This window comes from Ovis aries, chromosome 22, assembly GCF_016772045.2.
Source record: "Ovis aries strain OAR_USU_Benz2616 breed Rambouillet chromosome 22, ARS-UI_Ramb_v3.0, whole genome shotgun sequence".
NCBI lineage: Eukaryota > Metazoa > Chordata > Mammalia > Artiodactyla > Bovidae > Ovis > Ovis aries.
Window position 1 is genome coordinate 17,466,885 of NC_056075.1, and position 278,031 is coordinate 17,744,915.

Consider the following 278,031-nt stretch of genomic DNA (forward strand, 5'->3'; position numbering starts at 1 on the left):
AATATGGCAGAGTGAATCTTGTTCAGTCGCTCAGTCGTGTACGACTCTTTGGGACCTCATGGACTGCAGCACGCCAGGCTTCTCTGTCCTTTACTATTTCCCGGAGCTTGCTCAGACTCATGTTCATTGAGTCAGTGATATCATCCAACCATCTGGTCCTCTGTCGTCTCCTTCTCCTCCTTCATTCAATCTTTCCCAGCATCAGGGTCTTTTCCAGTGAGTCTGCTCTTTGCATCTCTGGCCAAAGTATTGGAGCTTCAGCTTCAGCATCAGTCCTTCAATGAATAGTTAGGATTGGTTTCCTTTAAGATAGACTGGTATGATCTCTTTGCTGTCCAAGGGACTCTTTTCCAGCACCACAATTTGAAAACATCAATTGTTCAGCACTCAGCCTTCTTTATGGTCCAGCTCTCACATCCATACATGACTACCGGAAAAACCATAGCTTTGACTATACGGACCTTTTTCGGCAAAGTAATGTCTCTGTTTTTTAATACACCATCTAGGTTTGTCATAGCTTTTCTTCCAAGGAGCAAGTGTGAGCAGAGTTTAGATTTGCCAGTGGGGGAGACATGTGTAGAGGATGGCTTCTTGGTAGTTAAAGCACAGGTTTTATAATGAGATTAAATTCAATAATTTCCTGTTGACTAGTTCTGTGACCCTTAGCAAGTTGTTAAACCCAGTAGGGATGCTAGACAGTGTTGTTGTGGGATTCAGTCAGCTAAGCTTGTAGGTGCTTGCTATGGTGACAGAGTAGATGCTCGGGAAATGAGATCCATGAAGCGTATTGATGAAAGACACTAATTTTATTTTGCACCTAAAGTTTTGAAAATGTCTATTTATGGCAGCAATTCTCACCTAAAGATCATCCCATTTCATCCCATTGATTTTAGGCTTATATAACAGATTACTCAATCTCCTAAAGAGACAACCTCAGTCTACTGAAAAAGCTGAGATATGTATCATTTGGAACCTGAAGACTTAAGTCAAGATCTGGTTCTGCTTCTTGTTCTATGATATTTAGTACACTGAGCCTTTGTTTTATCACATATGAATGCACCAGCATAGCTAAAATGCCCACCATGAAATACAATGGAACAATCAGAGGCAACAGATTGGAACACAGAGCAGAGTGAATGGATCTGAAAGCAGAGTTCCGAGTTAAAAAAAAAAAAAAAAAAAAAGTAATCAGCAGGATGGGAAATATAACCCTGCCATTTATGTAAAATCAAAACAGCCACACACAACGAATAACACCCATACAAGCTATAGAAACCCAGTTAGCAGAGAATGCTAACTATTCAGGAGATTTAAAAAAGCATCAAAAATAAAGACAAGAGGGGTCTAAAGAAATTTGTAACCAGTAAATTGATTAATTAATTAATAAAATGGGAGGAATGATGCTTCCCTACCTTCCTCACAAAGTTATTCTGAGGATCTGATGAGATTATGCATAGGAAAGGCAAAGTTAATTTACTATTCCCATTATGATGCCCAGACTGGACAGATGAACAGAGATAGCAGTTCCCCCTGGATCTTGGGCAGGAAGCTATGAGCAGGGCAGGGCTGGGGGGGATGGTGAGATGACATCAGGGCTCCTCGTGAAGGAGGGGCAGGCTCTCCTTCTCTTCTGGAGATACCACTTGATGGCTCAGCCAGAGGCAGCATAAGCTTCTCCCATGGATCCGCTGTGCACAGCCTCCTCAGGCCCTCGGAAGAAGAGACCCAGGCAGGTGGGTGCCTCGATGGCCTCCCCTCCTCATGACATCAAGTTTCAAAATTTGGTCCTCTTCATTTTGGAGAAGAAAATGGGAACCACCCGCAGAAACTTCCTCATGGAGCTGGCTCGAAGGAAAGGATTCAGGGTTGAAAATGAGCTCAGGTAAGACATCACGAATTTCAGCTTGTGAATAAGCAGGGTTTTTGTGAACGTCTTTGGAACCCAAGGAATCTGTGTTTTCCTCTGCAAACAGAAGAGGTGATGTTCCCAGGGAACAGGGAGAACAGGTATGAGATCAAAGAACAAATCTGAGGCAATTACTTAAGGGAAATAAGATCAGTGGGGATTTGATACAATTATATTGAAACCAGTTGGCACCAAAAGATAAAGTAATTTTTTTTTGCCTTTCATTATTATGAGATGAAGTATCAAGGAATGATAAACAGAAACCTAGTTGGAAAGTTGAATGCTGAAACCACCAAGGTTTACTCTTGACTGAGCTGAACAAAAGCATCACTGAGTCCAAACAAAAACTGTCAGCTGCTTGGAGGCAGAAAGAATAGTTTGGTTGGTTGGCCAGTAAGCTGCACATCTGGCTGGGCTGAGGTGGGAAGTGTCTGTGATGGGCTAGGACTGTAGTTGGCTCACCACAGGCACCCAAGTATGGCTTTGATCATGCTTTTCTGAACTGCAGTCTGAGTGGGATTCATAGAGAGAGGGATGCTGGTTAAAGATTCAGGGGTGGCTCTGTCCAAGGGTAAAAGACACCTTGCTGAGAGTGATGAGCTCAGAGCCCAAATAAGAAGGCAACTGAAGCAACCAGGCAGGGTGCCTCGAATGTTCACCCAGTCACATCCCAGGCTGGCCTTGCTCTTTTTCTAACAGTTATGTAAGCTCTTCACGGGTCTCAAATAGATGGAAGAGAAAACCAAACAAAATCCAGACACGAATGGTATTAGAACCTTGGCATAAATAATTCCAAACAGAATTCCCAGAGGGCTTGTAGTGAATAAACAATGGTAATTGATGCAATTGGCTGGCCTCGATTGTCCAAGGAATAGGTTGATCATTTTCTTTTCAGGAAAATGTATAAGAATTCCATGTGAAAATAAATTTCTGTCTTGAAAAAAATAAGTAAAACTGACAAGCATATCCTGATGAAGTATCAGTTACACATTGCTAGAGAAATTTGTAAATACGTCAAAAGTTTGACAAAAATTTGAAATATGTCAAAAGTCAATCATCAAATATGAGTCAAATCGCATAGAAACATTTAATATTTTTACCAAAATGCCCCATTCAGAAATTCCTGGGTCTCCCATGGACTTCCTCACCCAGTTTCTCTACACTTCCAGCAAGAGCTGACTGGTTTAGTTACAGGCACAGCTGCGAGTAATGCACACGGTGGCTGAGCAGGTAGCTGGAGAGACGACTGGAGGCAAGTTTCTTCTTTTGACAAGAAAACCCAAGAGGCAGCTCTGCTGCCAGGGACTGAACCCAGCTGCTCGGGCGACAGAGGAAACTGGTGCACAGCGAGCCAACTGCTGCTGTGATGTGACTGCGGCAAAGTTCCCAGGCTGGCTGCTCAGAAGACACATTAAATACAAATGTGTTTTATGACACAAATGTAAACCACAGGAAGCAGAAGTTCTAGCTCTCAAACGGAATTTCCATAGTCAGCTGTATAGACTTTAATTGGAAAGGACAATGAAGATTATTACAGGGGAAAATCTCCAGATAAAAAAGTCTCTAGACCTCGGAGTCGGACTCTGACCCTTCCAGCCCTGTGATGTGGGGAAGACCCCCTCTCTCCTCTCTGACCTTAGGTTCTCGATCAATGGTCTGGTCTGCCTGATGTGACACCAGATGCCATGATGGATACCAGTGTACTTGGATAAATTACAGCAGCTATGTAACTGTAGGGGGGCTATTTTCTCGATACCTAGCTGAATCCATTGACCTTTCTAGTAACATCCTAAGGAGAGGGCTTTCTCTCCACAATATGAACTAGGTCAAGTGACATAAACCAATAGAACAAAGACAGGAAGGAAACCCATCAAACTGGTTATTTGTGGGCGTGAGGGTAGTAGTGAGAGATTATGGCTGCTTTTATGCTCCGTGTTTTCCAAATTTTTTTACAATGAACATATTTTTTAAATGAAAATAAAGGAAATTGTTATTTTAAAAGAAAGGATACTTCTTAAGAGGAACAGCTAGACCTCACCTTTTGATATAAAGGATTCAGAGAAAGAGGAGCTAAAAAAAGTTCTGAAAGTAGACAGTAATCTCCATAATTTCTAGCGCATTCTTTGGCTGCCAGGAGGGTTAAATCTGAGGGAAAATCTGATCCCCACTTTACCTGAACCTGAATACACAGCTTAGAATTGGTATGCCTGAAAGTATTGAGCTATCTGGAACTATTTAATTTTCCAGCATATGTATACTGTATCTTTATAGTTGGATTAGACTTCATTAATATTTATGTTATATTGCAAAAGATGCTATTCCAAGTACCATAGGAAGCTGGTTCTTTTAAAGGGAGGTGTCAAGTTCTTTGAGGCATTTTTGCACATTCATTAAAAAGGTTACTGAACTTTATTCCATGGCCAACACCCTAAATTTTAGAGCAACTTCATAATCTTCCAGTTCTCTGGGACAAGCTAGAGAAGGGTCGGAATCTAGCGTCTGTCATGTTCTTCTTTTATCCTTGATTCCAGTACTTTGAGCTGTTTTAAAACTTTATCAGCATCAACTCTCCTCTTTTTACATACTCGCTAAGCTTAACATCTCTGTCTTGACCTAAATCTTTGATGCTGAAAAAGAAAGAACCAGATAGGAAGGCTGGCTTTCCATGGTTACATCACCCAGCAGATGATCACTTTTTCTGAGTTCCACTGTTCAAGCAGTAGAAACCCACCAGAGGATACATTTCCCCTGCTTGCACCTCCATAGTTTGTCTACAAGGCTATCTTTGAAAGGCATTGTTTGAATGAAAGCAAAATATACCACCATGCTATCACAAGTTAAGGGTTCTGTTAGTACCCAAGTAGAAAGCTTGAGCCTTGTGAGCAAAGAGTTTAAAATCAGACAAGAGAGCCAGGAACTGTACCTTTGTTGTCACTTAGCATGAAAAGATAGCATAATGTATTTTCCTGGCATGTACTCAGTTTCATCTTTTTTAAAAAATTAGAATTTTCCTACCCAACGCTTTACTTCGAGCCTCCTTGTGTCTTTCATGCTGAACCCGCTTCCCGTTTGCAATAGTCATTACTGAATAAACTATTCTTACTGCTTTAATGAGTGTCCAGCTTTTTTTTTATCTCTGACAATGCCCTATCACTTCAGATCTTTGGTGTTTGAAATAAAAATATTAAAAGTCATTGTTTTGGAAAATAAACTGAACACCAGATGAAAGAGCTATTATCTGCTCCAGAAAACATGATATTGAGCTAGTCCTTCTCTAGGCTTCTTCTAAGTTCAGTGTCCAAACACATCTTCACTGGTTTCTTGTTATGTTTTTTTCCCTCACTTTTTCTCCTCCAACTTTGAATGTCTTCTCCCTACACTTCTCTGCATGTAAGATCTAAGACCCCTGGAAGCCTTTCTAGGGGAGGGAACTTCCTTCCTGGACACAGGGTGAGCCATGGCTTAGGGTTGGCCCCTGACTCTTCCTTCCACTTGGCTTTTCTCCTTATTCCTCCCCAACTCCACAAGGGAAAGGGTGTCATCTCGGCCATTGTGTATACCTCATCTTCATACTTTTGACAGTTTTCTTACACAGAGTAGGCTTCAGGAAATATTAGCTCAAAGAATACTTTATCTGGAGAATATAAAACCAACCAATGGAACTTATGACTACCAAGAGTGATTTTTGTCACTGAATTGTTTTTTACAATGTTTGGTTACCTTTTGGTTACAGTATTACCTTTGTAATCAATGAAATAATGAAGATTTTATTTTTATAAGTTCAAGAGCATGCAGTGTAGACTCTAGCCCTGCTGTTCGTCCATCACTAAGTTGTGTCTGACTCTGTGACCCCATGAACTGCAGCATGCCAGGCTTCCCTGTCTTTCACTGTCTCCCGGAGTTTGTCCTGCTTTGGTTCAAATTACTTATTTCAAAATGTGTGAACTTTAAATTAATGTAAATGTTCACGGTCTCATTTAATGTGGGCCAAAAAATCAAGGCAAGACCCTCTGTCTTCAGTATATCAAGGACTGGAAATAAAAGCGTGTCTTTACTGGTGCTAGTTGTTAGTCACTCAGTCATGTCCGACTCTTTGCAACTCCATGGACTGTAGCCTGCCAGACTCCTCTGTCCATGGAAGTCTCCAGGCACGATACTGGGATACTGGAGTGGGTTGCCATTCTCTTTTCCAGGAATCTTCCTGACCCAGGTATAGAATCCAGGTCTCCTGTGTTGCCGGCAGATTTTTTTTTTAACCATCTGAGCCACCAGAGAAGCCCCGTAAGAGTGTGGGATAAAACCAAATAAAACTGCCTCGATTTTTCAGTGTCAGGGATTCTGAAACAGATCAGTTGCTAGGGAAATTGGCAAGAGGATTTTTTTAAAAAAACTGTCAACATCCCAGTTCAATTGTAAATAACTATTTTTAAAGTTATTGTTGACAAAATAAGTGCTGTGCCAGATGGAAAAACTTAAGAATGACTTCTCCAGGGGAAGAAAACAGTTTTAAAGACAAAAAATCAGGTGACCATCCATGAGAACTGGGGGGAATCAGATAGAGATATTCAGTCTGGCTTCTCACCAAAAAAAAAAAGATGGCTGCCTATTTCTTCATGAAGATGTTTTCTAATTGTGTCCAGAGGCAAGAGAAACTAGGGGAAGAAAAAAGAAAAATCAAGGATACTGGTATCTCAGAAAAAAAAATCAAAACTGAGATTTGTGAGTTAATCTCTCAAACTTAGAGCTTTCTGAACATCTGAGGGTCATACTCATGACTCTTATAATATCTTTTATCATGTGTATTATTATATAACTACTATGTTTCTCTTAACTGCCCCTAGTCTGAGTCTGCAAGGAGATCCAACCAGTCCATTCTAAAGGAGATCAGCTCTGGGTGTTCTTCAGAAGGAATGATGGTAAAGCTGAAACTTCAGTACTCTGGTCACCTCATGCGAAGAGTTGACTCATTGGAAAAGACTTTGACGCTGAGAGGAATTGGGGGCAGGAGGAAGAGGGGACAACAGAGGATGAGATGGCTGGATGGCATCACCGACTCGATGGATGTGAGTTTGAGTGAACTCCGGGAGATGGTGATGGACAGGGAGGCCTGGTGTGCTGCGATTCATGGCGTTCAGAGTCGGACATGACTGAGCGACTGAAATGAACTGAACTGAACTGAGTCTGAGTCATTATAATTTATCTCTAGCTTAAGGAATAATAGCCATAAAAGTCATGGGTCTGATATACATAAATTAAAAATATAGATTCAATTAACACATAAACTTCTAAGATGTTCTGTTGTGTACTCCCTAAAATTGTCTCATGTACCTGTAGAGAAATGAGTACTGGGTGGGGAAACATTGCTATAACTGAGCCCAGAGTCCAGCATGGGGATCCCATCTGAGCTGGTGCAGGTAAAGAGTGATCTTCCTCTCCAGCACTATTTCACAAGGTGGAGTTATTGGGCTGTGAGATGGTTTTGAAATATGGCAGACCCCATGGAGCAATAAGAACTTTCCCTTCCCTTGCCTTGGGAGGGCTGGTGGACCCAGCAGAAATGGCACCATGTGGCTTTTAGGGGCTGGGTCATAAAAGGCCTCAAGGCTTCTGCTATTCCTTGGACCCAGAGCCTCAGGTAAGAAGTCTGAGTTGCCCCTGAAAGAGGCCACTTAAATGTGCTCAGGTGGCAGATGCTGCTGAGCCCAGGCTCCCAGCCACTCTCACCAAGGTGCCAGACTCGGGCTGCATGGAACATCAGTGCCTCCAAGAGCTGCGTATAGAACAGAAGGATGGCCCAGCTGAGCTGCCTGAATTCCTGACCCACAAATTGTGAGACATAACAAAATTGTTGCCTTTTAAAAGCTACTACGTTTTGAGATAGTTGGTGTTGCACCAGTAGATAACTAGAAGTGACTGACTACCATATGTCAGAATCACCAAGGGAACTTGTCAAAATGCGCATTTCTGGGCCCTAGGTGAGATTTACTGAATCTGAATCTCTGGTAATAGGACTCAGGCATCTGAATTTTGGGCCAGCATCCTTGGTGCCTCTAGGAGACACTACAATTTTAGAAACATTCCTTCAGAGCTATTCAGTTCAGTTCAGTTCAGTCACTCAGCTGTGTTCAACTCTTTGCAACCCCATGGACTGTAGCACACCAGGCTTCCCTGTCCATCACCAACTCCCAGAGCTTGCTCAAACTCATGTCCATGGAGTTGGTGATGGCATCCAACCATCTTATCCTCTGATTTCCCCTTCTCCTCCTGCTTTCAATCTTTCCCAGCATCAGGGTCTTTTCCAATGAGTCAATTCTTCACATCAGGTGGCCAAAGTATTGGAGCTTCAGCTTCAGCATCAGTCCTTCCAAAGAATATTCAGGACTGATTTCCTTTAGGATTGACTGGTTGGATCTCCTTGCACTCCAAGGGACTCTCAAGAGTCTTCTCCAGCATCACAGTTCAAAAGCATCAATTCTTCGGCACTCGGCTTTCTTTCTAGTCCAACTCTCACATCCATGCATGATCAATTCATTGTACCAGTGGTCTCTCTGTTGACCATTACTATGAATATTGCCATGAGCTGGGCACCAGACATGATCATCACCAGGCAGGTTAACACTGTCCCTGCCTTCAGGGATGCCAAGGACCAAGCCAAGTACATTTCAATTTAGCACTACTTGAAGAAAAGGGCTCTGCATGGTTTTCCCCGGGGGAATCTGAAGGCCAAAGCCTAGTTCAGAATTTTTGTAATTGGTTCACAACTTCCCAAACCTAGTCCAAGGCAGTGTTAATTGGTCATGGCTAAGAAACTAGGTAACTTAGAGAAGGGAATCCATTGATATTTCAGAACGGCCATCTCAGCAGGACCTTGGGATCTTTAGAAGACGTTGAGGATGGCTGCCTGAAGCTTGCTGCCACCTTTTATCTTAAGAAGAAAGCCCAGGCCTTCGGGGGCAAGGCAGAGACTATCTCTGCCCCAATCCCAGGTTTATTTGTCTTTGAAAATGACATTCATGCATATTTGTTCCCTTACACAGAAAACTAACAATAAACAATTCATGACAGAAAGTGAAAAAATATAGCAAAATACTTAACAGCAAACAAACAAAACCTCACACAGGGGTCTAACCACAGTCTAGCAGAACGTTGAGATTGCTCAAGTCATGCACACCTGGGTTTGAATCTTGCCTTCATGTGACCTCTGCAGGCCTTGGTTTTCTCATCTTCACTGTGATGATGATGGTGATGTTGATGACGATATTCATTCTGATGTTATTCCTTTTGAGAAAAGGAAATATTCTCATTGGAAAACGCACAGAGTCACAGAGGGGTAGCTAAGTGTGGCCCAGCACACAGGTTTTATTTTATTTTTTGGCCATGCCATGCGGGATATGGGACCTTGGTTCCTGACCAGGGACTGAACCCATGCCCCCTACTAGTCATAACCACTGGACCATGAGGGAAGCCCCCAGAACACAGGTTCTAGATTACAATGGACCTCAGATTAAATCCTTGCTCCACCAGTTATTAGCTGGGTGAATTTTTAATGTCTCCCAAGCTCTCTTTTCTTATTATTGGAGATAATCATACCTACCTATTTCATAGAATTATTTACAATTAAATGAAGTAGTGTATGAAATTAATCTACAATGATTCTGGCACATGGTGATCTATTAGTATCTTCAATACCAGAGTGCTCAGGGCAGAGAGAAAACCATTATACCAGCAAACAGCTGTCACAACACAGCAGTAAGACATTGTGTGCAGAACACACCAGAGCAGGTGACCCTCCTTGGTAATCCTGTCTGCTAATGGCTCAGCACAGACAGTGAACAAATGCTTTATTGTGGTGGTCTGCAATGGAACCCACAATATCTCTGAGATGTGCCTGTACTATGATGTCAAAGTTTCTAAGACTGACTGTCAATCTCTCACTTTGTGGGAACCAGTGACAAACAGTAATGAACTCTGAATAGCACAATGTGAATGTTTGATTTTTTTTTTGTTTTTGTATGTACTTGATAATTGTTGTTTTGTTTGCTAGTTGCTTGATGAGCAGGGGTTGGAAATCCAAATCGGAATCTTCTTTCATACGCTACATAACTTATATTCCCAAATAAGCTTATATGAATTTAGTAGGAGATGCACATGGTCCTTATCCAATAGGGTGAGCTCAGACATCCCCACACTGTCCTGGGGAATCCCAGGTGAAGAGGTACTGAGGGTGGTGGTACATGACTGGATGATGACAGGCCTAAATTTAGAAGTTGAGCCCCAGAGCTCTTCCTCAGCACACCCATCTCCCTCTGAGGTTTAGACAAAACCCTATTTAGAAGAATAATAGTACTAATAAGCATAATAAATAATATAATAATAATGTTTCTCTTCAAAGGGCAGAAACATAGAAAGAATAATACTGTCTAACCCTGTTGATTCTTCTGTGGTTTTCTTCAAGTCTTGAGATAGACAATCTTCCAAGGAGTTTACTATAAGTAGTCTTTGGAATCATATGCACCTGGAATAGGGAAGCAGCTAGCCGTCTTCCCCTGGCCCTTTTAAAAGGCGGTTTTATCTCGACTATTTTCTGCCGGGGCCCGCTGCACATCCTGCCATCTAGATGGTCTCAGCTCTGGTCTCCAGTCCCACTGCCCTCCCAGCGCCAGCCCCAGAACCCAACTGTCAGCCAAGTATACTTTTTCTTATTATTTTTGATTAGTTCAAGTATTTTTTTTTCACTTTACAATATTGTATTGGTTTTGCCATACAAGAGGGTGTGGAGAAAAGGGAACCCTCTTATACTCTTGGTGGGAATGCAACCTAGTACAGCCACTATGGAGAACAGTGTGGAGATTCCTTAAAAAACTGGAAATAGAACTGCCTTATGACCCAGCCAAATATTTTTGTTTGGATCTCCAGCCATCCTTTCAAGGCAGCCTGCCTGAAATAAACTTCAATTTTGTTCCCCACCCCTTCCTCCAAAGAGATGGAACTTCCTAAATCCCTATTTCTACCAAAAGTCATAACACTTGAGTGTGATAGATAAGCTGGAGTAATAGTTGAGTCTATTCCCCACTTCACTTTTATAGGTGATGCCAGCTGTCCATCATATGTCTCCTTTGCCTTCCTTTCTAGCGCTGTAGCAACCAGACTGAGGTTTAAATCATCTTATATCTGGTCCAGTGATTCATCTTTTTAAGTAGCTCCCCAAAGCTCCCCAACCCATGACTCCCCCCTCCAAATCATTATGAATACCAGATTAGTCTTTTAAAATAACACTGCAATGCTATCCATGTCCTGCTCACAAAAAACTTCAGTGGCTCCATAATCCCAGAACATAAGATCCAGCTTTCTCAATCAGGCTTCTAAGACCCTCTGTAATGTGGTTACCCCACTCAGCCACATCTACAGCTACTTCCCAACAGAAATTCTTCATTCCAATCCAGGCCATTCTCCTTCCTTTCCTCTGACCTTTGAACCTTTTCTTCCAGGAAGATCTAAAGTGCTACACTCTTGGTACCTTATCCTTCCCATGTATCCAAACTAGGCACCAACAAATCCTGCTTTTCTACAAAGCCATCCACCTCTCCCAGTTCAGTTCAGTTCAGTTCAGTCGCTCAGTCATGTCCGACTCTTCACGACCCCATGAATCGTAGCACGCCAGGCCTCCCTGTCTATCACCATCTCCCGGAGTTCATTCAGACTCACGTCCATCGAGTCAGTGATGCCATCCAGCCATCTCATCCTCTGTCGTCCCCTTCTCCTCCTGCCCCCAATCCCTCCTAGCATCAGAGTCTTTTCCAATGAGTCAGCTCTTCTCATGAGGTGGCCAAAGTACTGGAGTTTCAGCTTTAGCATCATTCCTTCCAAAGAAATCCCAAGGTTGATCTCCTTCAGAATGGACTGGTTGGATCTCCTTGAGAAGGACTCTCAAGAGTCTTCTCCAACACCACAGTTCAAAAGCATCAATTCTTCGGTGCTCAGCCTTCTTCACAGTCCAACTCTCACATCCATACATGACCACAGGAAAAACCATCCCAGCCCACACTAAATTATTTTCCCTCTTTGTATACCACTTGCAGGTCCTGCCTATGTCATAACGTATTAACCGGCTGCTTCACAGAAGATGCTGATGCCCAGAAACTTTCCTTTTCTTGTTTGGTACCCAACCCCTTCCCATCACCACCACAGGGAACCTAGGGCTGTGAGTAGAACAGTGAACCAAGAAATACTTAGTGTATCTAAGAGTCAATCAAGAAAAGGAGAAAGAGGAAGAAGAAGTCAAGCAAGAAAAATGGGAAAAAGAAGAAAAAGCAATTCTATTTTTTTTCTCTTCAATGCCTATATATGCTATTTGTTTTTGCTATTTCCCAGATTTGTAGACAATTTGAACTGAAGGAGCCCTAAAAATGATTAGTTCCAGTGATATAATGCTGATTTCAAAGATTTGTTAAAAAATAGAAATAACATATTGACCAGAAAAGGCCATCAAAAAAGATAAATATCATTTACCAGCTGTGTGACCTTCAGGATGTCCTTAACCTCTCTGTTCCTTGTTTTTGAAGTGTGACTAGTATAATATTTACTTAAGAAGCTATGTGCGTATTAAAAGAGATGATGATGTATGTGAAGTACTTGGACAGTGCTGAAGCATGCTAAGTGCTCAGTACTTTTTTAGGGAAAAGATACAGGGTCTTACGACACAGAGTTGTGCCTTGAAAAACATGCAAAGCACTATTTCCCAAAGGCTGGTCACCACCTATCAATGGCTTGTGAGATCAATTTAGTGGGATGTTATATCCATATCAACATCTACATCTATATCTATTTTGGGTCATGATATAAAATGTGTTTCTAACTGTGGATCACATACAAGTTTGAAAGGCACCAGGTTAAAACCCTCTGCAAAATAAAAATGAAATGGCACACCAAAGCCACAGGCAGAGTGCAAGGTGCTAATTTAAGAACGATTTCATCCTCTATCCACTCTGGACCTTTGTTTTCCACTAACATCACAATCTTACTAATGTTTTCTTAAGTTTTCTTGCATCTGATATGTAACATAGACCACGTTGCTATGCTAATTGAAGTTGAATTCCCTGGCATGGACGCCTAGGTTCTCCATGCCTATGGTCAGGTCTACTGTGCATCTTTCTCCATCAGATGGAATGCTCTGAACACCTCAGGGAAAAGAGAAGAGGTTCTCATTCTGAACATCTCTGTCTTATTCTGCAGTGATTCTGTCACCCACATTGTAGCAGAAAACAACTCTGGTTCAGAGGTTCTCGAGTGGCTTCAGGTACAGAACATAAGAGCCAGCTCACAGCTAGAACTCCTTGACGTCTCCTGGCTGATCGAAAGTATGGGAGCAGGAAAACCAGTGGAGATTACGGGAAAACACCAGCTTGTTGTAAGTGTCCTGAAAGTGGTTGCATGTGGGCTACAGACTCAACAGACGAGTTAAACCCCAGGTTCTCTGCTTGCTCCCTGTGTGAACTGTGGCAAATCACTTAGCTTTTTTGAGCTCTGGTTTCTTCCTTTACATTATGAGAACAGTAGTGTCTGCCTATCTTGTAAGATGGCTTATGAGGATTAGAAGAACACACATGGAAAGTGCTTAAGACTGAGCCTGATCTATATACGCGTGTAATAAATGGTAGCTATTTTTACAAACAAGTCTATACACAAATATCTCAAAATATTGAAGTCTTGATGTTCTAGCATCCAGGAAAGTAGAAGGTTCTTATTTTTTTCTTACCTTGATCATTTATAAAGAAAAAAAATTAAACTTTTAGTTCCAAACTCTTCACCACTGGACCCTAACTATGTAAGTTCACAGAAAAGGAAAATGATGTTTAATCGGTAGTTCTTTTTCATGTTACTTTTTCAGATCACAAAAATAATACATGTAAATTATAGCAATTTCAAATATTAGAAATGCATAGAACATAAGACTTGAGCCTCCTATAGTATTATTCTCTTTCCAGAGACAATTACCATTGAACTGCCTCATTTTTCTTCATACACATCTATTACTATTTTTTTTTAAATAGATGCTTATACATTTGTTTAGGTGAGAACAGACTATTCAGCTACCCCAAACCCAGGCTTCCAGAAGATCTCCCAGTACGCGTGTCAGAGAAAAACCACTTTAAACAACTATAACCACATATTCACGGTAATGGAGCTTTACAACAACAACTATAGCAAATGTAAGGCTTGCTGCTTCTTTCTGTGGCTCTCCAATTAAATTATGAATTTTCTTAAAAATCTAGGAAGGTTTTCCCCATTCTTACCCACTCCCCTAACATGAGCTCTGGTTCCTCTTTCTGTCAAGAATGGGTCTCCTTCTATTACGGAAATAGACAATATATTTAGAGCATATTCTTTAGAGAAAGTAACTTATGATTTATTGGGAGTTGTTACTAATGGATGCAACACTTATCAAAGGCAAATATTCTGAATAATTAAATACAGACTGTAATTAGTCCACTACATAATAAGAGCAAATTGCATAGAAATAGCAATTGTGCATAAACAGCTTTGTTGGGAAGACATAAGATTGAGAGTCAGCAGACCTGGGTTCAGCCTGATATTAACTATCTTGGGCAAGTCAGTTTCTCTCTCTGAGCCTGTTTCCTCATCTGCTTAATAAGGTAGATCATCTCTAAAGCCCCCTTCAGCCCTGAAGTTTCATAATTATGCTTCAAAATGACCTGAACAAAACCATAACTGCTTATCCTCCAGCTTACACTCAGTAGTCAAATGGATAAAACATGCATTAGTAGATTGAATACAGAACTTCTCCTTTCTAAAATTCTAGCCCTAGGTGTACAAGGAAGCCCAGGAAATTGCAGCTACTGAGCACCCTGAGGATCATGCCACACAGCTGTAGCTACTTCCTCCTCGGCCAGAAATACAAACATGCCGTATCTTAAATAACCCCCTACCTTAAATAACCCTGCCTGTGGGTTTGTGCCACTTCTGATCATACCCACTCATTCAACATATCTATACTAAGTGCTGACTCTGTTTCACCAACAAGCTAAGAGATAGGATTTTCCAGTGATCAAGGCAGAATCCTGGCCACAGGGTGGTGGGAAAGTCAGCAAACAGGGAAGGATCTTGCCAAGTAATGACTAAGAAGATGCAGTGAGCAAGAAGTCATTTTTCAGTTAAATCATTCCTGAATATCTAATGGCAGAGAATTCCAAGTTTCCTTACAAAGCATCCTGTGGCCTGTCTTTTCAACTCAACTCCGCTCACCCAACCAGGGAGAAGTGAAAAAATATAGGACATCCAATCCTGACCTTTGAGGGAACAGGCATTCTAATATTTAACAGAGAACAAGAGGCATTTGCAAGGGACTGTTGGCTTGGGGGCTAGTGGCTAGGAAACTGTATTTTGCTCATCTAGTTTTATTCTTTAGGATGCCTTTGAGATACTGGCTGAAAATTCTGAGTTTAAAGAAAATGAAGTCTCTTATGTGACATTTATGAGAGCAGCTTCTGTACTTAAATCTCTGCCATTCACAATCATCAGTATGAGGGACACAGAAGGAATTCCCTGCCTGGGGGACAAGGTGAAGTGTATCATAGAGGTAAGGGTGAAAGGTGATTCGTTCCAGCTCCTAATAGTTAGCTACTGAGGAAGGGAGAGAGATGCAGTTAATAAATTTTCCTGTTAACTATAGATGTGGTATTCATTACTTATTTTCATTTCCCTCTGATTTATATTATATGGATATATAGTATATCACATATACATATTACATAGATAGCTACACATGTATATTGTGTCATTCATAGCCCAACATTATCTCACTTGGAGCTGTGTGGGGCCAGCTAGTGAGAAAATAACTCTCCTGTATTATTAATCTAACTCTATTTAGAGGAGGTTGGATGGCTCTGGGGCTTCCCAGGTGGCACAGTAGTGAAGAACCCACCTGCCAAGGTAGAAGACGCAGGAAATGCGGATTTGATCCCTGGGTTGGGAAGATCCCTTGGTGAAGGAAATGGCAAGAATATTGGAGCAGGTTGCCATCTTCATATCTAGGGATTTGAAAATCTCAGATTGTGATTAACATCACTAGTGTAAAATGCTTTTCAAATGTCCATGCAGGAAATTATTGAAGATGGAGAAAGTTCTGAAGTTAAAGCTGTGTTAAATGATGAACGATATCAGTCCTTCAAAGTAAGTGATTTGTACATGTATTTTTCAAAACTAGGTTTTCAGTTGATCCTGTTATTCTAAGTAGTTGTACTGATCAGCTTGGGGTGCCATAACACAAAGCCACAGTCTGAGTGACTTAACACATGATTGTTTTTTCCCAGTTTTAAAGGCTGGAATTCTGAGATCAAGGTGCTGGCATGACGGGGCTCTGGTTAGGGCTCTCTTCTTGGTTTGCAGGCAGCCTCCTTCTCAACCTCCCCTCATATGACACACACAAGGAGAGAGCAAATTCTCTGGTCTCTTCTTATAAAGGCACTAATCCCACCACAAGGACCCCATCCTCATGACCTCATTTAACCTAATTACCTTCCCCAAACCCCATCTCCAGATACCATCATATCGGAGGTTAGGGTTTCAACATATGAATTTGGGAGGAAGGGTCACAACTGAGTCTATAGCAGTGATCTACGAAGCAAATGCCTGAATAAATACGGGTGCTTGAGCTTATTGCCATGCTACGGTGAGATATAAATGACCTTACCTCCCAGAGGTTGTCACTCCTGGGTACACTAGGACTATGAGACAAAACAAACCTGCTCTCAGAGAATCAACCTGTGCTGGAAAGCTCCTCGCTGCATCTTGTCTACTCTGAGGCAGGATTTATTACCTCCCAGTGTTCCCTATCTCTGAGTTGCAATAGGCAGAGACTTCTACCAATCCCTTTGGTTCAGAAGTGATGCTCAGGCCTCAAAGGTAGTTGAGGGCAGAAGCCCAGGCTCAGAGTACAGACAGACTGAGTTGAGTCTGGGCTCTGCCGCTTACCAGTTGTGTGATGGTGGGGAATTTATGCAACCTACATGTGCATCCCTCGTTAAATCGTGAGGGTGAATATGCATGAGCGTGTGTAACAGACCTTTGGCAGAGGAGGGGTGTGGGTATGGATACCTGTTGTCATGCACTGACAGGGCAGGCAATCCTTATTGGTTATCCAGAATCCCTGGGCAGTTCCAGAAGCTGCCTCCTAACTTCTGCTTCATTTAATTATACCATATGTCCTGAAACAGAAACGCCTCTGAAAAATTACCATTGCCCCCTGCTTGTCATATTCAGGAGACACTAGGTCAGAGATTTGCTTATGCTTTTTCTTAATTGCTTGACCTTGAAAAGTATCACTTTGTTGTCATAGTGGCTGTTTTAGAAACTAAAGACATGTCTTTCCCTTTGTTTCAGCTCTTTACTTCTGTTTTTGGAGTGGGACTGAAGACATCTGAGAAATGGTTCAGGATGGGGTTCAGATCTTTGAATAAAATAATGTCAGACAAAACCCTGAAATTCACAAAAATGCAGAAAGCAGGTGAATTGTCTCTCCTAAAGATCTCCCACAATTGCCATGGGCTGGTCAGCTTTGAGTCAGGATCTGTCAGCTATACTTCATATGTCACTTCCAGTCTTGGTGATCTGGTCACTTGCTTGGCCTCTCTTCTAGACCTGGATCCAAATCCTGGCTCTCACACTCTCCAGCTGTGTGATCTTGAGACAGTTACTTAAAATCTTTGAGCCTTCTTTACCTCATCTATACATCAGTACATAAGTAGGGAATAGATCAGATCTTGGAGGCAAAACAATTAACTTGGCACAGAGCAAATAGGCCCTGCCTGATGGCTGTTGTCATTCCTTTATCCAGATGTCAAAATTGACTGCACTGTTGATCTGTTCTTACTGGACTGACCCTTCCAGATATTTGGGTCCCAGCTGGGTAAAAGGCATGGAATCCAGGTCAGAAAGTTGACATAGAGAACTTTGGAGTAAATAATATTTGAACAAACTGGAGTTGTTGCTTGGCACAAATAGGGATCAGCTTTAGAAACTGTAAAATATCAAGACATATAGGGGAAAATGTGGAAACCTAGACATGGGGTTTGTCTACCCAATCAGGACTTGTTCACCTAGAAGAGAGTAGAGACAGACTTCTGAAAGACTGACAAGGCTTCCAGGAGGTTGAAGATGGCTTGCTTACTTCCATTTATACAGGGTACTTGTCATTTTTTTAATGACAAAATTTCTGGAACCAAGGTCAAAAAATGTACATCTTTTAAACATTTATTTTTAATGTGCAGTAGAACATAATATTATTGGGATTTGAAAGGAAGTCATGGCCACAGTTGTGAGCACTGTGGCTTCTGAGTTATAAAGAATGAGGAAGTCACCAACATTTTTAATAATATGAAAAAAAGGGGATCTTCTACAAGAGAAGGCCAGAAAACAACAACAACAATGAAAAGAAAACCTGCTATCTTCTTTTTAAGTGATAGAAAGAAACAGCAGGAGGAGACAAAGAAAGCATTTCTTGGTGGTTCACATCAATGCTTATGAAGCATGGACCTTTAGGAGTCCAGAATAAGAATATGGGTCTTTTTTCCCTTAGATTCTTCTAGTTCTTATGTGGCATCTTATAAAACTTATTAGCAATCTTTCAGAGGTTAGCAACTTCATGAAAAATGACTAGGGAACTCCATGACTGTGTTGATGTAACTGTACAGTGTTATTAACTGTAGTGACTATGCTGTACGTTAGATTTGCAGGACTTATTCATCCTGTGCCCTTTGACACACATCTATCCATTTTCTCCACCTTCCAGCCCCTAGTAGTCGCAATTCTACTCTCTGCTTCTAAGAGACATTGTGTGTGTGTGTGTGTGTGTGTGCGTGTGTGCGCGCGCGCACTAAGTCGCTTCAGTCATGTCTGACTGTTTGCAACCCTATGGACTGTAGCCTGCTTGCCTTTCAGTCTGGTCTACTTCACTTAGCAAATAACTGGGGTTCATCCTGTTGTTGCAAATGACAAGATTGTCTTCTTTTTTTAAGGTTGAAAAACATTCCATTGTAGGCTAATAGTCGACAGTTAACCATTTCACATATATCAAAACTTCAGGTTGTACACCTTAAATTTATACAATTTTTGTCAACTATACCTCAATAAAGCTGGAAAAAAGATAAAGAACTGCCCCCCCCAGAGACCTTACAATTAGGAAATGGGCAGCCTCTGTAGGTATTCAAAGCCTCTCATTTTTAGATTCCGGCTGAGTTGGAACACTCCCTCTGGGGATCCTAGAGAAGAGGTCAGAGCCTTTTATGGAAGGACCATTAGCTGGCCCTCAGGCTCTATGGATCTCCCCTGCGACCTGCTCCCCACCCCTCCTACGCTTCATCCCAATTCTTGGAGATACAGCTTTCATCTCCATTACTCTTCCACTCTATGCCTTCCTCTGTGGATCTGTGGGAATAAACAAGTCATTAAAACAACTCTTCATCATAACCACTCTGTTGGAGAGCTCATTAATCTGTGATGGTCAGGCAAAGAAGCAATAAACCAGACCTCTGGTGACATTTCCTAACTCTCCTCAGATGCAAATCTACTCTCTTCCTATTCTTGACTTCAGTTCTTTAATTTATCTATCACCTTCCAACCCCAAAACTTCCTATCCCAAATCTTTGCAGCTTATTGATCAAGAGGGCTGGTTCTTCAGTAGGAAGCCAGATTGGAACAGCATGGTTCTGGGATATAATATTGCCTCTTTCGCAGTCAGGAATTTGTAGGAAAATAGGAGCCATTGTTAACATGAAAAATTCACAGCCAAGAGAACACAGATCACCCAGTCTCTGTGGAACAGTTTGGGGTTGATGTCTGTGGCCCCGTTAGCTATGTGTGAGGGCCAAATCTCCTCCCTGAGGGTTGGTCATTTCACATGGGACAAGTTCTTTCCCCACTCACCTGTCTGTGGCCTCTCAGGATTTCTCTATTATGAAGATCTTGTCAGCTGCGTGACCAGGGCTGAAGCAGAGGCGGTTGGCGTGCTGGTTAAAGAGGCGGTGTGGGCATTTCTGCCGGATGCCTTCGTCACCATGACGGGAGGATTCCGCAGGTAAATGATGATAAAAGCTGCTTTTACCTCCCCTTCAGGGCCTTCCCATGCTCAGGAGTTGTGGCACAAAAGGCCTTCGGAAGTCTCTCTCTGCAGCCTCATCTCCTGCAGCTCATGTTTCACTCCAGCAACCCCAAGTAGCTTGTCATTCTCTGCACACACAGAGCTTTCTTTCCTCTGTGACTTTGCTCAGTCCTACCTTTCTGCTTGGACTGTTTTCCTCAATTTGTCACCTGGCTCACTTCTCCTCATCCTTTAAGCTTCAATTCAGATGCCACCTCCTCCAGAAAGCCTTCCTTGACTTCCTTCTCCCCATGCTAGGCGAGACACCCCTCCTCAGCACTCCTTGGACAGCCGTCAAGTAATTTGTTTGTATTGCTTCCACGCATGTTTTTCCCACTAAGTTTTCAGAACTTAGTGCTTGATGAGAGCCAGTGCGTGGTGCCTGGCACAAAATAGGCATGTGAGAAATGGTGAAGTCAGTGAATGAATGAATGAACTCTTCACAGAGATGTATGCAATTGTTGGATACTGAAGCCTCCATTTCAGAGCCTCTTTCCCTCCCACATCCTCTTCCATCTCTCCTTGTGGTCCTCTTACATGGGGGCTGTCGGCTGTGGGAGGTGACAGAGAAAGTGAGAAGAGAACACAGAATCCAAGAATGCCTTTAGTTTAGGCCATAATTTCAAGAGTCCTATCTTGTATTATGCAAGTACAGTTCTTGGTTTGCTTGTTGTCACACTTGTCTCTGTGTGTGTGTGCACACGTGGGCATGGAGAAGAAATAATCTTTGTCAGTTTTTACCCACCCATATATAATCATATAATCATATGGGTTCCCCTGGTGGCTCAGTGGTAAAGAATGCACCTGCCAATGAGGAGACGCAAGAGATGTGGGTTCAATCTCTGGGTCGGAAAGAACTCCTAGAGGAGGAAATGGCAACCCACTCCAGTATTCTTCCCTGGGAAATCCCACTGGCAGGCTATAGTCCTTAGGGTCTCAAAGAGACAGACAGGACTCAGCACTAAACAACAGTATAATCACATACATAACATGTATGATTTTAAATTTTCCTGTGTCATAAACTTATTTTGCAAGGAGTAGACTTGTGTAAACAAGGATCTTTTGTTTCAAAAGCATGTTATGAGCATTTTGTGTCACAAACCTTAAGTATGGGGCATAGAACCACAGGTGAGTTTTAAAAATTGAGAGCTAAAAATCTAATTTATTTCCATCTTATGCTATTTTTTAAAATCAGGGGTAAGAAGATTGGGCACGATGTAGATTTTTTAATTACCAGTCCAGGATCAGCAGAGGATGAAGAGCAACTTTTGCCTAAAGTGATAAACTTCTGGGAAAAAAAGGTAAGAAGAAAGATGTTTGGACACTCAGGCATTATAGGAGTAATGCTGAATTTGACACACTTATCGACCTTGTAATTGTGTCCTGAGTATCTAACCCAGTCTCAATGGTTTACACTAGTTGGCACAGTGCCAGTGACATGCAGGGAGCCTTACCTGCTTTGGGTCCTAGAATCCAGGTTATGAACTTGTGTGTACGCACGTGTCCTGTTATCAAAAGGGCCGAGGGCAACTCTCTGTGCAGGCCATGCAGACGGCTCAGAGCCCTAAACAATGTGAAGAGCATGTGCTGCGAAGACCTGGGAGGGGTGAGCCGGGGCAGAACAAGCTAAGGGGTGGGGATCAGACTCGGATAAAGCCAGTCTAAGAGGTGCCCCTGCTCCCTTGAACAATATGTTGGTTGATAACCACCTTGACTTTGTGCTGAGATGGGAAGAAGGAAGCTAATGAGGGTAGGCTGGGTCCAGCAGAGGTCATGGCTCAGGGTCCCCTACCCACTGAGATCAGACTTGCCACAGGCCACGTAGTGCCCGTGGAGGAAGCTCAGGATGACCCTATAGCCACGGCCGCCTGCAGGACCCTGACTCCTGCCCCACTCCAGTGAGAGCTCTGCTTCCCAAGGAGACCAGAGGGCCCTTATCCAAGAACTTACAGGCCTAGGTGGGTTGAGGAGGCTGAGGCAGGTGTTTTTCTGGCATAGCTTTATTTTTCCTGAGTGATCTAGCATCTTCTGGGTGTGGACAAAGCTCCCTTGATATACCAGAGAGAGAAGACCTCAGATACAGTAAGAATAAGAAACACACAACCCTGGTGCCAGGAACACTAGAATTACTAATAAAGACCCAGCTTTGAAACCAGATCCGAATTCAGCCATCCCCCATCTGTTAGGAGAGTGGATCCAGGTGGCCAGGAGCCCTGAAAATGAACATCATAGGCTGAGCCAGGGAAAGCCTGAATGGGGAAGCATCAGCTCCACCGAGGCTGGCCCCACTGCTCCACTCAGGCAGGAAAGCTGAGAAACTCTCATGGACAGACATCATTCTGATGCGCCCTGTCAGCCATGGCCTGGGCGGAGAGGGGGCTGCCTGGCTTCTCAGCCGGCAAGGGTGGACCAATTTGACCTAGGTATAGAGGCCCCACCATCCCCACGCTCTGAGACTGTCCCCACCCAAGATGGGGTGGGGTTGGAGAGGAGGACAAGGAGCCTCCTTTTCATTGGTCTTTCTTTAGTCACCAGGCAGCCATCCTGCTGGTCACCAAGCAAAGAGATGGGCAGGTGAGGGTGGAAATGGGTATTAAGCATGGGGGGTTGTAGATTTGGGATTGTCCCGGCACAGCCCTGCCACTGACTGGCTATATGACCTGGGACTATGCTTTTAATCTTTGCAAGTTTCTCTTTCCTTATCTGTGAAACGGGGAAAGCAAGCTTCTGTCATTAGAGGATTAACTGAGAGCATTAGATAAGGCCCTTGGCACAGCGCCTGATAAATGCCTATTAAACAGTGGCCGGAGTTTGAGCAAGCTCCAGGAGATGGTAAAGGACAGGGAAGCCTGGTGTGCTACAGTCCATAGGGTCTCAGAGGCAAACACAACTGAACAGCAAATCAGTGATCTCTCCTGCCTAGTGGCCCTCTGCAGAGGGCCAGGCCTGTGCCGGGTGAGGGGGCCCAGGCGAGAGCACAGGCAGCTGCTCCCCTTCGCTCTCTGACAAACAGGATCTCAGGGAGGAAATGGGCTGGGGCAGTGTGTGTCTCAGCACTACCTGCCTGCCCCCCTGTGGCCCCACGGCTGCCCCCAGCGCCTCAGCTGTGAATCATGGTGGTTAATTTCCACCTCTGCCTCACTCCCTGTTCCCAGTACCTCCCACTCCTGCCTTTCTTACAAAAATCTGTACTTCCCAGATTAAATGATTCTATCTCATGCAGGTGTTACCGACCTTCCCCGGCACATAGAAATTGTTCCTGGCCTTCCCCAAAACATAGAAATTGACTAAGGCCAAACAAGAAATCTAGGCCAGGCTTTACTGGGGGCCCTGCAGCAGCACAGGGGATCAGGAACAAACAACAATTTCCCTTACTTGCTCACTCCCTGAGGTGGGGTGTGAGCTTGTTCCTTTTGCGGTGTGAGGGTAGGGGTGTGTCCAGGTCGAGCTAAAGGAGTGGTTTAGGTGGCTTGCTCACCTCCTAGGTGGTGGTGTGTGCAGGGGGCTTGAGCAGTATCCTACTTTTGCTCTTTAGCCCCAGGCTCCTCAAAAGTGGCAGTTGGGTTTTTTGGTCTCTTTGTATCTTTTGGATCCAGAATTTGCCCAACTGTGCTTGCACGCAGTTATTTTTAGTGCGATATAGTTTCTCTGTATGTTGTTGCTCAAGAGAGGTATGTCCAGGTATGTCCCAGGTCCGAGCCTGTCTCACAGGCACACTCGAGCACATACTCACACAACACGCATACACACAACCAGTGTTTTAAAACACCTGAAGAACTATTGAACAGCCAAGGATGGGTATGGGTTTGAGTCTTCCACCAGTTGAAAGACCTCTTATGGGAGGAAAAGAGCTTGGAGATACTGATCCTGGGGGGAGGGCACCATCTGGAAAGCTCCACTGGCTGCCAGCCATTCAACCCAAAGAGGGGAGGGTTGACTGAGTATGGTCCAGGTTCATGCCTGGTGGGTGGCCCTTCCGTCTATGACCAGCCAAAGTGTGACTACTGTGCGGCCACCATGCACACACAGTTTACAACTTTTAGGAAGGCAGCTTTGTGAATTTTTATAACGGGGAAGTGTTGTTTTATAAATATGGCTTCAAGGTGAGACTGGTTGATATTTTAATAGCTTCCTTTTCAAATTTGCATAATTTAAATAGCCATGAAAGGCTGCTATACTGACTAATCTTAGTAAGTTTCATTAGAAAGCAGAATTGTGTCTTCCCCCAGCTGGTTACCAGATCTGTTTAGGGCTACCTTCTTCCCTGTTTACAGTTACCTTCTGCACCAGGGGCTCTTCCTGACATTAGTGTTCCGCCCTGCAGATGGGGTCCATTCTTCCTCTCACCTTTTCTGGGATAGGCCCTGAGGCAGAGTGCTCCCTCTTCTGAGATCCACAAGAGGAAAAGTACCCCCTTCTCCAAGTGCTGAGTCCAGCTGAAACAAAGTCTCTCGGGGGTGGGGGTGGATGCAGAAGAAATGCGGATGTGTCTAATAACAACAGTAAAGGGAACCAGGCCTGCTCCAAGCGCGGTCCCTGGATCAGAAGCAGCAGCAACACCTGGGGACTTACTAGAAATGCACCACCCCGACCCCACCCCACCCCACCCCTGTGTGTGCTAAGTTGCTTTAGTCTCTCTGACTCTTTGTGACCTCGTGGACTGTAACCCACCAGGTTCCTCAGTCCATGGGGATTCTCCAGGCAAGAATACTGGAGTGGGTTGCCATGCCCTTTTCCAGGGGATCTTCCCGACCGAGGGATCAAACTTGCTTTCTTCATGTGTCCTGCACTGGTGGGTGGTACCAAGCACCACGTGGGAAGTTCCCCCACCCCCACCGCCCATGAATCACTCTGGGGACAGGGCCTCCAAAACTGCGTTGAAACAAACCTTTCAAATGTTCCTGATGATAATATTTGAGAACATCAGACCTAAAGAACCCAAGAACAAATCCTACATCCTAATAGCTGTGATTAGATTGTTTTCAGGCTATTTGTTCTTTTAGTTGCAACTCAGATTTAGCAGTTAATTGCATATTTCTGCTTCTCCCTACCCCATATCTGCCGTGTGGTAAGGAAGCAGATAAACTGGAGGATGGCAGATTGCTGGGTGTGACCTTCTGACTAGGCAACGATTGGTGATGTACCACTAATTTTGTTCCTGTCTCCAAGGGAGGCAGAGTAGCAATCCCAAAGTGCTTGCTAGAAAGAGTGAGTCATCAGGCCCCAAAGCAGGCTGAGCCGCCAGCCACAATCCTTTGGGCCCAAGTCGACCTACTATGGTTGACTAGGATAATATGGAGGGACACTAAGTCAAAACAACTTCATATAAGGGCTCGGCTTTTTGTTCAATGTTGGTTTGTACTTAAGGGAGGGAGGCAAGTTTCTGAGCGCTGTCTGCGATAGGATGTTCAGGGAGTGGATCCTCTGGCAGCTTTGCCATGAAGTGGCCTTAGCGTGGCCCCTCTAATTGTTAAATTCCTCTGCTGCAGAAGGAGGGTAATGCACCCACTCCTTGCCTTCCTCTGCTAGAGTCACAGGTGGGCTCACTATGCGAGGACAGATGTACCCATATTCTCAAATGTGCAAAGCTTTCTTTAGAAGCATTTGTTAAGAGCCCAGTATAAAGTCTCTGGCCCTCTGCATCAGGGACTCTTCATCAGGGACTCTTCCTGATGTCTTTTTGTTTATTTTCAGGGATTACTTTTATATTATGACCTTGTGGAGTCGACATTTGAAAAGTTCAAGCTGCCAAGCAGGCAGGTGGATACTTTAGATCATTTTCAAAAATGCTTTCTGATTTTAAAATTGCACCATCAGAGAGTAGACAGTGGTAAGTCCAACCAGCAGGAAGGAAAGACCTGGAAGGCCATCCGTGTGGACCTGGTTATGTGCCCCTACGAAAACCATGCCTTTGCCCTGCTAGGCTGGACTGGCTCCCGGGTAAGTGCTGCCTTCATGCCTGGGATGGCCTTAACTTTCCATAAGAGGTAGCCTTAGCTTTCCATAAGAGGTAGACTAGGTCTACCTGGGGCCAGGGAAGAGACAATGGCGGGGGTGGTGGCGGCAGGAGGATGGACAGGGAAGGAGGAGATGGTGGACAGGAGAGAAGAAAGTGCCCAGAAATCTCTGAATCAGGGCATTCCACTTGCACGCGGTCAACTGAGACAGATGCCTTTAGAACAGGTATTTTCAAAAGGTGATACCCTGACCAGCAGCATCAGCCTTACCTGCTTACCAGGTTAGACCTGTGAACACCACCCCACCCCAGACCTACTGAATCAGGAACTCTGGGGTTGGAGCCCAACAGTTTGTGTTTGAAAGAACCCTGCAGGCATGAGAACCACTGAAGCAGAGAAAGCAGCCTGGTGGCTAAGGGCACAGGTTTGGCTCACCCCAAACCTGGTCACAAGCCCTTGCTCTGCCTCTGACCAGCTAGGTGATCTTTGTCAAGTTCCCCATGGCCTTTAAGACTCAGTTTTCCATCAGGAAAGTTAGGGCAAAGACAGCGCTACGCCCCTGGGTTGCAGGGATCCAGTGAGATGAAGCTGGCAAAGCCCCTAGCACCATGCCGACCACGGGACCAGTGCTGGGCACCAGCAGTCCCCAGGTCCCACGTGTGATATCAGACGTGGTGCCCGTGGTCTGTGCCATCAGCTTGTGCTCCACCCTCCTACCGACACCCCGCTCTATTTTCCCATATAGCTAGCTGTTGCTTTGAGTGGCACACATCATTAGAGGATTTTGTACAATAAACGACATAGAAATTAATTGTCCTTAACCTTGAATTAAATGTCAAGTGTGTTTGCCTTGGGCTGGAATTATTTCAGCGCGCAATCTCAGCACTAGAACTTCTTACCCTAATCAAAAATGTTGGCTGGCATCTTTCATTCCTAAAAAAGTAGGAAAGCTGATGAAACAATACATCATATATGCAGCTTGGGAAATTTAATTGCACCTTTTTACCCAAAGATTTCAGAGCCTGGGAAATGTCCTCAAACCAATTAATCTGTTAATCTCACCCCCAGTTTGGGTTCATTAACTTACCAGGTTGTCTCATCTACTAAACTGACAAAGCTTCCTTCACACCTTTGTGCGCTAAAGATTTCCAGAGCAGAATATACCCGCAGGGATACATTAAGCAGAGATTTTTCTAGAGCCATCCAAGTATGGTACAATTTCTAGACTGGGTCCAGAGGTTATTAGTTTGTTGTTTTTTTTTTAAAAGAAGCTTCTGTTTTCCTCTGACTCTTATTTCTTCAAACTCGAACTGTTTGTCAGCATGGCTTTAATTGGCTGAGGTTCCTTCAAGAGTCTTGTCCATGTTTGTGTCAGATGCTGAGAGGAGGCATACTCTGCTTTGGAAACACACGAACGATGGTGCCCAGGTGCCCAGGCTAACCCAGCCTCTTTACTAGCCCAGATGGCTCCCTTCCACCAACTTTAAAAAGCATCTCCTCCTTAAAACAGCTTATTGCCATTTCCCAGGAAACTGTCAGAAGAAGCATGCATATTTACGAAGGCTGCACGTGACCGGCGCCCTCTAGAGTTCTGCGGCGCACAACGTGCATAGCTGCGTGCAGCAGCAGTAGGCGAATCTCTGAAGTCTGTTGTGACCAGCGAATGATACAGCCAGACTTAGTGCCACTGCCCTTCTTTATCTGAAACAAAAGACACCTTCCTTACCCTGCCTATTTCACAGGTTGTTGAGAGAAACCAAAGAGCTTGTAAAGCAGAAGGCAGAAACATCCAGGGTAAAGAGTCTGGGATTCAGGAGTCTGAACCCTAGCTCTATCATTGGCTGTGTGGCCTTGGGAAAATTGCTGAGGCTCTCTGGGCTTCCTTTCTTCATTTGAAAAATGGGGCTAATAACAGTGCCAACCTCGTGGGATTTTCACGAGAACTGAGTGAGACAGTGCCTTCATCTTAATACAGTTCTGAGGCTAATTGTATGTGCAGTACTGTTCTTTTAGAGATAATGTTAGATTCTTTTAGAAGTTGTTAAGTACTAGTGATAATAGAGCAAATCAGAAATTAATATAAAGCAAGAAGTCAGCCCAGCACCCAGCACAGGGTAAGCACTCTGTAAACATTAACTAGGATATCATTGCCTGGATTATAGCTATGGTCATTCTAACTGGTCACTTGCCCCCTGAGTGATCCTGTCATCGTAAGTCAGATCATCATTTCCCTGCTCAAAACCTGGCAGGGGTTCCCCATTCAACTCACAGTAAAAGCCTTCCGGTGGTCACAAGGCCCTACGTGGTCTTCTCACCCCCTCATCTCTCTGGACTCCTCCCACTGCTCTCTCCCTACCCGGGCCAGGCTCACCCCTCCCTAAGGCCTCTGTTCGGCCTATGTTCTAGCTGATCCCTCTGCATGGAGTGCTTCTTCCTGAGTCCACCTGGCTAACTCCTTCCCTTGGGCAAGTCCCTCCTCGTATCCTGTCTCCTTCATGAGGCCTGCCCTGTACCCAGCATCACCTGTTAACACATCATGTACTTTTGGTCAGTTCAGTCACTTAATCATGCCCGACTCTTTGTGACTCCATGAACTGCAGCATACAAGGCTTCCCTTTCCATCACCAGCTCCCAGAGCTTGCTCAAGCTCATGTCCATCATGTACTTCACTTATGCTGTTACCATGTCTTATCTGTGTCCCCTGCTTGAATCCAAGCCCCACCAGGGCAGACATCATTGTTTTCTTCACTGTTATATTCCAAGCACCCAGAACACACCTGGCATATGGTAGATGCTCAATAAATGTTGATTTAATCAATATTATTACTCTCCAAATGGAAGACATCATGATAATTCCTAATAATCCATGCAAAAATGCTTCAGGGTGTTTGGCAGAGGAGTCCAGGAATAGATCTCTCAGCACGCACAACTAAGGAGCCAGGGTCAGCCTTTCACTGCTCCAGTTACCCAATCCTCTCCAGCCTTCCCATGCCCAGTGTGAGCAGCCATTGCACTAAGTGCTGGGGGGACTTGAAGCCCTGGGCTTGGAGACCATGTGCTAAGCAACACCCCCATACTTTCATAGACCAGCAGCTACTACACCCAGAATCTGCTCCACCCTGACTCTTCCACAGCCCTAGCTCCCCCTCCACTGCCTTATAAAGGACTTCAGGTTGGAAAGTCTGTCTTCACACATCCAAGTCAGGAGGGGCAGGTCCCAGTCTTCGCCAGCTTTCCCATACTCACCACTTTAGTTCAGTTCAGTCACCCAGTCTGTCTGACTCTTTGAGACCCCAAGGACTGCGGCACACCAGGCCTCCCTGTCCATCACCAACTCCTGGAATTAACTCAAACCCATGTCCATCAAGTCGGTGTTGCCATCCAGCCATCTCATCCTCTGTCGTCCCCTTCTCCTCCTGCCCTCAATCTTTCCCAGCATCAGGGTTTTTCCAATGAGTCAGTTTTTCACATCAGGTAAACAAAGTATTGGAGCTTCAGCTTTAGCATCAGTCCTTCCAATGAACATTCAGGACTGATTTCCTTTAGGATGGACTGGTTGGATCTCCTTGCAGTCCAAGGGACTCTCAAGAGTCTTCTCCAACACCACAGTTCAAAAGCATCAATTCTTCGGCGCTCAGCTCTCTTTATAGTCCAGCTCTCACATCCATACATGACCACTGGACAAACCATAGCCTTGACTAGATGGACCTTTGTTGGCAAAGTAATGTCTCTGCTTTTGAATATGCTATCTAGGTTGATCATAACTTTTCAAGGAGTAGGCGTCTTTTAATTTCATGGCTACAGTCACCATCTGCAGTGATTTTGGAGCCCAAAAAAATAAAGTCTGTCACTGTTTCCACTGTTTCCCTGTCTATTTGCCATGCAGTGAAAGGGACCAGATGCCACGATCTTAGTTTTCTGCATGTTGAGTTTTAAGCCAAATTTTTCACTCTCCTCTTTTCACTTTAGTGCAGTTATTCCATGTTGCTGTTGTTCAGTTGCCCAGTCATGTCTGATTCTTTGCGACCCAATGGATTGTAGCACGCCAGTCCTCCATGTCCCTCACCATCTCCCAAAGTTTGCCCAAGTTCAGGTTCAATGATTCCAAGCTTCCTCCCTAATCCTACATGGGAAGGACATTTCTAGATCTGTGCTTCTCTTAGGAAAATTAATCTCAACAGCTTCATTCATTGTTGTTCTTTTCCCAAGGTTTTCCTGTCATCCATCTAAGGCTTCAAGTTTTTCTCCCTGGAGCCTCAGAGCCCATGCTGATCATAGGAGATGCTACTCTGAAGCAGCTGGCCCAGACCATCAGTTTTATAGAAGTTCACATGAGAGGATGTTACAGCCAGAGGACCTTGCTGTAGGACCTTACTCACACACTTCCTCCACCCTCCTATTTGACCGACCAAGATTCAGAGAGGTTGGGTGACTTGCCGAGAGATACAGGGCCAGATAGGGACAAAATCCAGGCTGGAACCTGGTCTCCTGACTCCTCATCCTCTTTTACAGTAGTTGTGTTCCAAATAGAAAACAACACCAAACTATTATTTATCTAGCATTTACTCTGGACCAGGAATGATTCTGGACACAACCCTTACAATACCTGTTTATTCACTGAGCAAACATTTACTGTACATCAGCTGTGTGCCAGGCATCATTAGGAGGGAATATGGTTATGAACAGAACAGATCAGGCTCCTGTTTTCATGGAGCTTACAATCCAATGCTTACATGTGAGCATGGAGCTTTGTCATGGCTGACTGTTGCCCTGGGGGAGAAAATTCACTTGGAGAATGTTTAGTGGAGATACATATTTCATTGTTGTTGTTATTTAGTTGTTAAGTTGTGTCCGACTCTTTTACGACCCCATGGACTGTCTGCCAGGCTCCTGTCTCCATGGGGTTTCCCAGGCAAGAATACTGGAGTGGGTTGCCATTTCCTTCTCCAGGGGATCTTTCCAACCCAGGGATCGAACCCACATTTCCTACACTGGCAGGTGGATTCTTTACCACTGAGCCAGCAGGAAAGCTAGAAGTTTCATTATAGAGATTTAAATATCTTTAGACAAATAAGCTAGAAGTTTCATTATAGAGATTTAAATATCTTTAGACAAATAAGCTAGAAGTTTCATTATAGAGATTTAAATATCTTTAGACAAATAATACTGAAGACATTCTAGACTTGATAGTGATTTATTTTAATGATCTCTTTCTTATCCAGCAGTTTGAGAGAGACATCCGGCGCTATGCCACACACGAGCGGAAGATGATGCTGGATAACCATGCTTTATATGACAAGACCAAGGTAGGGAGTGCTGTCTCCCTGAGATGGGCCACTGTAATCCTCAGCCCCAAGTCTGGCTCCCTGAACACTTCCTGAACTGATTCTAGTGTCCAGGTTCAGCTTCCTTTGCCCTGGGTGCCCCGTTCCCGCAGATTGCAGCTGAGGGCAGCTGGAAAGATCCTGACAGGAACACGACTCTCTCAGGGCCCAGAATGTACCTCGGAGGCTTTGAGCTCAACGATGCTGAGCTAGCTGGGTCTCCAGAACCAGGCCAGCAATGAATTTGAATTGAGCTTGGTATATCCTTGGTGTTTGCACTGTGTAACTCCAAAGAAAACCAAAGATCTCCCCAAATCACAAATGTCACTCAATTATCCCTCAAATGCAGTGGGAAGTAGAATTCCGAGTGGCCACATGGGTCATTAATGAGAGTCAACTGCAAGAAGGAGAGCAACAGAGCTGTCCTGAGAGGTAGATGAGCGGTCGGCTAGACTCACACACCATAGTGACTTGCTTGGCGTGCTATTCCTTCAGTGGTGGTGATCCAAACGCTGCTGCAGCGGAATGACTGCTGCACGAATTAGGAGGAGTTATTATACATATTCAACTGTCCTTGCAGTGATCGAGGACACTGTAGGAAGCTCCGGGTATGAAGAAGATACAAAATAAGTAGAAGTTATGGTTTTTATCTTCTACAAGTTTAGTCTAAATGAAGTGTATTTCATTAGATCCTGTCTCACAAAAAATCAGAAACCCAATACAAAATGGCAGTGGCAGAAAAAGAAAAAATTTGGCTGATGCACTGTGGCATCTGGGGTAACACGGACTTCAGGTGTGGCTGGATCCAGGTGCTCATGCAATTTGCCCTCAGTGTTGGTGTCACTCTCAGGCAGGGTTTTCCCATGAATCCTATCCTTCTAGCTTAGCTATGCCAACAGAAAAGAACTTTCTTAATAGTTCCAGCAAGCCCTAGCTAATGCTCACAGGCCAGACCTGGGCCATGTAGCTGTCCTTGAACCCCTTTCCATGGCTCTGATTGATCAGGCTTGTGTTCTGTGCCCCTCCTTGGAGGTGACCCTCAGAGACTGAGAATAGGGAGGTGTGGTTTTCCAAAGAGAAATCAGGGTGCTGCTGTCATAAGGGAGGGCTGTGGATGCTGGCAAGAAAGCCTCAGTTATGTAGCATGTGAGTGGAGGCAGCTTCACCTAACATGATCTAGGAAACTTACAAACTGACACAAAACAAATAGTTCAAAGTAAGTGAGTGCCTCCTATGCGCCCAGCATTTTGCTATAGACAAGAAGGACTGGAGGGAAAGTGCTTCTTGAAGTAACAGACCATGGGGCTGGGAGCCTGGTGGGAGTGGGGCAGGGTGGAAGGCCAGGAGGAGAATCCGGCATGTACAAGCATCCCATAATCGCCACTCCTCCTTACCAATGGCAGCAGTATGCAATTCTGGCTGCACGTGAGAATTTCCCAGACCTCTTAAATAGGTGAATGACAAGAACTCTCTGGATCTTCTGATTTCATTGGGCTGGGTTACAGCTCCATTTTCAACATTCTTTTAAAAGGCTCCTTCAGGTAGTTCTAATGAACACTACAGACCAATAGGAAAAGTATCAAATGCCTCTAGTTGAATATATAAGGCTGTCATAATTTTACCCTAATTTATCAAGTTTTTGGGGGGGTGAGAATATAAAAATTACAGAAGTCAGGTAAAATGAATTTTTATCCTCAGAAGCAGGGAATTGTGTTTTGGCAGTGATTCATTCTGACAAGTCAATTTTACAAGTAACATTTTTACTATGTCAGCTCGGAGATACTTAACAAAAATATCATAGTGCACATATGTCTTCTTATGCTTTCAGAGGATGTTTCTCAAAGCGGAAAGTGAAGAAGAAATCTTTGCACATCTGGGATTGGACTACATTGAACCATGGGAAAGAAATGCTTAGGAGAAAGTTGTCAACTTTTTTTTTCTGTTCTTTTTTTCAGGTTAGACAAATTATGCTTCATATTATAATGAAAGATGCCTTAGTCAAGTTTTGGATTCTTTACATTTTACCAAAATGTAGATTGCTTCTAGAAATAAGTAGTTTTGGAAACGTGATCAGGCACCACCATTTGTAGGACTGTTGTGTAGAACTCGCAAGCCATTTGTAGAACTGTTGTGTAGAATTCGCAATGCATTTTCCATAGAAACAGTTTTGTAATTGGTGGCTCATTTCCAGGGAAGTTCATCAAAGCCCACTTTGCCCACAGTGTAGCTGAAATACTGTATATTTCCAATAAAAATAGGAAAAAACAAGATGGTTGAGTCTTTTTTATTCTCTCACATATTTTAAAATATTCTTAAGCAAAAATGTAACAAAATGAAAGAATAACGATTGTAAGGTTTACCTTGAAAGGAGGAACAGGTTTAATTAGAAGGTCAGAGATTCTAACGGGGGTTTTTGGAGGAGAGGAACTGACTCTCAGCTCAGGTCAAAGCCTGCTTCTCCTCTGTCACCTGCAGCTGTGCCCCTAGGTGTACCGGCAGGAGGCCACGTATGGAATGTATTCTCACTGCTTTCACACAGAAGGAAGCACAATCTCCCAAATGGCCATCTCTGAGTCTCTCCAAGGAGCTCATCTCTCTTGCCCTCTTTATCTTATGGTACCCATGGAAAGGGAGGCAGCCTTTGGAACTGCAAGATTGCAGACCCATTTGGAATGCCAGCCTCCTCTAGGAGGGCATCGACTCTGTGACTGGAAAGGACCCTAAAGGCCATCTGTTCCAGCTGCTTCTGTGTCCCCAGCCTGCTGGAGGACTGGGAGGCCTCCCTGTGGTCCCAGCCCTTTCCTTCTAGCTCCCTCAGAAGAGAGGATGGCGAGATCCGGGACCCCCTAGAGAAGCAGGACCTGCCCTGGGCACAGGCGAAGAGCCTCCTTCCCTTCCTGGTGCTGGAGCCTGGGGGTGGGGTGTGTATCAGCTAGTATTGCCCCCAAAGCAAACTATCCCCTAACTCAGTTGCTTAACACAGCACAGCTCTGCACACGAGCTGGGTGTTTGGCTGTGCTAGGCAGGCTTCTTCTCCTCTGATTCATCCTCCTCCTGCCCCTGGGGCCCTTGGGGTAACCCAGCCCTCTCCTTCTCACCGTGCCAGCCGAGACACGGGAGCAAGCAAACCCCGGTGGGCAAGTGCTTTTCAAGTTGTGCAACTGTTGTCGCTATTCATTTCCAGAAACGCCTCACCACCCGAAACAGAAGCGCTGTGTTCATTAAACAGTAACTGCCCAATTCCTCTTCCCCTGGGCCCCCGGTAACCTCAGTTCCACTTTCTTTCTGTATGAATTTGCCTCTTCTGGGTACCTCATGTAAGTGGAATCCTACAGTGCTTGTTTTGTTTCTGGCTTATTTTGCTTAGCATCATGTTTTCAAGGTTCATCTAGGTGTAGCCATCATCCCTTTGGTGCTGGTTTAGTCACTAAGTCGTGTCCTACTCTATGTGACCCCATTGACTGTACCCACCCCCCCAGGCTCCTCTCTCCATAGGATTTTTCCAGGCAAGAATACTGGAGTGGGAAGCCATTTCCTTCTCCAGGGGACCTTCCTGGCCCAGGGATGGAACCTGCGTCTCCTGCACAGAAGGCAGATTCTTTACTGAGTGAGCTACCATGGAAGCCCGTCATCCCTTTAGAAGGCCGAGTATTAGTCCATTGTACATCTAACATGCCACATTTTATTTATTCACTCATCAGTTGATGGGCATTTGGGTTCTTTCCAACTTTTGGCTATTGTGAATACTGCTCTGTGAATACTGCTGTAAGTATCTCTTTAAGACCCTGCTTGCTTTTAAATGTAAACCTAGAAGGGGAGTTGCTGGATCACAGGGTAATTCTATGCTTTATGGAGGAACCACTTAATCTTTTCTGTAGTGGCTGCACCATTTTGCCTTTCTACCAGCGGTATACAAGGTTTCTAGTTTCTCCACATCCTTGCCAAGATTTTTTTTCTCTTTTGGTTTTCTGTTGTTTTTTGATTTGTTTGTTTTTGATGAGAGTGATTCTAGAGGATGTGAAGTGGCAGATGAGACTTTTTGCCTCTCCTGATGGTTCAGGTTGAACACAGTTGTACACTGGACAAGGCTTCAGGTATATGCACCTGGGGTTTCTGGCAAAGGTGAGCTGGGGAAACAGGAGTGGGGTGGGGAGTGGACACAGCCACTCCCACTGAGAAAAGCCTCGTGGTCTGATCACATGGCAGGTCATACTCATCAGCCTCAACTCCCCAAATCTACCAGGTTTTCTTGTAGTCTCTTCCACCGCCCCAGTATTGCCCACATATGATATTTGAGATCATTTAGGTAGCATATGACCTATATAATATATATTCATTGAGTGCCTACTAGGTAACTCATTTTTCTAGACATAGGACATGGGATATAACTTAAAAACCTCTCTGATTATAAGTATGGGACTTATATTCTAGAAAGCTGTTTATTTTCATATGTGTTACAAAAGTAATGCTTCTCCATTTATGGTAGTGGCAGAAAGCTTCCCTTTTGAGTACACGTAAGCAAGGAAAGAAAATCAATGTTGGGAAAACATGTAATAAATATTACCAGTGGGATGGGGACATGGCAAGAACTGGGAGAGAGGCTAGAGGAGCACAGGGAGGAGGAGCTGATGCCTGGGAAACGTGCAGGTGCTTAACACACCAACTGCCCAGTGCTGAGGCTCTCAAGGTCCTCATCATACAAAAGCCCCAGGAGGTCCATGATGGAGGAGTTACCCCATGAGAACACCAAAAATTCTAGGGGGTTTCTTGAGCTCATTTTCTTATTTGGAAAGGCTTTTTAAGAATTCCACAAATTCTCAAAGCTGCACAGGAATTTTTTGGTTTTGATCAGAATTTTATCAATCAGGGTGTCAACTATTAATTGGAACTCAGCCTTCCCCAGTGCCTCCTGCTTTGGGAGAAGAGCACCCTCTGGTGGCAGAAAAAAGAACCTTCAACAGCAAGTATTACTACAATAAAAACACATCAAGTCAGAAGCCCGAGAATATTGAGCAGGAACTCGAAAAGATCCCAGTCTACCCTTCTTGCAGTGCAGGTGATGAACAAAGGTCTGGTCAGAAGACTTGGCCTGCCCAACGTCACACAGTTAATGCCAGAGTTTCTGTTGATTCGGCACAAAATATGCACATAGGCCAGGCTTCCTAATGACTAGCTGTGTGACCTTGAACAAGTTACCTAACCTCTCTGATCCTCGATTTCCGCTTTTGTGAAATCAAGATGGTAATGGCTCCTCCCTTTGCCTCTGCTGGAGGATAGATGAGCCAACACTGTAACGTGCTTCATCTGTGATCCCCTGGACTAGGAAGGACACCTAGTGGCTCAGCGGGGAGACGCAGGTTCAATCCCTGGAGAAGGAAATGGCAACCCACTCCAGTATTCTTGCCTGGGAAATCCCATGGACAGAGGAGGCTGGTGGGCTACAGTCCACGGAGATGCAAACGAGACAGAGTCGGACACGACCCAGCTGCTAGATGACAACAGCAACAACAAAGAGCAAGTTACTTCCCTTAGGAAAGGGACCCATCTGTCCACTGCCAGTATTCACATGCAGTGCTCTGTACCAGTAAGTACCAATTCCCCGAAGCCAGAATGGGAGGTAGGAAAGATGAGAACCGGTGTGCTGGTTCTTGGACTCCCAGACCTGAGACTGTCTGGATCTGGCCGGGACCAGCTACACCAGCTGAAACTCTCTACACACGAGCCTGACGGTGATAGGGGCAAAGGCCCTGTCCCATGACTTCGGTAGTTTCTTGGAAGTCAAAGGTTACTTTACAGGGACTTTCGGGTACTCCCTGACCTTCATCTCTTAGGGACAGATGGGAGCCATCAGTTCAGTTCAGTAGCTCCGTCGTGTCCAACTCTTTGCAACCCCATGAATCGCAGCACACCAGACCTCCCTGTCCATCACCAACTCCTGGAGTTCACTCAGACTCACATCCATCAAGTCAGTGATGCCATCCAGCCATCTCATCCTCTGTCGTCCCCTTCTCCTCCTGCCCCCAATCCCTCCCAGCATCAGAGTCTTTTCCAATGAGTCAACTCTTCGCATGAGGTGTCCAAAGTACTGGAGCTTCAGCTTTAACATCATTCCTTCCAAAGATATCCCAGGGTTGATCTCCTTCAGAATGGACTGGTTGGATCTCCTTAGAGTCCAAGGGACTCTCAAGAGTCTTCTCCAACACCGCAGTTAAAAAGCATCAATTCTTCGGCACTCAGCTTTCTTCACAGTCCAACTCTCATATCCATACATGACCACAGGAAAAACCATAGCCTTGACTAGACGGACCTTAGTCGGCAAAGTAATGTCTCTGCTTTTGAATATGCTGTCTAGGTTGATCATAACTTTTCTTCCAAGGAGTAAGAGTCTTTGAATTTCATGGCTGCAGTCACCATCTGCAGTGATTTTGGAGCCTCCAAAAAATAAACTCTGCCACTGTTTCCACCATTTCCCCATATGGGAAACCACATGGGAGCCATAGTGGGAGTCAGTTTTATCTGTTCTGAATGTACTTTTTATCAATGAATTCACACTATCATGTTTTAAACCCTTCCCTGCAATGTGTATATCAAAGGACCCAGAACAGTACAGAAACCTGCCTCTATTATCAATTAAATTCATTATTCTCAACTCTTTTTGCAAAGTTAAATCATCTCTGAAAGCAACTTGCTTTACAATCTCGAGGACCAATAAAATTATCTTTGTGGAGTTTCAGTTTTCTCATCTGCAAAACAGGCATGAGTGACACCCGCACTACATTACCTCCTGGATTTGGCGTAAAAACATCAAAGTAATGAATGAGAAGTGCTTTGAAAACTAAAAAGTGCTATAACTGTAATAGGGATTAGTCTTTTTCATATAATCTGGGCATAGTTCAGGAACCTGAGGACTACTTCCCAGAAAAGCAGGCATGTGATTTAAGAACCCAAATCAGTCTCTCATGGACTGGTGTTGTAAATCCAAGGACAGGAATATTCTATTCTTTAGAGAAATCCAGCTCCTTTAGTGCAGCTGGAAACAAAGAAGACTCTTCATGGCCCTCACTGCGATCTACTTAGATTTGATCAGAACAGCAATGCATTTTGCATCCTACATGTCGCTGGTATGTAGGGTATAACATTCTCACAAGAAACAAGTCCAAAAATGTGTTTAGCCTTCCCTAACCCAGAAGCAGGAAGCAGAATGAGGTGAGGCTACTTTTACCATCTCTACCTTCTTGGTGCAAAATTAATGGTGAAGATGGTAGTGATAATGGACAGGATCCCCTTTGGAGGCTGACTGGGTTTCCAACATGACGCTTCTAGTGTGAAGTACACTGAAACCCACACTCAGCCTTCTTGTCTATAATTCTTATGAGGTATTTAACAAATAATCTCCATGACTTTCATGTAAACAGGCATCTATATAGGAAAGTTTAATTTTTTTCACTCCATTTTCCTTTTTCTATGAAACTAAAAAGGCACAACCATTACTAATTTCAAGTCAGTTTGTATTAAAAGTGTGGCAACAAGTCACTTAAGAAAGGTTGAATTTGATATCTTTGTCGCTACCCTTCAGCTGTAATTATCACTGTTTATATTTAACTGTTGGCAGAGGTATTGCAGATTGCTTTGAGAATCGGAAGAGATTAATGGAATCTCATCCCATGAGTAATGATTATTCATATAAAATTTGCATGCAACTTCAAGGAATTCATATCTTCTTAAACCTAGGTTTAAAGGAATTCTAATTTTGCTTCCAGTTTGGATAATTCACCAATCATTCCTTCAGGTAAAATGCTTCTACACTGTGTGTGGTTTGGGGAGGTTTTGGGTCCTCAGTTTAGGATGACACTGAAAGCTCTTGAGAGTGGATTTCATTCTACCTTTTAGGCACCAAGTCTATGAATCTATTTTTGTCTAATTCCAACTTCTCCAGAGAAAAAAGACTGTGTTTGTCCTAGAAAGGACACCAACCACATTCCCATATCCTCTTGTTCTCCTGGCAAAATGCAGACTAAAGAAAGAGAGGTTGGGATTTCCTTGGTGGTCTAGAGGTTAAGACTCTGAGCTCCCAACCCAAGAGGTTTGGGTCCGATCCCTGATCAGGGAACTTAGATCCCACATGCCGCAACTAAGAGCTTGCCCCAAGCAATGAAGATCCTGACCCCATCTGCTGCTAAGTCACTTCAGTCGTGTCCGACTCTGCAACCCTATAGACGGCAGCCCACCAGGCTCCGCCGACGCTGGGATTCTTCAGGCAAGAACACTGGAGTGGGTTTGTCAGGGAATGTTTAACAGTAGGATTCCTGTGTGCTGTTTCCTATCTCTCTTGAGCCCTCTGTTCCTTATCAGTTCCTGTCAGGAGCGAGAGGAGTGGCAAGCCAGTCCCAGGACTGAGGTCATGGAGATGGGATGCTCACATAGGATTTCCTTCGTTAGCCTTTCCACATGGTGAAAGGGATTATCTATGACCCTCTTTTGATATGGATTGCCTTTTGGCCTTATAGCCTCTATTGCTCCTTGTTTCCTTGGTAACTTGTAAAGTCTGGCCTTTTGATCTTTATCTGAAGAAGCTACCTTGTAAAACAGTATATATACTCACACAGAATTCAATAAAGCACGCTTGTTCCACCAGAGACTTGGGTTCCTGTATCCTTCCTTCTCTCTCTCTATCTCTCTATTGGCTGATTCCCTGGAGTGCAAAGGCTGGCTGTGTAACCCAGGGAATATCAACCTCTTTCCTTCTTTCACTTTCTTATTGTTGACTCTGGACCACCAGGTTCCAGTCCATTCAAGGACCCCAACATGGGTTGCCATTTCCTTCTCCGATGCATGAAAGTGAAAAGTGAAAGTGAAGTCGCTCAGTCGTGTCCGACTCTTCACGACCCCATGGACTGCAGCCCACCAGGCTCCTCCGTCCATGGGATTTTCCAGGCAAGAGTACTGGAGTGGGTTGCCATTGCCTTCTCCATGACCCCATCTGGTCAAATTTAAAAAAAAAAAAAAACAAAGCAAAACCCAGTGGGCAGAGATTATTGTTCTGTGGCTTTGGATGCTATTTTTTTTTTTAACAGCTTAATTGAGGTAAAAATGAGATACAATAATTGTTATGTTTAAAGTGTACCATTAAAAAGTGTTGACATGTGACACACCCATGAATTTATCATCACAATCAAGATGGAGAAGACATCTATTGCCCCCTAGAGTTTCTCTGTGGGCCTTTGGAATCTCTCCATCCACCCTTCCCCCATCCCCAGGCAATGGTTGATATGCTTTCTGTCACTATTAATTTGTTTGCATTTTCTAGAATGTGACTGGCCAAGGCCATCCCAATGCTAGCACAGGCCCTAGGTTGGGGATCCAGAGCTTCTGACTTCCAGTCTCAGCTGGAAGTCAGGTTGTCTTGCTCACAACCTGGGAACAACTTGAACATCTCCATCATCAGCCCAGCCGACAAACTGCTAGCACCAGCTATATCCTGGAGATAACCTTGATTCCAATTCTAGGGCCAACGTCATATGCTTTAATATAGGCAAAAGGAAAACCACAGATATGTTGGAGGGCCACAAGAATGCTCATTTTTGCTTTTCACTTTATTCCAGAATAAGCTCTTGTGCATCAGAGCAGAAAAAAGGTGACAGAAACATTGAACCTTGATAGTTTAGTAGAAAACATTTAAAATAAGGTAATAAGCAATGGACTGTAAGCAGAATTACATAAAATAAGTGGTCCAAAATATAAGTCACACCTTACTTTATAGACTATAAGTCATGTTTCCGTTCACCCTTGCAACACTCCTAAGGGTAGAAAGAAGAAAATGACAGTCTCCATTTTGTACCTACAGAGCTAAGGTCCATGATCTGCCCCAGATAAAACACATATGCATGTCAAGGCCAAGGCCACAATCATGTTCTCAGCAAATTCAAGGTCCTTCTCAACAGGTAAGAGAAGTAGGAGCACCTGGGTTGCTGGGCATGTCTGCTTAAACACGGCCAGATCTGCTTGTTAACAGGTCTAGACTCAAGGGACTTAGCACAAAATGAATTTCACAAGGAACTTTGAAGAGCACGTGTCGGCATGGCAGTGATGGGGTGTGCGGAACCTGTCCTGGGTTGTTTGAATCAGAGGAGCCGTGTTTGAGCATTTAGGGGCCCCGTGTGAGAAAGGAATATCTCCACAGCTCTTCAAGGGGGCCCGTGAAGCTGGTGACCAGGAGACCCGGGATCTCCTGGACCCAGGTTCTCCCATCAGGGGAACAATGGACCTGTGCTAGGGAACCAGGGTTCCCAGAAGCCTCCTCCCAGGAGCAATGGTGAACACCTCACCTGATCCAGCTGCCACTGTTCATGAGCTCCCCTCAGATGACAGTCACGCTGGTACCTGGATCATCCCTTTGGTCCCCACCGAGAGTACTCTTGACCTCTCTCCCTGCTCATGAGTTTTTCCCCATTGATGGTCCAAGGACTTGGACCTTTCTCTCTATTCCCACAAAATAGGTACAGCCCCTATTTCTAATAATCTTTTGAAATAATCTCTGCCTTCCTTCCACCGTCTTTACCCTCAGCACACACATGTGCTCACTGCCCCCCCCCCCCCACACACACACACTTTGAATACCCTCTGATCACAAGAGAGAGTGATGAATGACCCAGCCACAGGCTGCCTGTGGTCAGGGAACGTGTGGCTCCCCCTGATTTCTACCCTGAGGTGTTCAGGGATAAAGAACTGCCCCTTCTCACACGTTAGCCTTGGCCAACCTGTCCATGGAAGCCAGGTCTAATGCCTTTTTTGAGAAAATGGATGTGAAAAAAGATGAAAAGGTGAGCCACTGAGAAATCAAATTCTCTTCCCCAAATCATAAAGAAAAGCAAATCCCCACTGGGGGTCAGGAGCAGGGTTCAAGGCTCCTTTTGAATGCACAGCGACTTCACTGATTATTAAACCACAAGTTCTGAGAGTCAGAATGCACTTTAACAGATCAGTCCCTTAAAGAGTAAAATCAACCCCGAAGTTTTCCAGATCTGCAAATGGAGTTGGGAGTGGTTAAGAAGCAGCTTGGCTTCTCTCCTCGCTCCAGGCACGATCGGTCCCTGTGTGTTCAGCTCGCTTCCAGCTCCAGCTCTGCTCCTTGGCATCACTCCAGGCTCAGTCTGGGAATAAGCCACCACAGGCCCCGCCTTCTCTCCACTTCGACAGCAGGGCGGTAAGTGTCACGCGCGGGCTCCTCGCCTCCCGATACCGTCTTCACATATATGTGGGCCGCTTCTCCTCCCATCATATTCTTCTCCTGGGTAGGTAACCTCATAGGATTCTTGAGAAAACAAACAGGTTTAAAAAAAAAGTACATCAAAGACTTTTGCTTCTGGCCAAGTTGGAGTAACAGCAACCAGATTTACCCTCCCACCTGAAACAACCAACCATCAGACAAAACACTTGAAACATAGTTTTCAAGACACTGAACGTCATCCATGTGATCACTGGATGGGTTTTAATCTATCATCTTCCTATTTGTTTACTATTTGTTCTATCTGTTCTTGTTGGTACTTAAATTTTTTCCTGTCTTTTTTTTCTATATGTATTTTAGAAGCACCCTATTGAGTTCTGTGAAAAATACCTGTTGAAATTTATATTGTAATTACATTTATTATACAGATCAATTTGAAGTTGTTTGATATCTATATACCATTGAGTTCTTCAATCCAGGAGCATTGTATATAAACTCCCATATTTTAGGTCTTATTTAAATATCTTTTACTGAAATTTTATTATTCTCCATGAAAGGATTATATGTTTTTGTTAGATTGATTCCTCATCATTTTATATATTTTTATTACCACTATAAAATTGTATTTTTAAAAAATTACTTTTTAAAATTAATTGTTACTGATGTTTAGAAATAAAAATTACTCTTTAATATTGACTTTTACCTCCAATAAACTTGTTAAAATATCTCGCTAATTCTAGCGATATATCTGTAGATTATTTGGCTTTTTATGTAAATAATCATATTATCTGCAAATAATGACACTTTTCTTTCTTCTTTTACAGTTTTATGCTTTCTGCTGCTTTTTTCTTTTCCTCTTTGTTGAGGTATAATTGAAAAATAAAGGATATTTAAAGAGTACAGTGTGATTATTTGATATATGTATACATTATGAAAGAATTCCCCTACACTGAGTTAATTTCTACTTATTTTTCTCAGCATGCTGCACTGGCTAGGACCTAAGTATAATATCTCAGTAGAAATGGTAACAATGAGCACCCTTGTTTCGTTTCTGATCTGAAAGAGAATCATTAACATTTCACCTTTAGGTATGATATTTGCTGTGATTTAAAAAAAAAAAATGATGTCTTGTTTCAAGTTAAAAAAATTCCTTTAAAGTTTTTAGTTTGCTCGGAATTCATATCACAAATGGCTGTTTAATGTTTTTGAACTCTCGTCTCCTTTGGAAATGATCACATGGTTTTCTCTTTTGTCAGTGGAACAAATAGTAGTAAATTAATTTTCTAATATGAATTCAACCTTAAATTCCTGCCTAGCCAATAAAAGTATAATGAGAAGCTCCTTTGTGCTCACACTGTGTTCCTGTACACAACAGGCTTGAAGACCTTTAGCTTGTTTGTTGTGCGAAAGATGTATAGTGTCTATAACCAAGAGTTCCTACCTCAGCTATCCTGGGACTGTCATAGATTTCTGTAATTTCACAAGGCCTCTCACTTCCCTAAGTTGGTTAAGAATAAAATAAAAAAGAAGAAATGAAAGGTTACAACATTTGCCCATGACCATGATTAAAATCAGTGGTTCTTAAACCTAGCCACACATTAGAATCAGCAGAGTGCTTTAAAACAAAACAAAATAAACAAAAGGATAATAACTGACCCCCCTAAAAAACCACAAACAAGAGATACCACTGTGAGTTACTCAAGAAGTGGGTGGGGGTAGAAATGAAACAAGATTGGCTGCTGCGGATAACTAGGTTCTTTATACTATCCCCTCTACTTTAGTATCTGTTTAAAATGATCCACGATAAAATGGTGAAGGGTTTTTTTTGGTACCAATGCCACAGCTCTATCATCCAGAGATTCTGATTTAACTGGAGTTGTTTTGGAGTTGAACTAACCAAGCAACAGAAAATGTTCTATCACTTGCCCAGGTTCACATATAAATTGTAAAGTGGCAGACTCAGGGAGAGGACTTAGGTTTTTCACTCCCTGTTAACACTTACCAGTGTGAGAACAATCAGAAATGCTCATAAATAAGGATGGAGTTAGAACACAGAGATCACACGATACGGCTGCATCACACCCATGGCCTCTGGTTGGATATGGGTCAGGGTGGCCCTTGAATTCTGAGTCTGGTCTCCGGAGAACTCTGGTATTTGTAACGGGTGGGGTCAGAAGATCCCCTTGTGACCGATGTGTGTTAGGATGTAGGAAAAGTACAAAGATAAATAGAGTCACATGCTCCTGGACATATCCTTGTGATGGACATCTCCGCAACTGTCTCCCATCTTTCGTAAGTTCACCTCCATCTTCTTTGAGAAGCTTGTGTCCTTGTTTCTCAAGGTTAGAAAACACACTCACTGCACAGATGTGTTTGCCATGGCAACAGACATCCCTCTCTGCTCCTACTTGGGCCACCCCCAATACTGTCCTCAAGTGACCCGAGGATCGGATGATATATCAGCTTTGCCTGGAGGGTAGGGTCATGAGTCTGAGACAGAAAATGAGGCACAGAAACACCCACCCTTTTGTCCTCAGAAAACAGACACCAGTCCTGACACCCCCAGCCCAAAGCCAGTTCATTGAACACTGATTCCCGCCAACATGTCGCGACCCAAAGAAACTGCCAGTCACCTCAGTGGACTCACTGCTGCTGCTTCTTCGGTGAATCAGAGTAAACAGTAAGGCTACCAGCAGGGCCGTGGCCACCAGGGACGGGATGCCTGCTGCTAACCCAAGAGAAGGCCCACAGTCCTGCACAGAGAAAACAGTCAGGTTCTCCCGGAAAAAAAGGGAAGAGTTCAAAAGATTAAAATTAAAACAAAACTCTGCATGGATCCTCAGTGTCCTACACAAAATCAAAGGGGTAATGAAATACAGTGAAAAATTCTTTCCAATGTACATGACAAATGGCTCATTTTCATCATACTTAATGCACGTTGCTTAAATTGACTGGAAAAGGACAATAATTCAGTAGAAAACTGGACAAACATATGAACAGGCCATGCCTAGAAACACAAGTTTGTGTCATATTAATATAGGAAAAGCTGAAAAACAGTTCAAAGCAACAATTAGCATTCTTATCTGTTAGTTCAGCAAAAAGTAAAATATATACCCAAAAGTTTTACTGTATACCACACCATTTTGATATGAATTTTTAAAATGTATGTACAGTAAATGCATGAACCGATTAATTTCCAAATTCACATTTGCTCTGATCTGAGTGGAAGTAGCCGTGCTCGTAGCCCCATAAGTTTTCATATTTGTAATTACTTGCAGAGTATTGAGAAGCCCTGTAAATGTGCAACTATCATATAACACTGGAGTCTTCGTCACTTTTGAGGGGGTGATTTTGTTAAAGAATGACAAAACACATAAAAAATATATAAATTACAAATATGTGGCCTGATGACTTGATGTGATGAACCCATCCAGGTAACCTGCCCCTGGATGAGGAACAGGACCTTGCCAACCCCTGAGAAGCCCCCTTGGGCTCCTATCCAGCCACTGCATGTGTATCCTGGAATCTATCACTGTAGTTCAGCTTTGTCTATTTTTCAGTGTTATCTTGATGAAAGTACAAAGTATGTACTCTCTCACATCTACCTTCTTTGGTTCCAGACTTTGTGGAATCATCTGTGATTGTTCATGTTCTCCTTCCCTTTTGAACTGAGTTGGTTGTAAGAAAAACAGTTGAGCAGATTATGTGCTTGGTGACAGGTCACATAGCAAACGTCATCTAATCTTCAAAATGAATGCACAGATGGGTACAGCATTATCCCATTTCTAAGTGGCTGAACCAAGGCTCCGTAATTTAAGTGGTATACTTACGGTTCCTTTTCCATCAGTCACAACTGGAGAGGAAGTCTGCATAGAAAAAGAACACACATCCTAAGATAACAAAATCTATAGAATGCACATTATATAAGATGGCCTGCCCAGGGTTAAGCTGTAAATGCCTAAAGTATATCCCTTTGCTAAACTTTCTATTAAAAACAACAGATGACAACAACTGTGGAATAGAACCTTCCTCAATCCTTCCCAGGTAAGAAGGAATAAGATTGGTTACAAGGCACAAGAAATCAAAAATTCAGGTGAGAGCTTCGTTATTCACCCTGCGGATTTGCCATAATACATTTTACAACTCAAAAAGACTTTATCCTGTCCCAAGTTCCCACACCCTTCCCAGCACACTTTGGGCCTACTTGTCCCCATTGCTAGAAAGGAAAAAATATAAATACCAGTGGAGCCAGGCTCTTTAAGAAGACCTTGGAGGAAGGAAGTGTGAGTCACTCCGTCGTGTCCAACTCTTTGTGATCCTATGGACTGTAGCTCACTAGGCTCCTCTGTCCAGGCAAGAATAGTGGAGTGGGTTGCCACTTCCTCCTCCAGAGTATCTTCCCAACCCAGGAACTAAACCCAGGTCTCCTGCATTGCAGGCAGATTCTTTACCATCTGAGCCACAAGGGAAGACTACTTGTTTCTAAGAAGGCCTTTCTTGTTCCCTTACCGCAGTGAAGCAGATGGCTTGGGCAGGTCTCTGAAGCTGTGAATTATCCATATTCCCGGCACAATTCCATGTTGAATGAATACATGCTTCTAGTTCACAGCTCCACTCAAAGAGGGGCACTGAATTTCACCCATTTATGAGATATTTCAGATGAGAGTCTTACCTGGATGCATAAATCTCAGGGCACAAAGTTCCACGTGAGCGACTCATGCAAGCTATGCTAGGTGGCGTAGTGTGGGGTGAAGAGCATGGGTCCTAGTCTCCTTCTGGAACAGGGTGTTGATTTCTCCACTCACAAGCTCATGGGCCTCATTTCTTCATTCATAAAATAGGGCTGTGAGCACCTGCCTCTAGGGTTGTTTGGAGGATCAAATGTGGACCAGGAGTAGAAGCTTTGATCATTCCTTTAAACTTGGCAAAGCTCTGGCCAGACCTGTTATTTATTGAATATTCTCATCAACCATGGGCTTCCCTGGTGGCTCAGACAGTGAAAAGTCTGCCTGCTCTGCAGTAGGCCCAAGTTCGACCCCTGGGTTGGGAAGATCTCCTGGAGAAAGAAATGGCAAACTACTCTAGTACTCTTGCCTGGAAAATCCCATAGACAGAGGAGCCTGGCGGGCTACAGTCCATGGGGTCACAAAGAGTAGGACACGACAGAGGGACTTCACTTTGACTTTCACTCATCAACCTCAGTGAGTACGTTAGAATCCCAGTGGCTTTGTCTTTTTGATAGTTTTCTCTATTTTACAAAAAAAAGAAAAAAAAATGATCCAGATCTCAAGAGAAGTTATGGGTCTTCTCCCAGATTTCACAGATAAATTTAATCTGAACTTGGATGTTTGCATTTCAAGCCTAGACCTCTTTCCCAGAGAGCTCCGATCAAAGAAATATTTGCTTAACTTGGTATTTACACTTGGTACTTAAATGGTTTTAGTTTTACTGAAACACAATCTCACCACCACCCCACAATATGACCTTAATGCTGTTTGCGTAAAGTGTTCTGTTTCTCAGGGTGATGGGGAGAGTTAGATATTGTTTCAGGTAAGATGTTCTGCCTTCAGGTTACAGAAATACATTTGAGCTGGCTTTGGCCCCCCCACCCCCAGGAGGAGTTAACTCTAAAGATTCAGGGGCTCCTCGTGGATCCCACAGGTGGAGGGAGTCTGGCTTTTCCAGGCACTGGAGCTGGGGCCTGAGACTCTGTCATGACCAAAGATCCCTTCCTCCTGGGATCGCTCCATCACTTCTGGACAGCATGGCTTTTCAGTTGTGCTGTTCTCCGCCTGTTTGCCTCCTTCTTTCTCTCTCTGGATGGGTTTTTCTGCCCTCATGAACACCTGCTAACTGTACCAGCTAATGCATATGAAACACTAATTATGTGCCAGGCTGTTCAAATACTTTCCCTCTATCAGCTCATTTATTCTTCACAGCAGCCAGTGAAGCAGGACTAAAATGATCCCCATTTTACAGTAGAGAAGAGTGAGGCACGAAGAAGTGAAGCGACTTGTGTGAAGTCACGCAGCCCTCAGTGGTAGATGCCAAGCAGTCTGACTTCAAGGTCCAGGCTCTTAGCCGCGGTGCTGCTCTGCCTTCCATGACAAATGCAGCACCCCATCCCTAATTTTCATACTTGACAGTTCAGTGTGCCCCAGCAGGGGCTGACTTGCATATGTGGTCCTGTTCCCCACTCCCTGCGGAGATGCTCTGATGCACCTGGCATCCACCTCCCCCTACTTTCCAGGGCATCCAGCTACACCAAAAGGGAAGGATTATGTGGCAGAAATATAATCACAGATAGGGTGGCCAGATGTCCTGGTTGTTCCAAAAAGTTACCTAGGTTGCAACACATTCAGTGCTAAAACCAGACAGCCCCAGGCAGACTCGGGTGGCTGTTGTCCTATATAGATTCAAAGGGAGGAGGGACTGTTCTCAGAGAAATAGGCTGTTAACCAAGAAGACGCTCCAAAAGGTGATGACTGGCAGCATTAGTGCCTCCCTCCAACCCCCTCACCCTCACGGCCCTAAGCAACGGCTCCTTGCTTCTCAGAGTTACCTTCCTAGGCTGAGCCAAGCCAGGATAAGACAGAACCTGGGATCTCTACAGACCAGCTGGCTTCGAGTAGCCAGGTAGGAAGTGCCGCCAGTCGCATATTGAAAGATTTGGACAGGGAAGGAGAAGGATAGGGGAACAGGCTATTGACACTATTGACAATGGGCTATTGTCAGCCTCTGCAGGCAATAGGCAGAGGCTGAAGCAGGGAGTCAGGGAGGTTCAGAAGACAGGGCTCTCACCAGGAGGGTGGAGCAGGTGCCGGGAAGTCAGGGACAGGGTCAGGGTCAACAGTGTGGCCTGGGTCCCTAGGCCACACAGGTGGGTCACTAGGTGGGCCACAAAGGTGGCAGGGGGTCACTAGGGTCTGCATTTCCACTGCTCTCCAGAACGCTGCCCTCATGTTACAGTGAACGTAAGCACCAGCTTAGGCATCTTCTTCCCTGGCAGTCTCAGTCTATTTTCTTTGAATAACCATATGACTTATTAGAAAAACTTGGCATAGCCCAAACCACTAAAAACCTGGGCCAGGAAAATGCCTAGCTCCATCAGAGCAGCAATCCTGGTCAGAAAACAATCCTGGTGTGTTATCTTCTAGACAACAGGAGAACATAAGACGGCGGGTCAATTCTGGATTGAAACTGTCCACCATCATCAGTTGAAAATCTCCATGTGGACTAGCAATTGTCATAATCCAGAGCCATAAGATGTTCATTCATCTTGACCCAGTGATTTCCCTTCTAGACTTCATTCTAAGGAAATCAGGTTAAGCGCCAACAAGGATTTATTTATACCTATGCTTATCACAAAAGAATTCTTAATTGTGATTGGTCATTTAGCTTAATAATTCGCTTGAAGAAATGTCATGAGACCACCCTCAGTTACTTTTATAAAGGCTGATGGAAAACATTTGTTATATAAAATTACAGGTGAGAAGACCATGGTATGAAGACAACAGAAGTCAAAATTCATGTAGGGTCAAACAGGACTGGGACGAGTGACCCCAGGGTTTTCTGCTGATGGCAATTTAAGTGTTTTTTGGTTTCTTGCTATTTTCCTTTTCAAAATGTGTGTTTATAATTCTTATCATTGAGAACATGTCTCTCAGCATACCCAGCTCTTCGTAGTGCTTTGAAACCTGTGTAACATTACAGCTTTACATGAGATTTGTGTGATGGTGTCCTGGAGGCCCAATGTCAACTCTGCATTGATCTCTGCTCACCTACCTGGTAAGCGGGGGCCGCTGTACTCACCATGTTGGCCGGCAGTGTGAAGTTCAGTGAAAAACTCTGCAAGAGAGAAGGAAACCTTAAAGGTTCCAGTAATGGTCAGCCAGGCCATTGTCTGACCCCTCCATCAAATGTCATAGACCCTGGCGGACTCCAGGAGAATTTGCTGACCCCACAGGCTCAGTCAGCTCCAGCCTCCCCTCCCAATCTTGGCCGCTGAAGAGGCAGGGGAGCAGGTGAGTCAGGGGTCATGAGATCCCCCCTCAGCAGCAACGCAGTCCTCCCCTTCCTCCCCTCGCAGGCCCTCACCAGGGCCAGTTTAAGGGACCAGCTAGTCAAGCTACTTGCTGAGAGGTCCTGACTCAAAAGGGCAGCAAAAACACTAATAGAAACATTCAGCAGAGTGCAGAAAGTTGTTTTGTTTTTTTCTTTCCCTCCCTGGAACTCCTCTCAGGAAGCAAACTGTGTAGACTGATGGCACTTTCTTCTTGGGGTGAGAAGTAAGACCCCAGGGCTCCCACTTCAACTCCCTCACAGGAGGAGAATCTGAGAAAGATAAGTTTCCCTTTTTACTGAGTCCAAGGCAGGGGTTTCAGGCTGGAGCTGAGCTGGTTGGGATGACAGAGGAAAGAGGCTAACGCTCTGTGACCTCCCCTCACATAGAGCCCAGCCTCACGTCTCCCTCAAATATGGGATCAATATTTAAAGATTGTGGGCTTTATACACACTACCAAGTATAAAATGACCTTTGCAGGTGGTGCTAGTGGTAAAGAATCCACCTGCCAATGCAGGAGACGCAAGAGACGTGGGGTTTGATCCCTGGATTGGGAAGATCCCCAGAAGTAGGAAATGGCAACCCACTGCAGCACTTTTGCCTGAAAAATTCCATGGACCAAGGAGCCTGGCAGGCTACAGTCCAGGGGCTTGCAAAGAGCTGGACATGACTCAGTGACTGAGTGCATGTATGAAATGGGTAATTAATAAGAACCTGCTGTATGGCACAGAGGACTCTACTCAATGCTCTGTGGTAACCTGAACGGGAATGAAATACCAAAAGAGGGGATATATATATATATATACAGATAATTGATTCACTTTGCCAGAAACTAAACAACATTGTAAAGCAACTATACGCCAATAAAAATTTTAAAAAAATCATGGACTCAATGGGGCACCAACTTGTTAGCCTACCCAGGTGTCCACTCTCCAGGATCAGGTCCTGCCCAGGGCCTCGGGTGGCTCTTTCCTCCTCCCTGTTCCCATCTTCCATCCTTCCAGTTTGGGCTCTTTCATGTCAGTTTCTTCCAGCTGCTCTTTACCCAGGGCCTTTCCTGCCTGGATGTGAAAAATGGGTGGGCTCTGCTCCAACTCAGATGGTGACAGTTTCTGCCCCTGGCTCAAGGGGCTGGAGTGGTCCTCTTTCTACCTGATTGGCCCCCTGCCTTGTCCAATCACCCTTGAATCATGCCCCCTGGCTGGGCTCTCTCTCATTCAGCCCCAGCCTCCCCAGTCCCTGACAACTTGGCTTAAACTCCAGCTCCTGATCTTCCTGAAACCTCTGAAACCTGGTTTTGTCATTCTAGAAGCAATGTGCATACTAAGATTTAAAATGAAATGTTAGCCAATAATGAGGAGACTGGGATGGATTAGAGAATCCTAAGATTTCAGAGCTGAAGTGCCTCCAAGATTGTCTACCTCAGACCCTCATTTTATAGAAGAGGCAGTTGAGGCCCAGGGACTTCTCAGAAATTCCCTCATGGATAAATGAGAACAGTTAGGGCTTATCTCTTAAAACAGACAAATGAGATTGGTCCATGTGACTCAAATCCAACCTGGAAGATGGGTCTAGAGGCGATAGTACCAATATATGCAAAATTGATGAAACACCTATTCTAGCTAGCTTTCAGGTAGGTTGGAATTCAGAGAGGTCAATGAATGAGAAAATCTTTTGTGAGCTAAAAATGTTTCAGGCACCTACAAGGTATAGTTCCCACTGCTGCCTGCCCCCAGAGATTCTTTCAATTAGGATGGCCCCAGCAGGCCAGCACCCTTCAGTGGCAAATGTTCATTTCCCTGTCTCTTAGCAAGAGGAAACCCTTACTTTATAGAAAAGAAAATTGAGGTGAGAATTTGAATGGATTGCCCAAGTTCACATGATTAGTTGGCTGTCACTGGGACTTGGGTCTTTTAGTGACAGCCTATTTCTTTCTTTTTTTAGAAAAAAAAAATTATTTATTTATTTGGCTGTGCTGGGTCTTAGTTATATCATGTAGGATCTTTAGTTGGGGCATTCAAACTCTTGGTTGCGGTATGTGGGATCTAATTTCCTGATCAGGGATAGAACCCAGGACCCCTGCTTTGGGAGTGCAGAGTCTTAGCCAATGGACCACCAGGGAAGTCCCAGCAGCCTCTTTCTCCCATGCCACAGGCTTCCTCAGGACTCCTGGAGTTTCTTCAGAATAATTGGAGCCTCCAGGCTCGCAGCACTTTGCACCTCCTCTTCTAAGACAGTATTAGAAAGACATCTGAGCTACTTAGGTCTTTTTGCTCAAGGGACCTACCTTCATGCTAACATCGATCAAGCCCACAGAGGATGCTGGCTGGTCACGGCATCAAATGCAGCTGCCCAGAGCCTTATCTCATCAGCAAACACTAGCTACTGATGTCAGCAGGCCCAGGACAAAGCTTTCTTTGGGGGACAACAGAAGGGAGGAGCAGCAACAAGTGGGCCACTGCACGTGCTGTTTATCGACATTTGGATGACGAAGATTTTGGCCAACTTCAGAAAGACATTTATATTTTGTAGAAACACACTATAGTACTCTCATGGCGAAAACAACATCACGTAAATGTGGGTGGAGAAGAATCTGACTCAGTGTCCTTTAGAGAGAAAGCTGAGTGGGGCGAGGCAACTCTGGCCTTGGAGTCCCCTGACCTGGATTCAAGTCCACTTAACCACTTAGTAGCTGTGTGGCCTGGGGAAAGTGACTCAGGCTCTCTGGTCTCCATTTCTTCATAACAAATCTATTCTCCCAGGCACAGTTATTCCATCCTCAAAACTGGGACACTGTTGACTTGCCCTGCCTGTCTCACGGGATAAACTCAAAGGAACTAATGTCTATGGCAGTTCCTTCAAAACTATAAATTACTGCAGGTGGGGGATCCCATGGTGTCATATTCTTCATAGCCTGACCAGCATGGAGCAAGGTACCGGGAAGCCAGTAGAAGAATCTTGTTGGATGGAATTGTCTGCATGAATTTACAATATTCAAAGTACAGGAATTTGGTACAAGACACTCATTGCCAGTCTAAGCACTGTGTTGATATCTACATAGTGGTTCCAAAGGGACACCAGGATCTCAGTAGTCAAGTGTCGTTATGAGTCTGCTGTGTGTGATGGGAATGAGGGGAGATGGGCTAGCTACTCACGGTGACTGAGGATACCCCATGTGTCACACACTGTACTCGTCTCCACAAGGGGCACAGTCTCACGCCTACATCATGGGTGAGGGAACTAAGAGACCAAGGCAGGCTTCTCAAGGTCCCCAGCTGGTCAGTGGGAGAGGCTGGATAAGAAGAGGCGGGATCGTTTACATAAAAAATCTTATTTCACAGATCTTCCTAACTCCAAACCTGAACAGCCCCTTTTACTAATCTCTTTAATAAAGGAATCACAGAAGCCCCTTCTAACTCAGCAAACTTCATTTGATTGAGTCACAACCAAACATGTATCACAAGTCAGTAAGAAAGGTGGACAGTTTCCGATGCAACTTATGAGTCTCTCTGTTGTGGATCACACAGCAAAAGGCAGACTAAACAAATGAGGATAAAGGACTCATTGCTCCAACTGGGAAAGGAGTTTAGCTGAAACATTTATTTTGCACCCTTGTAGGTGGGGTTTTAAAAACAAAACCTTAATATTAAAATATAAGAGGCATCAGCAAATATCAGATGAGAATTTTTAATGATTAGTATTTTGTACTAGTAGGAAAATAATTTCATATTTTTAATGATTAGTATTTCATACTAACAGGAAAATAATTTCATACTAATAAGAAAATAATTAAAAGCCAAGCTCCTTAACTTCCTTTCACTGAAGGTAGTCATATTTGAATTAGATGTGAGCTTTAAAAGCCTGGGTATTGTTGTTTATAGAAAGAAATGAAGGCTAGGCAGAGGAAGGATGCTCAGTCTCACTCACCATTTCCAACAGCTTCCCAAGAGCCTTCTCCAAACGCTGCCCTCGGCAATCTCAACTTTTTGCTGGTATTATTGGCTTGTGTCTTGCATTTGTAGGAACATCCAACTGGGAGAGCAAGGGTGCCAAGAGAAGAGGTGGCTCCACCAGAGCTCTGGCCAAGCCATTTATGGTCAGGGGAGTAGCCGAGTCGCTGGCCCATCCCTCAGGGGAGATGCTCTCCCGCTCTGTGGCCACTGTGCATGGCCCGGGTGACCTATGCTCTCTCTGCTTTCATTTTCTGTCCTTTTCACTTTCAAGCTCCTTCCTTGGTTACATCTTCATCTCAGCCAAGAACTCAGAGCTGGCCCGAGACCTCGGTGGCTCCTGCAGCCAGCAGCTCTTTAGAAACAATGGGTTACACACAGGCTGAGTGAGGCTGGCCACTCCACCCCCAGGGGCCAGGCAGTGGCACTGATCACCGTGCCAGCAATGAGGCAGTCAACCCATCACCAGCACCGATGGAGGGGGTGCCAGGGCGCTGGGGGCTGGCGCCTGCTGTGCTGGGGGCAGGGCTGTACCTGCTTTAGGTGGTGAGCATGAGTTGAGCCTCACCCTCATTCTCTTCTCACATTTTGATGCAGAGCCTCACAGAGCTGGAGTCCAAGCTGTTGACATGGACCGCCTTAGATTTCTTGTGCGTTCTCTGTTAGAAGTTTACTTCTTTAAAACAATGAAGGGGTTGGAATCTCATGTCAACAAAACAGCAAAATTAAAACCAATAATTTGCTCATTGCAATGGGTGCATTCATTCATTCACTCAACAAATCTTTAACTTCTCTGTGTCAAGCATTATTCTGGGCTCTGTTCTGGGCTTGGTGATAAAGACAAATGAGACTCCAACTCTAAGGGAATGTATGTTCCAGTGAGGCAGATGGACACCAGTCAGAACAGGACAGGGAAAATCATTATGGAGGAGCAAGTGGGGTATAAAAGAGAAGAGGGCTTGGAGTGATGGGGAGGCAGCTGTCTCTGAGACATGACATTTAAGATGCACATGAAAAATAAGAAGAGGGTTCCAGGCAGAGGAAACAGGAAATTCAAAGGCCCGGTTCTAAAGCAGGGATGGTGTGCTGGGATAGGAGGGAGGCCAGTAGACCTGGTGGGAGGGACCTGGAAAACCTGGAGGTTAAAAGCAGAGTCTGGGGCCTGTGATCTGAGCAGCAGGGCATGGTGAGATTCCCACAGTGCAGCAAAGGGAAGACTTCCGGGGCTTTGAGGAGAGGATGATCTCAGTGGGGCTGACAATGCCTACCTGCACTGCCTGGATTCCAAGGGGCACAAGGGCTAACCCAGACTCCGGTTAGTGGAGTCCACGCGAGCAGTGACCCTGGTGCCCTGGGCTGAGAGCAGTGGCAATGGAGAGCAGTGAAGGGGGTTGTGGCTTACTGAGGAAGCAGAGGCAGAAATGTGAGGTGGGGAGCGAAGAGAGGGAGGGGGAGATGGGAAAAAAGCCAGTGCCTGGGCTTGGGATATAACTAACAGGGGTGGAGACACCATCTGTTCAGGCAGATGATCCTGGAAAATGGGGTGTGAGGATCCAGGCACTGGATGCCTTGCTTAACAAGACCAGCGTGGCCTTTGCCTCACGGGGCTTCAGGTCCCCGAGACTCAATGAGGCTTAAACTGACTCCACTGGTGCCCAGAAGTCAGGGAGACAACACAGCTCAGAGACGCCTGTTTGGAATGCCTTGACCACACTCTGGACCCTGTGTGGTCTTAGGCAAGTGAAGTAACTGCTTCCAACCTCCGTCTCAGTCTATAAAGTAGAGACAACATGTTTACAATACAGGTTACTAGACTATTTAAATCAGCGCAGCTGCTACCAACTGTGCTTCTGTCTTTGCTTGGTAGGCATGAAATCATACCTGGACCAGAGATCTGGACCAAGGAACTGGCGTTGACGGCCCTGCCCCCTCTGGCTAAGCTGTCTGCAGATGGACAAAGCCAGCGAGGGCCTTTTAAACTCTGTCTTTGCTTTGCATCCACTGATCACCAACTCGTCCTCCAATGGACATGTTACTCCTTCTGAAGAATTGCTAAGAAAGTCAGTAAACGGGTGCTCTGGCCTAAGAGTCTGGGTCAGTCATGGTTTTCCAGTCATAGCATCAAAAGAGAAGTCTAATTTTTTCAGATGCCTAATCTTTAAGAAGAAATGAAATTGGTTGGGTGGCTGTAGGGATGCCAACAGAATGAAGAGAGGTCGGGGACCCCGGCTCTGGGTCGCTCCTGAGGCTTCAGCAGCAAGAACTCCTAGATGGTGCTCTCAAGACATCCTCCCAGGGAAAACCAGCCCTGAAGCAGCTCAGCCCTCTCGCCCCTTGAGCAAGACTCTAGTTTCAGGAGGAGAATCTGATGTGTCTTGAGACAGGCTGGGGTCTGGGACCTGGGACCTCTTGTTCCAGTGCTTGCTTGCACCTGGACAAATGTCTCCTTGAGCAACCAAACACAAAGAAACTATAAGGAACTAAAAATAACTGTGTGCACGGGCAGCTGGGGCAAATCATGAGCAACAAGATCCCAAAGGACCAAAAACTCAATTGCCACTTGTAAGAGAGCCCCCTCATAAGAACTGCGACCTTCAGTTTTAGAGGCCACATGCGGTCCTCAGGCTCAAAACCAGATGCAGAGGATTGCTGGGGGACAAAGGGAAGACGGCTACCAGGCCTAAGCTGTTATAGTAACAACCATCTCCTCACTGTTCATGTTGTTAGATTTCCAGCCTGTCTGTGTCCAAGAAGGGGGGCAACTTTGAAGCTCTCTTCAGCTTTGCTCGTGACTCTCTGGGTCCAATAGGAGCCCTGTTCTGGAGCCAGGTTCTGGGTATTCACCAGATCATAGAAGGCCAAAGAGAAGGCCCCCCCTTTTGTACATGCTTCCCAAGTTCCTATGATATTGGAGAAAAAGATCACCAAGAGGACTGACCTTGTCATACAAACCCAGGACATGTCGATAAATCCACATTCTTTAATGAAACAATTCTTTCTAGACATGTGTTAGCTCCTTTCCACTTTCTTTTTGAAACTGACATTTCATGAAACGTACAATTACACACGATAAAAAATACAGTATATTTATAGATAATGCTCTAAACGGTTTTTCTTTTTTTTTTTTTAAAGAAATCTTCTAGACATTTGAGATTATTTTTCAGAAGTTCAGTCTACAAAGGAAACTTGAAAACCATCTGCCAAAGCCTAGGGAACACTTGTTCACACGTTGAACAATGACAACACCACGAATTATCTGAGATTTATCAAATGGACCAGACTGACGGCAAACCCCAGGGTGACTTGCTAGTTAACAAGATTTTACAAATGATGTAACCAGGTTGAGCATTTCATGAATAACATAAAACTTAACTTTAGAGGAAAGCCGTCTTATGGTGAATCAATGCACAGCCTCCTTCTCTGATTGGAGAAGTTCCACAGGCTGAAGTTAATTCCAGATCCTCACCCTGCCCTGGGATCCAGGTTCTAGCATTTGCTAGACCAGATGACACTAGAATTGGACCAGGCTGAAGACCTGGACCCCAAATGTTTCACCAGGTCATCATGAGAATTCTCTGAGCTGAAGTCAGCCTGCTTGGAGCTTTGCAACAGCCCCAAGGACAAAGCAGGCAGGGGTAACGTCCCGTGGGATGTGTACAGAAAGGTCACTGAGCATTTGGAAGAGCCAAGGCAGGGGCCTGGGTCTTTCTGCTGAGTGGACTTTCTCTTGTGAAGCCATCTGTTCAGTTCTTTGCAGAACCTGCGTTGTGTAGATGTCCCGTGAGTCTGAGCTTCCAGGGGAGCTGTCTGGCCAGCCCCAGCTGAATCAGAGCTTGTCTTTTCTGAGAATACGTCACTCACAGAAGGCCTAGAGAAAGGTTTTCATAAGCGTCTCATTGTTTCCAGTTGGCCACAGGTTGATAATAGTTGAAGCTGTGTGTTTTTGAAAATCATACTAGAGAGAGAAAAACAAGTACCATTGTTTCACGAGAGCAGCAAAGACAGAGGCAGGGCTGACTCTGTTTCTGACTCCCTCTCACTTTTCCAGGGAATTCATCAACCGTATTCAGACTTCTAAAGGCTGAAACTACAGAATTTTCAAGTCCTCGGCAACAGGCCCTTCACAGCCACCTTCTTAATCCTGATTTCGGTGTCAGCTTTGAAGATCAGGTGGGACAAAATAAAAGCCCCCAAACAAAACATCAGAGAAATGGAATCCACCCTATGAGGCGGGTAAGACCTGAACCACACAACAAGCTGTTCCATGTGCTGAATCAAAGAAATTCCGGGACAGGGGCTGTGAAAGATCACAATATAAGAATGTAGGTTGAACCTCCCTCCAGGGCCAAGAAAGGCCAAGAGAGGCTTGGTAAAGGTAAACCCACAGAACACAAGGCTGGTCCAGGAGGGCCTATTAGTCAAGCCTGTGGGTCAGCGTTTATCACACGGCACTGATTAAGGCTCTGACCGTTAATCCTTTACATACATACATATATACAGACATATATTATTATTAATAATAATACTTTTATTTTTTTCTGTTTTAAGGAAAAAATATTCCCATGCATTTTTTTCTACCTTTCTTTGTATTCTTATTTTTTAATGTCTTTTTATTTTAACTCCCAGCAATCTTTTTAACTAGACATAGTCCTCTGGGGCCATATTCTGATTTTCAAAAGTATCACCTTTAAATGTTTTGCAAATATTTTGTTTCAAATGATGTTGATTCATCCCCAAGGAATTCTGGTGCTTGGGAGCAATTTCAACTCTCACCAAAAACCTTGTGTGCGATCCTGTGTTCAATACCAACCACACAGGACTTACGGCTATGTAAACATTATTTTAAAATTATTCCAACATAAATACTCTTTTTTAAAGCTAACATACCACAGCTTTTAGCTCATAATGCCCATAGATGCCTTAATGAAATGCCATTCAAAACTACCTCACTGTTTAAAGTACACCTGGAGGTTCTAAAATTATGTAAACAACATCCTCTCCACTTCTCCAAAGCGAATGCCAAATGTGATGAATTCTAATTGACAGTTGGTGACTGAAAGCTAGTTAGTCTGAGTAAGTCACCAATGGTACTCTTTAACCCAACCAGTTTCAGGAAGTTAGTCACAGGTAGACTTGTTCCACAAAGCGTTCTTACATAACTTATAATTAACCAGTTTTCAATGATGTTCATGAGGGACCTGAATGGTCCCCTATAAGATGTCTTTGCACGTTTTGCAAATACAGTTTGAATTGGTTGTCAAGAGTGAAAGTCAACCACAGCAAGGGCCTCCAAAGCTGGAGAAAGAGATTATTGGCCCATGAAATCCCAAGGCCACGTGGAGTCTTCTCCAAGTCAGCGAGGGCAGGAGGACAAGTCAGGATGTCTTCTTTTCGGAAGACTAGGGACTCTCACCAGCAACTGTTCTGCTGAAGTCACAGCGGATGCCTTGGACCCTTAACGCAATTAGGGATGGGGAAAACCCAGCATGGGCAAGGAGAGCTGAAGACACAGAGGACAAGTTGGGGGTCTCCTTGCTATGCGACAGTGATCCTCAGACACCAGCTTCCTCTGTATGATGCTTACTGCGATGCCTGTTTTAGTCCCAATGCCCATATTCTTGGGCTTCTTGGGTGACGTGTCCCTGGCAGAGAGTTAATGTCTCCAGCCAAAGCTGTGAGGAACACGTGAGCCATGGCCAGTCTTTTATCCTCATTGCCTAGCCCTGATAGAAGATGCCCCGAGTCTCCAAGACACGGTCAGCCTGCCTTACACCTACGGAAGCACATCCAGAAACAGAGCCACCTAAGGGTAGGCTTCTGCCTCATAGGAGCAAAGGGCAAGGAGACGAACAGGCAAAGCTTAAATAGCCAGTGACATCAAATCTTAATCTTTAAAACTGCATGATTGGTAACACCAAGGCCGGAATCAAAGAAATACCTTCTCCCCTCCTTGTTCTGGGCAAATTTATCAGATACACACACTTCCAAGGCTAGATTTTGAGTTTTTGTTTGAGAATAATACTGTACACTGCTTTAGGGCAGATTCACAAGGTGCTATTGTTATAAAAACATTCTCAGTTCCTGTTTTTCAAGAACAACATTATTTCTTCATGTGTAGGGCATCCTGGAACTTGGTACTGGTATACCGGGCATGAAAGCCTTTCTTGTTAATGGTGTCATCAGTGTGGAATCGAATCATCAGAGAATCCCCTGCAGAGTAGATTTCTTCCAATGGCTGAGGTGGGGAGAAAGGAAAACCAGGGGGACTTTAAGCCAGTTGGCTGTGGTTGGAGTATTAAAATAAGGAGGATGAGACAAAGACACAGGAGAGACGCTGAAGGGCATCAAAACAAGCTGTGTTTTCAAAGAAAAGCTTTTCAAATTCTGCTCCCAAGGGCACCCCCACCCCCTGCCCCAGCTCTCCTTTTCTAAAGACAATTCTAAGTGCAGAGCTCTTATAGAATCTATTAATATTAAGTGCATCAGTTGATTAAGTGCACCTAAGCACTTAATTCCAGGGCTTCCGTGGTGGCTCAGATGGTAAGGAATCTCCTGCAATGCAGGAGACCTGGGTTTGATCCCTCCAAGATCCCCTGGAGAAGGGAATGGCAACCCACTACTGTATTCTTGCCTGGAGAATCCCATCGACAGAGGAGCCTGGTGGGCTACAGCCCGTGGGTAGCAAAGAGCTGGACATGACTGAGTGACTAACACACACGCAGACTGAAGCATTTTCAGATTTCATCTCATGTAAAGTTACAGCCGCTTTATAAGGCAGGCACTGTCTCCATTCTATGCTTGAAAATCTAGTTGAAAATCTAGTTCACAGCTCAATAGTCCCCAACCTCAGGTCTTCTGACTATAAAGTGTATATCATGAATCACCCAGCACTAGGGCTACCGCTGTGATGTTCTCCCAGGAGATCTAAGACAAAGACCATCGTTGAGGCCTCTGCCTTGTCCAAGGACAAAACGTGGGATGGAATTGCTACGTTTGACAGAAAGGTTTCACCAGGTGGTAGGTGAAAGGGAGCCAGGATCCCAGGCTGCCATCTGCCAGATTCTAATGGAACCAAACTGGACTTCCTGTATATTTCACTGCTCAGGACCCTTCAAAGTTCTCCTCCTCGTGTGGACTCCACAGTTTGAAAGCCTTTACCTCTCAAAGGCACTGCATCAGCTAAGCCACACTGTGTCGTCCTTCCTTTTTTGGAGGGTGAGAGAAGATGAAGGGAAATTATTCAAAGATCCATACAAAGACCAGTTTGAGGTTCTGTTTACCACATGCACTAATGACTCCAAAATGATTTACTGTAAGTTCGGCCAGTTGCAAAGTGGCTTGCGTGATCAGCTCTGCAGGTGAAGGAGAAGACAGAGCTGGGAGCCCCATGTGGGCAGCGTGACGCAGATGGAGGAGGACCAGGACCCTGAACTGGTCTATGCCCTCACTGAGAGCGAGCTCAGTGCCAGCCCTATGGCAGGTGCTGGGGAAACAGTGATGAAAACAGGCCTGCCCTGTCCTGAGGAGGTGGCCCAGGAAGAAGACGATAATGAAAACAATCATAATGACCTTGAACATAACTAATGTTTATAGTTAAAAGTGATTTGTAATTTGTATAAGCATTTGGTTTCTACTGGGAGAGAGAACTGGGAATACATGGAATACACGAGAGGATAATTAAAATATATATATTTTTAAAAAAGAGGCCTGAAGGCTAAATAAAAATGGGGGTGTGGGGGGACAAACCCTCTGCAAAAGTGAAAGTTGCATCGGACTCTTTGTGACCCCATGGACTATACAATCCACGAAATTCTCCAGGCCAGAATACTGGAGTGAGTAGCTGAGCCACCAGAATACTGGAATGGGTAACCTATCTCTTCTCCAGGGGATCCTTCCCACCCAGGAATCAAACCGAGGTCTCCTGCATGACACGCAGATTCTTTACCAGCTGAGCCACCAGGGAAGCCCAGTCTGCAAAAAGCAGCCCTAAAAGGAAGACTCTCTTCCCCAGCTGGCCTCTGCATCAGGCTTTCCTGACCTGGTCCCCGTTACCTCCCAACCTCCTCTCCAGCTACCCTCCGGGTTTCCCTCTTTGCTCCAGCAGGACGGGCCTCCTGGCTGGTGCCCTAAGCAGCCGACCGCCAGGGCTGTGACCCGCGTGTGTCTGACCGCTCAGTTCATGCTCTGGGTCCCCGCGGTGACCGCCCACCACCATCCCTGCATCCCCAGGACTCACCCCGGAGCCGCAGAAGCGGCCGAGCCTGGGCGCCGTGCTGTCGTAGCCGTCGAACGCCTCCATGTAGTCGTAGCCGCAGTCAGCTTCCTCCTCGACCTCAAACGTGCGGAAGATCAGCTCCACGCCGTAGCCGTCCTCCGCCACGATCACCCAGTCGCAGCGGGCCTGGCTCGGGTAGTTGTTGTCCCCAAACTGGGCATGGGAATAGAGCTCTTTGCTCTGCACTTCGGCCTTCAGCCTGCCCCCACACTCTGGAGCAGAGAGAGAAGCGCGATGCCCCCTCGGCACAGAGAGAACACGCTCCGCGCCGCGCACCGCTCCCGCAGCAACCCCGTCTCTCTTCACACCCTCTGCACAGGCCCATTTTCTCTACAAAGCCTAGTGTTTGCTCTGTCCGAAAGGCCAGGCAAGTTTCATCGCCCCGTTTCGTTAGTCAGTCCGACTCTGCAACCCATGGACTGTAGCCTGTCAGGTTCCTCTGTCCATGGAATTTTCCAGGCAAGAATACTGGAGTGGGTTGCCATTTCCTCCTCCAAAAAACCCCATTTTACAGAGAACTAAAAGAGATCCAGGAGTTTCCAGGGTTCGCTGGGGAATCCAAATTAGCCCTTACATACACACCCAGGACCGATGTTCCCAGATTGGGCTACAGGGAGCCTCGGGGAACACCAGAGATGCCATGATAAAAGCCTTTCCTTCTCTCCAGTTATGGATATATGGGGCCAAGGGATGGTTTGCCCTACTGGTTGCCAGGATGTGGTTGGATCTTTACCACGTTGTTGTCTGGAAGCATCTGAAAAGGGCTCACTCCTGCCGACAGACTCACCGTAATCTGTTATTTTTGCCAGTAGAGGGCGCCAAAAGCGCATCAAAAGTGCTGCTGCTGCTGCTAAATCACTTCAGTCGTGTCCGACTCTGTGCGACCCCATAGATGGCAACCCACCAGGCTCCGCTGTCCCTGGGATTCTCCAGGCAAGAACACTGGAGTGGGTTCAAAACTGCTGATGAGGGCTCAAACCTGAAACCTCAGAATAGATCTGGATTGCACCTGCATCTGGGCTTCCCTGATAGTTTCGCTGGTGAACTATCTGCCCCCAAAGCAGGAGACCCCGGTTCAATTCCTGGGTCAATTCCTGGAAGATCCCCATCCCCTGGAGAAGGGGTAGTCTACCCACTCCAGTACTGCTGGGCTTCCCTGATGGTCCAGACGGTGGAGGAGGGCAACCTTCTCCGGAGTTCCTGCCTGGAGAATCACCATGGACAGAGGAACCTGGTGCGCTACAGCCCATAGGGTCCCGAAGAGTTGGATGCAGCCAAGCAGCAGCAGCAGCACCTGCATTTGAGAGCCTGACCACAGGCTAGCTTTCAAACCCCTCTGTGGGTGTTACAGGTGAGCTATGCCTCAAACTTTGGACTTGTATTCTGTAGCTTTAGCTGTTTTTTTTAACTAGGATGGTAACTCGGGTTGGCCTGAGCCCATCCTACATAACCCATGATAAAAATATGTACCTGAGAGTGATGGGCCATTAGAGAGCAACGGAATTTTGCAGGTAAATTCCCCCACTGCAGCTCTCAGTGTGCTCCATGCCTCCTCCCCATGGCGTGGCTTCCACACTGTGCGGTAACGTTCACCTTGCCCCGAGGTCCCCTGCCCCCCTTCCCCGCCCCCCTGCTGTCCCTCACCCAGCTGGAGCTCCACATCCAGCCTGGCCCCAGTCCTGTCCGACTGCCAACTCTCAGCCCCAAGTGTGCTCTGGCTTAGATTTTCTTCCAGGTCTGAGCTGTCTTTGGAAAATTTCAAATGCTTGAGATGTGGCTGGCAATGAAATGAGGGCTGAGCCAGGTAGGATGCCTCCCACCCATCCTGCCAGATCTCCTCTCCTCTTCCCACCTGCCCTGGCCCCTGGCGGCAGACCTCTGGGTCTACATGGACAAGCCCCTTGGCTCCCTGATCCGGCCACAGGCAGCACTAGCAGATCAGGGAAGTAGAGGTCAGGGCACTGTTTGGGGGTCCTCTGCTTGCCTGCTTTTGTCTCTAGGCTTCAGGAATGGATCCCCTGCCTCTGTCATTGAGACCGATGGGAGTGACAGCCTTGCATCTCAGCCATGGTTGCTGCACAGCCCCTGTGGAGTCCCCACATCCTGTCCACCCCTCTGTAAACAGTCCCTCAGTAGCTTCTCAAATAATGACTCCACCTGAGTGTGCCCGTTTCCTGCAGGACCCTGACCCACCCTGAGCACCCACACTCAGTCTGCAGGGACAAGAGGGTGAAGTTACTAGTCAGTGGCTTTTGAACGTCACCAGGGAAGTGGTGATGCAGCCGTGAACAGTGGGGAGTTCGCAGCCAGGGTCAGCCAGGCTTCGAAGATGCTGGCTGTCGCTTTGTCTCATCTGATTCATATTTTCTGGCTCGAGGAGAAAACTAGGAGGAGGGGGCTGTTAAAGGGATCAGAAAACCTCACAGAGATCATGATCATGATCGCAGGCTCTGAGTGAGCCTCACTGCCGCTGCTTTGTCAGAGGGCAAGGATCAGAAAGTCAAGGTTGCTTCATGGATTCTAGTCCCAGGCGGTATGAGGGCAGGAGAAGGGGGTGACAGAGGATGAGATGGTTGGATGGCATCACCAACTCCATGGATGTGAGTTTGAGCACGCTCCCAGAGATGGTGAAGGACAGGGAAGCCTGTCGTGCTGCAAAGAGGAGTCGCCAAGAGTCGGACACAACTTAGCGACTGAACAACAAGTCCCAGGCTGTATCCTTTAAGTGGCTAAAGAGCAGAGCCAATGTTCTTACTGACTTTCTTCTGTTTAGCATGGTAAATAATGTAAGTTATCAGCATAAACATTTTCCTCCAAAGGGCTGATTAAGGCTGTTTATTTCAAGTGAGAAAAATAACGGGAAACAGAAACACTTCTCGTTTTTTTGGAACTGCTTCTTGGAGGGGTACAGAGGACTTCTTTCCACCATTCAGCACCCAGACACAGGGCTTCACAAAACAGCAAAATTACAAATAAAAGTTTAAAAGGAGGGCAGGAGGAAGAAAGGAAGAGATGTAAGAAGTTTGGCACCAAAAATGTTGCTCACTTAATAGGTTGTCGAAACAGTAAAACAACCCTCCCCCATGGCTGTTCATGTTTCATTTTAAAAGGGACACATCATTGCACAAATCCCGTCCCCACAATAATCAGAATTAAAGGTGGTCCTTTCCCTGCCTTCATCACTCATCTATCTCGGGTCCACATGGGGATTAGCTGAAGGCCAGGGCCCCAGCCCACGCACCTGTGCTGTGCACAGCCTGGAATCCTCTCCTCTGCACCGAGGCGTCCGAATAAAACCGGAGGAACAGGCTGCTGCCCGAGGCCACCACGGGGTCCGGCTTCTTGCTGCCGCAGAAACGGCCGAGGACAGGGGCCTGGCTGTCAGGCCCGTCGTACAGTTCCAGGTGGTCGTAGGCACATTCCTGGTGCTGCTCGATCTCGAATTCATTAAACGTCTGGGGGTGAAAGAACAGCGAGTGAGGCCAGGTCCTTTCAGCCGGGGTGGGTGCAGGCCCCCTCTCTGGGGACACAAGGACACGCGTCTGCCCAGCCAGCTGTGCGGGGGGCGTGGCGCCCATCGTGATGATGGCCACGCTTGTGGTGAGGGCCACCACCTGGCCTCTTTTGGTCTCCAGAGCAACCCTGTGAGCTACTGCCACCATGACCCCTGGGCGGATAAGACAGCCGGGGTCAGAGACTGTCGGCGCGTGTAGGTGTCTGTGCTCCTGTCGGGTCTCACGGCGTCTCCCTCGCTTCACATGAGACCAAGGTGCTTCCTCTGAGCCAGGCACTGTTCTCAGTGTGAGCAGTAGTCCTCACGCCCTTGTGAGGTGTCTGCCGTGATAACCACCACTTTACAGATGAGGAAACTGAGGCACAGAGCTGTCGCATAACTTGCCCAGGGGTCACCCACTGGTAGAGCTGGGCCAGGACCAGGAGGTCAGGAGCCCCTGCCCTCAACTTCTGCACGGCACTGTGCAGCCCCCTGAGCGCAGATGACGTGAACGGCGCTTTATGAAGGGCACGCTGCTCCACGTGCTCATGACTAGAGAGGCTGGCCTGAGCTGAGTGTTTTTTTGCCATGCAGACCCCTGCATTTTGTTACTTAATTCTGATGATGCTGTCAGGGAAGGGCTATGATTATCCCCAGTGTGCAGAGGGAAAAATGAGGCTTAGGGAAGTTAAGGGATCTGCCCACGCTCACACAGCTAGAGGATAGGGCTGAACTTGATTCCCAGGCAGCCTGACTCCAGACCACACTCGAACCATAACTAGCCTGTACTGCCTCTCTTCTTGTCCCCCCCAGTCTGTCCCCCAAAGCAGGCCAGGGCAACCTCATAACTTCAGGCTGTACGCCCGGCTCTGCAGCTCCACACATAGGACTTCTCAGGCTCTGGGCAGAGGACTGGCTGATGGCCTGCCCATGGCTATCAGGGGCATGGGACAAGGTGAGAAGGGATACTTTAAATGAAGACCTGGACCAAATGACAGAGAGGGAGAGAGAACCTTACCAGGAGGGGTTGGGAAGGGGTCTCAGTTCACATGAAGGGAGCTGGGGCAACAGGTCAGGGACGGAGGTAGACAGGGAGAAATAGAGGGCCACTGGCTTTTGTAAGGATGTTAAACACACTTGAAATGGGAAAGATTCTTCACACTTACAGACAGGGAGGTGGGGCCAGAGAGTGGGCATAGGGATGTGGGCAGGAGAAGGAAAGGGAGGCCGGTGGTAACAGGACAGGCAGGGCAATGGGAGGTGCATGGCGGGCCACCGAGCTCCCCGAAGTTCATGGGATGCGCTGTGGCTGTCCCCATGCAGTCAGACACTAGCTTCCTGGTAAGCATTCAGCTCACACTCTGTGGCGGCAAAACGGTAGAGCGTGATCAATACCCACTATCCACTTCCCAAGGAAATATTTAAGAACTAGCACATATGTACGAGCCTCAGATAAACTGGAGGTCTGGGCTCACTCTGGCCACTGTGGTCGGTTGTTTTAGTTCTTCAGCACTGCACAGAACAGGAAAAGACTTTGCGGGCAGTTACTGAAATCTTGTGACCCTTCCACCGAAGCACAGGTTCCAAGAGGGCATATTGCGCGTTCCCAACCCCGGGGGCCGCCATTCCCCCGCCGCTTCAGAGATTCCTGTTGCCATGACGAACATCCTCCAGCAGATGGCAGCCTTTCTCCAACGTCCTCGCTTTAACTCGCCCTCGCCCAGATTCAAGGCTTCTGACTGACCCAGGAGAGCAAATGAAAGTGCTTGCTACAGAGACAGCCACGCATAGGAGGTGCCCACATGAGCACCCTTGGTCAGGGAGCCTACCTTTACCCCCGGTGCTCCAGGCCTGGCACAGGGAGACACCAGGGCCTGCCGCCCAACTTGGGAGCACATTCACCCACCTGTCCTCCTCACTGCTCTTGCCAATAAACACCCACGTAAGTAACCACGTGATTGTCTATCATCACCTTCTCCTATGTTCTCTCTCCTTCTCCCTGGAGATATGGTCCATAATTCAAGGGGACACTCATATATATTAATCCAAGCGGTCCATAATTCAAGGGGACATCCACATATGTTTCAAGGGGACATCCATATATATTTGAAGAGTTTAGCATAATTCAAGGGGACATCCATGTATATTCTGAAGAGTTTAGCAATCTCCAGAGTTAGAATGACCCATTTAAAAACTGTTTGTCTGCCGGAATACAGTTTCTCCAGAAAGCAAGAGGGTTTGTCTTACACTCCAGGATCTGGGAGTCCCTGGTGGCTGAGAAGCAAGACTTGTAGGAAAAACTCATTTCTCTTTTGCAATAACGGAGCATAGTATACAGACTATCACAATCATATGCACGGATAGGACTAGTGTATTAGTCGCTCAGCTGTGTCTGATTCTTGCCAACCCCATGGACTGTAGCCTACCAGGCTGCTCTATTCATGGAATTCTCGAGGCGAGAATACTGGAGTGGGTTGCCATTCTCTTCTCCAAGGGATCTTCCCAACCCAAGGATCAAACCCAGTCTCCTGCCTTGCAGGCAGACTCTTTACCATCTGAGCCACCAGGGAAGCTCAAAGAAAGGCTTGGAAGATATATATGTTTAATGCAAGAGAGAATTAGCATATATAACTTAATCTCCAATTGTTAATTAGCTAACAACAGTGAGGTGCTAAGTGCTTAGTTGCTCAGCCATGTCCAACTCTTAGTTAATGGGAAAAATGTAAGTTGTAGAGGAATATGAATAATAGAGTACTTTTGAGAAATGTGAGCGAGAAAAGGATATTTTTTTTTCCTGTGCATACAAACAGAAATTTCTGGAAGAATTCACCAAAAAATGTTCAGAAAAGTAATTTCTAGAGTGAGCATTGGGGTCTGGGAATTTGGTTTTCACTTTCCAACCCTCTGACTGACTATATTTTTTTTATATCTTGAGAATGTATCATTTGGTAAAATGTTATAACTGCAAACAATGGAATCACAAGCAACACTTCAAGTCTGTGTAAAGGGTGCCAGTTCAGAGTGACACCACCATGAACAGGTGCTGTTTACACAGTGTTGCTCACCCAGCACCCTGTGCTGATGGCTTCAGGTACATCCTCTTTTTGAATCTGCACAAAGGCTACTTGAGGTAGGTTTTACTAGCAGCCCCATTTTCCGGAACACAAAACTGAGTCCTGGAAATGTTGATTAACATCACCAGGTTTCGGAGCTGGGAAGAGGCAGAGCAGAGACCCAGACCCATGTCAGTCTGATACTGAAATCTGTGTTGTTCATAGACTTTGAAAATAACTCACGAGTTTCACCCTGTGGCCCGCGGTTGAAGAGATGTTCCAGGTGCACTCCCTCCGGCTCGGGTATTTGTCAGGCCAGTTGGGGCTCACCAGGGACCCCTCTGCGCTGCTGATCTTGTGTACACAGCCGGCTGGGGACAGGCAGAGAGAGACAGAGTGAGAGAGAGAGGTAGCTCACTGGTGGGCAGCAGAAGGGGTGTTCTGGAAGAGTCGCCTCCCTGAGCTCTTGTCACATGGTCATTGAATGTGGGGGCAGAGGCTGGCCTGAATCAAGGGTTCCCCGGCTCAGAAATCTGCTGATGGGTTTTTCTTTGCTGCCTTCCTGGAGTCAGGTCATCTTTCCAACTATTGCTCTTTGCTTTGCAGTTGTCCTTGGAAATATGGTAGAGTTGGTTAAGACCACAGGCCCTGGGGTCAGATGGGCCTCATCTCAAGTGCTGGTTCCACTGCATACACGCTGGGGGACTTTGGGAGCTTCTGTAAGCCTTGGTGTCCTTGTTTGTAAAAGGAGTGCCAATCTTTGGAGGGGGGTGAGTGCATGGATTAAATGAGATAATGCATGTGAAAGGCGCAGCGAGTGCTAACAAAGGTCTCCATCACCATGCCTTCTTTTAGTTTCCAAAGTAGTTTCAATTGGAGGCTACAGATGTTGCCCTGGTTACCGTGCTATTTGCAAAGAGTGGTGCCACAACTTGCTCAGTAAGTAGCATTTTGGCCAATAGCTAGAATTTGTCTCCCTCTGAGTTGAGCGCTGCGGTAAGCACTTTGATTGCATCCTCTCATTTAATCCTTTCCACCTTCTAATTGAAAAGATAAGCTGAGAGAAGGCAAGCAACCTGTTGGTCAGGGGTGGAGCCAGGACTGCCTTTGCTATTGCTGATTAGGAAGGAGAGGACCCCGAGGAAGTACCGCTGCTGCTCCTAGGCTGCAGGTTGTGGGGAGGTGTGTTTCTGGGGGTGGTGCTTCAGGCTGAGGCAGCTGGAGGGGGCAGTTGAGGGCAGGTCAGGGTTGGGGGCAGCTATGTGGGGCTTCCACCTCCTCGCTGCCTCTGCTCTGGCATGAAGAGAACAGGTGCCAACAGGGCAACAGTTCAGACATGGGGTGTCTGCTCCTGGACACCCACCCCCCAATGGGGACCCATCCCGTTCACCAGATGGAACCTTAGCTGACTTTATAATCCTCCTGGCCTCCCCTGCACCACAGGGGCTAGACGAAGGTTGTTGTTTTTTTTGTTTTGTTTTGTTTTTAGTTTTTTTAAGTTTCAGAATGACAGTTCCTTCCAAGTTCTTCCAGCCCACCTTTCCACCCAACCTGTGACTGGCTGTGTCCAGGTCAGAACGCTGGCCTTGAGGGTGGCCTTCGGAAGATGTCTGAGCTCATTCTTTAATTCTTTATTTAGCTCATTTTCCAGGGAGGCCCTGGCCAGCCCGAATCCCCTAAGTCTGAAGTGCTTGTCCCAGATGGGGCATGAAGTCTTCACCTCTTCCCTTCCCTTCTGTGTATGCAGGGCTTTGTGGTGGGGCCAAGGCCAGCAGGCTTGTGTGTTTATCTAGATGCTCAAACACCCTTTGCAGGGTGGAGTAGAAACACAGGGAAGGCCTTTCACAGTGGCTGGACATCAAAAGTCATCTGGCTTTGAAGGACTCTCAGGAGCAAATGGAGTAGGGAACCAAGTCTTCCCCAATCTATTTCACTAGACTCATGCATGGTAGATAAGATTACAACAGAGATAGCTGATATCTATTGACATTTCAAGCGCTTGCTATGTGTCAGCCTATATGAAATAATTGCTAAGCATGCTCTCATTTAACCCTCACAAACACTTTAAGAAAGAGGTATGTTTAGTCTTTTTTAAACAGAAGAGGAAACTGAGGCTCAGAGAGGTTAAGTCATTCGCCCAAGGTCACACAGCTAGTAGGTGGCGGAGCCAAGATTTAAACTTTGGGGGTCTGATTCTGGAACCTGGGGTTTAACTTCTTTGCAATAATAAGTGTAGAAGAGCACTTGAGGGCCCCTACAAGCCCCCTGAAGGAGTGACGACCCGGGGGGAAATCACTCATGAGCAGGAGGCTGGGAGAAGGGAAGGCAGGCAGAAGCTGAGCCTCATTTCCGGGCTTGGCCAACCAGGGAAGAAGCGCCCCTGGCTCTTGAGCATGAGTATACTCGGGCAGCCAAGGTGACCCCCTACCCTTGACCCCGGCCACGGTCCAGCCTCACCCTCTTTGCAGTCCTGCCCGTTCTCATGGAGCCGGTAGCCGTTTCTGCATCTGCACAGGTAGCTCCCAAAGGTGTTGACACACTCGTGCTGGCAGCCGCCGTTGTCCTTGGCACACTCGTCCTTGTCTGTGGAGATCAACAGACTATGCTAAGGGGAACCACCAACATGGGAGGGCTCCTCACAGCCCAGGACCCCGCTCAAAAGGAGCCTCTGCCAGGGGGGCCTCGCGATCATCGCCAATGCTGATTCTTCCTCTCCAAGGTGGGGAGGGGGGGGCAGCATTCCTTGGGCATGACCTGGCCTGTGTATTCTGAATTCCCCATGCTCCTAAAGCGCTTTATGTACACATGCGTCTCCACCCCTGCTCCCCACCAAACCAAGGAGCTCCCTATAGGACAGGCTAATATTAGTAATAATATCAACAATAAAAAAAGCAGCTACCGCGAATTGTTTACTAGGTGGTGGGCACTAATCACTCTATACTGTACTCTCTGGGCTTCTGAGGTGGCGCTAGTGGTGAAGAATCTGCATCCAGCGCAGGAGACGTGAGATGTGGGTTCGATCCCTGGGTAGGAAGGATCCCCCGGAGAAGGGCGTGGCGACCCACTCCAGTATTCTTGCCTGGAGAATCCCTTGGACAGAGGAGCCTGGTGGACTACAGTCCATAGGACTGCAAACAGCTGGACACAACTAAAGCAACTTAGCACATACTCTCTATATTACCTAACTTAATTATCAGACAACCTTAGGAGGGAGGTGCCTGTGTCTCCATTTTACAGGTAGGGAAACTGAGGTTGAGACCGCTAACGTGCCCAGGGTTACTCAGTAAGCAAGCAGCTGGTGTAACCTGGAGGCCTGGGCTCTTACTCCACGACTCCATGCCTCCTCTTGCCTGCAGAGCAGATAAGCATGTGAGCCGTGAACCAGACAGCCCAGTGCCAGCCCTGCTCCTCTGCTTCCAGCTATTGTGACCTTGGGGAGTCCTTGACCTCTGTGCCTCAGTTACCTCACCTGTAAAATGGAGTCAGTCATGATGTCCTTATGTCATAGGGTTGTTGAGAGGAGAAAATGAATTAGTATAAGAAAAAAACACTTAGAACAGTGTCCAGCCCCCATGTCACTGTTAGTTTTTATTTGTTATCATGGATGGACTCAAGCGTTAGCTGCTGTCGTCACTGTGGTTCCTGTGCCTCAAGCCAGCAGTGTGCAGCCCTTGCCTAAGCCGGCTTCCTCCCCTACTAACCGAGGGTCAGCCTCCACTCCCAGCCCCCCACCCCCCGACAAGGATAACCTCGGGGCTCAGGTGTCTCCCTTCGCCCTGTACCCTCTGCCTACTGCCCGTAATGGGTCACCAAACACTCAGTTTTAAACTCTGATTCCATGAGGACAACTAAGAATCCTTCAGGACCCTTAACAAATAAAGAACTGAAGACCAGCCAGCACTTCACTACTGGAACCAGGGGCCACAAAGAGACAAGCCAGGCTCTTCTTCAAGTCCTTTGGGGGAGTCCAGCCTTTCCCACACCTCAGTTTCAGACCGCTGGTCCCCAGAGCTGTGAGGCAATACTTCTGTTGTTTTAAGCCAGCCAGTGTGTGGTCATTTGTTTCGGCAGTCCTATAATAACATAGCTACCACTATATAAAACCCGGACCGAGGCAGAGACACTGTGAGGGCGGGGCCACGGACAGAGACGGGTAGGTGGCTGCCCTGAGGCTGGGAGCCTGCAAAACCCTGTCTCCCTCAGTCTGTGGTCTTGTCCCCAAACCCGCACACCTGAGAAGAAGTGCGCCCTGAAGCCACGTTTGGAGACAGTGTTGTCGGACTTGAACTCCACGCGCATGTTGTTGCTCTGCGAGGTAATGACCTCGGGCGTCTCAGAGCCGCAGAACTTGCCGTGCAGCCTGGCATCAGGGGACAGGCCGCTGCGCACCTCCACGAAGTCATACTTACACACCTGCAAGGGAGCACCGTGGGGAGCTGTCAGGCGCTCCCACTTCCCTCCCCCAGATCCCGGCACCCTGCAGGACCCCCTTCCTAAGAGCTGCACCTCCAGGTGAGCAGATAGGTTTGACTGGGTCTGGCAGGAGGGTCCTCTCGACTCTCACTGGGATCCCTCCAGCCCAAGGTGCAGACAGGGGGCACGTTGGACCTGCTGTCCAGCAGTGGGCTCTGCCTGGGCCTTGGCTGGCTGATATAGCCATCCTATGACCACTGCCCATGGGAGGGAATGGGCTGTTTATGCCACCCTGGTCCCCAGATTTATCTCACCCCCTCCATTCTTCCCAGCTGTACACTAAGCCCCAGATTCTAACCCCAGGGGATGTACCTGTCCTGACCACCTCCCACTCCCAAGACCCGCCTCCTCCTCTCTTGTCCTGCTTCTCCTTGGATCTGCCGAGGGTGTGCAGTTGAATCACCTCGACAAACACCCCAGATTCCACCCAGCTACAACCCCCTGACCGTTGGAGGCCACCTCCATGCCTACTGATCCCCTCCCCAGTTCCCAGCCCTGGGTCACATCCCAATAGCATCCCAGTCAATCAGAGCCTGGACACATACATCATTGCCTTCCAGTTCAAACACTTCAAACTGAAGGGAGATCCGGTACTGGGCGGGGGCCACCACTTGCCAGACACAGTTCTTGTTCGTAGGGTACTCCTTTGGCCACCCGGGACTGGTGATGGTTCCATTCAGCTTGGTAATGAAACCGCCACAGGCCACTGCACGGGAGGAAAAGAAGCAAGATTCATTTGGTTTTAGTTCCAAGTGACTGCGATTTCCCCCAAGCAGCAATAAGCCCTGCTGTTCTTTAATAACATCAACAACAACAAAAAATAGACAATCTGAACTGATTAATTCACGTCCTTTCTTCTGGTCTGTTTCAACTGAGGCTCTGGAGGGATGGAGTTGAGGACACGTCTTCACTGTTTTTTTAAAAAGAAGACGAGGTGTTTGTGCTTGCCTCTCACTCGTGGGCATAGTTGGGGACTTCACGTGACTTAGGCCAAGAAATGTTTGCACTGAGCTATGTGATGTCCCTGGCTTCCATGAACAGGCAGTCACGCAGGTGGGCAGGGAAACACCGCCAGCCAGGTTGGCATGAAATGAATGAAATGCCCTACTTATCGTGTCACACCGAAGTGCTCACATTGATTCTTTGTTTCCATTTTCCATCTTTATAATCATGTGAATTTCACATGGTCACAGAAGAAAATGAAATTCCATGATTCCATTTGCTCAGTTGCTGGGGTGGAGTCCGATAAAGTCATCTCGTGTTTGTGGCCTTATTGAGTTGTTTTTCCCTCTAGGAAGGAGGTGGACCATCCCCCACAATTGTTTCTTCACAGCCGACCAGCTGCCCCATCTCCATCTGTTCCCCTTCTCCTAAGACTTGTCCCCCATCCCCTCTCACTCCAGCTCAGCAGGCCCAATACTAACCTTCACAGGCCTTCTTGTCAGCAGCCAGCTCATAGCCAGGATCACACATGCACTTGTAGCTGCCCAGAGTGTTCAGGCAGCGCTGCTCACACCCGCCGTGATCTGGCCAGGAACACTCATCCACCTCTGTTGGGGGAGGAAGGTGACCCTGGTTAAGTCATCAAACAGCTGTCGGGGCTGTTCCCCATTGTGGTCCACATCCCAGGATTCCCTCTAAGAACAAGAACAACTCCTGGTGCCCGCCTTCCAAGGAGCCCCCTTCCACAGAGACTGGCAGCGGCCAGAGCAGCGAGTGAGTCTCGAGAGCACACGCGAGTACCCTGCTGGCAGGAAACAGGACTCCTCTGAGAGATGATCGGGCCTGGATAACTTGCATAACTGTGCTCTTGGAAGAGTTTAATCAGCAGCGTTCGTTTGTGACCTTAAAAAATCTCAAAGCTTCCATACCAAAGATGATCGACTTCAATGCCATAAAACTGGGGCTGCCTCCATAAACGTGGAACGTCTCAGGACATTAAGCAAAGGGTAAGGACCAAGAGCAAGGCGGGGCAGTGGTAAAGAATCCATCTGCCAATGCAAGATACATGAGTTCAAACCTTGGGTTGGGAAGATCCCCTGGAGAAGGAAATGGCAAACCACTCCGGTATTCTTGCCTGGAGAATTCCATGGACAGAGGACTACAGCTCATGGGGTCACAAATAGTTAGACACGACTGACCGTACACGAATGTGGGCGTGAGCATGCACACATACACACATACACACACACACACACGCAAAGAGACACACTCCTAGATTAAGATATAATTATTCTCTAGGGAGAGAGCTGGAAGCTATGAGTTAAATTTTTATTACTAATTTGAAGATGTGTCCTGGGTGATCGTTAGGTTTACAGAAAACACTGGCTCTTAGGTGAGCCGATGCTCCCAGGAGAAACTGCAGGAAGAGGCCGCAGTGAGACTGAGTTAGCAGGGGAGTTAGATGGGGTTCAGCACTGTCAAGGGTCCATTGATGTGTCTGGGGCGATTAAAGAGCAGCAAGCAGGATGCTGTGCAGAGAGAGAACACAACTCACTGGAGAATCACCCCACACTGTCAGCCCTGCACCTCTGAGGAAAGAAAAAACTCAGGCACTGGATGTCTCCAAAAAGAGTGTCAGACATAAAAGGAAAAAGCCATTATTTTCTGTAATCAATTTGTGGTACATTTATCCCTAAAGAGCATGCAGATTTAAAAAAAAAAAAAAAGGCATGCAGATTGTGGCCTAACAGAGCTGCAGTCTAGTGAAAGGATGATGAGACACGGAGAGATCTTCAAACAACAAGAGCTCACTCTAGGAGAGAAAGGGTTGGGGAGTGGGCAGAAGTGTTGGTTTCCTAATACCAGGGAAGGTAAGAACAGAGCAAGGACGGAGTTCACAAAATCTCACAAGACCTCACATCTTACATAAAATAAAAGGAATGAGGACATTTTCAAGCTGATAAAAACTTGAAAAGATTCCCAGTCCTGCCACCTCAGCACGGATCCACTTAATAAGATTTCTGGTCAAGAGCTTTTCAGACCCTGCTGGAAAACACCCAGAGATAGAACTCTCACTGTTTTTAAACGTATTTCTTGTTCTTTGAAATTTGAATTGTTAGAAACTCTGACTCCTGGCAACTTCTAACACAGTGGTCCTGCAGAAAATGCAAAACTTTCCACTGTCAATTCTTCCATTCAAATTCAATTTTTCCATTCAAAAATTCCAACTCAAATAAACTCACTTCCATCCAATCTCCCTGATCCACGATGCACAAAACACTCATCAGCCTGGTGGCTCATCACTGGGTAAAGGACAGTTTGTAAACCCCCTATCATTTCCTATAGTGCGAAGCAGATTTAGGTGGTGGCTCTAAGAGTGATGTGTCCTTGGGTTCAACAAAAGCTCAAATAAGTTAGTAGGGAGGACTGGGTTTAGGGAACACCCTGTAGGCAAGGGGTTGAAGTTGTCCTTGTGAAGTGAAAGTGGCTCAGTTGTGTTTGACTCTTTGCAACCCCATGGACTGTATAGTCCATGGAATTCTCCAGGAGAGTACACTGGAGTGGGTAGCCTTTCCCTTCTCCAGGGGATCTTCCCAACCCAGGGATCAAACCCAGGTCTCCCGCATTGCAGGCGGATTCTTTACCAGCTGAGCCACGAGGGAAACCCAAGAATACTGGAGTGGGCAGCCTACCCCTCCTCCAGGATGGGCTGGAGGAGCCTACCCCTCCTCTAGTGGATCCTCCCGACCCAGGAATCCAACCAGGGTCTCCTGCATGGCAGGCAGATTGTTTACTAACTGAGCTATCAGGGAAGCCCCATAGCCACAAACAAATATAAGTGCTAAGTATGCTAAAGTAGTAACAATCCTACAATTATTTACTACTTTATAATAGGCAAAGCACTTTCCTAGACATTTGCTAAAAAGTATAAAATGAGGAGAAGCATTGATAATGAGAAGTAGAAAAAGTCCAGTCTTTAGCATGAGCCAAACAGACCCGGGTTGGATTCAGCAGGTGAATCATCCTTCAATAAACTGGGTGATTTGACCTCTCTGAGCCTTCCTCCAGCTTTAACATGAGGATAATACCTGCTTTCAGGGTTGTGGTAATTGAAAATGAGGCCTGTAAAGCACCCAGCATATAGACTCTAGGTACACAGTAGTTACTGCTCTAGACAAGAGCAGGGTTGCTTCCGAAATCTCAGTGGGTGGAGACACAATGATGGGAGTAGTGAAAAGGATAAGGTCACCAGACATCCCTGAGTCAGGGCCGAGTGGAGCAGTGTGGGCCTGGTGAAGGGAGGGAGACAGGAACAGAAAGAAGAAAAAGGCAGCAAGGATGGGCCAGTGAAGGAAGACTAGATGGGCAAGAAGGCAGCAGAGCAGAGTCAAGAAACTGGATGGAGGGCATAGGAGGAGGGAAAAAAGGAACCCTGGAAAGAGCCCATCAACCTAGAACAAGTTGAAGGGCCCAGATGGCTGGCCAGGGTTGGGGGAGACCTATGCCAGAATATGCTGTGGCCATGGACACAAATGTCACAGGCAAGAAAGGAGGACCACTGGTAAGTCCCCTGGCATCCTTAGCCATGCGGAGGGCAAGAGGCTGGTGGGCTGGGTTTGTGCTTAAGCAGAGGGAGTATAGTTCCCCTGAAGACTAGAAGGGTGATGGGATGTTTGGCCATTTCCGCCCCTCCTCCAACTCGGGTGGGTGGCATGGAGGTGTACGAGGGCCCTGCCCTTGAAGGGGTGGGCCTGGGTGTACTCGGCATCACCTCCCACTGTACTGAAGTAGCACCTACTTGAAGTCAACAGGTGCGTGCTTGCTCTAGGCTATGGTGGTCAAAACTAGGTACCCCAGGAAAATTTGGGGGATTAGGGAAGGGTGGTGGGAGAAGAGGCTGAAATAGGGACCAGCTCCGCAGAGTGGGATTCTGACTCTTTTTTGCCTTCTCCAAGTGGTACCAGTGACAGAAGGTTAGATAATGAGATGACTCAGGCAGGATCCCAAAGCTATTTCAGAGTCAAGGAAAGGGAAGGCAGGGCACATCCCTAAGCTTCTCAGGCACCTTGAAGAAAGCCAGTCACCCCCCCCACCACCACCACCACCACCACATCAAACACTCTGTGGTGGGCCCACAACACTGGGCCTGGGGATGTGGGGATCAAGGTGGGAGATCCTCCTACCTTGGATGTGGGGATCAAGGTGGGAGATCCTCCTACCTTTGATGTGGGGAACGTATCACCAAACTGACCTTGCCAACCTACAAATGCACTCACTATCTCCCCAAGTAAGCAGGGACGTGAGGTGCTCTGCCTGCTGCCTGGCCAGCAGGCTTGAGCGGGAACGCCATTTGGCACCAGAGGAGGGATGCAGAGGCCAACTGGCACTCTGGACAGAGCCATGTGCCAGCTGGGCCCTGGGCAGAGATTCCTGCCAACTGGCACCAAGGCCAGAGCTTCAGTGGCTGGTCCAACTCCTCCGCATGGCCTTTGTAGTTGCTCTTCTAATTTCTTTTACTGGAGAATTCCTGACACACACACTGACTCCTGTGTGCTCACAGGACATCCTACTGATGGCCTTGTAGGAAGAAGGCTGGCAAAGGAGCTGGCTGTGTCCAGACCTCTACTAATCTGTGCTAGACCCCACATAACTGCAGAGCCCTTGAAACACAGCTAGTCTGAGTTCAGACCTGCTGTGAGGGTAAGACACGCTGGATGTCCACTTAGTGTGGGGAATAAAGCCATAAAATCTCTACCAATATTTGTATATTGGATCCTACCCGGTGGTCCGGTCCAGTGGTTAGGAACTGGCTGCCAATGCAGTGGACCAGGGTTTGATCCCTGGTCTGGGATGACTCCACATGCCACGGGGCAACTACGCCTGTGTAACCACCACTGCTGAGCCCGTGCACCCAGAGCCTGTGCTCCGAAACCGGAGGAGCCGCTGCAACGAGGAGCTTGTGCAGCGCAACTAGAGAGCAGCCCTCACTCATCAGAGCCTGTGCTCAGCAACAAAGACCCAGTGCAGCCAGAAACAAATGAGTAAAACCATTAAACAAATTTAAACAATACTGTGTGTATTGATCACATATTAACACGACAGTAGTTTTGACAGGTTGGGTTAAATAAAACATGGTATTAAAACTAATTTTGCCTCTTTCCTTCCTCTTCTTCTATCTGTTTTGTACGGTAGCTGCCAGAAAGTTTAAAGTTACGCGCACGGCTTGCGTTTGTGACTCGCCTCCTATTTCTGTTGGACAGCACTGTGTTCTCTGGCTTCATTCATCCTCGTGGGAACCCTGCAAGGTAGGCAGAGCAGGGAGCAAGGAGCCCAATCCACAGATGAGAATCTGAGCCTTATTCATTCATCCTTTGCCCCATAAGTCTTTACTGAACTCACTGTCTGGCACTGGGAATACGGTGGAGGACAAAGCAGGCAGGATTGAGTCTCAGAAAGGAAAACTGACCTGCCTGAGAGCAGGGAGCTGGCAAAGGGGTGTGGGCAGGGCTAGACTCCACACTGCAGAGGTCGAAGCCAGGGCCCTCTTCCCTATACTCTCATGTGTAGAGAAGCAGAAAGGTGATGAACGTCAGAATCAAATGAAAAATTCGAATCCCTTCACTGTACTTTCCCGTGGCTTTCAGGTCTCTGTAGAGGAAAGACAGTGAGCTGGGAAATCCTACATGTCTGGGGTCTAGTTCTAGCTCAGCCTCCTGAGAGCTTCCGTTTCTTCTGTTTTAAAATGGGGGTAATAACACCAAGCAAGGATTTTTCCTGAAGACAAAGGGAGGTAACTAATGCAGCTTCTGGCACTCAATAAATGTCTTTTCTTCCTCCTTTAATAGATAGGTCCCAAAGAGGCTTCCACCAGACCTGGCTCCTCTTTAAAGACTCAGGGTCAAGGTCAATGCTATATAGTTCTCCTTTTCTAAACGTGGTTCTGTGCAGCCCTTCTTGACATAAAGACGAGCTCAAAAAAGATGTCTTAACTGTGCACTAAGTTAGTATACATGGGTCTCAACACCTTAACGGGCATCTAAAGGGTGTCTGCCAACTGAAATGTCTTTGAAGTACCTCGTCTGGGTACTCACTCACCCCACCCTGACACCGAGTGAGACCCTCCTCTGATGTCCACACTTCACACAACATCACTGCCCATTGGCTTACAGGTCCCCTTGGTCAGCTTGAGCTCTTGAAGACAATGACCATGTTCTCCTCTGTCCCACAGCCCCTGACACACAGTTTGATGACTGCTGAATAAACGTTAAGTGTGGAGTGGGGAGAAGATGGCATTTTCTAACAAGCAAAACAGAGTCAGTTATCACGGCTGGTCAGAGCAGGTCAAGGCTCTCGACTCAGTCCTTTATAAACCAGTTTAGCATCACAGACAGAAACTCCCCCCACCCCACTGCAACGCCTGTTATCTCCACTAGGGCTGCCACAAAAAAAGCAGAAGGTTCAGTTAAAGTTGAATTTCAGATCAACACTCATTTCTTAGTACAGTATGCAATATTTGGGACACATCCTAAAAAGTTCATTCTTATCGGAATTTTGAATTTAACTGGGCAAACTATTTTAACTTGTTCAATTTGGAAACCCTTCAATTTTAGCTGGTCCTCTCAAAAATTATAATGCTGATCATCAGTAGAACCAGGAATGAGATGTGGGTGGGTTACCAGTTATCTTACTGCAAAGAAGTCCCAACACCTAAGACCTGGGGGTGGAAATCAGGGAAGAAGAAGGACAGGAGAATTAGGACAGAGAGAATTAGAATAAAACCTCATGATTATGAGTGACAGGTTAACTAAAATGAGGTTTCCCAAAGTCATTTATATCACAGTCCTGGAACCTAGAATCTGTCACCTTATCCTTACATGGCAAAAAGGACTTTGCAGATGTGATTCGATTCGGGTTCTTGAAATGGGAGATTATGCTGGATCAGCTTGGTGGGCCCATAGTACTACAAGGGTCCTTCCAACTGGAAGCAGCAGGAGGAGAATCAGGGTCAGAAAAGGAAGCATAACGATGGAGACCGAGGTCTGTGATGCAGCCTGAGAAGGTCTCTGCCACCCTTGCTGGCTTGAAGACCAAAAACACCACCCGTCAAGAAGTGCAGGCGCCTCCTCCCAAAAGCTGGAAAAGGCAAGGAAGTATGACCTGGAGAGCTGGAAGGCGATCACATTTGTGGTGATTTGTTACAGCATCGATAAAAAGCTGATACATGGTGACAGCAAGCAGAAACTGTCACAGCATTTTTTCCAGAGAAGAAAACAACTACTTCAGAGATCCCTTCCTTAGCAAAGAAATTAACAGGACTAGACAGGATACCATGTCTACTCACGTAATGCTATTTCATTTCTTCCTGACAACTCTGAGATAAACTAGTAGTGTCATTTCTAAGGGTGGAGAGACTGGGACTCACAGAGAATTTGTAACTTGCTGAAGACCACCCAGCCACTGTGGCTGCCAAGTCAGAGGGGCGTGTCCCCAGGCTGGGAGACAGCACGTGCAGTCTGGGCTAGGGTGGGGCGGGGGCTGTGACTTTCCTAGGATCTCTACTAAGACCCCCACATTCTTCTTTCCACTATGATCACTAACCTAACTGCATTTGCAATACACATGCTGTGGCTTGTTTTCCTGTGTTTTTTGCTTTGTTTTTGCTTGGCCAAGTACTAGACTTTGTCTTCAGTTACTCAGAATGCTATGCTTCTTGCTCTGTTTTGGTTTGCTGTCGTCAGATGCCTCAAAGCAGGAAACATTCCCACACACTCGTGTGGCACTTCTCAGCTTAAGTGTCTCCACAGCCAGCTCACTGGGGCTTCACAGCTGGTCGGGGAAAATGGGCAGACTTCCTTCTCCTTGCTTTACAGAGAGGAACACTGGGGCTTCAGCAAGGACAAAGGGATGCTGGCTCAGGTCACACAGCTGGAAATGGGCTCTTCTGACACCATCTGCTCACCTAAAACCTGGGAGAATGGGATAGAAAGGGGGCAGATGGGGAGATGGAGTAAGGAAGGGGCCAGGATTTCTGGGTCAGCATAGCCAGGAGCCCGGGAAAGGAGGGAAGAGGGAAGGAGTTACTGATCGGTCACTCCAGTTACAGACTGGATATATCCGTTCAGTGGCTGTTGTTGTGCTGGTGGGCGCCCAACCCAAATGCATTGCAGAATAGCCTATATTCCTTCTTAGCAAGTGGTCTGAGGAATTCCAGGGTGCTGAGAGTGGAGAAGGCAGACCTGTCCATTCAAAAGAGTCTTTGGAAGCTGTTCTACTGGGACCAGGAATGATGGTCTTCCCATACCACTGTGGGTCTGATTTTATCAAGAACTTGCAGAGCAGTCAGTCCCTAATGCAGCCCAGATATTCATTTCCTGAGCACCAAACCTTCTCAGTCTCCCCCACAAGCCCTGCCCACTTGAGCATAGACTTGCAGGCTGGGAGCTGATGCTTCAGGAGCTAAAGACCTGGGCTGCCTCTCTACCCCATATCAGGGAATGCAAGGCAGTGTTCTGGAGAGAGTTGGTTTAGGAGTCAGACTGTGACTGGATTCTTGGTCTGCCGTTTAACTATCTGAGCAACCCTGAGCCTGCCTTTTTTAACCTTGATCGAGGGCATTAAATGACACAGTGTAAATCAAGTACCTTGCACAGTTCCTGACACAGTAGGTGCTCAATCGATAGTGACTACACAAGCAAAAAGTGTTATCAATGCTCAGTTTCACTAAGGTTCATGAAGCTGACCTTGTAAACTGATAAACCTAATTTCCAAGCACAGCAGCAAAACTTTCTGCCACAAAGACAGAAGCCAAGGCTAAGCCTGTTCCTGAGTCACTGGAGAACTCTCTCTATTGGGGAATCTCTGCGCAGCTCTTTGAATAAACGGCTCGCTGCCTCCCCACTGCAGGGAGCCTTGTTTGGTGCTAAGGTTTGTGGGTTTAGTGATTCTTAGGCCGGGGGGCAATACCTCTTCCTGTGTCTAAAATGGAAACAACTGCTAATTCATACCCTTGAAAAAATTGGCTGCAAAGCCAGCTTTATTGATAGAGCCGTCGGACACGAACTTCATCCACATTCTATTGGAGCTGGACTTCACATCGTCTGGCTTCTCGTAGCCACAGAAGTGGCCGATCAGGGTGCTGTCTTCCGTGAAGCCATCACGGATTTCCAGGTAGTCATATGCACAGCTGTCATGCCTTTCGATCTAAATGGAGAAACAGAGGCAACGTGGAAGATAGCAGCTCAGCCTCAAGGTTTTCAATCTAAGAAAAGAAACTAAATATCACTCTCAAAAACCTAACCAGGAGGCCAAAGGGCCCAAGTGTGTCCTGCCAAGCTGTCTCCTACTTGCGTAAGGCAAGGATGAATCAAGCTGCAAAAACATTAAGTCGTGATAAACTGGGAAGAGTCAGTAAAATGCCCTGGGATCCCATTCTAGACTTTTGCTTCAATGATTCCCCCACCCTCTCCAGCAGCCTTCAGAAAGAAGGCAGATGCAATTTCAAAACCTGCAGAGGATTTGATACCAGATGTCCTGGCAAAATTCACCTTGGACTTGAAATAGCCTCTTGGGTTCCTGTTTTCAACCCCAAGCTGGAAATTCGTCTTTATAGAGCAGTGTCTAAGACCAGCAGTACTCACCTCAAAAGCTTGGAAGGTAAGCCCCACGTGATACCCCTCCGAAACGGTAATCCTCCAAACACATTCCTTGGAAGGTCTGTAATCATCCGGGTAGTTAGGAGATTGAATCTGACCGGCGTCTTTGTTAATGTCTCCCCCACAGGTTGCTTTAGAAAAAAGAGCCAGGAGGAAGGGGGTCCCCCGTCAGAGCTTGCTAAGCAAGTACATCGCTAGGTGGCTCCACTTGCCAACGTTTTCATTTCCAGTGGCCTGAAGCCTCTGGAAAGCCAGAGTTCCCTGTGTTTGCAACTCTGAATTTTTCTCCTATAAAGAAAATAACCATGGAGAGCAGTGGCTCTCTGCCTTTGCTGGGCATCACAATCACCTGGGAAATTTTTTCAAGCTCTGGGAACAGGAGTCACACCTCCAGAAGTTCCGATCAAGTATGCAGGTATGGGGTGGGGGGGTGTTGAGGGAGGGGTCCCAGCAGCAGTGACATCTGACTCTCCACGCCCCCCCACCCCCGCAGCTCCCCCCGCCACGCCCGGTGACCCTGATGCAGAGGAAGGAGGGCCACCGGTAGAGACTGATGTGTACATACGCACACCCATGCTATTTCCTTTATAAAAACAAAACTTGGGACTTCCTTGGTGGTCCAGTGGCTAAGACTCTGAGCTCCTAATGCAAGGGACTCAGGTTTGACACCCTAGTCGGAGAAGTAGATCCTACGCGCCGCAACTAAAAAAGTCCCACATGCTGTAACTAAGACCCGGTGCATCCAAATAAGTAAATATCAAAAACCAAAAACTCGGGCCTCTCCAAAATTACAATCTAAGTCCCCAGGGGACTTCTCCTCTGGGGGAGGGAGGGCACAGGGTTATGTAGCCAGAGAGACCCAATATGTAGAACAGACAGAAGCAGAATTGCCCTGGTGGCAGCTGCCTAGAGCCCAGACCTCTTGGTTTCCTCAATCACCATGGTGGCCTCACAGGCCCTTCCAAGAAATTAGTTGGAAATTCCTGGATGTTGTCCAAAGTCCTCGTTTCACAAATGAAACTCAGAGAGGCTGGATTCCTTGCCCAGGCTCACACAGCTACTCAGAGGTGGCTTGCATTTCCACAGGGTTCTCTAAGCCCCCAACACCGTCCCCGCTGGACTCTAATGGGGGTTGAGCAGGGTAGTGACAGGTAGACTGGCTGTGCTGAAGGGAGCCCAGCTGGCCTCTCTGCTTCCAGACATGGGGGAAGGGGACGGCGGCTACCCCACCCTCATGGCGCTGGCAGCTGCTGCCCGGGCCAGGGTGGGAAGGGGCACAGGCTGCATGGGAAGCACAGAGGTACGTCAGGAGCCATACCGGCGGCCTCTCCCCTCCTGAACAAACCTTCATATACCGCGAAGAAGCCCTTGCCCAGGATGTTGCTGCTGCTTCGGAATTCCACCCAGAGCCGGCTGTCCGTGGAGACGAGGGCCTCTGGGACTTTGTCGCCACAAAACCTACCTGGGAAAGGGAAAAGAACTGTCAGGATGCTGGCAGACGGCAAGGAGGGGCTCAGCACAAGCAGAGAGAGAGAGGGCGGTGCTGCTTCAGATGAGGTTCAAGGCGAGCAGTCCTCACCGGGGACTCATCCTGTAGCACTGAAGGATGAAAAGCTGGAACGGAAACAGTGACCGCTGGTGTGCCTCCTTCCGGAGAGTCTCAGACGCCAATCAACCGAATACCCAGAATGTGGTCCCTCCCCGGCCAGGGGGTCATGATGAGTGCTGAGGGGTAGGAGAACATCTCAGCAAGGCCAGGGGTGGGGTGGTGGTCTGAGCGAGTGATGAGGGTCCCCCATGGTATTTCTACTACGTACATAGCCTTCTGTTTGAGGGACATGCCTTATACCTTCCTTGCCCCAGGAAGGGTTGCCAGAGGACACAAGATGACGTGATCAGATCTTGGCTTTTGAATTCCATAAGTCTGATCACAACACCAAAAATTTAGGAACGTACACCATGAATAAGAGCACATTCCCTTCCCCTTGTTGTCTTTGAAAGATTCCTGGGATGGAGAAGCAAGGGGCTAGGGGGCAGAGAACTGGAGAGGGCACCATGGGACCTCTGAAAGGACTTGGTGCCCCAGGTGGACGAGGATGATAGATGTCCCAGGGAGGCTTAAGGAGTTGGGAGAAGCAGAGAGCTGTGCCCCCGGGAGCAGTTCCTGGCAGAGGCTTGAGGGGCAGCAAGACCCTGGATCCCCCATGTCCCCACCTGGGCTCAGAACAGGAGTGTCTATATGGTTTCTTAAGACATTAGGGCAGGAGACAGGCGGGCAGAGTTCTTCAGGAAAATCAGGACAGGATGGCAGCAACAGGACTCCTGGGAAGGGGATAGAACGAACTTTCCCATGGCCCAGAGGGCCTGGACAGTCACTGAATGTCTCCCATAGAACGTCGTCTAGGGAGATATGGACTCGGCACTGATCTACATGGGCCTGGGGAAGTTGAGACAGGATAAGGCACAATAGCCACTTAGATGCCAGAGGACTGGAGACCAGAGGGGGAGGAGGCCGAACCAGGAATGCCAGTTGGGATGGCAATGCAGATGCCCCTGGGACACCAAGCTCTGGCACAAAGTGTGCCCCCTACTGGCTCTCTGGGGGGGCACACAAATGGACCTCAATTAAGTCCCCACTATCTGATGCAAAGGGGCTCAAAATTGCTATTGAACTTGCGTTATTGAAAATACAAATAAATGTGTATTTCTTAAGCTTATGAATGCAGTCTATGAAATCTGGACCTTTTACAGAGGAAAAGGGGGAAGGTCAGGCCTTCCCAGAGCACGGTCATCCTGTCACTTCCAACGCCACATAAGGGTAGCAGCACAGCAAGAACAGAGTTGGGGGAGGGGTGGGAGGTGGGCTGAGTCACACTGATCAGCTCACAACACAGACTAGCCAAGGTCTATTTGGATGGAAAGTCCATGGTTCTGCCAAGTGCTAACAGTCTGAGTCACTCAAAAATCCACTGAACATTGTGGGGGAGTGGGGAATGACTGTGAATGGGTATGGGTCTTCTTTGAGGGCTGATGAAGATGTTCTAAATCTGTGGTGATGGCTATACAAATCTGTGAGCATGCTAACACTGCTGACATGGATGCTTTAAACGCAGAGTTGTATGCTGCGTGAATTTCATATCCAAAATCCATTTTAAGGTTCATTTGACAGGTATTTAATGGGTATCCTTTTATTGCCCTTCTGAGAAATGCAGGAGTGAGACGGGGAGGAATAAAAGCCACTATATAATAAAAGACACTTGCTGTTGGCCAACGGGGGTCAACATTCTTTAAGGGTAACACAGAGGGTAAAGGCTCCTAGTTCAGTTCAGTTCAGTCACTCAGTCATGTCCGACTCTTTGTGAACCCATGGACTGCAGCACGCCAGGCTTCCCTGTCCATCACCAACTCCTGGAGCTTGCTCAAACTCATGTCCGTCGAGTCAGTGATGCCATCCAACCATCTCATCCTCCGTCCACCTTCTCCTCCTGCTTTAATCTTTCCCAGCATCGGGGTCTTTTCCAATGAGTCAGTTCTTCACAACAGGTGGCCAAAGTATTGGAGTTGCAGCATCAGTCCTTCCAATGAATATTCAGGATTGATTTCCTTTAGGATGGACTGGTTGGATCTCCTTGCAGTCTAAGGGACTTTTAAGAGTCTTCTCCAACACCACAGTTCAAAAGCATCAATTCTTCAGTGCTCAGCTTTCTTTATAGTCCAACTCTCACATCCATACATGACTACTGGGAAAATCATAGCTTTGACTAGACGGACCTTTGTTGGCAAAGTAATGTCTCTGCTTTTGAATATGCTGTCTAGGTTGGTCATAGCTTTTCTTCCAAGGAGCAAGTGTCTTGGAAGGCTCCTAACCTTCCAATTCTGGCCGTCTGTAGCCTTTTGGATCTGGGGAGCTTAATAAGATGAGCTGAAACTGTTACTGAGAATTGAGCAGGGAAAAATCCATCAGACGCTGCTATGCTTCCAGTAACAGCTCCTTCAGCATCACCGATTAGTATCAGTTAGTTTTTGGAAAACAATATGTAAACCTGGGGAGGTATTTCTCACCAGTGAGGAGACAGAGCTGCTGAATGCTGGTTCACAAAAGGAACGGTTTCTCAGCCAAACCCAGTTTCAAGTCCAAATTCCTCCTTTTAAAATCCCAGCTGTCACAGCTGCTGGGGATGTTTCCAAAAGAGAGAGCCTTGTGCCTAAGAACCCAACCAGATGAGATTGAACCACCCACCCTGGGGCCACAGGACAACCTGCCTCTGCTCCACTATCCGGGAGGAGGTAGAAATTACAGGCTCAGCTGGATTTTACCGCCCTGTGCTTGTGTGCTTAGTCGCTCAGTCATGTCTGGCTCTTTGCAACTCCATGGACGATAGCCCACCAGGCTCCTCTGTCCATGGGGATTCTCCAGGCAAGAATACTGGAGTGGGTTGCCATGCCCTCCTGCAAAGGATCTTCCCAAACCAGAGACTGAACCCAAGTCTCCTGCATTGCAGATTCTTTACTGTCTGAGCCACCAGGGAAGCCCCTTTACTGCCTTGGAAGAGCTAGACTTGGTAGAATAAATCACAAATTATTTCTAAGCAAAATCTCCCCAAATCACCTTGAACCTCCTGCACTGTCCCTAGACTGATGTCACCAGACTCTTACCTTCACAGTAATGGTTCTAATAAAAGCCCCCTTTTAAACTGAGCCAGTCTATACCAGACACTGTGCTATGCACTTATATAGATTATCTATTTGTCTCCTTACTACCTTTTGAAGTAGGTGCTATTATTAATCTCGTTTCTGAAAAAACTGAGCCTTGAAGAGAATTTGAGATGCTAAAGCTGAAACTCCAGTACTTTGGCCACCTCATGCAAAGAGTTGACTCATTGGAAAAGACTCTGATGCTGGGAGGGATTAGGGGCAGGAGGAGAAGGGGATGACAGAGGATGAGATGGCTGGATGGCATCACTGACTCGATGGATGTGAGTCTGAGTGAGCTCTGAGAGCTGGTGATGGACAGGGAGGCCGGGCGTGCTGCGATTCATGGGGTCGCAAAGAGTCGGACATGACTGAGCGACTGAACTGAACTGATATTCAATTTATAGAGGAGGAAATGGCAACCCACTCCAGTATTCTTGCCTGGAGAATCCCATGGACAAAGGAGCCTGGAAGGCTTCAGTCCATGGGGTCACAAGAGTCAGACATGGCTTGGCGACTAAACCACTACCACCATTCTCAACTTAAGTTATGCTCAAGACTGTAACCCTGGAGTAGGAAGTGGCAACCCACTCCAGTACTCTTGCCTGGAAAATTACATGGACAGAGGACCTTGCAGGCTGCAGTCCATGAGGTCACAAAGAGTCAGGCACGACTGAGCAACTGAGCACACTGGCACACATTCAAGATTGTAAGTGCAGCAGGATTTGAACCTAAGCAGCCTGAGATCTTGACCTTCATCCCCAGTCTAACCCTCTTCATCATGCTCACCATTACTGCCACCCACCATCCAAAGGAACGTCTCTGTTTAGGAGTCGGTTCTAAATACTGTACATTTTTGGATCAATAGACATCAAATCTGTTCTCTGGGAATGTAATCAATATTCTCATTTCCCAATTTGGAAACAGACACATTGGAATGATGATCAAAGACTCAAACCATAGAGCAAGGCTGTGGCAATGCCAGGCATGCCGATTTGCCTCATGCCATGGGTCCTGCTCATTTGGGAGGCTGCCCCGGCCCAGGGAGCCCCCAGTAGTGGGGCCACGCGACACTGATTGGCCGGCCTGGCCTTTCTGAACTTCCCTCCCCACTTCAGGGAAAGGGGGGAAAAAAGGCTTTTGTGCGCATTGTGGTGGTACAGAATGCCCAAGGATGGTTCTGCATACAAAAGTGCATTGTTAGAGTAATTCCTCTAGCAGAAAGAAGGGAGGAGAATCCAATTAATAGGCCAGCATTTCAGGTTAGTGGATGAGTTCTGTGCAGCCACCTTTCTCCCCGCTCTCGGTGCAAACTTATCAGTGACCCTCGAAACTGAAAAAATGAATCTGCTACCTTTAAGCAGGCGTGAAATGTTCTCAATCTACTTACATTTCCCTTTAATCAGGATGTGAAAAGCTGAGTCCCAAACAGCCTCCTCCCAGGGAGACTAACAGGCTGGAGAGAAACTGGACGAGAGAAAAGGTGTCAAATTCCTAAACTGAACTCTGGTTCCCGCCTTTGGAGGAGGAGTTTAATAAGGATATCAAGAAGAGGAAATGCAGATGAGGACACTACAAGAGGACTCCATGGGGAGCCATAAAGAGTTCATTCATAAAAAGTTATGCGTCCATTATGCCTGGAGTTTCACACACTGCCCTGGGAAAATATGCAACGCACGGTTTTTCAGAGCAAGATGCATACTTTCACAATCCGCTCTAATCCGCTCTCCCTCCTGCCAAAGGGGCATTGACCTGCCTCCTCCCGGCAGATTTCATGGCACTGACCCCTCCCAGGGACCAGCTCGGCCTACACAATGCACTTGTTCCAAACACAAAAGTTCACTAACAACTGCATTTGGAAACATCAGAGCAGGCCAAATAGTTGGCAAAGGAGAACTGCAAATGAAGAATGACGGTTACAGGCGCTGGGCATTGGCTGCAACACACTCGGCACACACACACACAAATACCTACACACACTCACAGAAAAAGTGTAAAACCTGAGCAAAACAAAAAACCCACACACAAAAACCCTCACTGACAATGACGAACAGCAAAAGCCCCATCGAATCAATGAACATGTGGTCAGAGTTCCCAGGATCTGCAGTGAGAAAATTCTTGTTTCAAGTTCAAGGGGTGGCTGGAAATCCCTCTGTTGGTGCCCATTTTCAGGAGCGTGCCTTGGCCCTCTCCAGGGAACTTTAGGAACAGAGAGTATCCCCCCTCCGGAGCTTTTCAAGTCTATCACGTTCCCTAGGGGGTATGGGGTGCCAGATTTAGCAAACAAAAATACAGGAAGCCCAGTCCAATTTGAATTTCAGATAAACAACGAATCATGCATTTTTATCTGGCAGTCCTATGGGGAGTCCCTTCTAGATCCACAGTCCCCTTCACCCCATCAGCAGGACTTCTAAGTTCTGAACTGATCTCAAGCCCCTAGCAGGCTGTGTGGCCCTGGTGAGTCGGCCTGTTCTGGGGAGTGTGGGTTTCTCATGAAGGTGTGTGATGAAGTGACTCAAAGGTCCACACGATTCCATGTTCTCAAGAAACTCCTCCCACACAGCGTTTCTTAAAATTCAATTATGAAATATTTGGATGCATTCTTATAAAACAGCCAAATAATCCAGAAGTACACACACCAAACCATGAGGTTGCCCCCTCCCCACGCTTTCCTTCTCCGAGGCAACCACCTTCTTTAGTTTGCTGAGAGCCCTTGCAGCCCTGTTTCCGTGTATTTGGAACTAGACAGGTACACATGCACAAATATTTATCGGTAAGTGGGATTGTTCCCTGATCCACCACATGGAGATCCTGGTTCAACAGTTTCCCAGGAATCTCACAGAAATCTTCCCCACTGATGCTGGGGTGCAGCCAGGTTTTGGAACCTCTGCGACCAGGAGGGCAGCCCTCTGTTTTAATTTTGTTGCACCCAGTCGGTGCTACGTACAAAGTCATGCCTCCCCATACACACTGCGTCTGCTCACGTTGGACAGGAAGCAGAAACCCAGGGCAGACAGCCTCCACCTCCTGCCATCGGGTGGCATAACCCATCTGTCCCGAACCGTACACACTCCTGTCTGTCTGTGCCTGGCCTGGGAGTCAGTTTCTTGCCCTGCTTTCCTGGACCACCAGCTACCTGACTGAACCCCCTACCAGTGATAACCTGGCATCCTCCACTCGAAACCAGCTCTGGCTATGTTCCCACCCCAGAGGACACAAATACCTACCTATTGGTACCTCTAGGAAGTTAAGCTCATGGCCCTCTGGACTGAGAGGACTTGTGTGCCCTTCCCAGGAGTAGCTGACCTGGCTGAGACCCTTTGGCCATATGGAAGCTTAGTACCTGCCAGGGCCCCTGGGGCCAGCCAGACCTTCCATCCCTGTCTCTCCTGAGCTATTCTGGAATCTGACAGGCAGCTGGGCTTGGTCTGGCAGGGAAACTGCCCACCTTAGCGCTGTCCACTCTTTCCTGTTTCCATCTTTAGTCAGCTGTCATACTCGGCCCAGTCACTAGAAGCGTCACAAGTATGGCTTCTTGCCCACGTGAAGATCTGCCAGGGACAAAGTTTGCACAGAAAACTTAGAGTGGTCCACCTCAGAAGCCCAGCCTGAACAGCCGTCTATAAACAACCCACTCTCAGCGGAGACCCTCCCAACCGACTCCTTACGCTCGGCTCCTCTTTCTGGCTCTACCATGGTGACATTCCTGGGCCAAACGAGTCCCTGTGTCGGTTGTCCTGACACCTATGCCACCAAGCCTCTATGTGACCTTAACTTCCCCTGGTCACCCTTGGTGATCCCTCTTCTGGTGATCAATCCTGAGTGAACTGACCTTTCTCTTTATGCCACCTGCCCACTGCCTCTCACACAAAGGCCCACCTGCCTTTTCATCGATGAGTTCATGTACTGTTCATCTTCCCAAAAGAATACAGGTTTATCAGAGAAGAATTAGAAAATACAGCTAAACCAGGAACAAGAGAATAAATTTTTATATTCATCATCCTGAAATAACCAGTTATTTATTTACATTTCTAAGGTTACTTAATATTTATATTGTAGGTCATAAAATGGTTCCTTCCAGCTGAATCCAGCCTGCATGATTGTTTTAAGTAATTTTGCTTTGGGTAATTTGAGTCAGGATATTTACTGTTTAGCTTGCCACACTCCCCACCACTCTTTATTTTATTATACCAACGCCATCTCTCTCATTTTTACCTTATTCCTGCTGCTGCTGCTAAGTTGCTTCAGTCATGTCCGACTCTGTGCAACCCCTTAGCCAGCAGCCCACCAGGCTCCTCTGTCCCTGGGATTCTCCAGGCAAGAATACTGGAGTGGGTTGCCATTTCCTTCTCCAACGCATGCATGCATGCTAAGTCACTTCAGTCGTGTCCAACTCTGTGCGACCCTATGGACAGCAGCCCTGAGGGTGTCTGATTTTGCAATGCTTCATAACATATATGCTTTTGTTAAAATAGAATCTTACTGCATATCCATTTTGCAACACCTTTTGCATAGCAGTGTACAACAAACATCTTTCTGTATCAATAAATAGTCCAACTTTGTTTTTAATAGCTGGATAGTTTTCCATGGAAAAGATGTATTATAATTTATTCATCTAACCCCTACTGTTGAATATTTAAATTGTTTTCAATGTTTCCTGCTTCAGTGAATGTCCCTGTAGCGAGAGCTTTGCACAGTTCCTTAATTAGTTCCCTAGGATAAATTCCAAGAAGTGGAACGGCTGGGTCAAAGAGTATTCGCAGTTTTAAAAGCTTTTAACATGTGCGGCCAAATGGAGTGTTCAGAGTTTTACAACGACACCAACCCGTGAGAGCTTCCTGTGACTGGTGGATGGCCCCTTCCAAACATTTAAGAGCATCACAGAGAGCATCTGAGCACGTCTCTTTTAAGGCTCTCTGAAGTCAACTCACCCAACAGGGGGGCTTTCCTCCAGTAACCATCCCGGACCTCCACGTAGTCGTACCAGCACAGGCGGCTTTTAAACAAATCCATGGATGTGAAGTTTAAGACGATCTGTAAAGAGTTACCGTAAAGTGAGTTTTGGCAGCCCAGTCTGAGGAGTTTTGAAGATACATCTTGCATAGTGGTGTTCTCACGTTACCCTTTAGCATACAGAGCTCTCAGACCACAGTAGGAGTGTCCTCTCAAAAACGCATTCACAGGAAACCTCATGACATTAAATAATAAACCTTAAACAGGATGAGGAGTAAACAGAGGAGATGGGTTCTATGGTTCTGTCTGGGGAATAATTGAGCTTTTGAAGTCGCTTAGTGGTTTACAGAAAGCAAGACGCATTAAAAACACAGGCCAGGATGCATTGAGACTGGGGATTTGGGAGGAGGTAAGGGGTCAGTGAAGTTTAGAGATACAAAAAGATCTTAAAACATCATCAATCATTCTAAAGGGCCCGGGGTGAGCCTGAGTGCATCCGAGCTTCTCTGTGATCAATGTTTCCCTGGTCCATGACCTCACTCTTCTGAGGTGTGGTGTGTTAATAACCTTCCTGCAATTTTGTTCATTCATTCATTCATTCCACCATTGTTCATTGACCACCTACTGTGTGCCAGTCTGTGTCGGCCAATCAAGATAGAAAGGTCAGTAAGAAAGAGTTCTTGCCTGTAAGTTCTCTGCCAAAACTCAGAGAAGGAGAGGAGGACAGGTGTGCTAAATCAATTAGAACACTATGGAAGAAATGCTGAAAAGACAGGGATGGACAGAAAGGCATTCTGGAGCCTCGAGGAAGGAGAACCAGATTCTGCCCCGGGGACAAGAAGAAGGTTTCTTGGAGGAGGTGGCATTTAACCTAAGGGGAACGGGATGCATGGGTAGAGGGGGGCCAGACAGAATTGTGGTGTGAGGGCTCGACACGAGCAGACCAAGGAGACACTTAGGGAACTGTGCTGAGCGTTCAGTAGAGGCCATTGCGTGCCTGTCTGGAGCGAGGGGGCAGGAGAGGTGAGGAGGGAGGTGGGTTTCGAGGAACTGGGAAGGATGCTTCAGTTCCTTTGGACAATCTTGAGACTCCCCCCCCCCGCCCACCCCGGAGGCCATTCAGTCGGTGCCTTAGTCCACAAGTGATGGAAGGGGCTGGGTGGCCCTGCAGGCTCAGCACATGGGCCCTGCGCCCCTTCCAGCCCAGCCAGCCCAGACGGAGGGTCAAGTTTGCCCTCTCCCCTGACCCCTGCTTGGAGCTCACCACGCATGGTGCCCAGGACTGTCTGGCTGCAGCTTTCCGGTGGGCTCCTTGTCTGTGCTTGGCGTGTCCTCACCTGTCACCTCTCAGCTCTTCTCTCCAGAGTCCTGCATAAGGGCAATGCCCCAGCCCCTGCACCCCTGACGTTTTCCCACCCGGGGCGGTGGGGGGTTTGCTCACAGTCAGTTCACCTTTTTTTAGCATCTTCACTCTCCTGCTTCCAAAGACCGCTTCTTTTCTGTTCTTATAGCCCCGGGTCTTAATCTCTGCTAAACCTTTGGGCTGGAGGCTCTGCGGCACTCCTGGCCACATGGAAAGGACTTGGGTCTTGTCCTCATTCCCTGGCCTCTCTGCTTGGAGTCTCTCCTCTCTGGTTTTTGCCGCGGCAGCCTGTGCCCTGTCCACTGTTGTCTCTCTTGTGCTGGCCCATTAACTGTGTTGTTCAGTCACCAAGTCGTGTCTGACTCTTCGCAACCCCATGGGCTGCAGCACACAGGCTTCCCTGCCCCTCACCATCTCCCAGAGTTTGCTCAGACTCATATCCATTGAATCGGTGATGCCATTAACTGGAGGGCACCTCAAAAGAAAAACACCGTCCTCCCAGCTTCCCTGTTTGTAGGGGACACCTTCACCCCAGTCACTGAGGTGCTCCACCTCGGGGTTAGTTCTCCCTGGCCTCCATTGTTTATGCCAGCGCTGATGGACTTTCTTCCTTTGAGATGTCGGAGTCCCTGCTATGAGCCAGTCTTGCTCCACCTCACCAGGCCTGCTGCACCCCCGACCATTCTGCACACCAGGTCTTCTGGATCAATCCTGCACTTACAGCTCATGTTTACCAGATCCCTCCTGTGCTCAGAAAACCTCAGTGGCTACCTATATACCTGTCTCATAAACTAAATTTGGCTTACTTTTCAGAGCCTCCAGCACCCAGCCTACCTGACCTTGTTTTCCAGGTACACCCTGATGTATCTGTACAAATGGGTCCTTCCCAGACCCAGATCGGGGGCCCCTCCCTCCTCCCTGAGGCCTTCCCTGATTACCCAGATAAACTTGACTTTTCCTTTTTGGAACTTTCCCCCTCTCTTAGAGTGATTCTAGAGTAGGTGAACTCTTCCCTCTCTCTTAGAGTGATTCTAGAGCAGGTGTTTTTAGAAGCAGGAAGATCTGGATTTCTTTCCAGCTCTGAAATCTTGGGAAAATACTTCCCCTTGGACCTTTAGCTTTCTCACCTGTAAAACAACATGTTCACCACTGGGTTTTTGACGGGACTGCATGAGAAACTGTATATGGCATGTATAGTGCCATGCCTGGACATAACAGACACTCGATAAAGGGTGATTTAAAAAAATCCACACTGCGTGGACATGGAACACTAAGGGCTCTTTGCATAGCCTATCTTGAGAGTGCCCACAGCTTCACAGTTCAGGTCTCAGGACAGGCAGCACCATCTTTGACAGAGCCTTATAATCTCCTAGGAAGTGAAGTCAGTACCGGAAAATAACCGGCCAGCTCACCTCCTGTGCTGTTGTGTGTGTGTGTGTGTGTGTGTGTGTGTGCGTGTGTGTGTGTGAGATGTTACTCTTCTTTCAATCTGCCTGTGGACTGAACTCACTTCAGAAGTTAAAAACAGTACTGGTGCTGAGCAAATGCCCCTCCTTCAATTAAATCAGACTCCCTAGGGGTGAAGAAAGGACTCTCAACTCTAAGTCTCTTGAAGACAGAGGTTATACCTTATATTTCTTTCATCTCTCTCACAATGCTGGAATTCAGGAAGGAAGGGCTTGGTAATCCTTGCTAACTGGTTGCAATATAATTCTTTAGCCTTTGCTTTGAAAATTTTCAGAACGGAAATGTTATTACAACTTCCTCAGTAACATGTTCACAGTGTAAATGAATGGATAATTATTCAGGCTAATTATTTAGGTATATTAGTGAGCCATGAAGACCACAGGGGAAGAGGTTGATGCACAAGAGGCGAAACTCAAATCAATCAAGTCTGCTGATTACTAACACCTCTGGAGAAGGCTGGATGAAGCCAAAGTTGAAATAACTGGGGCTGGAATTTCAATGATATATTCTCCCTGCCCCAGTCAGCATTTATAATCAGGGCTTGGTGAATCTTCTGCTGTTCACACATATCACATAGCCTCTGCTATTCAGGGCAATTCAACAATTTAGGGATTACCACATCCCTTCCTCTTCCTCCTCCTCCTCCTTCCTGCCCCCCTCCACTGGAGCCTCCTGCAGGCACAAGGACAGCAAACCTGCTCAAGGCAGACTGCTCTGAAGTCTCTTAGGTTCAAGATGACAACCACACTGTTATAAATGCCTAGAGCCAAAGGAAGGATGTGAGCATGTGGCTGTTGTGTGTGTGTGCATGTGAGTCTGTGTGTATGAATGCATGTTTAAATGTCTAGCCTGTCCGCTTTGTGGAATAATTTAGGATGATTAACTATCCAGGCCCTCCAAATCAAATTGCCTGGGGTCAAATCCCAGCTCTACAACAAACAAGTGGCCTTAGGCAAGTTCATTTCCTTACCTGCAAAATGAGTGTGGTAATAGTCACAGGAAGTGAGGACTACGTGAGAGACTCCACATGCTATGCGGAGAACAATGCCTAGCCCGTAGAAAGTGCTCACAGTGGTTCCTAGCCATCATTCAGTCTTTCCTGGAGACACCGTGTGTCCGTCCACTTCCCAGAATCCCTCTCGCTAGCATCCATCTTGGCTGAGCGATGCGTGCGCCACCAGGAAAAACTCTGAATTAGAGTGATTGGCCAAAGTTCACCCGGAAGCTAATCCCATAACCATAAAACCTGAGACTGCAAGGCACGCGGCAGAGCAGTTCTCCTGGGTTCCCTTACCGTACTGCTCTCCATCTGGGTGCCCTTTCCCAATGAAATCTCTTGCTTTGTCAGCACATGTGTCTCCTCGGACAATTCATTTCCGAGTGTTAGACAAGAGCCCAGTTTCGGGCCCTGGAAGGGGTCCTCCTTCCTGCAACAAGAGAACCTGAAGGACCTTTGGTTTTGTAGAGAGGTGTAGGGGAAAAAAACAAACTCGGAGGTGCAGAAGCCCCCAGTTCCCAGTTCTATATCCTGTAGTGGATGGGGGCAATTTTTTAAAAGTCTGAGACTCAGATTCTTTGTTCATATACTGGAGACAAGAAGATGAACCCTGCAGAAAGGTTAAGAATATACCACCCCTGCACCAGGGCAAAAGAGACCCCTGCCCTGGGCTCAACTTTAGAGGGCTGTGGAATCTTCAGAACCAAAGGAATGTGCCTACCAGGATTTTCCCAGATCCTACACCTTAAACTGCACCCAGGACAGGAATCCAGGGTGTGCAAACATCTCTGCCTTGGATCCATCCTCCCAAAGGTGGACAACACAGATGACCCGTCCACTTCCGCAAGAAGGGAAGCCCAGCAACAGCTGTTTACAAGGTAGGTGTGGAGAATGCTTGGGACTATGGGCTGGGGTGTGCCCTGATTGCTCCTAGATGGAACTGGTGTTGGGAAGAGGAGGAGGGACCGCCCTGGTTGGGGGCTAACTCTCCTTATAGTACCACTTTGATACACAGAATCTGAGGCGTCAAGAAATTCTAAGTTGGTCCCTTGCCTTCCAGAGCATCCTGCTGGTGTCTTTATCAAGGTAGGAGGATAGCACCTACTTTGTTTGACCAGACGTGAGCTTGATTTAGAACTCCAGTGGACATGTAATACACAGGCCTCCATTTGTATGGGGAAGGCGGGTGGGAAAGTCCAGAAATCATGAATGTTCAGCAAGCTTGCCCAGTAACCGGCACATAGTAGGTGCTCATAACATAACATAACAGATACCATTACTACTATGAATAATAACACTAATTCCTCATGCCTCACCCAATTCAAAGAATACACTGTCATTTCCCGAGGTGGTTTCATACCTACCTTTTCTCCTGGAGTGACTGATATCCTCCAGACACAGTGGGAGTAAGAAGGGTAGCCGTTCGGGAAACCAGGTGCAGAAAAGTTCCCCATCGTGTCCTGCAGGGTCTCCCCACATGCTGCACAAGCAAAACAAGACATGTGATTCAGGCATCTGCACACGCTTCCCGCCCATGCACAGGGCGGCTAAGCAAATTCAGTTAACCAGCCAAAGCCCCAGGAACACCTTGCTGAAAAGCATGGCAGGCAGACTGACATTTCTCTGACCGATAAAAGCAAAACTAGGCCTGGGGGCCAAAAAGTAACACCCTAAGGGTTTCCTCTGAGGCTCTCAGGATTGAGCACAGCCTAGAGCTGGCTTTGAATTCAGCTCTCCAGTTGGCTGTTGGGTGGTGGGCACATGTCCCAGCTTTGCTGGGCCTCAGTTTTCTTTATCTGTGAAATGGGTGGGACCTGCTTAGAGGGTTAATGAAACCATCTGCTTTACATGAAACGGCCCAGCACAGCGCTTAACACAGCTGCTGAGTGAGATCTTGTCTCTTCTTTTTCTGCTACCCACCTCCGAAAGAGCATGGAATAGTCAAGAAAAAGAAGGAAAATGACCAGCAGCACAGGAAGCTGGCACGTTCTACAGTGGGATATTCTTCCCTTGAATGTTTGAGGGTTGCCTGGAGTCTGGAACCTAGTCCTATGTATGTGAGCAGTATTTCCCCTAATCTGTTCTCAAAAGAAACAATGTCTGCAGGCATAAGCTTGGAAGCTGTGGGTTTCGTATTCCCTCACCTCTAGGGATTCAGAACTCAAAGACAAGAGCGTTGATTTGCTGAATGCCCCTCGACTCGTGGGGCCACCTCCAAAGTGTGGGACACACACTTCCTTCTTTTCCTCCATTCAATGTGGCCTCCACGTGGCAACCACCTTTGCTTTCAGTGACTGCTTGAAACTGCTTGAAGATGCAGTTTGGGGAGCTGTAGGAAGGGATGGCTGGAGAACGGCCCATCCTTGACCTCAGGAAATCCTGTACATCGGGGCTTCGATATCATGTTACTGAACAACTGCCAGGCATCGTGAGGATTACGCCCAGCAGTCAACACCCCCGAGGGTTCTGTGGAAATCATTTTAGAATAATCATCAACATTCTGCAGGGACAGACACATTACTGTATGGCTCCATGGTATTTACCAGCTGCTTCCAATCCTTCGGGGGGAAGCAAGAGGCATACGTATATACATTATAACTAAATAAATACTATGGCATTTCCCAGGGAATGCTATAAGATTTCTCTTTCAATGCAGCAGGGTTATATGATACATGTGTCCTGTATTTCAGCCCTAACATACCCCCAGACGACTAATAGCTGGATGGACACATTTCCTAGAGTTTCATGATGGAGCAGTCCCACACGGTCCTCTGCACACAAGCTGGGGCAGCCAGAGGGCTTTCCTGGGCAGGTCCAGAACACAGATGGTCGGGAAGTGGGTTGTAGGAGGAAGTGAGTCTCCCAGAACGGTGGCCGGGGAGGGGAGCAGCGCCAGCACTGCCATCCTACGGGGACCGAATACGGTTGTGGCTTTATGAGTAAGTGCATCCTGCCGGCAGTGTGGTTAAAAAAAAAAAGTGATAAGCCAATTTTCTAAGATTACCCCTATTTCAAATATTCTGTCCTATGATCATATGCAGGTCTGGTCTAAGAGTTTGGAAAAGATAACCAGACCTTTTGGTAGTAGAATTTCCTTTTTCCTCTCCAAGCCACCAAATTGCCTTTTCTCCTATCACTGGTAAAAACGTGCCTGCTGTAAAGTAGTGCTTTCCACTGAAGCTCAGCAACTTAAAGGGGCTGACGTGAGTTTCTCCTAGGGTGGCAAGCAGGTGAGGGGGAGGGGGAGGTGACGATGCTGAAGCCGATGAGATGGAAGCAAAGAGGGCAAACTCAAGGGCTGGGGCTTCTGAACTGGAAGAGAAACAGACATCTGCTGGGATCCAGTGTCCTGTCCAGCCTCCAAGGGCAGAATATTGGCCACTGTCCAGCGCCTTGGATGGTTAGGAGAGCCCGAGATCACAGAAGTGACTTCATTTACAGCACTGAGATACCCTCTGCCTTCCAGTGTTTGGAAAGCCAGCTTCCACCCTTCTAAAAGCATGCTCCCCCACTCTGCCTTTCTGCAAAACCCTGGGTCATTGTTTTACCAAACCCACCTCCCCTACTCCCTTAGCAAGGAGAGCACTTTCACCCCTGTGGCACGCACACCACGCTGGACCCCCGTTCACTGTCGTTCCACTACGACTTCTTCCTCTTCTGACCATCAGGGCTTTGCCAGAGAGTTCCAAAGCTTCCCACAAGTTAAGCTGTGGCCTCTAAGAGTCCTCACTGGCTTCGTTGCCTGCACCACTCCACTGGTTGGACTTTCCACACTGTCTACCACCTCCTAACGGCAGCACACTCCCCGAGGTATCTTCCCAGCCCCAGGGATGCTTGCAAACAGTGGTTGAGAGGTCTCTGTGGTGCTCCGGAGGCCCTGGAACCCCGTGATTTACAGTTACCTGGGCATTTGTACAGCTTCCTGGCTTGAGCTATGTCTCCCTGACTGAGCCGCACGCGCTGGCCGATGGTTGGCCTGACCCCGTTGTCATCTCGTCGGGGGAGGATGGTGTCCAAGAAAACTCCTCTACAGGAAGAAAGGAGAGAGGGAGAAAGGAGAATAAAAGTCAAGGCTGTCAGGCCATCCGTGTAGGGGTTTAGAGTCTTCCTGTCCTTGTCCACACCCCATCCACATTCCTACCCCCTGGCCTGCCCACCCCTGGTGATGTGACTCACAGGGCTGCCTGGCCTGGCACTGGCATGTTAGCATTCCATTTCCTCAGCTGCCAGCTCCCTTTCCAATGGGAAAATGACTCTGCCAAGTTTAAAAATATGCCCTAGCCCAGTGGCCCTGAGGGCTTCCTTACTGAAGTGTCCTGAGCATCTCCACAAATTCCCTGACAGGTCCAGGCCTCAGGGTCCCCCCCACCACCACCCCTACTGCACAGTTGCAGGGAGCACCATTCAGAGATGACCGTGTGAGTGGTGCCCTCTGGAGTTGTGCAACGGGCAGCTCCCAACGTGGATAGGTCTTGGAGAGGCTCCAGAGAGAGCTTGGGAACCAGTACAGTGAGAGGTTCTCAGGGAGGGGCTGGTCAGCAAGAGCTGGTTGACGGGTTGGTGAAAGAAGGCGTTCAGGGTTTGGGGTCTTTGCTGGCAGGAGGGATAATCAGATGGAAAACGGGCTGAATACAGAGGACAGGAGGTAATAGGAGAGTTCTGGCCTAGAGATCTCTGTCTAAGGCCTGACTGCCACCTGGTGAGCTCAGACAAGTCCCTTCCCTCTCTGAGCCTCAGTTCGCCCCTTTGGACGGTGAGAGATTGGTTTAGATGGTCATGGCAGCCTCTTTGAACTTAACCATCTCGCTCTGCTCCAGTGGGAATGAAATCTAAGAGGAGCAAAGCAGACAAAAGCCCACTAGGCTGCCTGGCTGACACTGGCCCTCTTCACATCTCCCTGTCATGGGCGTGGTTAACCCCTTGCCTGACCCTCCCACTCTGCTTCCAGACCCCATCAGGGACCTCTCCTGGAGGGCAGGGCCTTCTCCAGTTACCACCCTGTTCCTTTCCATCCCTTCTTAACCAAGAATCTGGAAAGAATCGTCTGGCTGCCTACTGACCCTTTACTCCTCAGTCCAGCTGCAGTCTGACTACACAAGCAATGGTCACCAGTCACCAGCCAGTGACCAAGAAGTTGGGCGAACACTTGTCAGCGCTCAGCGGCTCTCCCTGCAGCATGGTCCCCTCTGCCGGGCCCTCCCCTCTCAGACTCTCCTCTCCCTGGTTCCCCAGACACCGCTCTCTCAAGTTAGAATCTTCTTCTCCTGCCTCCTGCAAATGCTGTTTCTAGAATCCTGCACTCTCCCTCTTCTCTCCTCTCTCCTGCTCCACCTGCTATCTGGGTTTTAACCAATACCTATAGTGTCGCTCAGTTGTGTCTGACTTTTTGCAACTCCGTGGATTGTAGCCCACCAGTCTCCTCTGTCCATGGAATTTTCCAGGCAAGAATACCGGAGTGGGTTGCCATTTCCTTTTCCAGGGGATCTTCCCGACCCAGGGATCGAACCCAGGTCTCTCACAATGCGGGCAGATTCTTTACTGTCTAAGCCACCAGGGAACACCTATAGGCTGATAGCTAATTCTCTGATTCCAGTTCTAGAACCATCTGCTAAGAGACATGTCTAGTGACCCCTCCACTGCACTGTCCTATGGAGTTCTTAAATCCAATTCATTCAAAACCTAATGCACTCCATTTTTCTGCTCTTTGCATGAACCTGAGACTGAATTTGAAGGTGCCCTTGGCTTTGTCTTCTCCCTCTCACTCCCTTGTTGAAACCAGGAACCAGGGCCTGTCTGTAGCACCCTTTATCCATTTCTTGAATCTATGCCCTTCTCCTCATTCCAGACCACTGCCTTAGCTATCAGCATTCCATTCCTGAACTCTTTTTAGTAGTCACCCCACTGTAGGCTCAGCCACTCTTCTCTCCCCACCCAATGTAGTAATGTGATCATCCTGAATATAAGGGCATGCATGTGCCCACTCCGCTTGGAGGCCTTCACCCACTTGCAACCATCACCTGAAGCTCCAGGCCCGGGCTCGCTGGCTTCAGCCTTCCTCTTCTGACTCTTCCACCTTTACCATAAACAACTTCATCCTCCTTCTTGCCCTAAACATGCCCTTAAGCAAGCTGTCCTCTGCCAAGGCTGCCCACCACCCATCTTCTTGACCACTACCAAACTCTTGTTCATATCTTCAAAACTCCATCAGATGGCTATCCCTTTTAGAAGTTCTATCCCTCCCATCCTGAGTGAGTTATTCCCTCCTCTGGGCCTTTCTTGTCTAATTCGATATGATTCTTCTTATCAAACTGTATTATCTTTTGGGATTGATGATAATTATCTTCGGTGCTAAACAGTAAGTTCCTCCAGCAGAGAGACCAGGTCCTTCATCTCTGCCCTCAGGGGAACTATAGCAGAGCAGACCTCAACAAAGGCTTCTTGAATTAAATCCCACAGCCAAGACAGGACACTGGCATCAAAAGGTTTTGCAAAATAGCTATTTAGACTCAAAAGGGAACGCAAAAAATGCTTGTTACCTAGTTATTAGCTGTTCTCTCCTTTCTCTTCTCTCTCACTTTCAAACGTTTCCTTTTCCCTAAGGTCAGCATTACCTTCGAAAATATATATTAGTCCCTGTTTCTTCCTTTTTTGTTTTTGTATATACTTCTTTTTTTTTCCTAAATCAGATTTCAAGCTCACTTTCTTTTCATTGTTAACCAGACTGTCTGCCGATGTCTGTTTCAGGACCGCTTGCCCTAACATTTCACCACCTGGCCTGTCTCTCACTATTGCCTCGCCTCTGGGTCCTTTAGAGACACTTTTGTGGAATCCCTGGTCTCCCTCACTGACCTCACCGGTTTCACCAAGAGTGAAACCACAGAGGATGACTGCATAAAAGTCTAAATCCTATGAATCTAAACATGGGTGCTTCTGCTCCAATACAAAACGTTTTTACTTGTAATTGTTGTCTTGATTCCCCTGGAGAAAGACATTTTGCTGCACAAAATGCAGGGCCCTGTATAATCTCTTGGCAACTCAGACTAACTGACGCTGTGGAAACTCACACGGTGCAGGCGACTCGGCCAGCAGCCTGCTGTGAGGGCAGTGTGTGCTCACACACGCTGTCCATTCATGGGAACTGCCTACGAGCCAGGACCTGGCTGAACCCTTTAAATGCACCATCTCATTTAACCCTCATAACACCCGAAGAAGCAGGTGCTGTTGTTATGCGGGGTCCTATCTAAGGTGAGAATACCAACCTGCAGAGCCTCAGAGACTCACTTGGGTACAAAGCCAGTGATGGGGAGCCAACCCTGGACCCGAACGCAGGCAGGCCTGGACACCCCCTCCTGACATCGTCCTCTCTCCAGCCGGTGTTTCCCACCACCCAAGAAAGAGATCTTAAGGTGCGTTAGATCCCCGATAGAGTTAGGAAGTGTGGAGACTTCAAAAACCAAAGCAGCAGGAGCAACCACGGCTCACAGTCAGATGGCTCTGCAGGCTGGGGGCCCCTTCCCACCTCCCCCCAAGCACATCCTGGGGCGGGCAGCACTGTGGTGGGCTCCAGAAGATGTTTACCACAAGAGACGTCCCTGTGTAAACTGCTGCAGTCACATCCCCCCTTTTATATGGGACAACCCTTAGCATTGACACTCTGCTAAACTAAGAACAGCTTTGGCAGATGCCCTTAGGGAATAAAACTGTCAGCTCAGAGTTCTCCAAACAAAGACGCTCCTGTACCAGAGAACTGTCTCCTCATCTCCTGGACTCTTGCCCACGAAACCTCCAAAGATATCACTCCCCACAGCCTGGGTCCAACCAAGGGGAGGAGGCAAGAACTGCAATAAACTAGAGGGAATGAAGTTGGAAGCAGACAGCTCAGTTGTAAAGACACACACAGACTGAGTTTCCCAACAGCAAGAATAGCATTTGCCCCAGAGATGACTGAATGCTCTGTAGGCATTTTCTGCTCTTTGGCAGAATCAAAGATGATGGGCAGGCTAGATCCAGGGGACACCTGACCAAGAGTAATGACAGAGGGTTAAGAAGGGGGGGATATTTAACAAAAAGTAGACCAGGAAAGACCCCTAGTTAAAGACTCCATTGATAAATATCCCCATTGAACAAAGTAGTTTTCTGAAAATCCATAAAGAAAATTAGCAGAGAGGACACGGCGACAAAATAGATTTGCTGGGACCATTCTCAGTTCTGGGTCAGGGTGTGAAGGTAACTACAGTGGATTGTTAAAATAACAAATTGTGCCTCCTAACAGCCATATCTCTCGGCAGTGTGAAGTTGCAAGTACTCCCATTAAGAGGTAGGATGTCTTTCATCATCACTTGAATCTGGGCTAGACTTGTGCCTTGCTCTGGTCAATAAAATGTGACAGAGATAATGGCATGTACATTTTAAAGCCTGGGTCTTGGGAGGTTTAATGGTTATTGCTGTGGCAGCAATCCCAGGCAAGACCAGCAAGGAATGAGTCAGGATGATTCACACAGTGTCATAAAAAAAAATAAGCTATTATAAACAGCCAAGTTTTGGGGTAGATGGTGCTGTGACAGGGTTTCCCAGGTGGCACTAGGGGTAAAGAACCTGTCTGCCAATGCAGAAGAAGGAAAGAGACTTGGGTTCAGTCCCTGGGTCGGGAAGAGTCCCTGGAGGAGGGCATGGCAACTCACTCCAATATTCTTGCCTGAAGAATCCCATGGACAGAGGAGCCTGGCAGGCTATGGTCCATAGGTTTGCAAAAAGTTGGACACAACTGAAGGGACTTAGCATACACGCAAGGTACGGTGACAATAGGTAGCATCATGGTAGCAGGAGGGGGTGGGCTTCCCTGGTGGGTTAGAAATAAGAAAAAAAAAAAGAATTGTTTTTTTCTGAAAAGACAAGAAAAGAAATGTTGGTGTCAGAAGAGAAGATTTGTCTGCATTCTTGCCATGGGCTCTAGTTACAGAACTTTGCATAGTAACTGGTACATTGCAGGCATGGAGAAGGCAATTAAGCTTCTACAACCCACTAGTAGTAATCTATCTGAAATTTCCTACATAATAGAAACGTGTAGTTTCTGCTTAATGAAGTGACCGCGGTATCTGCATATGGGAAGAATTGTAGTGAGATGATGGACATTTATTCCCTCACCTAGTCCCCAGCACTACAGATTTCCTGTTTCCTTGGACTCATTCATTAATTTGTTCATTTGACAAATATTTACTGAACTCTGTGCCAGGCACTGTCTTGAGTGCTGGGGAGTAGAAGAGAATGAGGTGGTCTCAATCCATAAAGACCTCAGTTCAGTGAGGGAGAGAGGAATACAACAGACAAATATTTTTTTGATGTGGATTATTTTGAAAGTCTTTATTGAATTTGTTTTGATGCTGTTTCTGTTTTATGCTTTGGTTTTCTAGCCATGAGGCATGTGGGATCCTAGTTTCCCCACCGAGGATCAAATCTGCACCCTCTGAAATGGAAGGTGAAGTCTTTTTTTTTTTTTTTTTTTTGAAGGTGAAGTCTTAACCAGTGGACCACCAGGGAAGTCCCAACAGATAAATAATAATAAACAAATTTATATGAATAATTAATAGATAAGTAATAAAGCAATATGAAGAGTTTTGGCATCTATAAAAACAAGATCCAAGGTACAAGGACATGGAACAATGGATTGGTTCCAAATTGGGAAAGGAGAAAATCAAGGCTGTATATTGTCACCCTGCCTGTTTAACTTATAAGCAGAGTACGTCATGAGAAATGCTGGGCTGGATGAAGCACAAGCTGGAATCAAGACTGCCAGGAGAAATATCAATAACCTCAGACATGCAGATGACACCACCTTTATGGCAGAAAGTGAAGAGGAACTAAAGAACCTCTTGATGAAGGAGAAAGAGGAGAGTGAAAAACCTGGCTTAAAACTCAACATTCAAAAACTGAAGATCATGGCATCCAGTCCCATCATTTCATGGCAAATAGATGGGGAAACAATGGAAACAGTGAGATACTTTATTTGGGGGGGGGGCTCCGAAATCACTGCAGATGGTGACTGTAGCCATGAAATTAAAAGACAGCTTACTCCTTGGAAGAAAAGCTATGCCCAATCTAGACAGTGTATTAAAAGGTAGAGACATTACTTTGCCAACAAATGTCCATCTAGTCAAAGCAATCATTTTTCCAGTAGTCATGTATGGATGTGAGAGTTGAACCATAAAGAAAGCTGAATGCCAAAGAACTGATGCTTTTGAACTGTGGTGTTGGAGAAGACTGTTGCAAGTCCCTTGGACTGCAAGAAGAACAAACCAGTCAATCTTAAAGGAAATCAACCCTGAATATTCATTGGAAGGACTGATGCTGAAGCTTCAATACTTTGGCCACCTGATGCCAAGAGCTGACTCACTGGAAAAGACCCTGATGCTGGGGAAGATTGAAGGCTGGAGGAGGAAGGCACGACAGAGGACAAGATGGTTGGATGGCATCACCGACTCAATGGACATGAGTTTGAGCAAGCTCCAAGAGATGGTGAAGGACAGGGAAGCCTAGCATGCTTCAGTCCATGGGGCTATAAAGAGTAGGACACGACTGAGCAACTCAACAAGGTACAAGCTTCTCACTTGGACCAACTTGACCTTGATTCCCGGAAAAAATCAATACTTTGGCTCCACTTAGCCACCCCCAGAGCTAATGCAGTGCAAGTTGGCTATTCCCTGCACCACTTCCCAACCCTGTGAGTCAGTCCCACACCCACATCCAAGCATTCCACCTCCAACATCTGCAGAAGGAGCACTCATCCTGCCTCTCAGACCCCCGGGTTAGGTCCTTCAAAGTCTCCATTTCCCAGTGTGGAAGAGGAAGCCTCAGATTCCCATATGGCAATGTGTGAGATCATATCTGTCAATCTTTCACATTCTGGTTAATAAATTATAACATGAAATGTTGGAGCTGGAAGGGATCCAAAAACATCTGTTCCAACTCTCTCATGAGGGAACTGAGGCCCAGGAAGGTGGAGATCTGATCCCACACAAAGCTGCCCCTAATTACTATCTATACCTCCTTCATCAGCAAGGTGCATGGGTGAACGAGGGCTAGAATTCAGCCTTCGACTCTCAGGTCAGTGGTCTCTTCATCACATCATATTCCCTTTTGTATCTTCTTATAAAGAGCCAGAAGAAGAGTAAAGAGAACTGGGTAGGTCACTCCCATCCCAGGTGTTCCAAGATGCTGACTTTGGGCCAAACTCCACCCATTAAAGCACTGGAGAGCTCCTGCCTGGGTGCAGGATGGCGATCATAACTAACTCAGTTGTGTGGCCAGAGGACCAGCGCCCCCTTGGAACTTGGGATGCTGAGATGTAGAGGATGTCGCCCATGGTAGTATGTATGACCTTATCGACAGGATGCTTTCAGAAGCTGTACCCAAGAGCCAAGCAGCCTGGGTAAACAGTGTCCTTTCCACTCCCAAGAGCTGTGTGTCGCTTGAACTAATGGTTTCCTTTGATCTTGATGAACATAGAGATTCATGAAACCGACTGTTTCCCTCTTTGCTATGACCTGCTAGGAGGCATGGGGGAGGATTTGCTGCCAACCCTAACAAAGGGCACATGACTTTGTGGCATATATTCTGAATGCCAAATAGATTCCAAGCTTCAACTTAGCTATTTACCCTTATTTTTTCCCTCTTGACATCTCCAAGTCTCCTCACCTAATTTTTTTTTCTTGTATATATTGGGAGTCACCTTAAATCTTATTTAATGATTAAATAAATAAAAAGCTGATTTTAGGCTGAAACTAGGGGGGTGGGGGGGGAAATACCAAGAGAGAAAAATAACTCGAGTGGAAAGATCTACAAAACTGGGACAAGCAGTGAAACACTTCTCTATACAAAATACTTACATGATAAGGGTAGGATAATACAGTAATACAGAAGCAAGGGTAATATGCAAAATACCTAACACTGGGTCCAGCACAGCATGAGCTCATCAAAACCGATCCTGCTGAGGCCAGCCATAAATAACTGGCCTGCCCAGGCTTGAGGATACCAGCTACCATCACGTGTGGCCAGCAGGCAGGAGACCCGGATTTTTGTTCTCATTCCAAGCTCCGCTACCTGTGAGACCTCCAACTGGCTGGAGCCCCACTTTCTTCTAAAATGAGCCCCTAATTTACCACCCTCCCAACTCTGACACGGTCTAGCTTCCAATAAACCACACCTCTTCTAGGAGACATGGTTGGATATACTTTAGAAGAGGGCCCCACCCGCTGGAAATTTTATGAAGAGCCTCTAAGTTATGATTCCAGCCAACCCCTCAATAATTTCCCTTTTCCAGTTTGCTGCTTGTGACATGAGGGCATGATGAAACACCAGCTTCACAATGGGATTCAATCTTATTAGCAGGAACCTGATTAGATTATATTTCACTGCAGCCCAGAGGCCACCGTATTTCAAGGACAGACATGCCAACTGTGCCAGGAACATGCGGAGACCTGCTCTCCGCAGACCTCCTGGAATCTGACCCCCGCCTGCGGCAGGCACAGTACAACACGGATGAGGCGTAACCATAGATTCCGACCTTGAGAAGGTGTTCCGGGCGTAGTGCATGATGCTGTCAAAGTCGTACATCTCTCCCAGAGAGCTCACTTCCCCAGCTTCCATTTTTAAGAAATTATACTCCTGACCTGTGACACAACACTCTGTTAACGTCTTTGAAAACCAAGGTAGGCACCTGAAAGGAGGCAGAGGAGGGGAGAAGGAGGGCCCATAGCAACTTCCGGGAGCTCTGTTAGTCAGTCAAATGACAGGCTTGGTGGTGGTTCTTCTTGTTGTTTTTGACAGATTAGAAATTTGAAACTTAGAACAGCTCTATGTGGTCCCAACCCCACCACCCAACACCCCTCCCAAAATGCCTCTCAAAACACTTCAAGTAAGTTAATAGATTAGTTATGAAAAAATAAATTGCCTTTAATTCTCTAGTCTTGTTATTGAAGGAACAAAGAAAAGAAATCCAATATTTAAGTTCAATCTCAAATTCACTATTCAAACTCTTGAAAGCATTTTTAAGGCAAATATATTATTCAATCAGTGACTTTCATGTTCAATATGAACTTCTGTATAAAACTGTTTAACACGGGGAGGTATTTTTAAGAAATCTAGACACTTTATCTGCCTTGGGATAGGCAGAAATACTGCTTTTCATGTACTTGTGTCCTAATTAGATTTCAGTTTCAAAAATATGTGTTGCCTACATCAGCAAAAATGAGTCTTCGAAAAGCAACTGGGAGAACTCTTTTTTTGGATGAGTAGCTTTGATGCTGCAACAGTGTTCTGGTCGCTTCTGTTCCTGTTAAATGGAGTTAGATTTCACTGTCCTTTACAACATGGAATCATTTTGCTTCTGCTCTAACCTGAAAGCTCTAGCAGATGACCTCCCCAGAAAGACAAAACATGGAAGGATAAAGTGCTGGTGACAAAGGCCTCCATACTTACCAATGAGTGTCGGTCTGCCCCCAGTAACCACTCTCTCTCCTCCCTCCTGACCCCATGGTGCTACCTGCCTGACCGCTCGCTTCTAGGCTCCATACAGACTACTTACCTGGCTGGATGTTTTCTCTGATGATGGTTACATGCTGGTCTCTGTCTGGCCGGGTGTGTTCATGCCAGAACCCAACCACATGGCCCAGCTCGTGGGCCACAATGCCAAACTTGTCACAGTTTTTTCCAATGGATATGGCCTGTGGGCCTCCACCTCGGCGCCCAACATAGGAACAACAGCTGGACAATTGCAGAAATACCCAGGTCAGCAGATCAGGGAATGAAGCTTGAAAACAATCTCATTGTCCAACTTCCCTCCCTAGGCAGGAATTCCCTCCAAAAATGGCTCTTGACCTTTCCGGTGGCCTGGAGAATCCTTAGAAAGATACAGCCTCTCCTCCAGGAAAAAAGTAAATACCTTCCCCCACCCTTCCACCCCTGAGTCTCTGATGACAAGGAAGAGACAAAGGAAGGAGCCCCTGACTTTCTGTAAAGCATGAGTCTTTTCGCTATTATCAGAGGAGCCTTAGAGATGACTTACCTCTGGGCACAATTATTTTTTAAAATATATATTCATTGTTCCTAATATAGAAAGCTGTAAAAAGTAAATTAAAATGGCCCATAATCCCACCACGCAGATAACTTCTGTAAAATGTTTTAAAAATACATGCCCATGTCACAAAAGATTTAAGTACAGTATTAAGGTTCCAAAGATAACTATTGCTGACAGCTTCTTGAATTCCAGTCCAAAAAATGTAATACATCTGTATATACACATATAATATTTTTAATTACAAAATACATCATGTACATTGTCCTTCATCTTGCCTTTTTCCCTCCTTAATTCATAGATATTTTCATAACAGTAAATGTTAACCTAATTTTTTTCAAAGCAACATAGTATTAAAATTTATTTAATCAGTCTCTTATTAACACACATTTAGACTAACTTCAGTTTTTTCTATTTAACCGAAGCCTCAGGGAAGAGAGAGGAAAAACAAACAACAAAATACAAAACAAAGAAACCATTGAGGTCTTACTTGCTTTTGGTAGGGTAAATTCCAAGCAATGGAATCAATGGATAAAAGGGTATGGGCATTTGATATTTCGATACATACTATCACATTGCAATCCCAAAATGTTGGGTCCTTTTATATGTCCATTAATAGTATGTTAAATAGCCCTATTTTCCCACAACTGGGCCAGCCCTGGTTTTGCCAAACTACTTTTGCCAATTTGATAGATGAAAAGTGGTATTTCACCAAAGTTGGATAGTTTTCCATGTTTTATGTGATATTTATATTTTTTCTTGTGAACTGTGAGATCACATCTTTCCCCAGTTGGGGAGGGGGGAGGGTTGTCCATCTTTTTATTACTGATTTGTAAGAACCTTTTGAAAATTAGGGGATTAAATCTTTGACTATTAAATGCATTGCAAATGTTTTTCTCCCTTTGTTATTTCTTTTTGTTTTAGCCGTATAAAGGTTTAAAATTTTCATGCAATAGCTTTCTTTTCTTATGTGCTATTTAGAAAGGCCATCTACAGTGCAAGATTATAATTAATATGCAATTTTGCTTCCTTCTAGTACGTTTCACGTTTCTTTTTCTTTTTTCTTTTCAAAATCCTTACATCTTTGGACTTCCCTGGTGGCTCAGTAGTAAAGAATCAGGAGACATGGATTCAATCCCTGGTCTGGGAAGATCCCACATGCCGTGGAGCAACTAAGCCCGTGAGCCACAACTATTGAGCTTGTGCTTTAGAGACTGCGAGCTGTAACTACCGAGCCTACATGCGCTAGAGCCGGTGCTCAGCAACAAGAGAAGCCACCGCAGTGAGAAGCCGGTGCACTGCAACTATAGAGTGGCCCCTGCTTGCTGCAACTCGAGAAAAGGCCACGCAGCAATGAAGGCCCAGCACAGCCAAGAATAAATGCGTAAATAAAAATTTTAAATGCCTACATCTTTGATCTGGCCAAAATCACTTTTGGTATATGAAGTGTGGTAGTATCCCAGCTTTATTTTCTTAAAAATGAGCTACTGAATTATTCCAATATTCACATATCCCTGACTAATCCATCTTTCTCTCATTTAAAATGCTACCTAAATTAGTATATAAACATATTCATTTTAAGCTCTTTCGTTCCATATATCTATTTTTTTCTTGAGTTCCAAATGGTTTTAATTATTATCTTCATTTGCATTTTAAAAATAATCAGCTTTATTTTTGGCTCTGCTGGGTCTATGTTGCTGCGCAGCCTTCTTTCTAGCTGTGGTATGTGGGCTTCTCACTGTGGTCGCTTCTCTTGTTGTGGTTCCCAGGCTCCAGGGCACAGGCTCAATAGCTGTACACTGGCTTAGTCACTCTGTGGCATGAGGGATCTTGTCAGGGATCGAACCCATGTCTCCTGCATCGGCAGACAGATTCTTTACCACTGAGCCAGCAGGGAAGCCCTTCATTTGCATTTTGATATCACGTATGTTGGGATAGAACATCAGACCTCTTCTCCTCCCCTACCTCTGTCCCTATCACTGCTGTTTGTTCTCTCTGTTATTTCTACATGAAAAACTCTAATATCATTTGTTCACACTCTTAATATATATGTACATACACACCCACAAATACATATATGAAGATGCTGTTTAAATCAGAATGGCATGAATTTATAGGTTATTTTAGGAAGTCCTGACATCTTTACTATGTAGGGCATTTCCATATGAGGAAACAGTATGTATTTCCATTTTTACTTCTTTTTTAAAAGTTTCCTTAGAATTTTGTTGTTTTCTTCCTATATGGCTGGCATATTTTTGCATTTTTGTTATGATTTATTCTTAGATATATTATCTACTCTGTTTCTACTAAAGTTGTGATTCCCCCCATTATGAAAGTATTACTTTATCAAATTATTTCATTAAGGCAAAAGTTATTTACTGTTGATTAATTTTGTAGTCAGTTACCTTAATAGAGTCTCCTTTTGTTTCTGATAGTTTTCCAATTGATTTTCTGGGTTTTTTCACCACATGTCACATTAACTTCGAACAATATTTGTTCTTGCCAATATTCACTGTGTTTATCTTGGGTAGCTAAATATTAGCTAGTATTTCCAGAAAAAAAAAAGAAATAACTATGGTGATCATAAATATCTTTTGTTCCTGATTCTAACAGAAATGCTTCTAGAATTATTATTGATAAACATGATGTGGGCTTTTGGGACATAGATATATATTTGATTTGTGTGTGTTATGTTAATGTGTATATGTGTGTGTGTTAAGTCAAGGATCTATCATGAAGGTATGTTGAAATGTGCAGATGCCTTTTTAGCATCTATTGAGACATGAATATGGCTTCTCTCCTTTGAGCTATCAATATGTTGAATGATGCAAATAGATTTCTTAATGTTGAACTAGTCCTGTATTTCTTAGATAAACGTTTTTGGCAGGCTACTCTTCTATTCTTTTACTGCTGTGTTCTATGTGCCAACATTTTACTTAGGATTTTGCATGGCTATTCATAAGTTAGATGAGTTTATAATTTTCCCTTTTTCAGTGCCATCTTTTTCATTTTGAGGTAGCAACACCATGACAGTTTATTAAAAGTAAATTGGAAGAATGTGTTCTTCTATGCTCTAAAAAACTTAAATAGTACCAGGATAATCTGTTTCTTGAAGTTTTGAAAGAATTCATCTGTGCAACTCTAGGTTGGTGGTATGGAGGAGAAAGTTTTTCCGACAGTTTTCCAATTTCTTTCAAAGTTACTGGTCTGTGCCAGTCAGTCCTTTACGTCTACCTTGAAGTCAATCACATCATCCAGGTTTCAACACTTCTTTCCCTAGAGTTTATAAACTTCCTTTTTATGATTCTGCTGAATCTGTGGTTATTTCTCCCTTTTGTATGTCTGATTTTGTATGTTTCTGCACTGTCACTTTTTTGTCTTAGACTAACCATATGTGAACCATGAACTTCCAGATGTTCAAACTGGTTTTAGAAAAGGCAGAGGAACCAGAGATCAAACTGCCAACGTCCGCTGGATCATGGAAAAAGCAAGAGAGTTCCAGAAAAACATCTATTTCTGCTTTCTTGACTATGCCAAAGCCTTTGACTATGTGGATCACAATAAACTGTGGAAAATTCTGAAAGAGATGGGAATACAGACCACCTGACCTGCCTCTTAAGAAATCTGTATGCAGGTCAGGAAGCAACTCTTAGAACTGGACATGGAACAACAGACTGGTTCCAAATAGGAAAAGGAGTACGTCAAGGCTGTATATTGTCACCCTGCTTATTTAACTTCTATGCAGAGTACATCATGAGAAATGCTGGGCTGGAAAAATCACAAGCTGGAATCAAGACTGCCGGGAGAAATATCAATAACCTCAGATATGCAGATGACACCACCGTTATGGCAGAAAGTGAAGAGGAACTAAAGAGCCTCTTGATGAAAGTAAAAGAGGAGAGTGAAAAAGTTGGCTTAAAGCTCAACATTCAGAAAATGAAGATCATGGCATCTGATCCCATCACTTCATGGGAAATAGATGGGGAAACACTGGAAACAGTGTCAGAGTTTATTTTGGGGGGCTCCAAAACTACTGCAGATGGTGACTGCAGCCATGAAATTAAAAGACACTTACTCTTTGGAAGAAAAGTTATGACCAACCTATATAGCATATTCAAAAGCAGAGACATTACTTTGCCAACAAAGGTCTGTGTAGTCAAGGCTATGGTTTTTCCAGTGGTCATGTATGGATGTGAGAGTTGGACTGTGAAGAAAGCTGAGCACCGAAGAATTGATGCTTTTGAGCTGTGGTGTTGGAGAGGACTCTTGGGAGTCCCTTGGACTGCAGGGAGATCCAACCAGTCCATTCTAAAGGAGATCAGCCCTGGGATTTCTTTGGAAGGACTGATGCTAAAGCTGAAACTCCAGTACTTTGGCCACCTCATGCGAAGAGTTGACTCATTGGAAAAGACTCTGATGCTGGAAGGGATTGGAGGCAGGAGGAGAAGAGGACGACAGAGGATGAGATGGTGATGGACAGGGAGGCCTGGTGTGCTGCGATTCATGGGGTCGCAAAGAGTCAGACACGACTGAGTGACTGAACTGGACTGAACTGGACAAGTAATTAGTCTATCTACAGTTTTTGTTTGTTTATTCAAAGAAGTCACTCTCCAATTTATCAGTTCTATAAAGTGTTACTTGTCCATTTTCTTGCTCTCATGCGGTTTACTTTGTTGCGGTGGAGGGTTTTTCTGTATTCACTTGTTTTGCTAACTTCTTCAAATTGAGTATTTCACTGTCCTTCTTAATTCTCAGATTTGGGGATATCTGAGGGTATAGCTTTACCCAGATCTCTTCAGTTTTGAACTGTGAGGCTTTTGCTATCTAGATGTCTTGTAATTTTAATCTTGATTTCTTTAAAATCTAAGAGTTGTAAAAAAGGCAGGGGGGAGGGGAGGTCTTAACAGGTAATGCAGGAGTATTTGTTCTATTTTTGTTGTTATTATGTCCGGTTTCATTGCTTTACAATCAGAGAATATTTTAATTTTATTTTGAACTTTTAGAATACATTGAGGTGTTTTTAATAGTTAATAGATGAACCATGTTTATAAATGTTTGAGAGGCATTTTAAACATGTGTTACAGGTTATGGAATCTGGTAGACCCACAGGCTCAACTCTATTAATTACATTTTTCCAGTCCGCTACAAATCTCTACTTATTTTTTGGTTAACTTGACATTGATCTACTTGGGTTGACAGCAATGAAATAAAGTCTTCTGCCATTGGTGTTTCTGTTGATTTCCCCTTGAAACCCTCGGGGCTTGTTTTATGACTCTTAATGCTATGCTATTTTGTGCATAAAGATTTATGACTGTTATATTCTCACTGTAGCTTGTACTCTTTTTCATTATGAAGTGTCTCACTTTTTTTTTTTAGCACTTTCTGACTTTGAAAATGAATTGAAGAAACGACGAAAAAGTGTTGTCTACAACTAGAATTGTGATCTCAGCTTTCTTTTTGTTAGTATTTGCCTGTGTGCCTTCTTACCTTTTACTTTTAAACATTTCTGGATCATTTTCTTCAGTAGTCCTCTCACATATATAGCATGTAGTTGGATTTAAGATTTTGAACTAATATGAGAATGTTTTCCTTTCAGGAAAATACACCACACTTATATTTATTGGCATAACAGATAAGTTTAGTTATAATCCAATCATCTTATTATTTACCATGTTTTCTGGAGGAAGTCTGTAAGCCCATGGAGCTCACAAAATCCCATGCAGAATTTTGCATAAATGTACATCCATCCAGAGGGAGCCCATAGCTCCATCAGCTTCTCAGTGGGATCACCGGCCCCAAGTTGGTTCAGAATCACTTCTCCATATGAAACATTCCCAATTCCTTCAGCTTGCTCCCATGACAGGAAATACAGACACCTTGTCATTCTAGAGTCTTCCTCTTAACCTACCTACTTTGTCCCTGGACTGTGAGTTTGTTGAGGGCAAGAAGAGTTTCTGAAAAATTCTGGACTCTTATATATTACAGCATATTATAACACATATTGTTTTAGAGAAAAAATTCAAGGTTCCTGGGCCATCTGACTTGTCTGCCTCAGTCTCCACTGAGGTGAGCTCACTTGCACTTACCCACACGTTCTGTAACTGAACACGATGAAGCTTTCTTCATCTGTCCTCTCTATGAAGGTCACGCAGGTGTGCTTCTCCCAGTGTCTCATGGCCTGCTTAAAAATGGCCCTCTGGCTTCCTGGAACGACAGGACAGGTGCTCATCAATTCACTCATGGGTCCATAGCTTCCTCAGATGTTCTAGAGCATGCTGGTTCATCAACAAAGCTTGTTCCAATGATCAAAAAAAAAAAGCTTGTTTCAGTGACCCAGAATTAAAATGAACTAGGACTAAGGATTTCCCTGGCTAAGAATACAATATAACTTTCCCAAATAACCAAAAACTTAGAGAGTAGGAGTTTGTGAATTGGAAGAGAGGGTAAAAATAGATTTTCAAATGTCCCCAGCCTCCCAACTTTTCCTTTGCATTGAAAGTACTTTCCTAAACTTTAAAAACATGTTACTTAGGTCATTCAGTTTGGAAAGTTTTGCCCTTTCAAGTAAATAACCAGCACTGCATTTCACCCTTTCGTTTTACTTTCTACCTATAGGAGAGTATATTCCCATATGCTCTAAAAATTCTATTTGTAGGTACACTCATGACGTTTTTGCATCAGGGTTCAGTGTTTGCTGGGGGATTCTTGAGTCTAATGTTCTACAAGGCCTTTGAGAACAGATGAATTTCATACTTCCTCGGAACTTTTCTTCATATTTCCTTGATTAGACATTGAAAATAAAGCAACAAGTAAATTGGGAGCAAGAATAAAGTAATTGCAAACTCTAGGCTGATAGTTTCTTCCAGTCAATAAGTATTCTTTTCAAAATCTATCAGTCTGCAGTACATAAGACAACTGTATTTTGATTTTGGTAGAAGGAATGAGAAGGATCTAGAAAAAAAGAGTTGTTTGGGAAGTACACAGGAAGGTTGCAGATGGGATCTGAATTCTGGAATGACTTTGTTGCAGAAAACCAACAAACCACTAGAAGGTTCCCATGATGATCTAGAAGATGTGGGTGTAGTGTCATTTCATTGGCCCCCAAAACATATATACAGAATAAAGAGTAACTTAGCTGTCCATTTTGGGGGAGCCATCTTGACACTTTAAGTTAAAATTGTTTACAGAACAATGATTCACCAAAACAGCAATCCTACTAATTATAGAATAAAAAATCTCTTTGTAAAGAAAGTTTTCTCTATAAAATTAGTTAATTTCTGATGAAAGTTATATAAAGCTTTGGCAAGATAAGCACACTGGATCTGAAAGAACATGGTTAAGATGCCAAGAAACAGGGCCTTCCCTGGCAGTCCAAAGGTTAAGACTCTGGGCGGTCATGGCACTGGATATGGGTTTGATCCCTGGTCAGGGAACTAAGACCCCACGAGCCGCGTGGCAAGGCCAAAAAAAAAAAAAAGAAAACAAAAACCAAAAAGATACCAAGGAACAAAATTAGTAGCTGATTACAACTCCTACATTTTAGTTCTTTAAAAACACACATCTCTTTCTCTCTCTTATTAGAACTGGGGACTCCTTGAGGGGCAGAGTGGCATCTTACTGGAGGCTCTGGGATAATGCCTCAGGGACCAGGTGACCACCTCTGAGGACATAGCCCCAAATGAGACTGCAGTTTCCCCAGGCTGACTGCATGAGAGCCGGTGGTCATGACGAAGCTTGAAGCACAGCGACTGCTATGACCCCAGAATCTGTTCCATCCCACCTGAGTCCTTGCAGGGAGGACTTTGCCCACCAGGGAAGACAAAGCCCCCAGCCCCAAGCAAGCCTCATCTGGAGCTACTGACCAGTGAAGTTCCCGCCAATGACGTACGGGATGACCCCTCCCGGCCATATCCTCTCTGTCCTTGAGGTTGTGGCTCTTCGGACCCGGGGAGGGAAGGTCTCAGCTCCAGCATGCAAGGTCCCGGGGCTCTGTGGAAGCAGGGTGTTCTCCTTTCCATCTGCAAGAGAGTTGGGCTGCCATTTACTTTGCTTTTAATTCCTCCTGGGCATATAGTGAAGATTATATCACCCATGAATCCACAAAAGGAGAAATTCAGAACATGTATTCTCAAGGGGATATTGGATCTGTTCAGGGTTTTAAACCTGAGTGGAGCAAGACAAAGCGCAGGGCTTCCCTGGGGCTCAGTGGTAAAGAATTCACCTGCCGGTGCCAGAGACACTGACTGGTTCGATCCCTGATCCAGGAAGATGCCACGTGCCTTGGAGCAAGGAAACCCATGGCCTGTCGAAGCTGTGCTCTAGAGCCGGGGAGCTGCAAACTCCTGAAGCCCACGTGCCCAAGAGCGCATGCTCCACGAGAGTGAAGCCACTGCAATGAGAAGCCCGCGCACTGCAGTGCAGAGTAGACCCCACTTGCTGCAACTAGAGACAAGCCCGAGGAAAGCCCGCACAGCAGTGAAGACCTAGCACAGCAGAAATGAAGGAGAAAATTATCATCATTTGTTTAGAGTAAGTGTAGTGAGTGTCCCAGGCCTAGGATGGAAGTGGGTCTGGCTTGTAGGAGGTCTTGAAAGAAGCCCCATGGGACTCAAGGGCAGCCTGTGAGCCACAGAATTAAGCGACTAGGACAACTCACAGCCCTTTAAAGTGGAGCCAAGTACTCTCTTCTCAGAGCCACAGACACTGGGGAGAACAAGCTGCATCGGTCCCCTGTCTTGACCGAATATTGTCAATGCTGCAAATATTGGAAATAATTTGGCCAGTGTGACAAATAAAGTGAACCAGTCTGTGATGCTGGGAAAATAAATTATTTGCAGGATAAACCCCTGTAAAATGCAGCGCCCCACAGAATCCTCCAGCTCTTCTGGATCTGTCTGTACATCTGGACCTTTGAGGGAAGATGATGGGAAAGAAACAGGGACTCTATTTAAGGCTCTGAGTTCAAGTTATGATCCCTAGGAACAGTAGAGACAGATGGGTGGGTAGAATCGCTTAACCTTGAGGCAACTGAATAATTGAATCCACATTTGTTTCATTCATCATTCAGACAGTTTAAGGTTTTGTTTTCAATCTACTTGCTTATACTCACTAAGCTCAATTTGGGGCATTTTCTCTTTCGTTTTTATATTTTTTCCCCTAAAAATTAGATTTGGTTTTCTTTATTCTTTTCATTTTCATTATTTCATTAATTTTATTTATTTCCATACATCTATTTTCGCTTATTTTATTCTGATGTTTCCTTTCTAGCTTTTCTCTCTTTTTTTAAAAAAAATTGAGATACAGTTCATACATCATAAGAACAACCACTTTGAAGTGTACAATTTACTGGTTTTGTATATTCACAAACTTGTGCAACCATCACCTCTATCAGTTCAGCTCAGTTCAGTCGCTCAGTCGTGTCTGACTCTTTGCGACCCTATGAATCACAGCACGCCAGGCCTCCCTATCCACCACCAACTCCCGGAGTTCACTCAGACGCACGTCCATCGAGTCCGTGATGCCATCCAGCCATCTCATCCTCTGTCGTCCCCTTTTCCTCCCGCCCCCAATCCCTCCCAGCATCAGAGTCTTTTCCAGTGAGTCAACTCTTCGCATGAGGTGGCCAAAGTACTGGAGCTTCAGCTTTAGCATCAGTCCTTCCAAAGAAATCCCAGTGTTGATCTCCTTTAGAATGGACTGGTTGGATCTCCTTGCAGTCCAAGGGACTCTCAAGAGTCCTCTCCAACACCACAGCTCAAAAGCATCAATTCTTCAGTGCTCAGCCTTCTTCACAGTCCAGCTCTCACATCCATACATGACCACTGGAAAAACCATAGCCTTGACTAGACGGACCTTAGTCGGCAAAGTAATGTCTCTGCTTTTGAATATGCTATCTAGGTTGGTCATAACTTTTCTTCCAAGGAGTAAGCATCTTTTAATTTCATGACTGCAGTCACCATCTGCAGTGATTTTGGAACCCCCCAAAAATAAAGTCTAACACTGTTTCCACTGTTTCCCCATCTATTTTCCATGAAGTGATGGGACCAGATGCCATGATCTTCATTTTCTGAATGTTGAGCTTTAAGCCAACTTTTTCACTCTCCTCTTTCACTTTCAAGAGGCTTTTTAGCTCCTCTTCACTTTCTGCCATAAGGGTGGTGTCATCTGCATATCTGAGGTTATTGATATTTTTCCCGGCAATCTTGATTCCAGCTTGTGATTCTTCCAGCCCAGCGTTTCTCATGATGTACTCTGCATAGAAGTTAAATAAGCAGGGTGACAATATACAGTCTCGATGTACTCCTTTTCCTATTGGGAACCAGTCTGTCGTTCCATGGCCAGTTCTAACTGTTGCTTCCTGACTTGCATACAGATTTCCCAAGGGGCAGGTCAGGAGATCTAGTATTCCCATCTCTTTCAGAATTTTCCACACTTTATTGTGATCCACACAGTCAAAGGCTTTGGCATAGTCAAGAAAGCAGAAATAGATGTTTTTCTGGAACTCTCTTGCTTTTCCATGATCCAGCGGATGTTGGCAATTTGATCTCTGGTTCCTCTGCCTTTTCTAAAACCAGCTTGAACATCTGGAAGTTCACGGTTCACGTATTGCTGAAGCCTGGCTTGGAGAATTTTGAGCATTACTTTACTAGCGTGTGAGATGAGTGCAATTGTGCGGTAGTTTGAGCATTCTTTGGCATTGCCTTTCTTTAGGATTGGAATGAAAACTGACCTTTTCCAGTCCTGTGGCCACTGCTGAGTTTTCCAAATGTGCTGGCATATTGAGTGCAACACTTTCACAGCATCATCTTTCAGGATTTGAAAGAGCTCAACTGGAATTCCATCACCTCCACTAGCTTTTCCACATTTTGATCACCACCAAAAGAAACCCTGTATGCATTATCAGTCAATCCCTCCAGCCCTTGGCAACCAGTAATCTACTTTCTGTTTCTATGGATTTGCCTGTTCTAGACATTTCATATAAATGGAATCATGCAATATGTGGCCTTTTGTGTCTAGCCTTTTTCACTTAGCATGTTTTCAAGGTTCATTCGTGTTGTAGCATGTGTTAGTACTCCACTACATTTTATGGCTAAATAATAATCTGCTGTGTAGGTACACCACATTTTATTTACCTGTCCTTTAGTTGGTGGATATTTGAGTTGTTTCCACTTTTTTGGCTATTATGAATAATGCTGGTCTGAACATTAACGTACACATTTTGGTGTGGACATATATTTTTCAGTTCTTTTTGTTATATGCCAAAGAGTGGAAGCATCCCAATGCACATAATAACTCTATGTTTAACCTTTTAGAGAACTACCAGACTGTTTTCCAAAGGAGCTGCACTATTTATATTTCCACCAGCAAAGTATCAGGGTTCCAGTATCTCCATAGCCTTGTCAACATCAATCTTTTTTATTATAGCTATCCTAAGGCTGTGCAGTGGCATCTCAGTGTAGTTCTGATTTACATTTTCCTGGGATTTCTTTGGAAGGAATGATGCTAAAGCTGAAACTCCAGTACTTTGGCTACCTCACGCCAAGAGTTGACTCATTGGAAAAGACTCTGATGCTGCGAGGGATTGGGGGCAGGAGGAAAAGGGAACAACAGAAGATGAGATGGCTGGATGGCATCACTGACTCGATGGACATGAGTCTGAGTGAACTCCGGGAGTTGGTGATAGACAGGAAGGCCTGGCGTGCTGTGATTCATGGGGTCGCAAAGAGCCGGACACGACTGAACAACTGAACTGAACTGAATGACTAATGATGTTGAATATATCTTTGTGTGCTTATTAGTTATTATCCTCTCTGGGGTCTTCCCTGGTGGCTCAGTGGTAAAGAATCCACTTTCTAATGCAGGAGACTCGTGTTCAATCCCTAGGTTGGGAAGATCCCCTGAAAAAGGAAACGGTAACCCACTTTAGTATTCTTGCCTGGGAAATCCTATGGACAGAGGAGCCTGGCAGGCTACAGTTCATGGGGTCAAAAAAGTCAGACATGACTTACCAACTAAGCAACAACAACATATCTTCTTTGGAGAAATGTCTATTCAAATCCTTTGTCCATTCCTCAACTGGGTTGTCTTTTGTCATCGTTGTATTAGTTACTCTTCGTATATTCTGGAGACCATATCCTTATCAGATAAATTCGAATATTTTTTCCTATTTTGTAGGTTGTCTTCTCATGGTTTTTTTTTTTTTTTTTGTCTTCTCATGTTTATGATAGTATCCTTTGAAGCACATCACTTTTTAACTTTGATGCAGTCCAATTTATTCATTTTTTTTCTTTTGTTGCTTTTTCTGTCATACATAATAAATTACAAACATACCTTGTTTAATTGTGCTTCACTTTATTGAGTGTGTTTTACAAATGGAAGGTTTGTGGTAGCCCTGAGTCGTCAGATGATGGTTAGCATTTTTTAGCAGTATTTTAAAATTATGTAAAATTATTTTCAGAGGTAATGCTTCTGCAAACTTAATAGACTATAGTATAGACATAACTTTTATATGCAGCAGGAAACCAAAAAATGTGTGCAACTCACTTTATTGCAGGAGTCTGGAGCCATGAGACATTGAGGCCATGATATTCCAAGGTGCAGCATAATCCAGCCTCATAACAATTCACATCCATATTTTCATTTAGAGTTCTATAGTTTTATCCCTTGTATTTAGATCTTCAAACATTTTTAATTGATTGTTGTGTATAGTGTGAGGTAGGGATCTAATTTCATTCTTCTGTATGCAATATCTGGTTGTACTAGCACCATTTGATGAAAAGACTAGTTTTCCCTCCACGGGATTGTCTTGACAACCTGTAAAAACTCAACTGGCCATGCTTTTCCAGCTTCTTGAGTTAAATGTTTGGCACATTAATTTTCAATTGTTCTTCTATTCTAATATTACCATTTTAACACTGAAATTTCACTGAGTTCCTTTTTATCTACATGCCGTCTTTTGACATGTACAATTCTTTAAAAAATCTTTTTCACTGAATTTGTTACAATATTGCTTCTGTTTTATGTTTTGTTTTGTTTTTTTTTTTTTGGCCTGGAGGCATGTGGTATCTTAACCCCCTGACCAGGGATCAAACCTGCACTCCCTGAATTGGAGGGTGAAGTCTCAACCACTGGACTACCAGGGAAGTCTGACATGTACCTTTCAATGCTAGACCTTGATACATTTTGTAAGTTCCATTTGGACTTTCTTCTTTGATTCTTGAATTATTTAGAGGTGTGATTGTTAATATCTAAAATATTTGTCTCTGTGTGTGTGAGTGTGTTATTGATATCCAACATTGCTTTGTGTTCCAAGGACTTATTCTTCAAGGCAGGGGTCAGTAAACTTTTTCTGTAAAAAGCCATATAATAAATATTTTTACATTTTGAGGTTAATATATTCTCCGTTGCAACTACCTAACTCTGCTACTGTAGTGTGAAATCAGCCATAGATGTAAATGAGTGGGTATGGCTGTGTTCCAATAACGCTGAATTTCCAAAAACAGATGGCAGGCTAGATTTGGCCTTCTGGCCATGGATGCTGGCCTGTGCTTCAACATATCAATTCTTTGGTGTCTTGAGCCTTGCTTTATGGAAACAGTGACAGACTTTATTTTCTTGGGCTCCAAAATCACTGCAGATGGTGACTGCAGCCATGAAATTAAAATATGCTTGCTTCTTGGAAGAAAAGCTATGATAAACCTAGACAGCATATTAAAAAGCAGAGACATTACTTCACCAACAAAGGTCCACATAGTCAAAGCTATGGTTTTTCCAGTAGTCATGTATGAATGTGAGAGTTGAACCATAAAGAAGGCTGAATACCAAATGCTTTTGAACTGTGGTGCTGGAGAAAACTCTTGAGGGTCCCTTGAACTGCAAGGAGATCAAACCAGTCAATCCTAAAGGAAATCAATCCTAAATATCCATTTGAAGGACTGATGCTAAAGTTGAAGATCCAATACTTTGGCCACCTGATGCAAAGAACTGACTCATTGGAGAAGACGGATGCTGGGAAAGATTGAGGGCAGAAGGAGAAGGGGAAGGGATGACAGGATGAGATAGTTGGATGGCATCAGTGACTCAATGGACAAGAGTTTGAGCAAGCTCCGAGAGTTGGTAATGGACAGGGAAGCCTGGCGTGCTGCAGTCCATGGGGTTGCAAAGAGTCGGACATGACTGAATGACTGAACAACAACGTGATCGCTTTTTATAAATGTTTCATATATCCTTGAAATAAAGCGCGTCAGTTTCCCAAACTGATGGTTGAAGAGTGCTACATATGTTGTTCAAATATTCTCCTTACAAATATTTTTGACCTCTTGGTATATCTGCTATCAAGAAAAGTGCTTTAAACAACCTTGAGAACTAAGATTGTGAATGTCATCTTTATTTTTAATTTTTCCTTTATATTTTTCAAGGCTATGTTGGTTAAGTAATACAAAGTAAGGATTGTTAAATGTTCCAGCTAAACTGTGTCTTTTATCAATAAATATCCTCTTTATCTGTAATAATGTTCATCCATAATAAAGATTATTTTGACTGATATTAATATTGCTATGTTAGTTTTATTTTGATTAGTGTTTGCCTCATATAGTTCTCCTTCATCACTTACTTTCAATCTTTTTGTGTAATTACGTTTTTTGCTTTAAATGAGTCATTCAACAGGTGTTTTCTGTGAGCAATACATTTCCCACCACAAACAATGAAACAAGCTTTGCAATGGTCATACTATTGAGGTTCAATATTCTTTTTGTTGCATATGAAATGTGTGCTAAGCCACTCCAGTCATGTCCGATTCTTTGTTACCCTATGGACTGTAGCCCATCAGGCTCCTCTGTCCATGGGATTCTCCAGGCAAGAAGGGAATCTTCCTGACCTAGGGATCAAACCCACATCTCTTACATCTCCTGCATTGCCAGAAGTTTCTTTACCGTGAAGTATATGAAATAGTTTTTGTAAATTGAAAATTTTTTGGAAATAATTGTAGATCCATATGCAGTTGCAAGAAATAATACAGACAGATTTTGTGTACCTTTGACGGTTTCCCTTGGACTGCAAGGAGATCCAACCAGTCCATTCTGAAGGAGATCAGCCCTGGGATTTCTTTTGGAAGGAATGATGCTAAAGCTGAAACTCCAGTACTGTGGCCACCTCATGCAAAGAGCTGACTCATTGGAAAAGACTGACGCTGGGAGGGATTGGGGGCAGGAGGAAAAGGGGACGACAGAGGATGAGATGGCTGGATGGCATCACTGACTTGATGGCCGTGAGTCTGAGTGAACTCCAGGAGTTGGTGATGGACAGGGAGGCCTGGTGTGCTGCGATTCATGGGGTTGCAAAGAGTCGGACACAACTGAGCGACTGAACTGAACTGAACTGACGGTTTCCCCCAACATTTTATAAAACTATAGTACAATATCACAACTGGGATATGGACATCTACTCAGGGGATCTCATTCAGATTTCCCCAGCATTATACATACTCATGTGTGTGTGCGTACAGTTCTACACAATTTATTACGTGTACAGGTTTGTGTATCCACCATCACATTCATGATACTAAATAGTGCCATCACCATAAGGATCTCTCATGTTGCCATTTTACTATCACATCCAACTTCCTTCCCCCTCCCTCCCAACCCATGCCTAAACTCTCAAGCACTAATCTGTTCTTCATTTCAAAAATGTTTTCATTGGAAGAGCATTATTTAAATGGAATCTTACAGTGTATAACCTTTGCGAATTGGCTTTTCTCACTCAGCGCCATTCCCTGGAGATTCATTCAAGTTGTTGCCTGTATCAACAGTTCCTTTCTATTGCGAGTAGTAGTACTTCATGGTATGTATGCACCACGGTTTGTTTAATCATTCACTTACTGAAGGACGCATGAGTTGTCTCCAGCTCTTACAAAGAAAGCTGTTATGAACATTAACGTACAGGTATTTGCACGAAGATTTTTACTTCTCTGTAATAAATACTGAAGAGCGGAACTTCTGGGTCATACAGCAGTTGGGTTTATTGCTGCATTCTCTATTCTGGTCCATTGCTTATCCCTCTGCTGATATAACACTGTCTTAGTACTGTAATTATATACCATCAGCCCTCCGTATCTAACTGTAGTTAGCCTTAGGTATCCATCATTAAAAGCAAATAACTATTCCTTCCTGATCATGACAATTTCCCGTTCTTTTCTTTGAGCGTAACTCTGTATTTTTAATTTGGGGTAAGGGGAAGATTTTATTTTTTTTCCTAGTAGTTCTCTGTTTGTAAAAGAGGTCCATGCCAGTTCAGTCACTAGGATCAGAAAGTTGGCGTGTAACACATTTTTCAGCCTGAACATAACTGTTTTACTGCTAGAATTTCTAGATTGGGAGTCACACACTTGCAGCTCTTGGTATAAACCCAACCCACAGATGTGTTTTGTTTGGCCTGGATGCTTTTGGATCACACTTTGTTTTGTTTTTTCTTAAATCTCACTTGAGAAGCCAACTTTTAAAAATCAAGGACTTTCACATAAAAATCCCAATTTTCTAGTTTTTCTTCAAAAATGAAAAGATGTGGCAACAGTGGCTCATCTTCTATCATCTGCAGCCACAGCACTTCAGTAGCATCTGCTCCTCACAGTCAAGGCACATGTTTTCCTGGTTGCTAGAATCTATCTCCCACTTCACACGGTTCCATCCAGCCACTTCACCCACTGACATTACCTGCTTGGCCTCTACAGACATTTTAACTTGCTATCCCAGCCCAGGACTACAGATTGCATCCAGATTCCAAATGTTTGTGTGCTCAGCTATGTCTGACTCTTTGCAACCCTGTGGACTACAGCCCACCAGGCTCCTCTGTCAATGGGATTTTCCCAGCAAGAATACTGGAGTGATGGCCCTTTCCTCCTTAGGAGATCTTCCAGACCCAGGGATCAGACCCACGTCTCCTGCATGTCAGGCTGATTCTTTCCCGCTGAGCCATTGGGAAAGCTTCAAATGTGAGTTGCCCCTGTAGACTGGAAGCTCTGTGGGGGCGGGGACTGTGGCTGGCTCATTTACCACACCCAGCACAGTGTCTGGCTGGTGGTAAGCATGGGGTGCTTTTAGGTTTTCAATTAATTAATTAAAGAATGGATGAGTTATTCTAAAAATAAACAACCAACAGTCCAAACAATTCTGCGGCGGAAACCTCTCCAAAATGTTGGCAGCCCTGAAGTCCTTAATGTTTAAATCCTGAGAATCATCCTGTCTTAAGTAATCACAGGCAGTGATGTAGCAAGTGGAAGTTTGTTATTCATTTCCCATATGGTTTTCAACAAGTCTCTTAAATTTTCCTCTGCCGCCAACTCCCCCTTGGAGAATGGGCAAAAATTACTTTTCTGTTTGAGGGACTAACACTAAGGAATCCAATGTTTCTCAGAGAAGCTGCGCTTATCCATACTTGTGACCCGATGTTATAAGGGCCTGTGTGCAGCCGAGTCAGCATGGGAAAATCTTAAGTGCACCTGGAAAGAGGCTGGAGTGTAATTTTCAGAGATGGGTTATTGAATGACAGCTTCCCCCTCGGTCCAGTGAGAAATTTAATTTGCTGAGGACTCAACACAGGAAGCATTTGCCGATTAAAAATATGTCTAAACAGATGTTCTGCTTAGCCTGGAAGAAGGATCTTAATGCAACTGTCATTATTGGATTTTCTTGGATTACTACTATCTGGAATCGGAGTCCAAGTAGAAGAATGTAATTATTTATTATGGTCCAAGAATCCTGCATTTGAAGAGGAGCACAGGGGTGTCTGAAAGGATTTAACACGCTGAGGGTGGGGTGGGCTGGGGGATAAAGTCCATTTAAATTCCCTGGCTCTGGGAGTGTACCCTCTCCTCTCTGAAAAAGCAGAGCGGCTCTAGCTATTCAATGTTCCATTTCCAGCTGAAGGCACAGTCACGTCACAAACAGAACCAGGCCTGACCCAGACTTCTCAACTGAGGAACTGTAGATTTTCGATTAGTCAACCCGTCCCTCCCACACTGGAAGTAAACACCCTGATGGTCCAGCCATCTGCATAACCCTCACCTCGCGGGTGATGGGCAAACTCATAACTTGCCTGCGGTGATTCTGAAAGGCTGGGTGAAAGCGGAGACTGTGGCTTATTCTGCACAATGGTTTGATCAAGGAGCTTTTTTAAAATTCTGGTGTCTGCACCCCTGCCTTGAGATTAGGAAACTGGGACTCAATTAACGTAGAGGACTGTCAAAATGTCTGTGCTTTTTCAAGCTCCCCAGGTGATTCGGACACAAAAAGAAGCTTGAGAATCAATGAAGTAGCCCAGAGATTAAGAGCAAGAGGCCTGGGGTCCAATAGGCTGAAGATAAATGCTGCCATTCACTACCTGTGTTGCGTTAGAAGAGCCACACCGTCCCCTGAGCCCTCCTGCCTGCTGTGTGCTGGTGTCATGGGCGTGGAGCCAGGCGGTGAACCAAAAACGCCTGCTACAGTAAGAGCTCAACATGAGCTGCAATCATCACCATCAAGTTTGCACCTGGGGATAGGCTAGAAAGAATGTCCAAAGTCATGTTCAGTTTACACCCAGATATGCTGACCCGAGTGACATTCAGGGGTCTGGATGCTCTGTGCCCAAGTTTGAGGGATCCTTATTCTCTGGGACAACCGAATCAGGTTGTTCAGACCAAAGCCCTTAAGGGACTGCTACAGAAAGGGAAAAGTCCCTTCTCTTTTATGAACATGGTTCTGGAAATCAGCCTCTATCAAAATAGTCACAGCTTCATTTGAGGAACAGTTACACACTTCATTTCATTAATCCCATTATCAGCCCCCAAATGCATGCTGAGCTCTCATCTCCAGAGAAGGAAGGCTCTCAGACCAAAGGGTCTGCCAGGGGGGTGCCGAGTGAGTAGTTCCCCAAGACCCCCAGCACTCCCCAAGGCTGGAAGCACAAATCCCCGCCGTCAAGGCTGAGGGGAGCCACATAATGCCAGGAAATAAACCTGCTGCTGTAGCCGGCCAGCCAGAGGCTCCCTTCAGATCCTTTATCCTGCTTGGGCGGTCTCTTTTTCTGGGGGGTGGCAGAAGGGGGGGCTGGTTGTGATTAAAGGGGAATCTGAGATTGACACAACTTATCTTATCTTTAATTCAAACAAAACAAGAGGTACGTCGTCCACCCAGTTTGGCGCCTGACAGTGTCCTGGAGGGACAGATGGGAGGGCTAGAGGAACAAGCTAGAAGGGACCATCCTCACCTCACCCTGGGGGTCTCCTTCCTCCTCCGGCTTGCCCTGGATGCTCAAAGACTTACTCGTCTGCTGTGGTAATACTGGAGGGATTCAGACTGGAAGGATTGGCCTAACCTTGACATTGTCCTCTCCAAACACACCAGGGTCATCTGAGGGGCTGCAGACTGTGGATGCAGCCAGCTGCAGGGGCGTGGGGCATGGGTGGGGCAGTGCTGTCATCCTCCTTAAAGCACCCAAGAAGATCTCTCATCACAATGTGAATACCGCGTACAACCCAACCAGAGGCAGAATTTTAATGGGTTGCGGCAGCTTTATTCCTTCCTGTCCTCTTTAATTGTGTTTCTGTGCAGCTGCTGAACAGCTGTGAAATCCCAGTCCAGAGGTGGACAACGCACTTCCAGTGTTGAATCATATAATTCTTGGAAGTGAAGGTGGAGAGAAAGAAGTGGAAGGGCTACGCTCATTGAGTCCCTCTTATGTTCCAGACACATGGCTATGTGCTTTGCATAAATATTGTTTCTAATCCTTGCCAAACCTTAGATGAGGTTAACTGGATAACTTATCCAAGGTCATAGCTACAAAGCGGCTGAGCTGGGATGCAAACCCAAGTGTGCCTGACTGTTCAAGTTTATTTGGTTGGGTCATTTTATACCTAACAAACTAGCAAATACTAAATATCCTGACAATAACTATTGCTGGTGAGCAGACAAGATACAGTGAGGGAAGACAGTAGATGGTCTCTAAATACGGCCATAGCTCTCATTTCTGTAAGCTCACACCATTTCTCACACTAAGGACTGGAACCTATTTTCTTCTTCTTGAGGCTGAGATGGCCCTTCGGCTTTTTTTGACCAATACAATGTGGAGAAGCAACTTTCTGAGAGTTCTGAGTTCCAGGCTTAAGTGGACTGGTGGCTTCCGCTTCCTTTCTCTGGGAAGCCAGCTGCCATCTGTAAAAACTCTTAGTTAGACAACTAAGTTAACAACTTAGTTAGACCACCTAAGTTAGGGCTTCCCTAGTAGCTCAGCTGGTAAAGAATCTGCCTACAATGCAGAAGATCCCAGTTCAATCCCTGGGTTGGGAAGTTCCCCTGGAGAAGGGATAGGCTACCCACTCCAGTATTCTTGGGCTTCCCTGGTGGCTCAGATGGTAAAGAATCTACCTGCAATGCGGCAGGCCTGGGTTCAATCCCAGGGTGAGAAGATCCTCTGGAGGAGGCCATAGCAACCATTCCAGCATTCTTGCCTGGAGAAGCCCACGGACAGAGGAGCCTGATGGGCTACAGTCCATGGGGTCCCAAAGAGTGGGACATGACTTAGAGGCTAAGCACAGCACATACAACTCCGTGCCAAAGGTCCACTCAGAGACAGGAGCCATGTGGAGGCACGCTGGGGTGCTAAATAGGTGACTAAAGCTTTTTCTAGGCCTCTCAACCCAACTCAGCTACTAGATGAATGTGATCAAGTGAACGACTTTGGCTGAATGATGTCAGCCGAAGACCCACCCCACAAAGCCTAGTCAGCACACAGAATCATGCAAGATAATGAATCACAGTTTGAAGTCACTAAGCTTAGCGGTAGTTTTTAATGAGAAAATAAATCACTTAAATTAGGTATGGTGTCTACATCACTGAAAGTGAAACGTGAAAGTGTTAGTTGCTCAGTCATGTCCTTTGTGACCCCAGGACTATAGCCCGCCAGGCTCCTCGGTCCACAGAATTCTCCAGGTAAGAATACTGGAGTGGGTAAGCCATTCCCTTCTCCAGGGGATCTTCCCAAACCAGAGATCAAACCTAGGTCTCCTACATTACAGGCAGATTCTTAACCATCCGCGCTATCAGCAAAGAGTAATGGCAAGTCCCTCTGGTTTCAGCCTCATACCCTGTGCATCATTTTCGCCATTAAGGGCTGGTCATCTGTGGCCAAAATGAAGTGACATTGAGTTTATCAGGTGTCTAGGAGCCTGAAAACCCCTAAGTCAAAATACCTTCAAGCAGGCAAAGCAGAAAAATACAGATTTTTCATGTGACTAAGAATAAGATGTACATTTGTTAAATGGTGGTGGTGGAGAGTGGGAGAAGAATCTGCCTCTCTCTAAATGAGGTCAGATGGATAAGAGGGAGCCAGCAAGCCAAGAGAGAAATGATCCAAGGACAGCAAGAGGTGATTCACAGAAGTGCACGTCCAAGTCACTGGTGAAGATAAAAGACACTGAAAGTCACCAGGAATAAGAGAAAAACAAATTAAATAATAATAACTACTATGCTTTTGAACTGTGGTGTTGGAGAAGGCTCTTGAGAGTCCCTTGGACTGCAAGGAGATCCAACCAGTCCATCCTAAAGGAAATCAGTCCTGGGTGTTCATTGGAAGGACTGATGTTGAAGCTGAAACTCCAATATTTTGGCCACCTGAGGCAAAGAGCTGACTCATTTGAAAAGACCCTGATGTTGGAAAAGATTGAAGACGGGAGGAGAAGGGGATGACAGAGGATGAGATGGTTGGATGGCATCACCGACTCAATGGACATGAGTTTGGATAAACTCCGGGAGTTGGTGATGGACAGGGAGGCCTGGCATGCTGTGGATTATGGGTTGCAAAGAGTTGGACACAACTGAGCGACTGAACTGAACTGAATACTGACTACTGTTTGTATTATTGAAAACACTGATAATACCTAGTGCCAGGGAGGATATGATGAAAGGAACACACTTATGAACTGCTATGGAAATGTGATTACACCTTTTGAAACGCATTCTAGCAACATCTGTTAAAGACGTACTCTGTAAGGATCTGTATTCAGGAACTGTACTATAGCACTGTTTATGATGGCAAAAATTTGAAGTGAGTATTAACTGATACAGGAAAGATTGAACAAATCATGGTCCATACATGCCAGGAATATTTTGCAACTATTTAAAGAATAAAGAGTCCCTTGGACTGCAAGGAATCAAACCAGTCAACCCTAAAGGAAATCAATCCTGAATATTCATTAGAAGGAATGATGTTGAAGCTGAAGCTGTAATACTTTGGCCACCTGATGCAAAGAGCCGGCTCATTAGAAAAGACACTGATGCTGGGGAAAGATTTGAAGACGGGAGGAGAAGGAGATGACAGAGGATGAGATGGTTGGATGGCATCACCGACTCAACGGACATGAGCTTGAGCACGCTCCGGAGATGGTGAAGGACAGGGAAGCCTGGCGTGCTGCATACCATGAGGTCGTAAAGAGTCAGACACAACTGAGCGACTGAACAATAACAACAAAAATAAGCTGAGGGCTTCCTTGGTGGTCCAGGAGTTGGGAATCCACCTGTTGGTGCAAGGGTCATGGGTTTGCGCCCTGCTCCCAGAAAATTTCACTTGTGGCAGGGCCACTAAGCCCCTGGGCCACAGCAGTTGACGCCCACTTGCTCTAGAGCCCATGCCCTGCAACAAGAAAAGCCATCACAATGAGAAGCCCGCGCAGCACAACCGGAGAGTAGCCCCCGCTTGATGCAACTCGAGAAGACCTGAGAGCGGCAATGAAGAGCCAGCAGTGGCAAAAATAAATAAGTGAATAAATAACATTTAAAAAACGAACAAACTGAAATCGTAATAAGGGTCTTAGACAGCTTTGCCATGAAGTATTGATGAGTGAGAAAAACATAATGCATAAAAAAAGCATCAAATATGATCCCATTTTTTCAAAGTGATAAAATATATCTGTGTATATGTTTATGGGTATATACGTATATTTATACATGTGTGTATCTCTGTATCATTGTATATGTGAATATATGTGCATGGAGAAACACATGGAAGGGTGCATGCAAAGTTATTAGCATGTATTACCTGGGGAAGAGAGAGTGGTAATATGTGGGAAAAAAAGAAGTGAAGAAGGTAGTCAAATGGAAGGGAAAAGAAAAAATCCACAATATACATTAGTGTGAAATTATACATATATATGTGTATGTGTAAGCTAAAATGACATTAAAGAAAAAACATAAAATAAAGCAAACAGTGATTTGTATTTCATCTCTGCAGAGGCGTCCCTAAAACACAGGATTCTAGCATTTTAAACGATTCCCTTTGCTCTGTGTTGATTTTATACAGAAGACATGCTACTCTCAACAACAGCGCTGATTCCTGCAGGATGCAGGCCAGACACAAGCCCAGTAGCCTCTCTCCTCCCGCACACTTTCTGAACAGGAAAACCTTCGTCCAAAGTGAGATGCTTGCAGTGAGGCGCCTCCTGTAATCTCCAGGCTAGAATCTCCTAGAGCGCACACACATCTGGGCGCTGCTGTGCAGACAGGCGGAGGTGGTGCCTCCAGGAAGACCCCTGCTGATGGTGGCCCTGACCACAGCCAGCCACTCCCACAGCACTCCCGCCCCCAGAGAAGCCCACGGGGGTCTCTACTCTACGCCTGCCTCCCCAGCCCCCACTGGGGTCTCTACTCTACACCTGCTTCCCCAGCCCCCACTCCAGCTTTATTTCCCTTCCTTGCCTCTCCGGCCCACTCATTCTGTAAGACCCCCAGTGCCCATAGCCTCATCATGCCACCTCTTGATTCTTGGGGCCCTCAGCCCACCAGCCAAGCACCAGAGAGAAAAATCAAGTCCAGACTGTAGGGTTTAACTGGAGGTCATCCAGTCCCTGAGCAACCAAACCCCATGGTTGTACCTTTCTCTGGCAACTGGCCCACCTCACTCAACCAGGGGACTCACTCTCTCACTCACAGTCTTTGCTGCTTCTAGTCCACTAAGGTTGAAAGTAAAAGGTACAAGACGAGGTTCCCAAAGGACTTCCCTGGTGGCTCAGATGGTAAAGAATCCACTTGGAATGCAGGAGACCCGGGTTCGATCCCTGGGTCAGGAAGATCCCCTGGAGAAGGGAATGGCTACCCACTCCAGTATTCTGGCCTGGAGAATTCCATGGAAAGAGGAGGCTGGCAGGCTACAGTCCATGGGTCACAAAGGGTCAGACATGGCAGAGCTACCAACACACATGAGGCTCCCAAAGCTGGCATCAGGGAGGCAGGAGAGATACAGGGAGCGACAGGAGCTCGAGAGTGGTGACGGTGGCACAGCACTGCATAGGTAACTAACGCCATGAAATGGGACATGCTCAAATGCCTAAAAAAATCTTACGTGAAATTTACAACAACTGAAAGAAAAAAGTACCCCCAGGCCTGGTGGGGTCTCACATTACCCTCTCTGGCTTCCTCGCTGCTGGCATTCATGGCTGTAGCATTTGGCCAGCTCCCAGATGGCTGCTCTCCAAGCCCACCTAAAGGAACAAAGAAGAGACACGTGAGGACATACTAGCCTTCTTTGCATCAGCACCATGAAATGAGGGGACAAACCTGGTCACCTGGGTAATGAGCAGAATCACCAGTAGATCAGTAAAGGTTTGTGGAGGTTTTTTTTTGGTTTGTTTATCTTTTAAATATTTATTCATTCAGAAGTTTCTGGTCTTCTTCGAGTCGTGCGGGATCTTTCATTGTGGTGCATGGACTCTCTAGGTGTGGTGCAAGGGCTCCGGAGTGGTTAGGCTTAGTTGCCGCGTGGCATGTGGGGATCTTAGTTCCCTGACTCATGCATTACAAGGCGAATTCTTAACCACAAGACCACCAGGAACGTCCCCAAAGATTTGTTTAACAAAGGATATCCAGGCTCCTACCATGTGCGAGGGGCTGTTCTCAATGCTGAAGCTAAAAAAAAACTTGCTTTCTTACAACCATGCACATAGTTCACAAATTATTAATAAAGTAGCCTTTCCTCAATCAGTTCAGGGTACTTGGAGTGAGATATACAAAGTGAACAGAGGAATACTATCGTCCGCTTCTTCACCCTCGCCTCCCTGAGAAAGCCCAGTACACAAAGGATGCTCTCTGGTTCTAAAGCGCCTGGTGTGGGACGCAGGGAAACGTCACTAGCGCTGCTCCTGATTGTGTGATATGACAGTGGCTGCTGCCTCGGCTTAAACTTAGGTAACCTGGCTTCCTCTTTGGGATGAGTCTCCTTTTAGAGACTTCCCAGTTTACTTTATAAATCAGACTCCGCATACACAGCCTCAATCAAGAGCAGTGATGCACAATCCCATTTGCTAGTATCATCTAGAAACAAGGTTCCCACCTGACCCACCAGGAAGATGGTTTATCACTGTCCACTATTAGACCTACTGTGAACCAGGTACAGCCACAGGAAGCAGGGATCCACCAGTGAACAAGACAGATGGTGCATCAGTTCCAAATGGGCGGCTGGACGATACATGGTAGGTAAGAAAATAAAGGAATGATACGATTGCAGGTTCAGAAAATGCTCTGAAGACCAAATGCAGCATGCAATAAAGTGGACTGGAGCAGCCTCTTAGAAAGTTGTCAGAGAAGGCCCTTCAGGGAGATGACATTTGGGTTGAGACTTGGAAGATAAGGAGCCGGCCACATGGAGATCCGGGCCAGTGCATGCCAGCAGGAGGATCTGGAAAAGAAACTAGTTCGGGAATGGGCGTGTGTTGTCGAGGTGTTGACCGCGGTAGGCAGGCAGGGAGGCTGGATCCGCAGGGATTTCAGGAATACATTAACAGTTGGAGGCAGAGCAACAGGAGAGGCTGATGGCTTAGACATGAGGGACTGAGAAGGGCCCCCAGTGTCTCCTGCATTCAGTGGTTAAGCAGTTGGGTGGGTCAGGATACCCCAAAGCAGATTTAAGGATAAATCCTGTATCCAGGAGACTATGAAACCACATCAAAACATCTACAGAACAAGCTACTGCAAAATTATTTCTTCTTGCGTTTGTTTAGAAAAGTGCAGCTTACAAAGCAGTTTCCCCATCTCCCCTTTGACTTGGCTTAAAAAACTCTATGGCAGAAGTGTAACCCCATTTTACAGAGAGAAAATAGACACAAAATGATCAGCCCAGGGTTGCCAGCCCATACGGGAAGCTGAGGGCTCAAGACAGTTTCCTGGTCAGAAGCTCAATGATGTTTCCTGTGTCCCAGAGGTCACAGGCTTCCAGTGCTGCCCAAAGAAGGGTCCTAAACATGGAACCTAATGCCCTGGCCCCGGACAACCCCGATAGACTGCTCTGCTGTTCCAGAATCCCAACTCTTGACTCACAGACCACCTCTTTCCCTCTGGTGACTGATGCGGGCGGTGGCCCAGGCGCACGAGGATATTTTTGCATGCCTTCATCTTGCTGTCCACTGCCTTTCTGGCCAACTCCGAATCCACTCACACGCTCCCTGCAGCTGCTGGGGACTTTGCTGCCAGCTCCCAGCCCTCTGGGTATTCTTTCAGTTGCAATATCATTTCCTCTTGGGCTAAAGGTCAGGGGAAATCCTGATGGTATGAAAATCTCTGGCCAGCAGAGGAATATGCCGGTGAGCAGACTGAAGGAGAGCCTGAGGCCAAGGCTAGCTTCGTCTTTACTCCCTATGTGAGCATGGATGGGACCTTGGGTGTTAGGACTTTTCATCTGTCAAATGGGTCATTGCAAGTTTTGAATGAGGTAATGGTTTGTTTAGGCATTCGCTCATTCAACAAATATTTGTCTGACACCTGCTACATGCCAGATGCTGTTTCTGCTGCTCGGGATATGACTGAACAATCTCTACTCTGACCTCATGGAAATTATATTCTGGTGGATAGTAGAGGAGATAACAAATAGAAGATGCAATATATGTCGGTTGTTGATGAGCTCTACGAAGAAAAGAGTGGAGGGGAACAGGGAATGCTAGGGGTGAGGGGTTGCCATTTCACACAAGGTAGAAAAGCAGAACTGAAGAAAGGGAAGGAAAGGGTCTGCAGATATTTGGGGAAAAGCATTCCAACTGAGGGAACAGCAGGTGCAAAGGCCCTGGGGTGAGAGTGTGCTTGGCAGTAGGGAGGTGGGTGTGACTGGAATGGAATGAGCTAGGCAAAGAATAGCAGGTGCTGAGGTCAGTGAGCAGCGGAGGGTCTGGAGCTGTGGGGGACCTTGCAGGCCATTTTCAAAATGAGGGCTTTTATTCTGGGAGATCTAAATGGGAGCCAGAGGACATGAAGGGATTCTGCAACTGCACTGGCTCTGAATATAATCAGGGGTATTAGTAGTGGGCAGTAGGGGGCACAGAAGCTGGGATTTGAAAGATTTCCATGTAGTTCCAGTCTAGCATGGAGAGTTGGAATAATTAGACCTGCTTGGCTCCTACAAACATATATATATATACACACTATATATATATATATATATATAGCATACTATATATGTGTATACAATATATATATAGTCCTTTAAGGATAGCTGGGCACAGCCTGGTTCAAGGTTAGCTGGAGGCTGTGGCTGAGGAAGCCATGGCTGGGAGAGATTGCTATTCCATTTTGCAGGAGGCCACGGAGGTGGAGGTTGAGGACTTCTGATTCCTTTGGCCCCTCGGTCCTTGGTGTCCCAATAGAAGCAAAGCCCTGGAGTTGAGGAGGAGGTGACCAGGTGCCCCTAGCAGATGGCGGTGGGGGGAGCATCACTATTTGCACGTGTGTACGCTGAGTTGCTTCAGTCCTGTCCGACTCTTTGCGACCTCGCCAGGCTCCTCTGTGCATGAGATTCTCCAAGCAAGAATACCGGAATGAGTTGTCATGCCCTCCGCCAGGCGATCTTCCAGACCTAGGGATCAAAACTGTGTCTCTTACATCTCTTGCATTGGCAGGCGGGTTCTTTACCACGAGCGCCACCTGGGAAGTCCAGCCTCACAAAGACTCAGTGGCAAAAAAGCCACGAGCATCCCCATCTCACAGATGAGGAAACAAGGTTCCAAACAGTGAAGTGACTTGTCTGCCCTGATGGTACGGAGATGGTTAGTAATGGAGAAGCTGAAGGTGGGTCCTGACGGAGCCCCCAGATTTGAGCTCCTTCCCCTCTGCCTCAGACCCAGAAAGAACAAGGAGCACAAGTCGGGTTATCTAGCGGGGGTGGCTGCCTGCTCCCAAGGGACCTAGGGCATTTTCCAGGAGGTCTTGAGGGTACATCCAAGGTCACCACTGAGACGGGGGTCACAGCAGTTAAGAACACACATCCTTTCTCTGTCATCCTTACCAGCAAGAGGTTGGCGGGTCTAGTCTTTTCTCAGAAGGGCAGCCAAACTCCTGCTTCCACTACAGCTAAGCCTGGCGGTCAATTTGGAGTGAATATGGTTTGACTACTCCCCTGAGGAAAACTCTTCCAAGGTTTCCCACTGCCCCTGGGATAAGTTCCAGACCCCGACGGGACCCCTGAGGCCCCTGTGATGTGGCCCTGCTGGCCTCTTCCACCTGGTACCTCAGGGCTTCCTGCTCTGTGCTAAGTCACCTCAGCTACTCACGGTAGCTCGGATTTCCATCCTCTTCTTGCTGATGCTTCTTCCTCTGTCACACCCACCTCTTCGCCTGGCCAAATCCTTCTGGATCTTCAAGGCTCAGCTTGAACACCACTTCCTTTGGGAAGCCCTGTTGCTCCTCTTGAGATAGAAGCCCCCTCTTCTCTGTCTCCAGCACCCTGGGCTTAGTTACATCCTTTACCACAAGTCCTGTCTATTTGGCTGATCCCCTTGTCTAGATTTTAGCATCCTGAAGAGAGGGACCTTGTCTTTCCCAATAATACACACCCAGCACTGCACTTGGCACATCATAGCAGACACCTGAATAAAATATATGACTGATGGATGGATTGATGGATGGATGCATAGGTAGATGGATGAATCGGGAAGACAGTGCTTAAAAAGAAAACCCCAATCATTTCTAACTCAGCATCACCGATGGAAAAATATTGTCTTTTTCAGCTTACAGAGAGAGGGGAATAGATATTCTTGGAACGATGGCTTTCAACCTTAGCTGCACTTTGGGATCATCTTGGGAAACCTTTTAGAAAAATACCAATGTATGCATCCCTCTCCAGAGATTCTTATTTGATTGGTCTGAGGCATGGCCTAGGCCTTGGGAGTTTAAAAAGCTCCCCAGGTGATTCTAAGGTGCAGCCCAAATTGAGATTCTCTACTGAGAGAATCCTGTAAAAAGTAGCCTCATCTCATGACGCGTTCTTATAGCCAATCTCTTTTCCTCCCAAGCTCACCAGGAATGGAAAATGTGGAGCTGGAGACAGACATTGAGTACTAAGAAAGTCATTTCTCACATCTATTTCAGTAAAACCAATCAAATGAGTGAGACAGGTGTGGCTGTGGCTATAACTGTAGCCACAAGCACACAGAACAAGGCAGAGAGAAATACAGCCTGATGCAGACAAAGGTTGGGGGCGATGGGGACAGGGCGTATTCAGAGACTGCGGATATATTTTCCTTACGTGTGACTGCAAGACAAAAAAAACTTGAAAAAATACATATATATGCCCATATTTAATCTTTGGTTAATTACCTCTTCAGTAAGAGGCTATGCAAAGACCTTGTAGATTTCATTAGTCACAGTGGTTTATTCAAACGTCTCCTTTGCATAAGAAACCCAGGCTTACAGCTGGTCTCTGGGAAAGAATGCCCTCCAGGACTTGAAAAGAGAGCTCCAGGCCTGTTCACTGCTCTCACTGAAACACAGCAGAGGTCAGCGGCCCGTGATGCATGGGGCCAGGCTGAAATGTTTCCATCCAGCATTTGCAATTCAATCCCACAGTTTCCTTTATGGAACAATTCACTAAATTCAGAGTTGTTCTTTTTTCTAATTCACCATATAATTCACCTCCCAAATTCAATTAAGAAGCAATCTGTTAGCAACTTCGGGAGCAAGCTGCTTTTCTTTGGGAAAGCCCAATTTTCTTCCGCTCCCAACAAAAAGTGGCTTAATTATATGCATCATATGAGACATTGATGTACACACAACACCCCTCCACCATAATTAATGAAATATTAACCATATACATCCAAAGACATCTAGGTAGAAAGGGATGGGCTTTTCCAAAGCCCAAGAGTACGGAGTCATAGATCAGTATTGTTTATTCGAATATATGATCACTCATTGAGACTGTGAATTAATATTCATGAATATGGTAATTAATAAACAGAACCTCATAGTAATTATTCCTTCTGTATCATTCTCAGAGCCCAACGTTACTTGGTTCTTGCTTTTCTTAAACACAAAAATAACTACCATTTTTAAAATGTTGACTAGGACTTTGCTGGACTCACTCCAGTGTTCTTGCCTGGAGAATCCCAGGGACAGGGGAGCCTGGTGGACTGCCGTCTATGGGGTCGCACAGAGTCGGACACGACTGAAGTGACTTAGCAGCAGCAGGACTTTGCTGGAGGTCCAGTGATTAAGACTGCCAACCAGTGCAGGGGGGCGTGGGTTCAATCCCTGGTTGGGGAACTAAGCTGCCACATGCCAATGAGGCAAAAAAAAAAAGTCCTTGATTATTTTCAAGTACTCACATGTTACCTGTATTTAATCCTCAAGCTAACCCTCTGAGGTGGGTGTTATTCTCATTTTACATGCAGGGTAACTGAGGTTTAGGGCAGTTAAGACATCACTGTGGACACAGCCACTGGATGAAGAGGCTGAGAGTCTCCCAGATCAGTCTAAAGTCAAAACTTTTAAGATACAACACAAGTAACCCTGCCAGGACAACCTTAGCTCTCACATTTTTACTGACTTTTTAATACCTGTATTTCCAGCTCTGACCCATTAGAGTAAATCTAGCAGAAAACTACTTTGCTTACTCTAAGGAAAAAAAATAAAATCTCTAGCACAAGATCTTAAAAATCACTTTATTGCCAGTCCACTCCATAAGTACTGACTGAGTGCCACCTTTAGGCAGCACCGTGCTGGGTTCCTAAGGCAGAGACAGGCAGTGTCTCTCTTCATGGTGCCTTCCTGGTGCCAGTGGAGGGAAGAAAATCCACAGTAAACAATGAGATCATGGGACTCCCCCGGCGGTCCAGTGGTTAGGACTGACATTTTCAGTGCCATGGGTTTGATCCCTGGTCAGGGAAATAAGATCCCGCAAGCTGAATGGCATGGCCAAAAAACAAATAACAAAACAAAGCAAAAAAGACCATTCTGTGGAAGGATTAAGCACTTTCAAGAAATTAAAAGTTTTTCAAAGAACAATAGGGGATGGGATCCCAGGGAAGATCTGAGTTGGTGACATCTGAGCTGACACCTAAATGATGAGGTAGACCTCTATCTGGGGAGAGTATTCTAGAAGGAAAAAAAAATACCAGCAAGTTAAAAAAATCCAGAGGGAGGAAAATAAGTGTCCGATGGAGCAGGAACTGAGGCTAACAGCTGAGAGATGCAAGGCTAGTTCATGCAGGGCATTAGACTCTTACCCTTACAGTCAATCTGCCATGCCCTCTGGTCATATGTAATGCACGCGGCAATGCCATGAATAAGTAACATCATTCCTCTTCTACAGAAGAGACAACTGAGGTTCGTGAATAAGTTGTCCAAGGTCACCCAGCTGGCAAGTGACGGAATTTGCCTTGCAAAGCAGGCCCTTCTGATTCCAGAATCCATGCTCCTAACCCTGCTCTACACCTGTACAGGTAGGGTCTGAGCAAGCATCCCAGGCAAGGCCAATGGACGAAGCATCTACATACCTCTGTCAGAAAAGCAAGACACACCTACTCACCAGAGCTTTTATTTATTTATTAGGGGGGAAAAAAAAAAAAGCAAGGCAAAGTCCCTTTAACAGGTTGATTTAGGAATGCACTAGGCAACCACTACAGTAATCAATGTGTAATCCCAAGTAATTCGGTGCCAAGTAATTTTATATCTATGCCAAATTTCAAATGCTACAGAAGGGGAAGGGAGAATAAGTTAAAAGATCACTGCCAGTTTTTGTTAATGAAATGATTTATTATTGGCCAGTGTATAATAAAATAGGAACTGCTGTTGGAGTAGAAATATAAATTAGTAACATGTTTTGAGGTAATTTAGCAAGATGTATCAACATCTTTTAAAACAAGCAATAATAATGACTTTGACCCAATAATATAACTTCTAGATATCAGTACAAAGGAAATGACAATGAAAAACAACAGATGTTCATCCCCAACATTTTAAAGACAGACTGTGTCAATCACACCCCCCACAGGGGGCAGTAAAGGAATTATGATATAAAGGAAATACAAAACAATGTGGAAAAAATACTGGAAGGAAATAACCACAGTGTCCATTGTGATGATCTCTGATGGGTGATTTTTGGACAAATATTAATTTTTTAATGTACTTTCTGTAATTTCTAAATCTTCAACATATTACTTTTATAATCAGGAAATAAAAAGATTTTCAAATGAAGAACTAGATTACATCACATATTTTGCCTAAGAACATGTGTTCTGCACTGTATGGTGTATGTCTGCACACACATACACACATACAAACACACAGTTGCTGGGAAACCCTTTTCTGATGAGAAAGAAACATATTTGTGTTTATGCAGATGGAAAAGTTGTGGTCCAGCCTTTTTTTTCTTTCTGATTTTCTGCTCTGATCATGGAAAGAGAAAATAATGAGCCCACACCTTGGCAAGATGGAAGAGAGGAAAGCTCATTGGTGAGAATGAGAGAAGGCTTGTTGAAACCTTCTTTCAGACAGTGTTGGCCGGCTCCTGGGAGACCCAGTCTGCCCTTCCCCTCTCTGTTAACTGACTCCCACCTGTGTCCTTGCATTGGCTGAAGAGGCCTTGGAATTTGCTCTGACCACAGGCAGAAGCTCATGAGAGCCTTCTTATCATGCAAATTTGAGCTACTCTAGCCTGGAGCCTCCAGCCAGATGTCCATCTTGCCTGGTATTGGGCCCTCCGCCCATTGTGAGTGCCTGTGACTGCATTTTTCCTAGTCCCTGACTGTGGGTTGAGCTACGTCAGGCCTTCTGCTTAAAGATGCTCTTGGAGTACTTGTTGCTCACCTGGATTCAAACCTCCATTGCTCTCCCGAGCCCTGGACTCTAGGTATCCTTGTACACTTGGCCCACATCTTTCACACAAGCCTGGCCTTGGATTCTTGGCCATTTCCATCATTTATTACTGCACAACAAACTATTCCTCTGAACAGAGTGGGTTAAAACAACCACCATTCTATCCTTGCTTCTGAGGGCCAAGAGTTGGGGTAAGGAACAAATGCGGCTGACTGGTCTCTGCTCTGTGACCTGAGCTGGGATGAAAAGGTTGAGGGATGATGGAGATGGCTCATGTGGAGGCAGCATTCCAAAAGGATGAGCCCCACTGTGCAGTTGTTTTTTCAGCTTCTGCTTAAAAATCTTCCTAATGTCCTGCTGGCCAAAGCCAGTCAAAACCAAGCCTAGAGTCACGAAGAATGACTATGCCAGATGAGCTTTGTCAGGGACCACAAATGGAACAGCTTACCCCTAGACTGATCTCTAGATGCTTAAAGTTCTAGCAAGTCAGATGGTTTGCAAGATGGACCTAGAGAACTAGCTCCGGAGTCAGACTGTCCAAGGATAAACCTTTACTCTGTCACTTACTAGCCATGTGATCTTAACTCATTTAATGTCTCTATGTTTCAGTCTCCTCATCCATAAAATAAGGATGAGAGTATTCACCTCATAGGGGCATCATCCAGATTAAAAGAGATGATGCGTGTAAGCCATAGAGCAATGCCTGGTTCAGAGTCAGCACTCACTAAGAACAACAGACTGCTTTCAAATAGGAAAAGGAATACATCAAGGCTGTATATTGTCACCCTGCTTATTTAACTTATATGCAGAGTACATCATGAGAAATGCTGGGCTGGAAGAAGCACAAGCTGGAATCAAGATTGCCGGGAAAAATATCAATAACCTCAGATATGCAGATGACACCACCCTTATGGCAGAAAGTGAAGAGGAACTAAAAAGCCTCTTGATGAAAGTGAAAGTGGAGAGTGAAAAAGTTGGCTTAAAGCTCAACATTCAGAAAACGAAGATCATGGCATCTGGTCCCATCACTTCATGGGAAATAGATGGGAAACACTGGAAACAGTGTCAGACTTTATTTTTTGGGGATCCAAAATCACTGCAGATGGTGATTGCAGCCATGAAATTAAAAGACGCTTACTCCTTGGAAGGAAAGTTATGACCAACCTAGATAGCATATTCAAAAGCAGAGACATTACTTTGCCAACTAAGGTCCGTCTAGTCAAGGCTATGGTTTTCCAGTAGTCATGTATGGATGTGAGAGTTGGACTGTGAAGAAAGCTGAGCACTGAAGAATTGATGCTTTTGAACTATGGTGTTGGAGAAGACTCTTGAGAGTCCCTTGGACTGCAAGGAGATCCAACCAGTCCATTCTAAAGGAGATCAGTCTAGGTGTTCTTTGGAAGGACTGATGCTGAAGCTGAAACTCCAGTACTTTGGCCACCTCATGCGAAGAGTTGACTCATTGGAAAAGACTCTGATGCTGGGAGGGATTGGGGGCAGGAGGAGAAGGGGACGACAGAGGGATGAGATGGCTGGACGGCATCACCGACTCGATGGACATGAGTTTGGGTGAACTCCGGGAGTTGGTGATGGACAGGGAGGTCTGGCGTGCTGTGATTCATGGGGTTGCAAAGAGTCAGACACGACTGAGCGACTGGACTGAACTGAACTGAAAGTTAGCTATTATTACTATTGGTTCTAAAACTATTCTGAAGTCTGAAATGGGGTGAAACAATAAGCCATGGAGACAAGACATTTTATACCAGAAATACCACAAATGAAGTAAAAAGTTCAAGTTCTCCTTAAAACGCACTTAAGAGAACCAAGTTTAGGCTGAGGATCCATTGATAGTCAATGGGAGTCGGTGAAAACCAGACCTTCTCCACACCCAAGCATGGTATTTCTTTAGACATTGCTCCATAACAACTTGAGACATCAAATAACTAAAGCATTAACTAAAGAAATACATTAAGAAGATACACATCCTGTTACCCCATGGACTATAGTCCACTCGGCCACTCTGCCCATGGGAATACTGGAGTGGGCTTCCCAGGTAGCACTGGTGGTAAAGAACCTGCCTGACAATGTGGGAGATGGAAGAGACTTGAGTTTGACCCCTGGCATGGCAACCCACTCCAGTATTCTTGCATGGAGAATCCCGTGGACAGAGGAGCCTGGCAGGCTGCAATCCATTGGGTTGCAGAGTCGGATACGACTCAGGCAACTTAAGATGCACACATATGTTAAGAAAACACTCAGGTGACTAGCTTGTGTGTTGTCATCCTGTTATTCCTGGGAGAGTAGAATGGATTGGCCAAGATAAGTAAGTGTCATTCACTGAGTTGTTGTTGTTGTGCAGTTGCTAAGTTGTGTTCGACTCTTTGCAACCCCATAGACTGCAGCATGTCAGACTTCCCTGGAGTTTGCTCAAACTCATATCCATTTAGTCAGTGATGCCATCCAACCATCTCATCCTCTGTTGTCCCCTTCTCCTCCTGCCCTCAATCTTTCCCAACACTAGAGTCTTTTCCAATGAGTTGGCTCTTGACATCAGGTGGCCAAAATACTGGAACTGCAGCTTAAGCATCAGTCCTTCTAATGAATATTCATGGTTGATTCTCTTTAGGATTGACTGGTTTGATCTCTTTACTCTCTAAGGGACTCTCAAGAGTCTTCTCCAGCACCACAGTTTGAAAGCATCAATTCTTCAGCACTCAGCCTTCTTTATGGTCCAGCACGGACATCTGTACACGACTAATGGAAAAACCATAGCTTTGACTACACAGACTTTTGTGGGCAAAATGATGTCTCTGCTTTTTAATATGCTGTCTAGGTTGGTCATAGCTTTTTTCCCCAAGGAGCAAGCATCATCTAATTTCATGGTTGCAGTCACCATCTGCAGTGATTATGGAGCCCAAGAAAATAAAATCTGCCACTGTTTCTATTTTTCCCCCATCTATCCTTTTTCTCCCCATCTACTCATTCACTGAATAGTGGGTCCCAAATTACAAGTTAGAGCTTTGCTGAGAGAAATTATTTATTGGGGACCTTGTTTTCCAAGGACTATGCTTGCTGCCTTATGTGTATTTTCTCATTTAATTCTCAGCATAGTCCAGTTGAGGTAAGGACTATTACTGACTTTACTTACAAATGAAAGAACTGAGGCATAGAAAACTTCAAATAATTCACCCACAGTCACACAGCTTTCTGGGCACTGAGGCAGAAAAGGGAGGGGAGTTTAAGTCCTCAGCCCAAGTCCCACCGGAGTCTGGTCCCAACAAGCCTTTCCAGCTTCCCTTCTCCCCCGAGTCCTACCTCCTCACCCACCCACCAACCATCCTGAGCCGCTCAGTTCTCACCCCAAGCTCCCCACTCCATGACTGTGTTCAGGCTCTGCCTTCCACCTGCAATGCCCTCCCCACCTCAACCCTAATCAAAATCTCCACAGCTCAGCTCAGCCTGCTATGTGAAGCCATCTCTTATCTCTGTGTTTCACCTACAAACCTCTAGTGGCCCTTTACTCACTCACCCCTTCATTCATTCTTTCAGCAAGCTTCTAAGGGGCACCTCTCAGTGCCAGGCACTGTACCAGGTGTCAGGCACAGCCCCTCCTCTCAAGGAGCTCCCAGCCCTGATCATACCATCTCCGGAGTATAACAATTTGCAGACCAAGTCTGTTGTTCAATATGAGACACTTAATTTCTGAGGACCAAGACAATATCTTGTCTATTTCCATTATGTGGTTTCATAGCGGAGGCTTAACAAGTATGTCCATTTGAACTGGACTGAAGAGGACTGACTGATACTTGCATGTATTATCTCAATTGTGTGTATTCTCGCTGCACCTGAGTGGGGTAAATTATTATGGCTACTCCCATTTTACAGATAAGGAAACTGAGGCTCGAGGAGGTTAAAGTCCTCGATCTGTGGTCACCACCTGGTATGTAGCAGAGCTGGGAGGGTCCAACTCTGCACCCTTACTCTTTGCCTCACTGCTCTGTCCCTTGGTGTCTGATGGAAACAGAAAAGGAAGGGAAAACCCTTGACAATAAAGAAAAGGTAATTGACACCCAAGGGTTAAGTCCTTCTCACTACCTGATATAACGTTCCTTGGAAGAGACACACATTTGTCCTCATTGAACATCTTAGAAGAATTTTAGCACATGACCTTTGCACAGGTGACCAAATGACTGATAAAGATTTACAACCTATAGATGTCTCAAAGGACAAACCCCATGAAGTGGTCACAGGAAGAATAGCAAGGAACTCAGGAATCATGGAAAGGAAGGCCAGCCCAAGCCCTCTTCAGGAAACTAGAGAGAAGCAGAAAGAGGACCATGGAGCTCCACAGCCTGTCTTTGACCTTTTGGGACAGAAGTCAATTTAGTTCAAGAAGAAGCACAGAGCAATGACTTCATCTTTAAGAGATAAACTAGGTGAATTGAGATTAGGGTGACTAGTCTTCTCCTGGGTGATGGTGTATGTCAGTGATGTGGAACGAGCCCTTTGTTTCAGAAAGATTAATACCTAATGGTCCCATTCCTCTGATTTCCTGGGCCAGAAAGAATGTATTCTGATGCCAAGCAGCACATGCTGGGCCATAAACCACCTGCTGTGGGACACTGTCCTATTGGCACCCTAATGCCAACCAGAGCCTGGGATACGGCATGCTGTGCTGTGGGGGTAAAGAGGGGATGGGATGAGGACAAGGATGAGGACTTTGATCGAAAGTTCCAAGAAAGGAAGAAAAGAGACTCCAGGAGAAGGTTGGTCTTCCAGACTACCAGCCAATAGATAACGCTTGGGACCTCCTCCCCTGATGGAGCAGAAAGGCGCAGCCCTGGCGGTTGTCATGGGACCTGAATTAGGATGTTGACCCTTACCCACTGGCCCGAAGTGCCAACTCCAATGCCCAGAGTTAGGGGCCAAGGCAAGTAAAACACCAGGGTGTGAAAGATGCTTGGGGAGCAGTGAGGTCTGCGGCAAACCGCAGAGCACCTGCTCCTCCACAGTCCGGTCCATCATTACGCAACCACGTTGCTTGTCGCTATGTGGGACTGCTGGACCAGTGGGGCCAGAACTTCCAGCTTCTCATGAGAAGCCAGAGTTCTGGGTTTTTAATGAGAAATTTGATTTTTAAATTTTGGCAGTAAATTTAAAAAAAAATGTAAGCTCTACAAAACAAACAAAGCACATCTGCAGACCAGATTTGGCTGGTGGGCTGACCGCTTAGGACCTCTGGGCTGTGGAGCAAATGGGAACGCCTCTAGGGGGTGCCCGTGTCAGGCAAGACGGGAATTCCTCAGGCCACGGCAGCAGGGCCCAGGGATGCAGGAGAGTCACGGAGAATCTCTGAAGTCGAGGCAAGGAGCAGGATGGGGACTAACAAAGTTCAGAGGCTCAGTGTCCGGGTCAGGAGGTACTTTTCTCTCACTGCGGGCAAACAGGGTCAGTAAAGGATACCAAAGAGAAATATGTCGACCTGAATGCAGGATGAGATTCCAGGGAGCCCACTGGAGGGTCTCTAGAAGGTCTCATGTTAGATGCAATTTGAGCAGACCGTTCTAAAGTCCCACGAGGCATCCCACGATGGAGGAGCTGCAGACATACAGATATCTGATCAACCATGAATGCTGCTGACACCATCACTGAGTCCACATACATTCATGGATTATTTTGTCAAAAGAACTGAGAGAATCATTCTTGGCCCTCAGGAAGCTTGAAGTCCAGCCCTCCGTTCTACAGACAAGGAGGTCCCATGAGGCGAATTGACATGTCAAGGTCTGCCATGCAATGGATAACTGAAGGGGTGTGGCACTGGTTTTGTTGGAAAACAACTTAGTTCATTATCATGCCCAACAAGAAAATATTTGAGTAGTAAATGCATCTGAAACAAAGGTCAGTTTCAGCTGTAACTGAATGTACACATCCAAAAGAGGTCAAGAAAAACAAAAGCAAGGGTGCAAGAAACTAAAAATGCTACGCTAAAAGATTTTAAGGGTGGTTACTTATTGGATAAACGCATCCTTTATTTTGTCAAAAAGGATTCACGACAGTGTGCTCTTAGGTCAGGGCGGGAGTATTGTTTATACTGAGGCCACTGATGCTAGAACAATCATTCGGAGAACTGCATAAATAAAAAGCCTTAGAGTACATTTGTTTCATTTCATGTTGCTTTAGGGATCACCTACTGTTTAAATTAACAGAAAACAATTTCTAGTCAATAAATTTTTTTAAAAAATACACAGTTACCAGAGCATGAAAATAGAATCAGATTAAGAAGAAGCAAAGAGTGATGCTTGGACAGGTGAGGCACAATCTTTCTGTTGGCCAAAACTGAGTGGCAAAGGCTAGAGCCTCACCCAAGACTAGCCATCCCCAGCTCTCATGAGGTCGTGTTCCCGAATTCCAGGTATTAAGATGACTGATGGGAACTCGTCTTTTCCCATGAACATAGTATAAATGGCAAAGAGGGTGTGAGGTTAATAGGCTTGACCCCAAGACCAAGTTGACTGCAAAGGGAGCTCCTTCCACATCCCCACACACCGGGGGTCAGCTCGCTCGCCCGTCCCCTCCACTGCCCGGAGGCGGCTCCAGCCTTCGCTCCTCTCTGAAGCCACAGAGACACACCCACCACCTGCTTCTTTCATCACGTTGTTTCTTCCCCCCGCCTCCCCGGGGCTCTGATCAGTTCACTTCTCACTCCTTCCCCTGGTGATTTCTTCCTCTCTGAGGGCTTCCCCAGTACCCCTACATAGATGGGTACCGCAGGCACTCAGAGGGGAACGCTCAAGCAGAGGCAGCACGGCGCAGACGCGGGCACGGCGGCCACGACGGCCAGGCGCAGGGAGAGGAAAAGCAGGAAGGAGATTCTCTGGGGCCCCGAGAGAAGCCAGCCTTCTTTTCTCTCTAGTCTCTAGTCGAGTCCCCGGGGGCCGGCTCTTCTGCTTCTGTCCTTAGATGGCCAAGAAAATATATTCCTAAATAAACTCTTCTATCGAGCTATATCGAGTAGGATTCTGTATCTCTAAACTGAAAGGACCTTGCCTAGAAGGTCAGGCAGTAAACGCTTCTTCGTCCTGGTTTCTCAAGCTATATCTCTCAGTTTTGACTCGGGCTCCCAAATTCAAGGTCCTTTGCTGGCGGGGGGCGGGGCGGGGAGGTGGGGTGGCGGGGCTGGGAAAGCGGCTCCCTGCATGGATGCCCAAGGGTGGTCCCCGCCCCTCCCCCACCTGGTTCTGCACCCTGTTGTGACTCCAAGTAGCCTTCCAGCCCAGGTTCTCCAAATTCTGACAAACACAAGTCATAATAAAAATCAATCCAAAGGTGAATTAACTTTTCCCAACATTTCAAATTCACAGAGAACTCTGGCTTCAGTCCAAGGTATAAGTCAGCCTCTGAACGAGGCCTCAGGGAGAAAGATGATAGAATCCTTATGTTACATTCTTTTTTCCTTCCCAAAGAGCAGATGTGCACTTTATCAGATGCCTCTTTTTTATCTCAAATCATCTCACTAAATTGAAAACTTTATGGGCGGAATAACTGCCAGGTCTCGCCGGGTTGCTCACCCCAGCCCTCCTCTCCAGTTGCTGACTGCACGCGGAGCCAGCCCTGTCCTCAGGCGGGGGGATTTAGGGAGTTTGCGCTCCACACTTGAGGGTCACAGCGGCACATCACCTTTGGCTCCGATTTTGATCTAAGGAATTCTGCTTAACCTCCGACCCTCGTCCCCACCTTATTCTCTCAGGCCAAGGCTCTGACTTCTTGTCCTCCTTAGTACCCACTTTGCAGAAGAACAAGGGTCCTTGCCTTTCCTTCCCAGCTCCCAGCATGGCACTGGAACCCCTCTGTGAGTTCTATTACAGGCCTTTCTGATGCTGTCCGCCTGGCTCTCTGGCCTCACACGAACATTCCTGCCTTCCATCAGGTCTTGGGTCCCAGGCTGGATGCCCAATACCGACTTCTGCCTGATGACAGCTGTCACCCTGGGCCTTCTCTCCAGGTGTGAGTTCTGCCCACTGGACCTTACCTCCTCTGGGAAGTCAGTAGGGCCCCCAAACCCATGGGGTCTTTTGGTTCTAGGTCCTCCCCCACCTCAGCCTGCCCCATTCCTGCAGTACTGCCAAAGCAGGTCCATAATCCCGCCCATCATTAAAATTCCATCTCCTTAATGGCGGAATAAAAAGTGGATACAGCTGTACCCTTGGTGCTGTGCACAGAAGAGGCTCCCAATTAGCATCTGGTCCTTAAAGGAAGAAGAGAGGGAGTGGAGGGAGAGAGAGGGAAAGGGACTCTTACCAAGAAGACAGCGTTCAGCAGAGCTGTGGGCAGACACAAGGGGAGTGTAAGACATGCCTAAGTCACAGTGCAGCTATAAAGATCAAGTTCTAGACTGTGGGAGCCAAGGCAAATTCTCTCTGGAAGGGGAGGGGTGAAATAGAGCCATCAGCGAGGGGTGGGCTCAGATCCGCAAAGAAAAGAGCTGAGAGGAGCTCTGGAGGAGCGGGAAGAAAGGCTGGCACTTTGTCTCCGGCTTGGAAAAGACCCAAGGACCACACCTAGGGCTCTGTACAAAGGTATCAGTAAAGATTAGCTATTGACCATGTGGCCAAAGGATACCCTCTTCAGCTACTCTTGCAAGGTGATCTGGGCTTGCCCAGCCCGAGAGCACCACCCCTGAGCATGCACCTTTCTTCATTGCTGGATCCCATGCCAGGCACCCACATTCAAACCAACAGTCCTAACCCCAAGTGGCCTGGGGGAGCAGAGGAGCAAGGGGACCACCATGCAATCCTGAGGCTCCATCTTCAACTCACAAGGGTTTGTCTGCTGCGGTCCCCGTGCCCAGGCTGATGCTGGAACTACAAAGAGAGAGTGCCAAAACCAAAGAGAAGTCACAGCTGTTGACAGTTTGGTGGGCAAAGCAAGGCACACACTGAACATGAACACAGCAACCTGAGACGGCAGGGGCAGGATGGAGAGCAGCTCCATAAGTGCCTAGAACTCACCCTTGTCTTCTATCTTCACCTCTCAAAGGTAGTGGTGGGGAAACCAAGCCTTCACAGCTCAAGGCAACAGGGTTAGTGGTGAAGCCAGCAGCGATTTCTAGAAGCAATGCAGCGTAGAGGCTAAAAGCCACCTTTGACATTAGACAAAGTTAAGTCCTAATCTTGGCTCTACCAATAGTTAGTTGTGTGATCAAAGAAAGGTTACACACTTCTCTGAACATTAGCTTACATATCTGTAGATATCAACAGTACCTGCCACATAGAGCTGTTGTATGAAGATGAAATGAGATCATTTAAGACACTATTTGGAGAAGGAAATAGCAGCCCACTCCAGTATTCTTGCCTGGGAAATCCTGTGGACAGAGGAGCCTGGCAGGTTACAGTCCATGGGGTCACAAAGAGTCGGACGTGACTAAGCGAGTAAACAGCAAGACACAATTAGCGCACCACAAACAGTAGTTATTCTTTTGGCTGTCACCATCAAAGAAGAACCAACATCTAATCCATTCTCAGATCTTTGTTTGCCCAGCTTCATGACCTAGAGTTTGACTCAGGTGGACTAGGGAAGGTTTATGTTGGGGATTGATAGAGATTCCCCATGACTGGTGGGATCTAAATCTAAGGATCTGATCAGATGACACTGGTGCAGGCCCAGCTCCAGAAACCCCAGCTGCATGCAGGCAGGGTACTGCAAAGGAAGCGACTTCCAGGCACGTAGGGAGTGTGGAGTCTGGGACACAGAGGTGGGCTGGGAGATGAGAAGGCAGGAGCCAGCATACAGTCATATGGGTATTATTCCTTGGGCACCCACCATTCCTCAGACTCCAGGCTGAGTGCTTTACCTCCCACACTTTCCCATTCCCCCCACTTTTCCACTTTCCAAATAAGGAAGGAATCCCCTAACTCCCCCAGTTAATCAGTACAGAGCCAGGGAGGCCAGCCTGACACCAGCATCCATGCCTTTCTATCCTGCAGCTCTAGGATCCAGTATGTCCACGTGAGAACATCTCTGATAGAGTGGAAACAGACAGGAAAGGGGGACCGTGGACCTGAGTTTTCTAACTTGGAATTCACTGAGTAAACTTCTTAAAACTGCAAGCAAAACTGTGTATGTAAGAAGCGCTGAAAATATTCATCAGACTCTCAGAGGGATTTGTGAAGCACAAAATATCAAGTCGAATATAAGGAGAGAAAAAGAAGTCCCCAAGACCTTATTCCCAAGCTCTGGAGGAGACAGTGGAAAGGATGAGTAAGACTGCTCCCGACAGCTTCTTGTTCCTCTAAGCCAGTGGCCCCGGCAAGAGTGATCACCAGATCTCACCCAGATGATGTTTTCTGATGTGAAATAAGACAGTTTTGAACCCAGCCGTCTCCATCTCAGCAAGCCTAACCTGCCATTCATCCATAAGCTCAGGACACTGTCCTTTCTACAGGATGTCACAGGGAGCCACCACTGCCCCTATTTCTTTCCTGGACGCTGGTTAGTTAGTAGCAGGCCCACCACCAATAAAGATTAATGAAAAGCTGAAGCCATGTCTATCCAGCATGGGAAATGTCTCCATGGGAGGACAGTCAAAAACCACAGCCTGTTGATGGGACTGCTCAAAGCAACTCCCACTCACAAGTTCTCTCAAGGGCCTCGTGGCTAAAAATGTGTCCAGGAACAGAGATATGTTGGGTCCCTTGGAAGGCAGGGCCCAGGAACCCGTGTGGTATGTGTGGGTCTCTCATGAGTATGCTTTAGCCTTTTGTGCCTGAATTTAGCCCCTCAATGCTCAATGGCCTCTGCTTCCTCTCTTTTCTCCAGCTTGAAGCACCAGAGCTCAAATACAGAGTTTAAACTGGCTCAAAAGAAGTCAGGATGTGGTTTCATGAGACCCCCTATTTGGAGGAGACTGAGACCAGGTGATAGTAGCACATACCCCTATGAATCATAGGCAAAGTAGGAGAAGGAACTCAAGGAGTCGAAGGCTCTGCTGGGTCCGTCTGTGAGTGATAAGGCCTAAGGAGAGGAGGCAAGTTATCCCAACTTAAGTCTTCGACTCTCCCCAGCTGATTTATTATTTTGAACTCAAATGCCCAAACTATTGGGCTTATGTGGACATCCTACACAGATGGCAGGAGTTAAGAGTAAGATTGGTTCCGTCAAAAGAGATGGACATGGCCCAGTGGCTCAAAAATAGACAAGGCGGGAAACGTCAGCTTCCATCAGAGCCAGTAAGTAATTAAAGCCATTTCCCCTTCCAGAGTCTTCATTACAAAGAGCAAGAAATCAGATCCATTACCCGGATGGAGAGAACTGCAAGATGAGATTTCCTCTCCAAGTTTCTAAACATTTGCAAAGATGAGAATGTTCAACTTCACTTCCTGGACGCTTTAGGACAGAAACAAACAACCAAAGTCCCAAAAAGTCAAGAGCACAGGCCTTCTCTCCACATCTTGTGTGGTTAGGGGGAGAGGTATCCCAGAATTCAGAAATGGGGTGTCAGGCTCTGCACCCCCACATCAGAGAGGATGCAAAAGGATGGGAGAATGTGTGTGTGTCTGCGTGTGTGACTGTGTGTGTGTCCCGCTAAGTACTTCCTTCACTACACAGCTAATCCGATTAGCAGCTTTAGGAAACTCTGCAATGTTAATTCAAGGGCCCCATTCATAGAACAGCTTGGCCCATGCCTGCCCAGAACTCCCATTCTTCTCACTGCACATAAAATGCTCACAGAAGGACGTTCTCTCCCTAAAGAATGCACTCTCGCCTCCTCACCCCCACACACATCCGAGAGGCTGCTGCCACTTCTCATGGCGGGGGCAATGGGACTGTCTGAAAATGGGCAGAACAGTACTCTCTCCGTCTCAGGCACAAAATCAGGCTGATATTAAAAGCACTGGCAACCCAGGTGGCCTCTGAAGCCAGCATCTGTGCTGAGTAAAGGGTGTCACGAATCTCCCCAGTCGTGGGGCCCTGGGTAAGCCGTTGGTTGTCCGTGGACCGTCACTTCTTTGTCTGTAGCGTGGGGACTTGGAGCAGAGGGCGTAGCCGGGACAGGAGACCGGAAGGCAGGACAGTGGGGGTCTGTACAGACACCATGCCGTAGTGTTTCGCTGGAGGATGAAGAGAGGGAAGGGAATGAGTGTGTGGGCTGTGGATAAAGCATCGAGGACCTGTGGCGCCAGATAAGGAATGTTTCTGATAAGGGATGAGGGGCCACGGAAGGATTTTAAAACGCAGTGCGTCAGTTTTCTCGGGCTGCCATGACAAGTTACCACGGAGTCGGCGGCTTACGAACAGGTATCTATTCTTTCCCAGTTCCAAAGGACAGCAGTCTGAAATCACGGGGTTGGCAGGGCTATGCTCCCTCTGCTCTAGGCTCTAGGGGAGAATCTCTCCTCGCCTCATCCTAGCTTGTGGTTAAGTGATTAAGTGAAAGTTGCTCAGTCGTGTCCGACTCTTTGCGACTCCATGGACTACACAGTCCATGGAATTCTCCAGGCCAGAATACTGGAGTGGGTAGCCTTTCCCTTCTCCAGGGGATCTTCCCAACCCAGGGATCAAACCCAGGTCTCCCACATTGCAGGCGGATTCTTTACCAGCTGAGCCACCAGGGAAGCCCAAGAATTCTGAAGTGAGTAGCCTATCCCTTCTACAGCGGATTTTCCCAACCCAGGAATCGAACTGGGGTCTCCTGCCTTGCAGGCGGATTCTTTACCAGTTGAGCTACCTCTCCGCAGTCCTTGGTGTCCACTGGCTTGTAGCCACATCGCTCTTCATGTGTTCTTCCTCTCTGCGTCCTTCTGTGTCCTCTCCTCTTCTTATAAAGATTCTAGTCACTGGACTCAGGGCCCCCCACATCAAGGATGATCTCAAGATGCTTAACTAATTAGATCTGCAGAGACTCTTTTCAAATAAGGTTGTATTCTGGGGTTTGGACAGACACAAATCTAGGGGAACACTATTCAGTCTAGCACATTGGTTGCAAGGTCAGGTCCAGGAAGATCTCTTGGAAGCAGGATGGGGAAGCAGAAACTGGAGACAGGGAGACGGATCTGATCAGAAATAATTACCAGTAGCCTAGGATCCTAAGTGACCTGCAAGGGGGCTCCCTTCTGGGGACCCAGAGCCCTCAGCGGCTATTTTTGTGGCCAGCCCAGCACACTGAGTGGGCTCTCAAACCCACCTAGGTACAAGATCTTGGCTCACTTCCTGGTCCAGAAAGACTCCAGCTCCTTTCCCAGGGCTAGCAAAGGCATGGCTACTTGCGCCCCTGTTGGTTTCCATTCCTTCCTTCTGGCAACACGGCAGACAGGTTGGTACCACGGAGGACACAGCCTGGGGGAGTGGAAGCCTCGGGTTCTAGTTCTGACACTGCAACTGGCTGCATTTGGGACACAGGGCACATCTAGAAAATGAGGCAGACCAGATAATTTCTAGAACAAGGACACTGTTTCATTCAGCAACCAGGAAAGCAGCTCCAAGTTCAAAGGAGAGAGCAGGGAAAGGAGGTATCTGGGGCCACAGTGCATCCCATCCCCCTCCAGGGATTTAGCCCTGTTCCCACCACACCCTCCCCAAAACTCAGGGGTAATTACCCAAACTTGGAAATGAGATAACCGATATCTAAGAATACATCCTTTCACACGTTTGGAAGTACAAAGAGCGGATAAAGGTGTGGTTCCTTTAAAATTTTTTTTTTTTTACCAAAGCAAACGTTTAAAGATCTATGCACAGTGTTGTTCACAGTAGCAATGTCTCTAATAGAAAACAACAACAACAAAATATTACCGAAAAGAAGAAAAACAACCATCATGTCCTTCTGTATAGATTAATTCGATAAATGGTGGCAGAGTTGTACATGAAATGTGATCAACCTCAAAATACCACATTAAAAGATGTCCATGGTATGGTGTTAAAGATGCAGGTTACACAGAGGGTGTTCAGAGAAATTCCTTTTATGTTTAAAAAATATCCACACATGACCTGAGTGCAGTAAGGCTGGAAGGGATCCAGCAAACAGATCATGATGGGGACCCCTGGGGCTGGGATAAAAAGGGATTTTCACTTTATACTTTTTACAGTTTTGAGCTATTGGACTTTTTTTTTTTTTTTAACAACCAGTGGTATTAGTTTAATCAGCAAAAACAATTTAAAATATTCCCATTATGAAAATAAAATAACTGTTTTAGATAGATGCAAAGTCCTATAGGCCCTCAGAGAAAAGTAATCAAGATAAAAATAACCTTGCACAAAAACACACCAGAAACTATATATCTCTAGCTTGGGAAGGAGGAAATATCAGGAAGGTTTATGCTTCAAAGGCCTCATGCCCGAGCCCCCAAAGTTCCCTCCTGCACATAACAAATGTCCATCATCCTCTACTTTGACCTTGAACCCACCTAGGTCAGTGTTCTTTCTACAAATACTACTACTAACTATGAGGAAGAACAGGAAGGGTTGATATTTACTAAGCATTTCTTATGTGCCAGGCACTGTGCTCAGCACTTGTATTCTTTCCTTTGGTCCTCACAACATCACTCCAAGGTAAGGATTATTACTCTACCCATTTAACAGATGAAGATACTGAGGCCCAGCTCATGGATTCAAGCCCAGACAGTCTGAGGTCTAAGACGGTGATGGTGACCAGTGCTTTGACTACACTCCTGAGAGCAATGTCTTGTGGGAGCTTTTCACCCTTAAGGCCCCTGGGAGATCATTCAGGGCCTGCCAGTCTCCAACCACCTCTTCCTTCTCCTCTCTCCAACCTTCTAGATACAAAAGTGCTGGGCCATCTCTGGGGGATCCAAAGTCGAATCTGTGTGGACTCTGTTCCCTCTCAGCTCATAGGGGAGAAGGAACAAGAAGACAGATACTCAGGGTTTTAGAGCATGAGGCTCACCACGGTAGCCTTAGGAGAGCACCATGAAGGAGTCAGCAGCAGGGCTGCTAGGCTGCCCTTCCCTGCACATCCTTGAGGCAACCTCCCAGACAGGCAGCTCTCGGCAGCTGCTCATTCAGCTGGCATGGTGGCTGGCCACAGCCCAGCCTCTCTTTGAGGTCTTTTACTTACATTTGCAAGCCTGGGTCCCATGCTGTGCCATGGCAGGTGCCCCAAGGACAGCAGGAGGACTGCCGATAGGAGCCACCCTGAGCATTCGTGACGCTGCTGCTGGGCAGGTCTGGAGGGATGAGTGGGGTCCCCAAGTTGGAAAGACCAAGACCCAGAGGTCTCCCTGGGTCCTGCTTGATTACCTCCACCTGCTTTCCAAACCAACATGTACCCACACAGCTGTATTGGTGCAACCACTTGGGAAACCTGACTGCATCCACTAATAACTTACAAATACCCTGCGACCTAGCAATTCCACTCCTGGTACATAAACAGAAATGAGTGCTTATGTCCACCGAAAGGTAGATACAAGACTGTGAGTAGTAGTTTCAGTTATCATATCCCTAAACTGTCAAATGTCCAAATGGCTCTCAATGGAATAATGAATAAACTAGGGTATTTTCATGCAGGAGAACACAACACAAGAACCCAAGAGGACAAACCAGAGTTTCACACACAACATGGGGGAAATTCCACAGTCACAAAACTGAGGAGGAGGAGACATAAGCAACACATGCTGCATGGGTCCATTCATGTCGGTAAAATGCATCCGTGTGGAGAGAGGTCAGACGAACGGCTGCCGTGGGGCGGGTGCTGGCTGGGAGGGGGCGTGAGAGGGAGTCTCAGGGTTCTGGAAATATTCCATCCCTTGGTCTGGGTGGTGGCCACATGGACTGGACACAGAAAAGTACATCATACTGCATGTCTGAGCTATGTGAAGTTCACTAATTTTTTTGTGTGTGTTGCACGGCTCCCTGACCAGGGACTGAACCCAGGCCATAGCAAGGTTCACTAGTTTAAGTACTAAAATAATATAACAAAAGTGAAGTGAGTGTAAGTCGCTCACTTGTGTCCAAGTCTTTGCAACCCCATGGACTATACAGTCCGTGGAATTCTCCAGACCAGAATACTGGAGTAGGTAGCCGTTCCCTACTCAGGGGATCTTCCCAACCCAGGGATCAAACCCAGGTCTCCCATATTGCAGGTGGATTCTTTACCAGCTGAGCCACAAGGGAACCCAAAGAATACTGGAGTGGGTAACCTAACCCTTCTCCAGCAGATCTTCCTGACCCAGGAATTGAACCAGGGTCTCTGCATTGCAGGTGGATTCTTTACAAGCTGAGCTACCAGGGAAGCCCAATATAGCAAAAAAGGAAAATTTTAAAAATCAATCACACAAAACTTACAACCTGATCAACTTCTCTAGGACACCAGAGAGAATCTGGTGGGGGTGGGGGGCGGGGATGGGGGCATATATGATGAGCTGGAATGATAGAATTATGAAGAGGTTCTTCCTTTGGTTGGAGCTCAATTATGATGCAATTTACACACCATGTAAATAACGGTGTGAGAAATAATTTGGATTCCGAAATCCCATTTAAAATTCAAATGGACTTTTCAAACTATACAGGAGAGGTCCTTCAGATCCAAAGAAGTGATAATCATAAAGCCGGACAACAAAAGAAGCTCATTCCTCCCTTCTCCCGGCCACTGGCAATGAGGACCTCTGACCTCCTGACAACCTTTGCCCTCTTGCCTTCCTCTCAGCCCTACGTCCTGTGTGGAGCTTAGCCTAGTTCTTGTAGCTGCTCATGTTCCCCATGAGCCATGGCAGTTGCCCCCACTCTGCTGAGCACAGTCCTACCACCCCCCCACATAAAGAGGGAGCAGACCGTGGACAAGAAGGGAGCTTATCACCAGTTCAGGGGAGGCTGCCATCCCATTTCCCACCCCAAGAACGACCCCTCCCTCAGTGTGCAATGTCCTTCTCTACGCTTCGACTCCTTCTCCAGTCTGGGAATCCCGTCCACCTCCCCAGGACCCCCTCCTCTGGGAAGCCTTTCTGACTCCCCCACGCTAGCAATGATACCAGCCCTTCTCGGTGCCCCTACTCCCCCTGTGCTTCCTGGGACCTCTCCCTCTAACTCTTCATCCATTTTGCATCTATTTCCTCAAGCTGGTGAACCCTTAAGAGACACCTCAGTCTATACCTTCTCAGGATTTGGCACTAGACCTGGTACAAAATGAACACTCAGTTAATAATTGAGTGAGTGAGCAAATGAGTGAATTGGGACCACACCCAGCAATATGAATACAGTGTATTCTCCTTCCCTCCCAAATGAATACAGATCCCAGGGCCCTTTGTGCCAGGAGATGCTGAAATGGAGAATTGGTAAATTAGTTCTAGTGGAATCTTTGAGCTGTGCAAGGCATTCAGGGGTGGGGGGCTTTGGGGGTGTTCTTGAATGCCACCAAGTTCATCAGCAGAGGGGAAGGGGTGGCCCTGACAACCCCTCTTCCACCGTCACCACCAGCGAGCAGCACGGTGAGGCTGCCCAAGCATCCAGTCAGGAACCCAGCAACCTCAGGGCTGCAGATGGGATGCTGAGAGCAGTGGGAGAGGGGACTCCATCAAGCTCCCTGAGCCACAGATGAGCAAGTTACATTTCCATTCAGAAACATTGGGCAGGGCCCCTGCAGCCCACAGAGGAAAGCCCCAGCTCTCTGGGGTCATAGACACTGGGCACCAAGGGAGTTGCTTCCACTCTGGGCACATTGCCACTCACCCCGTCAACAGGCACCTTGATCATCTACCCCAACTTCTCCAGGTGCATCTACCTTCAATAGCTCCCCAAAGAGCCACCCTCCAGTGACCCACAGCTCCCTCTGTTCCTTAAGTCAGCCCCTGTCTCTGCACACAGTCTCTCCTCTGGCTGAAATGTCTCTTCTTGATTCTTCACCTAAGGAACTCCTATTCATCCTTCAAGACACAAGACCATTCCCATGATGACTTTCTTGGCCCCACTGCTCTTGATTCGTTGTAACCCTAGCCCTGAGGAACAACAGTTTATCTATCTACGCTTCAGTTTCATTCCACTGGACTGGGTGTCTTAGTGATTACATCTGTCATTGCCTAAGAACATGCCACGTTCCAGGCACCAGGTTAGCCCATTCCTTTCAGAGTGCTACTGCTGCTGCTGCTAAGTCACTTTAGTCGTGTCCGACTCTGTGCGACCCACTAGATGGCAGCCCCACTAGGCTCCCCTGTCCCTGGGATTCTCCAGGCAAGAACACTGGAGTGGGGTGCCACCTCCTTCTCCAATGCATGAAAGTGAAAGTGAAGTCGCTCAGTCGTGTCCGACCCTCAGCGACCCCATGGACCCCAGCCCACCAGGCTCCTCCATCCATGGGATTTTCCAGGCAAGAGTACTGGAGTGGGGTGCCATTGCCTTCTCCGTCCTTTCAGAGTAAATCCTCCCAACCCCTACTGACGGGTATGCTGGTTTCATCCTCATTTTAGAGACAGGAAGACTGAACTTTGAGATGTTAGTGGGCTCAGCCAGGTCTAAACTCTGTCTGCCTGGCATGAAAGCTCTCCTTGAAGGCGGAGGCCACATGCCCTTCCTCTTTCTCTTACCAGCACTGCATTAGACCCATGAGAGGTGCTAAAAAGGCAAGCATCCAGTATTATAATACAGTAGAGTATCATCGGTTATGCAAGAGGAATGCTCTGGAGATCTGCTGTATCACATCGTGCTTGTAGTTTCCAGTATTGCGTTGTACATTTAACATTTCGTTAAGACCACAGATCTCAAGTTAAGTGTTCTTACCACAATTTTTTAAAGCCTCAAAAGAAAGGAAGGGAGAGTGGGTAGAGGGGTCACAGGTGGGAGAGAAAGTGTAGCATCTGGCACACAGGAGCCTTGCTCACTGTCAGCCACACAGGCTATCATCTTCCACAATGCAGCCCCCTGGGCTTCTTTCTGAGACTGGAGATTCCACAGAGGGGAGGCGTCTGAGTACAGTGGGCAGGGAGGTGAGGAGAACTCAGAAACCAGTCTCATTACTGCTTACCCCAAGGTGAAGGCATGGAAGGAGGGTGGGAGAGGTGTTGTCGAAGCGTTATACGCCTCATCAGTGTTTCCTGGCCCGGGGGGGGGGGGGGTGGATTTCCACCTGGTTTGTAGGCCAAGCAAATACAGAAGACCCTTGCTCCCTCACCATCTCCCCCAACAAGCATCTTCCCACTACTAATCAGCATCAGCATCACCACCACATGCCTTCAGTGGAACCTCTCCAGGAATTCTCTCCATTTGTGAAGCGCTAGACCCTGAGGCCAGAGTCCTGAGAACCTATGTTGAGTTCAGGTCTCTGAGCTCAGGGTTGAACCTTTGGATAAAGAGGCAAATGGAGGTTTTCTTAGAGGGACAGGAAAACTTCAGCTTCCCAGCCTGCAATGGAGAAGGTGTGGCCCCTCTGATTTTCCATTGACAGGTGGGCCATGGACCAACAGGCCAAATGCCAATGATCTGTGGTCCACGCCTACCCGTGTCCGAACCCCCGGCCCTTCCCTCCAGGGCAGGGGCGGAGGGAACACCGTACTTACCTGTGCTGTGCCCCATGTCCTCCGCTGACTGCTTGACCCAGTCATGGGCTTTGTCGATGTGAAATAACTTCAGGTCCTCTTCATCTAAGGCAATGTCTCCCCAAAAGACAGCTGGGAAGGAAAAACAGAAGTGTATCAATTTAAGCTGGAGATCAAAGAATGAATTTACTAGTGGCCCAGAGGGTATTGGAAGCTAAGTAGCAAACTCTAGAAAAGATAGTCCATCCAATCAAATTTCTCCCTGAGCCTAAGAGATAGGACTGGTAGAGAGAAAACAACAGATCTGTGCACGAAAGCCACAGGGCTGGGGCCAACTGCACTGAAGATTAAAGGCCTAGGTCAGGAAAATGCAAAACTGGAGTGAAATATTGTCTCACATCTGTTAGAATGGCTGTTGTCAAAAACACTAGAAAGGGAAGTATTGGAAAGGATGTGGAGAAAAAGAAACCTTTGTGGGGACTTCCCTGGTGGTCCAGTGGCTAAGACTCTGAGCTCCCAGTGCAGGGGTCCTGGGTTTGATCCCTGGTCAGGGAGATAGATCCCACATGCTACCAGTAAGACCCAGCACAGCCAAATAAATAAATATTTTTTTAAAAAAGAAACATTTGTGCACTGTTGGTGGGAATGTAAATTGGTACAGCTCCTATGGAACACAAGCTTTCCTGGTGGCTCAGTGGTAAAGAACCCACCTTCCAATGCTGAGGACACAGGTTCAATCCCTGGGTCAGGAAGATTCTCTGGAGAAAGAAATGCCAACCCACTCCAGTATGCTTGCCTGGGAAATCCCACTGAAAAAGGAGCCTGGCAGGCTACAGTCTATGGGGTTGCAAAAGAATCAGATATGACTTAGTGACTAAACAACAAAAACCATGGAAAACAATCTGGCGGTTTCCCCCAAAAATGAAAAATAGAACTACTATGTGACCTAGCGGTTCCACTTCTGAGTGGAAGTGGAACGGTTCCACTTATCTAAAGAAAATGAAAACACTGATTTGAAACAATATCTGTATCTCCATGCTCACTGCAGCACCATTTACAATTGCCAAGATACGGAAACAACGTAAGTGTCAGCCATGAAAAAAGAACAAAATCTTGCCAGCTGCAACAACATGGATGGATGTGGAGGGCATTAGGCTAAGTGAAATGAGTCAGAGAAAGACAAACATCACATGAGATCACATGATCTCATTTACATGCAGAATATATATATTCCACATGAAAGCTTATATGTATATATACACAAACATGGTTGCCAGAGGCAGGGAGTGGGGTAGGTGTGGGAGAAATAGGTAAATTATTTTTATTGTTTTTATTTTGTTGTTGTTTAAATAAGTTGAATTAAGAGAAGAATCTAGCAGTCCATAGTGGGAATGAAAAGGAATGGAGAGAAGCTGGGAAATCAGGAACTTAGGGAGTTGAAAGAGCCAACCTGTTCTTATCACTAAACAGTAAAAGAAAAACTGAGGCCTTTGAGTAACAAAGACTGATTAAAACTCAGGCTCATGGTGTAGAGAATTGGGAACCCTCATTCAATGCCAGCAGGGATATAAAATGGTATACTCCCTATGGAAGGTTTTTGGCATTTTCCTACAAAGTTAAATTTATCACAAGACCTAGCAACTTCACTCCTAGAGATGTCCACAAAGGAGATGAAAACATAGGTCCACATAAAGACATGTACTCAAATGCTAACAGCAGCTTATTAACGTGCTGTGCTGTGCTTAGTCGCTCAGCTGCGCCCAACTCTTTGCAACCTCATGGACTGCAGTCCGCCAGGCTCTAGGAGCCTTATTAATAATTGCCCCAAACTTGAACACAACCTAAATGTCTATCAACTGTTGAATGGATAAACAAAATGTGCTCTATCTATATGATGGAAAAATATCTAGCAATTAAAAAGAACAAACTTAAAAAAAAAAAAGAAGTCTTGACACACACTACAATACGTGATTCTAAAAAAATCATGCTAAGTGAAAGAAACCAGATGCAGAAGACTACATCTTATACGATTCCATTTATATGAAGCATCTAGAAAGGCAAGTTTATACAGCTAGAAAGAACAGTGATTGCTTACGGCTGGGGGTGTGGATGAGATCAGACTATAAGCTGTCATGAAGGAATTTTTCCAGGTAGTAGAAATGTTCTAAAATTGGACTGTGGTGATGGTTTGCACAACTACCGATTTGCTTAACTCTGTGAAATTTACACTTCTTTTCATCTTGTTGAAAGGTGTAACAAAGTTGGCTCAGCCAAAGATGGCTTGCAGCTGAGGGTCCTGAGCCCCTCCCACCCTTTTGAAGATTTAGCCCAAGTTTTTCCTCGGAAAAACATCCTTGTCAATGATGCATTCACTGCGTAGGCAGGAGCACTCGTCACATTCTGAGAGCAGACAGAGAAGCAAGAAGGCAGAAGGCAAAGGGAGGAAATTACAGGACCTGAAGACTTCAACAACCCAAGGAAGCAGCTCGACGGTGTTCAAGCTTTTGTGCCCACATATCCCCCAAATAATTTTTCAAATATTTTATTTATTTATTATTTTTTGACTGTGCTAGGTCTTGGTTGGGGCATGTGGGATCTAATTCCCTGACCAGGTATCAAATCCAGGCCCCTTGCCTTGGGAGCATGTAGTCTTAGCTGCTGGACCAGAGGGAAATCCCCAAAATAATTTTTAAAAGCCACATATCCTTATGTATATTGTGAGCCTAACATTTAAGATTTTCCCCCATGAGTTTAAATACATTTTAAATTTTGTTCACAAGAAGTAAAAAAAATAGTGAACATTTTATATGATGAAGATTGACTATAATTATAATAAATGTTTCAGAATGTGCCATCTTATAGAATAGCACAAGCTACATCAGAAAGGAAACAAGGAAATATTCATCTTGGGTTATCCACATATCTTGAAATAATGAAAGTCCAGAAACCATTTCAGTTATACTTAAAAGAATCACTGTAGTTAACTCTATTTCAGTTGTTTTGAATTCAAAACATTCCACTAAGCACCATGCATCCCCCTAAACAGAAATTCATACAGATAGGAAAAGACAGGAGAACGCCAGGTCGAAAGTGCCTGTTGTTTTTAGTTGTGTTCACCTCTTTGCGACCCCTGGATGGTAGCCTGTCGGGCTCCTCTGTCCATGGGACTCTCCAGGCAAGAATACTGGAGTGGGCTGCCATTTCCTTTTCCAAGATACCTCATCATCAGAGAAGGCTGCTCTGTGACCAGTCATTTCTCATTTTCCCTTTAGTGCTCAGAGGCTTTTGTACCCCAGGATGAGTGACAAGTGACGCTTTCTTCGGTAAAGCTGGGGAGGGACCACCATGACCAGGGCATCCTCCAGCAGTTTTAATACAGAATCTTGTGTGGAAGCTTTAGAATCTGGATATTCATTCCCTCAAATTCTCTGCACAGTGCACCCCTTGCTAAGTCTCTGGTACCCCTGCACATACCAGTTTGCAAACCAGAGAGTAACAGAGGTCAGGGCAAGGGAGCTTCCTAAGTCAGAGGGCTGCCGAGAAACGCCTCCTGGGCTTCCTCAGCCCGCCTTGGTCTCCATCTGGTTTCCAGCCCTTCAATGTCCAGCACGCAGGAGTCCTCCTGCTTCAAAGGGAAGGAGTCCCAGGCTGCTTCCCACATAAGGAATTCTTCCTGAAAGCACTTTCAGCCTGCATGTGTTATATTGTTCACCTGGGGAGGTAGGTTGATTAAAAACATGTAATTTTAAGCCAGAGGAATCCTGGGTATGGCCATTTGATAGCTGTGTGACCTTCAACAAATCATTTGACCTCGCTGAGCCTCGGTTTCCTCATCTTGAAATAGAATTACCTACCTTGCAGAGTTGGCAAGAACTAAATGAAGTAAGTGTGTTAATTTAAACACTCAGTACGACAGGTCCTGGCCCTGAGGGAGCATTCAGTGAAGAGTCATGTCACTGTAATTTTCACTGGGTTCTCTGTCTTTCTCCTACTCTGCTCTGTCTTCATCCAGAAGCCCCCGCCCTGTGAAGCTCACTCAGCTCCCAACAGCCATATCTCTGCATGAAAGTATTCCTCCCAGTCCTGAAACATGCCAGCCTCTCTCTGTGTTCCTTTAGGAAAAACAGTCCTAACCAGACCACAGGAGATAAATTTTGTCTGGGCATCTACCTAACAAATATTTACTGAGCCCACAAATGCAAGGGTGGGGGTAGACGAAGTGAAGCTGGGGGTGTGGGGAAGAATAGTATGTTCTATTATGCTTTACAATTAATATTGGGTTGTCCATATGCAGTAATTCTTGACCTTGCTCCTTCCCATTTTATAGATGAAGAAACTGAAATTCCCAGAAGAGAATGACTTGTTTGGGGTCACACAGCCAGTGAGTGGCAGAGCCAGAACAACCAAACCCGGGCTTTTTTCAGTTCCCACGTTTCCTTCCTCAGCTTCCTGTTCTACCAGATTCCAAGTGCCTTGAGGACAGACTCCAGTTGTACACATATTTCATATAGCAAATCTCATTTTATATACACTGAGAGAAGTCATCATACAGATGCTCTGGCTAAGAGTGGAAGTACTGAATGAGACAAACTGTCCAAGCTGTGCCTGTGTAACTGCGAACAAGTAACCTCTCTTGAATCTCAGTTTCCTCATCTTTCACATGAGAATAAATAATTATAATAGCTTCCCCACAAGGTTGTTGTGAGCATCAAGTGAGATACTGTGAGTAAAGTTGAAACCAGGCACCACTGGGTAAATATCAGATTGCTCAGCTGAGCTGCACCTCCCAGACATGGAGATCCTCAGCAATGGTTCCCATTAATGGTGATGGACAGTGAGATCAAGAGAGGCTGTAACAGGTATGACCTCTCCCACGCCCGCAAGGGGGTCATTGACTTACCGCTAGCATCCAGCCCAGGGCAGCCCTTACTCACAGCCCCGCAGAAGGGGCTGGCCCAGCCTGCCCCTGGGAGCACACACTGGGAAGGCCACAGGGTCTGCCACTGGACTGTCCATCTCAGGACCCAGAGAGCCCCCTCTCACACCAGCCTAGCCTCCTCTCCTATGGTTCTGGAGGGTTCCAGACACCACATCTGATCTCACACACTGCCCTTTTGTCTAACGGATACTGTCTTGGAATCTTAAAGGCAGCTCCTTTGTCCCTCAAGGAGATCAAACCAGTCCATCCTAAAGGAAATCAGTCATGAATATTCACTGGAAGGACTGATGCTGAAGCTGAAACTCCAATACTTTGGCCATCTGATGTGAAGAACTGACTCCTTCTCCTTAGAAAAGACCTGATGCTGGGAAGGATTGAGGGCAGGAGGAGAAGCGGACAACAGAGGATGAGATGGTTGGATGGCATCACCAATTCGACGGTCTTGAATTTGAGCAAGCTCCAGGAGTTGATGATGGACAAGGAAGCCTGGCATGCTGCAGCCCATGGGGTCGCAAAGAGTCAGACACGACTGAGCGACTGAAACTTGTCCCTCAAAGACACAGTTCGAGAAGGCTGCTGCCTGTGACCTAGATGCCTCTCCTAGAATGATTCACCAGCACTGCACTGGTCTCTGAAAGCTCCCCAACATCAGGCTTCAGACCAGAGTAACTGGTACCCCAGAACAGAGGTCCAGAATCAGGTTGTCATCTCCCCTACCCTGATCCCATTCCATAGACACGAGCATGTTGTGGAGAGAGCCTGAGTGATTTGTTCAAGGTCCCTGAGCAAGGCTTTTCGCAGAGCCAAGGCTCCAGTCCAGGATGCTTCTCATCATGCTATCATCTGAACTAGTTCAGCAGAATCTGTCCACATGCATCTGGGAGCCAAGAGTGAAAATCCCAGTGCCAAAGGGGGAAGGCATGGGCTCTGGATATTCAAAATAAGCCTAAGGCAACAGTGGGGAGCCATCACCCCAGACTCCAACAGCAACGTGCATGCTCCTCTGCACCTAGTTCCTTCAACGATCTCAACCAGTGCCCCACAGGAGAACATAAGAATGCTCGGGAGTCAGCTTGGTTGGCACTCTGGGATTCCGCAGAGGTCACACCTTCATGTCAACACAGTTATCTACTGTGGCTTTATGGCTCCTCCTCCAGCAGAAAGGCACGATAAAGAGCAGACTGAGGAAGGCAGGATGGAAACATTTACTGAGCCAAGCACACAGGACGGGCTCTGCTTGCAAGAGAAGGACGCCACCGGAGCCTCCTGCCAGGCTCCCATCCTCAGAGGCGGGCTCCATCTGACTGCAGGGACTCTGATGGCTGCATCCATGGAGTTTCAGAGGAAGTCCATTGCTGAAATAGCCTCTCCTCTCAACTAGACAGAGCCTTTGTCTCCTGGTTTTTTCCAAGACAACTTGTGGGTCTCTCTTGAATGGACTGGAGAGTCCTCTTGTTCCAGAAGAGTCGCAGGACGTTCTACCACATCTGAGCTGCCATGAGTCCTAAGGCCAGGCCATTCTACTAGAACTTCTCCTCTACAGTCTCATCATGTTCAGTCGCTCAGTCATGTCCAACTCTTTGTGACCCCATGGAGTAGCTCCCCAGGCTCCTCTGTCCATGGGATTTCCCAGGCAAGAATACTGGAGTGGGTTGCCATTTCCTTCTCCATGGGATCTTCCTGACCCAGGGATTGAACCCTCATTTTCTGCATTGGCAGGCAGATTCTTTATCATCTGAGCCACCAGGGGTCTCATCACAACAGAATTTAATTAACTTCTATCTTCGAAGTTTCATGAAGGCGAGGACTGTCTGCCTGTCCTGTAGGTCCATCCTCAGCACAGAGAGCAGGAAACATCTGCTGAATGAAAGCCTTCAGGAACTTCAGAAGACTGTCTTCTGGCCTGAGTCTCTATACCCAAAGATGAAATCTGAGACCCAGAAAGAGCTTCTTGACCCTCCTTTAAGGGTTTTTTTAATGTGTGAAATTGAAAGAAGTGCACATTCTCCTACAGGGATGGTCACTATGTCTCTATCCAACAGACTAAGGCTTGTCAGAAAATGAGGACAGGCCATTAGCTCTTAACCCCATAGGAGATAGTCACCAAGCCACTCTCAAGATGAGCAAAAAGTATTACGCATAAAACTCAGGTTGAATAACTACCCACCATAAAACCAGGACCCAAGGTACCACAAGAAGGTCTGTTAATGAGGGCAAAGATTTTTGTCTGCTTTTTTTGCTACAAATATCCCTAGTGCCCAGAACAATGTCTGATATCGAAAATATGCTCCCAAAATATTTATTGATAAATTAATGAAAGGAAAGTGTGTTCCAAATTCTATTTATATAAGCTCAATGCCCAAAGCCAGGCTAAATTATTCCTCAGCCACCTGCCTAGGAAGTAACCAGGTTTCCTTCCTTTTGAAATGACAGGCATATCTGAAAACATTAAATTTTCAATAGGTAGTGAGTCTTGTTTCCTGCATCTATTCTGCCGTTGTGGCCCCTGGGAGGGAAGAAGATGAAGGCTACTTCAGGGAAGGAGTTGGATATGACCTGGGGAGGCCCCATCAGCTGAAGGGTGAGTAGGAAGAAGCCCTCCACGTCAGAGGATATGAATGGGCCATGTGGGGTGAGGGAGCCTGTGCACACAAGGCTCTTAGGAAGTTCCCCAAGGTATAGCTCAGTGCGGTTGCAAGTCTAGAAGAAGCCGCCCACCCACCACACACAGGGGCAATGGGACAGTGGGAGCGGAGGGCAATGTCCAGAGGCGTGGGCAAAGGGTGCTTCCAATCTGGTCCCAGAAACTGGTGTCGGGGACTCTGGGTGCTCCCATATGCCCAGGGAGGATGCAGGGCTGTCAAGAGGGCCAGCGGAACAGCAGAGGCCTGAGGCCAACATGATAGGCCATAGAGGATGATTGACAGCCAAAGCCAAAGGATCAAGAGTATAGCCTTCACCAGTGAGATCAGCACGTCAGGCTGGCATGCTAGAGCTAAGCAGATACCCCTCGGTATTTTACAATGTTCTAATTAATTTAAATTGCCACATGTGGCCAGTTGCTATAAGATTACAATATGTGCATGCCTACATGCACGTTCAGTTGCCCCAGTTGTGTCTGACTCTTTGCGACCCTATGGACTGTAGCCCGCCAGGTTCCTCTGTCCATGGGGTTCTCTAGGCAAGAATACTGGAGTGGGTTGCCATGCCCTCTTCCAGAGGATCTTCCCGACCCAGAGACTGACCCCACGTCTCCTGTGTCTCTTGCATTGCAGGAAGCGCCTGCACCACTGAGCCACCGAGGAAGCCCAAGAATACAATATAAACAATATAAAATAAAATATTGTATAACATACCATATAATAATATAAAATAATAAATTCTGTTTAAAACAGCAGCAAAAAAGGATCATATATCTAGGAAAAACCTTGACACAAATAGTAGTCCTGTGCTGGGGTTTCCATGGTTCAGAGGTTAGGACTCCAAACTTCCAGTGCAGGGGTCACAGGTTCAATCCTTGGTCAGGGAACTAAGACCCTACAGGCTGAAGGGTGAAGCCAAAAAAAAAAAAAAAAAGCAGCACCATGCTGACATTGTAAAATTCTACTAAAACCTATAAAAAGTGACATGAAAGGAAAGACATACTCTGTTTCTGAAATATTCTTTCTGAACTAATGTGTAGGTTTAACATATTTTAATCAAAAGTCCAATAAATTTTTTCCTATTACTTACAAAAGAATATTAAAGTTCATCTGTATAATTAGGTGATAAAAGTCAAGGAGAAAAGTATCAGAGGATGACTGGCCTCATCAAACATGAAAATATGTTATAAATCTTAGACAAACCTGCAACATGGAATAGTCTGGAAGCAAACCCTAGTCTATATAAGAAAATGTCTATATGACAAAAGAGGTCTCACAAATTTGTGGAAAGAGGGGGATCAAAATCAGTGAATTACATGGAGACAATGGCTTAGCTCTTTGAGGAAAAGTCAAGTTGGTTTTGAACCTTTCATCAAAATAAATCACAAATAAATAATTGAAATCAACATATCAGCTGAACAGTTCAGTTCAGTTCAGTCGCTCAGTCATGTCCGACTCTTTGTGACCCCATGAATCGCAGCATGCCAGGCTTCCCTGTCTATCACCATCTACCGGAGTTCACTCAGACTCACGTCCATCGAGTCCGTGATGCCATCCAGCCATCTCATCCTCGGTCGTCCCCTTCTCCTCGTGCCCTCAATCCCTCCCAGCATCAGAGTCTTTTCCAATGAGTCAACTCTTCACATGAGGTGGCCAAAGTACTGGAGCTTCAGCTTTAGCATCATTCCTTCCAAAGAACACCCAGGGTTGATCTCCTTTAGGATGGACTGGTTGGATCTCCTTGCAGTCCAAGGGACTCTCAAGAGTCTTCTCCAACACCACAGTTCAAAAGCATCAATTCTTCGGCGCTCAGCCTTCTTCACAGTCCAACTCTCACATCGATATATGACCACAGGAAAAACCATAGATGGACCTTAGTCAGCAAAGTAATGTCTCTGCTTTTCAATATGCGATCTAGGTTGCTCATAATTTCTCTTCCAAGGAGTAAGCGTCTTTTAATTTCATGGCTGCTATCACCATCTGCAGTGATTTTGGAGCCCAAAAAAATAAAGTCTGACACTGTTTCCACTGTTTCCCCATCTATTTGCCATGAAGTGATGGGACCAGATGCCATGATCTTCGTTTTCTGAATGTTGAGCTTTAAGCCAACTTTTTCACTCTCCTCTTTCACTTTCATCAAGAGGCTTTTAGTTCCTCTTCACTTTCTGCCATAAGGGTGGTGTCATCTGCATATCTGAGGTTATTGATATTTCTCCCAGCAATCTTGATTCCAGCTTGTGCTTCTTCCAGTCCAGCGTTTCTCATGATGTACTCTGCATAGAAGTTAAATAAGCAGGGTGACAATATACAGCCTTGACATACTCCTTTTCCTATTGGGAACCAGTCTGTCGTTCCATGTCCAGTTCTAACTGTTGCTTCCTGACCTGCATACAGATTTCTCAAGAGGCAGGTTAGGTGGTCTGGTATTCCTATCTCTTTCAGAATTTTCCACACTTTATTGTGATCCACACAGTCAAAGGCTTTGGCATAGTCAATAAAGCAGAAATAGATGTTTTTCTAGAACTCTCTTGCTTTTTCCATGATCCAGCGGATGTTGGCAATTTGATCTCTGGTTCCTCTGCCTTTTCTAAAACCAGCTTGAACATCAGGGAGTTCACGGTTCACATATTGCTGAAGCCTGGCTTGCAGAATTTTGAGCATGACTTTACTAGCATGTGAGATGAGTGCAATTGTGCGGTAGTTGGAGCATTCTTTGGCATTGCCTTTCTTTGGAATTGGAATGAAAACGGACCTTTTCCAGTCCTGTGGCCACTGCTGAGTTTTCCAAATTTGCTGGCATATTGAGTGCAGCACTTTCACAGCATCATCTTTCAGGATCTGAAACAGCTCAACTGGAATTCCATCACCTCCACTAGCTTTGTTCGTAGTGATGCTTTCTAAGGCCCACTTGACTTCACATTCCAAGATGTCTGGCTCTAGATGAGTGATCACATCATCATGATTATCTGGGTTGTGAAGATCTTTTTTGTACAGTTCTTCCGTGTATTCTTGCCACCTCTTCTTAGTATCTTCTGCTTCTGTTAGGTCCATACCATTTCTGTTCTTTATCGAGCCCATCTTTGCATGAAATATTCCCCTGGTATCTCTAATTTTCTTGAAGAGATCTCTAGTCTTTCCCATTCTGTTCTTTTCCTCTATTTCTTTGCATTGATCGCTGAAGAAGGCTTTCTTATCTCTTCTTGTTATTCTTTGGAACTCTGCATTCAGATGCTTATATCTTTCCTTTTCTCCTTTGCTTTTTGCCTCTCTTCTTTTCACAGCTATTTGTAAGGCCTCCCCAGAGGCCTTTTGCTTTTTGGCATTTCTTTTCCATGGGGATGGTCTTGATCCCTATCTCCTGTACAATGTTATGAACCTCATTCCATAGTTCATCAGGCACTCTATCTATCAGATCTAGTCCCTTAAATCTATTTCTCACTTCCACTGTATTTGATTTAGGTCATACCTGAATGGTCTAGCGGTTTTCCCTACTTTCTTCAATTTGAGTCTGAATTTGGCAATAAGGAGTTCATGATCTGAGCCACAGTCAGCTCCTGGTCTTGTTTTTGTTGACTGTATAGAGCTTCTCCATCTTTGGCTGCAAAGACTATAATCAATCTGATTTCATTGTTGACCATCTGGTGACGTCCATGTGTAGAGACTTCTCTTGTGTTGTTGGAAGAGGGTGTTTGCTATGACCAGTGCATTTTCTTGGCAAAACTCAGTATTTAGAGTCTAATGAGCTAAGTCTACACATTCAAAACACACAGCTATTGAATGGTTACCAAAAGGCAAGACCTGTGAGCCTCCTAAGAGAAGACTCTTTGAAGGAAGGATTCCTACCACTTGGGTAACTTTCTTCCTCCACCACCGACCCCTGGCTACTGGCAACCCACTCCAGTATTCTTGCCTGGAGATCCCCACAGTCAGAGGATCCTGGCAGGCTACAGTCCAAGGAGTCACAAAGAGTCGAACATGACTGAGCAGCTGAGCACACACATGCTAGGTGGGTAGCACTGACCTCATCTTGAAACGTGATAGAAACACCCACTCCCAGGGCCTGTCCCAAAGCTGCCGAATCAGAAGTTGCATGTTAACAGGATCCCCAGGTGGAACGTGTACACAGTGAAGTCTGAGAAGCCCTGACTCAAGGTACCAGAGGCTTTGCCTCCAGCAACCATGCCCCTGGGGCCACGGGCTCTCCTCTACCCCTCTGTGCCTGTCATGGCTCTAAGGAAAAGGTCAAGCAGGGTAATTCTTCACAGAAATGTAGAACATGGGTGTATAGGCCATAGGAAAGATCTAAAATGTACACCAACAAAAATGCTATCTTTTTGGCTAACAAACACATGAAAAGATGCTCAACATCACTCATTATCAGAGAAATGCAAATCAAAACCACAATGAGGTACCATCTCAAGCCGGTCAGAATGGCTGCTATCAAAAAGTCTACAAACAATAAATGCTGGAGAGGGTGTGGAGAAAATGGAACCCTCTTAACACTGTTGGTGGGAATGCAAACTAGTACAGCCACTATGGAGAACAGTGTGGAGACTCCTTAATAAACTGGAAATAGAACTGCCATATGACCCAACAATCCCACTGCTGGGCATACACACTGAGGAAACCAGAACTGAAAGAGACACATGTACCCCAGTGTTCATTGCAGCACTGTTTACAATAACTAGGACTTGAAAGCAACCTAGATGTCCATCGGCAGATGAATGGATAAGAAAGCCGCGGTACATATACACAATGGAATATTACTCAGATATTAAAAAGAATGCATTTGAATCAGTTCTAATGCGGTTGATGAAACTGGAGCCTATTACACAGAGTGAAGTAAGTCAGAAAGGAAAACTAAGATCATGGCATCCGGTCCCATCACTTCATGGCAAATAGATAGGGAAACAGTAGAAACAGTGTCAGACTTTATTTTTCTGGGCTCAAAAATCACTGCAGATGGTGATTCCAGCCATGAAATTAAAAGACGCTTACTCCTTGGAAGGAAAGTTATGACCAACCTAGATAGCATATTCAAAAGCAGAGACATTACTTTGCCAACTAAGGTCCGTCTAGTCAAGGCTATGGTTTTTCCAGTGGTCATGTATGGATATGAGAGATGGACTATAAAGAAAGCTGAGCGCTGAAGAATTGATGCTTTTGAACTGTGGTGTTGGAGAAGACTCTTGAGAGTCCCTTGGACTGCAGGGAGATCCAAGCAGTCCATTCTAAAGGAGATCAGTCCTGGGTGTTCATTGGAAGGACTGATGCTAAAGCTGAAACTCCAATACTTTGGCCGCCTCATGCGAAGAGTTGACTCATTGGAAAAGACCCTGATGCTGGGAGGGACTGGGGGCAGGAGGAGAAGGGGACGACAGAGGCTGAGATGGCTGGATGGCATCACCGACTCGATGGACATGAGTTTGAGTGAACTCCAGGAGTTGGTGATGGACAGGGAGGCCTGGTGTGCTGCGATTCATGGGGTCACAAAGAGTCGGACGCGACTAAGCGACTGAACTGGAATTGGAACACATATATATGGAATTTAGAAAGATGGTAATGATGACCTTATGTGTGAGACAGCAAAAGAGACACAGAGATAAAGAACAGATTTGGGACTCTGTGGGATGATTTGAGAGAATAACATTGAAAGATGTATATTACCATATGTGAAATAGATCGCCAGTCCAGGTTCTATGCATGAGACAGGGCACTGAGGGCTGGTGCACTGGGACGACCCTGAAGGATGGGATGGGGAAGGATGTGGGAGGGGGTTCAGGATAGGGGACACATGTACACCCATGGCTGATTCATGTCAATGTAAGGCAGAAACCACTACAATATTGTTAAGTAATTAGCCTCCAATTAAAATAAATAAATAAATTTTTTAAAAAAGAAAATGCCATCTTTTCCAGTCCTGGCCGACCCCAATGGATCTCTAACCTGCAATTCAGGGAGTTGTCACCTGGTGGTGGAGTTTGGTTATGAAGCTCTGGACACTGACTATCAGGAAAAGATTATGAAATTCAACTGGAAAACTGCTTTTCAGAAATCAAAAATAGAAACCTTGAAAGTAGTCAAATAAAAATTTAAAGCTATTATATAATAAGTTTGAAAATAAAAAAGGAGACATTTTAAGGAAATACTTTCTAATGATATATAATCAAGGATGTGCTGATGTTTAACAACTGGCTGGGGGAGAACAAAGTCTTATTTCTCTGGTATAAATACACCCACCGAGGCTGACTTCAAGGTCACAGAACATGGAGGCGGAGGACATACGTACATTCAGCCAGCTTCAGCACACTTCTGCAATAACAATAAATAACTGTAAAGTCCCTCACTTCTACAGCTGTCATGTTCCCCATCTGATTCCACGAGCCTGAACTCAAGGCTGCATAAGATGATCATGACCTAATCCTTGCAGGGAAAGGCCCATCCCAGAAGGTCCCATCTCAGGGTCCCCATAGCACAGCATCTTGACTGAAGCACACAGCACTCTGTCCCAGGGATCAAGATAAATGCCTCCTACACATTACCTTCAAAGGAAGGCCCAGAGAGGAGGCAGGAATTGGCCAAGGTCATGTAGGCAGGATGAGGCTTCATGGGTGTTTTAAGTAAAAAATGCCTCCCTGATCCCCAAATCACAGCCCCCTCCACCAAGTCAAGTTCTCCCTAAGTTTCACATTCTAAGACGTTAATAAGAAACACGATTGTAAACAAGCAGAGCCTACAAGGCTTTCTCAGAATAGACCCCCACCCATGTCCTCCACCTGCTTTTTGTCTGTAGAAAAACTTTAGTCAACGTATAAATTTCATCAGAGACGTGAGAAAAGGCAGAAAGAAAGGAAAACAGTCAAGCAAGACAAAATAATAATACTTTAGCCATTAAACAAAGTCAAGGACTTTCAGTTCTTCCTCAAGGACTATAGATAATATTCTGAGCCACGTCCTTTGAGCTGTTTTGCAGATACTGAAACCCCCACTAGGAGGAAGACGTTCACTGTATGCTGCCCACAAGCACGTAGATCCCAGACCAGTTAGAACCAGAAGGTTGATGATGCTGACTCCCAATTACATCACCACCAACCAATCAGAAGAATGTCCACGAGCTGATCACGCCCCGTTCCTTGAACACTGTGAGACCCCTCCAGGGTGAGACACACAGTCTTGAAGGTATTAGCCAGGTATGACCGTCTTTGCCTGGCAAAACAATAAAACTTTTTAAAATTTATTTTTATTGAAGTATCATTAAGTTGCAATTTTGTATTAATCACTGCTTTTCCATTATGGTTTATCACAGGAAATTGAATATAGTTCCCTGCACATAGTACCTTATTGTTTATTCATTCTATATACACCAGTTTGCATCCAACCCTCTCCCACCGACTTCCTCCTTGACAACCACCAGCCTATTCTCTATGTCCGTGATTCTGGTTCTGTTTCATCGATAGGTTCTTTTACGGTTTTTGGCCACACTGCTTGGCTAGCAGCATCTTAGTTCTCTGATCAGGAATCACACCCAGATCCCTGGCAGTGAAAGCACTAAGTCCTCACCACTGAAATTTCAAACTATTTCTTTCGACTTCACCCAAAATTCATCCCTGAGATTTAAGCCAGCACCAGTCAAATTTCAGCAACACTATTTAAACTGCTTTCTTAATATGTAGATATAACAAAACAGACAGAGAGAACAGACTGGTGGTTACCAGTGGAGAGAGAGAATCGGGGAAGGCAAGATAGGGGTAGGGAATTAACAGGCACAAACTACAATGTATAAAATAAAGAAGCTGCAAGGACATATTGTACAGCACAGGGAATACCGTCCAATTTTATAATAAATATAAATGGAGTATGATCTTCAAAAATTGTCAATCACTATGTTGTGTACCTGAAACATAATATTGTAAATCAACTACACCTCAATAAAGAAAAAAGTAAAACAGAATAAGATGAATAGCTTTCTTTACTGCAGTACTTCTCAGAGCCGTTTGTCGCTGTTGTTCAGCCTCTCAGTCATGTCTGACTCTGCTACCCCGTGGCCTGCAGCACACCAGGCTTCTCTGTCCTTCACTTCTCCTGGAGCTTGCTCAAACTCGTGTCCATTGAGTTGGTGATGTCATCCAACCATCTCGTCCTCTGTCGTCCCCTTCTCCCCTTGCCTTCAGTCTTTCCCAGCATCGGAGTCTTTTCCAATGAGTCAGTTCTTCGCATCAGGTGGCCAAAGTATTGGAGCTTCAGCTTCAGCATCAGTTCTTCCAATGATTATTCAAGGTTGATTTCCTTTAGGATTAACTGGTTGGATCTCCTTGTTGTCCAAGGGACTCTCAAGAGTCTTCTCCAACACCACAGTTCGAAAGCATCAATTCTTCAGTGCTCAGCCTTCTTTATGGTCCAACTCTCACATCCATATATGACTACTGGAAAAACCATAGCTTTGACTATACCTTTGTTTGACTATACTGGGTGCAGCACTATACTAGACCTTTGTTCTCTGCTTTTTAGTACACGGTCTAGGTAGGTTTGTCATAGCTTTTCTTCCAAGGACCAAGCTCCCCCAAATTATCACAGCCCTCCAAGAGAAAGAGAATGCAACATTTGCCAGTGCAGTTGCCCTGGCATTCCTTTCCGCCGAATCTTCCATCCTAAGGAACACCTGTGGAGACTGCTGCCGCTGCTGCTGCTGCTAAGTCGCTTCAGTCGTGTCTGACTCTGTGCGACTCCATGGACTGCGGCCCACCAGGCTCCTCCGTCCATGGGATTTTCCAGGCAAGAGTACTGGAGCGGGGTGCCATTGCCTTCTCCAGGAGACTGCTGCACTGCTCAGCAATCATCCTAGGACCAGAAGGGGCTACTGGGTCCAACCCACCATGTGATGCCTGAGTGGCCTCTCCTCACACCTCTCCTCCTATGACAGGGAGCTCAGGGTCTGTTTCTTCCAAATCTAGTGTTCTAGTTGTTCTCTCTGGACCAAGAGAAAAGACAGGGGCTGACAACTTTTTTTTTTTTTTTTTTGATCTTGCTGTGTGGCATGTAGGATCTTAATTCCCTGACCAGGGGTTGAGCCTGCACTCCCGGCAGTGAAAGCATGGAGTCTGAGCCATCAACTGCCAAGAGAGTCCCAGGACTGACACTTCCTGAGCACCAGCCACACAACCAAGCTCTCCACACTCTTCTAACCCTCACAACTGCAACTCCGTGCCATCAGCATCACCATGCTCTTTTTCCAGATGAGGAAAGTTGGCTGAGAGAGATTAGGCAACGTGTTCCAGGCCTCATCTCAGTTCCAACTCCCATCTTTGCCTTGAAGTGACCCCTGCTGCCCAGGCAGGGATGGAAGCGTGGACAGGAACAGGGACTAATTCAGCCTCGGGGGTGGGCTGAGTCTGTGACAGGCCTCCACAGACACTTGAATAGGAGGTTGACATGTAGGCAGAAGTCTGGCAAGTGGATAACAAGGGGAAAAGAGCATGCTGGTCAAAGAGTCAGCGTATGCAAAGACCCGGAGGGGAGAAACAGCGAGGCACTGTCAGGGCAGGAGCAGAAGGATCCCGGTAAGAGGGCCTGGCTGAAGTGAGGACCAGTCATGTGGACCGTCAACGATAGTGAGGCAGGGGATAAAGCTGCAGGAGCTGTGGGCCGGGGCGGGGGGAAATGAAGACTCAGACACAGGGAGTGGCGCTCCAGCGCTATCAGAACCTCCGTGGTGGAGGTGGGCCCAGGAGCCCCTCACTGGGCCTCCCAGCACCTCACAGTCTGCATCCCCTCCACCCACACATTCTTCCCCACCCCAGCACCCTACTGAGGGCAAGGACCTTCAGTTCTAGGACCTTCCGTGGTCGTAAATATGGAACCAGTGAGTGAATGAATGCTCCTCGCCCAAGTCCTAGGAGAAGGCAGGGCACAGACCATCAGCTCCATTTCACAGGGAAAGCCAGGCTCAGGGGAGCTCACGACCAGCCTGTTAGCTTACAACGGTGAGAAAGGGGGAACGCAGACCTCTCAGCTCTGAACTTGGAGCCCGGTTCACTGCCTCATACGGGACTATTTCTAGAACTGAGATGCAAGGTGGGAGTTGATCTCACGGTCAGCAGTAAGAGCTCTGTTCCCAGAGGAGCTGCTGGCCGGCCTGGACTGGACAGTCTAGTGGGGGTGAGTGGAGGGGACAGAGAGCAGAAGAGGCTAGCCAGAGGGTCCTTCACAACCCTCTCCCCAGTGGTCCCCCTGAAATCCAGAGAATTTCGAGGGAGGATTCTGGGGATGTTAAGTGGCCCTTGGCTTGGAGCCTACAGAGCCAGGCAGAAGCCCAGCCAGTCAGAGGGAGACCCCTTCAACTCTGCTGTTGCCTTCTGTCCCCAACACACCCTCCCCAGGACTGCTTCCCACCACCCAGAGAGCAGGAGGCCCGGGAAGGGCTGCCACAGCTGGGCAATACCCACTCCCTGCCCGGCTCCCCACAACCTTCCTGCCCATCCTGACCACAGACCTGCCCGCTCCCAGGGTTCCCTCCAAAATCAACAGAGTCCTGGATTTATCCCATAGGAGTGACCTCCAGCAAGTACTCACCTGACCTCATCTCACTTCACCTCCATCAACCAGGCCAGTCCTTGATTTTCATTTCTACACCTACGGCCTGGCCTTGCAGGAAGTTTATTTTTCAATTATCCACTCACAGTCCTAATCACAAGTGATTCCCAGGCCCTGCCCACATTTATGGATTCAGAATCTCTAGGGACAGGGTCCAGGAATATGCGTGTTAAGTTCATATCCTGCCCAGCCCCACAGGTGACTCACTCACTGAAGTTTGGAGAGCAGTGGAGGTGATGTCTCCAGGTCCCTCGGGCTCTCATGTTGATTTCGGTCCAGTTTCTTTTAGAGAAGCATAGGGCATCTACCCAGGACCTACCGTTTGTAGATAGGTCCATCCCAATCACCAGCCACTCAGGAAGGACCTCTCTAATGCTCCACAAGATGGTCACCTAGAGGGGAGCAGAGACTCCTGGAAGAGTCTTCAGACCATTGGAAAAGCCTTCAGACCATTGGAATTCCTCTCAGGGAACAGGCTGAGGTGGGCTGCAGGGGCCAGAGGCGGGGAGGGTAACAGGGAAATCCTACCCAGAGACACATTTAGTTCACGTCAAGTTTCCAGCGGAGGGATTTACCAGGTTTAAAGCAGTTTTCTGTGAATCTTTGTCAAGGGAGTGTATGTACAAACAAACAGGGAGGGTTTTTTTTTTTTTTAGTGAAAAGTTAATCGGCTTAAAGTGTGCAACTAAATAAGCAAAGCTTACATGAAAGTGACCCACAGAGAAAGGACCTGATGGAAAGAAAGTTCTAGGAAATACAATATGGCCTCTATGTTCTTTTGTAGTTCCACGCCATAAATATTCATGGGGTGGTGTTAATGGGGTCTGCAGCTCTATGCAACCACAATAGTTTTTTTGTTTATTCTCAGGACCATGAACTTTGAAACCATGAACCTAAATTTCAGGACTCTGCATTCAGGCATGTTTGCAGAGCAGGAGGGGAGAGGTTCAGGCTGGCAGAGGACAGAGGAGAAACGGGAGGACCTGTGAATCATGCCTCCTGAATCTTTTGGTTGAGATTAAAGAGGAGAATCTGTTTAGTATGGGAGGCCTCTTGTCTCCAGGGTCTCCAGCTGCTCCAGCCTGGGGAAATGGCCTTCACAGGCATGGAGGACTTAGTTACTCAAGCATATGGCAGAGATGGGTGGGGAAAAGGAAATAGTTTAATTGGATCAAACAGAGTTGCTGCAGGTTCTACATGAACACACACACACACACAAACAAGTTTGAATCATGGCATTTCTAAGATGGAGAGAGTTTAAAAGTCACCCAAGCAATGCCCTTGTTTTCCATATGAGGAAACTAAGATCCAGGAAGGTTAATTGACTTGCTTAAATATCACATCTAGAAGCCACATCTGCTGACTATCAACCAGTGATGGCAAATATGAGACAAACATGCATCCCTCTTAGCCCCTCTATCCCAGGGCAACTATCCTTAGCTAATCACAGCCCTACTGCCCTGGACAGGAGGCCACAGCCTTCATATCCATCTCAACACAGTCTACAGAGAGCTAGCACAAAAGGATGGAGATGCCAGGTGATTTGGGACCTATTTGCCATCTAGGCCCTAAATCATGCTGGCAACATCCATAACCCATTGGCCATTTGTTCCAGCTAAGAGTTTTCTATTCGAAGCCACTTACAGTCTGAACTCAGGGCTCTGAGCGTGCACACCAGAAAAGCAGCAGGACCTGAGAATCCATAGGACTTCCTGTGTTAAAGGTCAATCATGAAAAAATGCTTAGCATCACTAATTATCAGAGAAACGCACATCAAAAATCACAATAAGGCATCCCTTCACGCTTGTCAGAATGGCTATCATCAAAAAATCTACAAATAAGAAATGTTCGAGAAAGGGGAACCCTTGACCATTGCTGGGAACGTTAATTGGTGCAGCCTCTATGGAAAATAGTATGCAGGTTCCTTATAAAAACAAAAATAGAACTATCATGGATCCATGCATGCTAAGTTGCTTCAGTGTGTCTGACTCTGTGACCCTATGGCTCACAGCCTGCCAAGCTCCTTTGTCCGTGGGATTCTCTAGGCAAGAACACTGGAGTGGGTTGTCATGCCCTCCTCCAGAGGGTCTTCCTGACCCAGGGATCAAACCTACGTCTCTTAGGTCTCCTGCATTGGCAGGGGGGTTCTTTACCACTAGCGCAACCTGGGAAGCTCAGAACTACCATATGATCCAACAATTCCGCTTCTGGGTGGAAGTGAAAACCCTGATTCACAAAGGTGGATGCAGAACAACGTCTGTAGCAGCGCTGATTTACAATAGCCAAGATACGGGAGCAACCCAAGTGCCTATCAACAGATGAGTGGGTTAAGAAGATACTTCATTTTATACAAATACAACGGAATATTACTCAGCCATCAAAAGAATAAAATACTGCCATTTGCAGCCATGTAGGTAGCCCTAGAGGATATTATGCTTAGTGAAATAAGTCAAAGACAGATACTACATGGTATCACTTATATCTGGAATCTAAAAAATAGTAGAAATGAATGTATGTACAAAACAGAAACAGACTCACAGACAGAGAAAACAAACTTGTGGCTACAAACAAGATTGTTACAAAACAAACAGGGGAGAGGGAAAGACAAATTAGAGGTCTAGGAATAACAGATGCTGCTGCTGCTGCTAAGTCGCTTCAGTTGTGTCCGACTCCGTGTGACCCCATAGATGGCAGCCCACCAGGCTCCCCCGTCCCTGGGATTCTCCAGGCAAGAACACTGGAGTGGGTTGCCATTTCCTTCTCCAATGCATGAAAGTGAAAAGTGAAAATGAAGTCACTCAGTTGTGTCTGATTCTTAGCGACCCCATGGACTGCAGCCCACCAGTCTCCTCCGTCCATGGGATTTTCCAGGCAAGAGTACTGGAGTGGGGTGCCATTGCCTTCTCTGAGGAATAACAGATACAAACTACTATATATAAAATAGGCAACAAGGGTATACTGTATAGGATACGGAAATTTACCTATTATCTTGTAATAACCTATAATGAATATAATATGCAGAAAAACTGAATCATTGTGCTCTAAACCTGAAACCAACACAATACTATAAATCAACTATACTTAACAAAAATCTCTGTAACGTCAGTCAGGACCTAGGAGAGCACCACAAACAGATGGGTACCACAGAGCAACTCAGCTCTGAAAGCTGATCCCATCTCAAGAGAACACCCAGTTTTGCTTTCTGCCTTGGTTGGCATCATCCTACTTTCCAGAGGAGCCAAGAGGCTACCTTGCTCAAGGTAGACATTACCTTCTGTCTTGCCTCTTCATCTATATTACAGTAAGTTTGTACCAATGCACTTTAGATCCATGTTCCAAGCAGGACTCACTTGGCTTAAGAAATACCTGCTCAGCTAATTCTCCAGAAAAAAAAAGATTCTCTACCAGTCTGGCATGAGCTGATAGGCCATATCTGCAAGGCTAGTCAAGCTTTACAGCTCCAAATCTATTTCATCTCACATGTCTGTGCACGTGTGTGTGCGTGCGTGCTGTCACTTCAGCTGTGTCTGGCTCTTTGTGACCGTATAGACTACAGCGTACCAGGCTCCTCTGTCCATGGGATTCTCCAGGCAAGAAAACTGGAGTGGGTTGCCACTTCCTCCTCCAGAGGATCTTCCCAACACAGGGATCAAACCCCAGTCTCTTAGGTCTGCACTGGCAGCTAGGCTCTTTACCACTAGCACCACCTGGGAAGCCCCTCACATGCCCACAGGTGACTTCTTGGACCCACAGGAAAAGGAGCCGTGATCCTGGTAACTGCACTGGTAACTTAAAGTGGCAGTCATGTCTGCCACTGGCCTAGAAGAAGGAGTGGCATTGGAGGTGCCACACCTGGCCATTTACAAATGTGTATTGTAAAGATACTGAAATCAGTTCCATCCACAGAAAAGAACACTTGCAGGAAGGCCTGAGCTCTGACTCAAGCTCTCCTTTTCATACTTACTTTCCACCCTCTCTGCCCTGCTCTGTGCCCAGGAAGGCAGAGCCTGTGGACTGCTTCCTCCCCATCTCCCTGCTGTCTGGCCTCTGGTTGCCTTCAATCAGGAGGACACCCTGGTTGATCAGAGTGAAGAGGGGAGAGAGCTGTAGGCATTTCTTCCCTGCTTTCTCCCTACTTTGGTGCCAGATTCAAACTACCATATATAAAATAGACAGGCAAGGAGGATACACTTATAGCAGAAGGAATTATACCCATTGTCTGATAGCTGGTTATAGTGGAATATAACCTGCAAAAAAAAAAAAAAAAACCAACCCTGAATCATTATGCTGTATACGTGAAACTAACACAATAAATGAGATCAACTATACTTCAAGTGACTCAGCCACCTAGCCTCCTGCACAGGAGCTGGAGCTCCTGTAACGCAGCTCACCTCCCGTTTCTTCAGCCCCCGGGGAGACTTGGTAGTCTCTGGGTGCCTTGTGCTCTTCTCCGTTCCTTAACCCTGCCTCTGACAGTGGCCCCTTCACGAAAATCTCTTCATTTGAAACATCTGGGGTAAAGTCTATTTCCTGCTGCCATCTTATATCCTGTCCTAAGAAAGTCCTCCCATTATTTCCATAGCTAAACAGGAAGACGGCATTCTGACTGGTAGGGTGCATGGCTACTGTGGCCTAAGATAACACTTCTCACTGCTTAATTCCAGCAGCAAAGGACTTTGCTGTCTCACACCTGCTGTGTTCCCATAGCCTGAGCTCACATGGCCTCCAGTAAGTCATGGAGAAAAAGGTGCAGTTTAGGTTCTAAAAGCCAGAGGGTTCCTGGACTCTAATTTTGCATCTTATGTGCCTGATTCCAGGACCAGGCATATCTCCTAAGCCCTGATCTCTCCACTGTGGAATGATCTCTTGTCGAGCTTTAAGTTACCAGTGCAATTAAGCAGGACTCATTCTGAAGACAAAGGCCCACTGGAGAGCCAAGCAGTGCAGAGAGTGGACTGATACACTAGGCGGAAAGTAAAGGAGACCTGGGGTCCACCTCCAGGCATGCCAGGAGCTATCCATGTGACCGTGGACACATTACTGCCCTTCTAGGCCCTAAGGGTTCTCATAAGACAGAATAAATAATTTCAATGGTAACTTCCAACTCAAACATTCTAAAAGATTTTCCCCTGAGATCTCACCTTGTGTGTCTACTTTATGTTCACTAATGGTCATAAGCATATCATGATTTTGCCTAAATTTCTTCATAAAGGTTCAGCAAGTGTGGGCTCTTGTGGCAGAGGCTGTTTATTATCCACCAATTTTCTCCCTTCTGCCCTAAATAACACAACCTCTGATGTTCAGTCCCAGGCCTTCCAGAAGAAATAATTCCCAGAATCCCATGTAGCTATCTGTGGTCATGTGACTAACTTTCAACCAACGAGATGAAAACAGATGGTATCTCCTGGGAACCTTATCTCTCATTCTTTGTCCTTTTTCTTTTCCATGCCTTCCATCTCCAGACTATGTTTGTGATGGTTTGAGCTTGGGCTACTGTCATGGACCATGAAGACAAGGGCGTCAGCCTAGGGAGAGTGGAGGAGCAGGCTGGAAGCAGATTGGACCCTGGGGGGCTTCCTGGAGCAGAACCACCATCCTGGTCATAGATAGCAGAACTCCCGACTTTGAAGTGAGAAAGCAGCTCTGGCCCGTTTAGGGCAGTGGTCCGGCTGTCACTGTATTGCTTACCAGCTCTAGATCCACCCTTGTTTGCCATGTTTTGCCCTTTGTGTTGTGCTAGATCCGAACCCTGAAAACGTTTTTTGTCAGCAGAGGGCACTAGAGGGACATGGCAAGAGGAAGGGACTTCCTCGTTCGGGGCGGGGGCGGGGGGTCTCATCTTTCTTGCTCCTGTAGAGTGGTCACCAGCAATGCTCAGGAGACCCACTGGCACCCAACCTTCAGAGTTCTGACTAAACTCCAAAGGGCAATTCCCCACTTCTCAGCCTGTTCCTGCAGCATCTCAACAAACTTCTCCAGCTGTCGGGGGGCCACAGCCACATCCTTTCCTATTAAGTCACAGCCTGGGAGGGTTGTGGGGGCGGAGGGGCCTCTTTCAAATATATTCCTTCCCGAATAATTGCTCCCTATGTCTACCATCCCTGTTTTCTTTAAAGTTCTCTCTGCCTCTTTTAGTAGTCATCCCTTTTTGCTAGTTAATAATCCTTATATTAAATTTTTGAATTACTTCTGAAATTACTGATGTGGTTTCAGTCTCCCATCTGGATCCTGAAGGCCACAGCCAATTAACGTGGGTTCATTACTAGCAGTTCAGCCTAATCTTAACTGAGCCATGCAGTCATCGCCACGGAGCAAGTGAGTGATAAAGACAGGAGAAGCTTTCTGCTTTTCGAAAATCTTCTCTCCAAAACTTATTTGTGACAAACATGATAGATAAAAGGTTGAAGTCTTCGTCTTTCATGGTTCCTGAAAAATGTTTAAAAAATGACCGTCTAATTAGAAAAATGAGCATAAACAGAAAGAAAAAAGAAAGTCCATAAATAAGGAGGGGAAAAGCCCATAAATAGGAAATGCACACAGCAAAATAAATACAAATGACCAAAATACATTTTCAAAATCTCAAAATTATTTGAAAAAGAAATACAATTATAATATAAATGCAAATTGAAACAAATGTAAATGATTTTTCTCTTATCAAACCTACAAAGACGTTAAAAACTAGAATATAAAAATGTTAATGTTAATCTTAATGAGAGTACGAAGAGTAAAAAATATATATTTATAATTTGAAGGGCAGTTTGAAAATAACAATCAGAAGTCCTAAAAGATCTGTACTTTTGACCCAGCAATTCAATGGGTAGAATATTTTTCTGAGAAAATAATTTAAAACATACACATAAATCAGGCAATAAGGATAACTCCAGCATGATTATTTACAAAAGCAAAAGAAAAGACTGGGAAAAAAAAAAATCTGTATGTCCAACAATAGGGGATTGATTAAATTAAATATGGTGCTGCTGCTGCTGCTAAGTGCATCTATACCAAACAACTTAAAATAGATGCTATACAAGTACATTTATTACCTAAGCATCTTTATTGTCATGGAAAAAAGTTCATGAACTAAGTGAAGTGAAATACAAGCAGTTCAAAACAATATATGTAGCATGCATGGAAAAACTCTGGGAGACTACGCAACAAATATTAGCAACAGTGACTCCTAGGCAATGGAATGGCCTGAAGTTTTTACTCTTGCTGGCTCTCTCTGTATTTTCTAAATGTTCTCCAGTGGATGTGTATTTGCTATATAATTAAGAAAACTGTTTTATGTTTTCTTTTATGTTAAAAAATGTATAATTTCCCTTTCCTGCCCATCTCAAGGGCACCCCAAAGCTTGCTGAGCATCTCTGGATGAACTCATTTATGTTTCTCTAGTCTTTGAGGCAGAACTCAGCTTGGGACCTGTCCTACACACAGAGCCATGATCTCTCCCCCATCTTCCCTTCCTTTCCATTCCTGAGGCCCAAGTCTGGACTCCATGCTCCCAAGCCTAGAACTCCTGGTGGTCCTCCTATTTCCTGCTTCTACAGATCCTAAACATCACTTGTCTTACCACGGTTGTCTGCTCAAAACACATCAATAGCTCCCCCTTGCTTAAGGAGTATGTTTTAAATGTCTCAGCTTGACATTCACTGTTTCAAACCTCTTTCAATCTTGTCACTAGTATTCAGCAGAGTAAGCCAGGTAATGCCACAGCTCCAGACAACTGCAAAGCATTCCTGCTACCCTGTCTTGACTCATAATGTTTATTTTACCTGAAATGCTTTCCCCTGAATCCCCTTTTTTAAAAAAATCTCATCCATCCTTCCAGGCCAAAGTCATGACTCATCAACTCCCTTACCAGGAAGCCTTCCTTGATTGCCTTACAGTGACTGCTACCTTTTCCAAATCTCTATGGAATCTCATTTGCTCAGTTTTTCATTTGGCAGTTATTGGTTGAGCACTCATCATGTGCCAAGCACTGCACTGGTGAGTGGGAAACCAAACGAGTCTAATTTTCTGCCCCTTGAAGTTCATTGTCTGATATGGAGACAGACACTGAGCAGACAGTCACTCCAATGACCATACCTAGTTACTGATTGTAAAACCTGTGGTACCAGGAAAAAAAGGTGATGAGAGATTTAAGAGAAGGGAATGATTGAGATCAGGCCTGGGAAGGCCTTAGGGGGAAAGGACACCTAAACTGAGGGTCCTAAACAGATTGGGAGACCAGGGGGCAGCAGGGAGATGGGTGCAGATACCATCACAGTAGCCCACATGGGAGTCAGTGGGGTTCAGATCAAACGGGGGCAGTAAAGAGGGAGGGAAGTGGATGGGCTGAAATTTGGAAACAGAATTGGCAGGACTTGGTTTGGACCGCCTGAGAGAAGGAGGGAGAGACCTGTATCCAGGATAGTGCCCTGTTCCTAGTTGAAGCACCTGGCATCACCACCAGGTGCCACTTGGCATCTGCCACCATGGGGCCCAGACCCCAGCAAGCCATGGTTGAGCCCAGGGGGAGAGGACGGTGAACCAGTGCCAGCTCAGCGGGAAGGAGAATTGACCCAGGCATGGGATAATAAAGAGTCAGGGAGGAAGGTAGCCTGCTCCTGTGGGAAACTGGCTCAGGCAGGACTCATATCAACTCAAGGCCAGTAACCCAGGTGGGAGGAAGGAAAGGAGGCTCGATGCAAATTGCAGGATGAGCCACGAGATAAGTGGCCCAGCTGGCGGAGCGGGCAAAGACTCGGGGCTGAACATCAACACTCAAGTGCCCGCGCAGGCGAGCTTGAGAATATTTATTGGTAATTGACAGAAGTGGTTAGAGGGTGGCGTGATCACAGATAGGTCTGTAACCAATCAGCAGGAAAGCTCAGTTCCTGTTGCTATGTTTGCATCCAGGCAGAACTGTATTATGAGCGGGCTAAGAGGATACCATGAGAAACCTGCTTCTATGCATTTGGTTTATCTGTTATCCACTCCCTGCTTCATGGATGAGAGCAAGCGAGCTGTGGAGCAATAAATTACCACTTGCCGCACACTCTGGATCCCAAGAGAACTCTCTGCAGAGGGAGAGATAAGCCTGCACAGGCCACAGAGAGATTATCACTTATAGGGAAATTCTTAAACTGGGAACAATAGCAGGTGTAATCATAATAGCAAGGGGAAGAGCTAACAATTAATGACCACTTGCTAAACACTTTTTGTTCACTACCTCATTCAATCTGCAAACAAATCCAGTTGATGGGTTTTCATATCATTTTCCCAATAAGGAAACCGAAGCTCAGAGAGGTTAAGAAACTTAATCAAAGCCACACAAACAACGAGGACATAGGCAGACTTTAGGCCATGGGCTGCCTGATGCCAAAAGTAGTCTCTTATACAGGATATTTCATTGCTTTGCTCTGCCACCCAGGCTGCCCCTCAACCAGAGCCTCTTTGGAAATCATGGGCCATCGAAGTCCTCTCCTTCTGGGGAGGGGAGAGTGGCTGGACCCATTGTCCTCAACTGACCTGACCCCCAGGCACTTATCTGGGCCTGGTAGGAAAGGGATGGGGCAACAGAGAGGATGAAAGATGCATTTCAACACCCTGTATTATTCATTTATTCTTCCCTCTGCTTTGGGACTAAGAATACTTTGAAGGCCAGAACTGTCTCATCCTTGTTGGGTTGTTAGCCAAGGACAAAGAAGAGGGTAGGGAGAAGGTGGAGGGTTATGGTGCTCTGGGGAACAAGTGGAAAATATGACCATCAGAATGAGCAGTGAGAGATGCTTGTTGATTTGGGGTGGGGGAGCCAGGAGAAGGGAAGCTGTTCCAGGGTTGGAGAGACCATGGTTTCAAGGGGAGAACAGGTGTTTGAGGTGTTTGTCTCACAGATTACAAGTTCAGTGTCCTGTGTAGGTCCTAGCCCAGCACTCCCTGGGCAGACACCTCTCCTGCAATACCCACAAGATCATAAGATCTCGGAACACCTCTCATGAGTGCCCGGATCATGTCCTGGCTCTTTGAAAGACCAGTGGAGAGAATGGAAGGAAAAGAGCTTTATAAACAATGCTAAGGCAACGCTGTAACCACTGTGGGGTTTAATGCCATTATTCTTCCTCTTGAAAAACAGTGAGGGGTGAGAAGGCAAAGGTTTGGAGACCAATGGAGTTACAGCCTCTAGATTGCTCGACCATGTGTGCCAGAAGGATGTGCACTGCCATCGAAGGCAACGTGAGCCCAAATCCTGCTTGCATCTTGGCTATTTGGACCCTGGAGGAATGCTTTTGGAAAGACGAGTGTCTGGGAGAACCACAGACTGAACAGAGGCTCAGATTAACACCAATCACATATCTAAAGTCAAGGGCTGGCTTCTAGAGTGAGACCTGGACATCTGTTTGGCTTGCAGCACAGGGAACTACCCCCCAACCCAGCCAAACATCAAGGAAGCCAATGAGAGCCATCAAAGGTTTGTTGATAGGGCAAGGTCTGGATATAGCAGAACCACTGCCATCAGCATCACTAGGAAACATAAAACTCTGAAATCATCATCTGCTCCAGTTGTTTCTTGCTCTTTGAAACCTTGCTGGATTTCTACAGAATGATAATAATAAAAACAATAATATTTATTGAATATTAAATATTCAGTTTACCATGTTCCAAGTACTATTCTAAGTGCTTTATCTATCTCAACTCATCTAACCCTTATAATCGCCCTCTGTGGTAGATATTAGTAACCACATTTTATGGGTGAAGAAATGGAGATCCAGAAAGCTTAAGTGGCTCACTTAGGGTCCCAAAGTCATTTAGTCCAAGAGCTGGGATCTGAATCCGGGCAATTTGTCTCCAGAGTCGGCTCACTCCTCAGAGCTCTCAGAGGAATAGAAAGTGATGCCGTTCATGTAATTCAATTTAATGCGCATGACAAGTGTTTCGGAGGCCACAAAATGATAGCAATATTTCACAAATATTGAGTGCTTCTATTTGCTAAGCACAGTATCAACTGCCTTTCATTCAACAACTGCTGTGAAATAGGAGTTTCTATTAACTGCATGATGCAGAAGAGGAAACTGAGGCTTTACAGCTGCAGGACTCGCTTAAGCTCTCACGGCTAGTAAGTGACAGAGCTGAAAAGGGAAATACAAGTCAGCCTGACTCCAAAGCTTGGGTTCCAAAGCCAACAGGCTAGGTGGTCAAACATCAGGTGAGGAGCCAGGTGCTCAAACAACTACAACCGGGCCAGGGAGAACCCCGAGGGTGGCCGGAGAAGCAGTGGTAAGGGAGGTCCAGGTCTGACGGGAGGCGCTGCCGGGTGGGAGGGCTGCTGCCCGTCTGCACTCGGCTTCCATCAGGAGCATCTTCCCTCTGAGGAGGCCATGCCCAGGAGCTCCCGGGACAGGGCTGAGGTCTGATTGGCACTCAGCTCCTTAGCACCCAGGACCTGGCCCTGCAGTTGCCCGGCACCCTGTAGACAGAAGGCTGTTGTGATGGCTCCTTCTCTCCTCTCTCTATGCTGGACAGAGGAATAAAGGACACTCCTCCACACACATGCCACCCCCAGCAGAGGCTGCAAGATGCTGACTGCAGCATCGCTGGGCAGGAGAAAGAGGGAAACACGGGTCCCACCGACGTCAGAGTTGGGGACCCTCTTGCTGTTTTCTGCCTCCACTGTTGAGCTCCGCCTACAGAGCCAGCATCATAAGTCAAAGGAGCACCAATGTTGGGCAGAAGGTCTGGGCCTGAGGGTGTGTCTCCAGATGCAAAATGGAAACTATTCCAGCTGTTTGTCTGCTCTGGGGCCTGGACTGAAGGCCAGTGGGGTGGCGTCCTTGCTATCTTTCAGCTCTCGGAACATGCTCGCCCAAAAGGGGCTTATGCCTTCCCCTTCTGACCTCCCCTCCCGCAGATGCTGGGCCCTAGCCTGGCTGGGACCTCTTGGCTCTGTTGGGCACCTGAAGGCCACCTGTTCTCTACCGGCTCGGTTAGCTGAATCCTCAGCCTGGGTAGCCGTGTCTCTCTGCAGAAGCCAAGACAATGTGTTTCCTCCCCTAGCTCTGCCTTGGCCCATCCTCAACTTTTTCCTAAAGTTCACCTTTCACTTACTTTTGAGATGCTGTTTGCCAATAATTATCAGATCTGAACTTAAGAATCTCTAACTAACTCTACTACATGAAATCACTTGTTCATGTATCACGAAAATTCAAATTCCTCTGGAGTGTTTCACCACAAGTTCCAGGAGTACTTGGGAGCACCTGCTCTGTGCTCTAGGGACGTACATACCCATCACTGAACTCTCGCCTTGTCCGGAAACAGTGCTGAGCACGTGACAAATATTGCATCACTCAATCTTGGCAACCCTGAGAAGTGAATATCTGGAGTCTGCTCAAGGGAGGAAATTGAGGCTCAGAGAGGTTAAGTAACTTTCTAAAGGTCACAAAGCCTTGCACCAGCAGCAGATTTTGGACCCCAGTCTGTCAACTGTCAAAGCCCGGGCTCTTAACCACCTCATGCCCTGCCCTGGGGCACTTCAGGGGTGAAAAATTGGAAACCAAGGTGGACTAGATGCAGCTCCTGTCTGGAGAAGAGGGAAAGATCAACATTTCATTTCCATGCAGCTCTGGAATATTTTGACTCCATCAAATCAGCACCTGCCTGAATTGGCAAGGACACGAAGACAAGCAGGGATGAAAACAAAGTTGTAAAACTGCTAGCCGCCCTCACCTGGGTGTGGCCACCTGGAGAAAGACCAGGTGCCAAGGAGATGGTGGCTCCCACGCTAGGGACAGGCTATGCCAGGGAGACAGGCTTCTAGGAGGTACCACGGGAGCCTCACATCTGTGCTTAAGAATCTGGGGTGCGTGCCCCTGCCATGAAGGAAGGAAATCCTGGAAGTGCTGCCCAGGACTCCACGTCTCCACTCTCCACCTGGAGCTCTCTCAGGAGGGGCTGCTGCCCATCCGGCTGGCTCTGCTTCCCTTTCCAGGCTGACAGCAAGCTTGGAGGGTCCTTCAGACACGGACCCAGGCCACACAGGGCCAGGCAGAATCATCCTTCCCTCGTTCAGCGGACATTGACACGTCCTGCGATGTGCTGTGGGGCACTGGGCTTACAGCAGTGACCGAGGCAGACAACCATCACTGGCCTCACACAGTCTGACATTCTAGCCTCACATCAGCAACGTGAGGGCTTGCAGGTAGGAGCTGCCCTAGAGAGGGCCATCGTAAAGAGGGCTCTGGTGACCCCCAAATGAGGAACTGATTGTAAGGTCACTGTCTCTGGGAGAGAATGACAAGACAGAGTGGGGCCCCAAATTCCAGGCAGAAGTCAAGTCTCAAAGTGTGAGGAAGGCCTGCAAACTTGCTCCTGGGAAATGGACTAGTTCCCAGGCCAGCCTCCTTACCGCAGCTCTGCTGCCATTAGCCGTCAGGGACTGCTGACTGTATTTATTCATGGACGAATATATATGCTTACCATATGTGAAGGCCTGGCATTTATTGACCCACCAACTGAAAAGTAAAGCTGGCTGTCAACTTTACTTTTATGAACCCAAAAGGCTATGTAGCACGTTGCAGTTTACAAGGTATTCGCATATTGTTTCAGCCTTAGGTAGACACTGCTAGCGACCGGAGTCCCAGATCCTCAGTTCCATGCGTCCACTGCATGGCTTCCCACTTTTCTACTTGAGAACCTTTTCTGAGTCTAGAGCCCATGGCAACCTCACAGAGAGGGGCAGGGAAGTTCACGCCTCAAGGAACGTCACATTCTTCCAAACTGGCGGCACCGACATCCCCCATTCCACATGCTCTTTTTTTTTTTAAGGTGTTTTACATATTTATTCATCTCTGTAGGCTGTGTGGGGTTCTTCTCTGCAGCGCACCAGCTTCTCTAGTTGCTACACGCAGGCTCCAGAGCACACCTGGGCTCAGTATTTGCGGAGTATGTGCTTAATTGCAGTATGTGGGATCCTAGTTCACCAATCAGGGATTGAACTCAGGCCCCCTGCTTTGGGAGCACGGAGTCTTAGCCACTGGACCACCAGGGAAGTCACTCCACATGCTCTTTTAACAATGTGACTTTAACACTCCTCCCTTGGATGGGTGGGCTGTGTTCATGTCCCTTGAATCTGGGAGAGCTTGTAACCATGGCAGAAGAGATGTTATGTAGGTCCCGAGGCAAGATCATGAGAAACTACAGCGGCCATCTGGTTCCCTTGGGATACGTGCACCTAGAATCCAGTTGCCATGCTGTGAGGAAACCTAACCAGTCCACATGGAGAGACCACACAGAGAGGCCACCTGTAGGTTCTGGCCAACAGTTCAACTGAGGCCCTGGGCAATAGCCAGCCTCAGCTGCCAGATGTGAGAGAACCAGTGAGCCTCCAATGATGCCAGCTCCTGGCTGTCAGTCACCCTCAGCCTGCATGCCTACCCAGCAGAGGCTCAGACACTGCGGAGCAGAGGCAGGTCATTTCTGCTGTGCCCTGTCCAAGTTCCGTATCTACAGACTCACCTACAGAGTCAAATGGCGCTTGTTCAATACCACAGAGTTCGGGTGGTTTTTACACAGGGATAGAAGCTGGAAAATGGAGCAAACAACGAACAGTAGCTTTTGTATAAATGTTCCAGCCTCCTGTTTCCTGGGCAGATAATTCTGGGAGGACTTATGGAAGGGCTAGGTGGGAACAAGGTCCTATTAACTTAAGGCAGTTACCTGGATTCCTCTCCCTTCATTGGATTTCCTCATTCCAGGTCATACTTGCCCTGCTCCCTCACCCTGCTGCATGGGATCACCTTCTAAACAATCTACACAGAAGTCCTGTCTAAGACCCTGCCCTCTCAGAAATACAGCTACAACTAGCCTTATGTCTGCCCTAGAAGCAGTTTTGTCCCCATCCCCATTTTGCAGATGACAAAACTGAGGCACAGAGAGGTGAAGGACTTGCTCCAGGCCATACGAAGAGTAAGAGGCAGGATCAGGATAAGGATCCAAGCCTCTGGCTCTGGGTGCAGCTAAGGAATTACGAGTGAGGGCAAGCAGGCTGGAGAAGCTCTCAGAAGCTTTGCAAAAGTTGTTCTCAGGGACATGGTGGTTGAAAGGATGTCTTGCAATTTACTCAGTCAAACGCTTGACCTCATTTGCACTGTCAGATGAAAAGCAAACAGCAGATCCATGGGCCACCAGACAGAGACCACACCCAGGAAGCCCCACGCATCTTACCAGCCCCAGGTCAGGAGCACTTTTCAGGTCCACTCCCATTTCAAGATCATATGATTCGAAAGCATTCCTTTTTACAGCATTAAATAGATTGGTTTTTAAAATATATATTTATTTATTTGTTCGACTGAATCAGGTCTTAGTTGCAGCAGCTGGAATCTTTGTTGCAGCATGTGGGCTTAGGTGTCCCAAGGTATGTGGGATTTTAGTTCCCTGACCAGGGATCGAACCTGAGTTTCCTATATTGGAAGATGGATTCTTAACCACTGGACCACCAGTGAAGTTCCTCAATTAGACTGTCTATTAGTAAATTTAAATTTCACAAGTCAAAACTTCCTCCAAAGATCAGCATGAAGATGTTCTTTCAACAAGTTTCTAGGAAATCTGTTTATTAACAGTTTATTAATCTGTTTATTACAGTACCTAACTGTAAGTCAGGTACTGTGCTAAGCACACTAACCTATTGGGAATCATCCTTATTTACAAATGAGGAAACTAAGGCACAGAGAAGTCAAGTGACTTGCCCAGGGTCACACAGTTTGTAAATGACAGAGTAAATAGAAAAATGAGCAAACGGTAAAAGCGTAAATGACAGGACACTGATCAGTTTGGTCAACCTCTGAGAGCCTGGGCTGGAAGCAAAGGTCATAGAGCCACACAGAAGGAAGGAGCCAGGGGCACAAACTCCAGGGCTCGCAAGGTGTGAAGGGGGCTGATGTGGACGAAGGGAGCCAGCTCCCTGGACCTGGCGGTCTGCCCCCCTAACTAGTCCTAGTTTCACTCTAGGGATGAGGAACTAAGACTCAGAGAGGAACATGCCAAGGAACACAGCTCCTGAGAGGCTAGGAACGGACCCCAGACTCTCTGTCTGCACTCTGCATTCTCCACAGAACGGAGACCCCTGGCTCAAGAAGGGCAAGTGGGAGGTGTTTTAGATTTGAAGCCCCAAGGCGGGTCCTAGACAAGGGGCTCTAGCCAAGAGGAGTCAGGGATTAGCACGTGACTGGGATAGGAGGACAGGCTACCCTTTAAGGTTTGGTTTGAATATAGAACCAGCAAAGGCAGTGCTCTTCGCAAGCCGAGAGGCACGTCCTTTCACTGAGATGCCAGTCCTTGGTGAACTGCTTATTGTCCTTAGAAGGCTGTTCCTTTGCTCAGGGAATTTCCAGAAGCCTGAGCCTATTGATGTCTCTCTTGCCATCGCCCTCTTCTGGACACTCTTAGCATTGGCATGGATGAGGGAGAGGTCAGGGGGTTGGGAGGATGGAGGATGACTGTGGAGGATGCTCAGAGCTGGCTGAAACCCCACACCTACTTTCCCAGCCCTGCCCGCCCATCCCATCCCATCCCATCCCATCCCATCCCGTCCCGTCCCGTCCCGTCCCGTCCCATCTGGGAAGAGTCGCAGAACATGCCAGCCCTGGTTATCTAGCAATTTCTCCAAAATTACTGGAGAAAAACGAGGCCCCAGGCTGCCTTAGTGTTATTGCACAAAGCTGAGACCAGCAGCTGGAGAGCTCCCAGACAAGACCTATATCTCTTTCACCCAGATTCACAGGGCCCAGATGAGCACTCAGCGTCCTAGAGGTGCCAAATACACTGACTGCTACCCCCGTCCAGGCCCACTCTGCCTCCCACAGGCCCCTGGTTCACATCCAGTAAAATCCAGGCTCTGACAGGTGCAGGTGGTGGCCGATGGCAGATCTACTCCATGTAGCCCCCATCCCAGTTTGGTATCCTCAGTGTCCTTCTTCTCAGGCAAGGCCACCATTCATTGCTCCAGAGGCTCTTCAGGCCTGGTTGGGACCTAGGTCCAGTGAGGAACCGAGACACCTCAGTCAGGACACGCTACCTGTGGATATTCTCTCAAATTACCCAGGGATCAACTCTTTGTCCTCCTTCCTAACTCAGAAACCCCACAAGGTACAGCAGTGGACTGTTATTCTGGAGAAATCTTCCTTCAGGGTAAGACCAGGCCCTCAAGCCTGGTTTGACCGGCACCCTCCGCAAGATTCTCAAGTCTTAGACGCTCTCCTGGGTTCTCTGGCCTCGGAGTAACCCGGTCTGCCCTAGATTTCAAGACTTCTGACCTGCCAACCAGAGCCTAGACTACACTGGCTGCAGCAGCAACACAAGCCGTGTCTTCATCACTATTCCATGCGCACAGAATTTCCCCATAAATTATCTGAGACCTCCGACAATTACCTCCCCAGTGCAGAAGAGAAAACTGAGCCTACTAGAGGGGAGACAGAGCCTCTCCAGGGAGTGAGGAACGGGGCCCACACTGGCCCACGGCACGCCCTCATTCAACAGAAGTAAAACACCTTGCCCTTCTGCGCATGGAGGATGCGAGCTTCCTTCTGTCCGCTCGTCTCAGAGGGCCGCCCACAGAACCAGCCGGACCCTGCCCAGACATAAACACCTCTACCCGCGTCCCCGGGCCAGGAGCTGCTCGGCGGGCTTCAGACCAATCCTCTCGGGAGTGTGAGCACCCCTTGGGGAGTGTGAGCACGGTTCCAGCTGGGAACTGCCCCAGACCCACGGCTTTCTTTGGAACATGCGCTCGGGTTTTGCAGCGGCTGAAGCTGCTACCCTTGGGACACACGAGCCCCTAGTGGGAACTGGAGCTGCAGCGCCCGGGCCGCGATTAGCGCCAGAAACACCCGCGCGTCCCGGGGCGCGGCTTCCTGTCCGGATTAGAGCACCTGACGGCTTCCATCTCTGCCCGCCCAGCACGACCCCCAGCCGCGACCACAGAGCAGGCTACGCGAAAGTCTGCAGCAACTCGAGTCATGTTCATTCTCCATCGGCTACCGCTTTCCTTTTGCCCGCAGTGAAGCTTTCCCTTTTTAAACTCTCTTCCCAAGAGTAACCACAAGATCTTGGGAAACTTTGCGTGAAACTTACAAACGCCATGAAATCGGAACCAGAGACTCCGTCTAAACCTGGGAACGCCGCGCCCAGCCCGGTTCCCGCCCCTCTGCTCCGGCTCAGCGCGTCCGGCGGTGGCCCGTGCTGACCACCTGGCTGTCAGGCGACCCGGGGGCCCGCCCCAGCCCCTGGGCGCCCTCTCGGCCTCGGACACTTTGGGAACATTCCCGCGGCCGCCACTCGGTGTGCGCCGCACACTAGGGGCCAGGACGTCCCAGCCGGAGAGGTATTTAAGCAGTCCCTCTGGGGCATTGTTTTCCCGGGGAGTCCGGGGGATCTCAGCGGAGGGGAAGGGTGACCCGCCCCCAAAAGACTGCCGCGCTGGCTTGCCCACTACCTCGTTTGCATTTCAAAGGCAAACTTCTGCCGGACTTCCCCGGCGGCGGCACCTACCGGCTTTGCACGGGTCATGGTAATGCTCCAGCTGCTGCTCCGCGCTCTCCTCGCCTTCCAGCGCCGAGGAGTCCCAAGCGGCGTCCGAGCGCTCCCCGAGCCCCCCGGCGTCGCGGGGCAGCGGCAGCAGCAGTACCAGGAGAGGCAGCAGCAATGGCACAAGGGCCCCGAGCGCAGTCACACGGGGCATGGTTGCGAGCGGCCGGCAAGACCGAGGGAGTTGAGTGCACCGAAAGCTGGACTCTTGGGCGAGCGACCGCGTAGAGTCGGGTCGGCGGCAAGCCGGCACGGCAATTACGCGCGCCTGCCGGGCATGGCTCCGGCGCGGAACCCCCAGAGCGCGGCGTCCCGGTCCGCGTCCGCGCGCCTGGGAAGCCGCTGCTCGGAGCTACTTGCTCGCCGGCCGAGGCTGCGGCGGCTGCGACTGTGGCAGTGGTTGGAACAGTGGCCGCTCCGCCCCTCTCCACCCGGGCTGGACCGCACAGCCTTCGCCAGGGGCCCCGGGCAGCCAATCACTCGGGCGCCCGAAGCGAGGCCCCTCCTCTTCCCGGCACCTCCGCAACTTCGGAGGAAGGGGAGCGAGGTGCAGAAGCTGAAGGCAAGGACCCGGGGCCTGCCGAGCTCCCACCGAGCAAAGGGCGCCCTTTTCTGGGTGTTACAGCGCCTCTGGCCCACCCTCCCTTCAACGCTGCTCCTGAAGATCAAGGCTGGACTTCCCGCCTTGCTTTATTCTCAAAATTCACTTCACAACTCCCCGGTGCACACGTGGGAGAAGACAGGAGGCAGTGGCTGGAGCTGTGAGCGCCGGTCCGCAAACCTAATGCGAGCGATCCCCATTACCACCAGCTCGCTATGTGCTTTTCGGAGAATCATTTCCTTGTAGGGATGAAGCCAATCTTCTCTTTGGGTCGCTTTTGGCGCATGAAAAAACCGACGATTACGATCCTCTCAGCTTTCTCCACATTCCCTCGTCCAGCCGTGACCGGCGCTTGCTGCAGTAACCACCTAACCTAACGTATGGCTGGTGATATTGAGTGGCTTAGAAAATAATGATTTAAAATGACGGATTTCCCCTCTACGTGACCCTATCCTTTAGGAAAACAGTGCAAGACGCTTCATACAGGCAAGACTGACAAACGAACAGCTATACCTACTATTTGTGTTAAATTACAGGCATGTTTTATTAAATAAGCCATTCACCATTAACTTGATGAAATAAAAACAACCAATTTCTGAAGTCTGGTTAATTTTTTGCTAATTAAAAACATATGCCCAAATAGTGTAAGAGAATAATCAAGAGATATTTGAAACCCCCTCCTATGCTGTACCTTAAATGTAAAAATTGTTAGAATTGAGCCAATTTGATTTATAGACATAAAAATGCTATTACCAAGAGGCTTTTCAAAGACCTTTCTACAAAAGCAAAATTGCCCCATTAAGAAGTAAAATACATCAATGTGTAGTCAGCATCACACCCAGTAGAATCTTTTTTCCATTTAAACTGCGAGCAGAAAAAAGGAACAAGATTTCCTTTGGGATTTCCACATGGTTTCATAGTCACCAACGATAAAACAGCAGACAGGGAGCCCAGAGCTGGGCTTTGCACAGGATTCTGAATTTCTTGCATTATGATCATCTAATAAGTAGGCTGACAAGCCCTAAAATCCAGTAAAGGTTTAACTACTGGATGTTTTGTCTTGGCCCTTAGAAATTAAGTTGACCCTGCTTCATGCTGAGCCTTCATCAAATGGGCATATATATATAGGATGGAGCCAGACTGGGCAAGAACTGACAGAGGGGAGGGAGTAATCTGGGGCAGGCTGGCAGCAGGAGGGGAATGGATGCCACCAAATGGCAGGGAGGACCAAGTGGCCATTTAAATAAGTATGGGAAGGAGTTGAACGTCATTTCTGCCTGAACGCTGGAAGGAGTCAAACCCAACGCCATAGGTCTCTGCATTTAACCCAGTGAAGGTCACCACCTGTCAGTAGACAAGTCCACGACGTCAACATCTCAAAGGCCTAACAAACTTCTGTGACACTTCCAGGTCTCCAGATGGCACTAGGCGAACAGCCAACTGGCCTCATTAGCAGGGAATTCCTCCGGAAAATAGACATTACAGGCGACCTCTTGTGCAAGCACTGAGGTTGTGAGCTTTTATTGCCTCTAATCCCCACCTCGTGAGTAACTGCCAGGCTTCTCACCAACATTCTTTGCCCAAATATTTTGATGACAGTCGTGCTCTAGGATGAGCAGACTGCATCTTTATGTCAGATGCCATGTCTGAATACTATCTTAAAGGCTATCAAACAAGTGTGAATGAACTACTTGAGTCACAGTACAGAAAAGTTAGAAACAGTTGAAAGCAATGGTTAATATTTTTTCTCAGCTTCATGTTTTCTGATTTCACTTACCACTTTTATATTTTAAACTCTAATCGGTGCTCAAATAATTTTATAAATGTATTTTTTAATTTCCATTAAAAAATGAGATAGATTTGGAATAAAAGGCTCTGGGATCTAAAGCCACTCAACCCAGTTTCATTAGTTATTTGTGGGTTTCCTCCTCCACAGCTCATAATCGCAAGTCCATACAACTGTCCCTTTTCAGTCAGATGTCTGTCATCCACCCAACGCTTGGCTGCTACGCCCTATGCCAAGTTCCACAGCTCTCTTGCAGCAGCTCTCAAAACGCCTCCATCCCTACCAAGTTTTCCATAACTACTCCGCAGAGGTCCCTTTTTCCTCTAGATGCCTTTCCAGGTTACCACACACAACCTTCTCCAAGGTGGGGAGCAGACCTTTCAGGGTAAAGAGGGCACTCTCTTTTGCGGTTTATTTCTTGGTTTCCATGAACTGACCACTGAGACAGTACTAAGTTTTTAAACTATTTCATACTGTTAGGATTTTCAGAAGCTGTTTAAAACGTTCTGTGGCTGAGATCCCTACCTAAGCCCGTTTAAGGGGGGCACATCAGGCCCTCCATCCACCATCAGGCTGTCCTTACATATGTCTTTCAGCCTTGACCTCTTGCCATCTCTATTATGTCTACTCACACTGCATTAAACATCTTGCATTCATCCTAATAGGGCCTTGCTGCTCCACGTCTTTGCCGGGCACAACTTCGTAACTACACAGGCTGCATCTTCATGCCAACATTACAGCAGCTACCACACCTATACATTTAACCTAGTTGTCTGTCCTACCCTTCTGGGTCTCTAACCTGTATCAGACCTGTCTTATTCTCTGGACCCTCTTTGGACCCTTTCTTCCCTTCAGTGACCTCCAAGGTTAGGTCCCATAATCTCAGTGGCTTACACAGAGCCATAAGAACTGTGACATGGGCCAGTTTAAATGACTTATGTCAAAATTCCCCCTACAACTATGTCCTTCATTTAAAAAATTTGAAACTCCTACCACCTTAAGTATGCAAAACCTTGAAGATAACTTTAAAAACATTTCTAGACTGCATTACCATTGACTCCATGTGTCCCAACACAAATTTATTCCCTCCCCTTCTAATGTTAAACTATTGATTAGCTATTTAATAGAAGCTCTCACTGTGAAATTCAGAAGTTGGTTTTATAACAGTTTCCTCTATTAAACTCCTAGTTTTCCAACCAGACAGAAGTGCCCACTAAAGAGATCTAAAGTACTCAAATTTGCACCAATTTAAACTATTCAGCTAACAGGACAAGTAAGGTGTCAACTGAGGCTAGTAATAAAATCAGGGGGTGAAAAGAATCAAGGAGGCTGACAAGAATTTAAATAACCGGTTACAACTGAAGACGAAAAAAAGTACAAATAGACATGGAGAAGTTCGCCACTACTTTTGATGTATTAGTAGTACAATAAAAATAATCCCATCCATTGCTATAGAACACTCATTTCCAACGTGACCTCTATGACTGTCTCTTGCATAAGCCGGAGAAGTGACATCCCCATTTTACAGTTACAGCCGTCAAAACATTAGGACCTAATTTTGATTACTTCTGGGCTAAAAACAAGGAACTCTTTAGCTGCTCTGGTTTCTTAAAATGTAGCTGCCTCTGCTATCAGCTTCACAGGATAGTTGTGAGAGGACACAAGTGAAACTGTTGTGCAACAGCAGTACTAGACAAATACAAAGGCTCTGCAATCAGGAGGATGACAGGGACAGGGGAGTCTGAATGCTGGAGTCAGAGTTTGTATACAAAGAAAGTCAAAAGAATGGTAATGAGAGAAAAAAATCATTTCTTAAAAAGACAAATCTTAGTCATTATACCATTCTTCCCATTTTCTGTGTATTTTTTCCCTCAAAGTATGAAGTTGGGGAAAATACCCAAATCTCAAATTTTAAATCCGTTGTTTCAGGGGTCAGCACACTATGACCTGCTGGCTGTTTCTGCTGTTTTACTGGAACACAGCCATGCTCATTAGCTGATGTACTGTCTCCCAGGGCTGTTGTGCTACAATGGTAGAGCGGTTGTGACACAGACTGTATGGCTCTCAAAGCCTCAAATATTTCCTATTGGGCTTTTTACAGAAAGCTTGCTGACCCCTGCTTTATTTAATTGTGGAAAGCTATTAGTAATCTCTTCATATGCGTGCCAATAATAATGGGTTATCCTTTATGCTTGGATCATCTGTTTCAAAAAGGAAAGAAAGAAAGCATCCGAGGGAAGAACATTTGACTTTTTATTACTTTTAAAAATTCAACTTCAGTTAGATTAACAGACTAGATTAGAACTTCAAACGTGACACATTATATACTGCACAGGATTTCTATTACTAAAAAGCCAGTTGGAACATGGCCTACACAAATCACGGGCGAGTACAAAAATGGAAGTCATCACTGAGTAGGAACTGTTTCCTTCCAACTCTGTCACCAGTTGTCCGTACTCCAGGGACTTATAGGTTCAAGTCTGACACAGCTGAAAAGCCCGCGTGGGACTGCTTTTCCAAAGATACTCTGTTGTCCTTCAAACAGAACGACATGTTATTTCCTCCTTTCCTTTAAGCTCTTACTTTATAATGTTTATAACCTTCAAATAACCTAAACTGATCAACTGGGGCAAGCACACAAAATGCTGCTTTATCAATTATTAGCCCCATTCACAAATACGTCAAGATGAACACTTTTCACAACAGTTTATTTCCATATCCTAATAACAGTGAAACAAGAACGTAATTTTTCCTTTGTCTGCACAAGTCTGCCTACAGCTCTAAAGAGGTCAAATCAGATGGCTTTTAGAAAACGCTCACAGAACAAAAGTTATTCCTCAAATTGAATTTAAATCTTATACACTTTCTGCAGTGATATGTCAACTTTCTGATCTACCTTACCTCTAAATCTAGTCTATTTCTATACATGCTTCCAGTCTTGATAAATTTTTACTTCTCTGATCTCCTTAACATATTGTTAAAATATAGCTTCATAACTATGCAATTTTTATGAAGATATAAAACATTAATGAGTATTTGTATTTTCATGTCACTACTCCTATTAATTATGTGTGCCAATAAATCAACAGAATGAAGCACTAAGACACACTGAAACCTAAGCTTAAAACCCAGATGAAACTTCAGTGTATAGATTACAAATAGGCTTTTCTCTCTCAAAATTCCTGTACAGAAGCCCTTCGATATGTAGCTTTTCCTGAACAAATTACACTAATACATTATTTCTTTTTTTACATCTGTTAAAAAAAAAAATCAGGAAATCTTAAACTAATATTTATTTGCAAAACATTTGGCATATGGTGATCAGTAAACATTTAGGAAACAAAAGCTTTATCAAAATGAATACAATTTGTGGACAAACCCTGAATAAAGTGGCTTTGGAAGAACTGGAGTTTGCAGCAACCACCTTTATAAAGGGATCCATCCACTCTCAATGGAAAACACTCAAGTATACCATTCACTAGGTTCAGAAATCACCACAAGGTACTTGATTCCAAGGGCATGGGGCTTAATTTATGGGCAAACTCCATACAATCTGGAAGCCCAACATGATTTACTAAAGAATGTTTTCCCAACTTTCCAGTCACTACATTTCCACCTTATCCTACTCTTGCACTGCCAGGCTCCTCTGTCCATGGGATTCTCCAGGCAAGAATACTGGAGTGGGCTGTCCTGCCCTCCTCCAGGGCATCTTCCTGACCCAGGGATCAAACCCAGGTCTCCTGCATGGCAGGCAGATTATCGTCGGAGCCACCAGGGAAGCCCACTCTTGTACTCGGGTATACCGATTAACAATGTCACTAATGTAGTTAAATTTCAGGTGAAGCGTGCTTACAGATACAAATTCCCAGTTTTTGAGAGTATTCAAAACTTCAGTTGCTAAGTTAAGCATATGTTAATAAATGAAAGACAAATAGCATTTACGAAGTGGAAAAATCCTACCCTTTGATTAACTTAAATAATATATTTTGCTATTCTACAACTGAAAGCTATGGAACTAAACTATTTGTGGATTACATCTTCAAGACACACACACACACACACACACACACACACACACACACACACACACACACCCCTCTAAAAAGCCATAAACCAATACCTATTTTCTAAAGGACTTTTCAAGGTGACTTATACTCATTTTAATAAAGTTCTTAATGTATTTGGATATCACAAAATTATTTTTCAGTGAAGATTCCAAAGGATTTCAAATACAGATTAGTTTAGTAAGAGAACTGGTGTACCTGAATGCAGCTAAACCACTCATTCTTTAAAAACCCTGTATCGTACCTAAAAGACTCATGAAAAACAAATTCCATTTTATGAAGATAGAAGCTTGCCACCCAATTTACAATCTATCAAAGAGACTCTATGTTCTTATAAGAATTTTACACGTAGTTTAAAAGTTATATAATATGAGCCATTAAGTACTAACTTTTAGTTCTTTTTCTTATTAGATCTTAAAGGCAGGTGTGAGAAAAAACAGAAAATGAAGGAACTAGCAGGTTACACTTCATATAATATTTTGGCTTGAAGAAGAGGATTTACCGACAGCTTTTGATCAAATTTGTTTGTTCATGTCAGTCACACTTAAGTGGTAAGAAATCAAACTTGCCACCCTTTATAGTCTTTAATGCTACATTATAGGATGCAGTCTATTAATTTATAAAAACATATTTTGTAATGAAAACACCTTATGTAACTCTGAATGGCATGAACTTCATGTTAAGGTTTAAATACATTAAGGTTAAAATGTTTTGAGTCTTTCTAAAAATACCAATATACAGTATAGTTTTTAGGTGGTCATTTGCATAGCAAACTATTAAACTAGAAACTCAATGGTTCTAGGAAAACTTCACATTATGGACCGTTCCAGAAAGATGTATTCAAAATTAAAATTACTTCTCTTAGAAAACTGTAAGCTTTATTTGCTCATCCTCTAGTACACTAACCACTTTTACCCACCCCCACTTTACATAGTACACTGACCTGAACAGATTTTGTGCCATAATTTCATTCAAAGGGCTTCTCATTCATTTTGTGACTGCACTGGATAATCTAGACGAAAGCAATATTGGGGATTTTAAAGTATGGGTCCCTTGTATCAGAAAAGAATGATTAAAAAAAAAAAAACAACAACCCTGCATTCAGTAATACTGTCTTTTGAAAAGATATCTTTAAATTGCAAACACATGTATTTTCACAAAACCATTTGGTCAGGAAATTTTATTTTAACATTCTAAAGCAGTAATGCTTTAGATGTTACTTAAGTGCCCCAGACAGGATTAACAAAATTAAATGTTTCTAAATTACAAATTTGGCTCCTTTTGGGAGTCTCAGAAGAAAAACAAAAGAAAATAATCCCCCCTCCCAAAAGAAGTATGACACACACATTTTGAAGAAACCCCAATGTTTCATGCAGTGGTAGGCAAGATGTAAAAAGCCACCCAAATTCACACATTTCTACACCAATCATCATCAGAAAAAAGTACTCTGTAGTCAATCTGTACATCCAAATGCATTTGGGAATCTACACCTACATTACATTATTTAATGTTATATACATTTAATACCCACCCCCCTTGTCTTTAATAATTTCTTATGTAAAACCTTCATTCAAACCCAAAAAAGATGTAAGACTAACTTGGGGGGAGGGGGCAGATAATCACTTTAGACATTCAATTAAAATGTAGTTTATCTAAATCTCAAAATGTTTAATAAAAACAAAATCTTCTCCATTTAACAATTTGCTTTCTAACTGTACAGTAAATTGCATCGTAGAGAGTACACCTCTATCTTCAAACTGTATCTTCTTTGGATGGAATTAAGATGTAACTGGACAGTTTTAAGATAAATAAATGGGAAGTTGGTCCAACTAAGATGACAGCAGATATATTACATGCAGGATTTAATATTTTTAAATTTTCTCTTAAAAAAAAAGGATGCAGTTGAATTGGGGGCGGGGGGGCGGTGTGGAAAGCAGGTCAAAAAAGAACCCAGGTTCAATATATAAAAATGTCCCACAATAGGTTGATGATGGCAGTAAAAATAAGAGAAAAAAGTGATCTTTCTGGAACATCATTTTTCAGTACTGTAGAAACACTAGTGCCAGGAAGATTTCTATTCATGTAATTTTAGCATCCAAGTTTCCCTCTATTTATTTTATTGGAACAAATGCTTTAAATAAACTATTTGTCCTCTTCATTGAAGAGAGCTGGTCTATTTCATCTTTAATGAGCTAGTTTTTGGGAAGTTTAGCCATGTACTGTAGTAATGCCTACTGCATAAAATCCAAGCATTTGCTGTGAACAGTTGGAGAAAGCAGTCAGTAAGAACCTAGGATCAATGGAAATAGATGTTACTTTAAGCCATCCACGAAAGAGACCCACAAAGTACCCAGTGTTAAAGCCCAAATCTTCTTGCGCTTTTTTTTTTTTTTGCTGTCCAAGTTCCACCCCTGTGAAAGAGAAATTGATCCAAAGTTCCAGGCTTTCTTGGGTCTTTAGTCAATTTTCACATTAGTATAGATTTTTCGGACAAAGGCACTTGTTCCCATGTAACCAATTGCTCCTGTAAAGATAAAATAAGATGTTTGGAAACAAATACATACAGAGCAGTACCCATCATTTACAAACAAACACTAAATGCTCTCTGCTCTAAAAAGTTATTCTTTTTTCAAGATAACATCTAATGTTAGCATTCTCCCTACACTTACTAAAACAGTGTCACTTGTTTTGCAAATCACCTGTTGCTGTCATATACCAGTGTGGCCTGATGTAACATTTTTATAGTTAAATATCAATTATTACATGAATTATTAACTATATGGATTAAAATGATCTCTTAAAAAGAATAATTTCAGAATGACAAAAATTCATTAAATGAAAAAAATAAGTCTTTTAAAAATTTAAGTATAGATTATTCTAGGTTATTAAAACAATACTAACATGTTCTCCAAACAATATGATACACTTATGGATAATTTAGTAAGAAGTGACTAGGGGTTCTCTCAGGGAAGGACTGAGACCCATGGACCAATAGCATCTGAAGCTCTAGAGAGGACATATTTCTGATGGCTTCTTTTTTACGTTTAAATTGTAGAAGCTGTGATTGGTAGAAAGGTAGGCATCTGAGGGCATGGATGAGAGAGACAGATAAGTAGATCAGGAATTTTGAAATGCTGTTTTTGAATAATTAGCCTCCAACAGGGCCCAAAATACCAGAAAGAAGGGGTGTTAAATTAATCTGTTTTGTTAAATTAAGTTTCTGCCTCTTGGCCCTTAAAAAGTTCTCAGCACATGATAAGATACTCAATAAATATTTGTTGAATGAATAAATTAACTGTATAGTTCTTTACTGTAAATACTAAGAGATCTTTAGGACAAGACAGGTGGTCATTCGTATGATAGAGAAGATTCTCCACTAGATTTAGGAATTTACCATCAAGTCTAAAAGTCAGTCTTCCATGAGTTAATGATACACACACATACACCTAACTTTGAACTAACCTGTGAACTAACTTTTATTCACCCAACTGGTGTATGGAAGGAAAAAGTAAGTCTTTCTGCCTTTCCTATACATATGAAAACTGTACCTCAAGGGAACCAAATGGCTGATGAAAGGAAGTTTCTCCTTAGAGAAGTGTCCCAGCTAATAAATATAAAAGTAACAATGGAATGAGAATATTGTAACCACTGATGACTAAGTGGAAGAACTAGGCAATAATTATCAACGGCTGCTAACCTCACAGAGACAAGCAGACATTTAAGTGCCTCCTTATCAAAGTTTACAAAACACCTGTTAAGTGTTCTTGGACAAGTATTCTTGAGTATGATCAGGTCTATAGATGTAACTACCACTTTACGGGAAATACGAGGGGAAGCACACAGAGAAACATTAAATAACATCTTGGGGATACAATCAGCCTAACCCAGAGTGTGAAAAACTCAACAGGATTTCAAACAAACAAGCCAACCAAAACCTAAGTTTCTTAAGTAACTGCAAGGGAAAAGAGAGTAAACATCAATAGATTTAAAGCTGCTTAAAACAGTTTTACCAAGCAATGCATGGACTTTAACTGGATCTTGATCCAAACTGTATTAAAAAAGAAATGAGGACGTGTGGGATAAAAGTGAATACTAAGTGAATATTTGACCACATTAGTTAATTTTATATATATATTAAAATATTACATAACTGCATTCTTATATATTATACCTATATAATATTTTATATAAACACTACACATTTGATATATCTATATACCCACATGCATATACACACACACACAAATATTTACAGCTAAAATGACATGAAGTTCGAGAGTCACATCAGGAAAAAAGGAGTTAAAGTGGGAATAAAAATAAGACAAGACTGGCTACAAGTTGACAATTACTGATGTTAGGTGTGTTAGGTACGTGGGAACTCACTACATATATACTACTGTTTCTCTTTTCGTATACATTTGAAAATTCCCCATAATTAAATATTGAAAATATTTTAAAAACCCACCCAGACAATAAAGGAAACCTATTTTTGTAATAAATACTTATTTTTTAATATGAAAATAGTGATAATTCATTTTAAAATAGCTATATACAAGTCCTTACAAGATAAGTGGAAATAACCATTTAATTTTAAAAACCTGAATTCTTTTTAATTTAAAGTATCTGTAAAATTTTAGGTAGAGTCAAAAATTTAACTGGTACAAATACAGTACTAATCCAATAAGCAAATTCAATTTTCGAGACTTTTAAAATATTGTTCCCTTTTGACCAGAGATATGCTTAAAAGCAAAATAGTGTCAATCTAGAGAATCATTTTTCTTAATCTTATGAGTATCAAGAATAATCTTATAAAATAGTACTTTATAAAAGGAAGAGACTGAATATGCCCTCTAGGAAAATAAATGTCTTGGGAATAATACCAAACTTAATCTTTTTTAAAACTAAAATGCTATGCTCAAAACATAAAATCTGCAGCAATCTAATTATTTCCCCCTTCACATAATTATTTTTTTCCTACATTAAAATTTTTTTTCTTTCAATTACTGACTGAAAAAGCATATTAGCAACATAACCCGATGAGTATGTATAATTTTTGTATTATGATGACATTTTAATCATTTCCAGTGTGAACTCATTCCCCCCCCTGACAAAAACAGATTAGCACTAAAGGCATATAAACCCATTAAAGAATAAATGTTGGGACACTGCCAGAACGGCAGGGAACTGGAAATGTGCCAGGACTGTCAGGCAGCAGGATGAAATTTCAACAGGAAAAGCATTCAAAAAATTTAGCTATTAAGTAGGGGCACTAGGATTCACGATCAAGACTGGCCCCCCAAAGTCTTGCTCCTCCCCAAAACTCCCCACCACGTCTCATACATCTCACCACCTAATAACAGACCTGCATTATACCTGTTGCTTTATACACATGACACTATTACAGACAATTACTCTGAAAGATATGCCCATTTCACAGATTAGAAAATAAGACTTAGGTTAATATGCCCTTCCATGGCCACAAAGAAGGTTAAGTGGCAGCACGGTGACTTAATCCAGGTCTCTTAGGCTCTCCAGTCCATGTCTTTTCCACTTTTCATGGTCCTTCTAAAAAGTTTTCATTTTCTAGCTATTTCACACATACTATACACGCTATTTATGGTGATAACTATTACCTCTTCCATTTAATGGAAGACTGTGGTAGATCCATGAAATAGGGATATCATCCTCTTTTTATAGATGCTTGGAGACCTTGGGGAATCGGATCAAGGTATAGAACCACAGACTGCACAGCCAGAACGTAAGCTCAGGCTGCAAGCGCCCAGGTGTGTACCCATAACCAGTCAATTGTGCTGCCTCCTGGGGACTTTCACCTCAGTGAACAGGGGAACAGAAACTTCCAAACAAAACGCATTTGGCCAAAACCTTAACTTGTTTACACAATAATCTTTTCCAAAAAAATCTAAGCTTATTAAAAAAAAAAAAAGGCAATTCTCAACATGAATGACAAACTAATTGTGGTATGGAAAATAGTGCTATACATAATTATTAGAAACAGGAAATTAAAGAAATCAGAGAGGTAATAAGTTAGATTTTGAGGAATAGTTAAAAGGACTGAAATCAGATGTTTGAGTTTCTTTTGGTGTTCCTGATCAAACAATAGAAGGTTATTTCTCAGTTTCCAATTACTGTATTTTTCTGACTCAGAAACACTCAGATTTACATATTCTAAGAATTTCAGAACTTACCACACATTATCCCCAAGGCTGTGCTAAATACCGCCATATATCCAAAGTAAAATGATGTTTGAAATAAGCCATACATCCTGAAATAAAACCAAAAACTTATATATAGTATATCCATTTTTACTTTCAACATAAGGCCTAAATCCTAGCATTTAAAATGATAAACTTAGTTACTAAAATACAAAATGAGAAAATGTCTCCACTTACTTTGTTTTGAAAAAATAGTAGTAAAAGGAATACATGTAAACATAAATTGCAGTGGACGCAGCAGAGAGAAAACTTGTCCATTGCCTGAAGAAAAAAAGTAACTCTTTTGAATGGATGGCACTGGAAGATTTTAAAGCAAAGCACTTTATAAAAACATCCTTTACGATTCTATATATTTAAAAACAAATGCATGTATAATGGCATTTAAATATATCAACAAGGAGAAAGCCTAAGAACTAGAAGGAGAGATCCTAAATTTTGCCAGATTTCCGATTACAAATGACCCTAAATAAACCATTTCCTTTTTCAAATGTCTCCTCATGTTTAAAATAGTGACCCTCATTAATACTCCCAATGTTTTGGACTGATACTATTTTTTTCTCTAAAATCGTCAATATTTTTATAATTGAAAAAACTCCTACACTATCTTAAGAAAATTTGTACATAGATTTTTACTCCACTTGATACATTTCAAATGTAATCTTATTTTAACTTACATGGTCCCCAGAAGTTCCTCCCAGAAGCCAGTACTCACCACCTGTAATCCTCTGCATTTAGTAGAAAGTATGTGCACACGATGGTCACACAGACAGTCACAATGCACAGGATGACCAGCACCAGCATCATGAAGCCGTAGACATAATAGATCTTATACGCCCAGAAGGAGGTGAAGATGAAATACCTGAACACACCCAACAAAGACACAGCTTTCCAGTCTTTATTCATAAAACTCACCCTGTTCTTGCTAAATCTCATTTGCACCTTAGTTATCACTTGAATCTCAGTATTTTTCTTTCAAGCAACTTTCAACAGTTTCCCTTCCTCCTCTTTCATTAAATCATTTACAGTTCTCGCAAAAATATTTTCTTAGATAATCTTTCAAGAACAGATTCACTAGTAGGGTAGGGTATTCTTCTCTAAGTAAACTGAATAAATTAGAAGCTTTAGGAGCGTATTGTGGAAAAGAAAAATGAAAATAGCTAAAAATTCATATTTTCAAAATAAATTCTCATTTATTTTTTTCTGCATACAATACTATACAAGCAATGCAGTATATAAAACACCCAATTAAATTTTTAAAAAAGGTTTGATATGGTAATAATGTATAAAATTAGGAAAATAAAAATAATTAGGAAAAGAAAGCCTAAGAAAGCTCTATGCCATTTTCACAGGACTGCAAGATAAAGGGCACTACGATTTTATACCAAAAAAGATCCTTTCCTCTAATTCCATTACACAGTTCAGTTCAGTCGTTCAGTCTTGTCCGGCTCTGCAACCCCATGAATTGCAGCATGGCCAGGCCTCCCTGTCCATCACCAACTCCCGGAGTTCACCCAAACTCATGTCCATCGAGTCAGTGATGCCATCCATCCATCTCATCCTCTGTCGTCCCCTTCTCCTCCTGCCCCCAATCCCTCCCAGCATCAGGGTCTTTTCCAATGAGTCAACTCTTCGCATGAGTTGGCCAAAGTATTGGAGTTTCAGCTTTAGCATCAGTCCTTCCAAAGAACACCCAGGACTGATCTCCTTTAGAATGGACTGCTTGGATCTCCCTGCAGTCCAAGGGACTCTCAAGAGTCTTCTCCAACACCACAGTTCAAAAGCATCAGTTCTTCGGTGCTCAGCTTTCTTCACAATCCAACTTTCACATCCATACATGACCACTGGAAAAACCATAGCCATAGCCTTGACTAGACGGACCTTAGTTGGCAAAGTAATGTCTCTGCTTTTCAATATGCTATCTAGGTTGGTCATAAATTTCCTTCCAAGGAGTTAAGCGTCTTTTAATTTCATGGCTGCAATCACCATCTGCAGTGATTTTGGAGCCCAAAAAAATAAAGTCTGACACATTCCCCATCTATTTCCCATGAAGTGATGGGACCAGATGCCATGATCTTCGTTTTCTGAATGTTGAGCTTTAAGCCAACTTTTTCACTCTCCTCTTTCACTTTCAGCAAAAGGCTCTTTAGTTCTTCACTTTCTGCCATAAGGGTGATGTTATCTGCATATCTGAGGTTACTGATATTTCTCCCTGCAATCTTGATTCCAGCTTGTGCTTCTTCCAGCCCAGCATTTCTCATGATGTACTCTGCATAGAAGTTAAATAAGCCAGGTGACAATATACAGCCTGATGTACTCCTTTTCCTACTTGGAACTAGTCTGTTGTTCCATGTCCAGTTCTAACTGTTGCTTCCTGACCTGCACAGAGGTTTCTCAAGAGGCAGGTCAGGTGGTCTGTATTCCCATCTCTTTCAGAATTTTCCACACTTTATTGTGATCCACACAGTCAAAGGCTTTGGCATAGTCAATAAAGAAGAAATGGATGTTTTTCTGGAACTCTCTTGCTTTTCGATGATCCAGCGAATGTTGGCAATTTGATCTCTGGTTCCTCTGCCTTTTCTAAAACCAGCTTGAACATCTGGAAGTTCATGGTTCACGTATGGCTGAAGCCTGGCTTGGAGAATTTTGAGCATCACTTTACTAGCGTGTGAGATGAGTGCAATTGTGCGGTAGTTTGAGCATTCTTTGGCATTGCTTTTCTTTGGGATTGGAATGAAAACCGACCTTTTCCAGTTCTGTGGCCACTGCTGAGTTTTCCAAATGTGCTGGCATATTGAGTGCAGCACTTTCACAGCATCATCTTTCAGGATTTGAAATAGCTCAACTGGAATTTCATCATCTCCACTAGCTTTATTTGTAGTGATGCTTTCTAAGGCCCACTTGACTTCACATTCCAGGATGTCTGGCTCTAGGTGAGTGATCAGATCATCATGGTTATCTGAGTCATGAAGATCTTTTTGTATAGTTCTGTGTATTCTTGCCACTTCTTAATACCTTCTGCATCTGTTAGGTCCATACCATTTCTGTCCTTTATCGAGCCCATCTTTGCATGAAATGTTCCCCTGGTATCTCTAATTTTCTTGAAGAGATTGCTAGTCTTTCCCATTCTGTTCTTTTCCTCTATTTCTTTGCACTGATCTCTGAGGAAGACTTTCTTATCTCTCCTTGCTATCCTTGGAACTCTGCATTCAGATGCTTATATCTTTCCTTTTCTCCTTTGCTTTTCGCTTCTCTTCTTTTCACAGCTATTTGTAAGGCTTCCCCAGACAGCCATTTTGCTTTTTTGCATTTCTGTTCCATGGGGATGGTCTTGGTCCCTGTCTCCTGCACAATGTCACGAAGCCATCATTAAAACAAAAAGTGTTTTTTTTTAACCTCTTTTCTTTTTCTTGTTCCCTCTGCTTGTAAGTTACCTTATCTATTACTCATTCTTGCAACAGATATTTACAGAAGCCCTACACATATCAGAGAAGCAGCGAGAACAGAATTAGACAGTCTCTACCCTCAAGGAGATGAGTTCAGTGAGAAACGTCAGTAGAGGGACAATCATGACACACCGTGACAGGTGCTTCATCAATGCACCTAAGAGGAGCATCTAAACTAAGCAGGGCTCTGGGCGAGGGAAGGGGGAGCCACCCTAATTCCTATGTCTCCTTATCTCCTTACGATGAAATCTCTCGAAACATCAATACATTGTCAAAACTTACATTTCAATAAAGATTGAGCCAAAAGGTAAAATTCCTCCTAGGCAAACAATAACTGCAGGCTCCATGAACCTGGAAAATATTAAAATTAACAGTAAACTTCTAGTATGATTTCCAGATTATATTAACTCATAACAGGAATCAGAATACTTGGTACTTAAAAATAATTTAAAGGACAGAAATAAGCCGGTAAAGAGAAAAACAAAACTCCAAAGAGGCACGATATTGAAATGGGATTTCAAATTAGCCATAGTTGAAATTTTATAGTTAAAATTCTTTTGGGCATTAAAGCCCAAGATAAGAATTTCAGGAACACAAATTCTTGCTATTGGCAGAACTCAAGAAAACCTCTGTCTCCTCCTGATCTATACTTTCCAGTTACTTCTAAAAATTTTAGTCCTTTACTTACAGAAGGCCATAGGAAAAGAAAATATAAGTTTTGAAACCGCCTCCCCCATCTGAAATAATGTTTCCCAAATTGTGGCCTTGCCAGTCTCTTTGCTCTTGCTTTCCTTGGTTCAGAATTTCCTTTTCCTTTGAATTACACAATTCAAATATTATGAGTTCTGAGTTATAAAAGGAGTCAAAGAATGACTCAAAAATAAAATTCAAACCTCATTCATTCACTCAACAAATGTTTACTGATTGCAGTCAGTAATTCTGCAACCCTGAATGCCTTCCCTTGTCTCATATTTCTTTTCCTGCAAGTAGTGGCTCAAGTGTTCTCCTTATAAAGCCCTTCCCAAGTCTCCCAGGCAGAGGTGGGTTCTTCCACTGCCTCCTGAGCGTAACTCCAAGGCTGCACTTACCACACTATACTATACTAATTACTTATATAATTACTCACTAGATTGTAAACCCTGGCAGGCAGAAGCTATTCATCTAGGTATTCCCAGTGCCTGGCATAGCAGACTGCACATAAAAGACAGCAAACCGCCATTTCTGACATGAACAAACTACAAAATTAAGAAGAAAATGAGTTTGAGAGCTGAAAAAAAATTTAAAGATCATTTAATCTTGTCTCCTTTCCTCCTTTTGTAAAAAGTCAAGATCCACAGAGGTTAAAAACGACTTGCCTGCCAGATCTAGGATATGGATTTTGGTTCCCATATAATGCCATACAGCAAACGAAGAGACACACAAGCTTTTCCTGCACCTAAATGTGACCTATGGCTAGCATGGGTACAGGTTACTCCCTCCTCTCTTTCACCAGCCTAGTGACCCAGAGGAACTTCCGTGATTTCTGACTAGGCTTTTCCTTTAATCTTATTCTCCTCAGTATCAGGATATCAGTGGGCCTTAACAGGCTAATCTTGAATTTGAAGAAGATAAAACTGACTTTAAAACACAGACTACAGACGTTATCATGAGCAATAATCTAAAAAAAAGGAAAAAAAAAAAAAGAACATGTATAATTCCTAAGACTAGAAAAGATCACTCTCCTTTAAACTATGGGGCTATTTTATCCAGCTTCCACTTCTACAAATGTCTACATAAAAAGACTGTATAAGTACTTGACAATAAGTAATATTTATAATATAGCAAAATACCTATGAACAGAAGCATTTCAATATATATCCCCTATTATGATTATGTAGAGTCTACCATACAGCTGTTTTAATGAGATGGGGAATAAAAATATATGCAGTAAGACTGTTCTATTTATGTCCGTAAGAATTAGTAAAATAAAGAATAGCATAAATCAGCACTAAAACATTCAATATACTAATTTTAAAGGGCAAAACATATACACAGTGAGTTCAGATTTTATTCAAATTTGAATTACAAAAATTAGAAATATAAACATATTAGTGATATCTCACTTTATGTCCAAGGTTGAAAAAATATAAACCATCTCAAGTTAAAAATCTATCAAGAATCACTATCTCAAAGCCGACTAAATGAACTATAAACTATGTTTAAACTACTGCAGTAGAAGAATAGCTTTAGCTGTTAAACAGAAATACCTGTCATCTTTTGTTAGGATTAAATCTTGAATTATGGGAGATCCTCAAAAACACATTTTGTGCATAAAATGATGAAACATATCTAAGAGATTTCTATACTCTCCCAGAAGTGAAGATAAAGAATGTAGGTCAGTAAATTATGTGCTCAGTCACATTCAACTCTGTGTGGCCCTGTGGATTGGAGGCCACCAGGCTCCTCTGCCCATGGAATTTTCCAGGCAAGAATACTGAAGTGGGGTGCCATTTCCTACTCCAGGGGATCTTTCTGACCCAGGGACTGAACTGGCCTCTCTTGCACCTCTGGCATTGGCAGGCAGGTTCTTTATCACTAGTGCCACCTGGGAAGCCCCAGTTCATCTCTCAACTGATTCAAAATATATACGACTAAATGTGGGTCAATTCTGAGTAAAAAATGTGGCGAGGACACTGAGATTGTAAGCCAGGAGTTGGCAAACGTTTCTGTAAAGGCTCAGATAGTATTTCATGTTCTGCAGGTGAGATGGTCAGTGTCTGTCCTAACTTTAACTCTGATGCTATAGTGGAAAAGCAGTCATAGACAATATGGGAACAAACAAGCGTGGCTATATGCCAACAAAACTTTATTTATAAAAACAGATTTGGTTTATAGGCTGCAGTAATACAACAGCTGCTGCATTAGGTCCTATCCGCCTCTATGAACTAGTGTATGACCAAAGCATTTGATTTCTCTGTGAATGGCACTAATATTCAAAGAGTAAAATAAAGATATCATTTATTACTACTCCTAACAATATAAGCTGAAGGAGAAAGAAAAAGACAAATATTAAGTTTAAACTTATAAATACATGCCAATTCTAAAAGTTATGTATACGCAATAGCCTTAGGAATTTATATATTGTGAGAAGCAATCAAAACAATTTAGCATTCTCTTTACCATTTTTTCTCCGGTATGGGACGAGGCACAGCATTGACACGACAAGGAAAGTTGGGTTGACCTGATAGATTTCGGCCAAGTATTGTACCAACAAGATTTAGAGGAAGGATAACAAAAAAACAGATGCAACAAACGGCCACCTGTAAATTAAATTAAAATGTGTGTGATTACTCGGAGAACAATAATATTAACAAAAACAAATAAAAAGGATACAAAAACTTAAATGCAATTTGATTATAAAAGAAAATGTTTAAATTCAAAATGGGTTAAAATTGTGCAGAATACTAATAGCAATAGGAAAATAATGTGCTTTAAAATATTAGAATTAAACTGAATACAAGTTGAACCATATTTCCTATCAACTGCCATTCCTGATATTTCCTATTCTTTCACACTGCCCCTGCCACAGTCCTTTTTTCTCAGTTTCAGCTGTCATGATTTTAACATATCCTTTCTCTTTTATCATTATAACCAACTTATTTACTTGCCTGCACTTCACTGAGCTCCTAATAAGCTCAAGGACCTTTACAAGTGTTATTTTCCCACTTCCCAGGTGAAGAAAACGAGACAGAGAGGCTACGTGACTTCCCTTGATCACACGGTTTAGTAGGTAGCCAAACCAAGATTTCAATTCAGATCTGCCTGTCTCATTCTGTCTGCTTGTTTCTATTCTACAGTGCCCTAGGATCTTACAAATAGGAGAACATCACTATTTATGCATATATATATATATTACTAAGATAATATGAGTATTTCTCTGCCTATTAGTAATCCAAAATCTAACATTACAGGGGAGACCATACAGAGATTCTAGAACCAAAGTTAAGGAAGCATTTATTTTTGTGATTTTTTTTCTTTTTTATATAAACTTGCATTTTTACGAAGACACACTCAAGCTCCTTCCAGCCAGCATGTAAATTAAGATAAGTTCACTCAACTTCTAAAACTGAAAAAGAACTGAATCACCTCTAGTATCTCTCCAATATATATTTTGGGGTTCTAATAAATAAAAAGTAAAAGTGAGAGAAAAGCTGAATGAAAATTGCGAAGAAATTAACAGAGAAATGAAGAGGCGTAGGGTGGAAAATCCACAGTGATGACATGAGGAGGAAAGACTCTGTCTTGAAGCAACATTACTGAAAACTCTACATCTTCATTACACCCTGATGTGTGCCTGCACGCATTTAAACAAACCAAAGAGTATCATCATCTTCCTTTCAGGCAGCGCGTAGTCGCTCAGCCGTGTCCAATTCTTTGCGACCCCAGGGATTGCAGCCCACCAAACCCCTCTGTCCATGGGGATTCTCCAGGCAAGAATACTGGAGCGGGTTATCATGTCCTCCTTCAGAGAATCTTCCCAACCCAGGGATCAACCCCAGGTCTCCTGCATGGCAGGCAGACTGCCATCTGAGCCACCAGGGAAGCCCAGTAAAGCTTGTATAGAAGTAGGAGAGTTAAGAGTTCTGACATTCCATTTTAAAGCTCAGATTTAGAAACTTAAATCAGTGGTATTTCAGTTTAGACGTGTTAATAATATGAATTTTTGCTTACATGAATAATAAGAAAAGGTGAAACAAAAAAAGGCAGATGTTTTAAAGATATTTTAAATACTAGGATATATTGTGAATTATACATATCCCATATTTGGGGGTTGAATTCTGTCTCAATTTTTGTTTTTTAAATTATTATTTTGCTACCATTAAGTATATAAAATTCATAAATATTAAAACACTGTAATAGAGACCTACATATTTTCGCTTAATTTACCAGAACTCTAATTTCAAACAAGGACTGAAGAGAAGTTGTTGAGGAAACATTCATATATGGAATGACATGGTCTAGCAAAGTAGTTTTCATCTGTTCCATCGAACCCTCAAGTCCTGCTGAAAAAAGTTTTAGTTAGGAATTCCACAAGCACTTGATTTGAATATCCTTTTGAAAATAGCTTTTTTAAAAAAATTATTTTTAACTGTAAAAAAAAAAAATAAGGCGGGAGGAGGGTCAATAGGGAGGGGACATATGTATACCTATGGCTGAGTAATAGTTGATGTATGGCAAAAACCAATACAGTATTGTAAAGCAATTATCCATCAATTAAAAATAAATTTTAAAAATAAAGAACAACAACAACAAAATAAACAGACTCAAATTAGTTTTATACCAAATATTAATACCTGGATACCACAATCAGGTTAACTCATTTCACACAAACTTCAGAATAAAGTTTCTTTTGCTATCGTTGTACGTATATATATTTGGACTCCTAGTAAATGTACCACTGATTAGGAAGGCCTACACTGGTCTTTTGTTCTTCCTTCCCATACCCCACTCCCACCCAATCCTGGCCTGCACATATTTGCTCATTAAAAGCTTTATAAGCAAACACACTACAGGACATGCATGTCATAGGCAATTAAGTGGCAGGTGGAGTGAAGGCATACCTTGCCTGTGTGCTCAGTCAAAGCATTAACAACAGTCAATAAAGGAACCTATGAACAGTCTCATCAAGACATTATCAACTGTTTATATTTGTTTAATTCCCCCTCCCCCTTTTCCTGACTTTAATACATGGTAAAAATGCGAGCAGTATGTTGGAAACTATTAGTGACTAAACTGTAAAACCAATTTCCTGCTCCTTTATGCCCGAGTTCTGAATGAGTTTACTTGAAGAAATACTCTGAGACTGCAAGGCGAGCTGTTTAAGAAAAAACAGTCACAGGAAACGAAATCATCTGTGAAGTCAGAATTTTTCTCTGTACTGATACTCAACCAAATAAACTGGTTACTAAAGAAGAATGTTATCTTACCCCTTGATATTAGCTCTGTATTCATCACAACTTTCTTCATTAAACTTAAAATGTTAAAGTACTGAATTAGCAAAATTTATTTATACTAATAGAATCATGCTTATTATCTGCTTTCTTTCTTGGGCTTCTGCATTAAGCTTTCATTTAACTTGAAATTTAGCAACTAAGAGTTAAAAAAATTGTTAGCCTAATATACTGGTGAAAACCCTGGAACTCAAACTAATAATATAGGGCCTTCCCTTAGAGCTTCTAGCCCTTGTTCACGGATCAATGTAAAGTGAAAACAGGGAGGAGGGAAGGAAGGACTCACTCCAAGTTGAGGGCGTCCCCTAGCGACAAGAAGAACAAGTTAGAAACAAAAACTGCGTTATCACTCCTAAATGTCCCAAAGATGTACCAACTGGTCAAGTATTCTCAACCTCAGTCACAAGACAAGATTGTGAATATTATTTTATCTTTGTCTCCAAACTGGCCTTTTAAGGAAATCTGTGGTGTGAGTGAAATGGAAAGGGAAAAGGCAGCCTAAAAATGTGCTATTTTGGAATGCTAAAGGATACAAATTTCACTGTCTGTCTGAGGATGACGGACAGTAACTGCTTACAGGTGGGGTGATTCTCAGGCTTCCCAGGTTAAGCCAGTGATTAAAAAACCCTCCTGCCAATGCAAGAGACATGAGAGACTCAGGTTCAATCCCCGGGTTGGGAAGATCCCTTGGAGGAGGGCACAGCAACCCACTCCAGTATTGCCTGGAAAATCCCATGGACAGAGGAGCCTAGTGGGCTACAGTTCATGGGGTCGCAGAGAGTTGGACACAACTGAATCAACTTAGCACAAGGTGATTCTCAGAAAATATATCATCTTCTCAGTCATTGTGTTTAGGTATTTCCTTGACATGTGCTCAGAGCAGACAATGTTTATCACTCCTTTTCTACTTATACATTTTATACCTTTATACCTATATAAAAATAAGCTTCAATTTAAGCATGCTGACAATAATCAACCTCGTAAACAGGACACTGCCAACTCAAACACAAATACTTATAAGAAGCCCATCTTATAGATATTTTCAACACTTCTCATTCTGATTCTTGGCAACTTCAATACTATAAGAGAAGAAAACACTGGATTTGAAGTGAAGAACTTATTCTACGGGGCTGGCCAAAAAGTTTGAGCTTTTCTGTAAGCTGGTATGGAAAAAGCTGAATGAATTTTTTGGCCAATCCAATATAAAGCTAGTATTATCCTGATACAAAGACATTATAAGAAAACTGCAGATCAATATTTCTCATAAACATTGATGCCAAACGACAAAAAGAACAAATTTCAGCAAATTAAATCAAGCTATATATAAAATGGATAACACATCATAACAAATTGAGGTTTATCAACGGAATTCCAGATTGGTTTAAGATTCGAAATCAATCAATGCAATCTACCATATTATCAGACTAAAAAAAGAAAAATCATAGATCATCCCAAAAGGTGCAGAAAAAAATTGTTGCAAGAAACAACCTCCCTTCACAATAAAACAAACTCAGCAAATTAGGAATAGAGGGAAACTTCATCAACCTGATGAAGGACATGTATGAAAAAACTACAGGTAACATTTCCTGATGGCCTAAGGCTGAATACCTTGCCCCTAAGACTGGGAATAAGATCAAGACTCTGCTCACCTCTTCTGTTCAACACTGTACTGGAGGTTCTAGCCAGCACAATAAGTCAAGAAAAAGAAAAAAACTAGAGGTTCTAACCAGTGCAGTGAGGCAATAAAAGGTGTACAGATTAGAAAGGCAGAAGTAAAACTGTTTATTCTTAGACAATACAACAATATATGCAAAAAATCTCTGGGACTCTAACAAAAAAGAAATGAAAACTAATAAGTGACTTTAACCAAGTTGCAGGATGCAAAGCCAATATGCATAAATCAACTGTTTTCTATACACTAGCAACAAGCAACCAAAATTTTTAATCTAAGAAATATCATTTACTAATAAAAAATATGAAATACTTAGGAGTAATTTCAATAAAAGCTGTACAAAACCAGAGCATTAAAATCTACAAAACATTACAAAGAAAAAGTAAAGATGTCTAAATAAGTCAAGAGATATACCATATTCATTAGTCAAGACTCAATATTGTTAAGATGTGAATTCTTGGAGGGAGGGAAAGATGGCGGAGGAATAGGACGGGAAGATCACGTTCTCCCTCACAAATTCCTCAAAAGAACATTTCAACGCCGAGCAAACTCCGCAAAACAACTTCTGTAGGCTGGCAGAGGACATCAGGCAACCAGAAAAGCAGACCATTGTCTTCAAAATCAGGTAGGAAAAAATACAAAAGACGAAAAAGGAGACAAAGGAGGTGGGGAGGAGCTCCGTCCCGGGAAGGGAAGCCCGTCCCGGGAAGGGAATTTTAAGAAGAGAGGTTTCCAAACACCAGGAAACACTCTCCCTGCCGAGTCTGTGGCGAGCCTTGGAAACACAGAGGGCAACATAACAGGAAGGAAAAATAGATAAATAATTAAAACCAAGAGATTACAAGCCCACCAGTAACTCCCCCAGCGGAAAAGCAGCACAGACGCCTGCATCCGCCATTGGGAAGTGGGGGCAGGGCAGGGACGCGCGGGAGGCGCGGGCTGCAGAGCTTTGCAAGAATCGGGCACGAACGCCCCACGCTCCACCAGAACGATCTAACTTGGGCTAGCAAACCAGACTGTGGGATAGCTACCACGCGAAAAGCTCGAACATAAGACACCGCCAGGACCCAGCACAGAACAAAGGACGGAGCGGAAAAAGCCGGCTGCAGACCATTCCCCTCCGGGGACAGGCAGCCAGAGCCGTAAGGACTGGAAAGGGGCAATTGCAGACCCGGAGAGACTTTACTTACCTAACTGCAAGCAGGCTCCTTTGCTAAGACTTCTGGGGGTGCTGGACAGTCACAGTCTGCCTCACGGGGTGCGCCAGCGGTCCACCCAGAGAGCTGAGCGGCAGCGGCGGAAAAGGTGACAAGCCGCGGCGATCGCGCTCGCCAAACTCCTGAGCTACTCGGACCTGGGAAGGGCACAAAGCGCAGTCCCAGCTGCATTTGTGCCTCTGAGGGCTGCCTGAGGGCCGAACCTGAGCGGCTTGGACCAGGGAAGTGCACGCAGCCTAGGGCCGGCCCCAGACGGTTCCCGGCTGAGCATCGTAGAGCCGAGCGGTTTGTGCGCCGCGAGGAAGGACAGGTCAAGCGGGGCAGAGATACTGTGTACACACGACAGTGCTATTTGTTTGCAGCATCCCCCCTCCCCACAGCGCGACTGAACTAGTGAGCCTAAAAACCAGCAAACAGAAGAAGTTAAACAGAGGGAACCACCTTGGAAGTGAGCCCACACGGCCCATAACATCAGAGAAGAGCCAGATATATTTTTAATTTTTTAATATTTTTAAAATCATTTTTTTTTTGCCTTTTGCTTTTTTTTTTTCTTTTTTTTCCGAGCTTTTTTTAAATTGTTAAATCTTCTATTTCTCCTCTAATTTTTATTTCTATAACCTAGTATTACTATTTTTTAAAAAAAAAAGACTTTTTTTTTTTTTTAAGGCAAACACCATATATACTCTTTGGATGGTTGTTGGTGTTTTGTTTTGTTTTTTTGTTTGTTTTTAATAATTCTTTTTTTTTCTTTCTTCCTTTTTCCTTCTGCTTTTCTTTAATATTGTATCTTTGAAAATCCAACCTCTACTCCAGATTTTTAATCTTTGTTGTCAATTTTGTACATTTAAAAACCCAAACTTCACTACCCAAGTTTACCTGAGAGCGAGATTACTGGCTTGTCCACTCTCTCCTCCTCTGGCCTCTCCTTTTTCTCCACCAGGTGGCCTCTGTCTCTTTTCTCCCCATCTCTTCTCTATCCAACTCTGTGAATCTCTGAGTGTTCCAGACGGTAGAGAACACCTAAGGAACTGGTTACTGGCAGGATTTGTCTCTCTCCTACTCATTCCTCTCTCTTATCCCCCTGGTCACCTCTGTCTACTTCCTCCCTCTCCTCTTCCCCATATAACTCTGTAAATACCTCTGAGCGGTCCAGACTATAGAGCGCACATAAGGAAGTGACTACTGGCTAGCTTGCTCTCTCCTCTCTTGATCTCACCACATCTCATTCCAGTTACCTCTAACTACCCCTCCATCTTCTCTTCTCCTTGTAACTCAGTGAACCTCTCTGAGTGTCCCTCAAGGTGGAGAAACTTTTCATCTTTAACCTAGATGTTTTATCATCGGTGCTGTATAGATGGAGAAGTCTAGAGGCTACTGTGAAAATAAAACTGAAAACCAGAAGCAGGAAGCTTAAACCCAAAGCCTGAAAACATTAGAGAACTCTTGAATTCAGGGAACATTAAGCAATAGGAGCTCATCAAAAGCCTTCATACCTACACTGAAACCAAGCTCCACCCAAGGGCCAACAAGTTCCAAAACAAGACATACCACGCAAATTCTCCAGCAACACAGGAACACTCCCCTGAGCCTCAATATACAGGCAGCTCAAAATTATCCCAATACCTTTGATGTCTCATAACCCATTACGGGTCACTCCACTGCACTCCAGAGAGAAGAAACCCAGCTCCACCCACCAAAACTCCAACACAAGCCTCCCTAACCAGGAAACCTTGACAAGCCACTGATAGAACCCCACCCAAAGTGAGGAAGCTCCATAATAAAGAGAACTCCACAAATTATCAGAATATAAAAAGGCCACCCCAAACACAGCAATATAACCAAGATGAAGAGACAGAGGAATACTCAGCAGGTAAAGGAACAGGAGAGTTGCCCACCAAATCAAACAAAAGAGGAAGAAGTAGGGAATCTACCGGAGAAGGAATTCCGAATATTGATAGTGAAAATGATCCAAAATCTTGAAATCAAAATGGAAACACAGATAAATAGCCTAGAGACAAGGATCGAGAAGATGCAAGAAAGGTTTAACAAGGACCTAGAAGAAATAAAAAGAGTCAAAATATAATGAATAACACAATAAATGAGATCAGAAACACTCTGGAGGCAACAAATAGTAGAATAACAGAGGCAGAAGATAGGATTAGTGAAATAGAAGATAGAATGGTAGAAATAAATGAATCAGAGAGGAAACAAGAAAAACGAATTAAAAGAAACGAGGACAATCTCAGAGACCTCCAGGACAATATGAAACGCTCCAACATTCGAATTATAGGAGTCCCAGAAGAAGAAGACAGAAAGAAAGATCATGAGAAAATCCTTGAGGAGATAATAGTTGAAAACTTCCCTAAAATGGGGAAGGAAATAATCACCCAAGTCCAAGAAACACAGAGAGTCCCAAATAGGATAAACCCAAGGCGAAACACCCCAAGACACATATTAATCAAATTAACAAAGATCAAACACAAAGAACAAATATTAAAAGCAGCAAGGAAAAACAACAAATAACACACAAGGGGATTCCCATAAGGATAACAGCTGATCTTTCAATAGAAACTCTTCAGGCCAGGAGGGAATGGCAAGACATACTTAAAGTGATGAAAGACGATAACCTACAGCCCAGATTACTGTACCCAGCAAGGATCTCATTCAAATACGAAGGAGAAATCAAAAGCTTTACAGACAAGCAAAAGCTGAGAGAATTCAGCACCACCAAACCAGCTCTCCAACAAATTCTAAAGGATATCCTCTAGACAGGAAACACGAAAGGGTGTATAAACCCGAACCCAAAACAATAAAGTAAATGGCAACGGGATCATACTTATCAATAATTACCTTAAACGTAAATGGGTTGAACGCCCCAACCAAAAAGACAAAGACTGGCCGAATGGATACAAAAACAAGACCCCTCTATATGCTGCTTACAAGAGACCCACCTCAAAACAAGGGACACATACAGACTGAAAGTGAAGGGCTGGAAAAGATATACCACGCAAATAGAGACCAAAAGAAAGCAGGAGTGGCAATACTCATATCCGATAAAATAGACTTTAAAACAAAGGCTGTGAAAAGAGACAAAGAAGGCCACTACATAATGATCAAAGGAACAATCCAAGAAGAAGATATAACAATTATAAATATATATGCACCCAATATAGGAGCACCACAATATGTAAGACAAATGCTAACAAGTATGAAAGGGGAAATCAACAATAACACAATAATAGTGGGAGACTTTAATACCCCACTCACACCTATGGACAGATCAACTAAACAGAAAATTAACAAAGAAACGCAAACTTTAAATGATACATTAGATCAGTTAGACCTAATTGATATCTATAGGACATTTCACCCCAAAACAACGAATTTCACCTTTTTTTCAAGTGCTCATGGAACCTTCTCCAGGATAGATCACATCCTGGGCCATAAATCTAAACTTGATAAATTCAAAAAATCGAAATCATTCCAAGCATCTTTTCTGACCATAATGCATTAAGATTAGATCTCAATTACAGGAGAAAAACTATTAAAAATTCCAACATATGGAGGTTGAACAACACACTTCTGAATAACCAACAAATCACAGAAGAAATCAAAAAGAAATCAAAATATGCATAGAAACTAATGAAAATGAAAACACAACAACCCAAAACCTGTGGGACACTATAAAAGCAGTGCTAAGAGGAAAGTTCATAGCAATACATGCATACCTCAAGAAACAAGAAAAAGTCAAATAAATAACCTAACTCTACAACTAAAGCAACTAGAAAAGGAAGAGTTGGAGAACCCCAGAGTGAGTAGAAGGAAAGAAATCTTAAAAATTAGGGCAGAAATAAATGCAAAAGAAACAAAAGAGACCATAGCAAAAATCAACAAAGCCAAAAGCTGGTTCTTTGAAAGGATAAATAAAATTGACAAACCATTAGCCAGACTCATCAAGAAGCAAAGAGAGAAAAATCAAATCAATAAAATTAGAAATGAAAATGGAGAGATCACAACAGACAACACAGAAATACAAAGGATCATAAGAGACTACTATCAGCAGTTGTATGCCAATAAAATGGACAACGTGGAAGAAATGGACAAATTCTTAGAAAAGTACAATTTTCCAAAACTGAACCAGGAAGAAATCGAAAATCTTAACAGACCCATCACAAGCACGGAAATTGATACTGTAATCAGAAATCTTCCAGCAAACAAAAGCCCAGGTCCAGATGGCTTCACAGCTGAATTCTACCAAAAATTTCGAGAAGAGCTAACACCTATCCTACTCAAACTCTTCCAGAAAATTGCAGAGGAAGGTAAACTTCCAAACTCATTCTATGAGGCCACCATCACCCTAATACCAAAACCTGACAAAGATGTCACAAAAAAGAAAACTACAGGCCAATATCTCTGATGAACATAGATGCAAAAATCCTCAACAAAATTCTAGCAATTAGAATCCAACAACACATTAAAAGATCATACACCATGACCAAGTGGGCTTTATCCCAGGGATGCAAGGATTCTTCAATATCCGCAAATCAATCAATGTAATTCACCACATTAACAAATTGAAAATAAAAACCATATGATTATCTCAATAGATGCAGAGAAGGCCTTTGACAAAATTCAACATCCATTTATGATAAAAACTCTCCAGAAAGCAGGAATAGAAGGAACATACCTCAACATAATAAAAGCTATCTATGACAAACCCACAGCAAACATTATCCTCAATGGTGAAAAATTGAAAGCATTTCCCTAAAGTCAGGAACAAGACAAGGGTGTCCACTTTCACCGCTACTATTCAACATAGTTCTGGAAGTTTTGGCCACAGCAATCAGAGCAGAAAAAGAAATAAAAGGAATCCAAATTGGAAAAGAAGAAGTAAAACTCTCACTGTTTGCAGATGACATGATCCTCTACATGGAAAACCCTAAAGACTCCACCAGAAAATTACTAGAGCTAATCAATGAATATAGTAAAGTTGCAGGATATAAAATCAACACACAGAAATCCCTTGCATTCCTATACACTAATAATGAGAAAGTAGAAAAGAAATTAAGGAAACAATTCCATTCACCATTGCAACGAAAAGAATAAAATACTTAGGAATATATCTACCTAAAGAAACTAAAGACCTATATATAGAAAACTATAAAACACTGATGAAAGAAATCAAAGAGGACACTAATAGATGGAGAAATATACCATGTTCATGGATTGGAAGAATCAATATAGTGAAAATGAGTATACTACCCAAAGCAATTTACAAATTCAATGCAATCCCTATCAAGCTACCAGGCACATTTTTCACAGAACTAGAACAAATAATTTCAAGATTTGTATGGAAATACAAAAACCTCGAATAGCCAAAGCAATCTTGAGAAAGAAGAATGGAACTGGAGGAATCAACTTGCCTGACTTCAGGCTCTACTACAAAGCCACAGTCATCAAGACAGTATGGTACTGGCACAAAGACAGACATATAGATCAATGGAACAAAATAGAAAGCCCAGAGATAAATCCACACACATATGGACACCTTATCTTTGACAAAGGAGGCAAGAATATACAATGGAGTAAAGACAATCTCTTTAACAAGTGGTGCTGGGAAAACTGGTCAACCACTTGTAAAAGAATGAAACTAGATCACTTTCTAACACCGCACACAAAAATAAACTCAAAATGGATTAAAGATCTAAATGTAAGATCAGAAACTATAAAACTCCTAGAGGAGAACATAGGCAAAACACTCTCAGACATAAATCACAGCAGGATCCTCTATGATCCACCTCCCAGAATGCTGGAAATAAAAGCAAAAATAAACAAATGGGATCTAATTAAAATTAAAAGCTTCTGCACAACAAAGGAAAATATAAGCAAGGTGAAAAGACACCCTTCTGAATGGGAGAAAATAATAGCAAATGAAGCAACTGACAAACAACTAATCTCAAAAATATACAAGCAACTTCTGCAGCTCAACTCCAGAAAAATAAACGACCCAATCAAAAAATGGGCCAAAGAACTAAATAGACATTTCTCCAAAGAAGACATACGGATGGCTAACAAACACATGAAAAGATGCTCAACATCACTCATTATTAGAGAAATGCAAATCAAAACCACAATGAGGTACCACTTCACACCAGTCAGAATGGCTGCGATCCAAAAATCTGCAAGCAATAAATGCTGGAGAGGGTGTGGAGAAAAGGGAACCCTCCTACACTGTTGGTGGGAATGCAAACTAGTACAGCCACTATGGAGAACAGTGTGGAGATTCCTTAAAAATTGCAAATAGAACTACCTTATGACCCAGCAATCCCACTTCTGGGCATACACACCGAGGAAACCAGAATTGAAAGAGACACATGTACCCCAATGTTCATCGCAGCACTGTTTATAATAGCCAGGACATGGAAACAACCTAGATGTCCATCAGCAGATGAATGGATAAGAAAGCTGTGGTACATATACACAATGGAGTATTACTCAGCCGTTAAAAAGAATTCATTTGAATCAGTTCTGATGAGATGGATGAAACTGGAGCCGATTATACACAGTGAAGTAAACCAGAAAGAAAAACACCAATACAGTATACTAACACATATATATGGAATTTAGGAAGATGGCAATGACGACCCTGTATGCAAGACAGGGAAAGAGACACAGATGTGTATAACGGACTTTTGGACTCAGAGGGAGAGGGAGAGGGTGGGATGATTTGGGAGAATGACATTCTAACATGTATACTATCATGTGAATTGAATCGCCAGTCTATGTCTGACGCAGGATGCAGCATGCTTGGGGCTGGTGCATGGGGATGACCCAGAGGGATGTTGTGGGGAGGGAGGTGGGAGGGGGGTTCATGTTTGGGAATGCATGTAAGAATTAAAGATTTTAAAATTTTAAAAATAAAAAACTAAAAAAAAAAAAAAAAAAAAAAAGATGTGAATTCTTCCCGTTTATCCACAGATTTAATGGAATTCTAATCAGGTTTTTCTGTAGAATTTGACAAGCCAATTCTAAACTTCACACGGAAACGCAAAGAACCTAAAAACTCCAAAACAACTTTGAAAAATAATTGATTTCAAGACTTACTGTAAAGCTACAATAATCAACACAGTGTGATACTGGAAAAACAAACAAACCCAAATCAATCAATGCAACAGCAAAGTAGAAAAGAAAGTCCAGAAATAGATTCACAGATACATGCTCAACTGATTGCACTCTTCTCATAACCTTTGAGAGATCACAAAATAGCACTCATCCACTAATCTTTGTCTCCATTCTTTCCTCACTGTGTTTATTTCTGATTATGCCTCATGGATTTCATTTCTGAGACCCTTGAACTCTCATAACATTTTCCCAGTTATGGTAAAATATTTGGATCATGAGAGAGCATTTCCCTGAATATTTGTGAAATCTTTTTTCCTAAAACCTAGGGCACATTTCTGGTATTTCCCCTCCCAAAGTAAAACAAACCTTAAAATGACAAGCATGGCTGATGACCTGTTACTTCTCCAGCGACTATTCTACCCACTGAGAGACAAAATCAAGTATGATAAGTCACGGATCTGTCGGTGCACTCTGAGGCGAATGATACTTAGATTGAAAGGTTATCCGTTTCTGTGCTACTCTGTCTCCATGAATTTAAAACTGCAATATGGTCCTTTGAAAACCTCCAATATCATTAAGAATCTAAGATTTACAACCAGAAAAGACTTGATGCCTAAAACATTTTTTCAGAATACCCTGGCAAACCTTTCCTCATTCCCAAGAAACCCTCACAGGACCAAAAACTCTGGGTATGACATTTAAATCATTTTTGAACAAATTCCAAAGGAAAAAGGTTTTACTTTACCGGATTCAATTTAATTTGAAGTACACTCTCTCCAACTCTGTAGTATCTCGGTCAGAATAAGCCAACTTTAGGAACAGGTATGGTCATCTCTGAACCATCTTTGACCCCAAATTTCATTCAAATGCTCTCTTATAGAGTTTTGTAATATTCTCTAGGAATCATGCCTTTAAGACGAGATGCTAGACATTAGCTTAGATTACTGCTACCACCCTCTCTCTATTTATGTTTCTTTTACCTTTAATAAGCTGCTAAGATTGACAAGTACTCAACAAGTGTAATCTGGCATGGATTTAATGGCTTTTACGTACAGGTACATATGGCCAGAGAATCTGGGGTCCAGAGACAAACTTTTCCCACTTTCAAAGTTATCTTGGGCTAGTCCTGGGGACAACAGAAGTATTCTGACAAAACTCCAGACTCCAAGTGGACAAAATCCCCATTGTTCTGGTGCCTCTACAGGGCAAAACAGAAGCTGAAGTCACTCTTACTAAGAATGAATTAAGCCATCAATTGTGGACTTTCTGAGGAAACAGAACTAGAGTGAAGATTACCCAGAGAAAGGGCTCAGCCACGAGATCAAAGGAACAGGGATAGAATAAGCCTGGGGAAGAGTATACAGGAGTATTTGAAGACTCTGATTTTAAACGAGGGTATTAAAGTAGGGGATCCAGTTTATCAGACATTTGGGACTTGGGAACTTTACAGCTAACAGATCCACCCTCAGATGCTGAGAACTAGAATCAGGTAAACACTAGAGATTGGGTTTAACATAGGACAGATAAACTGGCATAGGATGAAGCCCTGGGCATTGAAATTGTTTAAACTTCCAAGTGATTCTATGGGTACTGAAGGTTGGGGACCATGGAGTTTATGAGAATAATATAACCATTTCCTTCATATTATCAACAAGTCAGATAACTTAAAATACAAATTTAAGTAGTTAAAACACTTAAACACTAGGTCAAATATCTCAATTCTTACATTTCGTGTTCTAAACAAATTCTGATACTCTTGAAAGGAAGAAAAAATTTTAGACCGAACATATGATTACAACCTGAAAGCAGTTTTCCCTCACTACAAAGACCAGGACAGTAAGACCTGGGCAGTGCAGGAGGATGCTAAGCACCAACAGTCAGTCTTTTATACAGTGAAGATCAATTTTATAGACCATCTCTTGCTCAGCACAGAGTCTGATACTATATTTGTGTAATCAGTAATTATTAAAGTATCTAAAGGTAAATTACATTGAACTTAATATTTAAAACCCCATTTACAGAGGGGCAAAATTTATAATGTTTGTGAAACAAAGCAACTTTGAAATAACATTTTTACCATAACAAATTAAAAGCTTTATGATAAAAATTATAATGGAATCTGAATCTCAATTTTTAAAGCACTATGATAGTAATTCATTTGGCAGATCACATCTATGCTGGGAGCCAGCACGGGCCATCCCACCCATGACAAGGTCATGTGGAACAGAACTGTTAAGCAAGGCTGCAGGACTTGAGGGGCTCCCTAGACCGGCTCGAGCATCTACCCCCAAAACAGAATCTGTCTGTCCTACTATTTTGTGCCTTTCACCAACTCTTCTGACATTAACAGGGGCTATCCTTGACCACCTTTCTCTGGAGAAAATCAACTTAGGGCTCTAGCTAATAAGTCTCCTGGACATGAGAGGAATATTTCAAATCAAACCCCCCTCTCTTAGCATTCTAGCTTGCTTGGCAAGTCTATCCAGACTCTTGCAGCTACACATATGATTATTCACAGCCTCCCAACAGGAAGCCTAAAACATAGAGCCTTTCAAACAGTTAAAAGTTATTAGAGTAGTGCTGGTGTAGGATTTCATTATAGGGCCAAAGCTTGTTGCTAAGTTCCCATATCTCTTATCCACTGTGCAACTGGGAGTGCATTAGTTAACATAGTTGGAATGTAAGAAAAACAAGTGTAGCCTTGAATTTACCCACATCAGATCTTTGAGCTAATTGGTTCTTTCTTGTAACTCACTGCACCTTTACTCTGTGAGAAATGTAACTCTGTTTGGCATTTTCTGAGGCTGACATAGATTAGAAACATAAAGAAAAAACATTTCAAGGGAAAATAAGTTTTCTGGTTGAGTAGCCTTTATCAAAAGAGGGTCATAAAATGTCCACAGGCCTCCAAGGCCAGAAGATAATGTACACAACATTGTCTATGGGAAAGGTTTGCAGAAAAAATCCTGGTTTCGATAAAGACAAAACAGATGTAATGTTTGGGGTGACTCTGTATGACTTTGCATCTTTCATTTTCCTCTGTACAAGTAAAGGTATAAAAGACCCTTTTGAAAATAAAAAAAGGGGCCTCGCTCGAAGAAGCTTGGTCACCCAATGTTTTTCTTTTTTTCTCTCTCTTACTTTCTTTTCCAGGCTGATCCCTTGGAGTAAGGAGGCTCCCTGAGTTCACTTATCTGCGTGGGTTTCTAAGACCTGAACAGGAAGACGTTCTACGTCTTCACTCCCTCGGGAGACCGGGAGGGCACCTGTGGCCTCCATGAACAGGGCAAACTCCTTGTCTCGGAGTTTTATTGGCTTTCTATGTAAAACAAGGAATATCAGCCTCTTTCTCTCCTCTATTTTCTTATCTACAACATTCTTTCCTTACCTCCCTCTAAATCATTCTTTTCGCCGATGCCGTCACACTTCGGATACCCTGGATCCAAGCCGGGGCAGGACCCCAGCACCTCTAAGTAACTTGACTCTCTCTATAATTTCTGATGGCCTAGAACTACTATAAAGCAAATTATTTTCCAGTTCTCAATGTTACTAATTCTTTTACCCTTTCCTAACCATTATCAGCATCTGTGACTTGCAAAAACAAAATACAAACCAAAAAAAGCTTCCAATTTTGAAGCAATCTGCAAAATATTCCTAAATGAAAATTATTAAAGATTTAATAAAAACATATGTGCACAGTATCTCTGAAAAACTTGGACTGTAAAACAACCAATCATCTGGACTTTTCTGAGACCACTCAATAATTCCCACATGATAGAAAGAAACCCAAAACAAGGTTAAAATTCAGACAGAGATACAGGTTCCAGCTGCAGTTCTGCCACTGAATCTAAATGACGTTAAGCGTTATCTTACCTCTCTGAAAAACAGTAACCACCTTGCAACTTGTGTGTGCATGTGTGTGTACATGTCTGCACAAGTGTACACTGAGCCCGAAGTCTACTCTAGGCCTAAAATTCTGCTTCTAATAAAATGATTAACAACTGGAAGAATCGAGAGACTGTGAGTTACCTCTATAAAGCACCAGTATTCCTGTGCTTTCGTTTTAATATATTTTAAAAATTTACAACATTTCAAACTTTGTGATAACGTGTAAGATATAAAATAGGATTTTAATATTTATAGCATGTAAGTTATCAATATTAATATAAATGCTTTCGTGAGGTTCTAAAATTAGTAGTTACCAAAAAAAAAAAAAAGTCACAGTCTTCACTTCACCAGTGCCCTCAACGATCACCTTAAAACACCCATGTTTCTTCTGTGTCATCATCCTTCCTCTGCAATACACTCACCAGTTTCCCTCATTTCTAATAAACAGTGTTCTCTTTTGTCTTACTTTAAAGTTGACCTTTCACTTCATTGGTTGACAAAATCAAGAAAAATTTTCTTTACCTAACTTTCCAGGACTGAGTAGGGACTGGCTGCAAATAGTAAAAGGCAGCTGTTATACTTAAGGTACCTCCTAGTTTAGAGGTACCCTGGACAGACAGTAGACCTTATATTACAATGCTTATCAGTCAGTCAGTCAGTTCAGTCGTGTCCGACTCTTTGTGACCCCATGGACTGCAGCACGCCAGGCCTCCCTGTCCATCACCAATATACTCTCAGTTTAAAAGTAAGATTCGAGCAGCTCACCATTGTTCCAAAAGGAATGGCTCTTGAAGCATGGTAATAAATGGCTATGAAATTGATGAAGAAGGCAGTGCCACACACCATAGCAGGGATAAGGAATGCACCAATGAACATCTGCTTTATCCATCTCCTTCCTGAAAGAAAAGGGAAACTGTAACAATCAGAGAAGCCAGGTAGACAGATATGCATCAGTGTTTGAAAGGTGGCTATTTCTCTTATGAAGTTCCAGCTCTTTTCTAGCATTCTCTTTTCCTACACTTTCAATGTAGGAAATGGACATAATCAGATCTCCTCAGGACACTGTCAATCAGAAAAGAACCGTTAGGTTACTCTTGGTAAAATCTGATACTCCTAGGCTCAAGTCTGAACTCTGCCAACTTTCAAGAACAAGTGTAGTAAAGTAAGTTTGGTTGGGTGTTCTTCACTTGCAATCAGACTAAAAGTGAATTTATGTTCAATTTCCTGTTTTGAGTAACCTGTTTCTGCTGTGGAGACTTTTCTAGAGACCATAAACTGTACAGCTCTTAGCCTAACTAGTTTTCAGATCAAATTCAAAGCAGGCATTACCTCAGGCATCCTTACTTCCTCAGGATGGTAGATCTGCGTGCTAAGACTCATTTCCCATATCCAGAGGGAGAACAGAGAAACTGAACAGCTAAAAAAAAGTCAGGAATCTGCAATGATACTCCAGGCAATCCAAAGAATTATCTCTGTTTACAGTTAGACCACATTAAGTCTGACAGGACCAATTTTCTTTAAAAGTCATAGTAAACCAGGATATCCTGGGGGAATTTTAAATAATCCTGTGCTCTGAGCTCCTCTAGCCTACTAAAAGAAGGGCAGGATCCTCTAATGCTGACACTGCTTAGGAAGGGCTGGGAAAATCACAGTAGGAAGTCTCCATCCTGAGGAATAGAATTCTAACATCTTTCAACAACCTTTCCTTCACAAACTGAAACATGCAAGTCTGCTACTTTGTATATCACTTTTCTGACCCCAGCCAATGACAGGGAAAACCAAGGAGCTTAAAGACCGTAAATGCCATCACAGAAAGAAACACCACAAGGCAGAAACCTCGCATCATACATGAACACCCATCCTTTTCAGGTCACAACAGTAAAGAAGCAAGGGGGTATTTCAGATGAAGCTCCTTTAGCAAAAGATTGTGACAGAAAATCTTTCCACAGGATCCTTTGATAAGTATTTAAGGGTCAACAGAAATCAACAGCTTTCCTTCCTATTATCCTCCCACTGCCCAGACATATATCCATAAACCATGACACATGCCTTTATGCTCAGCTGTAAAGCTGCAGAGTCTATGAGGAAGCCTCCTGTGGAGCACTGCTAGGGAACCAGACACCTCAAAGCGAAATAATCACTTAAGTACACTCTCTCCCACAGCTTCCTTAGGCCTAACTTCACAGTGGACAATGGAGATAACCTACTAATTATTCATAATTTTAGGAAATAAAATGTAAGGATTCCATAAAAAGCAGATGAGAACATGTAATAGGTTCAGTGGAGATTATGTGAAACTGGATAACAAACGACTTTATAACAGCTACACTGTGCATTTTAAACGCCATATACCTCACAGTGAAATATTAGCATCTGTAATTAAAAACACAAACAGTAACTCAGAAATTACCTCCTTGTCTAGCATACAGACTTCCTCCAAAATAACCATTCACTGGAGATGTAGCAGCGTAGACAAATATGGCTGTACTAAGCATCGACCCCCTCCTAAAAAGGCAAAACAGCATATATGATAAACTAAGACCAATGATTTAAAGACACTATCATACAGTCTATCACGTTAACATCAGTTTAATATCAAAGACTAATATCACTGATATTATGCTAATATCAAATTTAGCAGTAACAGAAAAAATGTATTCCTGGACTGCAGCGGACCTCAAAAGGTTGCCCAGTGAATGAATTTCTAGTTAAAATTGCATGTAAACGGTAACAGACTGATCCTACTTTTTTTAAATTTGAAGTTAAATTTCATAATATTCCTAACAAACATTTCACATTTCTTTGGCAAACAGACTAGAAGCTGGCACTGAAACTGTTTCCCAACCTTGTGAACCAATCACATCACACGGCAAAGAATACTCATCTGTCAAGAAAATTAATTAGGATATTTCTCTTTATAGATTAGCTGCTTAAGAGTCTTGCCTGCTGACAGAAATAAAATGGAAGTACTGTAACCTATATTACTACTATTACTTTAAATGGTATAGTACTGAGACTTCTATTTAGTTTCCCTTATACTGTTAAAATTGTTTTTAAAAATCCATAGGTCTACAAATCAACATTAACTCAGATCAATAATTTCTAACCTCTTCTTCCAGTAATGCTATCTAGGCAATTCAGATCAACTCTCCTACTGAACAAAACTGGACAAAAATATGTTAAATGCCTAACTGCAAAGAGAAATATTAAAATGATAAAATGACAGCATCATCTGTCATAATATAGAAATGTACTTAACTAAATATAAAGACCATTTCTGAAACTCACCACAACTAGGAAGGTAAAAATCTATAGACAGAACATATAGCCTTGTTAATTTGAGTTAAAGAATACTCTTTTAAACACAGCTTACAAGAATATCACACTAATATGTGCTCTGGAAGGATATACAACTTTCAAAAATTAACCATCTTCTGGATAATAATTATTACATTCCATTGTCTGTCTACGTAGACTTACAGAGGCATCATACAGTTTTGAAACATGTACCACTTTTTTGCTCAAACAGGTAAGCTCAATTTCTTAAAGTAATGTGTATGTTAGAACACTTATAATACTCAATGACATAAATATATAGCTAAAAAGTAAACGTGGCAGCAATATGTTTGTTTCTCATGTTTAAAAGATTGTGGGTCTCTCAGAGTTAATCAGTTTGAAAAGCCAAATTTGGTTTTTCAAGAATACAATTAAACACTGCAAGTACTAACTTTTTTTTCCAGACTATCATTAAAAAACTGATCATTTTGCTTATTCCCGGGCGTGTGGACTCTGACACAGACACTGACAGAGCTCAGGCTGCTGTCATGTGACTAAGAGTCCAAAATGACTAGGGAGTTAAATTTGCAATCCCCAGAGAGATTTCCACTAAGTGGAAGTGTGAGAATAAGCTACAGTTTCAAAAATCAGATATACCCTTGCACCATTTGTTCGTAAATATCTTATGGGCATTTTTCACCCAAAATAGACCATTTTCATTTACAACGAAGAAATCTACTGAAGTATAGAACCATCCTTGCTCATCTCTCTAAAACTGGGGGTGGGGGGAGAGAGGGTGATATCTAAGTAGCCACTTTACCTACACTTGCCATCCCACCACTGCAGAGCATTTTACCAGACTTACTCATACCTTCTCAAATACCATGCTTTCTCCAGGGTCAATATCACACTAATTGGCACATCCACCCTGATGCTGATCTTCTATCTATCTAAGTATTTTCTTCTTCCCTGATTGCCACAATCATCACTGAACAAAGTAATTTTCACAGGTTACACATTTATCTGCTTTTTATCCTCTAGAATCCTTGAGATATCGACTCCTGGAGTGAGTCTTACAAATTTTACATGCAAGTTTTTTTCATTTTCTCGTCACTATGCATTTTAATTACCTCTATCTTCATATCTAGAGCACTGAAAGTTAAGAGACAAGTTCTGGAGTCAGAGTGAAAGCGGTGAGTGTCAGTTGCTCAGTCGTGTCTGACTATTAGCAACCCCATGGACTGTAGTCCGCCAGGCTCCTCTGTCCATAGGATTTTCCAGACAGTAATACTGGAGTGGGTTGCCATTTCCTTCTTCAGGGGATCTTCCTGACCAAGGGATTGAACCTGGGTCTCCCACATTGCAGGCAGACTTTTATCATCTAAGCTATCAGGGAAGAGTATCGAGGTTCAAATCTCATCTTACTAACACATCTTACTAATAGTTGTGTTATCTTACTCAAATTACTCAACCTCCCTGAGCTTCACCTTTCTCATCTGCAGGCTAAAGATAATACTAGTCCCTTCAGAGGGCTGATGTGAGGATTAAATGAGCTAATGAGCATAAAGCTACTAAGATGGAACCTCAGTAAGGTTAGTCACTTTGATCTCATAATAATATTCATAGGTGTAGTACTTATCATGTAAGTGATCAAGTATGTTCACTTCAAATGGTAGAAAAACCACTGATAACAATGACAGGCTTAAATAACAATGCATGCTGCTGCTGCTAAGTCGCTTCAGTCGTGTCTGACTCTGTGCAACCCCACAGACAGCAGCCTATCAGGCTCCCCCATCCCTGGGATTCTCCAGGCAAGAACACTGGAGTGGGTTGCCATTTCTTTTTCCAATGCATGAAAGTGAAAAGTGAAAATGAAGTTGCTCAGTCGTGTCCGATTCTCAGTAACCTCATGGACTGCAGCCTACTTGCCTGCTAATAAGCATCTATTAGGTGTGGTTTCTTATTTCTATAAGCTGAAGGTCCATAAGCAGAACAGCTTCAGCATTAAAAAATGAACTGCCAACATTGAAATATTAACATTTGAGAAAGAACAAAGCAAAAATTTTGATTCTAGGACAGGTTGCATGTGTGTGTGCTAAGTCGCTTCAGTCATGTCTGACTCTGCGCGACCCTATGGACTGCAGCCTGCAGGCTCCTCTGTCCACGGGATTCTCTAGGCAAGGGTACTGGAGTGGGTTGTCACTTCCTCCTCCAGGAGATCTTCCCAACCCAGGGATCAAACCTGTGTCTCTATGTCTACCTACACTGGCAGGCAGGTTCTTTACCACTAGCACCATCTGGGAAACCCCTAGCAGAGGTTACCCACTACTAAATTCTAACACTGTGACTATACAGTCAGCGTCAATTCCATAGTGATGAATTTAATCCAGTATTTAATGTGAAGGATGATGTAGTCTCATGTAGGAAGGGGCTTCACAGATGGCACTAGTGATAAAGAATCTGCCTACCAGTGCAGCTTTTCTTGAATTTGAGATTTAGTTTACTTGAAATATATTATATCTTAAAATTAGAACTACCTACAAAACACTGAAGTTTAGGTTTTGGCCAGTTATTTTAAGGTTTATGTGGTAACTAAAGTACAAAGGTTATATTAAAGAAATATAACAAACTACAGAGAAATACCTTCGTCAATTAATACATCATTCATTTCAGTTCAATAAGCACTGACTGAGAAACTTGAATACACAAAGTTCTTTAGGTACTCAAAGAATGCAAAGATAAGACCCAGTCTCTACTCTCAAAGAACTTACTGACCAGTGCAAGGAACAATAATGTAGAGTTAAACATTTAATATGTAACTAACGAGCCATGCTTTCAGCAACAATTTGTCACTTGTCCACCAAATGCCAGGCATATATAAGCAAGCACCATCAGGAACTGAAATAGAGGTATGAAATGTAACAGCAGACAAGTATCATTCTGACTGAGGACTTCATAGGGCGGCATCTACACCCCAGGCTCAGAGTGTTTTTGCTTTGTTGAGGTCATGGCTCTCTGAGCACAAGGTTATAGGACTACTCAATAAAGACTTAAGATCTCCATGAATGTACAACTTTTTCTTAGGATCCAAAGGCCTCACATTAAAAATATCTTCCAACTGGTTTTGTCTTCAAAGGAACAGTGTACCAGAAACCATGTAAAGACAGAATAAAGGAAAAACCATGCAATTATTTTTCTAACCTCATGTGCCTTTCCACCACTCTTTTTAGTGTTAGTGTTATTTATAATGCTTTCTTCTATATTCTGTAGAGCTCCAAGTTTCGGAGGCAAATATGAAGTACTAACTCAGTAAATGGGTAATCCTTGAGTGCTTCTTAGGAAGACCTAATTGGACCTTCAGCTTTCATAGAACTCTTGATTTGTAATTCTGCTCATACCTCTAATGAAAAATAATCTTTATAACCAAACAAAGTATTCAGTAAGGTTAGTAATTTTAGAAGATAACAGGAAAGTATACTTATTATAGCTGCAGAATACTGTTCATTATCTGTTTGCAATAATGGCACTTATGCTTTTAAAATTCTAAGATAATTAGAATCAGCAGATATTTAATGTGATTGACTTAAAGGTTCAATTATTAAAACTATTCAAGAACAATGAAAAAGTAATAAAGTTATAAACATATGAACTTACTCTGTATACAAATCTTCTATCATGGCAACAATAATAACAATGAGAGATACAGCAAATATCTGACATCCAGAACCAATGAGAGAGGAAAATATCAGTGGGTGACTTGATGGTCTAAATACATCTCCGTGCACCTGCTTCCATCCATATTCATCTCCAAGGTCTCTATCCTATATATATATATATATATATATGTTGAGAGAAAAGAAAATAATCCAGAATGAAATTAAAATACATAAAATAGCTTAAAAAATTACAACTACAGTTGTAAGTTCCCTCCCTACAAATTCAGAGCTATTAAAAGTTTCAAAATATCAAAAAGACATTTCAAATTTAAAATAATTTCTGCCTTAATAACTTATTATGTTATAAAGTGTGATATTACTGAAATTCAGAAAGGTGGCTCCTGGCTGTACTCAGAAAATCTCAAAGAATGGAAAAAGAAAAGGTCTAGGAACAAAAAGAAATGGTAACACAGGGAGAAAAGCCCAGCGGCTCTCTGAACATTACCTTCAGATGCTATTCTTGACATTACATCATGACTATGGCTCATGTATGACCAGGGCCCAGGTGGAGCGCAAAAGAGAAGATTAAAACCAGTACTAGATGCCCTAGCAATGCAGAAATGCCCCTTATAGCCTGGAGCCTAAGAAAATACACGGGGAATATATCGAATAGTTAAATAACTATCAGTCAGTTCAGTCGCTCAGTCATGTCCTACTCCTTGCGACCCCATGGATGGCAGCATGCCAGGCTTCCCTGTCCATCACCAACTCCCAGAGTTTGCTCAAATTCATCTCCATTGAGTCAGTGATGCCATTCAACCATCTCATCCTGTCGTCCCCTTCTCCTTCTGCCTTCAATCTTTCCCAGCATCAGGGTCTTTTCCAGTGAGTCAGTTTTTCACATCAGGTGGCCAAATTACTGAAGTTTCAGCTTCAGCATCAGTCCTTCCAGTGAATATTCAGGACTGATTTCCTCTAGGATGGACTGGTTGGATTTCCTTGCAGTCCAAGGGACTCTCAAGAGTCTTCTCTAATACCACAGTTAAAAACATCAATTCTTTGGCATTCAGCTTTCTTTATGGGCCAACTCTAAAGCCATACATGACTACTGGAAAAACCAGGGCTTTGACTAGACGAACTTTTGTTGGCAGAGTAATGTCTCTGCTTTTTAATATGCTGTCTATAGTGCTTTTTTAAACAAAACATTCAATTATGCCTTTTCAACCTGAGTAAGCAAATATCTAAAACAGAGTTTCTTAAGAAATATCAATCAGACCCTCAAGATAATCTCTGGGTTTCTTTCGGTGGCAGCAGGGGAGGGGGAATGGTCTGGGTCAGCTATATTTGAGAGGCAGCAAATATTTCACGTTTTCATACTGTTCATGGGGTTCTCAGGCAAGAATACTGCAGTGGTTTGCCATTCCCTTCTTCAGTGGACCGTGTTTTGTCAACAACTGAACTGAACTGAAATAGTTCATCTATCCTCTGATATTTCATAAGACACATATGCATATTAAAGTTTTTATTTAACTGTTTTCCAAGCTTATTTAATGATGGAACATATCTACACAGAATATTCATTAACAACTGAATCACTCTGCTGTACATTTGATACTAACACAACACTGTAAATTAACTATACTTCAGTTTTAAAAAAGGGGGGAAAAAAAAAAAGATTAGCCATTAACATTCCCTGATGATCAGGACACTGCGCTTTCACTGTCAAGGGCATGGGTTCAACCCCTTGCCGAGGAACTAAGATCCCACAAGTTGTGCAGTGTGGTCAAAAGAATTAACAAACAAACCAAAAAAACCATACTTTTTGCTAATTTACAACACTGTTCTATAATTTAGTAAAAATAATTTCAAAAGCAAACCTCTGAACCATCTGAACTAAATGTAAATCAATCTTTCCACTCACTCTTAATTTTATGCAACATTTCGCAGCATTAGAATGATACCAATACAAGTCGACAACCTCCTAGCTGCAATTCTGAAATCAAAAGCTCTGAAAAGTGAGTCTGTTTCACAAGCTTGACATATCCTTCTCTGTTGGCAAATCTCAAGACTGATCTAACAAGAGATTACTTACACTGTTTATTTTATTCATCCCACTTAGGATGAACATTCATATGTTTTACTGAAAACACATTAATGTATTTGATTATAGGACATTTAATCAGGGCACTTAAAAACATTAAAACATCTGATTGGAGTTTATATCTTTCTAAAGCCTGAAAATTCTGAATTCTAAAGATCAGCTGATCTCAGGATTATAAACCCAGTTCCAACATTCAGAAACACTTGAGTTAAATTGTTTTGTAAATACAATGTATTAATAAAATGTTTGCTTACCATGTCATCCATTTCTTCTTCTTTACTATACCGGGCATAATCTTTTCTTAAAGTTCTCATTAAAATCATTGAAACTAAGCCCACCAAGAAGATAACCATCATGAAGGAGTTGAAAATTGAAAACCAGTGAATCTAGAATAACAGAAAATAAAGTATTACTTACATGAAATACCAGTTACAAAATTCATAGGTTTCATGACGACAATAGAATGCTTATGCAAAAGAAAAAAAAAAAAAACAGAAAAATCTTCTAAAACTTTTACATGAAAATCCAAAATTAAAATACACTAGAGAAGAGTAATCAAAGAGATTGGCTTTCTTTCCAGTAAGCTTCAGATGCATTAAAAGTATGATACTGTATATATAGATTATCACAATCAAAGTGTACAAATGAAGTACAATTTGGCCACACTGAGTATGCTATTCAGTATTACAGAGAAAGAACATGGGTTTTGGAATCAAAACACAGTTCAAACACAAGCCCTGACCCCAGCTTTCCTTCATCAAAAATGAAGGAAATGATACTATATCATAAGTGATTTGTATATTTTAATATATATGTAAGCCACATGTCACCATTGTCTGGCACAGGTCGGTGAATACTCAATAAATATTAGTTCCCTTCCCTCTAACTGAGCAACAACCTGAAAACCTTATCAAAATGATAAGACTAAACCATCATAGTTGGGTGCCATGGACTTAAGCCACCTTCCTATCCACAGAACAGAGAACTCTTAGGTATTCCATAGTTTCTCAACGTCCCCAAGGCTCTTGACTTTGATTCCACCCATACATTTGTAAAAAAATTATGTTCAGATGCAGCACATATGACTTCAACTATGTCTGTGGCACTGTCCAAGAATTTCTCTACATTTTAATTCCCAAAAATTCTTCCTTAGGGATAGTTTCAAAACTTCTCTTCTCTCTCATTTCATTTTTCCCCCTTCCTCTCCACTCCCAAGCCATCACCTCTCATCTGACAGCTCTAGTGGCCTCCTAGGTGATGACCTTTATGTTTGGCCTTTCCCCTTCCTCTCAGTCTATCCTGTAACAGCTAATCCAGTATATCTTTCTGAAACATCATGTTCATATATCACTTCTCTAAAACTTACAGTGACATTCCCTATTTTTTCACATATCAAAGAGAAAGTGTTAGTCACTCAGTTGTGTCCAACTCTGCGACTCCATGGATGGTAGCCCACTAGGCTCCTCCATCCATGGGATTTTCCATCCAAGAATACTGGAATGGGTTACCATTTCCTTCTCCAGGGTATCTTCCTGACTTCAGGGATTGAACCCAAGTCTCCTGCATTGCAGGCAGACTCTTTACCTTCTAAGCCACCAAGGTAGCTTGCATATCAAACCTAACCTATTCACATATAAAGTTTCTCACAAAAGTATCTCTTAAGATTTATAAATGCACTGTATAATAATAGGTTTTTACAAAGATTTGTTTCTGCTACTCTGGAAATTAATGACCCAGAAAAGGACAAGAGAGAAAAAAATTATACATACATATATATGTGTATATATATACACACACACACACACCTCATAGCTTTTTTCAATTTATCAAATTTTTGAATAGAAGTTTTATATAGTTACTATTTGGTAGTAAGAAAGATATGCCCCCAAATGTTAAAATTTCTAGCAAAGCTCTCTATTTTCTAATCAAAGATGCAAACTTTAATACCTATTATAATGTACTACTAATAACCTGACATTTTATAGTATCCCTTTATCCCCCAAATTATAAAATGTTGTATGATTCTGAAGTTATTAACCAAGGGAAATATTTCTTTAAAACAATAAAGAAACGAGATGTCACACAGCAGTGACTGACCCTCTGAACTGCTGCCTCCAGCACCCTCTAGTGTTGCCAGCCCTAAAAGTAGCACTCCAGGTTTACCACAAACATTAGAACAGTGGAGATTAATATAACCACCAGTGCTGCTTCTTCTTGAGCACCTGCTATCGAAGGTTTTATACCAGAGGTTTTATAAACATAGTCAAATGGAGTTTCACAACAGCTCTGCAGGGTAGTATAACCCTCGCTTCACTGTTGAAACAAAGCTAAAGAACTGAGTCCTCTCACCAAGGTTACAGTAAATGACAGAGACTGGGTTTACATGCAGTTGGAGCTCCTAAGTCTGTGCTTGTAAGTCACTGTATAACAAACAATCCCGATGCTTCCCAGTAGGTCCCATCCACTCCTGCCTACTCAAGGGAAAAGGCTCATTAATTCTTCCCCATCTTCTGCATCGTCAGTTTTGTATTCTTTACGGAACCCCATCAACATACAAACATGTTTTCCTTACATTTCAAAAAACAAAACAAAAAACACCCCAACTCCCTCCTGGTCCCATCTTTCCTGCTGACTACTGCACCATTTCTTCACTCCCATTAATAGCCAGACTTGTTGCCTCCAATTACTCTCCCTTCATTCTCTCTTACACCAGCTCTGTTGAGACTGTGCCCCACTACTATACCAAACTTGTTCTTTGTCAAGTTCACTGATGACTCCAGATGAATCCACAGTTACTGTCAGTACTCATCTTACTGGCCCACCAGCAACAATCCAGAACTAACCTTTCTATCAGAAAATGACAGACTTCCTTCTCCTGGCTTTCAGGATGCCACACAATTCTTTTTCACACCATACAAGAATCTCTTCAGAGCGCTGAGCTGGTTTTCCACTTTTCTCTCTAAATTTACACTACTGCCCCCAGGGCTCAGTCCTTAGTGCTCTTCTATTCCTGTACACTCTTTCCTGGCAACTGCATTTGGTCTCACAGCTTTAAATACTACTTATATGCCAACAACCACAAGACTTCTATCTCTAGCCCCGGCCTCTCTTCTGAACTCCATTTGACAGATCCAACTAGCTGCTCATTATCTCCATCTGGATGTCTTGAAGACACTTCAAAACCACCGTGTCCCAAACTGTACTCTGATCTTCCGCTGCAACTCTCCAAACACAGTTTCTTTGGCCCACAGACAGCCGCTCCACTTTAACAGGTGCTCAGGCCCCTCTGAGCTCACATCTGAACTCAGCATTATAGTTAAACCTTTGAGACTCACACCCCTCACACTGTGCCCTATAGATGGCAATTGCTCACTGTGTGACTGACTGAAGCACATACTGAATGTCCTCAAGTACACAATTTACCCACCCTGTGTTGAAAAAAGGATGGATCAAGATATTTGTCAAATCGATCTTCAAATTTTACATCTGATTTTTTCCATTTTACCTGAAAAAAAAAATTTGAATATCAAGGACAGTAAACAATACTGAGCAAAATTTGAAGATTTATACTCTAAGAATAAGAAATTTAAGAAATGGTAGAAAGTTACTACCAATCCGAGAAGTTGAAATATATGATTAAAAAAACTACCTAACTTCCCTTTCTGTGTATTAACAAAACTTATGACTTTACTTAGAGTGATCATTTCAGTTTTCAAGGATTATTAACTGTTAAATTCTCTGACCTCATAACTGTGGTAATAACTAAATAAAATAAATTAAGAATCTGAACATCTTTGTCTTTAGATTGCATTAGTTTTATTACAAAGATTCTGTTTCTTCATAAATACAGCTATGTAAACATTATTTGTACTAGGTACATATGCACAAAGGTTGAAAAACTTTCAAAACTATCTAATAGCAATGGACTCATTCTAGTTACCAGGAAAAGAAACTCACAAAGAGAGAGGCTACCTACATCAGATTTCTCTTCTTTCCATTACTTTTAATCCTAATAGAACAGAATTAACTTGACAGCTACAAAGGGCTATTACTCTGCAAGAGCATCTTATTCCATCTGATAAAGCAAAATATGGTAAACTACTCATCCAGAAATTTTCAACATAGCATCATCTCTTAATCTGCAACAGTAAAAAGGAAAGATAAAGAGTACTGCTAAAAAGTAACCATGAGAATACATGGCTGGGTTAGCTAACTGCTCAGTTATAATGGTAAACTTTGCTGAAGCAACTGGTAGGTCCTGCCATTGCATAACAGGTATCTATTACTACAGACTTAGAGTAAATCTCCTTGTTTTCAGGCTTACTTACAGACACTGGGGAAATACAGTCTAATAAGATTTTTACTATATAAATGAAATACTGAGCAGTATTTCTGTTGCATCCCATTTCAAGCTACATGAAGTTGCAAAACTTAATTTTTGATGTTAAGTCACGAACACTTCTTCCTGTATACAATTATTTTCATACTTACTGAATATGACATCTGGATTTTAGTATTGGGAACCAGTTTCACCTTTCCTTCACTAGTAAGATTAACATCAACAATTCGATTTCCATTAAAACCTATTTCAAGTTTTTTATAGGTCCAAAGATAATAATCTTCTCCATTTTCATCTGCTTCACCAACTATACCTACAAAAGAAATAACACTTCATACAAGGTATGTAACATCACTTATAATATTTAAAACACATTAGAAACTAAAGCTCAGTAAAAGGCATTTTTATAAAAAACAACAACATTACCATTATTCCTTACGGTTAGGACAAGGAAGAGCTGCAGGCTGGACTTCTGTTTGTTAACTACTTGGCAAACCCAAACCATTTTCACTTCATGGTAAAAAAGTGATGAACAGCTCAGCATAGTCTATCATTAATTTGATCTTCAAAGTTCATACTTTGATCCTCAAAGTACACCTTCACTGTAATAATTATGACCATATACTTTATATTCCCTGGTACCTCAAAATTTCAAGGAAGCACTATATTACCACTTGGCAAGGTTCTCAGTTTAGTGGCCAAACTAAAATTAAAACCAAGGTTTCCAGAGTTCCAGTCTCGTATTTTCTCTAATAACCTATGATCAATCCATTCCTGATAGTTGTACATACGTATATAAGTATTAGTTGCTCAGTCATGTCCAGCTCTTTGTGACTCCATGGGCTGGAGCCCATGAGGCTCCTCTGTGCATGGAATTCTCCATGCAAGAACACTGCAGTAGGCTGTCATTTTCTTTCCAGGGGATCTTCCCAATCCAAAGATCAAACCCGGGTCTCCTGCACTGCAGGCTGATTCTTTACCATCTGAACCACCAGGGAAGCCTAACTTAAAACGCCTCCTCTTTACACCTCAAGTCTTAGAATTATCCTTAGGATTTTGTCAACAAAATGACAGAAGTGTTGAAGATAAATGATAATGAGGCAATAGTTAAAATGACCACTTTGATCACAATTTGGGATACTGAAGGAGAAGACCCAAACAAGGAAGCAGGTAGTAGCTGAGGACCATCTCCTGCATCCTCATACTGTCAGTTAGTTATCCAATGTTCCCTACAGCCAAGCCTATAAATTCATTAGAGAATCTTAGGTCCTAGAAGTTACTCCTTGGGTCTTCCCTCTACGGTCAATGCAACTCATGGAAGCTTTGCGGGGGGTGGGGGGGGGATCATTTCTTTATTAAGAATCATTTGCTTATTAACCAAAGTTGTTCTAATTGGTACAAGTTCAAGGAATACAGATGCATTTTGTTTCAGATTGTAGAGGGATAATAAAATCCTGCTAATAATTAATTTCATGGAAGTTTATTTACCCATCTACTCTGAAAACTCTGAGGGTGGAGACATAATTACACTAAATAGAAAAGCATTCTCTGAGGGACTTTTAAAAGATCTAAAACCTTTATCCCAAGAAAAGTCAGGTAAAGATTTGTTTCTGACAAGGTTTTCCACGGTTCAGACATTCTAGGACATTCAAAAGTATCTGCCCTAAATATGGCAGAAACCCAGAGCTAAAAAAGATATATGTTAAGACAGGAAAACACAGCTGCCATGTTGCTATGGAGGCCCAAGAAATGACTGGAAAAACCTAAGGTTCCAGGCAGGAAACCCATAAGCAATGAAAAGAGCAGAAGAGGGACTTGCTCTCTCACCAAAAACAGGAAACCCAGATTAAAGGATTCTCCTAAACTACAGGCTCAGAAATCTTCAGCGAGTATTCAGCAGATCTTCCTGCTACCCTCAGAGCTGATCAGAGAAATGTCTGTTATACTAATTATAGTCATTTACATGGAATGCTTCCTATTTATACCTAATTAACATGCAACACAGCAATGATGCTGCATGCAATTATATCTTGACAGTAACTTTCTTATAAATTCCATCTTAGTCTTAGTGTTAGTCGCTCAGTCATGTCCAACTCTTTGCGACCCCATGGACTGTGGCCCGCCAGGCTCCTCTCTCCATGGGATTCTCCAGGCAAGAATACTGGAGTGGATTGCCATTCCCTTCTCTAGAGAATCTTCCCAACCCAAGGATAGGACCCGGGTCTCCTGCATTGCAGGCAGATTCTTTACCATCTGAGCTACAAGGAAGATCCTTAATTCCATCTTAGTACGATATTAAACTCTGAGTTGACAGTTCAGTCTTGCAATCTGCTTCTCATGAATACAGCAGGCTGCTAATAATTTTAAGAATTAGACTATTAACTATATGTACTAATTATATATAAGAACAAATGTCCAAAGATCAAAAAACAAACAACAACAAACGCCACTAAGAGAAAAATGTGATCAAACATGCTGGCTATGATAGATGGCTGTACTTTTGCATATTAAGTAATTTACTCAAGTCCAGCACAAACAATGTTCGGATTATGCACAAACTGGTATTACTATTCCATTGCTCCTCTCTATCAACAGAGACGAACCAGGACATACAATATAAAAAAAAAAAAAAAAACATAAAAAAGTTTAAAAATTTTTTAAACATAATAGACTTTTGGAAAATAACATAAAACTAGCAAAACAAGTCATTCAGGAGACTCTCGTACCTAAAAATCAGACCACCACAGTTCTGCATAAGATAAAACTAGCATATAATTTTAAAATCCTATTCAGTCCCCTTGATTGTATTTGATAAATCAAAGTAAGATATGAGAAAAATGGGGGCAAGAGGAATATTTCAGACTGTTCAAAGCACCTTTTAATTTCTTGAATCTGAAAAATTATACTGTATAAAAGTTATATTTTCAGGAATTTTCATGTAAAGTTTGACACAATGTCAAAAATCTTTCAAGTAACAGGAGACCATATAAAATTTGTATTAAAATAATTCTGTGGAAAAGAGTGAAAACACATTTATTGATTCGGTGTACAATCGCCTGAATTACAGAAATCTTGCTTATTATGCAAGTGTCCCCCAAACTTTGAATGTGACACACAGTACTTACCCCATATTGGTAAGTCGTCTATGTACATCTGGTACCAGTAGTGGTTTTTGATAGCATACACAAATGCATCTCTCTTCTCTTTATCTAAGTCAATTTCACAGTAAGTGCCTGGCATCACATCATCTACATAAAATAAAAACTGCAAATCAGCACTCTCGAGTGCAGAAGAGTTACAGGAAAATTAGCACACGCAAAAACAACATTTATAGAAGTTGAAATTTCTACTCGTAACAGTTGAACATGGGTGATATATATATAGGAATTCAATATACAATTCTTTCCTCTTCTGTGTAAGATTTTCACAAAAGAACTTTAATCACCTTTATTTTCAAAGATATCTTATTAGTGAAGAATGCGTCTCTTATAGAAAGAAAATTATATAGAACATCTACAGAAAAATTTTCAAACGAATAAACTGATTTAAAACAGAAATGAAAAGCTTAAAACACATAGGAAAGCTTCATTTTATTTAAAAAAACTCAAAAATATAATCCTAAGTAAAGCCAACAATTTCTACCTACACAATCTCTGAGATTAGTATTCATCTGAACATTCTTGGAAGTGCAAGTCACTGGAGGCCACAGATTCTATGAGAAATGCCAGTGACTTTTCATAATTCGGAAGATTAAAAGGCAAACCTCTATCCAGCAGGTGTCACTGTATATAAATTACTGGAAAGTTCCCTTGAGATGAGTCATCTCCATTCTTGACTGCTTTTAAAAATACTCCTATCTGAAAATACTGTTCAGATGCTCTCTAACTTATAAACCTTTCAAAAATGTGCTTAGGATCATTAGTTTCTACACAAAACAAAACAAAATCTGAAAAACACTCTATATGACCAACCAAAGGACTGAACTGCTTTTTTTATGCTACTTAAACAATGAGGGGGAAAAAAGAGAAATCAACCTTAACAACAACAAAAAAGAAAGCACAGATGTTTGCTTTTAAGTTCTCCTGTACTATAATACTGGTTATTTAGAACATGAAAAACAGCTTCCTCCAAGAAACAAGGTTAAATTTCTCAAAATTTTCAATGCTGATTAAAACAACTTAAACATAAAATGCAGCCAAACCATAATTAACAGCCATCCACAATGTTATTTAGACCAGAAGTAACAATCTGAGGTGTAACTCCAGATATCACCACCGTGTCTCCCCAGTCCTCAACAGAGAGAACAGCTTCCCCTCATTACTGCTCAGCCCAGAGTGGATCCCCCAAAACTATAAAACCAAGGAGAGCAAGAAACACTGAAGTCCCATGAAACAAGGACAGGGTAATACTCTCACTCTCAAAGTGGGAGAAGAAAATTGCTTTGCATCCAAAAAGAGGCAAGTTTGGCTTGGAGAACAAAATGAAGCAGTGCAAAGGCTAACTCAATTCTGCCAAGAGAACGCACTGGTCATAGCAAATACCCTTTTTCAACAACACAAGAGACAGCTTTACATATGGACATCAACAAATGTTAATACCAAAATCAAACTGGTTACATTCTTTGTAGCCAAAGATAAAGAAGCTGTATACAGACAGCAAAAACAAGACCTGGAGCTGACTGTGGCTCAGATCATCAGCTTCTCATAGCAAAATTCAAGCTTAAACCAAAGAAAGCAGGGAAAATCACCAGGCCAGCCAGGTACGACTTAAATTAAAATCCCTGTGAACATGCAATAAAGGTAACAAATAGATTTAAGGGATTAGAACTTGTAAATAGTGTGCCTGAAGAACTATGGAAGAAGGTCCATAATATTGTACAGGAAGCAATGAACAAAACCATCCCAAAGAAAAAGAAAGCAAGAAGGCAAAGTGGTTATCTGAGGAGGCCTTACAAACAGCTAAAAAACAGAAGAGAAACGAAAACCAAGAAGAAAGAGAAAAGTATAAAGAACTAAACGCAGATTTCCAAAGAACTGCATGGAGCACAAAGAGGCCTTCTTCCATGAACAGTGTATAAAACTAGAAGAAAATAACAGAAGGGGAAAGACTAGAGATCTCTTCAGAAAACTGCAGATATCAAGGAAATATTTTGTCCAAAGAAGGGTACGATAAACGGCAGGAATGGTAGAGACCTAGTAGACGCTGAAGAGATCAAGAAAGATGGAAATAATGCACAGAACTGTACAAGAAGGATCCAAATGAACTGGATTACTACAGTTGTGTGGTCAGCCATCCAGAGCCAGAAATCCTGGAGAGCAAAGTCAAGTGGGCCTTAGGAATAAACCTTAGGTAAGAATAATAAATATAAATAATAATTAGGTAATAAAGCTAGTGGACGCGACAAATTTCAGTAGAACTATTCAAAACCCTAAAGGATGACGCCATCAAGGTGCTGCATTCAATATGCCAGCAAATCTGGAAGACCCAGCAGTGGCCATGGGACTGGAAAGGGTCATTCCTCATCCCAATTCCCAAGAAGAGTAGTACTAAAGAATGTGCTAACCATCAGACAGTTGCACTCATCTCCCACGCCAGGAAAGGGAGTTGCTCAGTCGTGTCCAAGTCTTTGGGACCCCATGGACTCTGGCCCACCAGGCTCCTCTATCAATGGAATTCTCCAGGTAAGAACACCGGAGTGGGTTGCCATTCCCTTCTCCAGGGGATCTTCCCAACCCAGAGACTGAACCTGGGTCTTCCACATCATAGGCAGATTCTTTACTGTCTGAGCCACCAGGGAAGCCCCTCATGCTAGTAAGGTCACGCTTAAAATCTTGCATGCTACGCTAAAGCGTTATGCAAACCAAGAACTTCCAGATGTCCAAGCTGGGTTTAGAAAAGGAAGAGGAACCGGAGATCAAACTGCCAACATTTGCTGGATTATAGAGAAAGCTGGGTAATTCCAGAAAAGCAACTACCTCTGTTTTATCGACTATACCAAAGCCTTTGACTGTGTGGATCACAATAAACTGTGGAAAGCTCTTAAAGAGATGGGAATACTAGATCTTCTTACCTGTTTCCTGAGAAACCTGTATGTGGGTCAAGAAGGAACAGTTAGACCCCAGTATGGAACAACTGACTGGTTCAGGATTGAGAAAGGAGTAGACAGGGCTGTCTGCTATCTCCCTGTTTGTTTAATCTATATGCTGAGCACATCATGAGAAATGCCAGGCTGGATGAGTTACAGGCTGGAATCAAGAGAGGTGGGAGAACAACCCTCAATAACTTCAGATATGCGGATGATACCACTCTAATGGCAGACAGCGAAGAGGAACTAAAGAGCCTCTTGATGAGGGTGAAGGAGGAGAGTGAAAGAACTGGCTTAAGACTGAATACTGAAAAAACTAAGATCATGGCATCCAGCCCCATTATTTCATGGCAAATAGAAGGGGAAAAGGTGGAAGCAGTGAGATTTCCTCTTCTTAGGCTCTAAAGTCACTGCGGATGGTGACAGCAGCCATGAAATCAGAGGATACTTGCTTCTTGGCAGGAAAGCTATGATAAACCTAGACAGTGTGTTAAAAAGCTAAGACATTACTCTGCCAGCAAAGGTCTGTATAGTCAAGGCTATGGTCTTCCCAGTGGTCATGTAGGGTTGTGAGAGCTGGACCATAAAGAAGGTGGAGCACCGAAGAATTGATGCTTCTGAACTGTGGTGCTGAAGAAGACTCCTGAGAGTCCCTTGGACAGCAAGGAGATCCAACCAGTCAATCTTAAGGGAAATCAACCCTGAATACTCACTGGAAGGACTGATGCTGAAACTGAAGCTCCAGTATTTTGGTTACCTGAAGTGAACAGCTGACTCACTGGAAAAGGCCCTGATGCTGGGAAAGATTGAGGGCAAAAGGAGAAGAGGCCGTCAGAAGATGAGATGACTGGACCTCATCACTGAAGCAACAGACATGACCTTGGGCAAACTCTGGGGGATGGTGGGGGACAGGAAGGCCTGGCGTGCTCCAGTTCATGGGATCGTAAAGAGTCAGACATGCCTGGGCGACTGAACAAGAACAACAATCCAACAACTATGGCCCCTATACATGTTTTCTTTCCACCCAGGCCCTTTCAAGGCAGCAAAAAGTTTAGAGTTTTCATAATGGCAGAAACTGAGACTGAACAGAGGAAAAGGAAGGGAGAATTAAGAGAGAGATTACTACAAAAGGAGCTAAGAGGACTACCAGCAAGAGGGCTCCAAATGGGATTTCCAGATTGTGTTAATGCACCAAGGGCAGCAGGCAACTGGAGCTACAGAGGGGAGAGCAAGAACCACAGGAAGGTCCAGGTTGAGCAGCAACAAATGGCCCCAATGGCCGTGGGGGAACTCACAGCTACCTCTGCAAGGCCATCAAATTCCGTGTGTTAAATCAGACATTCACTGATAGCTGTCATTAACAATGCAGTAGTTTCTCCAATGAAGTTATGAGGTATACAATATGACATTTACCCATACAAAGCTTTGAAAAGATTCCTCACAGTCTGAACTTTAGCTTAACCCACTCTTTCCCAACCATCTACCCTCCTCTCTCCCTATACTCTAGCCAAAGTCAACCACCTGCAGTTCCCACACACCTTGTGCTCCCGGGGTCTCTGGACTTTGGTTTGTACAGTAAACCCCACCTCGTGTGTCTATCCTAAAATCTTTCCCATTCCTTAACCCTGTCCCCCGCAGAGTAATCTGATTCCCCAACCCTTTCACTGCTCAAACCACATAGCCTGCCCCTTCGCTGAAGCCCCATGGCTTTCTTTCCATACCTCCTACAGCACCTAGGCCTGCACCACCTAGAATCTCACACCAGTACCTCAGCTCCTCAAAAAGACCATCAGGTCTTGAGAGCAATGTCTGTAACTGATCATAACCTTTTTCAGCTCCAGCTCTGCCTGTTTCAGTATCCTGCACAGAGCAAGCACTGAACAAATAAACAAAACATTTTAACAAATTTTAAGAGCATGATTTTCCATTTATTTGACAAAGGAAATTACTAAGTATGCACACATACCTGCATCTGCCTGTGAATGGGGGCGGGGGAGGGGGTGTGGATGTGTGTGGGTGTAAGGAAAGAATACCAATACAAACAAATGAAATTTTTCAGCTGAGTATCTCAGAAGGATTGATAAAGAAGTCTTGAAGAGTATCTTTCAGTGATGTAAAGTCTAGAAAACAAATACTGAGAAAAGAGAAAACATCATTATGGCAGGCTATAATAAGGACCTAGGTTCGTCATATTCAAATGAAATTCCTCTTGCAGGCATGTAAGCAAATACAAACATCACCAATAACTGAAGAGCTTGGTCGCTCAATGGAAACAAGCACTTCCCTCTGGAGGAAGCCACTTTGAAGACAAGGAATGTAACGTCTCTGAATGTACTAGATCACCACTCAGCACTCTACATGACTGAACACAATCTGAGAAATCCATCACCACAAATCACAACTTTAAAATTACAATAGGATATACCTTTCTCACCTGCTCTAGTATGCTTGCCTGAGAAATTCCATGGACAGAGAGCCTGGTGGCCTACAGTCCATGGGGTCGCAGAAGAGTTGCACACACTTAGCAACTAAACAACAACAACAACATACTCTTTTCACATGGGATACACACCTATGAATCCTGAAGAGGATTCAGGATCTTACCAATGCAAATTTTTTTTATGGGGGAAAAAGAAGAAAACCAAAGTTATAAAGTAGCAAATGTAACACTGATCTTCCAAACAGAAAGCAAGGGTAGATTCTGGAAACTACATGCCAGGAAATCTGTCATTCTCAATCACTTCTCAGCAAATCAATTCTCAACAACACTCCAGACTAATAACCGAACAGACAGTGGAAGCACTGGGAAAAGAGTGTGATAATCATTCATGAGCTCTCTTAGAACATACCACGCCTTCCTTTGTTTACTTTTTCTTTTGACAGCATTACTAAATTGGAAAATCAAAAATATTCTATCTCAAATTCAGTAGCGCTCAGCAAAATTTCTCATGAAGTCACTCTAGACAAACGATAGAGAAATGGGCAGAAACCTGGATTTTAGTCTGGGTATCATTACTTACTACCTTTGTGAATAAAAGCAATTCACTTAACCTCTGTGACCCTCAGGTCTCTCAACTGTAATAGAGATAACATCTATGCTCTCTCTGTCCCAGAGCTGTTTTAAGGACAAGTGCCCATATAGTCACAGATAGTGACTATAAGTACCTCTCTGAAAATCCAATGAAAGTGATATCTACCTTATCCCCGGAAAATGCATATTCACTCAAAATTAAGAGTACAATTCCAGAGGGTCTATGGACCCCTGAAGCCAGAGCTTGTTACTCAACTTTGTATACCCAGAGCCTACCATAGGGCTCTGGAATACACTAAGCACTCCGAAACTGATGAATGAACCTTTTAAAAAAGGACTGAAAAACTGGCATTTTCACTGTTAATTAATAACCATATACATAAACAATATTAACTGACCCAACTGACTGGCAGGATAAACTGTATAATTTTTTTCTAGGTGGCTATCTGGCAACATGTAAAAACAACTGCCATGTATACCTCTGGATTCAGTAATTCTACTTCTAAGAATTTAACCTAATGAAAGAGACAGAGATGAAATAAAGTACCTATGTGCTAGTATAGACAAATGTATCATTATTTCTAACAGAAAAAAAAGTGGGGGGAAGGAAGGAAAGAAAATAATGAGGAAACTGCCACTGGGAAATGGGGGGAAATTATAATATCCACTTACAGAAAACTAAATAAACACATTTTAAACAGTAATTAACAATCTAAGGTTAACAAGCTCAGAAGATGTTAAGAAAAGAAGAAGATTAAAAACGAATTAACACCTAACATTAAATGACCACGTGCTCAGAACAGTATCTGGCACATAATAAACATTATGTAAGTGCTCATTAAATACATTTTAAAAATCATGCTAGAACATGAACCCAATATTCAAAATCTTAAATAATGCAAATGATTGTAAAGATGCTGAGGAAAAAAGAAACTATTGCTAGTATTCATATCCAGGTGATTTTTATACCCTTTACACTTCTCTGTAGTTGCTAAATTTTGTACGTTGATCCTATATCACTGTTAAAATTTAATATATATATATACACATACACACACATTGTTTTGAAAACAAAAAAGACAGATTTCAATCTGAAGAAAACAATGTTAGTAATGGTTTGAATAAGAACTCATAGAAAGATAGCGCTTATCAAATTTTCAGTTAGTGTAAAGTTTAAAAAATTGCTAATACCATGAATTCAAAATATCTAGTCAAGATTCAATATAAGATTCAAATTGCCTGGTTGAGCTAAAACACTTCAGTTGAAACCAATAGGACAAAATATTGCATCGAGTTCCCAGACTTCCAATTAAACAAGGCAGATTAACCACAAGTGTCTTTTACCTTCGGAAACTCCATTAAAATGTCAATAAAGGAATAAAAAGAATGTAGGTGCACAAGGACAGAAAGGAAGACAGTGAGAAAAGATTTCAATAAATGCTGAGGAAATGGAAAACAAATGGAAGATGGCAATGACTAATAAGGCCGAGGAAACTGTAACCGAAGGGACGATAGACCTGCTGCCATAGGACACAGGAGGCACTCTCAGGACTTGGGGGCACCACCGACGTGGAAAGGCAGAGGACAGACAGACAGGGCTGAACAGAGCTCAACTCTAACGCTGGGCTGCTTAGTTCTCATTCTCACTTTCCTACTCTTCACCTGTGAATCCTTAAACAAGTTTACTTCATCTCTGGGACCCAACTTCCTCGTCTGAAAAATAGGTATAATACACCTCTATAAGCTTATTTCAAGGATGAAAACAGACAAGATTGAGAATCACTGAATTAGAAATACACAAGAGTCTTAAAGAGTCCCTGGTATATCTCCATATCTGCAGTACTCACCATTTCACTCTAGAGAAGTAGAAGAAATACCAGTAAGATAAGTTAACCCCTCTGTTAACTTGGAATATTAAAGAAGAGAAAATTCAAGGGAAGATCAATAAACAGGAGGAAGGAACCATCAACTTTTCAACAATTAGATTTATATTAATTGTTCATTATACCACAAGGATTCTTGTAAGAGAGGGAATGGAGTGGTTGGTTACCTCCCCTGCTTAAGAATTATTATTCTAGTTCAGCACTGCTAGTTATTAGAGAAATGCAAATCAAAACTACAATGAGATATCAGCTCACACCACTCAGAATGGCTATCACCAAAAAATCCACAAACAACAAATGCTGGAGACGACGTGGAGAGAAGGGAATTTTCCTGCACTGTTGGTGGGGATGTAAGTTAGTAGAGCTACTATGGAGAGTAGTATGAAGGTTCCTTAAAAATCTAAAAATAGAGCTACCACATGACCCTGCAATCCCACTCCTGGGCATATAACCATAGAAAAACATGTTCCGAAAGGATACATGCACCCCAGTGTTCATCACAGCACTGCTTACAACAGCCAAGCCATGGAAGCGACCTGAATGTCCACTGACCGGGGAATGGACCAAGAAGATGTGGGACATATCTACAATGGGATATCACTCAGCCTTTAAGAAGAATGGAATAACGCCATTTGCAGCAACGTGGATGGACCTAGAGAGTCCATCTTGTATCTTACTGAGTGAAGTAAGCCAGACAGACAAAGAAATATCAAATGACATCCCTCGTATGTGGAATCTAAACAGAAATGTCACAAATGAACTTACCTACTAAACAGACAGAGACTCACAGGCTCAAAAACAAACTTACAGTTGCCAGCGGGGAGAGACAGTTAAGGACTTTGGGAAGGTCATGTACACACAGCTATATTTAAAATGGATGACTAATAAAGACCCATTATATAGCACATGGAACTCTTGCTCAATGTTACGTGCCAGCCTCGATGGGAGGGGAGTTTGGGAGAGAATGGATACATGTATATGTGTGGCTGAGTCCCTTGGCTGTTCACCTGAAACCACCACAACATTGTTAACTGGTTATACCCCAATAGAAAATAAAAACTTTAAACAAACAAACAAAAGTAACTATTCCACACCTAACGGTCATAATGAACCAGTTATCATAAAGAACAGGTAGGCACAAACCAGGTGCCAGACAATTTATTAGAGCTCACTCGCTCAGTCGTGTCCGACTCTGCGAACCCATGGACAGTAGCCTGCACCAGGCTCCTCCGTCCATAGCATTTTCCAGGCAAGAGTCCTGGAGTGGGTTGCCATTTCCTTCTCCAATAACTTAACAGCTAAGGATGCAACAGTGAACAAGAATTCAATTGTCCTTGCCCCTGGGGAAGTAACTAAACCACCCTGCAGCTTGAGGATAAGTCAAATCCTATGCTATAGTCAATAAATTCAATTATTGTTTTATAATTGAATTTTATAATTTAGTCAATTAACATTTTGTAATTGCTAATACAAAATCAAGTTTGAAGTACAGACACACACTATGTGCTATTAGTATTCAAAACAATGACCTTTTCCTGAATGTAAACTTTCAGGAACTTTGATAAATGATGTATATGCATTATCTCATTTAAATCTGATGATTCTATCAAGTGAATATTTCCCTCATTTCAAAGATGAGGAAAGTAAGATTAAAGAGGCTGAATAATTTGTCCAGAACCATACAGATAGGCAGAGGCAGAGCTGAGATGCATCAAGTCTCTCTGACTCTAAAAAACATGTTCTTTCCACTCCATAAAAGCAAGACTCTAAGAGAGAGGTACCCTTGAAAATTATGGGGTGATGATTTCAAGTCTCACTCAAAGATACCCAATTTGAGTATGCCCTTTTCTTTCTAACTTTCTCTAAATGTTCTCAATGCAGCATTTTGTTAAGTGGTAGCATAAAAACTATTAAGGAAAGAAAAAACTAAGTTTTACATAAAATCTTGAAAGAGGGGTATCCTACATTAGACTCAAAACTACCATCTTCTCCTCTATGAATGCTTAGTCATGTCTGACTCTTGGCAACCCCATGGACTCCAGGCTCCTCCAACCCTTCCAGGCTCCTCCGTCCAGGCAAGAAGACGGGAGAGAGTTGCCATTTCCTACTCCAGGGCATCTTCCGACCCAGGGATCAAACCCGAGTCTCTTCTGTCTCCCTACACTAGCAGGCAGGTTCTTTACCACTGCACCACCATCAGTTTCCTAAAATCATCTATTTAGTGACCTTCATTTTACAAAACACCACCAATCCATTTAGCCTGACAGAATCTACTAGTTTAAAAAAACAACAACTTACATTTGTGTGAATGCACACCTAAGTGTGTATCTGTATCTGTGTCTAGACAGTTTTTCCTAGTGTCACAGTATTTCCAAAATTGTGTTGTCTTACTTGAGGATGCCTTCAGAAGAACCTTTAAAAATCAAATACTTAAGGGATGAAAGATTAACAATATAAATACTTCTACAGTTCACACAGGGACAGAGGGCTCAAGTTTCAACAAGCATTAGCATGCTGCCGTATGCCTTAGGTAAATCGTTTCATCTCTGGGCCTCCCTAAGAGGAAATCAGATATCACAATCTGTAAGGTCCATTCCACCTTTAAAATTCTATGATACAAGAACAACCAAGAAACCCCACAAAACACTTTTCAAAGCATGATCAACTTTACCTCTGAACAGGCAGAACAAGGATCTACAACTGAAAGAGAAGTCTAATTAGCATTTTCTATTGCGTCTGGACCATGTAACATGGCAGCTCCTTTAGTGGCATATCCATGCTGCAGTGCAGGGTTAACAGAACTCCAAGGAACTGCTGACTCTTAGGGAGTAACATCAGCCAGTTCTGATTCTTTTCATCAAAAAGTGTTTCGTCTGAAAGGAAAATAAATTCCGCTTCTACAGGAAAACCATCCCCTTCTATCTAAGTCATCTTTCCATCTCAGCCTCAAGAAACTAGTAAAATAAGATTAAGACAGCTGAAAGAGTAACTCTTCTTTAGTAAGTAAAAGTGAAGATTTCAAAAAGAGATGAAATCTGTTCACAGTAGCAACAAAGGACTCAGGGGTTTTGCCTATTCTTTCTCTGGTTCCTTCTTAATAAATTAGACATGAGTATCAAATATGGGAGAGGAGAGAGTATGTGAATAAATGCAGTATTGAGGCTCTCAAAGACCACATATTCTAAGTTTCCTCCTTATTTCTGATTAAATAAATTACCTCATTAAATTAAAACAAGCCTCAGGGCATGTTTATAATAATTCATAAAGTTAGAGGCCATACCATTGTGGTTTAAATTTATAACTTAATTTTATAATTAAACCCCAAGGAATACTATAGAAAAAAAACGTAAATGTGTATACCTATTTTCAACAATAAGGAAAAACATCCTAAAAACAACAGAATTTAACAAATCAAAATTAAACATTATATTCAAAATATTATCTTTAAAATATCTCACTTCACACTCTCTTCCCAAAAGGCTAAAAATATCAGAGGGCCATTACTATTCATTTCATACATGTAGACAATAAAGTTAAAACTGGAGTAAACAACTTTACTAAAATCAATACAGTAAAAGAAACAGGATTAAAATTCAAAGCTTCTGATTACAAGATCCATGCTCTATTCAGACATCAAGACACCTAATCAAAGATAAAAATGTCCCAGGTAAAAATGTCCACCAGGTAAAAATGTCCATGCAGGAAATACCTGTTGGGACAAACTTCACAGAGAAAAATAAGAAGTATAAACACACTCTTGGGCACTGATCAAACAAATAATAAATAGCTACAGGGGATTTTTCCCCCTAATTTTAACAAGTCCTTGACTTAAAATTTTAAACCACACTAAACAGGTATTGAGAGGATAAAGCAATACAACACTGATAAATACATTGAGCCAATAGTACAAATTTGAATTTGAGACTTTACACATAATTTTTAAGTATCCATACAGCCCATTACATCTCTGTACCTCTGGAAATGACTCCATTAGGAATCTATGAAGGCTTTCTCCAAACACATTATGTCCAATCACTAAAGAATTTACTAGAAAACACCTTTCAGAAATAAATATGCCAAGGAAATGTAATTTTATTAACAAGATCCATGAATATTTTATAAATATTCAAAACAAATCTTTGTTAGTTACTAATATACTTTTCTAAATATAATACACATAACTTAAAGATAAAAACATCTTTTAGAGTCTGGAGCAGTGGATCTCAAACAAGGGTGATTACCGAAGTTTAAAAATGTTTTTGATTATCACAACTGGGAAGTGCTACTGGCATCTAGTGGGTAGAGGCCAGGAACTCTGCTCAGCGTCCCACCATGTACAAGACAACCCACCCCCACACCCCCACAACGAATCATCTGGACCCAACGCCAATAGTGCCAAAGTTGAGAAACCCTCGTCTACAATCTAACTTTTATCACGAGGACTATTAAGGTTTACGTACCTTTGAATTTAATATCCAGACCACTAAATTCCAATTCAACTCCTTGAAGTGCTTCTCCCAGAGTTTCATGGTAATGACTAATACTTTTTTTTGACCCCACACAGAATGGAAGTGAAAAGTACTTATATGTCTCTTGGCGATTATGGTAGGGCCCAACAGTATTCATCCATAAGACAACTTCCTCTTTATCCTGATACTGAAACAAACAAACCAAAAAAGCAAGTTAAGAATATGTTAAAAAAAAAAAAATCGAATTCAAATTAAGGGAATATTTTGCTATTTATTCTAAACAAAAACGTACTATCTCAGTTTTGGAAGCTTTAAAATAAAATGCTGGAAGCTTGTTTCAAAATGATGATCAGTTTCTACACATTAAAAATGAAATTTGGTGAATTTTAAAATGATATATTCTGATTATGGTCTCAGGCAGATTCATGTTTTCCAGACTTTGTTTTATAGAAGATACTGTTTAAATAAATGCCAATAACCTATAAGAATATGTTTATACTTAATATTTACACTATCAAATAATGATAAACCTAGAACCGACATGATTCACCATGCTAATGTGGACAAAGGAGGAGGAAACAAAATCAGTAGTTTATCCAGGACCTTTGTTAATCACTGGAAACTCCAAAAATCTAATGTTGTCAGCAAGCACAAATAAAATTTCACCTTTTTTCCCCCCGCAATCACTGGTCAAAGGGAGGAAATGACCAAAAAGGAAGAGAAAGCCATACTATGAAACCTCCACAACTGACCCAAGTCATCATTCTATCTTTCCCTTTATCAGCCTCAAACACAGCTACTGTGTGCAAATGTTTCTGAATACACAATTATGGCTTTACCCATCAGTGAATACTTTATGTAGCTTAACTTGGGCTGTGGTCCAGTGACTTTGGGTAAGTGACTTCACCTTTCCAGGGTCTGACTGGGGAAACTGCTAAAGATTTCTAAGATCTTCTCAAGTTTAAAATTCCAATGATTCTATGAAGAGTAGTTACCTGAGTGATTTTAAAACTAATAATCCTAATTAGCAATATAAATGAAAGACAACATAAGATGCAGCTTGTTAACTAACAGTGCAGAACTTATATCACCAAACAATTATTTACTGAGTACCTACTTTGTGCCAATAATTGTATTCATAACTGAGACAGCTTTGAACAAGACACATTTCCTGCCCTACTAGAGCTTAGAGCCTAAACAAAAAGATCAACACTGAATGAGCAATTATAATCAGGCAGGGTGCTATGGAGCATATAAAAGAGAAACCTGTCCAACCAGGCCAAATACCAAACATTACTCCCAGTCCTCCATCTGATGGCTTCCCTCATAGCTCAGTTGGTAAAGAATCCGCCTGCAATGCAGGAGACCCCGGTTCGATTCCTGGGTCGGGAAGATCCCCTGGAGAAGGGATAGGCTACCTGCTCCAATATTCTTGGGCTTCCCTTGTGGCTCAGCTAATAAAGAATCTGCCCGCAACACAGAAGACCTGGGTTCGATCCCTGGGTTGGGAAGATTCCCTGGAGAAGGGAAAGGCAACCCACTCCAGTATTCTGGCCTGGAGAATTCCATGGACCTTACAGTCCATGCGGTCACAGAGTTGGACACAACTGAGCAACTTTCACTTCACTTTTCTATCAAAAATGAATAAACATTTCCCACCAAAGTCCAACATCTCCCAAACAAACTCATCCCACCCAAACGCAATCCCTCAAAACTTTTTCTAATGGTATTATCCTCTCAGACATGGAGACTCAATCCCCAAGACCCTACGCATTCCAAAAACCATTGACTTGTCTATTCTTATATGAAGCATCTGCCTCTTTTGATTCATACCACCATCAAAGTAGGACTTAGATCTAATTACCTTCAAACATAATGTCTCATTGTCCTAAGACATCATTGGGGCACCTCATCAAGGAAATAAAAAGCTGCCTGACTTTCTGAATGCATGATACATGCGCCAAGCATAGTACTAGGTGTTAAGGCTATAAAGGTAAATCTTGCCCTATGATTGGTTCACAGTCCAAAGTGGAGCCAGAAAAGTAAATGATTAACAGTGAAGAAAGAAGTGTTACAATTAAGGTAAAAACAGTTATTGTAACAACAGTAAAAGAATGATTATTTTTGCTTTGGCACAGAAGGATTGGGATGAATAACAATATGGAAAATCACAAGCTGTTTCAAGTGAATCCAGAAAAACTGTACATAATCTTTATGTATGAAGAAACCAATCAAAGGTCTTAATGTACCCATAGATCCCCATTCATAACTACTCTTGTTACTTTAGGGGCTTGAAAAATATCCATATGATATCACCCTTCTGTCCAATGTTCAAGATCTCACTGCACTAGTTAATCAAGGTATTCCTTTCTGCAGATATAGATACAGCATAACAAGTCTCAGAACAGTTCTCTAAACCAATCACTATCCACTGAACAGAGCTGGTATTATAATGGAATTGAAACCTGTTCACAGAGTAGAAACCTTTTGGCACAGTATCAGGTACACAAAAAATATTGAATAAATATGAAAAAACACCGAAGAAAGGCTGAAATGAAAGGTCATTAGCAACTTAGAAGCTTCAAGTATGTGCACTGAATGCAACAGTATCCTTTGAAAGAAGTAAGGAGAGGTAATCACATGTGTCCATTCAGGATTATAACCCTGAAAGAGAGGCACTATTCTTGTCATTAATCCTGCTCAGAGTCTGCAGAAATTTTATAAACCTTAACAACTTGTAAAAATAAACAGAACACCTTCTCCATAAATCCTAATACTCATATTCCTCTAAAAATAGACAAAAACTTGAACACTAACACTTGTTAAAATAGAGCATTCATTTATTTCATACACATTGAAATATAAGACTAAAATAATTTAAAGGTCACAGTGTCATAGTGTGTGTTAACTACACATTCTGAAGTCACTCATTTTAAATATTCATGAAACCTTAATGAGGTAGTAGAGTTCTGATGACACGATGCAAATTGTATTATAACAAAATGTGTACAATTCTGTAGCCTAGCGTTCCTTCTGGGAAGAGGACTGAAGCAGTGATTGGAGGGAAAAATACATATATATATATATATGATATATAGACATGGACACACATATACACATACACAGATTAGGATGCATATTAAGGTTAAAAATTTTTTACATTGCTCCTTATACAGACCACAGATTTCAAGAACTTAAAATGTTTACTTTTCATTATAGTTTTTGATTATCACTGAGAATAACTATTTCCAAGACAAGGTCAAGGGGATAGTTCTTTTTCAAGAGAGAAAAATGTGTCTTAAAAGGTCTTGAATGAAATAAGAAAATACCAAAAGGAAGAAACGTTTTAAGGAGAAAAACCTTTCCTTCTGCTAAGCTGCTGGAAAAGTCCCTGGGCTCCCCAACTCGGTGGGTAGACAGGACTGGTAAGGCTCTCCCCTCCACCTGTGGAGGTCACAAGTGTGAGTCGCTCCATCACATCCAACTCTTTGCAACCCCATGGACGGTAGCCCGCCAGGCTCCTCTGTCCATTTAATTCTCCAGGCCAAGAATACTGGAGTGAGTTGCCATTCCCTCCTGCAGGGGATATTCCCGATCCACGGATCAAAGCTGGGTCTCTGGCATCACAGGCAGATTCTTTACGGTCTGAGACACCAGTGGGGCAGCCAAAAGGCTAGTCTAATTCGCTTTCAAAACATCCCATGCCTTAGCAAGCTCTTTATAAATACTTTCCTCGGAAAAACTGAGTTGCCAAAGAGCAAGATGGAATTTAATAACTTACCTGCAGGGTCTAATCAGAAGAAGGGGAGAGAAAAAGTAAAGCATAGCAGTGGATCAGAGGATCCCTGGACATGGGGGTGGTTCCTTCCATGAGGCTTCTTATTAAGGACATACCATGAGCTGGGCACAGTTCTAAGGTCTTTATATATATAAACATTTAATCTCTCAAAGCTTTATAAGACAGCTCCTATGCTTTCCCCATTTTACAGATTCGAAAAAACTAAAAAGAGATGTTACCTAATTTGTCCAAGATCATTCTAATTTGCATCACATTTATAAATTTAGGACTACACTTTTGCTAATCCCTAATCAGCTTCATTAACTGAAGAGCAAAAACTAAATAAAGGAATTTGGGAAAAGTACAGTTGTACAAAGCACCTAAGGAAATGCTAAACAGTGAACAACTTTTCCATTTGAGCCTTTATTTTGCCCAACAGGAAAAAAAAAAACCTTCCTAAGAAGTTCCTTGTGCTCTAATTGCAAAAGTAATGACCTTTGTTCTCAAGAAGTCACCAATGTTGGGTCTCTCATTTAAATACGGTTTATGTGCTGGGAAAGTGCAGGTACAGAAGTTTCCCTCCTTGATAGACATGGTGAATTACCTTTTCTCAGGAAGAACACTTCAGGATATAATGTTACTGACGATCTCATGTAAAATCCGAATAAATCAGAATTTATGTAGACAGGCGAAGAACTGAAGACTCAGACTAAGTTCCCAAATGCCATTACTTTTATGAGATGAGGGAAAAAATATATGCTTATTTTTTTATTTATTTTTTAATATGCTTACTTTAAAACACATATCTGAGAAAGCAAAATCAAGTTCTGAAATGTTTCAAAAATCAGTTTCAATGCCTTTTAGTTATTTAAAACACATACATCAGAATGCGAATACAAACAAATTATTAGTGTATTTTTGGATAACCTCTTGAGATAACTGCTCTCTCTCAAAATAACTCTATTCCTAAATAAACTTTTAGTCTACCATAGAGTACAGCTGAAAATAGGACAATGAATTCTGGCACTTCCTAAAACTAGATCTATATTAAAACACTCACAAATTCACTTGTAGTAAACAGTTTATCCTCTTTATGAATCTTCACATATGTTTTAAGAGTTCCATACTCCCAACAGAGATAAAGACTAAAGGCTGCCATTTGTCTAAGCAAACAAAACATCTTTTTTTTAACCCAGTAGTGTAATAGTGCTTATGGCAGATGTTGAGAATAGGCTATCCTAAGCACAGAGCGGGTCCTTCCAACATTACCTATACGAGGTAAAATTGGCCACAAAGAAATGGAATTGTAACCTAGTAGGACCCCTAAAACACAATAGGCATCCCCAAGACCACACATCTTAAATGAACAATGGTCTGCGTTAAGCAACAGGGTTATCAAACTGCAACCTTAAATATTCTTACCCCTGGCGGCTCCCCAATTACTCAAGTCACTCAACAAGCACTGATTAAATACCACTTGTTGTGCCAAGCACAGAGCCTGGTATATAACAGACCCAGAAAAAAATTTTTTGATTTTGTGACCTTGAGGAAACACAGCCCAAAATAAGTCAAGACTTCAGTGTAAATGATAAAATGCTTTTAAGATTCCTGTGCCATCGATTGTTGATTTTTTGATGCTGATATTTTTACATAGTATTACTATGGAAATGGCTGGATGGCATCACTGACTCAATGGACGTGAGTCTGAGTGAACTCCGGGAGTTGGTCCATGGACAGGGAGGCCTGGTATCCTGCGATTCATGGGGTCGCAGAGTCGGACACAACTGAGCGACTGAACTAACTATGGAAATTATATGTACAAGACAGGTGGAAAAATACAAGGACTAGAAATCATGTAGCTCAGACTCTTCCTGTGGCCCTGGGCCAGCCACTGGGCCTCTTCAGGTCATTAGGAAAATGAGTCTTGAATTCAACGGTCCTAACTCTTTCCAGTTCTAAAATTCTATTCTCTATTTGCAATCTTTCTAACAAGTCCTCTGGAATCTTAGGAGACATGATAATCTAACTCTAGTTGTTCCCAAGTGCTCCAACTTTCAGAAATCCAAATAAGCATGACCCATACCCTATACAGCTTTCACTCTTAAGTGTTCTTTTTATGACTCTTCAATCATGTATCAAGAACCTGTCTTTCATGAAAGTGTTCTTTAATTTTTACTTAAGAGTATGTTCTGTAATTTAAAAACTGAAAGGAACTCATTTTATATATTCTGCATGTGTATATATTCTAGAAGCCAGCAGTATGTTTCCTTCCCATTATTCTTCTGAGAATATTAAGAGCATTGGACAAATAAGCACATAAAAAAATACCGCGCAACTCAAATGGTCAGCTGAATCCTAATCCAGTAGGTAAAGTAAGAGAAATCAAGAGCTTTGAGGAACTGCATTAAGTAGTTAGTTGCTCCTTCTTAGCATCAGTTACATAATTTGTGGCGCCAAGCACAAAATAAATATGCAAGGCTCCTTTCTAAACAAGCATTAAGAATTTAGAATGGTGACAGCGCAGCATTCAGCTAAGCAGTCTTTATGTCTTGCACACACCAAGTGGCTGCATGGGTCACACGCTCATTTCTTTAACACTAAACCAACCTCACTAAAACAACCTCAGTAACAATTCCCTATGAAACCAGGCTTACCCAAACATTTCCTTTAAGCACTTAAAAGTATTATCAATACAGAAAATTACTCAATTTGATATCAAGTATTTTACTGCCCTATTTTTTAAGGATAAAAGGCTGTAGAGCATATCCTATGAGCGGGTAGCAGACTATTAATTCAGTTTGCCTAAGTTCAAATCCTACCTCTACCCGTACTAGCTGTGCAGCCTCAAGCAAGTAACTACTTTGCCGTCCCATTTTCTCATCTATGCAGAGGACATAATCCCATTTATTTCACAAGATTATCAATCCGTGTTTAAAATACAAGTTAATACATATTAAGTACTTAGGACAGTACCTACCACATATTACTACAAAAGCTTGGCTATTATTTCTATCTGGAAACTGTCTTCACAGAAAGTTAATCTAAAGGGCAAACTTTAACTTTTAGGTGCTTTTTTGGTTAACAATCCAATTTCACAAGTATTTATTAAACACTTACTCAGTAACCTTCCCTTGACAATTTTTCTCTCCCTTCAGTATCATTCTGTCTTCATTAGCTACTTCTGCCTTCTTGGTAGGAAAAAAAATCACTTGACCATAGCCTTTTCAGTATTATTATCGGTTTGAGGTGAATGCCTAGTTTTCAAAAATATTTTCAAGAAACTTTTAAGAAGTAAAATATCTTGGCTAATAGCCAAAAAATATATAATGACACTTAAATTTTTTTACATATATCTTCATGCTATTTTTCCTATAATTTTTAAATACCTAAATTTTTAAAATAGGTATTAACAAGCGAGAGCAGTTCAATGTAAACATGACTGAAATAAAAGTCAAAATTTTTTTGTCCGATAATTTTCTCAAACATGACATAGTCTCTCAAAAACCTTTTATCAAGTATTTTATATTCAATTTCTGGCTTTAAAATATTAAACGTTCCTGCCATAAAATTTCAGTTAAATTGGCATTTACATTTTAAATCTGTAAATTAATCTAATATTTTTATTCGCATCCAACTTGTAACATTTTAATTAATATGTTCTTTTCCCAATTACAGTAGTTTATATAAAACACAATATAAAAAGGAGTTTCCTTGATGGCTCAGTTGGTAAAGAATCTGCCTGCAATGCAGGAGACCCCAGCTCCATTTCTGGGTTGGGAAGATCCCCTGGAGAAGGGATAGGCTACCCACTCCAGTATTCTTGGGCTTCCTTTATGGCTCAGCTGGTAAAGAATCCACCTGCAATGCAGGAGACCTGGGTTCGATCCCTGGGTTGGGAAGATCCCCTGAAGAAGGGAAAGGCTACGCACTTCAGTATTCTGCCTGTACGGTGGAACTAAAGAGACAATTCCGAGTTTTACATGGTAACTTTTCCAAAGTGCTCAAAAAAAAACTGGAAAAATATTAGTACTTATTGGCCAAAAAAATGCCCATTGGAAATGAACTCTTCTTACTCTTTGAGACAAGTTTTTAAACTATTTAACCTGCGAATAAAACTATCTTATGGCGAAAAGTCACAAATACAGTACAAAAACGTCACCGGCTCAGGACTTAAAAAATACACAGATAAGAAGTTGCTGCACCTCAAAGTTTAGAACTTGTGTTAACTAAACGAAGAGCACAGATAACCTACAGACTTCTCTGGCCGCTTCTTTCCTCACTTGTCAGAAATGACTGAAGACTTTCAGATTTAGTACTGCACAACCTCTCATGCAAAGTCGTATCATTAACGGGTTAAGGTCTAAAAACACAGACTACTCACACTCACCCTCTAATTTACATGACTTTACTGCTCTGCTCACACCTACCATTCAGAAAGTCACTGAATTACATTCCTAAGTGAAAGTCACAAGAGGAGTCGTTAACATCCAAGCTTTGATGTGGAAAATGCCAATTAAACAAACAGTCCATCAATTTTAGGCTAAATGCAAAACGGACTGTTCCCAGCAAGACAAGAGGCTTGGCAACTTAAGACCCCGCACAATGAGAAGCTGTCCTAGAGACCACTGGGACGCGAGCCTCATCTCGGGGCCAGAAGAGGTGAAGAGAAAGTTACAAGGCCTCTAAGGCGGATGCGGGTGGCTGAGGGCCTGTACACGTGTAAAGTGCTCTTCACCTCAAGTTTATCAAGGTTGTCCCCACGCCAGGGTTAGATTCCGGTTTGGGAAGGAGAGGGAAATAAAGGCCGGTGAGCACCATTAAGTGGTGGATATTTCCTGGTTAGTGTATGACGAGTAATAGGTGGTGCATCCATCTTCCTCCGTGTCGTAGCCCCCCCAGTAGCACGGCCGCAGCTCCCTTCCCTGGGGGACACCAGCCCTGAGACTGGCTGCCTGCAGCCCCCAATGCCGCGGGCAAGTGAGCCCCGACCCTCAGACTCCGCTTCTTTCTCGGTTCCCGGGGCCCCTGGACCCAGAGGTTCGGCGCCATTTAGGTCCGGGTTGGGGAAAGGAGGCCCAGGCACTCGAGAGTGGAGTCCTGTCCCGGGAACACACGGAAATGCCTCCGCCCCGCTCCCGGGGTTCCTGCTCCGCCAGGCCCAACCGGAAGGCGGCCGCGGGGCTCGGCCCGGCAGCCGGGCCGTCCAGGCCGCGCCGGGCCTGCCGAGGCGGCGGGCCGCGGGGAACGGGCGGAGGCGGCCGCGCCGGCAGGGAGCGCTTCTTCTCACCGTGTGCTCGTGCTCGTCCGCCCGGGCCCGGGGCAGCAGCAGCAGCAACAGCGCGGCGGCCGCCGCCACGCCGGGAGCGCCCGGCAGCGGCCTCATCCTCCGCGCTCCCACCGGCCCGGCGCCGGCCCACCGACTCCTCCTCCGCCGCCGCCTCCGCCGCGGCCGATTCGCATCCACGGGGCGCGGACAGACGCACGGGGCCCGGGCCCAGCCGCTGGCTCCTCCGCGCCGCCGCCGTCACCGCCCGCTCCGGAGCCTCCCCCGCCCCCCGCGCCTCCCTGCCTCTTCCTCTGACTCAGCCACGTCATCCGGCCACCCCGGCACACGCCGGAAGTGCCTCGCGACGCGGGGCCGCAACCGCCGCCGGCCGCCCCGCCCGGGAGGCGCGAGGCCGTGGCCGCTGAGGGCCGCCCGAGGGTCCGGCCGGGCCGCCCGCCGGCTCCCAAGGTCGGCGGCACGCGTACTGGCCCCGGCCTCGCGCCCCTCGCGGCTGCCTGGCCCTCAGCGCAGGGCCGAAGCCGCCTCCGTTCGAGCTGTGCGACCTGGGTCAAAACGCTTAACTGTACCTGGCCTCATTTTCCTCGGCTGTGAAGCGGGGTAATAGTATGAGCTGCCCCATCTCGGTTGCGAGGATCAGACCAAATAACCCTCACCGGAGTTTGGCTCCCGCCGAGAATGAATCACCAGCTCCATAATCGTCATTAAGGGAGGTTGCTATACTGGTGCCGGGTTGGATGAGTGTCATAAAATCCCTGAATATTTATTGAACCTCTACTATTAAATCTTTTTAAAATTCTTGTTGGTTTATTTGTTGAATCTCCTGTCCACAGATAGAAACACCTCTTAGAATCTAAGCTTCTTTCCTAAGCAGAGATCCTGTTCACTGACATGTACTAGAACAGTGTCAGGCCCATTCTGGAAACTCAAAAGTTATTTGTCAAATATATAAACATCTGGACCCTGGAGTCGAGTTGTCTCAGCCATCAGCAGTCAACAAGTACTTATCTAAAGAATTTATTTTTCTCTCCCCTCCTAGTAACAGCCAGTCGTCTACACCTCACTCACCATGTATTGCAACAACCTCCTAACAGAATTCTTATTACCGGTTTCCTTACCTATTTATCCTCCCCAACAGGTACCAGAGTGATTCTTCTATGAAGAAAGCTGACTATATCACTGCCTTGCTTAAAATACTCCTGGTATATTGTCTACATAAATCAAGAAATCACAGCTAATGTTTTCATCTGCCAGGCACTATTCAGAGCATTTCACATGTATTGACTCAATCCTTAGGCAACAGGCACTGTATGTTCATTCTACAGAAATGGTAACAGAAGCACAGAAAGGTTAAGTGGTTACTGAAGGACTTGATCCAAGCATCTGGCTTCAGAATCAGTCTTTTGTTTTTAATATTTATCTGTATTTATTTATTATTTGGCTGTATTCGGTCTTCATTTCGGCACTTGGGTTTTTTATTTGCTGCATATGAACACTTAGTTGTGGCACGTGGGATTTAGTTCCCCCACCAGGGATCAAACCTGGGCCCCCTGCATTGGGAGTGTGGAGTCTTAGCCACTGAACCACCAAGAAAGCCCCAGAATCAGTATTTCTTACTACTAATGGACCGCCATCCATACAATCATTTTAAGAAATGAAGTAGACTTGTATATGCTGGCATGGAATGATAGCCAAGAGACAATTTTAAGTGAAAAAATTTATAAGTATAGACTGTAATTCCATTTTGAATGATATTAGTCTAACCACAGAAAATAATCTGAAAGATTATGACTCAAACCATTAACAGTGTACGTGACTGCCAATATTTGAGTGTTTTATACAATGGGTATGTGCTACATGTGTAATTAGAAAAAACTTCCTTCCTAAAGGATAATCGTATTAGCATGCAACTGCAGAATCAGTTGCCAATTTATCTCCTCAACTTTACCTCCCACTGATCTCTGCTCAGGCTACATCCCTATATTTCCCGAATACACCAGATTCTTTTATAGCTCTGTACCTTTGCTCTTGTTTTTTTAATTTTTATTGGAGTATAATTGATTTACATGTTATATTAGTTTTTGCTGCACAGCCAAGTGAATCAGTTGTATATACACATTCATCCACTCTTTTTTAGATTCTTCAGTGTTCCCTTTGCCTAGAATGGAAATGAATGGACAACCTTTGTTTACTCATTTTCCTGGCCTAAATGAATGACCTCTTCAGTGAAACCTTGCATGATGCCCTCAGGAAGTTAAGTATCCCTTCTTCAGGATTCCAGCTGCATTTATGTCATAATTACCATAGTCTCATTTCCTCTTCTGTACTGCATTCTGACCCTTTTTGATGGCAGCCACTACCTTTTTGACCCTTTTTGATGGCAGCTGTTGGGACAGTGCTTGTCACATCATAGACATTCAATAACTATTTACTGAAGACATTCATAAGTGAAAAGTCAAATAGCATAGAAGGATTTAAAGAACACTTTCCAAATAGTCTAAGAGGCATCACAAAGGCAGTACGTGATTAATTGCTGAATGAATCATACACCAGTAATTGCAATAGAAGTCAGAGGAGGTGTCTTATCCATCTTTGCATATCCTTCAGAGCACCTAGCACTGCGACTTGCTCATAGTGTAAGCTCAGTGAATGCTCCGTGAATGAATAATCACAGCTCTTGAATCAAGTGATGATGGGCAATTGAAGAATAAGCAGTGTAAGTGCTGAATTAAGATGGATGAGTAGTTTCTTGCTTAACATCCATCACCAGCCTCCGCAGATTTGAGGCACTAAGCATTTGCTCCGTATTGTCAGGAG

General features: G+C 44.2%; 4 protein-coding genes across 19 annotated transcripts; 1 reads left to right on the plus strand and 3 right to left on the minus strand.

Moving 5' to 3' along the window:
- The first annotated feature begins 1,616 nt into the window (after positions 1–1,616).
- On the plus strand, positions 1,617–33,609 carry DNTT (DNA nucleotidylexotransferase). 8 transcript variants are annotated; one of them, XR_006057705.2, is made up of 11 exons: positions 1,617–1,882; positions 13,139–13,313; positions 13,977–14,081; positions 15,333–15,503; positions 16,025–16,096; positions 17,306–17,429; positions 19,865–19,997; positions 21,256–21,361; positions 25,755–26,000; positions 30,227–30,380; positions 31,240–31,323. XR_006057705.2 is itself a non-coding variant. In XM_042239035.2 (11 exons), the coding sequence occupies exons 1-11, from the start codon at positions 1,680–1,682 to the stop codon at positions 33,254–33,256; spliced, it is 1,503 nt and encodes a 500-aa protein (XP_042094969.1). In that variant the 5' UTR covers positions 1,617–1,679; the 3' UTR covers positions 33,257–33,609. The 8 variants fall into 8 exon arrangements, 5 of the variants coding, with proteins under 5 accessions (XP_042094969.1, XP_042094972.1, XP_042094970.1 ...); XR_006057706.2 differs by having other exon boundaries at positions 31,243–31,323; XR_009598109.1 differs by having other exon boundaries at positions 30,227–30,440; positions 31,240–31,304.
- A 7,307-nt stretch (positions 33,610–40,916) lies between these two features.
- Positions 40,917–54,618, minus strand: OPALIN (oligodendrocytic myelin paranodal and inner loop protein). Of its 7 annotated transcripts, none has more exons than XM_012102688.4 (6): positions 54,555–54,618; positions 50,378–50,413; positions 46,396–46,431; positions 45,199–45,318; positions 44,007–44,063; positions 40,917–42,652 (listed from the first exon to the last, which is right to left on the minus strand). In XM_012102688.4, the coding sequence occupies exons 1-6, from the start codon at positions 54,555–54,557 to the stop codon at positions 42,476–42,478; spliced, it is 429 nt and encodes a 142-aa protein (XP_011958078.2). In that variant the 5' UTR covers positions 54,558–54,618; the 3' UTR covers positions 40,917–42,475. The 7 variants fall into 7 exon arrangements, with proteins under 7 accessions (XP_011958078.2, XP_011958076.2, XP_042094603.1 ...); XM_012102686.4 differs by having other exon boundaries at positions 50,351–50,413; XM_042238669.1 differs by having other exon boundaries at positions 52,915–54,618.
- Positions 54,619–57,537: 2,919 nt separating this feature from the next.
- On the minus strand, positions 57,538–201,694 carry TLL2 (tolloid like 2). 3 transcript variants are annotated; one of them, XM_042238664.1, is made up of 21 exons: positions 201,261–201,694; positions 164,592–164,702; positions 136,431–136,508; positions 119,869–120,024; positions 118,093–118,210; positions 111,518–111,696; positions 110,498–110,603; positions 101,841–101,965; positions 99,303–99,418; positions 94,090–94,192; positions 85,812–85,928; positions 84,452–84,597; positions 83,819–84,014; positions 75,296–75,421; positions 74,417–74,577; positions 73,631–73,811; positions 71,856–71,981; positions 69,642–69,769; positions 66,094–66,307; positions 62,814–63,064; positions 57,538–58,532 (listed from the first exon to the last, which is right to left on the minus strand). In XM_042238664.1, the coding sequence occupies exons 1-21, from the start codon at positions 201,448–201,450 to the stop codon at positions 58,446–58,448; spliced, it is 3,015 nt and encodes a 1,004-aa protein (XP_042094598.1). In that variant the 5' UTR covers positions 201,451–201,694; the 3' UTR covers positions 57,538–58,445. The 3 variants fall into 3 exon arrangements, with proteins under 3 accessions (XP_042094598.1, XP_027816096.1, XP_027816097.1); XM_027960295.2 differs by having other exon boundaries at positions 57,538–60,812; XM_027960296.2 differs by lacking the exons at positions 57,538–58,532; positions 62,814–63,064 and adding an exon at positions 65,673–65,800.
- Positions 201,695–205,923: 4,229 nt separating this feature from the next.
- On the minus strand, positions 205,924–275,478 carry TM9SF3 (transmembrane 9 superfamily member 3). The gene is made up of 15 exons (XM_027960457.3): positions 275,218–275,478; positions 266,144–266,339; positions 253,810–253,932; positions 250,837–250,997; positions 249,773–249,850; positions 246,600–246,731; positions 244,243–244,409; positions 239,723–239,817; positions 238,078–238,208; positions 220,583–220,722; positions 217,706–217,774; positions 214,693–214,839; positions 214,158–214,241; positions 213,954–214,030; positions 205,924–210,271 (listed from the first exon to the last, which is right to left on the minus strand). Exons 1-15 carry the CDS (start codon positions 275,311–275,313, stop codon positions 210,204–210,206), a joined length of 1,764 nt encoding a protein of 587 aa, XP_027816258.2. The 5' UTR covers positions 275,314–275,478; the 3' UTR covers positions 205,924–210,203.
- Positions 275,479–278,031: the final 2,553 nt, after the last annotated feature.

Excerpts from the sequence above, each read along its gene's own strand:
- DNTT (XM_004020071.6), top strand. The coding sequence starts at position 1,680 with ATGGATCCGCTGTGCACAGCCTCCTCAGGCCCTCGGAAGAAGAGACCC. Across the intron at positions 1,883-13,138 it reads AGGGTTGAAAATGAGCTCAG|TGATTCTGTCACCCACATTG; the intron begins GTAAGACATCAC and ends CTTATTCTGCAG. Across the intron at positions 15,504-16,024 it reads AGGTGAAGTGTATCATAGAG|GAAATTATTGAAGATGGAGA; the intron begins GTAAGGGTGAAA and ends ATGTCCATGCAG.
- OPALIN (XM_042238666.1), bottom strand. The coding sequence starts at position 45,468 with ATGTACATTGGAAAGAATTTTTCACTGTATTTCATTACCCCTTTGATT. Across the intron at positions 44,064-45,198 it reads GCAGCAGTGAGTCCACTGAG|GGAAGTGAGAGGCCTTGTGA; the intron begins GTGACTGGCAGT and ends TAACCAACTTAG. Across the intron at positions 42,653-44,006 it reads ACAGTCCCAGGATAGCTGAG|AATCCTATGAGGTTACCTAC; the intron begins GTAGGAACTCTT and ends TGTTTTCTCAAG.
- TLL2 (XM_027960295.2), bottom strand. The coding sequence starts at position 201,450 with ATGCCCCGTGTGACTGCGCTCGGGGCCCTTGTGCCATTGCTGCTGCCT. Across the intron at positions 99,419-101,840 it reads GAAGCTGTACAAATGCCCAG|CATGTGGGGAGACCCTGCAG; the intron begins GTAACTGTAAAT and ends TTGCTTGTGCAG. Across the intron at positions 84,015-84,451 it reads TTACCTTCCAAGCTTTTGAG|ATCGAAAGGCATGACAGCTG; the intron begins GTGAGTACTGCT and ends TTCTCCATTTAG.
- TM9SF3 (XM_027960457.3), bottom strand. The coding sequence starts at position 275,313 with ATGAGGCCGCTGCCGGGCGCTCCCGGCGTGGCGGCGGCCGCCGCGCTG. Across the intron at positions 246,732-249,772 it reads CATCCTTTTTTCAACACAGG|ATTCACTGGTTTTCAATTTT; the intron begins GTGGGTAAATTG and ends CTGTTATTCTAG. Across the intron at positions 217,775-220,582 it reads CCCATACCGGAGAAAAAATG|GTTCATGGAGCCTGCAGTTA; the intron begins GTAAAGAGAATG and ends AATATTTTCCAG.